The sequence below is a fragment of the Rattus norvegicus genome, chromosome 2 (genome assembly GCF_036323735.1).
Source record: "Rattus norvegicus strain BN/NHsdMcwi chromosome 2, GRCr8, whole genome shotgun sequence".
In the NCBI taxonomy this organism is placed as follows: Eukaryota; Metazoa; Chordata; class Mammalia; order Rodentia; family Muridae; genus Rattus; species Rattus norvegicus.
Genome location: NC_086020.1, coordinates 6774517 through 7024367, shown reverse-complemented (window position 1 = coordinate 7024367; position 249851 = coordinate 6774517). Strand labels below are relative to the sequence as shown.

At 40.4% G+C, this 249851-nt stretch overlaps 2 protein-coding genes, 3 long non-coding RNA genes and 4 pseudogenes across 8 annotated transcripts; 5 read left to right on the top strand and 4 right to left on the bottom strand.

Moving 5' to 3' along the window:
• The first annotated feature begins 8797 nt into the window (after window positions 1–8797).
• On the top strand, window positions 8798–23755 carry LOC134485701 (glutathione S-transferase kappa 1-like; annotated as a pseudogene).
• Window positions 23756–33713: 9958 nt separating this feature from the next.
• Window positions 33714–113922, bottom strand: Ell2 (elongation factor for RNA polymerase II 2). 4 transcript variants are annotated; one of them, XM_008760604.3, is made up of 13 exons: window positions 102240–102310; window positions 85368–85415; window positions 66252–66415; window positions 64584–64705; window positions 59945–60108; window positions 53487–53746; window positions 45084–45208; window positions 44737–44821; window positions 42509–43079; window positions 39652–39718; window positions 36520–36691; window positions 35470–35514; window positions 33714–35381 (listed from the first exon to the last, which is right to left on the bottom strand). In XM_008760604.3, the coding sequence occupies exons 4-13, from the start codon at window positions 64700–64702 to the stop codon at window positions 35265–35267; spliced, it is 1725 nt and encodes a 574-aa protein (XP_008758826.1). In that variant the 5' UTR covers window positions 64703–64705; window positions 66252–66415; window positions 85368–85415; window positions 102240–102310; the 3' UTR covers window positions 33714–35264. The 4 variants fall into 4 exon arrangements, 3 of the variants coding, with proteins under 3 accessions (XP_008758826.1, XP_038959299.1, NP_001414139.1); XR_010063598.1 differs by lacking the exon at window positions 66252–66415 and adding an exon at window positions 35599–35666 and having other exon boundaries at window positions 35355–35381; window positions 102240–113922; XM_039103371.2 differs by lacking the exons at window positions 66252–66415; window positions 102240–102310 and adding an exon at window positions 85971–86894.
• Window positions 45403–53480, bottom strand: Itgb3bp-ps1 (integrin subunit beta 3 binding protein, pseudogene 1; annotated as a pseudogene).
• Window positions 88076–102233, bottom strand: LOC134485564 (small nuclear ribonucleoprotein Sm D1-like; annotated as a pseudogene).
• Window positions 113923–114321: 399 nt separating the features above from the next.
• LOC120101242 (small nucleolar RNA SNORA24) lies at window positions 114322–114410 on the bottom strand (annotated as a pseudogene).
• Window positions 114411–120967: 6557 nt separating this feature from the next.
• Window positions 120968–124660, top strand: LOC102548988 (uncharacterized). Its single transcript, XR_005500435.2, has 2 exons — window positions 120968–122182; window positions 124423–124660. It is a non-coding gene; the product is annotated as an uncharacterized LOC102548988 (long non-coding RNA).
• Window positions 124661–137403: 12743 nt separating this feature from the next.
• LOC134485563 (uncharacterized) lies at window positions 137404–150068 on the top strand. Its single transcript, XR_010063690.1, has 2 exons — window positions 137404–145235; window positions 145282–150068. It is a non-coding gene; the product is annotated as an uncharacterized LOC134485563 (long non-coding RNA).
• A 9526-nt stretch (window positions 150069–159594) lies between these two features.
• Window positions 159595–184222, top strand: LOC103691402 (uncharacterized). Its single transcript, XR_001836511.3, has 4 exons — window positions 159595–166974; window positions 177154–177270; window positions 178730–178854; window positions 182728–184222. It is a non-coding gene; the product is annotated as an uncharacterized LOC103691402 (long non-coding RNA).
• A 51459-nt stretch (window positions 184223–235681) lies between these two features.
• Window positions 235682–237510, top strand: LOC134485562 (uncharacterized). Its single transcript, XM_063282658.1, has 2 exons — window positions 235682–236083; window positions 236429–237510. The coding sequence occupies exons 1-2, from the start codon at window positions 235704–235706 to the stop codon at window positions 236667–236669; spliced, it is 621 nt and encodes a 206-aa protein (XP_063138728.1). The 5' UTR covers window positions 235682–235703; the 3' UTR covers window positions 236670–237510.
• The last annotated feature ends 12341 nt before the right edge of the window (window positions 237511–249851 follow it).

Here is a 249851-nt window from a genome sequence, read left to right as displayed (position 1 = left end):
TGCAGGCATCAGTCCTCTTATAAGTTGTGTGTAACTGAGTTGGGATGAATTGAACAAAGTCAAGAACTGCAGTATAATCATCCTTCTGACTAATATTAGGTGGTTCATATTCAGTGTATGCACATGGGGTAGACGGCTCATACAATGGAGTGGACCGTATGGGACAGGATGAGATAGCACTATGATACTCAATGCTGTGGGCATCTTACAGCTTAAGAACTGTTTTTTTTTTTTTTTAAGAACTAGAATTTTCTATTTAATACTTTTGGAATATTGTTGACTGTCAGGCTAATAAAAATAAGACAATGAATAAGAGGCGATAATTATCTACTTTTCAGGTGTCCATTTACTTGTATAGAAATTCATGTGAAACTTTCAAAAATTTTGTGGCAGGAAGCCCAGAGGGGATTGATTACTCATGGGGACTGTGATGACTGCACCAGGTGTGTTGATGACTGGAGTCAGTCTGTTCCAAAGAGTCTGGCAGAACTGGATTTATGTGCGAAAGACACAAGATGTAGTTAGACACAGAGAAGCAACAAACCCAGAAGGGCTCCTAGTGTTCAGTGATGATCCAGAAGGGGGCTAGGTAAAAGCAGCCAGCCTGAGCTCAGGACTCAGCTTTGGAGGGCGGGCGGCTTAGACTCAAATAGATGCCCTGTGGTTGGTGATTTTCTTCCATGCTTCCCTCTACAGTCTTTCTATTCCTGAAATTCCTCTACATATATTTGAGGGGAAATACACCCCCAGGAACTTCCCCAAATTCCATTTCTAATTCTGTTTAACTTGTCCCTCAGGAGTTCTCTGCTCATCTTAAAGCCACTTCAGCTCATGAAATCCCACATCTCGTGTGTGTGTGTGTGTGTGTGTGTGTGTGTGTGTGTGTAAGAGAGGGGGGAGGGAGGGAGGGAAGTAGAGAGAGCCAGAAAATGAGAGAGAGAGAGACAGAGACAGAGACAGACAGACAGAGACTGAGAGAGACAAAGAGAGCAGAGAGACAGAGAGAACACCCACACATGCAGGTTTTGGTCCTTTTGAGTTTTTACTTAGGAAAAGAATAATCTTGGGGACAGGAGCCTTCTTGTCTCTCTTGAGCCTTCTCTTTCTTCTTGGCTTTACTGGTGTGGGCTCTGCAGGTACCTTGCTCAGTACTGTCTTTAATAGAGTTGGATGAGGGCTGAAGGCAGGGGTGAGTGCACACTGGGCACCTGACAGATGCAAGAGTATATCTCATGTGAGCAACTGATCAAGCAAACATATAACAAAACACAAACATTTTGTAAAAATGAGTCTTCCAGATTCAGCTTTGTCCAACTCCTCTTTGCCCTGCAGTGCACAGGGAAAATGATGCCCATGTATGTAAGGTCTTGCTGTGCATGCATGCACTGTTATGGAGAGGGTGGGTGGCTCTTCTACCCTTTTCTTCCTCACTAAGAGAAACATTGGGGTTAAAGAAAATGAGAGAACTCTGGCTTTCTCTGAATTTGTTGGGATATCCTTTGTGTGAGAGGGAGGGAATGAAGACTGAGGCCCTAACACTATGTTATGACTGACCCAGACATGGGGTACTGGAGGCCAGTGAGGTGAGGAAGAGAACAGCCATTGTCAGTACACATATACTTCCACATATATACTCATGGTTCATCTGTCACTTTTCAAAGCAGCAGTTCTCAGACAATGGGTTGCAACCCCCAAAAGGCCATTGGAAATCAGATGATTTACATTATGTTTCATAAAGGTAGCATGTCCTGCGCTATCATCTCGCCAGCAAGAACACGCGGGGACACACGAATCCTTCCGTAGCCAAAATGTTTATTGAATCTTAAAGAGAGGGGCCCCGGGGCGCCGGCATGGCGCGGATTATATACACCCTAGTGCAGCGCATCCACACCTGATTGGTCGCTTACCCATGATCTCATTAGGCACGCCCCAGAGTGGGCAAAGACCTGGCACGAAGGCACTCTTGCACATGCCCACACAGTTAACTTCCTGAAAGGAAGTCGGCTGGCGTGGCGGAGGACAGCGCCATCTTGTAATGGCAAAAGCTATCCCGGCTTTCCACGTGGGGGCGTAGTGGAAGCCAGCGCCATCTTGTGGTGGCGAATGTTATTGCGGCCCTCTACATCTCCCCCTTATTGTTTTATTAATAACAATAAATTATTGTCTAGGCTGGTCTAGGTCCCTGCAGTTACGTCCATCTGCTGTGGCTCCTGTCTTAGGTTGTTCCTCTATGTCACAGCCTTATCCGTCGAAGGGTAACCCTATCGCCACCGGGCCCCGTGTCTTAGATTGGTCTGTGCATGAGGAAAGTTGCCCATCTCTGGATACCACAGTGCTGTGTGACAGTAACTGTTAAATGACCTAGGGCGAGCTCTATAAAAGAGGCCAGCCAGAAAATGAGTTAGTGGGGAAATCATGATCACCCTATCGCATGCAATGAGGAAACCTCAGCGATGTAGAAGGGCTGATCAAAGAATCATTGAGTCTCTCTCATCCCAGTGTAATGGATCCACAGATCCATAGGGTGTAAGAGCAGAGAACTCAGATACCGACTAATTCTTGAGCATAGATAACCAAATTCTAGGGGAGGCCCCTTGTTCAATGGCCACAAGTGCTTGAGTGACAACGACCTTGTCACGTTTTTGTTGAGCTCTGAGTTTGCAAACCAACCATAGCATGAACACTAATCCACAGCATAGGGCTGCACCAAACAGAGCCACTCCCAATAAGTAGTGGGCACCTCATCTGGTTCTCCTCAGCTGTTACCACCAAGGGCCATAGTCAAGCCGCTCCTATAATAAAATTTAGAATTCCCAATTGTCAGCAACTACTCCAGAAAGTTTACCCACTGTGCTTGCCTAACAATAGATTGGGGGAGGGTAACTCCAGACACTGCAGGCACAATGGCTGTAGCAGTAATGGCTGCTACAATAGCAGCAAAAATAACAAGGTCTTTCCCAGGACAGTTCAGGATCAGTCATTCTTCTCTGGAACAACCAGCAGGCAATGGAACCATGTCTGAGATCTGTATAACCAGGGCAGAGTTCCCCAGTCCACAGCAGCTTCACGCAGATGGCATTCCTGTGAAGCTACAGACTGCAAAATGACAACACCATTTAAGGCAGCAAGAGTCACCAGGGGAATGAGGGGGGCAGCAACGGCTGGAGTCCAGTCTTCTCCAGAAAGCAGCAGTGCACAGAGGGTCAGAGAGCAGGCCACAGTGGGACGGGACACACGCAGTGGTAACACTGACTGCAGCAACGCCAAAATCTCTGTGATGACAAAAGATGAGGGGGAATCTTCCATCTTCCTCTCGGGGCAGAGGAATGACTCTAGGGACCCAAACAAGGAGAGCTGAATCTTCATGCTCCCAGGATCAGCAAATCTCAGCAACCACCTCTGGCAGCTGGCATACTCTTGTAGCATCCTGTAGAAAAAACACAAACATTCCCTCTTCCCCATATAAAATATCTGAACAGGATCATGCCAATATGTGGATCTTTCTATTTCACCTAGGCAGAAGTATGCCTAGTTGTAGGGTGCTATAAACACTCAGAGTGTTCCTTGGCACCCAAATTTTAAAATTGAAATAGAAGGAGCATTATTTAGCATACAGGGATAACTCCCCCTTTTTATTTATTAAGATATAGTAAAGATATTATTTATTAAGGTAAGTCCTCGAGGATTAAATTGAGGACACTGAGGACTTGTATTTATAAATTGACTTGTATACCAAATTATTGTTTCTAGCATTATTGTTTTGGATATATAAAGAATGAGATTTTTTGACTAATTGTTCTTATGTAAGGCCTATAATCTGTCTGGTATCACTGTCCTCCCTTGTTAAGGAGTCTAGGCAATCCAGTTTGAGTTCTTAATGTCCTATAAAGTAACAGTACTTAGTTCTCTTTAACCACTAAGCCATCTCTCCAGCCCCTCACCAGCTTTATTTACCTAAACATAAGCATTAATTAGAAATGTCAAAACCTATAAATATTGTCTAGATTCAGTTGTACTAGAAATCTCTGAGCTGGCAGGGTGAGGCTGGGAATTGAAAGTAAGCAAATGGAGTCTTCCTCTTTTCATATCAACTCTATTAAAAGAACTCCATTTTAAAGAGCTGGGTCTATGGTTTTGTTTAGTTGTCTGAGCCAGAGCACTGAAAGGACAGTGAGTTGTCAGACAATTCACACTGAAATCATCACTCACTAATTTCAAGTAGAAAACCTGCCTCTAATAAAGCATTAAGTAATTGAAATCAATTGTAAACCACAAGCCACACATTGGCTATCAGTATGTGAATTGAAAGCTTGATTTAAAAACAGTGGCTATTATTTATAATAGCCAGAAACTGGAAAGAACCCAGATGCCCTTCAACAGAGGAATGGATACAGAAAATGTGGTACATCTACACAATGGAATATTACTCAGCTATCAAAAACAACGAGTTTATGAAATTCGTAGGCAAATGGTTGGAACTGGAAAATATCATCCTGAGTGAGCTAACCCACTCACAGAAAGACATACATGGTATGCACTCATTGATAAGTGGCTATTAGCCCAAATGCTTGAATTACCCTAGATCCCTAGAACAAAGGAAACTCAAGACGGATGATCAAAATGTGAATGCTTCACTCCTTCTTTAAATGAGGAAAAAGAATACCCTTGGCAGGGAAGGGAGAGGCAAAGATTAAAACAGAGACTGAAGGAACACCCATTCAGAGCCTGCCCCACAGGTGGCCCATACATATACAGCCACCCAATTAGACAAGATGGATGAAGCAAAGAAGTGCAGACCGACAGGAGCCGGATGTAGATCGCTCCTGAGAGACACAGCCAGAATACAGCAAATACAGAGGCGAATGCCAGCAGCAAACCACTGAACTGAGAATAGGTCCCTCGTTGAAGGAATCAGAGAAAGAACTGGAAGAGCTTGAAGGTGCTCGAGACCCCAAAAGTACAACAATGTCAAGCAACCAGAGCTTCCAGGGACTAAGCCACTACCTAAAGACTATACATGGACTGACCCTGGACTCTGTCCCCATAGGTAGCAATGAATATCCTAGTAAGAGCACCAGTGGAAGGGGAAGCCCTGGGTCCTGCTAAGACTGAACCCCCAGTGAACTAGACTATGCGGGGAGGGTGGCAATGGGGGGAGGTTTGGGAGGGGAACACCCACAAGGAAGGGGAGGGGGGAGGGTGATGTCTGTCCGGAAACCGGGAAAGGGAATAACACTTGAAATGTATATAAGAAATACTCAAGATAATAAAAAAATAAAATAAAATAAAATTAAAAAAAATAAAAACAGTGGCTAAGCCACGGAATTTAATAATCTGTGTTGAAGCAACAGAAACTCAAGAGAATAAACAAGTGATCCAATCATACATGTAGCCTTTTCATTAGATGAACCACCTATAAATACAGTAAGCACATTTCCTATGGGTTGCATGTACAAATTTACAGTAAATACAAAAGCATGTAAAGAGTAAAATTATCAATTTTGTCTGAAAAATTTATATATGTCATAGGCCAAATATCAGTATTTTGTAATAACCAATTAACTGTTGTTTGGAATAAGATATGTTTTACCAGGTTTCTTTTTAAAATACTTCCATGACTCTAGCCTACAATTCTGTATTAACAAAACTGAAGCTTTATCTCCAATGTGGATAACAAAGACCTAAGTCCTCTGGCAAGATGAGGTACTTAGCCAATTAACATATCCTTAGAAGCTTAAAATTAGTTTCAAATATTCTTTTCTGGAGTAGTGTAACAGCTACTCCCCAAATATTAAAGCTCATTTTGAGAGCAAAGATTTGTAGCAAAAATTTCCATATACACTGAAGGATTTAAAGTTCTAACTTCTTACGTTGAGTGACAAAATTACATAATATAAGGCTGTTAGCCATTCCTTTTTTTTTTTTTTTTTTTTGGTTCTTTTTTTCGGAGCTGGGGACTGAACCCAGGGCCTTGCGCTTCCTAGGCAAGCACTCTACCACTGAGCTAAATCCCCAACCCCCTGTTAGCCATTCCTAATGATATCACTTTATGGGCTCTCTAAAATTATAAGCAAGCTCACGAAATGAAAACTCACAATCAATCCTCTAAATCTATCTTGAAATGGCTGTTGTAGTAAACAAACTGGCTGTAGTGCTCTCACAAGTTCCAAAACCCCATCAATCCTTTGTAAATCCTGTAACAATCTCTACCGGTTTGATTTTTTTTTTAATTAAAAATAAGTTTGAGTTAGTCAGTGTAACACTGGCAATCCTTAATCACAATCCTTAACTTCTCCTTGTAACACCAGAGCACAACCACAACTTTGGAAAGTCACCTGAGTTCTGAGTACTGACTAGGCAGCTGTTCTTGGGGCAGTGGAATTAGCATCAAAACACAGATAACTTTAAGGCAAACCACAACTTTGGAAAGCAAAACTCAACTTCTAACAAACTAGCTTCTAAAATCTAGTCTCTAAGACACCGCGTCTGTCCTTCATGTTACAAAGTTTGCCTGCCAATCCCTACATATGAACGCACAATGGTGTAGTCTCCAGTACCTCAACAAAGAGACATTGTCCTAAATTCTTTAGAAGCCTGGTTTCTAGAATAAGAATTCCATAAAAATATTACCTCAATTTAGACCTGTTTCCCTAGGTTGGCTCATGCCACATGTTGTCTAGAATGACTCCATTCAAATTACCAGTTTTATGTCAACTTTCTGTTACCAATATTATACCTTTTTAACCATATCCAACAACTTAAAAGCCAATAGTCCATAACCAAGGCAAGAAGAGCATATTTATACATTTAAAACCAATGAGAAACAAAATTGAAGTGGCTACACATATCTTTAATATTTAGACCAAGCACCATTTTTACCTTTTTAGCTATGCTTTTAAGAGAAGCACCTTGTCACCTGTTGAGTCAAATAATAAGTCAGGGATTTTTCTAAGAGAAACAGCTACCAGCTCTTGTACCAAAGAAGCTGAGGAGCTGTTGGCGCCTTTAAGATCAGCTCATGTAGGCGCTCACCCCCGGGCAGCTTCTCCAGGTGACCTATGCTCCTAGCTACAGGTGTAGGGCTCTAAAGGCCGATTGAAACTGCTTTTTATTCATTTGTTCCTTTTTGAAACGAGTTAAAACCAAATCAAGATGTGAACGATTGACAGATAAAGTTTTTACCATTTTCTCTTTTGAACATGAAACATAAAACATTTAAGCAACAAGAAACAAAAACCACAGACATAAACTGACATACACGGACAGCTTGGTGCACCAAGGACAGACAATAGACAAAGAGGGAAAAAACCAGATGGTGTCAGCAGAGAGGTAGGATTTCCCCTTTCCCACCACTTCCACGGTGACCATCCACTTGAGTGGAGTTGATATGGACGATGGATTGTCTCAATTCCTGGACTAGTCCATCAACGTGTTGAAACCAAGTTCCTGTAAGATACTGAGATATATTACGGGATATCTGAGCAGCACAACTGACATTCACAAATGGTATGGAAGTGAAACACAGTCCTGAATATTTCCACTCACAACCCAATTACATTAACCCCATCAAGGTGTGCATGGGCATTGAGATGTCCTTTTGTTTGATTCTCCTGAATAAAATTTCAGGCGGTCTACCTCTATCAAATCTGATCAGTATGACTCTGTGAAGCTCTTCTTCATAGCGAGCTGCCTCATCTTCTAAATCCTCTTCCTCAGAGGAGCCAAGTTCGTCTGTCTCTGAGCTATCAAGCTCTGAAGCCTTTAATTCCTTTACCAGATAAAGACTTCTCCTTTTCAAGACTTTTTTCTCCTTTCTCTGTTTCATCTCTCCCGGGGCATTTTTTCCCCAATCTCTCGCTTCCTCAGGTCTGAAGTCTTTGGAAGGGTTTGTCTGCTTATATTTATCTTTTCTCCTTGAGCTCTTTAAGTTTTTACCCCACTCTGTTTCTGACATGCCGTCTTGTACCTCCCCTAGCACTCTCTGCCCTGCTATTACAGCTGGGCGGCTCCCATACGACCTCTGACGCTGTCTGGCAGCAGCCAAAAATTCAAAAACCAATAGAGAAAGCATGAAGGCTGCTAAAACGATAATAAAAACTTCCGCCGCATCTTCTAGCGGGAGAGAGAAGTGGAACAGATCAAGACCAAACATGTCTCTCAGAGCCTACCTTAATCACTACAGTTCTGGATTCCCTCCGCGGATGGAGGACTCCTCTCTCGGCGCCTGGCGATGGTGTGGTGTTTCTATCCCGGGTTCTCGGCACCAGATGTCCCGCACTATCATCTCTCCAGCAAGAACACACGGGGACACACGAATCCTTCTGTAGCCAAAATGTTTATTGAATCTTAAAGAGAGGGGTCCCGGGGCACCGGCATGGCACGGCTTATATACACCCTAGCACAGCGCATCCACACCTGATTGGTCGCTTACCCATGATCTCATTAGGCACTCCCCGGAGTGGGCAAAGACCTGGCACGAAGGCACTCTTGCACATGCGCACACAGTTAACTTCCTGAAAGGAAGTCGGTTGGCACAGCGGAGGCCAGCACCATCTTGTAATGGCAAAAGCTATCCCGGCTTTCCACTAGGGCGTAGTGGAAGCCAGCGCCATCTTGTGGTGGCGAATGTTATTGCGGCCCTCTACAGTAGCAAAATTATAGTTATAAATGAAGTAGCTATGAAAGTAATTTCATGGTTAGCAGTTACCACAACATGAGGGACTATTAAGAACCACTGTTTTAAAGGGCTTTTGTTTGAAAATTACTTATTTTACTTATGTGTTTGTGTCTGTGTGTAGTTATGTGTTCCTACACAGGAGTGCAGTTGCTTGCAGAGGCCAGAAGAGGGCTTCAGATCCTGTGACGCTGGAATGACAGGCAGCTGTGACATGCCTGATATGGGTCCTGAGAACTGACTTGAACTCTCTGGAGAAGCAGCAAGTGCTCTTAACCACTGAGCCATCTCTCTAGCCCTGTGTAACAAATTTTTAATCTGACTTTGATAGGTTCGAGTGACTCCAGTGAGCTTGGGTAAATTCCTGAGCACTTGTATGTGTGCCTTAGGCCACTTTGAATAATTTCTTCAAATTCCTCCCAAGCTTTTGTAGAGAGACAGGGAAGATTGTTTTCAAGTCTAAAAAGTGTTTCATTGTTTTTTCTAGAGTCACCAATATTAGATCCCACCTACAAGTAAAGGTCTTGCTAGGTGGTTTGTGATCACAGTCCCCAGCTCTCAGGTGAGGGTTATACCCCTGACTAATTCTTCCTAAAAAATTCCATACCCCTGCAGTACAGCTAAGGGAAAAACTCCATGTTCTTAGGCTGACTGAGTTTATGTAATTAGAGGATTGTAGAACGTCAGTCAGGTTTCTTTTTTAATTATGCATGCCCCTTCCCTGCTTGAGGACTGTTTGCATAATGGAGATTTCCTATTTTCATCTTCAGTGTCAGCTTCTCTATCATTGCCCAAGGATTTGTGGCCACATTTTACTGACTCATGCCCAGATGCCGCTGGTAAAACTGATGACTGCTAAATGAAAAGAAGTCAGCAAGGAAAGCCCAGGACCTGCCCCCAGCCTGCCTCTTGGACTCCCGCTGATTCTTCAGAATAAGTTGCCAACAGATGAACTTTCAGAATTGATAGTCCTACTTACCATCCTTCCTCACGCTGAATTGGTAAATGGGTACAACCCAGGGTAAAGTCAAATGGAAGCGGTCAGTTGTTGTGTCAAACCTTCCTAGACCCAACTCTGAGTGTCTCGTAGCTCACTCCCCTGTGTCAGCTGATTTCCTAAAGCTCCTTCTGCTGCAGAGGCTTCACAGGAAATAGCTGAGTCACAGTTGTTCATTTCCCTACAGTTACACCCACTATCACCTCATCTGACACCGAAAAGGGGTGGGACGTGAGACGCCCAACAGAAAGAAGCTCTTTTACTCCAACTACTTTCATGAGGTGAGGGCTTTTTTGAAAAGTCTGGGGGATAATTATAAAGCTGGGAGAGTCCCCTTCTAGTAAGGAAAAGCTGGGAGCAGAGGAACTCACACAGTCAGCGTCTCCTGCCCTCAAGCAGCCGGTTTATGTTGGCCAGCCACTCCCACCCTCTTTTCTCACAGCTTCTTTGCTTCTTTTCTTGGTGCACTTTTATTTATTAATTTATTCCATTTATTTATTTATTTACTCATTTAAAATCACGATCACTGCCCTTCTCCTAGTTCCCCCCTCACAGAGTCCTTACCCCCTTCTCCTCTGAGAGGGTGGGGCCCCTCTTGGGTATCCCCACCACCCCCGACCCTCCACACATACCCTCTAGCTTTAAGTCTCACAGGGTAATAAGGTCCATCATCCCCCACTGAGGCAGGACAAGGCAGTCCAGTTGGGGAATGGATTTCAGACAGGCTGAAATCTAAAGATTTCAGCTTTAGAGGCAGCCCCCGACCCCACCCTCCATTTGTTGGGGGACCCACATAGAGATTGAGCTGTACACCTGCTACATATGTGTCAGGGGCCTTGATCAGCCTGTGTATGCTCTTTGTTTGGCGGCTCAGTCTTTCTGAAAGAGACAGTCTCTCGTTGCCCAGGCTTGCTGTGAGCTCTCTATGTAATCATGGATAACCTTGAACTTCTGATCCTCCTGCCTCTGCCTCCAGAGTGCTGGTATTCTGACTCTGCACCACCAGTTTCTCTTCACTTCGATTCTTGTCCTTCCAGTATCTTATGTTCCTTCTGAAATGTACACACAGTGTCCACAGGTCATTCTCCTGGTACATCATGTCTGTAACTGATTGGAGGTTCTCTCAGGTAGAAGCGTTGACCTGAAAAGTCTTTTGTCATCGCCCCTAGTTGTTCTGCTGGTGGAACAGCAGTACAGTTACATCACTAATTTCCTGCTTGTGGCAACCAAATGGCCTTTGAATGAAATGAGCTCAGAAAACAAAACAAAACATACAAAACACCCAAACCTTCCTCTGGAGGGCCCAGTGGCCCTTAGAATAGCCAGGACATGCAAACTAATTAAATTTCATATTCTACCTCACCCAAACATGACTTGCTGGATCATCTATTAGATGACAAATCCGGATGTTTCTATTGCATGGTTACTATTTGCCACATGCTTCCTGTTCAGGTTTCCAGGTAACCTTAATGGTTGTGAGCTTCTAGGGCAAGAGAGTAGAAAATAATTCACCTCTTTGTAAGTGGTTTTTAAAATATAACAGCAGTTAAAAGCGTTAAAGAACAGTCCTGTTTATTTTGTGATAGGATCCCCCTGTACGGCTTCAACAGAAGTCAGGTTGAAAGGGTACAAGACTGGTTTTCTTCTTTGTAGTTCCTCCCATGTGGGGTGTGGGAGGGAGACTGCTTGGGGAACTGGTCCCTCCTCCTCTCCATATGCTTGTCAGCCATGCGTGGGGCTAGACAAATTCCCCTTCAACAACTAAGCGCAAACCTTTGGGTGGACAGTTTATCCTGTTGGGCCCCACCAAGTGTCAAAGACCTTGAGGGCAAGGGATCGGAATGCCCACAGTTTTCCTGCCCATTCTCATTTCCATCTCAAAATTGCCAGGGAAAAGGGCCCAGATCATATGCCTGTTTTGACTTGATGTAGTCTCCAGGTGACTCATCACCCAAGCCTACGCTGGGACAAGCAGGACCAACAGAGGCTCGATTATCCAGTTTTGGGAAGTGGAGGAGCAAGCTCTCTGTCATGCACAGGGCTTTCCTTCCTCAGAGTAGTGAGTATGAATCCCATGTTTATAAAATCCGAAGCTCTATGGCATCTTGCTATCAGGGTGGAGGAGGGTGAGTGTGTACATGATGCTCAGGAGATCTCATTTTTTGTGATATATTTCTTTGACATTAAGTCCTCACAGTTATTAGCTGCTAATAGCTGCTAAATTAATCTCACATCTTCTTTAGCATTTTCTACCCACATGTGCTGCTTATTGTAAAAATGGTGCCACCATTTATGCACAGTCACCAAGTTACCATCCCGGTACCTCCCCTGTGGTCTTGCCCATTGCTCTTCCACTTTTTAGTGTACACTGCTTCTTATAGTTGGTAGGGAATTCTGTTACATAATAACTCCTAGGTCTTAAACAAAAATGTCAATGTTTATCTTAGATAGTGAGTCTATGTAGGACCTAATTAGAATATGTATGTATGACTCTTGGGAGAGACAAGGTTTTACATATATGAACCATAACTACCTATGTATTTGGTTCATCGATTCTATGAAAATGAGAATTCCAGGCTGTCCTCAAATGAAGAAAGAACCTTACTAGTTGGCTTTCAAGACTCTCAAAGTACTGGGATACATAATTTTCTTAATTAGTTGGGGCCTTGAAAATATGTAATGACAGAAACCTAATGTTTCATATTGAAGCATTTTGAGGCTTGACAAGGCCCAGAGTCCCAGCAGGATTTAACTGAGACATATCAATGTTGGGTGCAAGTTTCCCCAGGGAGCTAGCTCAGAGAAGCAAAAGCCTATCAGACTCCAGAAAGCAGCAACGGAGAGAGATCTGAAAGTACTCACAAATTAAAACTACCAAGGTTCATTTTCTACCTCCCTTCCATTACAGCCCAGAAAAGAAGGCTGTTCAAAGCTATAGATAAATATTAAGTTCTTCAGTGGTGGTTGATAAAATATTTCTAACTTTTATCCTGTGTGTTGCTGTCACCCTAAGCATGCGCTTGACTTGTTAGTTTACCACAGGAAGCACGTTGTCCTGGGCAGCTACAGAAGTGGCCTTGAAAAGGAATGTAAAGGCAGATGACAGCTCTAGCTATAGGGTAGCATGCTTGCCCAGCCGTGGTCCAAAAGACAGAGAAGGGACATCTACACGAAAACTTCCAGTGTTCGTGGAAGACATAGAGCAGCACTACTTTCAGGCTTTGAGAGCTGGTACTGAGTTTATGATTTTAAACATCGTCCTTTGGCTGGATGGCTGCAGGCAAATAGACAGCTCATTAGGAAAATAACCAGAGAACTAAATATAATAGAGGAAGTAGGCTAGGCGCAGATCCTGGGCAGACAAGAATGGCTCATAGTGCTTCATAGATGATCAGAGATCAAGCCAAACCAGTGTGTCTGTTTCTCCGAGACCAGCTAACCAGGGTTTTGTCAAACCAGGAAGGGAAGAAGTTTCAAAGGACCTTTTGTGGAACATAAGCAGCTCTGGCCGTTGAGATTCAAATCAGGATCTAGAAACTTGTGTAGCAACCACCTGCATGCATAATGCTTAGAAACAAGCCAGAGGTCTGCACCTCCCGACTCAGTGACACTGCGATTTTCTTTATGAGCCTTACAATTTCTCTATTGCTAGGAAAGAGATTGTTTAAATTAAAAAAAAAAAAAGAAGAAAAGAAAAAAGGAAAAGCCTCCCAATTGCAATATAAAGTATAAAAGTTATTGGCTTATGGTAGATAATATTTTTTGTTAGATGTTTGCTGCAAACTATATAGGAAATATATTTTTAAAATTTAGTTTATATTATAGATTATACTACCTGAGGACAGTCAAAACAATGCATTAAAAACACATCATAATATATATAACAAATATAATATTGCTCCCAGGGCTTTAACAAAATTTCAAACTATTGTCTGCCTCATCCATCTATCTATCTATCTATCTATCTATCTATCTATCTATCTATCTATCTATCTATCTATCATCTGTCATTTCTAAACAAAACAGAACTATGAGTAGACCAACAGTAAACTTATTAAAATCTGAAATAAAACAAAACTCATAGTCTCATATTATTTTTGATCTGTAGTTGCTTTTGTTAGCTCATACCTTTGATGTGTACTATTATTTCTTTCTTTTCCATAAAATGATCTGTGTTCTGTGTTCTTTCTTACCTTCTGTATTACAAGCTCACTCAGAAACCTAGGATTTGAGTCTCCCTGTGTTGTAAGTTCTTGTTCTTCTTAAACAACTTAGTTTTATTAGAACACAACATCAAGGGATATGAGATCTAGACTTGATGTTGTAAGGATACCATGCCAAACATGAGGCCAAAGCCTCAGCCCATCATGGCTCAGGTCCTCCTCCTACTCTGTGGCCTCTGATTGATCCTTTGGATCTCTCAGCTTGTATAGATGCTTCCCTCACATAGTTGCTATGGATATTAATTACTATTCAAACATAAATATATATTATCAGTAGTAAAGTTTCTATTTTCTACAAGACAAAGGAATGTTGGTAGTCACTCATTTGGTATGTTTTCTTCCTATTCCTGACATTTATTTAACATGCTTCCCCTTTCTATTTTTGTACATGGCTCTCTTAGAATTTTGTAAATTTAAAATGACTCTGTCATTATTGAGTCATGGCTGAGTCAAACATTGAGAACAAGAATAAACAAAACTTGGGGCAGAATTGTCTCAGATTCACTAGGAACTAACATTATAAAATCAGTGCTCAGTGGAGACAAAGAATCTTGCTTCATTGTAAAGTGCTCAGTGAAACCCCAAGTTGGAGTTATAAACAGAAGATAGCAGGGTATACATCTGCCTATACAGCACCAACAAAGTTACAAGCATCAGCTGCACAGGGCTACTTTAACCTGCAGGCTTGGTAACCTATGATCATCCTTGAAGACAAGAGGATCAGCAAGCTGAACAAAGGAGGCCAACCAGTGAATCAGACCTATGGTTATGCAATGGCTTGCCTTGCAGTTTGGAAAACTTGCTGACAATAGGCGCTCGCTCTCTCTCTCTCTCTCTCTCTCTCTCTCTCTCTCTCTCTCTCTCTCTCCACACTTTCATTGAAATTTCTTGGCCCAAAAGGGTTGAATCTCTGTCCAGGGCCCATGTCTAAACTGAATTCCTTAAGCATTGGTCTGCCTTGTTTCTGTTGTAATTGATGTATTTATAAACCAGCAGTTCAAGTTCATCTGTAAAGCCTAACTGGTACTGAGACTCTCATGGTTTAGAACCATGGCCTTATTTAAAAACACGATGGAGCTCTTGGCCTCCTTACAGAATGATGGTGTTGTATGCTTGAAAGCACAAGGCAAAAAAAAAAAAAAAAAAAAAAAAAAAAAAAAAAAAAAACAAGACACCGAGAAGACCAAAAAACAATTTATACATATATACACATATACATATACACATACTCACCCACATACCTACACATGTACACATATACACGTACACATACACACACCTACATAGTTTTCAAAGACATTTAAAATATGTGATTCTTACACAGATGGTTCTTTATGTTGAAATCTGCTGGTGGATTTAATAAGTATTTTATATTCAAAGTATCGAAAGGAATTACATTTTATATAGTTATTTTAAGATGTTGATAGCAGCTGTTAGCACCTATAACTATGGAGGTTTGTGAATGAAAGAGGTTTTAAGCTTCAGTTACAGCTTAGTAAAGACATTTAGATCTTTTCCATCTCCAGAGTTGTGAACTTTCTGACTTTTTCCCAATAGTTACTCCTCATAGCTATAGGTACTAGGGTAAGCACCACATCACAGTGGCTTCCTTGCTACAAATCCAGCGAACAATCACATGGACAGCATTGCCCATGTCTTATTGGTATATCTACTTTTAAAACACAGGTTTCAGTGACTGGGTGGTGGTGGTTGGGGGTAGGGTAGGTCATTTAATAAGGTGTTTGCTATGTAAGCATGAGTTTAATCCCTGAAACCCAAGTAAAAATTAGGCCTGGTGGCACACACTTGTAATGCCATTATAAGGAATACAGAGACAGATAGGTTCCTGACACCTGCTGGCTAGATAGCCTACCTGGAGAATTCTAGGCTAAAGAGAGACACTGTCTCATAAAAGAGAGTGGACAGTGACTGGGAAATGACACCCTGGGTTGATCATATATTTTACAGGTTGTCCTCACAGGGCAGCTTTTTGTAGTGTGCACTTTAATAGCAAGCACGGGCGAGGTTAGACTGGTGTCTTACAGTGAACGTGCACTGTATTTGCACTGATGGCTTTGCTAGATGACCAAATATCCATTCATAGATGGGAAAAATGTGAGATGCTTTTCAGAGCCATCTTGACTTTGAGGGCATCCAGGCTTTTTAAAAGACACTTTAAAAGAAGGTTGGCACAAAAATGGACCAATAGCAGATAAATGTCAGCTGAGACCTCTATCATCAGTGGCAGTAGAATGGGGAAGAGAGCAGGAATGAATGGATTCAGGAACGAACCCAGCTTGCAAAGACATGTGCATAACTTCAGCCCCAAGTCCTTGACCTGGGCAGAGTGTGGGCTTGATGAGAAGTACCTTACCAGCAAGGAGCCATCACATGATAGAAATACAAAAATTAAAAATGCAATTGAGGTGGCTCATACTGGTAATGAGGCCTAGGTGTGATGGACATGTCCAAGGCTAGCTCAATAAAAGACTGAGACATTGTCAAAATAAATAAGCAAATCTACTTTAATCTCTTTTTTCCCCCATAGAGTAATGGCTTTATTCTGTGGAGGCAAAGGTTAAACCGATTTTCACATTTGGCAATTTCTATCCACCATGAAAGCAAAAGGATTTAATGGCTCTTGGAAATCACATGCCATAACCTATTTAGGGACAGATTTAATTTTGGAATAATTTTTGGGAGAGATTGTTATCAATGTTTTTTAAAAATGTGTCTAATAGGTAATTTTATGGGGGAAGGTGTTTCTGCCCCACTCTTTCCCAGAACAAAGAAATGTCAGAATTTATTAACAAGCTGCAAGTCTAAACTGGGCAGGTTTCGAGATTACTATAACCTTAGTATACGCAGATAAATGCCCTGTCACTTGCCAACTGAGTCTTGCTCTTTCGGATGTGTGTCCTAAGGGATTATGGTCCATCCTGCCTCATAGTGACTTTCTTCTTTCCCCTCCTCTGTCCTCCTCGTGGTTCCTACCTGAGAGCCCCTACTGGATCCAAAGTCTTGCTTTTCTCTCTTCTCCTCACTGTCAGAGATGATTGGGAAGCATTCTTTACAGCACATTGGTCAATACAATGCCTGTGCTCAGATTGAAACCTGATTTGGGGGCACAAAATTCAGCATCTGAATACAAAGCACATGAGACCAACCTGAACATCTAACTGTGTCAGTAAGTTATATCATCACTAGCAAATTTTAATGTGCAAGGATAGGTATGTATTATGTAAAATATGTATGCACACACTTTGTGGTTCCTCCTGTTTGTGAGCATGCTATTAGTTGCCGCAAACATTACTTATGGACAGTGAATGAAAAGGTTATGAGTGGAAGGCTTTCTACCAGGGTATTCATGCTTCCTTGTTCATCTCTGAGTCATGAAGGCAACATTTTCACATACATATCTGAGTTTACAAGGCTTTGGGTATAGGTTGAGTCAAAACTACACAAGGGGACAGGTATGCAGCAAGAAGGGAACATAAGGTTTAGGAGATGTGGAGATGAAAGCATATCCAGATAACAAGAAGTCTACTTTTAAAAGAACCCCATCTCTGTACTGGAAAAGAAGATGTAGTCCTGACAATGGAAACCCTTAGCATTGTGTGCGGTTGACCACTGGCTCCAGACAATGGGTTTCGTGAACTCCTGCAGCTGACAGCATGTCTCCTCAGTGCCATGTGCTTCAAAGGAGCGAGCGCTTCCTCCCACTTTCTTTTGACACCTCCACTTCTTAGGAGCAGTATGTTCTCATTCATTCTATGCAGGATGGAAACTCACTTACATGTGTTGTTGTAAAATTATAAAAAATAAAACAGACTTTTTACCTGCTCTAAGTCTAGCACCGCAGTGCCCCAAGATATCTGGTAGATATCTTGCCAGAAGCACACATTCCAATTCTGTGGTGGCCCAGAGTCTCTGCTGCCACACACTCTCCCAACTCAAATTGCCACAAGAAAGGACACACAACACAATAATCTCTGATTCAATTGATAAGATATAATTGCCCACCTAAACATACAAAGCCCTATACACATCCATCCCTTAAAAACATACATAACAACTTGTAAATACACAGAGTGGAATTTTTTTTTAAGATTTATTTAATTATTTATTTTATATAGATGACTACACCATCACTGTCTTCAAACATTTCAGAAGAGGGTATCAGATCCCATTACAGATGGTTGTGAGCCACCATGTGGTTGCTGGGAATTATGGATGAGCAGTTAGTGCTCTTAACCACTGAGCCATCTCTCCAGTCCCCCCTCCTCCCCGCCAGAGTGGAATCTTAATGTCAGCCTCCATGTTCTCTTCTGCAGCTTCTCTGCCCCACCTCCTCCTCTCTCCTCCTCTTTTAAACTTTTTCTCCCGCCCACTTCCTTCTCCTCCTGTACCAGCCCTCACCTGTATTTTACAAATGAAATGGAGAGAAGGCTCTGGTGAAGTCACCTGAGTCCTGAGTATGTGACTAGGCAGCTGTCCTTGGGGCAGTGGAATTAGCATCAAAACACAGATAACTCCAGGGCAAACCACAGCACACATGCTGAGCCTGATCCTGGACTTCCTTCTACTCCTTTCACTGAGGTTCATGATTAAAGCCCAGTAATGGCACTTCACAGAGATACAATTTCCCAGTTTGACCATGGGAAAAATAGCATCATCAAATTTTATTAGAACTTATCTTTATAATGTTGTCAATGGAACTCTGAAACATTTAGGGTTCTTTGCTCTCATGAAGAATGTGTACTCTGCTTTGCTTTATAAAAGCCATTTCCTTTCTGGAACATAAAAAAATAAAGTTAAAACAAACAAACAAACAAACAAAAAACCCTACTGCACACAGAGTTCTGGGAACTGTGGAAGGATTAAGAATGACCTTTAGCTGGGGAGTGAGGCAGCTCCAGAAGATTCTGACCTAGTTTCTTTTCATGTGTATCATGTTACACCTCTACAGAAAACCCAGCAAAGTTCCATGCCAGCCTCGGGAAGATCCTTAGAATTCACAGCAGACTGGTTCAGTTCTGCAAACTCCAGGATGAAACACAGCTAAAATTTACTTGAGGGTGTCAGCAGCCACAGTAGGGCTGTGTTACTTTGTGAAGAGGGGCACACAAATGATTGTGCTGACATGGTGATAATATACTTTTCTTACACTGATTTGCACCTCATAGCCAAAAGAACACTTTGACAGTAATGTCACTTGAGTCCTCAGACAGAGGCTCACAGAGCAATATGACAAGTAGGTGTTATACACTTATGTAACATAATACAGAACACTCCATTTTCAAGAACTCATATATTAAACAATTCATAAAAGAACATGAAAATTAAGGGGTGGACCATGTTACACAAACAAGAAAGGACATGAACATTTAAAAATATCTACTGTAAACTGATATAAAACAGACACATAGATCAGTGGAACAGAGTATAGGACCCACAGGCCAACCCATCCAAGTTACAAAGTTACAGCTACCTAATCTTTGACAAAGGTGTCAAAAACCGATTGGAAGAATAACAGGCTCTTTTACAAATGGTGCTGGAAAGTGACTAGCCGCAGATTAAAATAATGAAACCAGATACATATTTCTAACTTTGCACAAAAATCAATTCAAAATGGATCAAAAACCTTAATGTAAGACTTGAAATTCTAAAAGTGCTAGAGGAAAACACAAGTGAACACTTCAAGATACAGGCAGAGGCAAGGACTTTTCAACAGTACAGGAAAGAATCCCATGAACTGATGAGTGAAATCAAAAGCTTCTGTGTACAAAGGAAACCAACAGCAGAGACAACCTTCAGCATGAAAGAAAAAATTCTTTCCAGCTCTACTTCTGAGAAGGGATTAATATTTAGAGTCTATGTAGAGCTCTAAAGAATTAAACCAAACCACCAAATCACCCAATCAATAAGTGGACTAAAGAAGTGAGCACAGTTGCCAAAAGAAGAAATACAAAATACTTATTTGAAAAAGGGCTCAACATTTCTAGGCATCAGGGAATGAAATACAAAGTAAACTTGCTCCAACCGTCTAGCTCATCCCAGCCATGGTGACTGTCATCAGGAAACAATGGCAGCCACTGGCGAGGAGTATGGGCGACCATCTCCACTCTCTCTGTTAGATTGCAGCAGACCATAGATCTTATTGTAGTGACTTGTACATTTTAATCCTTACCGACAATGTTACCATGTGTTCTTTGAATGTAGTCGTAAGCCTTACTCGTTTTTATATCTTTAGAAGCATTTTCCCCTGTAGTGTTCTGCATCTATTCTCTCCTTCATAAATACTTTGGAGTGAAGATAATTTCTCATAATTTAGGAGTTTTGTGAGCTGGAGAACCTAGAAAATTATGCTATAGCTCAGGCTGGCCTCAAAGTTGCTATGTGGTCAAAGATGTCCTTAAACTGCCAATTTTCTTGCTTGTGCTTTCTGAGTGCCTGGATCATAGGCGTGCTTCATTCCGGTACATGTAGTACTGTGGACAAACTCAGGGTTTCACAAATGCTTGGCTACACAAATGCTTCCAATTGAGCTACAACCTTGGCACCCAAAATTACTTCTTAAAGTTTGAAATTTTGATTTAAAAAGTCCATGTACAAGAAAACCAGAGAGCAGCTAAATGTCAAATCACATAATCTGTCCCATATGATGAACATGCATACAGATAGGAGAGGGCATGAGAGCTAAGACCTCCCTCCATACTCCTCTCTGACCGGTAATGAGAGGACCAGGGATGCTCCTCGGTAATACAGGGACCAAGGATGCAGACAGGACACAGCAGGAATGCAGAGCCTCCTCTGGGGCCTGGTTCTGTTTTGCACAGAAAGAAAGGATGGTCAGACAGATGGCAGGAAGTTACTGGGCAAGCTGTTTATTTTCTTTGAAGGTTAATTGAGTAAAAAAGTGCAATGGCAGACAGCTTTGCAGCAGCTGGGCAGATTTAAGCCACAAGTAAACAAAACAAAAAACAACAAGAACAGAAGATGTAGAGCTGGTGCATCCATCATGATCCTTCCTGTCTGAAGGCATGCCTGGGTAGACCACTCATCTGCAGGGTCAGAGTGTGAGCAGTGAGAGCCAATCTGCAGACTGCAGTCTGGTTTGCACCACTGACCACTGACTCATCGCCACAGCGTCTCAACCCAGGGAGCCAGGAGAAAATCTCTGAGTATCAGCAATACTTCACTTGTGGTTACAAACATCAACTGCAAACAAAGACAGGGCCCCAAAACATCAACACTGAAGAAACTCTGTAGTTAAACATATGAAGGATAAACTATTAAATTTTTTATTATATTTATTTATTGGGGAAGTGGCACACGTGTGTCCCAGTACTTGTGTGGCCACCATAGGCCTTGAACTTGGGACATCAGGCTTGTCAGTATCCAGCTATGGAGGTCCCACTGAGATTTGAACTTTGAATCCAGTGATCCGAGATCGGGAAAGACAAGGTCTCCTGATGGAACGTCCTGGGAAGCGCAGAAGCAGGGACGTATTGGGGTAAGATGGGCTAGAAACGGCTTCGATGACTTGGGCTAGCATGAGTAAAACTTGTAATAAGAAAGGGAAAAGGCCTCGATGATTTGGGCTAGTGTGAGTAAAACTTGTAATAAGAAAGGGACAAGGTAATGGTAAAGTGGTTTTGCGTATGTGTTCTTTTAGAGTTATGTTTTAGTCTTTGGACCCTGACTAGAGATAGTTTACGCCCTAGATATGAGAGAGAATGAATGGGTTTAAGATAAACAGTCCTCCTGGACTCTCCACAGACGCTTTGGAGAAAGAGAAAAACTTTCAGAGCTCTCCTAGGAACAGAAGGAAGGCAGGAGACGTCCTGCCTCTCTGCTGGCTCCTATTGGAGAAATGATGTGTATTATCTGTCCTTGGTGCACCAAGCTGTCCATGTCTGTCAGTTTATGTCTGTGGTTTTTGTTTTTCGTTGTTTAAATGTTTTATCTTAATAAATAAAAAGGGGGAGTTATATCCCTTTATGCTATAAGATTCAGCTCTTGTGGTTCCGGTCCCTGGAATCATTCCTGTGCCCTTGGATAAAGCTACAGGAGTCTCTCTTCCTCTTCTGGCTTGACACGAATAACCTGTGTGTGTGTGTGTTTCTTTAATCCTGCAGGCTTTCGATTCTCGGCGTGTCGGTGCGGGCATGGGGCACCGACACAGCTATAATGATCGAGCTACCTTGCAAGCCCAATAAACTCTTAGGAAAGAAAGATTGTTCCAGAAAACTAGAGTTTCTTTAAAAGAACTACAGAGAACAAATATATACCACATTTGTCTACACTCTCAAAAAAGGAAATAACTTAAGCCCTCTGTCTTTGAGCCACATTCTGCACTTTCAGGTAATTACCCAGGTAAAATGTTTTCTACCAGACCAAGGACACAGCCATAGGGTGTGGCTCTGTTCACCTCTGTAATGATCACCTTATCCTACCAGAATACAGCAGGGATTTAAAAATAGTTTTGAATGGAAATGCTAGAACACCTGGGTTTGTACATTGAATTTTTTATTTGTTCTCTACTATGTCTGTCTGTCTGTCTGTCTATCTGTCTATCTATCAACTATCTTATTTTACTTTTATTTTATGTGCATGGTATTTTGCCTGCATGCATGTCTGTGTGAAGGGTCAGATCCCCTGGAACTGGAGTTACAGTGTGAGCTGCCATGTGGGTCTAGAAAATTGAATCCAGGTCCTCCAGAAGAGCAACCACTGAGCCATCTCTCCAGTCCCCTGTACATTGTATTTTACTTAGTTTTTGAGTGCCTTTTGTTTTGTATTGTTAAAGTTAGGCTCTAAATTGTTAATAGGGTAAATGAAATTAAAACAGTAGAAAACAAATAAAGAAAAATAAAGATAAAGTAAGTAAAAGAGTGCTGAAGGAAACAAAAGCTGACAGAACTCTCAGAGTGATGAAAACCACATTAGAGCAGACACTAGAATGCATCCAGTGGTGGGTGGGGGTCAGACTACAGAGAATAAAGAGCTTTTAAGCAGGGCAGCAAATAAATGAAGTTAAGGAAAAAGGTGACAGCCACCTGCCAACCAGGGATAATGGTTGTCTTTGAAATACAGTACAGGATATAGGGTACAGGAAAGAAAGCTCGAAGTAATGTTCGCTTTCTCTCTCCACTACAATATAGGGTGGGTACCACTTGCCCTGGAACTGTTCTATGATGTGCTGCCCCCTTACACCTGGCTGGGTTTTGAAATCCTATGCAGATACCAACACCTCTAGAATATCAAGCCCAAGTTGTGTCCTGCTTTAATTGCTGGAATTATGAAAGACAGAGGAAACCAACCACCAGCTATGGTTCCCTGCAAAGGCCAGTATATATTTAAAGAGATTCCTCTCTTGAAGAAGCTCTTTCAGGTTCCCATCAGCATACCCAAGGATTTCTTTGGTGAGAGTGTTAAGAAAGGAAGTATAAATGCCATGCTCTTCCTCACCGCTGTGAGCATGGAGCAACCAGAGTTGCTGGAGAAGGTGTCCAGAGAGCTATGGTTGTGTGTTTGGTCTCAAGATGATGATATCACAGAGTCCCAGAACATTCTGGCTGCTGCAGAGAGGGCTGGAATGTCCACAGCACAGGCCCAACGTTTTCTAGAGAAGATCCCCCCAGAACCGGTGAAGAACAAGCTCAGGGAGGCTACTGAGACAGCCTGCAAATATGGGGCCGTTGAGCTGCCCACCACTGTTGGCCATGAGGATGGTAAAACCTACATGGTATTTGGGTCTGACTGCATGGAGTTGCTAGTTATCTACTGGGAGAGAAGTGGATGGGCCCTGTGCCTCCAACCCTGAATGGAGGACTTTATGATTGCCTTAGAAAGTAAACTTTGATTTCTCCATCTTATGAAGTTGTCTTCTGTGGTCCTAAGGGCTGGAGCAAGAGTACACCTTTAACTGTGGCTGCCTTTAAGTTCTGCATTTCAAGGAATGCTACTAGGAAAAAAAAAGTCGAAAGCTGTATCGGGTATGATACAGCTGTGTACATAGAGGTCTCAACCCCAACTGAGGTGACCAATAGGGACGCACACATTTAGATCTGACCCATAGCATCAATACAAAGACTTTATGGATGGCTCTGCAGGAAAAGCAATCTTCCTATATGTGTGTGTGAGGGGGGTTTAGGGGGAAGAGAAGGCTGTTCTTACTTTTTTTTTTTTCTAAAGAACTAGTCAATTAGCAAAGGGGGAGAAGCAAGGAATAAAACTTTGGTGAGTAGTGATTTAAAACACAGTCTTGGGAAAGGGGAAGCCAAGGCAGAACTTTGGGCCCTTTTAAACATGGGGCAAAAGAAATACATTCAGGGTCTTTGTTAAAGAATGGAATGCATTACTGTAAACCATAGATGATAAACACCAAGTAACATGGACATGCCATACAGCACAATACAGAGACCCAAAGCCTGGGTAGGGAAATGAAGTAGCCTCCGTTTCATCCTCTTGATTCATAGCTGCCTTTGGAAGTTGCTGATTTCAAGAAACAAACTTAATTCTCACATCTAGAAGTTAACAATGTAAAATTGTTTTTTTTTAAATTCGGAATGTATTTCTGAACATTTATTAAACATTCTTTCATAATTTTAGGTTTTTAGGAGATTTTACGAGGTGAATTAAGGCAGACTGCAAAGGGCACAGTTATTAAATGTGAAACACTTAGTAAGAATTCCTCTGGATATTGTTGGTGCAAATTCTAGAATTTCAAAATTGGGAATAAATAAATCTCAGGGGTGATTATAATTTAATATTAAAAATAAAAATAATAAAAAAGCATGCTGCAGCTGTTAACAAGAATGAATGGGGTCATGAGGGAGTAACATTAGTTCAGGCAATGTTGTTAAGTAAAAACTTATATTTGATACTTGGACAACAGGAAAAAAACTGCATGAATATGTGTACTCTTGTAGTTACTTTTAAACCCCATTGGCATGGGGCATTTCTACTTTTAATTTTTTTTTTTCAGATCTGGGGACCGAACCCAGGGTCTTGCACTTGCTAGGCAAGCGCTCTACCACTGAGCTAAATCCCCAACCCCAGAATTTCTACTTTTGCTATGTGCAGTGTCCACTATTTGGAATTTTTGCAGAGCATATTTCGTTTCATCTCGTTTGTCCTAATTCTTTTGTTTGTTTGTTTGTTTGTTTGAAACAGGGTCTCTCTATGTAGCTCTGGCTAGTCACTGTGCAGAGCAGGCTGGCCTCGAACTCAAAGAGTCTGCGTCTGTCATTCAAATACTGGGATTAAAGGCATGCACCATCACATCCCACCTAGCCCCCAATTCTTATCGATCTTGTTGGCTCTTTTTTTCCCCTTTCCAAATTGTTTTTGTTTCGGAATTAAAAAAAACTTTAAACATATAATCAAATAATTCTCAATAAGAGGAAGAACATCTCTTCTACTCCCTCATATTTCCTGGCTTGTCCCCCCTCAAATTCATAGTCACTTTTTCTTTACTGGCACATTCAAGTGTGCTTAAGTCTAAAAATACAACCTGCTTGGTCTGTTTAGTATTGTATATATGTTTCTGATTTCAGGGTTAACCATTTTCTATTAGGGGACTCATCCTGGGATGACTTGTTTTCCCTCTCTCATTAGTTGTCTGTAGTTTTTGGTTTAGTGGGGGCACCTCCTGTGAGACATCCCCATGATAGCCTGTGTATTTGTGTTATTGTTCAGGTCTATTTAGGCATCCATGTTGGTGGTGGATGTAGCTTCCCTGTCATTTCTGGGAAAACAATCTAAAAGCAGACTTCCTGGTCCTGTGGCTCTTGCAATCTTTCCATTAATCTTCTGTGATGTTTGTTGAGCCTTAGGTGTGGGGTTGTGTTGTGGATGTATAAACTGGAACTGGGTACAATATCCCCAGGATCAGTTTCTCTTTGCAATCAAGCAGTTGTGATTTTTGTAATGGTTTCTGTCTGCTAAAAAGAGAAGTTGTTGGTTTCGCTTTTGTTTGTTTTTTTCAAAATAAGGACCTTTTTGTTAACCTGGACTTATGTGTGGGTCTAAGGATAAGCATTTAGAATGCAGTTAGGAATTATATTAGTTTAATAAAGGTTCTTCTCTATGATTCATGATCTCACTATCCCTGGATAGTTGGTTAGGTTTCCATTACCATAAATGATTTCTGTCCTGTTGAGCCTGCCTTACAACTGATCAGTAGTTGTTGGTCACTTCCAGGATATAAGTGCTATTACTATTGTACTCTCAGGGATATCTCCATGCTGGAATTGTTGTGGTTCACAAGCACCACAGCTGAGGAGGACTGATTCCCTCCCTGTCTTAGCAGCTTCCCATACATCCCAGGGAGGAGGGTTTTGGGTCAGATCTAACTCAGAATATGTCTATCAAGAGACCAAAGAAGGTAAAGGCCACATTTTCATCTTATTCTAGATGGAATGAGACAGTAAGTCACAGGCTGGGAGATAAAAAGACAATGAGGTCAAATCACTGGACTTAAGAGTTCTCTGTTAGTTCATGTTCCCTCTCCCCATTCTAACCCAGTTGCTGGGTGATATTAGGACCTGTTGTCCAAAGTTGACCCTCCTGCCCTGGCCTGCTTCTGCTGTCAGGCTGTGCTCTCATCAGATAGGCCTCATATTTGGTTTCTAGCATCAGCTTTACTTTGGTACTCAGTTTTGGCACCTGGTAGTTGTTTTTGCTTGGCACTGAGATTTGGATTGCAGGCCATTGAGAGCAAACATTTTCTCTCTCTCTCTCTCTTTTTTTAAGTGTCAGTGTTGCCATAAATGTGGCATGTTTTAATGGATGAATGATTTCCAGTAAGGCAGGAATCCTAGAGGTAAGCCATCCTACTTCTCAAACTTGATTACTTGTCATATTTTCCTCCCTTCTTGGCCTGGGGCAGGCAATAAGAGGCAAGACCCTGAGTAGACCCTTAATAGATTGCTGTACAGCATTCAATCCACAGGTCTAGACTTTCTTGGAAAACTCTTCAGAAATAAGAGTTCAATTCTATGTTTTATTTTTTTACAAAAACACATGGGCTGTCATCCCAGTCCTAAAGAGAGTATAGCTGAAGGGCTGCTGTGGACCCAGCAGAGAAATGTCTGAAATGCTATATAAGCAAAGTATTGGGTTATAAACTACTGACTTCAGCTGAGTTTTATCTGTCTCTTCCCCTTTTTTCAGTCTATCACTCTTCTGTAAGGGCACTTTTCAGCCCAGGAACAGTGATTCATGGCAAGGAAAAGGGGGATCTAGCCAACAGCTATGGAGTAAGCTGTGCATGTACATTCTCTGGACAGGTCAAGGCCTAACACAACTACAGCTTCAGCTGATGACTTGATTCTAACGTTTTGAGGGATATTAAACTAGAACTACCCAGCTAAGCTCCTTCTAGAGTCCTGATCCCCAGTTACTGCATAGGATAATAGATGCTTGGTAATTTGCTAAATATATAACTACAGCCACATATTTTTTTAACTAGGCTTTGGTGGAGAACACTTATGAGGACAAAGGGGCAATTTCACAAATGCCCTTGTAATCTTCATCATGCACAGCCTTTGCAAATTTCAGATCACCACCACACCAGACCTCATAGGAGACAGGAAATGGTGCAATTGACCACTCTGGAGTTCCTCTGTGATTCAACTTTCCCTCTTTCTTTTTAGAGATAGGAAACTGAAAGATACACAAAAGCTCCATTTCTTATTGAAAAACTATATAAAAACTACATATCTTTAATCTTCTAAAAGGGATTAGAATAGCTAACAAGTTATCAAGTTACTAAAATGAAAAGACACTATGGACTGCAGTTGTGGAGTGATAAGGATATGCCACTTTCTGAGCATTCAGTTAGTTATGCTATAGCTGAATGCATAAAGTCAAGGCAAAGGCCCAGCAGTGTAGAGTTCCCTTTCTCAGAGCTGAAGGGAGCTCCACACACAATGCTACAAAGGCCAGGAGCAGTGACCACATCAACAAGTTGGAAATGAAGCTGCCTGTGGTGGATGGTATCTCATTTCCACAGGACATAATGGGGATGGTAAGAGTGGAGACTGTATCAGCAGGAGCCCTAGAGGGCCACTAGTGATCCGAGGACCAGCCTCAAGTGAAGGGCTGTGCTTACCCTCTGGGAGGAGACAAAGCACTGAGAACTGGCTCAGAGCACAGTCAGGGTGGTTCAAATTTTACCTTCTGAGCAAAAGGTTTACTTTGGTTCTCTTTGGGAAAACTAAAGTGCATGGAAGGAGAATGTAAGTGGCTAGTGAGGAGGTATTAGTGGGCCCCTCTTGAGGATTGGCACTAAGGCAGAGGACAAACTTCTAAAGCAGGCTGGCTGGAACTGGGGTCCAGTAGTGATATCTGACCTGTATTCTTGTGTGTCACTCATTCAGTATGACCCTCTTACACCCATTTCTTCTTGTAGGTCATTCCACCTCACAGTAAAGGTGATTTAAAGCAAGAGTTCACTGATGCCTGTGAAATGTCAAGTAGCAAGTAAATACCACTGTTTGCCTCCTTCTCTAGTCCTTTGGTACTTTCTTCTTGCCTGGTTAATTGTTTGCTATTTACCCACCAACAGCATTGTTGGAGTTACATCACACAGATGGCCTGGCTACTTACAGCAGAGAGAGCTGTTGACACTTTTAATAGCACAGGCATTCTCTTTTTCTGCGTGGCCTACATTTCTTGCTCTAACTACAGAAGTGTCTACCCAAACAAGGCACCAGCAGAACTGGGCAGTTCTTTCTGTGTGTTCTCGCCTCCCATAAGACAGGCATCACAACTCATCCAGGGAAAGAAAGTCGCCAGCCTTCCCTGACCAGATCTTTCTATGTGAAGTCTTGGGCCAGTTTGAGGTTCATTGACCTGTTAAAATGATATCAATTTTGGAAACTTTCCTCTGTACAAGTAACAACATGAGAAGGCCTGGTGCTCAAGAGTGAAGTGTTCATATCTCTCTGGTTTCATCTCCCCAGACATACTTTAAGCAATCGGAGAACAAACTCAACAGCAAAAGCAGCAGGCAGGTTGGGTCTTTTGCTAATAAGAAATGAACTGGATAAACGGACATTGGGTGCTAACGGCTTTGCCAAGTGGCCTGTTTCTCCCTGGTTCTCTATGCTGCTTCTTTCCAAATGCCTCTCTTGCCCCATGCCTCCACCTACTCCCTTCCTTTCAACCTGCTGCAAGCTGAATGGTAAGAGGAGAGGGAAAGGCAAGAAGGGCTTGGCTGTTAGCCCAAAGCAAGCTGGATTTGGAAGAGGCCCTAACTTTAAACACACTGTAGAGTTCTGGCTATTATACAAGACTGGACTTATAAGGTACTGAAATGAGACCCATATTACAAGAGACTACGAATAGATGTTCTAGAGAAATTATGTGCCACAACTTCATTGGTGAAAGCACCTTCCAGGGGGCCATGTCAGAACCAACAGTGTTGCTTTAGTCAGTCTAGTTCAATGCAACAGCCTTCGTTAATCTATCCCAAACCCTGATATCCTAAATTGCCAGGAAATCCAGAATTGAGGCAAATTGCCCTGGGTCACCTATTGACAATTCCAGAATTAAGCTATATACACCAGGATGTAGGCCTATTTTAACTGCTTCCCAAGCTTTAGTGTGTTGCTTTGTGATTTCTGTTTCTGAAATGGTTGACTATCTGAAAGCCTTTATCCAAAGACAAATAGTGTTAAGATATGCATGTGAACAGAAGGGAGGAACAAGGTTCTTCTTCAAGTAAGTCAAGAAGGGGAAGGGAGGAGCAGGTGGGGTGATGATAATTGGCTCCTATAGCAATAGAGACTTGTCAACAGAGAGAGAGAGAGAGAAGGATGAGGGTGGTTGTTGAGTGGCATGCCAGCCATCCCTAGTGTCCCCTTACAGCTGTTCTCAGCTGCAGTGTCTTACAGCTCAGGTGGCCATAGGACCCCTGGAGACCCTCTCTATTCTCTTTAGGCAAGTCTGATTTGAATGAATTTTTTCCTTGAGAGGAGGAGCATATAGTTGTAAGTCGTTTCCTAGAAGCTTTTCCGTAAAGTCTCTTATTTGTAACAACTGTCTCAATGACCCTCTAGTGAGGAGGCGTAAGCAGCACTAGGTTGGTTTACAAAGAGGCTCTTTTCAAAGAGGCTCTTTTAAACTCTGCCTTTTTTTTTTTTTTTTTTTTTTGTGAAAGTCGAGAATTCCTTTTGACCATTAGTACAATGAGAAGCAGATGCAATGAGTCACTGAGAAAAACTGACTTTTAAAAAAGGTTTATGTGTATGTGTGAGTACCTGTATATAAGACTGTGTGCCACATATGTGCTCTCAGAGGCCAGAAAAGGGCACTGAATCCCCTGAAACTGGAGTCCTCTGCAAGAATAATAACTATTATTACTTGCCAAGCCATCGCTCCAGGTCTGAAAAACTGATTTAAAAAAATTATACTTAAATGTATATAAATAGTTATAGTCATTTAATATAAGTTGGTTTACATAAAGTATGATTTTTAAACAAATTAAAAAACTCCATAAATCTGTCCTTTATAATGATAAGTGGATAATGGAGAAAATTCAGTTTAGCTCAACTTTGAAGTCAGTGCATATCACTTATTCCATATATCTGTATGTTGCTGGTAGCCAAGGTGCTAAGTTAATGTGGTCCTTCAAAGTGAGGACCAGCACCCTTAAAACATTAGGCATTGTGTGTCTGTCTACCCAGGAGCTCAGATGCCTTCATGCTAAACTCTGAATAAACTCAATTGAGATGCTCATTGATACTGCTGTATAGTTTTGCACATAAAAATCAAAAATGGAGTGATTCTCAAATACTCAGATACATTTAGTAGGTTCCAGTCCATCTCTACATAGACACTTCCATAACAACTGCTGAGGTAGTCACTCACAGGTGGGACACTGAGGACTTCCTTCACTTCATTAATATCTGCTCTGCATCACTGTCGCCAATGCTGTCCCTGTCTGTTACCTTATCACACCCCACCCCCACCTCTGAATCTGCCCTACCGGGGTGTGTGTAGGTTCCTTGGGCCTCATCCTGCTGTGCCATGTACTGTTAGTAAGCTTTGTCAATTACAAAATGAAGGCAGCTTATGGTGAATATTGACAGGCTCCACTATCTTTCTCTTTACAGAAGCGCTAGAGTTTGTCCATTATCCTCAGAGTGTCCACCATTTGAGGGACCGAGCAAGTGCTAAATACAAAATAAATGTCAATAAAAGCATGTGTTGAATTTAAAGAAACATCTCTAGAGATGCTGTGATTATGCTGGAAAATTGGTGTACCAATTTTAGACTGTTATCTTCCACTGGGTCCTTGAGAATAGAAAGAAAGTAACTTAGAAAAATAATATTGGACCAGCTAGAGAGCTCAGCAGGGAAAGGTGCAAATTACCAAGCCTGATGACCCAAGTTCAATATCTGGGACCCACATGATGAATGGAGGGAAATGACTCTTTTTTCTTTCTTTGCACATGCATTCTGCTTTAATGTTACATTTTACATGAATTCACATTTCATTTGGTTTTAATAATGTTTTATTATGAGAAATGACTCTTAAAAGTTGTGCTTTGACACATGTGCAAACACACACACACACACACTCATAAAAAATATTTATAAGTTCATGATATGAAGTCAGTACCTATATGCAAGTTGCAAGTTGTGGCCAATAGTAAAAATAACCCAAAACAATTTCATTTCAGATTCCAAGGGAATCTGGAGGCATGAATTCTGATATTGGAAAGAGATGCTCCCTTTGAAAATATCCAGCTAATCACAGCATTAGGAAAGTGCTACAGGCAGCCACTGTGACCAATGCCTATAACCTGGCTTTGAGAAGATGACCCAGTGGACTCTTGCACTAATCCAAATTGTTTCAAGGTTAAAAATGACCTTTGTGAAGAGTCTGCCTTGCTCATTCTTCCAACAAAGCGCTAGTGGGCATCCTTTCTATGCCAGGTACTAATGAGCTAGAGGCTGCAGACCATGGACTGAAGGAGGAACACAGAATCAAGAAAGCATGTATCAATTCAGAAGTTTAAGAGAAGACTTTAAGTGGGGGAATGTGATGGTGGGGGATGGGGAGGGGAACACCAGATGGGATTGGGGGGGCTTGTTTCCGGGGGACTGGGAAGGGGAATGACATTTGAGGTGTAGATAGAAAGGTATCCAATGAAGGAAAAACATGAGAGAGAGAGAGAGAGAGAGAGAGAGAGAGAGAGAAAGAGAGAGAGAGACACTCACTTTAAGGATAAGGACTCAGCAGAGGGAGGAAGTGAGGCTTAGGTGCTGCAGTGTCACTTTAGCATGGGCACCTTAGGATAGCAGGAACCATTTGTACTAGACAGCAGGAAGTGAGAGCGGTGAGGCAGAGCAGGGTGAGTACCAAACATAATCAGCTGTAAACCCCATGGGAAACCATCCCTAGGCTGTCTAACGCAAACATGCCTACTAGTCACACACTGTAAACCCCATGGGAAACCATCCCTAGGCTGTCTAATGCAAACATGCCTACTAGTCACACGGGCTTGCAAGTTCCCACGTTGAATTAATTACCTAATCACAAAAAGAAAAACCAGCCTGGTGGGTCAGTTGGATCAGGCAGGCAGAAGTTGAAAATGACATGTTTCTGATTCCCAATTTGAGAATTAGGCAATCATTAAGTATGAAAGCCACCTGTAGCCACTGCAGTCCTTTCAGTGCAATCTCTAAAGAGTAAAACCAGAAAAGCAGGTATGCATACGCCTAGCATTCAGTAAACCCCAACACTCTGCCTCCTCTCTGCCTTGCCCCTTTGCAGTCAGTTAAAATAGATTTACTCTCATCTGAAAAGCAATGATTCCACAGCCATTACCTGCATTGCAGATATTCAAATGACCTAATTTAGGTGACTAATTTTCATAGAATTCTCAAAAGCTTTAATTCATGAAACTTCCACCTCTACCCAATGAGGAGGTATAGCCTTAAGATGTCTAATTGAAGGATTGTTGACACAATGTTGAGTTTGGGACCCTCCATTTATCTTTAAGGATCCTTATAAACTTAACCAGAGTCACGGCTGGCACCAACTGTTGCAAGTTTTCAATGCCAGGTCTCAAAGGATGCCTTTACTTTTTCCTGCATTGTTTCCTCAGAAAATGATTAGAAATTCAAGTGTAGATTCAGCTACAGTGGTCTCATGCTAGTTTATGGGTAGCTGCTAAAGCTGGAGTCTATAAATTCAAGGTTTCAAGATTAAGGGACTTAATCACTATAGGCACCTTGTGAAAATGTAGGTATCTGGGCTTTCCCAAGAGATTGTAGTGTGGATAATGCAAGCAAGCCATTCAAGGCCCTTTCTTTTGAGAAACAGTGCTCATAGCAAAGAACAGCAACAATCTGACTGAGTGGCCAACACTTCAGAGTGCACTACTGAAGTCATTATGTCAGACGATTCTACTGTGATGTGAGTCCCCCATTTAGCCATAACTAAGCTTCTTTTCTTCTTTTTAAACTCAAAGTTTGTGATAAACTTCTGCTTAATAACAACTGTAGCAATCTCAAGGTAAAAGAGCACCAGGGATCTCAAAGCTGAAATGGAAGTCTCCAGAGGGCCTGTGCTACACACACAGAGATGAAATATGTGCAGCAATACTGACTGAGTTGTGGAGCCAGAGGAATCTTGGTCTCAGTGGTTGGCTGCCTCTGCCTTTCAGATCCATTATCCAGTCTTTTCAGTTAACATTTTGAAAAACTCCACAGGAAAGTTAGTCAACATATTCTGCCACATGACCTCAATACTAACATTTTCTAGTTTACAGTGATACACGACAAAATTATTCACTTTTTTGGATGCTGAAGACAAACATCTTTATTAAAGATACTACCAAAATTTTGGCAAACTTTTTAAAACAGATTTGTAAACATAATGCTTCCCTTTTCAACTGGCAGCACTTTGAAACGGTGCAAGACAACCTGAATCAACTTTAGTTCAAAATCCTTCTATTTTGACCACATAACTTATGCTCCCACATGATAAGACAAGTGATAGTTTAAATCAACGTTAACAGATAAAATCCATGAAATGAAAGTTTGTGCTATTTGATGAATCACAGTATGTTATGGTTATATATATCTACTTTTTTATATTCCTGGTATGCAGGATGAAAGAAATCTTTAAATATACATCTGATGTATGTAGGTAATAGTTTCTTGCATATCTCTCTTCAAAAAATACTTTATAGCAGTATATAAATAGATTACCTACACATTTATTTTTGTCATTTTGCCCCAAAACTATAAGATCTGTTTCATTTTTATAACATATCATTTTTTGCCCAACATTAATAAAGCTGACAAACTGTTGAAATGGAAATGCTTTTGTCTTCCACAATAGAAGTAGCAACCTGACAGAAACACACCACACACACACACACACACACACACACACACACACACACACACACACACACCAAATAAGCTACTGCAATACTCATCAGTTCTTTAACCTGAGTGTCTGGCCTGAGAGCAGCAGCTTCTTAGCCTTCACGCAGCTCACATCCACAGCAGCTCTGCAGACATACAAGCAGAACACACACTTTCTGATGATGCTGGTAGGCCACAGTATGCTTCCCAGGGTTGTTATCACTGGGAAGCAGTGTAGCTACTGATTAACCACATGATGTAGCAAACACCTTAAGGCAGCCATTGCAATGGAGGTCTAACTTGTAGGGCAGATTTAACACTCTGGAGCCAGACAGCCCGTATGTATGTATGTATGTATGTATGTATGTATGTATGTATGTGTGTATATATGTATATATGTATGTATGCATATGTGCATAGAAAACTACACACATTCACACAACCTTTTTTCAACCCTTTAAAAACAATGTTTTGATTTTTTTGTACTTTGTGCAAATGTTTAAATATTCTACCATTTAAGGCAAAGAGTTTGCATTAAGAAAGGTCAGAAAATAGGCTTATGTTTATTCAAAAGCTTATCACCTTGCACATTACTATTTTGTCTTGTTTTAAACACACACAACTCTTTTAAGTGTGGACTTTGCATCCCTGATATCTAGCAAAAATCATATCTAATGACAAACACAAGATTTCAAGGAAAATTGATTTGAAGCATAGACACTGGATCTCCAATCTCTAAAAAATTGCTTCTATTAACAAAGATTGGGGTGGGAAGTCAGGGAGAGGACCAGAAAAAAAGCAGCTTCAAATTCAGGGAAGCAAAGTAAAATGGAGAGGAACAGAAGTAACTCAAGTTTACTAATCCTGAAACGTCCAACAAAGTGTCATCGTTTAGAGTCCAGAGCAACTCATCTGGAATTTTAAATAAATAAGCTTAAGTTTATTCACATCTTCTGCTTCAAGCAGAGCCCTAGTGCCACGACTCTGCTTGCTGTTGGTCAAATTCACCTATTAGTCTTTTGATGTGAGCCAGCTTGTTATGAAGATACTCGCATCTGTATTTTTCTTCATGGTAATTGGGACTGGACTGCAGACAAAGAAACAGTGAAGCATTAGGTCATAGAATCTACCCTGCTTCTCACGGCAGGTCAGAAAGGCACAGGGGTGATACCCACCTGCTTGATCTTCTGATATTCTTGTAAGACTTCTTCATGAACATTCTGTAAAATTATAAATTACAAATAGGAGTTTGGTACTACATCTAACAAGAAGAAGAGTCAGTAATATACTTAACAAGCACCCACCTGCAAGGTGTAATACTGATGAGGAGATACAACTTGGGACACTTTTATGGAGGGCAATTTGGCAGCAGCTATCAAAATAGCAAATGTAAACTAGACTCAGCACTTCTACATATTCTGTAGGTTTACTACCATGAGCTCTGATGCAGACAGACAGACAGCTAGCAGCTTTGTCCAGCAAGACAATTTTACATTACAAGAATGCCCCATAGGCCCTATAAAAGGACATTAAAAAGAATACAAATGCTTTCTAGGTTGATGGAAAAAATTCTCCATTAAGCCTTGTATTAGTGAACAAAAAAGGTACAAATAATATGGACAGGTTGATAATATCTTTAAAAATGAGATATAATATTTTAATACTCAAAACTTCTATTCTACTCAATAACTTTTACTATTCAGTCTTATAAATTTAATGAACTAGGAACCTAGAAAACAGAATGGTTTATTTATTTGTTTTAAAAGATTTATCTATTTATTTATTATATGTAAGTACACTGTAACTGTCTTCAGATGCACCAAAAGAGGGCATCAGATCTCATTACAGATGGTTGTGAGCCACCATGTGCTTGCTGGGATTTGAACTCAGGTCCTCTTGGAAGAGCAGCCGGTGCTCTTAACCACTGAGCCATCTCTCCAGCCCTACAGAATGGTTTTAATTACTAGAATGTAACACAATGTTGTCTCTTACAGTTGCAGTAAGTACCCTACTTAGTTGTTTTGTATGTTTTACAATATGTAATATATTATAGCAGAATACATCTTCCCCCACGGTTTATGTTTTCTCCAGTATTTCAATCACTTTTGTTTCCTAAAGCATCAAAAAGCCTGGTCTGCTAGACAGCTTGTTCTAAGGCTGGTAGGATGGCTACTAGGGAAGGTAAGGAAATCAAACTCAGCTCATTTGGGAACAAGTCCTTTTACCTGATACTCTTTTGAACCTGGAGAAAGGCGTTTTCGTTGTGCATCCAGTTTAATAAATCTCCTGGCTACAGTCTCCATCCTGGCATGCAAAGCTCTATATTCATCATACTCAGCATTGAAGTCATCCTTGTAATTCTGGCGTTGTTCATAAGAGACAATAGCAATATATTTTCTAATAAGAAAAGAAAGGAAAACAGGATAAATGAGAGAAAGAAAGGGTGAGCCGGGGAGCATGAGGCTGGGATTTAAGCTAAATATTTAGAGAGGCTGCCTTCTTGAATGTACCTCCTTAGTAACTGCCTCCGGTTTGCTGTCTGGCTACTCTTTCACGGGGCCTTCCATACAGAAAGCCTTATGAGTGTCCATGGAGAATATGAGATTCAGTGGCAACAGAATTCAAAAGGAACCACATAAAAAGAAAAAAAATGTTTATACAGACTTGTTCCAGAGCCTTTCTCTATTCTACACAATTTACTACCACACAGGGGAAGAGATTAAGCCATCTGTTGCAAGTCATAGGGAGAAAGAAGTACTTGATAGATAACAGGGGAATGCCATAGTCACTGAGCACTAAAGTCAAAGCTGTCCTAATACCCACTGCTTTGTTAGAGGTGTCTTTTAGATCTGTGACAAGCAAAACTCTTCAACAAGGGCCTTCTGGTTTGCTCTCTGTTCCTTTCCTGATACTTCTAACTAGACCAAAAAACAAACAAACAAACAAACAAACAAACAAAAAAAAAAACAAAAAATCTCCCCAAAAAAACCTAGAGTAAGGTCCTCCACCACAAACCTTCTCTAGTTTATCTTACCACCACTTTTGGATAAAGAGTTATCTTTGTATGTGTATATGTACGTGCTTGCATGTATTTGTGTGTTCGTGTGTGTATATTCCTGATGCCTCATGGGATTCAGGTATGTGAAAGCCATTTTCCCAATATGCCAGGTGATTCAGCAGAAAGTAAATCAGTTAAAAGGTCATTTTAATAGTAAAACAAGCAGTATCATTAGCTCACAGTCAGCCTTCCTTTTTGCTCTGTTTTCCTGCCATGGAAGGCCCAATTTTCTTGATTATTTTGGGTTAAAACTGATACCAGGCAGCTAGGGGGGAGCTGTAGAAGTCATCCTAAGGTGAACATTTGGGTACACCTGGTCCTCACGGTCGTATCATCTTGGAACTTGGGCCTCTCCAGATGGTTTTATCTAAATTGCTTTACCACAAATTCCTTACTGGAAAGTGGGAAAAGTGCTGTAGTGTGCAAACTGAGCGTCCTCATTAGTATTCTCATTTCTGCTATGAGTATGACAGTGTGGAGACTGAGTTTTCTAAGTGTAACTGATTTATGTTACTCAGCTGGTCTCGGCTGAGAAGGACCCCTGCCTGCCAACCACAGGGAGCAGTCCTCTGAAGTCATGCCATCTTACTGCACGTCAGAGCGAGCCCTGAGGGTGGTCACAGTTCCTGGAAATAAGCGTATATAAGTAAAGACTAAGCCAATCTTGACACTCTGGTTTAATTCATTGTGTAATATGTTCATCACACTTGCTAAGAATCTGACCTTTGGTATTTTATTTAACAACTTGGTTAAGGAAAAACACCAATGAGGCCAACTGGGTGCTGCAGTTTGATTCTGGTACTTAACAAAAACTATCTTTAACAAATTCTTAGGACTTTGCAGTTGGTTTTTAATGAGGTAACAGAATAAAAACATGCAAATATGAGATAACTCCCAACTACTAAAAGTTTTTAGTTTGGGTAAAACTTGTTGCTTTTATTTAAGTAAATTAAGTATAAGCAAAAAGCTTTTTAAAACAAAAGCCTTAGGAACATGACAAACATACACAGTTCCCTGAGGGAGAGGACCAACACCTCTTAGTGATCTAGTGATCATTTCCTGTTGAAAGACTCCATTAATACATTAGGTTTAACTAAACCACATCTTAAATATAGTTAGCTGATTAGGATGGCAAACAAGGCAACAGCTTTGAATGCCTGGCAGACATTTCAGGATGAGCTATTTTATACATATCACTGTTACTGAAAGGGTGTGAAGCTGATCACAGGAGAGTGCAGGTAGCATCCTCACTGCTCCTGGGCTCAGCTTTCACACATCTAAGAGGAGGAAGGTGGGTGGACAGAGACTCCAAGGAGTGGTGTGTGTGTGCAGGCTCATCTCCCTACCTAGGGGCTCCTCCGGCTTCTGTGAGCTGAGAGGTGCACTAGGACCATCCTGCTTTCTCATTGTCCAGTAGCTACATAATGTCCAGCACCCGTAGCTGTCACACTGGGGTTAAGTAGAAGCAGAGCTTAGTAAATCTAAAATGTTCTCTCCTCTTCAAAATCAAAGGTTGAAAGTATAGTTTAACTTGGCCCACTATGAGATGGCACTAACAGAAAAAAAAGGTCAGACAGGTCAGGTTATAACTCATGTTCTGTGTTCTAGCTCTTTCCCAAATCTGTTTCATCTTGAAAGCCTTCTGCTCTCAGAGCTTCTAGTTTTTCCACGCTCCACTTTTCCAGGCACTTGCAACTTTACTATTTTCTTCTTACAGAAGCCTTTTAATTGTATGAAAAAGCTAGAATTATAAGTCTACGTTATAATTTCTGTGATAAGCAGTTACAAAAAATATTCTCAGGTGGGCATTTAGCAACTTGTTGTCACAAGAAAAACTCATACCTGGTACTAAATGGTAATGAGTCAACTTTAGTATTCTTTCCTCTTAAAATTAATTTTAGAAAAAGACCTTTATTTACATAAAAACAAATCTATTGCCTGCTCTGCATTGTTCAATGTAGAGGTTCAAGCCCTGTGAGCACTCTGGGCCCCTATAGGGGCTGTGCATTAATGGACTGTCAGCTTTGAAGACTCAGATGTTCATCCTGGCCCTGGAACAAAGGACAAGCTTCTCTATACTTTAAAAGCCAATGAGCACTGCCCTGCACAGGGGAGGCACAGCCTGCTCCTGCAGACAGTAGATCTGGGACAGCAGGCTCAATGGCAGACTTTCAATTGCAGAGGTGGCTCCAGGACTCTATTTTTGGTATTTCTTCTTTTGATTTGCAAATTATGGGAAAAGAATTTTCAAACTTTCTAAAATTAAATAGCTCTCTCCATTGGAAGGTAGAAAACTTACATCAAATAATCTGGGAGTTCAATTGTTGAAGAAGGCTCCATGGAAGCTGTGCACTCTTCTTTAACTCCTATGAAGGAAAAATCAGAGCGTTCATCAACCAGTATGGTTATCAAATGCCTCTAACTTTAAAACAGATTAGAAAACATCTGGAACACTTTTCCTCAGATTCTTTTCTTCCACCTCAATAAGCAACAGTAAGCAAGGACTACAACGGAGCACAAGCATTGGAGGCCTGCATCCAGCAGGGCTGACGCCAGGTATTTAAAGCACTCTGGCTACTACAGTGTCTGCACAGAAAAGGTATCCATCTTAACCCAAGGTCAATCTTCTCTTCTTTCGGTAACACTTGTGGCATCTGCCTGGCAATTCAGACTGTGGTGGCAGATGCAACCAGACAAAGGGGATTTTAAATAAGCATCTACTTTTCCTGGGATTCACACAAGGTAAAAAAGAAACGAAAGAGTCAGGGAGCAGCTGTTTGGGCGGCTCTGTTTTCACTGTTACACTTCTGTAGCTAGGTAGGACTCATTTCTTCATTGGCTCACCAGGCATTAATGAAAGTGGATGCACACTTCTCTAACCTGTGACTCTCACAGCACTAGACAGGTGATTTAAGGGTAAATATTAAAAAATGCTTTAGCCACTCATGGCTATGCTGTTAAAAGTGGGTAAATTCTCAGTATTATATTGCTTAACACACAGCTTCCAGGGCTATGCTTAGAAAATTTATTAATTTTTTTCCTTTTTTTTTAAATTCAAGCTACCCTTAATAATTCTAACTATAATTTGCTGGAAAAACATATGTTCACTACAAAGTAAATGTGAATATCTGACAATTTATCAGCCTTTTAAAAGGTAAAATACACTAAATAATTACATAATCAGTGGCCTTATTGTTCACCTATATAAATTTGACTTGGTTGTGACCACAAGAGAATGTGCAAGAGCATCAAGTATAGAATCCTTGGTCTTTGCCCTAGATGCCAGACCAGATACAGGATGTGCTTTTGGACCTGCCCTCCACCTGTGAAGATCACACGACACTAATAAGATTTCCTATAAATCATCAAGAAAAAAAAAAAAAAAAGGATACAGGCTTACCCAGGTCTCTACCCCAGCGAGCGCACAAGTTTCTTTTCTTTCTTTCTTTCTTTTTTTTTTTTGGAGCTAAGGACCAAACCCAGGGCCTTGTGCTTGCTAGGCAAGTGCTCTACCACTGAGCTAAATCCCCAACCCCAGCACACAAGTTTCTATGGGAGGTCTTGGCATACTGGAGCTCGTCTTGAGTCACCCCATGAAGGGTAGATGTGTGGAAAGCAGAGGGTAACATGAATCTGGCTTATAACTCTAAACGTGAAATTTTACTTTATAGCTTATCCTGACTTGACATATTCAAATCTGAAGAGTAGTGTAGGTGGGGAAAATAACTTATACTTTGACCATTCTTTAGTGTTGTGTTGATATTTGTTATCATGCAGTACACCTAATCCAGGTCAACTGTATCTTTACCATAACTTCTCTTCTGCAAATTTTACTAGGAGAGAATAATGAGAGTATCTTCCATATGGCAGAAATGGTCAGTTAAACCTCAGGGTTTCAGGTGTTCAATGTTAGGAACAAGATCTGACTAACAGATGATGTCAGTTTACTAACAAAAATATCCTTCTCTCTTCCAAGCTAATAACAGCCAGAAACCTGAAACAAAGTACTCTTATTGCAAGTGACCACAGAATCTTTACAAAGATTTTGACAGTCTTTCTGTGCTAATCTTAATTACAGCAGGGATGCTTCTTGCTTCTCAGAAAGGAGGGAATAGATATTTCTACAGCTATTGTGAATGTGTTTAAATCAATCACAAAATGGCATGGACCTGTTATACGGATGTTATGTTGTGCAATATGACAGAGAAGGAAAAGAAGAGCAAAGGGGAGTCTTTGGAGAATGGCAGGGTCAATTTAAAATGTCAGTGTAAATATGCATCCAGAAGTCATGTTTAATACTCTGCTAAGTAAAGACTAAAGTGACAGCTACAAGGTGAAAGAAAAAAATATGCTCCAAAAGCACAATATTAAGGTTAGCTAAATAAGTCATTTGCTTAAAAATCTTCTTTAAAAGGGAAACAAGAATACCCTTGGGAGGGAATAGGGAGACAAAGTTTAGAACAGAGGCAGAAGGAACACCCATTCAGAGCCTGCCCCACATGTGGCCCATACATATACAGCCACCAAACTAGATAAGATGGATGAAGCAAAGAAATGCAGGCTGAAGGAACTGGATGTAGATCTCTCCTGAGAGACACAGCCAGAATACAGCAAATACAGAGGCGAATGCCAACAGCAAACCACTGAACGGGACCCCCGTTGAAGGAATCAGAGAAAGGACTGAAAGAGCTTGAAGGGGCTTGAGACCCCATATGAACAACAATGCCAACCAACCAGAGCTTCCAGGGACTAAGCCACTACCTAAAGACTATATACATGGACTGACCCTGGACTCTGACCTCATAGGTAGCAATGAATATCCTAGAAAGAGCAGCAGTGGATGGGGAAGTCCTTGGTCCTGCCAAGACTGAATCCCCAGTGAATGTGATTGTTGGGGGGAGGGTGGTAATGGGGGGAGGATGGGGAGGGGAACACTCATAGAGAAGGGGAGGGGAGGGGCAGGGGTTAGGGGGATGTTGGCCTGGAAACTGGGAAGGGGACTAACAATCGAAATGTAAATAAGAAATACTCAAGTTAATAAAGATGGAAAAAAAAATCTTTAAACAGCATCATCAACAACTTCTAATAGCATGTTCTTCCAGTTCATTTAACACAGAACGAAGGCTTTTCCCCCCATTTAAACAAATATAAGATACCTTCATTGGGATTTGGACTGTCATTACTCAGCTTGGCAGTTTCTTCTCTCTGAAGGTCTTTCTCCTTTTCCTCCCTGCTCTCAATGTCATGTTTCTTTATTTGGTCCTTTTCCTTGTGTTTTTTAGACTTCTTTTTGGACTTTTTGTGAGACACTGGATGTTCTTCTTCCATGGGCTTTGGACACTTTAGTAAAGCTGAGCTAGAGGGTAATGTTTCCTCCAGACAAGTCCTTGAGGTATATTTGTCTTGCTGGTCCTCAAAGATGCTACTGTTTTGACTAAAACTGTCAACAGGTAGGTCTTGAGTCCCCCGGCCTTCTGGAGTGCTAGGGGAATTGGAGTTGGAATTTACAGTCTGGGTAGGATTGGAGACAGGCAGGTGGGTTGAAGGCAGTGGTGAGGGGGTGGGGATGGCAGCAGCTGCAGGGGGCGGTAGAAGGCTTGCACAAGATTTTTCATTGGTGGGATTCAAATGGCCATTTAATGTCGGTGGGACTCTGTTTGTCAGGTGAGATATTCGAGCTTTTTTGTTCGTTAAAGGATCAATGAAATCTGAATCCAAAGGTCGTTTCTGGGGGTCGGGGATGGGGGAAGGATAAGATTTGTTAGCTGAGCAGCTTACTCATCATACCAGACTCTAAGATCAGTCAAAATAAAACCATACTCCTCAACACACACACACACACAGACAGACACACACACACACACACACACACAGACACAGACACACACACACACACACACACACACACACACACACACACACACACCCCTCTAAACCAAATGCAAATCTAATTTTAGTCCCTCTGTTAAAAGCAGAATAGAGGAACAGTGCCAAATAGTGTTTTTCCATCTTGCAGGCTACCTAAACCCTAGAAACTATTCAAGGTAAATCCTCTCAAACTAATAAACTAAAACACAAACTAAAGTTTCCTCAGGTATCTGTTGGAGGGCCTTTTCCCAAGTGTGATCTTCTCCTAACCCTTATCTAAGTAGAAGCAAGCACCCTCAAGGCTGGCTCAGTTGGCCTAGGTTAGCAGGTAAGAAAGCAGTCTGCACCATCTAAAGTTGTGAACATCAGTAAGGCTAATAAAGGGCAGTGTGCCCATGCTCTAATTGACTAAAATGCTCCAGTTGTGGATATGTTTGTGGTCACTTATCAGTTTAACCATCACATTGTGAACTATCCCATCCTTTAGACTCAGCTATCATGGCTGAAATGCCATTATAGTTTTTCACTGTACATATATATTCACAATGTTGTAAACTAAGTTTTCATAACTGGCGCATTAAAATGAGGTAGACACACTTTAAAAACAAACATTGATATATTATCTTAATAACATTATATAAGTTATAAAAATGAATAGTTGAAAAGTATAAACATATAAGCTATATGTTAGATATTTTGTATTTGGACTTAAAAGAAGATAATAGTTAACCCATTAGTTCATTCTGTTTTTACTTTAGCACCCACTGTGGAATTTGATCAGCATAGAAGCAGGTTCATAGTTGAAGGCATTAAAACAAAGTCTCCAAAGATGGACTTGCTCCTTTTCTCCCGCTGTCTTCCTCACAGTAGGTTTCTAGCACTTTGACTCATAGCTAGTCTCTTGCTAGAGTGCTCTCCACACATCTGTCTGCTTTCCCTAGTTCTTCAGAGTAGCGTACACAGAGAAGAGGTACTGTGTTAATAATACTAGGGCGGGCAGAAAAATCTCTGCCAGGATTGACCCAAAGCACCCAGGACACAAAAACTGTCAGATATGTTACACTGAGATGATTCTAAACTAGAATGGAGTCTGATTACAGGTCTTCTGATTATGGTTAAATTGGAAAAAAAAACAACAACTTTAAAGTAACGCCCCTTTTCAATCTGCCCCAAACACATTTTTAACAAGAATGTCCTAGTACATTTCAGATAAAATCAAGTATCTTCCAAAGTTATGTGGGGCTGGATATGTCTTCTGGTTAGTGAGCAAACTGAAAAGGAAAATCTTACAATTAACTTAAATTTTAAAAGTGGCAAGCAAGATAAGCTTTAAGTACTTTGATCATCAGTACAACTTAGTGTAAATAATTCTAGACTGAGGTCAAAACTGAAAGCTTGGTTATGAATTAGCTGTGGGCTTTGGGCAGGTGATCTGTGCAGTTTCCTCCTTCACAATCAGAAAGCCAAGTGTGCTGGGCTGCATGGCAGGCTGTGATTTCACAGCTTCCTGGCATACCTGAGGAGATGAGGCAGCATCTTTGCTGGAACACATGGGAGACTCTGGCCGGCTAGTGCCAGCATTCTGAGATGGATTTAATTTTCTGTAAAGGAAACATATTTTCCAAGTAATAAAGAAGCTTCTGAAATACGAACAATACAAAACTTCTCCTTCTCACCTCAACAGTAAAACAACACTGATTAGAATATTGCTTATTTGCACCATTTTTTTTTTTTTTTTGGTTCTTTTTTTTCGGAGCTGGGGACCGAACCCAGGGCCTTGCGCTTCCTAGGCAAGCGCTCTACCACTGAGCTAAATCCCCAGCCCCTATTTGCACCATTTTTAAAGACAACATGGAAACTTACCTAGAGAGCACCAAATCCAGTGTCTGTTTGTCTGTCTCACTGTAACCTGGCCAGTCCCGCTGGAGCTCCTTAAATACATAATCCTTTAAAGTATAGGAGAGGTCCTTAGGATTCAGATTGGCCACCTGGAATAGGGTACGACGACAGCATGAGGCATTTTGTTGGCTATATAAAACAGGCTACATAAAGCTTTTTTATGATCCTCTGGCAATACACCCAAAGGATCCTCCATTCTACCTCAGAGATACTGTCTCTTCACTCTTACCCTACTAAAGACAGCCTAGCCTTTCATCTTCTGTTAAAGAATGATAACAAAATGTGGTGCAGACATGCTGACATGATGTAACATCTTGACATGATGTAACATGATGTAACAGAGTAAAAATTCTGTTAAGAAAAATGAAATTTGCAGGGAAATAGGTAATAGGTAGAAATGGAAAATGTTAAGTGAAGGGACTCTAGTCTCAGAAGAAAAAAAATCTCATGCTCTTTCATATATGTTTATCTTAATATTTGATTTTTGTAGGTCTATAATTTTGCAAGCTAATACATGCTACAACACCCATCTGAAGGACAGCTTTGTGAAGTCACTTTTCTCCTTCTACCTTCGTATGGGTTCTGAGGACCAACTCAAATCACCATGCTTGCAAAGCAGGGCCTTTCACCAGCTCAGCCACTTCCAGTGCTGCTGAATCATAGTGAAAAATCTCTAGTCACTTCTATTTAAACAGAACACAAATAGGACCCTAATGGCAAGTTACAAGCTCTCAGCCAGCAGCAGACAGCATCTGTACAACTACTATTAATTTTGATCATCTTGTTTTTATTTCTTTTTTGATAAGCAAGTTTATTTCTTTTTTTTAAGATTTATTCATTTATTATATATAAGTACACTGTAGCTGTCTTCAGATACACCAGAAGAGGGCATTGGATCCCTTTACAGATGGTTGTGAGCCACCATGTGGTTGCTGGGAATTGAACTCAGGACCTCTGGAAGAGTAGTCAGGTGCTCTTAACCGTTGAGCCATCTCTCTAGCCCGCAAGTTTATTTCTCATATCTGCCAGCTTTCCTGAAGAACTATTTATCCCTTCAAGATCCTTAAAATCCCGTCAAACAAATACAACTAAGTCTCAAACTATGGTTCCTTATATATGTTAGAGGGCTTTTTCCCAAGTGTAATATTTTTCTACCCGTTAGCAGGGTAAACATTCCTAAAATGTCCAGGTAGTAGAATAACCTACTTATTTCGAATCTATGCGATTATGCTAAACCAAAAGTATTTAAAATTATTTTACTGACAGTTTCATACTTTATGTAATAGATTTTAAGTGAATTTTAGATTCCTGTATCCTCCTTTCTCAGCCCATTCAGTAAATCTCCCTCTTACACACTAAAAATCTTTAAGGCTAAGGAAAAAAGTATGTCCACCCATAAATCTGGGAATTGTCTTTTCAGTAATGTGACTCCTTAGTGTGTCCTTTAAGAAGTGCTATCAGATTTAATAGTGTGCATGTCACATATGAGCACTAATTTACTATTAATGTTGCCATAAAACAGTCTTTCAACTTTGTGAATAAGTGAATATAAGACACAATTGGACTTATATTTGAAGTGGAATATACAGAACAATAGTTTTCTTTTTCATTATACAGACTAACTCTACCTCCCCACCACAGTTTCCTCCTGTGGTCCTGTTGGGAGAGTCTCCTGGTCACTTCCCTCCCTCAGGGCCTTCCTTTCTTAAGCCTCCTATGCTCATGCCTTTATATGGGGATGTGCTCAATAACTGCCCTTTGCCCTATTTTCTTTGTTCTTCTCCTTCCTAAGATGAGTTCACTCAACTATAGATTTACAATGCCCAATTTACAGGTTAATACCTAAATGTTTTCTGAATACTTATGTGTGATTATCTACTGACATCTATTAGATATGTCTAATCAACATTTCCAAATGGAATCTTTGTAGTAGTCCTGCCATCCGCATTACTTATACCCATCCCTTTTTTGAATTATCTAATCAGTAGCTCAACATCTACTGAACTGCTTTATGAAAAACCAACTTATAAACACAGCTCCCACTCTTCTTCATCTCTGCTAGCAAGTCTTTCCTCAAAATTTATGAAACCAACTCTAGCATACCAAGCTGCCAGCATGTGACACCTTGATTTCTGCAGCAGACTCATTTAAGTATTCTTTTTCTTCTATTCCCAACTGGCCCCTGGCCCCTGGCCCCTGAGCCACTCTTGACATAAAGAGGAGTGAGAGTATAGATCAGATTATAGCATATTCTTGCTTAAACTCCAATGTCACTTTCCATCTAATTCAAAATAAAATGTCTCTCTTTATCTCCGGTCTGCAATGTCTCCTGGGATTTAGTCTCCATCTTTTCTACCAGGCTGGCTCTCAGAAATGATGATTTGCTTTGTCTAATGCTTTTCATTTCAGGTAACTACCAAGAAAGAGGTTTCCTAAACTCCCCATTTATGAGAGGATCTCTTGCCCAGCCCCTCTCAACTCCCCATCATTCCTGAGTTTAATCTTGTAGATATATTTTAGAAAATCAGGGAGTATGTTCTTTGGTAGAGTGCAGGAACAGTTAACCCTTGTGTCTTAAGGGAATTAACTCAATGAACCCATAGTCCTCCATATAAAATTACCTAGATTTATAGACTTTTTTCATATACTATAAATAACCTCAAGGCTACTTACAATAGACAATTAAATATAAACATTAGATACAAGGTTGTGATATGGTATTGTTTGGGGAATAACAAGGAATAAAGTCTATGTATATTTAGTACAGATGCAGTTAAAAAAAAACTGTGGTCTTCAATTAGTTGAATTCATAGGTGTAGAGTCAGTTGATACAGAGAAGCAGCTGAAGTAAATGAATGCAATGAGCAAATGATGAATGTGCACTTAACTCAAAGGCCCAAAGGTTCAGACCAAGGAGATTTTTCAGGTTCATTGAGTTGCTGTTTTGATTTTTTTTAAGGAAGGTTTTCCAAGAAAAGTCATTCTAAGGAAAAGGAAGCTATATATTTGTATACCAATTTAGTGGTAAACAGTTTTTAAATCATATGTCCTAGTATATTTTATTTTTATAAATAACATTCACAGAGTACTCAAAGAAAACTACACTATAAGTATCAAATCAGCAAAACTATGCATTTGCACGGGCAAAACAGTACTGATCATTTTACTTAGTACTTTGCTAACTAGTTGGTAATAAAATAATATTTTGATATTTTGACAACAGCTTCTTCTGTTATTCTAGTAATTTTCAAGTCAGTTTTGGTCGCTTTCATGAAGCAAAAGTCGTATCAACTGTTAGGAATGTTCAGGATAAGGAAATGTATAGTAGCCGGCCTTAGTCAGTTTTTTTTTTCCCCCACAAAAATGCAGTGCACAGTGGATGCCTTTATTTATTTATTTTTTTAGAATAATCAACATATCTTCTGCCTGTCTTATAAGATGGTATAAACTCTTTACTTCCATCTGGTCTGTATTCTGATGGCTGACTAGTATCCAGGTAGGTTGACACAGTTGTTAGCCTTGAAGGTAACACTCAGTTTAAAATGGCTTTAAGGAATTCAAAGCTATCAAGATGTTGTTTTTGGGAGGAATTTTTGAATTTTTCTTTTTAAACAGCTTTTTTTTTTTATTACTTTTGTCATTAGCTCTTTGGTTTTTCTCGCTTCTCTTTTTAAGGAGCATGGTACTAGGGAAACACCAATGAGATCTTCAAGTTGTCTGTTGCCCTCCAACACCTGTACACTACTTAAATTGTTCATTATCTCCATGGTTTTCTCTGATGATCTCTCAATTTTAGATAGCAACATCATTGGTCCATCACTGCCTTTCACTGTGGACTCCTGTCTTTCAGGTGAGCTCAAGTTATTCAGTTTTCTTGTTCCATTTGATGGTCTGTTTCTGTGTTCTTGTACTCTGGGGGTTGTAGGAGAAGAAAATGGCTCAACTGATAAGTTCCAGTAGTTGGAGAATAAGCTGTACTACTTTTCTTCTTCATGATTTCTGAAGGACCAAATGAATTGTCTTCAAACTGATCATCTAGTTTCAGTGATCTTTTAACTTGAGAACATAAGGTGGATAATCTCTAAATGGCATTTCCAGGACTCTGTTGCTGGATAGAACCAACTGAGAAACAGCAAGTGCAGCTAGTCAAAGTTTTTAAGATGTGAAGATCAAACGATATATACATGAAATGCCTAGCCACACTGTGCCTGGCATACAGTACACTGGTCTATATAGTACAAGCTTCTAAAGTGGTAGGTTGGTCAATAACTTGACCTCTATATCTGTTTTTACTACTCTAGATGTTTCAGCTCATATTAAACATCCAAATTGTTCAGGGGCTTTCTACAGTATTGGTGATCACGTCCTTCTTTCAGATCCTCACTGGTTTGTGTTGGGTGGAATCTGGCACAGGCACTTCCTAAAATGAGCTTTAGGATATTTGAATGTACAGCCAGGATAAAACTATACTCAACGGCTCTGGAAAACAACCCGATCAATAACTGTCATATTCCAATTGTTCAGTGTCAAGTATTCCCATTAAGATACAGTGATCTGTATTTACAACACTATATAACTATTGCCTGTGTAGCAGAAGCTTCTAGGAAGCTACTCTCCATCATTGTGTCCTATTTATCTTCTGTCTCAGAAGGTAATTAATTCATCAACATTCTGGTGATGTCTTTCCTGTGCACTGTGTGATGTGCAGCCTGACTCTCTTCCCAACAGAAGAGTGATCTGGCACTCCCTCTCACTCTCATCCTCATTTCTCCTTGACTCTTCATTTTCAACTTAATAAGGGATATATGACATATAGATTAAATACAGATTTAAATTATTTTTTTGCCATGTGGTAGTGGAACATACTTGCCAGTACTCAGAAGGCAAAGGCAGGTGGACCTTTGAGTTAGAGGTCAGCCTGGTCTATAAAGTAAGTTTCAGGATAGCCAGGGCTACATGGAGAAACCCTGACTCAAAACAAAACAAAACAATTTTTTTTCAAAAGGTATTCAATGGATTTAGTAAAGATTATCCCAAGTGACTGAGAGACTAGGTAATTACAACCTGCAGAAATGGTTCTACTCCTTCATAATCTTTAGGATTGTGTTTTGGATGTAAGCTAATAATGAAGAAATAGACTTAAAGTTGTTATTTATTTAGTATCAGATAAAACATAATTTTAAAAAATGATGAAATTTTAGAATTTGGAAATGTCATTATTTTTTAGAAAAAAAAATCACAGAGGGAATACATTTATGATGGATCTGAATGTTAATTTACACTTACCTCCCAAAGTAAATACCAAAAATATAGGAAATCACTATTTGATATTTCTTTAATGAAAACCAACACCTACTTCACAGTGCACCTTGTGATTATAAGGTAACTAACTGATCATATCTAATCTTGAAATTCTTATATCCCTTAAAGAAAACAACTGACTGGTCTTGGTCTAGAAAATATGAAGTGATAAGGACTTCAAGGAATACGGAAGACACAATACATTTTAAATGATTTACTAGGCCCGGGTACTATGCCTTATGCCAACTGAAGAGTAACACAGGATGTCATACAACTTTGCTTCTAATCACCCGGTAAACTTAGGTGTTAAGTGAGGTAATGAAAGACTAAAGCAAACAATAAAAAACTTGCCTAGTTCTTAGTGAAATTTTGGATAAAATTGTTTTTAGCCAAATGAGAAAAATGTTCACATTTCAACCGGGTTTTAATGAAACTGCTAGATGGCATAGTGGCACATACCAACACTATCAGCACTCAGGAGAATCACCAAAGCAAGTCTCACCCTAAAAACAAAACAACCCAAGATGTACAAGTTTAATAATATTCACAAATTGTATTTCTACATGAAAATTCCCCATCTCAAAAATAGTGACAATATTAACAGGAACAAACAGAGGGCTTGTGGTATTTAAGAATGGACCCTACAGAAACTCTTCACAGCAGTCACAAATAATATAAATATCTTGGTGTGACTCTAATCAAGCAAATAAAAGATCTGTATGACAAGAACTTCAAGTCTCTGAAGAAAGAAATTGAATAAGATCTCAGAAGATAGAAAGATCTCCCATGCTTATGGATTGGCAGGATTAATATTGTAAAAATAGCCATCTTGCCAAAAGCAATCTTCAATGCAATCTCCATCAACATTTTGAAATTCATTTGGAATAGCAAAAAACTCAGGATAGTGAAAACTATCCTCAACAATAAAAGAGCTTCTGGGGGAATCAGCATCCCTGAACTCAAGCTGTATTACAGAGCAATAGTGATAAAAACTGCATGGTATTGGTAGATCAATGGAATAGAATTGAAGACCCAGAAATGAACACACACACCCATGGTCACTTGATCTTTGACAAAGGAGCTAAAACCATCCAGTGGAAAAAAGATAGCATTTTCAACCAATGGTGCTGGTTCAACTGGCAGTCAGCACATAGAAGAATGCAAATTGATCCATTCATATCTCCTTGTACAAAGCTCAAGTCCAAGTGGATCAAGGACCTCCACATAAAACCAGATACACTGAAACTAATAGAAGAAAAAGTGGGGAAGAACCTTGAACACGTGGGCACTGGGGAAATTTTCCTGAACAAAACACCAATGACTTATGCTCTAAGATCAAGAATTGACAAACGGGACTTCATAAATTTGCAAAACTTCTGTAAGGCAAAGGACACTGCCATTAGTACAAAATGGCAACCAACAGATTGCAAAAAGGTCTTTACCAATACTACATCTGATAGAGGGCTAATATCCAATATATACAAAGAACTCAAGAAGTTAGACTCAAGAGAGTCAAATAACCCTATTTAAAAAATGGGGTACAGAGCTAAACAAAGAATTCTCAACTGAGGAATATCGAATGGCTGAGAAGCACCTAAAGAAATGTTCAACATTCTTAGTCATCAGGGAAATGCAAATCAAAACAACCCAGAGATTCCACCTCACCCCAGTCAGAATGGCTAAGATCAAAAACTCAGGTGACAACAGATGCTGCCGAGGATGTGGAGAAAGAAGGACACTCCTCCATTGTTGGTGGGATTATAAGCTGGTACAACCTCTCTGGAAATCAGTCTGGAGGTTCCTCAGAAAGTTGGACATTCCACTACCTGAGGACTATATCACTCCTGGGCATTTACCCAAAAGATGTTCCAACATATAACAAGGACACGTGCTCCACTATGTTCATAGCAGCATTATTTATAATAGCCAGAAGCTGGAAAGAACCCAGATGTTCTTCAACACAGGATACAGAAAATGTGGTTTATCTACAGTGGAGTACTACTCAGGTACTAAAAACAATGACTTCATGAAATTCATAGGCAAATGGATGGAACTGGAAAATATCATCCTGAGTGAGATAACCCAATCACAGAAAAACACACATGGTATGCATTCACTGATAAGTGGATATTAGCCAAAAGCTTGAATTACCCAAGATATAATCCACAGACCACATGAAGCTCAAGGAGAAGGACGACTAAACTGCAGATGCTTCAGTCCTTCTTAAAAGGGTGAACAAAAATATTCATAGGAGGGGATATGGAGACAAAGTTTGGAACAGAGACTGAAGGAATGGCCATGCAGAGCCTGCCCCACCTGGGAATCCAGCCCATACATACAGCCACCAAACCCAGGCAATATTGCTGATAGGAGCCTGATATAGATGTCTCCTGAGAGGCTCTGCTAGAACATGACAAATAGAGGCGGACGCTTACAGCCAACCACTGAACTGAAAACAGGGCCCTCATTGGAGGAGTTAGAGAAAGGATTGAAGGAGCTGAAGGGTTTGCAACCCTGTAAGAACAATACCAACCAACCAGAGCTCCCAGGGACTAAACCATCCAGAGAGTACACATGGACAGACCCATGGGTCCAATTGCATATGTAGCAAAGGATGGCCTTGTTTGGCACCAATGGGAGGAGAAGCCCTTGGTCCTGCCAAGGCTGGACCTTCCAGTGTAGGGAAATGTCAGGGTGGGCAGGTAGGAAGGGGGTGTGGATGATGGGGGAAGAAGGGGGAGAGGAGATGAGATAGGGGGTTTATGGATGGGAAACTGGGAAAGGAGATAACATTTGAAATGTAAACAAAAAAATACAATTAAAAAATTAATGGACTTTACAGAGGCAATAACTCACTTTGTAGCTAAGGATGATCCTGAACTTGTGATAATTCTCGTGACTCCATCTCCTAAGTGCTATTATAGGCATGTCCTAGGGATCAAACCCAGGGTTCCAGCACACTAGGGAAGTAATGTATCAACTAACTTCCATCCACAGCCTATCAAAACAAGTGTTCTTAAGTGAGCCTCACCAGAAGTACTCAGATATTCTCTCAGTTGTCCTTACCTGTTGCAAAATTGCTCCCAAGGAGTTCTTGTCTTTTTGATTGACACCATCTTTCTGCAGTCGGGCAAGCAGCTCAGGTTTCTTATAGGCTTTTAGTGCCAGTAAATGAATGACTCTGTCCCTGTACGGCCTCTGAGAGACACTGCTGCCACCATGCATCTTTCGAATTGTATTTGCAGGGTTCATGGGCGTTGACCTTTTCCTCTCAGGCACTGCATCCGAGATGGCTTGAGGTGCTTTACGAATTTGCACTCTTTTCCCTAAAGACCAGTGGAAAAGACATGGTTACAAATCTATGTGCTGTAATATAATGAGTATTGAAGCTACCACAACCCAATTTATGTAACTTTTTATTATAGAAAAAAAGAGTTCATTTTGTTTCTATTTTTACTATAAAGGAACATACATTAGTATTCTGATGAAGTTGCCCACAATATGGAGTAGGAATTTTTAGTAGAATCATTTTTTAAAATGAATATTATAGATGTGCTTTTGCCATTTAGCCATACATGGATAATAATTAGTGATACAAAAAAAAAGAATAGAGAACTTTCCATTGTTGATTCTTTGATGACAGATAGAAATAATTTTAATGCTGTCCTGTATTACTTACAGTACTTAACTCTTCGTGTATATCACTTCTAAAAGAGCAGATGTGAATAGAAACAGGGATTCAATATTACCTCACGATAACACAAAAAAATGCATGTTAGATTTCATAAGGAGACATAACCCAGGGCAGTACTGTAATAAATCCATAGACACAGGCATCACAGGGAGTAGAACCAATACCTACCAGGCACACTCCAGATGGTCTTTCTTAGTAAGCAATAACACATTTTAGAAGTAAAATCAAACCAACCAAACACACATACTCTTAGAAAACAAGGAGATCCATCTTTATAAACTACAAAGACAGGTCAGATACAGAGAAAGAAAAAGGTCTAAGATGACACACCCTTCCCTTAGGGACAGTGTTGCTTGTGTCAGCAATACTTTCTGCCTGGACAGAATACTAACAAATGGCAGATGACAATGTCTAGAAAACATGTATCAGAAGTGACCTAGTAAACTCTGTTCAAATCTATCCAGATAGAGCATCCTATTTGCTTCCAGTAACTGTCTCTTGATAAAGGACAGACAGCAGGATAAAATCCCTATATAATTTCCGAAGTAGAATCTCTTTACTTTTTTACTACACCTTATGTCCAACTCCATTCCTTCTGGCTAAATAGAGAGGAGAACTGGAAATGACCCATCAAACAGGGTGACTGCAGTAGGAAGACTATGATAGTAGAAATGACAGATACGTAAAAGCAAGTATCATGAGCTATGTGTGAAGGTCAATCAGTTTCAGGAACTCTGCTCATTAGTGTTTCTGTCCAGGGAGGGCCCAGACAGAACTTTGCTGTCAGCCTACCTCATTCCTAGGAAACCATCAGCTGGTATACTTCACCAACTGGGATGGCAAATATCAGTACCAAGTGATGGCCAATATCAGATGGAATTACTGTACAGTGAAGAAACAGAATTCTAAGGGATATTGCCCAGTGATAAGAAAACCAGTCAAATTAAATTATGTAAAGCTTTAAAGATAGACTGATAGCTGTTTTTTTAACATATTTTATAATTTAGAGTATGCTAGATCAACATTAGGTAGAAAAGGACTAATATTTATCATGTACTGATTATGGTGTGGTGGTGAAGACTCTGTACCCTAACGACTTCATGCCAGTAATTTTCTCAAGGTAAGTCTTATCTCCATTTCACAGTAGTGAAATTTGGGGTTTTCAGTGGGAGACGCTCGCTCAAAATAGTAAAATGCTTACTTAGCACAGTGGGAAGGTCTGTGATTACGGCCAAATCTCACTTGTACCTCTTCGTGGGAAAGGTTTTATGAATAAATGCCTAATGCTTTCCTGTTGTTTCATGTTGGGCTGTAAGCTCTGTGAGGGCAGGGCCGTGGCTGCTTTCCACCAGCAGAGTGAGTCAGTCCTAATGATTGTGAATGTCAGCAAACAGAAGGGCAGGAGTCAGCACAGTCTGTATTTTCCCACATTGCCAGACTGGTCTACCATTTCAAAGCTGTGACAATATTAACATCACAATTTTTGATTGTTCAACAGAAATTACTGGAGAAAATGTAAGGTCTTAGGAAATACTCTAAATGTCACACTTCCCTCCTATTTGCCAATTCCTGTAGGAAAGAACCTGCTTAACTCTTTTCCCAACGAAGCTGTCATAGATAGAACCCAGGCCAGCTCAGGTTCTCCTGATCCAGCATTTTGTTTCTATTTGATCTACTTCAGATCCTTGGTCTCAAAATGGGCCCCAGGGGTTGCTCTGTTTTCTTGCACCTCTTGAGAAGCAGGCAGAGGAAAATAAAGAAGGCTTACTCTGTCCTGAAGAGGGAGTATGATATTTGATTAAAAAATTGGATTCTGATGAGGGAGAGGGCTGAGTCTTAACTGAGGCCTAGTGGTGGGTCTTCTGGTACCTGCTCCCAATACACCAACTTCATTATTCGTTTAGATGGCTGGTTGCTGGGTGATTGTTCCTTTCAAATTGGTTGAATGAACTATTTGAAACCCAATAACCCAATAACACTGGCACTGAATTACATTTAAACATCATTTGCTTGCTGTCCTTCTAACCCTTTTGTGCCTTCAATCAGGAAGGAGACCCCAAGATTAATGAAAGAGATGCTACAGATGAAGAACACTTAATGCCATAAACACTAATAGAACTGAGATGCTAAAGAAAAGGTGAAGTGGGAAGATTCTAAGTTCAAAACAGTCAGGGGAACTGTATTTTTATTTTTAATATTTGCCTCAGAAAGGCCCTTTTTAATAAAGCCTGTGGGAAAAGTTAATACTCTTCCCAGACCCAACAGCTAATCAATTCCCTGGGGTCCTTTATATACAGCAGCAGTGGTTGGTATCAACAGGGTTGGCTAAACTGGGGTTATATCTGAAGCACTGTTACATTTATGAGTCCACCTCTAGTTCCTCCATTTAATACTAGATGGTAAAGTTATTCATCCTTCCGCAGTGAGTCAACAATGTGAAAGGAAATGTAAATGTGGGCTATCAGAAAGACAAGAGAAAGGAAGCCATCTTTTGTAGACACTATCAGCAGGGCAGCAAGGATGGCTTCAACTCTGCTTAAATACTTAATCTATGCAGTAGCTTCCGCTTACATTGCTTGGAACCTGTGGTACTTTTTCAAGGTTTATTACACACGCACACGTACAAAGACAATAGGCACAACACTGCCAGAACAGATATTAGATGTCCTCTAATTCAGATATTCTTTATCTAGTATCTGAGAAAATTGAGGTAGTCAGTAACCAGTTTCATCATTCAAATATACACTAATCAAAAATAAGGATAATGGGGAAATTGGGAAAAGAATAATCAATATCAGATCAGCTGGGTTATTTTGTACACCTACATATACATATAAAGATTTGTAAATTCAACAAAATTCTATAAGGTAGGTAGGAATCAAGAGGTGGATTTGACCTATTAGGAAACAAAGTGGTGGGGATTAGTAAAGTTTTCTTATGGAATATGTTCACTACAGACAGAAACATCAGGACCAAAGTGGAAAACTAACCATCATGCTGCTGTCCAAGTAAAAGTGTTTCTGGTTCCTCTCCAGACAAGCAGGATTTGTTCTTTGTTTCCCACAGGAGAGTTTCAGAAGCTTGCAGCCCAGGAAACTAGGCCAGGTGACCCCTAGACTCCTAGCAGAGCAGACTTCATCCTTAAGCTTGGCTTGAGGCCTAGCTCAGCTGGCAGAGGCCCAGTCTGGCACTATGCCATACCACACCACAGCAGGACCAGCATGACTCTTGCTTGCCTCCACCCAGGCTTATATCATTGAAAGGAACCTTGTTCTGCAAGTCTGTAGGTACCTAAGCTGGTACAGGCAAGCATTTGGTGTCATTTTACACGGTACAATCAATTATAAGCTATACAAGTAGCTCCTGCTGTTTATGAGTGAGAGTATAATTTGATATGAGGGCATGCTCATTATCATTAATTTTTTTGAGCCCAACAACTTGATGTATAAAATGTGTAAAATAGTTATAACCTATTTCATAGTGTAATCATGAGATTCAGAGGAGGAATCACACACACAGAACTAACATACACCTTGAATATAATGAGCTCCCAGTAAGTACTGAGTAATATTAGCACTATAGGTTGATTCACTAACATTTTAAAGAACTGAGTAAGCCAGATATTATAAAAAGTAGGAAAATACAAATTGAGCTGCCCAGCAGGAAAGGATCAACTGGTAAAGAACAGACAACAGAAAAACCTCAAGTGCAACATATCCAGGTAAAGCTCAAAGTAAACAACAGAAAATCCAACGAACCCCAGAGTTGATCTAGCTTTGACTAACAGCAATCTGAGGTGAGAAACTAGAAGCAGTCCAGAGATTACACCACAAATACTTAAAAGGTTGCAATGCAGGCCACAGGAGCTGGGGTTAAGTGATTTGGAGAAAAATGGCTGAGGAGGTTCATGGCAGGATTTCCGATCCGAGAAGAACACTGTATAGTGAGAGTGAGTGGATGGGAGACAAAGCTGGGAGGAAAAGAATAAAGAACCATTTGAGGACGGCAGAGATAATGTAAGGCTCTGATGAGAGTGAGAATTTTGTTCAGGTTTAGTCTTTGATAAACTTAGATTGGGTTATCCCTAAGATATATGGAAATTATAATTCCTAGAAGAAACCTTAGGAACTCTAACATACATCGATAAAGAGATTCTAGATGTTGAAATGTTTGTCATACGAACTGAATGTGGGGGCTCATGCAATCTTAGCTTTCATGATGTTGAGGCGGGAGGTTTGCAAATTTGAAACCAGCCTGTTCAACACAGGAAATTTCAGGGTACCCTGGTTGATATTCTTCAAAGCAAGTAAGCAACCCAGCCCATCCACCTTCTAAGTCAGATATATAAATTGTAAGTGCATTGTACTTAGTCTCCACACTCACAAAATATATCACCAAAATGGGGAACATTTAAGTACCAATCAGTGGAAATGGATAGGAGTCTTTGCTGATTTTCAAGCTTTAGAATAAAATGAGGTTAAGAGTTTGCAGTTAGTTATATTAAGGGAAATCATTTTGATGATTTGAGTCTTCTATATATTTAATCTAGTATCATTGCTTATAAAATATTAGATTAAAGCAACATTTTTAAAAACAGTGACAGTGACTTTCTAGTTAAAATGTTAAGTGGAAAAGAAAACATAATTTGATTATGGATTGAAAACATAATTTGAGATTTAGCCTATTAATATGGTCTGCTAAGTTACTTAACAAGGAGAAAGGACAAAGAACAAAGGAAGAAAGCTGAGATTTGTTACTTCACTCCACAGGAAAGGGAAGGAAAAAATGTCATTGTTGGTAACTTACGAGTCAGGGTATTGGGTCCTGTGGGTACAGATGCCTGGGGAAGCCATGAATTGTTGTTAAACCAAACTAAATGTATCTAAGCTGAGCTCCGAGTCCTAGGAGACTTGGCTTTGTTCCTAAGACACTTGTTAAAGGCACCGTGGAGCCTCTTAAAATTGAGCGCAGCATGGCTAGGAAAACCAGAGCAGTCACACTAAATCTAGGAAGGTATCAGTTAAAGGATTTGGGTCTGTCTGTAAGAAACTGTGTTTGGAAACATCTACACTTCCAAATTCATAGCCATTCCTCATTTACACGAACTACAGTGCCTTGAGTTACAAAAGTGACCAGAGACTTGAATAGCTCCTGTTCTCTCTAGCCTTCTGTTCTTGCTAATCCCTATGAACTGACTTGTTAAGGTTCAAGACACTGCTCACAAAGGAGATACGCGTCTGGCTGATCTGGCCATACTTTCCTTCCATCTTATGCATGTTTGAGTGAGCTGATGAGAAGGATGATGGGGGTGGGACCAGGTCTTAATTAAATCATCATCCTGTTGCTTTACCATAAGCACATTTTATACTTTTATAATAAAAATTCATTTATTGTATAATAATCCTCTGAAAACACAAGCAAAATCTGTAACAATGAGGTTATCAACTTATTTGTTTAATAGATTTTGATACAAAAATAGCTCTATTAAAGTACAAACAGGAACCACACTGTCCATCACTGAGTTTATACCATTCAATGACAAAGAAAACACATAAAAGCCAACCTCATGTAGTATCCAGACCTCAACATTGCAAAATAATAATCAACAGCCAACAGAAGGTTCAAGAATTATAAAAGTCATAAAATTTTAAAGTATGTTCTTTAATTTACCAGCAGCCTAAAAGGAGAAAAATGACTTTTTTGGGCCATGTTATGTAAAATGTCCTGAAAATTAATTTGTGTTCTCATTCTTAGTATTACCAGTATTTACCTACAGCCATCTTGAGTTAGTCCAGTCAACCATGTGACAGAGAAATACATCTATACAAACCTACATATGGTCCACCGGGTTTGATAACTTTTGTGCTTCGATTACGGGATTCCTCCTCGGCCTGGGTCATTCTTTCTCGAGTCATTTGATAGGAATCATTTGTTGCACACACTGTAATTTTATCCTGTATAAATCCCAGGCAATTGAGCTGAGAGGCTCCAGAGCTGTCAGGCAAGAGAGTGGCTTTGTTAGATATGACTTTCACTTTCACGACAGGCAAACAGAATCCTACAAACTAGCAAAAATAAGTTAACAATCCTCAAATAACTGACACTGATTTTTAAATATTATTACTTAAGATGTTTACACCCTTAATTTTTTTCCACATTCTAAACAAAATGGGTCAGATGAATCCTAAGAGACCAATGCTTGGATGCTGTTGCAGTGTCCCGCAAGCACTGGGGTTCTTCCTTCGTTTAATGTCAGCTGTTTTAAAGCTTCCTGCAATAGACATGACACTTATGGTTTACAAAGGAAACATGAGACCTGGCACACAATTCTCTTATTTCCAATAATGTATTAGTAGTATTGTTAAAATATTGTAAAATATGTATTTACAATTTCCTTAAATCTCTATATAGCAAAAACTGAAAAGAGAATTGTGGCAAGTAGTTCTTGATTACATTAAAAAAGGGAAAACAACACATCAAGACAAACAAGGATATTAACACCGACTTTGACAACGACTTTGCTTTAAAGTTACATGGAACAGTTTGAATACCTGCAATCCTAAGAAAATTTAAAATTCTAATTTTTAAATATAGTGATTATTTAAAATGGTTATGTTCTTATTTTTTTAGAGATCACATAAGTCACAACTAATATTTTAAAAGGAAAATACTATCCAGCCTTAATGCCATCTGGAAAATATGGAATAAAATGGCACTTCTCCTCTATTTTCAAACCGAATTGGAAACGCCTTTGTTACGATACTAAGAAGCTAATAAGATTTTGTGAAATTTGCTAATAACTCTCTTTATAAATACTATTCTTAAAATAGTTAATATGCCCCATTAATATTATTTGGTAGAACAAAGTCAGGGTAAGGACAAGACAGAAGTGGTCCCTCCTTCAAAGAACTGCTTCTCTGATGGATGACAAAGATGGGCAAGAATGGAGCATCTTGGAAGGGCATGTTACACGGACTTTCTGGAGGAAGTGCTAACTGAGCATGTCATAGAGCCGACTAAGTAAGAGAGGTGATGGGCAGGAGTGCTCCATAAAGACAACCTGTGCAGGCCCCGAGTGAGCACAAGGTTCAGTTCAGTGGAAGACTTCTGGGAAGGGTAATTGGACGCGAGGCTGAAGACATAAGGAGAGTGCACTGTGCAGGGATTGGGGGCCATGGATTCTGAAGAGACTAAGAGAATAAAAAAGAGAAATAGCTCAGCTGTGTTGGAGAAAGATCAAGATACATGGAGACATGGAAGAAGGGGATGTAAGGGTGAACATGTGAGATCAGTTAGGGGTTTGAATAAGAGCACAGCAGTCAGAATGCACACAAGTCAGCTGACTCCAAGGCCTGGAAAAGGCAAAGTTGATGGGGCTTGACTAGTGATTAGACATGGGAGAAAGGAAGAGGGAGAAAGGCAAAATAAAGATCATGTCCAAGCTACCAGCAATAGAGACCCATCTACTGCAGTAACAAAGGGATAGGTTGCGGGATAGGGAGAGCAGCAGTTAACACGAACAGGAAGGACGGATACTTATGAGGTACAGCCAAAAAGTGCCTGAAAGTATTATGCACTGTGGAAGCTGTGAGGACAGTGCTTCACAAGCAGAGGACGGTGAGCAGAGTGGGAAAGTAGCCCAGAGCTGACAGTTATAAGACACTCAGAAGTATGCACTGGCTTTAGGGACAAGGAAAGGCACTACCCACTTGAATTTTTTTTTTGAGGTACTATTTATTTTTTTAAATAAGGGAGACTTGAGTATCTTTGAATACTGATAAGCCAATCTGGTGGACCAAGATGGAGGACTGACTACTGGAGAGCGAACAACTCACTTAATGAAGTGAAGTTGTGGCACCAGGAAGTCTGCTGTAGCATCACTCCCTGTTTCTTACTAAGGGACACATACAAAGTAAGAACAAGCAATGATGGTGTATAGACTTTACATGCAAGTTAAGCCGTGTGTATCTGTGCAGCTGCAGGCTGCTCTCCAGAGCCTTTTAACTTAGTTGAAACTGGGAAGGTTCCAGCGTGTTACAGTTGTTTGCCTTGTGCTCATGTGGTCACTGATTCCCACATGTGAATTTTGACTTGACATTTCCACCATTTTATGTGTGAGGAGTTTTAAAGGTGGAGAGAGATAACAGACATCAGTTAATATTTGCTGAGTATCCACTTACTGAGCTTCTATTGTGAGCACAGCCTGTGCTGAGAAAGCCAGGCCCTTCAAGACATCCACTGTTATAAGAGTCAAGACTAGAAAGGACGTATCCAGATTACAGGGTGATAACTACAAGGTTTGGTTTTGTTCTGAGATAGGGTCTCTCTCCATAGCCTTGGCTGTCCTAGAAGTCACAGAGATCAGCCTGTTCATGCTTCTGAGTGACAGAATCAAAGGTGTGTGCCACCACACCCAGTTGAGAACTAAACATTTTTAGTGCTTTTGTTTTCTGGTGGAAAGGGGCACTAACGGATTTGCCTGAATTTTCTTGCTAATTTTTGTTTCTCTTCTCTTGCTGTATTAAACAGTTTTGTATACAACCAATCTTTAAATTCTTGTGCTAGGTAAGTACAATACAAATAAATATATAGTGTATATATTATATAAAAATAAAACCATATTTAAATGTTTTACATTAAAAGTTTTGTGTATCTGTGCTTGTGGGTGTAAGTTGCAATACTTGTATTGCAGGGAAAGTCGCAATACATTGCATGAAGGAAAATACTTGGGGGAGTCAGTTTCCTACTTCCACTAGAAGGGTCCTAGAGATGAAACTCAATGTTTTTTAAGGTTTACTGAAACAACATTTTTAACCATTTAGCCAAATGTGTATGATTTGCTCTATATAACATACAATTATAAAGTGATATAGTTTTTGTAAGATTCTTCAGGGGAAAGAGTTCATTCAATTCCTTTGGTATATTTCAGGGTACTTTATAAAATGATGTGATATAGGTGTAAACTGAAATTTAACACCCTGAAAACTCAAATCCCTTAGATGATGGCACCATAATCAGACACTGGTATACCTCTGCTGTATAAGGAGCATTGGGTACAAGTTTTGAGGACCCAGTTCTCCTTTTACCCAGCCACAAACTCACATAGTTACATAATTATGTAACATAAGTCATCTGTTAAAAGGAGGCCCTGAGAGTTGGTTATTCTACAATCTATTACAGTGTTCCCCAGGGAATTTCCTGCAATAATAGAAATACCCTGTATCTGTGATGTTCACTGTGGTAAGCACATGTGGAATTTGAGACTGTAATGTCTTAGTATGATTAAACAATGAAATTTTAAATTTTATGTAATTTTTAACAACTGACTATAGAGAACCACATGTAGTCAGTAGATATGGAAGTGAATGGAGCATATAAGGCTGTATAATCTATAACATACACAGTTCATACCACAGTTTTTTGGGGAGATTAGAAATAGCAACATGGAACTTTCAGGAAGGCAGTTCCTGTTTCAGCTCTCCTTCTGACAGCAGTTCTGACAGACTCAAGTACTATGCAGATGAGCCACAAACATTGACTGGTGTTACTACTTTGTCTCAGTGTCAAAGCCCTACACCCTGGGGAACTGGGTATTAAACGCCTACTCCAAGGGCTCCCACTTTATCACAAACCACAAAGCCAAAGCAAGCAAATGGCTCATTCATTGCTGAGTCAAAGTGGGCGAGGGACTCATGGCACCTAGGGAAGTAGCTAGTCTTTTGCCTTTCTTTTATTTTGTCTTCAATTTTTTTCTTACATTTTTATTGCAATTAATGTCTAGTATCCAGTCTAGCAGCCTGTGCAATAAAACTAAAAGAAGTCTTGCTGGGTGGTGCTGGCACATGTATTTAATCCTAGCTCTTGGAAGGCAGAGGTAGATCTCTGAATTCAAGGCCAGCCAGGTTACAGAATGAGTTCCAGGGCGGCCAGGGCTACTCAGAGAAACCCTGCCTCTAGAATCCAGGAAAAAACAAAACCCCCAAACCCAGCATCTCCTTTACAGCAAGATGGAGGATAAAGAAGGCATGGAGTAGGTGCACACTTTTCCACCTCAGTTTTACAAAATCTCTTTTTTTTTTTTTTTGGTTCTTTTTTTTTTTTTTTTTCCGGAGCTGGGGACCGAACCCAGGGCCTTGCGCTTCCTAGGCAAGCGCTCTACCACTGAGCCAAATCCCCAACCCCTACAAAATGTCTTGAGTACTATGTAAGACACCTTTTCTTAAACACAATGAATGTTAAATCTTCAAAATTGATTTTAACTTAAAAACTAATTTTATAGTATTTTTGAATTCTGTAACTGTTCTGACTATAATCCAGTGGCACACACAATTTCTAGCACATGATAGGCAGCTAATATGTTTAAATAAATGAGTGGTGTAGTTAAATTTAGTTACCATCAAATGACTAGTTAATATGCATTTTGTTAACTAAGAACAAGCAGTATGTAGCATATCCTAGGCAGTACTCACCTAGAGAGTGTTTGCTGGATGCAGTCAAAGCTGCCCTGAGGGTTATCTTTCCCCACGTTTGACAAATAGAAGTTAAAGTTGTGGACTTCATTGAAGGGATCATTTTTGGGAATTTTCATAAGCTGAAAGGTGGGAATGAGAAAAATACTTCAGTGCTTATGCAGTTCTGCCTCACTGTTGTTCAAGTGATCCCTGTTATAACCTTTGATATATATGCATCTTCATAGCATGTAAATGACCAAACAGTTCAAACAACATGACAAACATTCCTATAATTCATCGCAATCTTGCTTCATTTCTACTCATAAGTATGGGTAATCACTCCTGTTCATATGAGCCCTGTTGAATAGCTTCTAGATAATATAATAGTCTCTGAGGTATATTCCAATCTAATCTTTTGCTGTCTTAACACAAACACATTTCATATTTTAATTCTTATTTTTGAATAGTACTTTTGAAAAATAATAAGTAGTAACACAAGGCAAAAGTGTAGCTGGGACATATCTTGATGTTCCAATTATGGGAATCATCCCTCATTCAGTGTCATCTTTAGGCAACAGGGTCAACAAGTTCCTCCCAAGCCAGGCCCTAGGCAACACTCTGACATGGGCAGACATGCTTTTCTATTTGCTTTGGAGACAAGGTCTCAGCCAGGTTGGTCTTTAACTCATACAAGTTGAAGCAGACCTTGAACTCCTGATGTTCCTGCTTCAATTGCCCAAGTGTTGGGATTACAGACATCTAGCTAGGTTGTTTTCTGATGCTTTGCTCAAGTTCCTGTTTCCCTGCTAGGTGAGAATAGAATGCCTATTAGCAAGTTTTTTTTTTTTTTTTTTCCCCGACACCCAGGCTCTGAATCAGATAGACTTCCTGTGTATGGTAGGAGCTCAGAAACTTGTGTCAAGGAATTAGAATCTTCTACCAATTGCTCCTCCTTTCTCAGTACCTAAAGCTTTTCCTCTCTTTGATTTACAAGGCTGCCACTGTGTTAAGTGATGGACAAGAATAAAGATATACAGGCATGTAAAACATAAACCAACACCTTCTAGTCTCCAAACACACTGGATCTTAGTAACATAGCAGATGAGGAAGAAGGGACATTGTATTTTGCAATACCCATGTGGCTCAAAATCTGTCCTCCCTGTTGTTACTGGAAGAATACAAAGCATAGGACACTGGCTCTACATGTGGCACACCCACGCATGTGCTAGTGAATGCATCCCTGTGTCATCTCTGCCTGGGAAGAGGACCTGCTTACTCAAGTCACGTAGATAAAGCTCGATACAGTAGGTAAGTTAGAAATACCTTCTTCAACTCCAGAAGAAGGAAGGAAAGCTAAGAATAGATTGACTGTCTGGCAATGGCAGTCATGTAATAAAAACTCGAAGAAGCAAGGGAAGTGTGTCTGCTAAGATTTTTCTAGAGCTACAAAGACTGCTGTGTATCAGATAACCCATACAGGTATTATCCATCAACTCCAATGGTCTTGACCTCTTTATTTCAGTCCTAATTCCTGAAGAACCAAGTCTCCATATTTACTATTTACCCTATAAATATAACTTGGGGGGGTATAATAAGTCTCTAATTCTCTCACATTTCTAAAATGCAGTACCTTTATGAACACATCTTAATTTATTATGTTTGTAGACACTTATTGAGTTTACTTACAATCTCATTCCTGTATTTGTGGAGAAAGTAAGAAGCAAGGATGGAAGTACTGAACACAGACGTGCGTAAGTCCCACCTTTGTGCTGGTGTATGCGCAGACTCATAGGGTGCTCATTTGTTTCGTTTCCAGAGAAATACCACAGCCTAAAGCCTGCCCCTAAGGCCTGGGAGAGGAAGTGAGACGTTGAAAAGGTCTGGACCTCTGAAGGGAATCTTCCTCAACTATGAGTTCTAATTTCTATCCATTGTCAATTCTAACCCTCCATCTTGGTTTGCAGAACCTGATTGTTAAAGAGACTTTCATAGAGGTTGTGGCCTCATAACCATGTCAAGCTGTGCAAAGCCTAAGGTTTTTCTTTTATGTATTTGACTTTGAAAAGCAATACCACTTTTCTGTTGAGAGTATAGAAGATTTGTCCTATTTATTAGATTTTAGCTTATATATCTTTTAAACAATACTTATTTTGTGTATATGAGTACTCTGTTTTCATGCATAGCACAAGAGAAAATCAGATTTCATTACAGAACTGTAACAAGGGTTGATTTGGCTACCTTTCTAAGAGGTCTGGGAAGATATTACTGGTATCTAGTGGGAAGGCAGACCTACTGGGAGATACTGTACAGTGCATAGCCTCAGTACCTAAGAATTGCCTAGTCAGAAAAGTCAAAGAGCAACGCAGAAACTTTGGGTTAAAAACAGCTAAGTTGTAGTCTTAGGATTTCACTGACTTCTACAGAAGAGAAAATTCTCTTTAAAGATATAAAATATCTGTTTCAAACAAAAGAGTGACTTTACTTTGTGCCCTCATTTCAATCTTAGAATTTCTGATGAGAAAACTGGAAAGTAGAAAAGATAAGCAAGAATATATGAGCCACAGAATCTACATTATGGCTCATAATATAGAAGTGATAAAACACTTAAGGTATTCAGCTACAAGTTTCAAATAGATCATGAGTCCTTAAAGACTCTAGTCCTTGACTTGAGAAGTTCCTCTCTCACTAAGGGACTGTAAGATTGCCTCTAAATTAGGAGTCAGAAATGATTTCCCATGGTAGTTAGCCCAATCTTCCAGGCTGATCCTAAGTCCATGAAAAACAGTACATGTCCTCTGCATACCCTGCTGCTTCTTGTGTACCATAAATTTGAAGGCTGGTTCTTAAGAAAATGAAAAGAAAGTACTCTTTAAGCAAACCATGGGCAAAACTCCTATATCTCACAGCAGAATGGTGCATATCTCCAGTTCTATTGAAACTCAAGCTCTTTGTATTGGCTCTTAACTAAAGAAGGACTCAGAGCCCTCCCAAATGTGGCCTTCACTGGGTCTTACTAGTTTAGTTATGATGTCCTTTGTCCCCCACCTGCTCTATCATATATTTTTTCCAGTGCCAGTTTTTCTGCTCAGAGGCTACAGTGTTAAACAGACTTGCCAGCTGTAGACTTAAGTGCTACTTTGTAGAGCCATTTCATTCTTGAGGGAATACTTAAATACTTACACAAATAAACTGCATCTAATTTGTACCTTGAGAATAAAATATTATTTAGAAAGTATTAAATATCGTGTGATTTCAATTTCTTATTTAGGATGAAGGATATAAAAATATATGACCATATACATATAATTGGGAAAGTAGTTATTAATTTTCATTCCAAAACTAAGAAACTAAACATCAAAGGCTTAGGTCTACAATCCACAACCTTCCTCTCCAACTGCAGTCTGTCTTCGATAAAAAGCTACAAAGAAAAAGTTTCAGGAAACGTTCAGACATTTATAATTAACATAGGCGCTGTATTCCATGGTGTCTAAGTCAAAGCTTCTAATTATTCAGATACAAGCTCAGGCATGTGGCAATGAAGTACTGTCTGAAAGGTCATTTCAACATCAAGTCACAGGCCTGGTATCTTAAGGATCTAGGGCAGAAGTGCAAGGTTACACTGCTGAAACTTGTATGCATGCACACTGATAATATGCTTAAAAGTAGTTGGTACTTGAGCTCCATAAAGGAACAAAGTATATGTTAGATTAGAACGAAATCCAGTAAGTCTTCTTCATTTACTTAAATATATTACCTTGTGGATATCACAAAAGTCTTTAATGGCAGTGCTCTCCTTTGGCAGTAATTATTAGTATTAATGCTTAACTTTTTCTGCTACAGTGTCTGAAAAGGCTCTATAAGACATTTATGAACCAGCAGTGACACAGTTTGATATGGAAGTTCTTGGAGTTGTTCAGGTGACCCACAAGACCAGGGAAGCCCAGATCATTTTTTTTTTTCAAATTCTTCATTTTATAAATTAGAGACAAAGAGGCTCAGTAAGCTGTTCAAGGTTATATTCATGTTTAAAATTGCCACCCCTGGTGGGTTGGGGATTTAGCTCAGTGGTAGAGCACTTGCCTAGCAAGCGCAAGGCCCTGGGTTCGGTCCTCAGCTCCGAAAAAAAAAAAATTGCCACCCCTATACTCTCAGGCCATTTTCTCTGCTCCATGGCTGTCTGAAACACTTACTACCTTGTAATACTAACATATTATGTTTATGGTATTTCTTTCCCCTCTAGAATATGAGCTGTGCAAAGACAGACGCCTTTATGTGCTTGTGAATGTACTGCCAGCATCTTGAATGGTGCAGAACACGAAGTAGTTACTCGATATGTATTTGCTGAGTAAGTAAAAATGTTGATTAATGTCTCAGGCAGAACTAGAACTGCTGTCTGCTTTCTTTCCACCAGTATTTCCAAAGTAAGCTGAAAAGTTTTATTGAAAAAGGGGATTCTATCATTAGGTAAGTTTGGGAAATGCCAAGTTAAACAAAGTGACTGTCTTGGCTGTAGATCTTTTGAATAAAAGAGTTGTATACTTTTAAGTCACATTAATTGGGAAACCTCTTCCACCTCTGCAGGACCTCAGGAAGCCAGCACGTCTCTAGGTATTGCCTTACTGGTACAATCTCGTGTGTAGACTGTACACTAAACTTAGATCTAGGTGAAACTCGCTGTAAGCATCTAAGCATGAGAACTTTCTGCTTCCAAATTCTTCCCAGACTTCTGATGATTCTTATTTCCTAAGAATTTAGAAAATGGTTTAGAGATTCATATACTATACAGATCCCACAGTATTAGGGAGGAATAGATCACCCAGAATTAGACTAGAAAATAAAAACCTCAACCTGAAAGCCACAACACAAATGAGAGCTGCTGTTATAACTCTAGGCTCAACATGATAGCTTTTGGGAAGGAAAAGAAATGACCTCAGAACAACCCAGATGTACAAACCAATGGTAGGGGCACAAGTATGAAGTAGAGATACCGTTTACTGGCAATAGAAAAAAAAATTAAATATAGAAACACAAGGGAAATCTAAGGGCAGAGGCTAAGAGATGCCAATACATGCTAAAAACTTCCAGACAGATACTTTTGTTGATGAGAATGGTGTAAAATGTCAAGTGCAACTGGCATGAAGAGAAATACTGGAAGTTATCCAAAAAAGTTATGTCACATAGCAATTAACATAAATAATGCAGGATAATATAAATCTACTTGCTTCTCTGATTTCTTCCTTAACAAGATGCATGTTAAGGAAAAGAAAAGGGACTAGCTTTCTCTCCTAGTCTCCACATACCTCACAATGATCCAGCATATTTTGGAAGTAGTTTAGAGTGAAAAAGTGTAGCAGCCCAAAAATGAGCTATGCCTTTGCTACTGCTGCTATTTTGGTGGGGTAGAGATTGACTAGAAAAATTATTTCCTAGCTTGACATGCTCACCCTTATACTGAGTTCTTTTCAACTTATTACCACTTTAGAAGAAATACTGATTGTAATATTTACAACTGGAATTATTTGTAAAACTATAGTTTCATTCATTTATTCCACAAATATTCACTGAGTGCTATTTTGCTGAGCACTGCTTAAATTTCTGTGGAATACTGTTGAATAAAACTTTGCCACTGTGGCATATATGTTTAGAAATCTAGGAGTGTGATGGTGGTGGCAAAGAGCTGGAGACAGAGAATTGGGAATTGATGTATTTTGCAATAGCAGGCAGTGGGACTCTCTAGACATACTAAATGTGAGGAATGAGAGAAAGAACTAAATAATGACATGGCATTTTGTCTGAGAGAATGAAATTGCCTGAATGTGTGTAGACATACGAATCCCCTGCCAGGTCCCTCGTGTCCTTGCTTCCAGTGTTCTTCCACTTCCGTCCTGGAAGTGATACTGAGTACCTTAATGTAACTGAACCCGCTAACAAGTTGGGCACGAATCTTAAATACAATTGACCATTTTTGGTTTCACCAGCTAAAAACGGGCTCCAAAGTGAGTTCTGTTATGACTCAATTTGCAGCTTGATGTCTAAAACCACTTAGAAGATACCAGGTGGCTGGGAGTAAGCTGGTTAGCAGCTGGGTATCTCCAGGAAAGAAAATAGGGTGGGCTGGGCAGTTGCAGGGGAAAGATGCAAATAATAGATGATTAGAGTTATACAGGGAAAGCCATGTGGTTTAAGGGGTATGAGAAAATAAAAAAATTATATTTAAAAAGAAATGTAATATTGAGCCGAATGCTAAAGCAGCTTTTAGAGAAAAAGTGAGAGAGCCATGGGGAAAATCTAAGTAGTTTGTTCAAAATGCAGTCCTGGCTAGATTACACATATGAAATCTTTGGGAGCAAAAACTAAACCTCTTAGTGAGTTCAGCAATTCTCATCATTCTTATTTTAGAAAGCATTTAAAAAATCTGACTATATTACAGAGAATTGATGCTGACATAGAAAAGAACTAAACTGTCTTCACATCCCTGAATCATCTCCCAGAACACTACATTAACCTCTGAGGCCCCTGTTGTCCTGGAGACTTAGTGTTCACCCCTCTCTGCCTCAAACCACCCTATGTCCCAACTGGAAACATCACATATTCATTTTCTCCTCCCAATTATTTCTTAAATATGTACTCTCATCTATCTCCTCTGCTTTGGTTAAGACCCTCACATGCCTTTGAGAATGTCTTTTGCCTTTCAGCTTTTTTGAGTCCTTCTCAGTCCTATCCTGAAATCATTTAAATCTTACTCCAGAATCACTGGTTTTAAGTCAAAACGCCAGTTTGAACACCTCAGTCCCCTAAACCGTTGATGTTTTTATCTAGCTATCCATGAGTGGTAACTGAAGCTCCTTTACAGGCATCCAGAGTTCTCTGCTATTAAACCAGATGAACTGGGCCTCACTCGCCATCCTGCCCTTCATTTCAGAGTCAGCACTGTGCCATCAGAAAACAATGGGCTTGTCTTTGCTTCTTGTTTACCTTGTGGAAACATTTCTTTCATTTATGACTCAGCTCAGGACCTTTTCTCTGTAAAGGAGCTCAGCATTCTCTAGTGAGGTGGGATTAGTTGCTCCTTTTCTGAGTCCCCACACCCTTTATGGTTGTCTTTACTTAGTTGAACACTGGGTTCTGACCTATCTTTCTCCCTGACCAGACTGAATTGTTTAAAATCAAGGACTGTGTCTCATTCATTTTTATTTATTTTTGGGACATTGAGCATGCCTTATAAATACCTGCAGATTTATACAAACAAACAAACATGTCAGTAATTTAAAAAAATACAAATGAAGTTGAAATAGCCCACTTATGGCTCTTTGGGAAACTAGGACTCAGCAAACACAAACTGGAGAGGACAGAGGCCTGCTGCGTGAATTTCAGAATAGGAAGTTTCTGATCTCTTTTAAGCTATGTTTAGCCCAAAAATGTAGGCAAACTGGCTTCTTGGGTTTGTGGCATTTAGATTTATATTACACACTTGTCTTTTTACAGGAAAAAACACATGTAATTCATCTTTACTAAAATGTAGAACTCTTGGGCCCAAATTCCATTTGAAAACACATCCAACCTCTTAAAAAACACAACTTAGAAGACTCAGGGAGACGGTTAAAGGGCTGGGGAGAGCACACTAAAAGAACTCAGGGAGACATTGTCCTGGTCATTTATAAAGCAGAAATTTGCCTTAAAAACAAAACAAAACAAAACAAAAAAACCAAAATTGTTTATTTTTGTGAAACAAAGTTCAAATCTGAGTTCTACAAGGAAAAAAATGTTACATGTGGACAGCAAGTTCCATGTTCCTGTCAGTTTTCTCTCTTCCTGCTCCTCTGTGGTCCTGAGGAAAGCCACACCATGCCACAAAGAACTGCAGGCAAAAGCTGGCAGATCTAGGTCTGTGCCTGGCAGTCACCAGTAGTGGTTTAAATCTAGCGAAGAGACAGACCTGACAGGTAGGAGCTGCCCTGAAGATCAACAGAAAGGTTGGCCTAGGTCCAAAGTTTTGCAAAATGCATGGCTTCAGCCCAGTTCAATCAACATCACCATGAAAACTTGCATGCTCACTAATATAAACAACTGTTGGGAAAGTTATTTCCAAAGTGAAACAGAGGAGTGACCAGCTCTTAATTCTGCATTCCACTAAAAGTTAATCTTAACATATTCTTCTTTTTAAATCTATTTAGATTATTTTAAAAAGTAAATCTTCAGCTAGCCTGGTGAAAGTGGTAGATTTGCATTTGATTTCAACACTCATTCTCTCTGGTCCTGTAAATGAGTTGATTGGTTGTCCATATTTTCCCACCCTGTTCTGTCCTCTCTCTGACTTATTCTGGAAACAGCACGAACAGTTGGCCTTAAACAATTTTTTTAAACAAATGTTAAAAAAATAATGTTGACCAGTTATTTAATTATAATTATTTTAATAAATATTTTTAAAAGGTGGTTGACCAGTTGGCCTTTTTTTTTTTTGTTTTTCAAACTTCTTGTGTCTGAATGCAGTCTTAAGATGAGTGAAACCTGTCATATTTGAATTTTTATAGATCCTTCCCCAAATACCTGCTCTGAAAATAATTTCCGTGGTACAATATATATACACAATTCCATAAAATGTATTTCTATTTAATTTTCATAACTCAAATTTGTGTGCTAATTTTCTAAAACCTATAAAGGAATAAAAATTATTTCTTTTTTTAATAAAAACTATTTCTAATTTCACAGCTACTGATATAAAACATCAAATGCTTAAATGAGAGACCAGTTCTGATTCCTAAAGAAACTTGGCAGGCCTGATGACATATAGAAGATGTAAATAAAACCTGTCAAACGTCTGGATAAGTTGATTTAGAACTATGAAATATAGGCTTGAAAGATGGCTAGGGATGGTATGGCTGGCCTATTGTGAGAGCCATTAAGCCAATGTCTCTACACAGAGGAAGAGATGCTGTCAAAGAAAGGGTGAATACTTAAGAACATGAACAGTAGTAGAGCAATACTGCATGTGGAGAATACATACAATAAAATGCTTGGGTGATTATCCTCTAGACAGCCAGATACTTCTAGAAAGTAGCACTTCCACCCACTAAGCCTTTACCCCAGGACAACAGTGATGTATGAAGTAGTAAATTATGTGATCTCATCAACAGTCAATAACTCACTGAGTTCCTAGTGTGATGGCATGTAGGGAAGAGGAAGACACTGCTAGCTTTAAAAGTTTATGATATTCCTTTACAGGAAACAGCCATCAAAAGGAGATTGCAGAAACCCAAGCATGTTAAATATTAACTATAAAAATGATATGCAAAAATGTCAAAACAGCAAAATACATAAAAGGCTACATGAATACCATAACTATTTTTAAATTACTGAAATAAGGTAATTATCTCCAAAAGTATAATCAATTATGAACATAAAGACTGTCCCACTATGTTGGGGAGAAACATGAGTAATATAAAAAAAAAAAAAGAAAGAAATCAAAACCACTCCTGGAAACACCAAATGGAGACATAAAAACATTTGGTACTTCAAGGCATCTTAAAATACTGCAATATCTAGCATATGCCAGGATTAAGCAGATCACACTGTCAGTTTTAAAAAAAGATTTATTTTATTTGTATCTATGTGTACATGTGTGTGTTTCTCTGGGTGTAGTGCCTGCAGAAGCTAGAAGAGGATGTTGGATCCCCTGGAATTATGGGTAGGCATGAACCATCTGATGTGGGTGCTGGAAATTAAACCCAGGTGCTAGTTGTCTTTCTGGCCAACACTGTTAGTTTTTAAACATCAAATGATTACTGTGAAATAATAATAAAAAACAAAACGATCAATACTGGCCAGGGGAATCAGTTCCTGAGAGTACTTCCAAAGAGCTGTGGGAAAAGAAAACAGCATCCTTCCAGAGGCATTACTGAAAGTAACTCCTACTTCCTGACCTAGTATATTCCACATCTCTGAATCTATCCTAAGGAAACAGAGATGAAAATAAAATAAAGTACCAAAGGATGTTCCTTGTACTGTTATTATTGCATAACAGTATAAGTAATCATAGAATAGCTAAATGAATGATAGAAATTAGTACAATAATGTTGGGCATCTACTTCAATATAACCTTTATTATTGAAAATGTTCCCAAAAGCTTTAAATATAGAATATTTTAAAACTGATCAATAAATACATGGCCTCTGCAATTTTAAAGCTTTATTTAGGTTTTTTTTTTAAAGATTTATTTTATTTATTATATATATAAGTACACTGTAGCTGTCTTCAGATACACCAGAAGGGGGCATTAGATCTCTTTACAGATGGTTGTGAGCCACCATGTGGTTGCTGGGAATTGAACTCATGACCTCTGGAAGAGCAGTCGGGTGCTCTTAACCACTGAGCCATCTCTCCAGCCCGGTTTTTGTTTTTTTAAAGATGAGGTCTCATGTGGCTCAGTCTAGTGTCAAACTCACTATGGTGCTGAGGCTGGCTTTGAACTCCTGATCTTCTTGCCATCACTTCCAAGTGCTGGGATTACAGACATGTAACACCATATTCAGCTGCCTCTGCATCTTTTAAAAATTAGGTGTGGGAATGAGAAAACAAAGAAACAAACCCCAAAAGACTGGAGGAAATCCAACAGAATTGCTTTTCACTGGCCAGATACTCCTGTTTCATCTTTACTTTTGTCTTACACAGTTCTAAATGGTTCATTCACTTCATTTCTCAAACAGAAACAATGAAGGAGGCATAAAAATAAATTAGATTTTAGGCTGTCACTATAAAGACTGCCCTTCATGACTCAATCAGCTTAAATATTATGAAAGCTTTAAGGAAAAAAAATGTCATTGACTGTAAAATGCTAAGAGTCTCTTCAATATTAATCTTGGATTTGTAAGTTTCTTTTCTTCAAGTTCTCCAATTAAGACACAAAACACAATCTTCCCTAAAAACCAAGAAACAAAACTGCAAGCACCTGAACATCTTTATAGCCAAATACAGAACTTTCAGACACCTGGGTTAAACAAGCCAGCACCTGTTCACTGTCCAATGGAAATGTGAGTTCCCATTCTCCTCTTTGAAGACAGACTTTAGTGAATTACCAACACTCAGACTAAGAAAACAAAAGGCATCCACCTGAGCTGTAAGGAAGTGTAACCAGTACTCTGGTTAGCAGAGTATTGCTGACCTCATAATATGGCTGCTATTCTATTATCCCCAACAAAGCACTGAATTGCTACTCTGGCTTTTGAAATATTTTCGACTGCTCTTCCCTGGGGTGGCTTACTTAGAAGCTTCTATTGGATGGAATAGACACAATTTAGTTCTTAATCAGTTTTCTATTGAATTGAATTTTGTTAACCTATCACCAGCTCTTCAAATCTAACCAAGTGCTGCAGCTTACTCCCTAATCAGTCTTTTCCAGATTGAATGCCCCGGGTACCCCTCAATACCCCTCCCAATACCACTGCCCCTATGCCTTAACTCGGAAGGCACACTCTTCTGCTCCCACACCTTTGATAATGCTAGCAGTCCACCTGGGAAGAGAGCAGACAGAGGGCTTTCCCCACAGATAGATGACAAGGCAGTTCTATTAAGTCCTCAAAGAGCACAATGCTCGGCTGTGTCTAACCACAGATAATTCTCAAGACCTGCCTTTTCCACTCCCTTTGTCAACCTAAAAAAAAAATATTCAGCTTTTTGCCTAGATTTTCATATCAAGCCTGACATCTCTGAAAATTTCTTTTGCATTTGTTTTGGTACATTTAGAAAATACAAGTAACAAATTGCCTTTTGGGAGGCATCTATTGAAATATATTGTAGTTTTTTTTATTCATTTAACTCATGAAGATTAAAAAAATTTATGTTTAAAAATTAGTATAACAAGGCAAACCATAATTTATGTATTTACTTTTAGAAATAAACCAGTTTGAATTACAGAGCTTGACACCTATAAAATCACCAGCATGTCTGGAGTAAACGGGTTTCCTCCTCTGAGCCTGTCTTTCCATACCCAAGGGAACAAGTATTGAAACTTCTGCAGTTATCACTGTGTTTGGCTTTTAATAATTTTATCATATGAAAGCCACACGATATACCTTTTGGATGAATGGTTACTCAAGAATATATTAATTTGATAAAATGACATCACTCTGTGTTCACTGCCATGTTGTAGAGCCACAATGCTGTGCATAACTATGGTCTATCCTACCACACACAGCCACCTCCAGTCTGCTATTGTTCTTAGTAGCAGGGCTCATTTAAGTATTCATGACTAAGGAAGTGTCCTCCACAGTTGAAAAACAGTCTGTAAATCCCATTTTGTTTCAGAATCTTCTTTATATATCTATCTCTCCTTTTACTAGGAAAAAAAGTACTTTGGAGTTTTGAAAACCCTTTTAGTACAAATTTCTGGTGCTGATGGTCGGGCAGAAGGATGGAAGCGGTGTGAAGAGTCGTGTAAAGAGCTTCTGCACAGCATGACCCAAACAATTACCTTCTTGTTTTCCTCCATTCAGTCTTGAGTAATGATTCATCCATCCAACCAAATTCTCAAGCAATAAATACAGAGCTGTACAGACCTGACTCCCTTTTCACCCTTCTCACTGGCATCTATCATCAGCAAAATCCTGGTAATTTTGTCAAAGCAGATATTGGCAAACTTTAAAATGCAAATCTGACCACATGACTGACTCTTAGATTAAAAGTTAAAAACAGATGATGGTCTCCTGCAGTTGGTTGTAACGCACTGGAAGATAATGATATTATTTCAGTGGATTATGGCCAGAATTCTTTTTACTATTTTAAATTTCTTTCTATTTATTTTTATTCATTTAGTATGGGGGTATTTTGTCTGCATGCTTGTCTATGTACCATGTGTGTGCCTGGTGTCTCCAGAGGCCAAAAGAGGGCAACAGAGCCCCCGGAACTGGTGTTCCAGATGGTTGTTAGCTGCCAAGTGGGTACTAGAAACCAAATCCAGGAACTCTACAAGAGCAACAAGTGCTCCTACGTCTCCAGCCTCTTTAGAACACTTCCTTTTAATTACTTACAGGATTCTTTTATAAATGAGAAAAAGAAATGAACAAACAAACAAACAAAAAGCCGGGGTATACAGATGAGTTAAGGTAAAATAAATCCCAGACAGCATGGAGCTTTTGGTTCAGCTTCATGAATGTGCACATCCATATGTGTTAAGACTTCAAGTGAACTGTGTGGGTGTATGGGAAAGAGAGAGAGAGAGAGAGAGGGAGAGAGAGAGAGAGAGAGAGAGAGAGAGAGAGAGAGAGAGAAAGAGAGAGAAAGAAATGAGTAATTAATCCAGCTGTAAGAAAGAAAACTGAAGGGGAAGCTTTCAAAGTTTAGATTTCCAGACTTAATCACAGACTTCCACAGAGATTTACAGACAAGCAGCTCCTTGAGAAGAGGAGACCCCTGCTATACCTGTTTGCCCTTTCCTCATGCTGTGAAAGCGCAGGCCCAAAACGTATTTACCTCTTTTCTCACCAACCAAGTCCTGGCAACCCTTCAAATTCAGCTCCAAAAGGACTTCTCTAATGTCTTCCTGACTGTCACTCTCATTAACAGCTGGAGAGGTGGTCAACAGATGTGTATGAGAATGTGAGAATAAATTAAAAAATATGAATTCAGCACTTATCATAGGAAGGTAGGAGTGAGAACGCATGTGTCACACTGAAGGCAGCCTCTTTCAGCAAGTACTGGAAGGTCAAGTAATACCTTTCTGGCACTTCAGTACCATTGACTTTGAAGTAACAGTTCAGACATCAGAAACAAACAAACAGTATCTCCTTCATAGCATTCTGTAATAATTAGATACGATTATATATGTCAAGTGCTTAAAGTTCTTAGCAGCAACAAAAACATTTATAAAGACATTTCTTCTCTTTAAATTCTCTAGATCTAATAATATGTCAAGTTAACACTATTGAATAAGGCACTTAAGAGACTGTGTGAATGGCTTGAGGAGTCAGGATCTTAGACCCTTGCTCTGCATTGTTAATGGGCCACCAAATCTAAGAAGCTAGCAAGTTGGAGAATGTAGCACTATGTACCTCAAAATGTCACCAACCTCTGACACAATGAACATGCAGATGCTACTGATAATGGGGTGCATTCTAAGTTCAACTTACATGTTAAAATGGAAAATGCACAAACACTGGAGCCAGTGACACAGCTTTAACATGTGTAAAATGTTGTTAGAAAAATCTGGGACACTACAGGTACCCACTCCCCACCCCCCACCCCCCCACTCTTTCTTTCCCTTTTTCCCCCTTCAAATATAGTTGTTAAAATTTTATCATTTGTGGACACAGGACATAGAAAGAGGTCAACGACTATTTTAATGTTGCTAACGACTGAAATTTAAGGGCTATTTTAACTAACTATAGGAACTGTCAGTGTCACTGAAGGATAAAATTATTTCTAAGCTTAAATAACTTAGTGCTATCAAAATAACATTATTTGTAAAAAACAGATGACTCGGTTTCACAAGTTTCAGGTTTTAATGGAAAAACAAACAAAAACTCCAAAGTTATCAACTACATATTTTACCAACAAATAATACATAATGTTAGTTAGGAGGAAGAGTTAGCATCTGGAGGTCATATTTACCTTTGTCTGGACTGTCTACCCTAGTGCCTGGATGTTGCTGAGCGAAGACTGGAAACCAGCTCCCTGCTTCGCAATTTATAGTATCTATGGCCTTTCAGATTCGTCAGCTCCTGCCCCACTTTCCAGAGTGAAGATCAGCATGGGTGAGTACCTCTCTCCATGCTCATGCTTTGGGGACCTATTTCACTATGCTTCTCCTTAGGGTCTTGACAAAACTAGCTAGGAAATACTATCAGATAGTTCCCTGAGGCCCTATAAACACAGACAAAGTTATCCTCCGCCATTCTGAACTCCTGAGAGGTAAGGGCTAGCCTAGGTTCTCTGTGTTTTGGAGGCCTGCACTGATACCCACTCATGCTGTAGAGATTCTGACTTTAGCTCACTGCCTCTGTTCATTTAGAAAGCCCAGAAAGAACACCAAGGCAGGGATAAGTGACAGCATAAAACTAGAGTAGCTGGTTAAGTTACAATAGCTTCAAGCTATGACTTCATTCGATAGAGATAATGAGTGTCTAGAGGTAGCTCATATCCTTAGCTAAAGTGAGATTAAAAAAAAAAAACTTTGTGTACATATAAAAGTTAAATAATTCATGCCTTTTATAATCAATATGCAAAAAATTTAAATTAAATATAAACATTAATATTAATGTTGTCTTCTGCATAAACCACTACAGTATTAAGAATCTTAGAACAAAACACCTTTAACAGTCTCCTAGTGGTAGTCACATTCAGAGACAAGAGTATCAGTCTCTAATCATCAACTTTTGAGCAGATTGATGAGACACCATTGTTAATAAAACTAGTGAGCTAGCCAAACCAGAAACAGCAGGGGGAAAGAAGCCAGAGAATGCATATCATCTAAGAGAGAAGGTAGTGCTGAGGATTCATTTTTGTCTTGCTACTTGTTCCAAGCCGATAGTTATCTTTGCTTTCCAGGTACCAAGTTGGGTAGGGTAGGGCAGTCTGGGGGAAGCATATTCAGGGTGGGTTGAAATCGCCTACTAATTTCAAATACTGTATAATTTAGTCTTTTAGACTCAATCTTCTCCCAGGACCATATAAAGTAAAATAAATAATTAGCAAAGTATTTCTGAATGCTATGCTAAGCTCAAAGCTTAAATAAAAAATTTTAAAACAGAATCCAATCCTCCAAGCTTCTGCATTAATGACATTACTGCAAGAATTTATAACACTATTCAAGCCATTAAAGCTATCAGTTAAACAGATTTAGGAGGTTCCTGTGCCTTTTTAGAAGGCATACATTTAGAACTTGTTTGGCTGGCTTTTTTCTGTCTTGAAAAGACATGTGTCCCCAGCTGTAGGCAGCTACCTAGGTTTCCTTGTACCTATGCAAGTGTTACACAGCTGGGAGAACAGCAGCCAATAGCTGGTTGGCATTCTGGGCCTGGTTCATGCCAACTCTGTTGTTAACTATACCAGGATGTCAGCATAGTTGCTTAAAAGAAAGAAAGAGAGAAAGAAAAGACATATGTGAACTTGTTTGTATATAAAAATTGTATATAAAAATGTCTTTATTTTCAACATTTTAAGATAATTTCTAAAAATTGTATATGCAAACTTCTGTAGCCTCTAGAGTTGCTAAGTCTGAAAGTAAGGAATTAAAAAGAAACTTTGAATAACAGTCTCATAATAAACACTAAGTCAATATGGATTCTATAATCTCACAACATGACAATTTCCTGAGACAATCACTTCCTGGATATTAGTCTTAGAAGCCCCAAGCAAATCAATTGCAAGGGCATCCACCCATGTCAGCAAATGTGGCCATTATTTGCTATTGAAAACCTTGCTATTTCATGTTTTATCCCAATTATCTCATTTCTCACATTTATTTCTGTGTATAAAATATTGTGTTAATTCTAAATTAGGCTGTTAGGATTTTAAACATTTGTTCTGAAAAGAGAACTTTACTTTTTTTTTTCTTTTTCTAATATAACACCTTGATTGGAAGCCCATGCTTGTACTCTAAATGTTCCTGTCTCAGCATCTGAAATACTGGCATTACAGGTACAGCATCATGCAGAGCTAACAGATACCATTTTGTGCCCACAAAAACCTTTGTTTCAAATGTTGATTCACAGCATTGAGAAACACACACAAGGCCTTGTTATTGATGGTTCCTATAGAATGGTCCTTTTATAGAAGTGCTGTGTGAGGGTTTTAGCTAAATCCATTATTTGTTATTAACCCTTTCCTAAATGTTAGTCTGCATGTGTGTGTCAGGCTGGAAATTCTGCAGGAGTGAGGACCATATCGTACCCTACCTCTATATTCTTTCACACTAATGTAGAACTTGGTCATGCTAGCATATGCCAGAAATCTTAGTGCTTCAGAAAGCATAAAGCAAAGGATCTCAAGTTCTAGGCTAGCTTGGGACATATAAGGAGACTTCACAAAACTAAAATAAGTGGAGTAGGTAGCTAAATGCCAGGCATTTCAGTACTTGGCAGGGAGAGGTGGGAGGATTCTTTCAAATTCAAGGTCAGTCTGTCTGATCCACACTGAAAGTTCCAGGCTAGCCTGAGCAACACAGAGAGGCCGCATCTGAGAAAGTCAAACCCAAACAAAAACAAACACAGAAAACAGCATAAAACCAAGAAGTAAGCAGAATAGTAACAACTTATTAATACGCCAACTAGGTACATATTTTATAGTCTGTGAAATACCTGTTATGTCAATTGTATCAACAGCTGACTGCACTAAACACTGAGTGAGCTTTCCAGAAACACTTTTTCAGAGCTCTCCAATATATGCGAAGGGTTTTTCACCTGCAGTATAGCCTGCATCTACCAACTGTTTGCCCTTAGAAATACTCAATTTCATAAAGCTACGTAGATTGGTTTTCCAAACTCCACTGGAACAGACAGGAAGTCACCTGCTTTGCTTTGTGTAAGAGGAAGAGAGAACAGTGCTACTTTTCATAAAGCTTACATGACTATAAAGGTGCAGCTTTTGGAAACTGGTACACTGTGTTGTCATTTTCTTAGTATATATTATTACATATTATATTCTACCTTATATTATTACCTTATATTCTTACATGTAGGTGGGCTAGGTAGAGATTAGACCCATGAGGACAAACTGGCTGACCCAGACTGGGGAATAAATGAGGATATTTACAGTTGTACACAGTTCCTAACATTCATGAGGTGCTTCCCTACAGAAAATGCCTTCAATGAGCATCAAATTTCTGGTGTGCCCCTTTGCACTATGGGAAAGGTGTCAGTGCCTCTTAGACAGTTTCCATTTTCTGCTATTGAAGCTACTGTCCAGCTATAGAAATAAAACCAAAATAATCAATGTCTTAGAATTCCATACAGCACAGTGACATACTTCAATATTTCAGTCTGTATTTTTGTAGACACGAACATTAACCCAACAGAGCATGTTCAAACAAAAAAGCAAATAGGCTTAAATGCTAATCTGCCAAGATCTAAACTCTGACCCTCTATAGGTATTACCAAAGGAGGCGGGGATCCTATAATTAGCAACTAGGACTATCATAACCATGCAGACTTAGCGTAACTTCACCAGGCAAACGGAATATCTAACACTTTTAAAAGGATACTTTAACAATGCTTCAAATTTGCCTACAAATGGCACTATCATGACAGTTAAGGTATATTTTTGATTACATTTGATATAAAAAGACAAACATCTCTCACTAAGAAACAGTTATCATTTGTGGGAACTCTAAATTTAAAAACCTTCCAATTTAAAACCCTAACCGTTTTCCACACTGGAAAACTGTATAAGCATATTTCTGAAGGGTTTTAAAAGCAATCATCACAGGCAATGTTAACTTATCATGGTTCTAAAGAACAACAGAGGAGCACTGTATAGAAGACCCTCACAGTTATGGCTCTACAGACTCCCTGTGGGCTGTGCCAACCCACTCTCTCCCCTGTAATGAGTCTTTGTTTTTACCAAGTCCCAATGGGCTGGGGAGAGCTCTGCAAATGGAAGGGGGGAAGGGTAGACAGAATGCAGCTGCAGGCTCTAAAACAATGCTGAGTCCATAATTTTGTTCCCAGGAGAATAATAAAAAGGGTAGGGTGCTGATGAGGCAGACACAGAACAAGCAAGGTAAGGCCAAGCATCCTATTCTCTCAGTCTACAGTGCCTCCAAGCCCCATTCACTATACAAACACAGTCACACTGTAATTGGACTGAAAGCTTACCTGTTAAAATTCAAACACATTCTGAGAGTTAAACCTATCAGTCATTTTATAACTAAATTACCTTTGGCAGCAAACAATACTTGGGCAAGGGATACAGTGGTATAAGCAAAAATAAGTACTAGGAAGAGGGCTGGACATGTGGGCTCAAGGACAGCTGTGCAAAGAGGTAAGGGATTTGTAAAAGAAAGCCCAGTGTCTCAACTGTGAGCTGCTTGCCCAGGACCTAGGGTAAGAAGTAGACCGCAGAAGCCCATGCCTGTGCTAAACTGCATGTTGGAATCAGAATTAGAGTTTGGTAGCCCTAAGTATTCACTCCCAGTCATTTGGCTGTTGTGTCTAACTTGGTGCCTCCTAAGAAAATGTCCTTTATTTACATTTTCTTAGCCTGAGATCTCAACCAAGGTAAAGGGAAAGCTAGGGGAAGCAGCAGTTCCAGAATAGCAGTGGCCCCTCCAGCTCCAAGAAGCACAGCTCAGACCTTACTTTCCGGCCTGAAAAGTCAGTGTTCTCCAGAGTTCTAGGAATCTGGCCTGCCATTGGATCATCACTTCAAATATTACTGATGCCATTTAAAAACTGCAGGAAACTCCAAAAACTTTATTTAAACAATTGAACTAACCCCTCATATAAAATGAGATGAGGTTAGTAATCAGCACCTAAAAAGCTATACAAGAAAATTCAGAAGAATGCTCATTTCTATTAGGACCCCATCCATGAACACTTAGTCACTAAGGAGGAAGAAAGGACTTCATTGTAAAGCTGTCATGTAGAAGCAAAACTGGCATCCACACAAACATCTCCTTCAAGTTAGCATTATACAAAAGATTTAGAAATACTGAATTCTTAGTCCAATGAATGATGTAATTAATCTGGCTCTACAGATTTTCAAGTTATAAGGTTTAAAAAGACCGTTTGGTAGGTACATTTTTATGTTTCTGATGTTATAAAAAGTCACAAGGATGTAGATTTACAATGATCAAGCTTATGATCTTCTTCCTTGTGCTTGGCTTTTCTCCAAAGTCATAAACTCCACTTATAGGTAATCCAAATGGCCATGCTACATAGCTAGCATATAGGAATATAAATACTGATTAATTCAAGCGAGGAAGCAGAATAAACATCTATTTAGTTTCTTAATGTTAAATATTAATAGTAACAACTAAAAAGTAATACTAGGGCTGGAAAGGTGACTCATTAGTCAGGAACACTTGCAGCTTTTGCAGACAACCCAGGTACCATTCCCAGCACCCACATCCATCCATTCATAACTCCAGCCCCCTCTTCTCAACTCTGAGTGCACCAGGCATGCATGTGATACACACACACACACACACACACACACACACACACACACAAAACATACATATAAAATTAATAAACCTAAGAAAATTAATAGCTATACTAATGCTACTGCTATAAATATCTATTATAAAAACAAAATTCAAAGGTCCATTTAATTAAAAGTTATATATTATGCTTGTTAGTTTTGGTATTGGTCACTGGACCCAAGGTCCTGCATATACCACCTCCAAGTTATACTCCCTAGTGTAGAATAAAGCAGACATACAAAAATGCCTATTCTAGCAAAGCTTATTTCCTATTTATACATTTCATTTCCTACTGTGCAAAATTAAGAGATTAAGCATACAGCTACACTTTATTAATAGGAACAATTGTATTCATAACTTGCATAAAATCAATCCTTTGTTTAGTTGCTGCAAATATAATAAATTTCCATCAAACTCTTGATGTTTAATCTTCAATGAAAAGGTTCTTCAATGAAAAGGCACAACCATCCATGATTTGCAAACAACTTTGTTTTTGTTTTTGTTTTTTGTTGTTTTTTTTTTTAACATAAAGACAACCCAAACATCTTAAACCTGATGGAAAATCTCATTTGGTTATGAAGCTCCTAAAATATGTGACTGATTATATTGACAGTAAGATGAAAGAAAAATGTAAAGCTTTAAGATATTTTCCTAAAATTGATAGTACTTACCCCTTGGAGTCCTTGGAACTGAATTGAAGGTTGAAAAGGAATTAAACTCTATATAAAAAAAGAAAGAGAAAAACAAGTAAACTTTAGTTAGACTATTTTCGTTAGGTTTTTACTGCTGTGAACAGACACCATGACCAAGGCAACTCTTATAAGGACAACATTTAATTGGGGCTGGCTTACAGGTTCGGAGGTTCAGTCCATTATCATCAAGGTGGGAGCATGGCAGCACCTAGCCAGGCATGGTGCAGGCAGAGCTGAGAGTTCTACATCTTCATTTGAAGGTTACTAGCGGAAGACCGACTTCCAAGAAGCTAGGATGAGGGTCTTAAGCCCATGCCCACAGTGACACACTGACTCCAACAAGGTCATACCTCCTAATAGTGTAACTCTCTGGGTCAAGCATATACAAACCATCACATTCCACTTCCTGGCCCCCACAGGCATGTCTAAACACATGAGTCTATGGGGGCCATATCTAGTCATAGTTTAATAAAAATAAGTGCATTTAATCCAACTTTCAAAGTCCTCATTGTCTATAGCAGTCTCAACAATGTTAAAAGTCCAAAGGTCAAAGTCTCTTCTGAGATCCATCCAATCACTTACCTGTAATACCCAAAGCAAGGCAGGACAAACTCTAAACTCTGCATCTCCATGTCTGATGTCAAAGTGGTCTTCAGATCTCCAACTCTTTTTTCAATCTTTGTTGACTTCAACAAACTTCTTTTCCTGGGCTGGTTCCACTTTCTGTTAACAGCATTCCTCGGCAGATATCCTATGGCTCTGGCATCTTGAATATCTTGGGGTCTTCAAGGCAACTTCAATACTACAGCTTCTGGTTTCAATGTCTGGGATCCACACACAATCTTCTGGGATCCTCCAAAGGGCTGTCATCACTTCTCCAGCTCTGCCCTCTGTAGCATTCTAGACTCAGGTTGATCCACTCAACTGCTGCTGCTATTCTTGGTGATCATCCCATGGTACTGGCATCTCTAATACACAATAGCCTCTCATAGGCTCTCTTCATGGTGCCAAGCCTCAAATCCTTTGCATGACCCCTTCAGTCCAGGGCCGTCAACTACAACTGAGGCTGCACCTTCATCAATGGCCTTCATGGCCTTTCACAGTGTCAAGCCTCAGCTGCTCTTCATGACCCCTTCATGCTTCGCAACCAGTACCACCACATTACCAAGTCCAACAGCAGCATGAGGTACAATCTTGGCTATCTCTGGAACACAGCTTCTTTGTGCTCCCAGGAAACACTTCCCAGAAGATTGCACCTCAGTGGTGCTGGTCTCTTCTTAATCACCACTAATTTCTTAGCTCCAGCTAACCAGCATCAATTGTCCCAGTAGTATCTTCTTTTCTTGACTCTAAAGCCAGAGTCACATTGCGAAGCTGCCAAGTTCTGCTGCTTGCAGTAGCTGGAACATGGTCCTTTGTTCTATTCCATTATCAGTTGCTTTCTGTTTTCTAATTCGTTCATTGCCTAAGCATGGCTGTCCTGGATCTTGCTTTGTAGATTGACTTTGAACTCAGAGATTTGCATACCTATCTCCTGGAATTAAATGTCTGTACTGCCACTTGTGGACTTATACTTTTTTTTCACTTTGAACTTGCTCTGTCCCAGGCTGGCCTGGTACACAGAGATCTGCTTGGCTTTATCTCCTTGGATTAAAGTGTGCACCACCATGCCTGAATCTAAACTCAGCTCAGTAGGATCTTCCCTAAATTCCTACTCCTGTAATATGCTATCCCTAGAATACAGGATTCAGTTCCATTTCACTTCCTGGTACCCCTTTAATACTTGAACCATATTCCTTTCTAAGCTTGCAGAGTTGTTCAAAATGTTCTTCATGAGACTTGACCTCAGAACAAAGTCTATGCTGGGCTTTTTTGAGACTTCCTTTGTCAATGCAATTATAAATTTCTTTACCTTAGCCTCAGATAGACTCTTCAGACAAGGGTAAAAACCAGCCACATTCTTCACTTAACCAAAATACTACAAAAACAGTCTCTAGGCCACATACTGAAATTCTTCTCCTCTAAAACCTCTTGGGCCAGTTCTGTACAATTCAAATCACTCAGAGCATCAAACTCTTCCATATTCCTACAAGGATGGCTCATTAAGCCCCACTTAAAACATTCCATGGTTTTCCAAATCCAAAGTCCCCAAATCTACACTCTTCCAAACAAAAGCATGGTTAGGCCTATCATAGCAATACCCCACTCCTGGTACCAACTTCTATCTTAGTTCGGGTTTTATTGCTGTGAACAGACACCATGACCAAGGCAAATCTTAAAAAGGACATTTAATTGGGGCTGGTTTATAGGTTCAGAGGTTCGGTTCAGTATCATCAAGGTGGGAGCATGGCAGTACCTAGTCAGGCATGGTGCAGGTGGAGCTGAGAGTTCTCTATCTTCATTTGAAGGTTGCTAGTGGAAGACTGACTTCCAGGTAGCTAGAATGAAGGTCTTAAGCCCATGCCCACAGTGACACACCTACTCTACAAGCCCACACCTCCTAATAGTGCTACTTCCTGGGCCAAGCATATACAAACCATCACAATGACAGAGAACGAAATAATTAAACCTCAAATGTATGTTTTCTCTGCCTTAGTAATGAAAACCTCTTTTCATTACATACTGACTTCTGTATGTAACATCTTTTTTTTTTTATTTTTTTAACCAGGAAAAATCAAAATCATTTATTTATTTTTTTCTTTTACAACTAAGGCTCCATGAAGTAAAACTAAAGAGGATGAGTTTTAGATCTCATCCCATTAAGAACTTTATTAAAATACCAAGAATTTACTTCATCTCAAAAGGGGCCCAAATAATGAACTCAAAGGAATCAAACCCATTTTCAGTACATATGAATTTCATGTGGAACATTCTCTATGAATACAGTAGCTGCTAAAACTTCAATTTGATAATCAGCAGACAACTCTGTCCCTACGCTTATATTTATTAAAAACTGACAAATAAACAAAACCTGTACAAAAAATACCCCAAATTCCTTATCAATTTGAAATAGCAATCTTGAGAGACATTATCATCTAGGACCCCCTTTTCCTCTGCCACGACCACGTCCTCTTCCTCTACCCCGGCCTCGGCCTCTTCCTGCAACAGCTTCTCTTTTCTTAGATTTCACTTTAGGTTCAACATCCACAAGTAGTGTATCTAGAGGTAAACTGTCAGGTAGAATAAAATACCGAATGTTACTGCCTCGAATACCCAATGTTTCCAACTGTACAGGCTCTCTGTTCTTCAGGGTCATTGTCACAGCTTTGAGGTGTGTATTCATGCTGACATCTACACCTGATTGTTCCATGGACTCGTGTTCCATTCTTCAATTCAGTGGTTACGGTTTCATGACTCAGTTTCATCAAAAATCTCACGAGCTTCATCCTAGCAGCGCAGTCCCCCTTCTAGTCCAACTGTCCACGGAATTCAGGCTCCAAAGACCCACGGACTAGGGGTAGGAATGGCCAGAAGAGCGTGTGGAGGCCTTAATGTGCTAGGATGTGTTGATGAGCTACTCCCATTTCTATGATTGATATGACCAAAAAGTGGATTCTGGTAGAATACCAATCATGATTGCAAATTGATAGATATGATTAGCAAGAGAAAAATACACTAATTCAATCTTCCAAAAATGTTCTCAAAATGTTTTTAATAGGAGTAGAGACAGGGAAGGAATAATTGGAGGAACCTTGAAAACAACAACAATGGGATTGAACAAATATAAAATGTTAAATATCCTGATCTCAACCAAGTGTAGGTCTCTACCCAATTCCCCATTTTGCCAGAGACTAGTTTTTACGAAAGAATCAAAGGGCTGCCAAGTTGCTCACAGAATCCTTACTAGACGAGTATAATTTCCTGAGAACTGCTTTGACTTTTTTGTCTCCTTTTTGTTGCTGTTGTTATCTCTATTTTTTCCACAGATCTGTGCATTTGGAGGAACAGCAGTAATCATAAATATTAGTCACAATTTCTAGGTACTCCCAGTCACTACTCTATATTCCAAGGGAAGGCTTACTGAATTGTTAACAGGATCACAGAGAAATTAGACTTGAATATTATTTAATAGAAACACATTAGCTTGTAAAGTACTTTTCATTCCCTATATTCAAACCCAATGAACACCAAAACCCACCCCCACTCACCCACCCAAGTCCCTGGTGTCTGTGTCACCTGTGCCTGAAATAAAGGACAAGCCTCTGTACGGCCCTCCTTCAGCACGGGACACACTACTTCTGTTACTGCCCAGCAACGGGGAGGAGAAAGGATTTTTTTTTTTTTTTGTAATGATGGGAATATCAGAATCTAAAATAAAATGGTATTATCATTTATAAAATGGATAATGACCTCAGGAAAGCTGTGAGCTGGATGGAGTCTAGGGGCCAGCTCTGAGCAGCTTCCAGGCAAAAAAGTTTAGTGCTCTGATTAAGAGAGTTGAAAAGGCAGGGCTGATGAACTGCTGAGAACTCTTGTCTACTATAGAGGGTTACCCTAATTCCCCATGAAGAGGGGCTCCACAGGCTTTCCCAGGGTCATTATCTTTTATAAATAATAATATCACTTTATTTTAGATTCTACCTGTTGGAGTTCAGATTCACACTCTTAAAGTTCTACCACCATAAGCTGACAATTATCTTCAGACTTAGGGACAGAATTAAAAGGCTTCCTGGTAACAAGTTCACTTCTTGGTGGAGGTATTGTAATGTTCATTAAGAAGGAAAAATTAAAAGGTAATAGTTGGTTGGAGGGGTAGTCAATGGTGACTCTTTGTAATCCACCGGCTTTTATGAAAACAAGGTCAAGTTACACTTCTTTCATGGGGAATCTCACCAACTATCTACCATGGCTCAACTTATTCTTTCTGAAGTTAACCATGTGTGCAGAACTTGTGGCGCCCCTCTTCATGTGGAATTAGAATGGCCTTCTGCAGTAGGGCAGAGTTCTCAGCAGCTTCATCAGCCCTGCCTTCTTAACTTTGCTAATCAGAGCACTGAACTTTTCCCTAGAGGCTGCTCAGAGCTGGCCCCTGGACTCAAGCTCAGGGCTTCAGTTTACCACTGGTACTGAAAATTTCCATCAACTTCGCCAACTCTTCTGTGCCACATAAATGCAAACTACTTTCAAATTGCTGACTTTTCCACTCCATATTACCTCTTCCTGTGCTAAGAGACACCAGCCCTTATTTCAAAAGCTAGTATCTGCCCTTTCCTCATTCTACATCAGCCCCACCCTGGAGGCCTGCTATACTTGTAGGATGACAACTGGGTCCTGTCTCCATTCCTCAGCCATCTTTCCAAAGATCGCTATTTATTACTGCGTACAGAGCAGTCTTCGTTAGAAAACCAGTGACAGCAAAGTTCACTTACTGACAAGCACTAACATAACTCCCTGACTAACCTGGCAACTCTACTACTTTTCTGACAATGCTTCTTCGATCTTGAGACTGACAGGAGTAACTTACAAATTCCTCTCATTCTATCATACCACATTCTGTTAGTCAATTACTTCCAATTAGAATCTCAGAATTCCAAATACCAAAGACTTAGAAATCCCATAGTTGTTCTCTCCTCCATCCCTAGTCTTTGTGTTCCATTAATAACTAAGCTGGAAACAACCTAGGACTTGGCATATTTCATCCTGCTACCTTTCTCATCCTACCCTGACCTACGCATACATCTGCTGTGGGAGACATGAGAGTTTGGGGGCCTAATCCTCTATGCCAGAGTTCACATTATAGGAAGGAAAAACCTGAGAAAGATCAGGCAGTAGGTGAAGTTTACTAACTCGCAGGGACTAAACCACCACCCCAAGAGAACACAAGGGTGGACCTATGGCTCCAGCAACATATGTAGCAGAGGATGGCCTTGTTGGAGCATCAATAGGAGGAGAGGCCCTTGATCCTGGAATGTCAGGGTGGGGAGGTGGGAGGGAGTGGGTGGGTGGGTGAGGGAGCACCCTCATAGAAGCAGGGTGGGGGTGTGGGGGTAGGGGGGTGGGATAGCAGGGTTTCTGGAGGGGAAACCAGGAAATGAGATAACATTTAAAATGTAAATAAAAATGCAAAAAAAAGAAAAGAGACTTTGAATTTTAAAGACTTTGAATTTAAGAGAGATTGGATATTTTAAGGAGATAGAAAATTTAATACGTAAGAATTTGTAAAGACTGTGGGACATTTAATGCTATTTAAATCTTGGGCATGATTAAGAAAGCAAGGGTAGAGACTTAATACTGATGTGTTTGTCAGATTAACAAGGGGTCAGTTAAACTGGCTGGTTTTGAGTGTCAACTTGACACAAGCTGGAATTATCACAGAGAAAAAAAGCCTCCCTTGAGGAAATGCCTCCATAAGATCCTGCTGTAAGTCATTTTCTCATTTAGTGATCAAGGGTGGGAGGGCCCATTGTGGTTGGTGCCATCCCTGGACAGGTGGTCCTGGGTTCTATAAAAACTCCAAATCTACATAAACTCGGTCCTTGTTTTGAAATAGAGCTTTTGAAAAGCTGTAGTTATTTCATGCAACCCTCTAACCAACAATACTTGAAGTATAAGCCCATCATTTCCCCTTAGGAACCTAGCAGCTTTGTAATTGTATAATAAGCTTAATGCCAATTATAACTTGTAAATAAAGGCAAATAAAGCCTTGTCCCTAGGAATCATGATTTCTGGAACAGAAGCAGTAAAATAGTACAAGATTATTAAAAGATCTGCAGCAACTAAGTCACAACAGGAGGCCACTGTAGGAATTGATGCAGGAAAAGTGTCTGGGAGCTAGATCTGACAGGCTATGTGGAAAACAGTGGAAATGAGATGGCAGCTGCTAGTCCAGGGAAGTGGTCCTGAAGAGCAGAGACAAACAAGCAACTAAGGATCTCGATCTCTCTCTCTCTCTCTCTCTCTCTCTCTCTCTCTCTCTCTCTCTCTCTCTCTCTCTCTCTCTCTCTCTCTCTGAGACAGGGTCTCTAGTTTCTGCAGCTCTGGCTGTCCTAGACTCACTATATACATCAGATGGAATGATGATAATGGAGTCCGAGTCTAGATATTTTAAGACTGACAAGACCTGAGATAGACCAAACCTCCCAAGAGAAGAGACAAATCAAGGGCTATGACTTAGCTCTAGACAACTGGAAAATGTGGTCATTAACTGAAATGGGGCTCATTCAGGTGATAAGCAGATCAAGAAGTGAAACCAAACCAGAGAGGGAAGATGACTGGGTGTCGAAAAATCACTAAAATTAATTATGTGAATATACAAATTGTCAAACAGCAGAAGAGATACATTTGATTACAAGTTTGAGGTGCCTATTAAATATTGATGAATAGGTGATCTGTTAAAAGTGCCTATCTCCCTAAAGCTGTAGCCTGTATCTGTTCCCCAACAGCGCTGCCTTGCTTGGCCTCAATGGGAGAGGACCCCAAGGGGCCCCCACCTTCTCAGAAGAGAAAGGGAAGGGGAAGTACTCTGTGAGGAGGAATGTAAATAAATATTTTTTAAAAAGTGCCTAATAGGTTTTTTAAAAAATAATAAAAATAAAAAGACAGGTTTTCAGAATGTAGCCCTAGCAGACCTCACTATGTAGCCAGGGTGGTCGCAGGCTCAGCAATGTTGTTTCTAAGACTACAGTTCTGAGATGGAGAACTGGCTATGGAGATAAGGTTGGAGTCAAGTTTCTGTGCTCTTCTTGCCTGCCTTCCTGTGTGCTGGGATTATAGACAAGCCACCACACCCACTCTGCAAAGCTGTGATCTGGAGATGAATGTCGGCAATGAAGCCCACAGTTGATATTTAAACTCAGAACTGATGAACTCACCTACAGAGAGTGAATACAGGAGAGCTGGGACATGCTGTAACAACATGAAGAGATGATCTAAGTAGAGTGCTCAGGAGAAGACAGAGGAAAGAGGGAGGGAGACCATGGGACGGTGGTTTATAATACAGAGATATGGCCAGTGGGATGAAATGCCTGTCTTCCCTCATAGGTAGCAATGAATATCCTAGTAAGAGCACCAGTGGAAGGGGAAGCCCTGGGTCCTGCTAAGACTGAACCCCCAGTGAACTAGACTGGTGGGGGGAGGGCGGCAATGGGGGGAGGGTTGGGAGGGGAACACCCATAAGGAAGGGGGGGGAGGGGGATGTTTGCCCGGATACCGGGAAAGGGAATAACACTCGAAATGTATATAAGAAATACTCAAATTAATAAAAAAAAAATGCCTGTCTTCTCAGATTGCCTTGACTGTGGGACTGTAGGGATGGAGATGTTTGGAAATGACACCTGGGTGGGTACAGTTTCAGGAGCATAGTAAAGAGAGTGGGCTCAGCAGACCACAAGAAGACACTACTTTTTTTTTCCTTTTGTTTTAAACTGGATATTTTTTAATTTACATTTCAAATGTTATCCCATTTCCCGGTTTCCAGTCCATAACCTCCCCATCCCATCCCTTCTCCCCCTTCTTCTATGAGGGTGCTCCCTCACCCAACCACCCTTCCTGCCTCCCTGCTTTGACATTCCCCTACACTGGGAGGTGGAGGTGGGGGTCCAGCCTTGGCAGGATCAAGGGCTTTACCTCCCATTGGTGCACAACAAGGTCATCCTCAGCTACATATGTAGCTGGAGCCATGGGTCTGTCCATGTGTACTCTATGAGTGGACACCAAATTTTCAAACATATTCTCTTCCTTTAACATGGATGTGTGTGTGTGTGTGTGTGTGTGTTTCCATGTTTACTTAACTTCTTTTAAGTAGCAACCACTTTCTGTTGGCATGGGCTATTTGTATTTTCAGTAACTCAGTTCTATGCCTGGGCAGGTCTGAAGATAAATAAAAATGTTTATAGTATATATTAGATATAGATATAGATATAGATATAGATATAGATATAGATATAATTAGTTGTAACTGTGGCTCCTCTATCTTTCATTACAGGAAAAAAAATCCAACTGAGTTTTTATGATATGGGTCCCTTTCCTAGTCTCTTGAGGCAGCAAAGGTACTGTTACCTAAAGACGCACACTGGCTAGTGAGAAAGCTCATTGAGTAAAGGCGTTTGCCACCAAGCCTGACACCCTAGATTGGATCTCTGGGACCTTTTCAGTAAAAGGAAAAAACTGACTCACAACACAAGGTGTCCCCTGATCTTCATATGTGTGCTGTGTCACACTCATATCCACACATACACAGGCAAACATACAATCAATAGATATTTTAAAAATCTGAAAGCTATGCTAATAGTTTAGTGCACAGATAAAGTCTCTGGACCAGTGGTTTCCAACCTGTGGGTTGAGAATCCCTAGGATGTTGCCAAAAACCATCAGAAAGCACAGATACTATGATTCATAACAGTAGCAAAATTACAATTATAAAGTAACAACAAAAATAATTGTATCATAACAGGTCACCACAGCACAAGGAAGTGCATTTAAAGGTCTCAGCATTGGTAAGGTTGAAGACCACTGCTCTAAGCCAATCTTAGAAGAAAAAGTTCAAACCTGTTTGTTGTTGAGTGACAGTCCTCAAGCTGAGGTTACCTTCACTAATCAAGCATAGTCAATCAGTTCAGGGCAGTATTTAACTCTCAGAGACAAACAAGCAACTAAGGATCTCTCTCTCTCTCTCTCTCTCTCTCTCTCTCTCTCTCTGTCTGAGACAGGGTCTCTAGTTTCTGCAGCTCTGGCTGTCCTAGACTCACTATATACATCAGGCTGGACTTAAACTCACAGCAATCATCTGCCTTTGCCTCCCAAGTGCTAGGATAAAAGGCATACCTGGCTTCTCATAGACACACACACAAAATCTAATCAAACTGGAATTCTTTTTATTACCAAACAAAAGACGGAATGACTGAATTTTCACCAAAAATGGTGCTTAGTGCCTTAGTTGGCTTCCCACTTCTATCTCATGATCCCAACCGTTTTTGACTTTTCCTTTCCTAAGGGTACCTTGACTAGTATCAATGCCAAGAAATTCCAAATTTACCCTCCTCCTTTAAAATCTTGTTAAAGTCTAGTGATTTTGTTCATCTCTAATAAATATCAATAGTAGTCTGGTCTAGACTCCACAGTCATCTCTGGCTTACCCTACCACACACCTTCCTAATTCACCTACTTCTAGGTTCATTTTACAGTCATTTTGAACACCAAGCCTAGACTTTGAAAGCACTGCTCAAAGCTTCCTAAGTTTCCAGTGTCCCCACAGTAACGAAGAACAGATTACAAACTACTTGGGAGGAATCATCAACCTGCTCCAACCTGCTGGTGCTCCCTTACACCCAGTCATTTTTTTCCTCTCTCACTGCAGGTTAAGAGGTACCAGTTCTTTCTGCCAATTCTCAGAAACTGCCCCAGCTTTTCTACCATTGTTTCTTTCTTACTCTTGACACTCCCTCTGATGGTCATGTGGTCGTCTGGATCAGTTTTTAGTCACTAAAAATCTTAATACTCAAGTCACTTTCTAACCAAGGGTAATTTCTAAACTAAACATAGAAGACTCCAGGAAGCAGAGAAGCAGCCTAGTAATGTAGCTAACATGAGACTAGGAGCCAAAGTCCATACAACAGAGGCCAATGCACGGTGCTGATCTGACTCCTGAGTTTTTAAGTAGCTTGTAGATTAATATCCTCTAATGTCTTCAGTTACATAGCCAGAGCAATTTGAGACAGGTTTGGACTATGATGGCAAAGTGCTGGTAGAAACTCTTAAACCAGTTTTTTGAAGTTTAAAATTATTCACAAGAGCAGCAGGAATTACAGATGGTAGAAATTACAGATGATAGGAATTATAGGAATTACAGGTAGAATTACAGATGGTAGGAAAAAAGAAAAGAATGTTTTAAAAAGATAAAAAAATTAATGAAACAAAAACAGAGTAAGGAGTACTGTCTGGTAATCCTGAATTATGTCATGTCTTTTTGCTTTAATTTGGCAGTAGAAACACAGCTGTTAATTTGTTATATACATTTCTACCTAGGTCATAGGAAATGCTCTATACAGCTGTGTGGCATGTAGGAGAGTTAAATGTAGGTTCTGTTATATACTTGTTTCTTTACTGTAAAAGCAGAACTCATGGTGTGTTTTACAGAGATCTTCTCAAACATTGCACATATACTTGCTCAAGTGGCTGGATGATGGTGCCAGCTCCAGAGCCTCTTTTCTTAATGACAAAGCAAAGGTTCACTGCAAATTGTTAAAAATGACCTAGCACTGACTTCCTTTGGCCGTACCATCAACTGCAAGTTCTACTGCACATCTTCTGTAATCTTCCCTGAGTGTGTAAGGAACAAGTGACAAGGCTGAACCTAGGGACTGTCCTTGGTGTGAGTCCCTGGAAACCATTTCAAGAATTCTATACTCCTCTTCAACTATTTTTTCTTGAACATGTTCCAACCCATCTCATAGGTTCTTTTCCTCTCTTCCCAGTCTGGGTGTCAATGTTCCTGGCTATCTTTTTAGGCAATCTGGCTACTACTTTTCTTCAAGAAGGAGCACTGAGAACTCACTGAGTATGTGGGTAAATGTTTTAAGTAGTACAGAATTGGGGCACTAAGTTATCTTTCCTTGATTAAAAAAAAAAGTCAAGCATGTGAAGATCAAGTGCTGATTGAAAATGGGTCTTAGATAAAAGCAGGTAACACTTAAATTAACCTAGTTACACTTCTGAAACCAAACAAACGGAACTTACAGCAAACCTCATGGTTTTACTTAATAAGCACATTTGACAACACTGGTACTGCTGTGGCAGCAAGTCTAAATCCTGAGGTGGCAGCTGGAGAAGAACATCTGGATTTACAAAGTAGATTGCTGAAAACTAATAGACATAATTAATAGTGAGCAAGAAGTAAGAAGCATGGGTTAATTTTCTATGTCTTAAACAACAGTGAATCAATTGCTGAAACATTTATCTGGAAGAAAGCCTGAGGCATTGCAGCCTGTCCTGGGACCTGTCAAAGTGAGGACTAAAGAAAACAATCAAGTGGCTCACACCTGGGGTCACTATGAAGGACAATAGTATAGGAGACTGATTTGAGACTAATGTCTTGATTACAAGAATATATAATTTTTAAAAAAACAGATGAGTTCTTCACTCAAATTTAGGTAGAAGTACACTTGTAAAAAAATTTCAAACTAACATTTTTCTAAATGACACTAATCAAAATAGTAATAATAAAATAATGATAGTTTCAAGCCAATAGAGGTAACACAAGATCAACTGAGCCCTACAAAAAGGCAGGGGGTACCTGATCTTCAGGGATGGAAAATGAACAGCTGTGCTCCCAAACTTGTTCGAGTTTTATGTTATAGTTGGGAAAGCATGATATTTGAGTTAACTACTTGTTGAAGTTTTTTTTTTTGTTTTTGTTTGTTTGTTTGTTTTCTTTTGTTTTGAGAGTCAGGGTTTCTCTGTGTAGCCCTGGCTGTCTTGGAACTAGCTCTATAGACCCGGCTGACCTTGCACTCAGAAGATCCACCTGCCCCTGCATCTCAAATGCTGGAATTAAAGGTGTGTGCCACCATTGCCTGGCTACTTTTGAAGATTTTTGGCAAACATTTTTATAAAAGGCAGAGAGTTATAAGTTTAAGACCTTCCTGAGCTACATAGACCAGTCCCAGTAACTCAATAAGGTTCTGTCACAAAACAAAAGGACAAACAACAAGAGGCAGATTAGCTGCTGGAATACAGCTTGGTGGCATAGCACCTGTCTAACACAGGAAGCCCTATATTAGATACCTAAAACTACCTCAAACTGTGTGCATGGCCTGCATTCCTAGTACTTGGTAGATGAAAGCAGGAGGATCAGAAGTTCAAGGCCATCCTCAGCCATATTGCATTTTCTAGGTCAGCTTGGAATACAGAAGATTCTTTTTCCAAAAGGGGTTTGGGCTCTAGTTCAGTGGCAGAAACAGTGCTTGCCAAACATATGTGAGGCCCCACATTCAATGTGCAGCCTCAGAATCTAAAAAAAGACCAAATTGATAGGCTCAGCAATAACAAAATCTAAAAACAGTATTTGGAAAATATTTTCTTATCTAGGTATATTATTAAAATGTCAAAAGAAAAAAAACATTATACAAGTAAGGAAGTCAGCTAAAAAGTATTTTAATTCTATACATAGTTTGACATTTAAGAGAAAATATAATATAGTAATATAAGATCTTCTCACACATGCTTAGCACATGTAGGCCACACAATCACAGACCATAAAGTTGTAATTTATGATATGATTTGTTTTTTTTCTTTGAATTCAAAGCCATCTATCTGTGTTTAGACAAAACTTTATATCCTGTATACCTGTATTAGAATATCTGACTATTTCTGTAAAACATGAAAATAACTTTTCAGTTATTTTATATATGAGCATTTTTAAAACTGGTTCCGTATTCCAGGTGTGTGAAAAGCAACATGCCCTTCACCTGTGCCTCTAGGCCCCTCATGCTCATTACAAAGTCTCCAAATCTATTCTCTGAAAATAGAAACCTCAAACAATGATGGTCAATCAAATTTTGTGATATGAAAACAATGAAGAATTGAGATCTTAAAAATAAACAAGATTTCAGATTCTGTTTTGAAAAGCCCTGGGAATTTATTTACTTGATTATTATCTACAGAATTATATAGTTAGACTAAACCATAGCTTATGCATTCCTAACTCTCCTTCTGTGAAGCCTTATGTCAAATGGACTATTTAAAAGAGTAAATGAAACAGACAAAATAATATGGACAAAATAACTCCTGATGCTCAATTTAGCAAATAAAGTTAAGATCTTTGGCCCTTAGAAAGTTATTAAAAATTCATCATCTCTTTATAAATCAAAGCTTCTTGGTAGTCATTTGTCAACCAAGTACCACACTCTATTAGTACAGACATGGTAAGAGAAATTTCATGCAAAAAATGAAAATCATCACAAGCCCAGAGGGAGGATAAGCATCCCAAAGCTTCCCCTTGTTATGTATGTATCCCAAGCCCACAGTCTCAAAAAGCAGTTACAATTTAAAGTCAGGAACCCTGTTTCCGAAGATGGGAAGTAAAAAGTACCAAATATGTATGTCTCCACTAGAGGATAAAAGGATTCAGGCAGATGCCCACTGCTATCAGCTGTTACTGTGTCAGCCCTGGTCTGGATGAACCAGGAGAGGCACTCAGCCATGCTCACCCTGCTTTATCGATTTTCCTACAACAAGCTTGTCATTTTCACCCTAAATAAGACTTGATTTCTAAGCCTCTTAACAAATTTTTCTACTAAAACAAAAACCAAAGCTTAAGTGACCCAACTAAGGACAGGAGCTGGTTAACTGAGAACAAGGCAGTGTCTAAAGAAAGGGCTGAGTCAGCGCATTCAACCCCACCCACCGGCAGCATGCCACATTTAGAAAAGTGGAGACACAGGATTGATCCAATACACTTATCTACATGCCAGAAGTGGAAAATGGGTGATGACTGTAACAGGGACTAAGGAGAGTTCAGAACAAAGCCATGGACTTCAGTATCTTGAATTAAAACAAGCAACATTAAAAAAAACATCTAAGCAGAGAGCTGACTAGAGAAACAAGATTTGATATTCTGTCTCTGTTAAGATACTGACATATATAAACAGTGAGTTGGGCACTCTAACCTTAATTCCAAGTATGAAAACACCTTACAGAAATGAAGGCCACACAAAGGTAAGAAAATAAACTCCCTTCCAGGGCCCCAGTAGACACCCTGTGCCTGTAACTTCAGTTATCTTGGGCACCACCTTCTCTTTTCTTCAAGTGGACTTTACCAATTCCCTGAACCAGTATGTGATGCAACATCCCTGTTTAACTGTACACTTTGTTGTTTCCCAAAGGGGCTGACAGACCCCCCCGACCCCTTACACTACCCTACACACATACACCCGGTTCCCAGAGATGATTTTCTACCCTGCTTTGTCTCAGCCTTTCTGTATCCCCAGGTCTGTTTGTTGTCTTTTAATTGGGGGTAGACTCCTCTTCTTCCTCTTCTTACATCCCCTGACCTTACTTCTTCCCACTGTCATTCCTTCCTATTCCCCTAGAGCCTAAAAACTTATCTCTCCACCTTGCAGGGCTGAGTTTCTATCAGCCTTGTTCCCCTTGCCTGCCTGCCTGGTTTTCCCCAGATAGGCCTCCCACTTCATCCTGGTGGCCTCTTTCTTGCTTGTGAACCTGTCTGGAGAGTAGCTACTAGCACATTCTTTATATCTTTGTGTCTTTATAAGTGGCTCTACACTGCTCTCTCCTAGCCATATTTGAGGTCTTCTCCCTGGGTCCTATACTTGCATTCCTCCCTGTTGCCTTCCCCTCAAACTCCCACAAAACTTGTCATTATTTTCCACCATATGCTTCTCTGTGCATAACACATGTCCAAACAATTCTTTGGGAGTCTCTGAGCATATGCTCTAGATCTTTCCTTTTCTGTCATGTGAACTCATACTTCCAAGATGTACACAACTGTTTGTGCTCTCCTCTGCGTGTATGCATGTTTGTGGGAACTTCTGGAAGCTCTGCTGGCCCAGGTTTCTGCCTCTCATGATGGCTCTGCCTAAGACTTTTTCTCTGTATGCATTTAAAGTGCCTGGCACTAGTGGGAGCTCAACAGATGTTAATTCTTTTCTCCACTTTTATCTAAGTATATGAGGTCTAAGTCAGGTGCCCCTTTGTTTTATGAGACAAATTGGAATATATTCTTTATTAGGCACTGAACTTGTTGGAAAATACTGTGCGCTGTAGCTGTTTTTCTCTGAACAAAATGCCCTTGGTTCTCCCATATGGTATAGCCTTTCCCTTAGACAACGTGTCCACTTTCGTCTCTCTATTCCACCCCGCCCCCACCATTACATGTCCATAATCGGCTTCTTTGTACCTCTATCTTGTTAAACTGTCATTATGGTGTCTTTTAGTGTGAAAGTTCCTGGGTTTGGACTCCAACTACAGGGTTTGTGCCTTGGAGCCTCTTCCTGTAGTTGAGACAGGCTCTCGGAGTATGGTAAGAGGGGGAGTCCGCAGGTTTCTCTCTCAGGGGCCTAGGAAAAGAGCAGAATCTTATCCAGTAAGCCGTTTGTCTCCGGCAACCTTCGGGCTCGCTCCTCGCCAACAGACAGCGAGTCAGCACCGGACACGGCGCGCCTTTCGGCTACGCCGAGCTTCTGAGAATTCCTTTCCCCAGAACCTGCCGTCTTGTTCCAGGCTCTAGTTGTTTTTGAGTCTTCTGGGTCTCTCCCCGAGATGCGGTGTCGGTTTGTGGCCACATGGTACGCTGCTAGTCTCCGGGAACCCAAGGCACAGAGTCCCTGAGAGTGCAAGGTGTGTCCCCCTCCCCCTCCTCTCAGTGCCAGTGTCCCGGCCTTCCCAGGTACGCCGTGTACACTCACGCCTACACTCGGAGTGCCAGTGTCTCCGAGTCCCTGAGAATACAAGTCGTGTCCTCACCCCCACGGAGAGCCTCTGCCCTTCTTTCAGCCCCTCCGCCATCCCTCGGCGTTTCCTAGAAAACTCGGACCGCTCAAGGATGCCGACCGTCGCTTCTTCACTGGTAGCTGCGCGCGCCCCCTCCGCACTTCTCTCTCCTCCACCCGGTCCCTTCTCGGGACCAAACAAGCTAGGAACCCCGCGGGCGCCGTCAGAAAGTCCCGCAGCGGCCGCGCAGCCCCTGCCAGGCGGACCCCGCCACCAGGGGCCGCCCGCCCGCATCCTCGATCCAGTGGCCCCGGACCACGGCCCGGAGACTCCGGCTGGCCTCCCTCCCCTAGGCGGGTGCCGCCGCAGCAGCCCGAGCCAGCGCCCCACTGGCGCGGCGCCAGGTGCCGGGCAGAAAGCTCAGTGGCCGCCGTTTCCCCGAGCGCTGCCCGGCCGGCCGCTCACCTTTTGGCTCTGGTAAGTCTCCAGCGCCCGGATCGCCGTCTCGGTGAGCTTCACATGTAGCACGGTGATGTTGTCCTGCCCCAGCCGCCCGCACGCCAGCCCGTAGCGCTGCTCCTCCCGCAGCCCCGCAGCACCCCCCGCCGCCATCTTAAACTCCCCGGGGTGCCACCGCGGACGCCGTTCGGGCTCCAGCCTCCACTGCGGCCGCGGCTGCTCCGGCTCCTGCAGCCGCCGCCACAGCTACGGCCATCCCGCTGCTGACGTACTGTCATATACTGCGCGCAGTAAGACCTTGGGTTTCCACGACTGCCGCCCGCCCCACCCTCGAGCCCGCACCCAGCCCTGGCCTCTCCTCATTGGTCTGAATCCGCACAGAGCCTCCCTCATTGGCTGCTCTTCCTCAAGGGGGCGGAGCCCAAAGTCGCTGGAGTTTTGCTCTCAGGACAGGACGTCCGACAGAGGAAAGGCTGACGTCGGGGTGACGCGCTGAGTTAATCTCATTTGACGTCACGTCTCGTCTTGGTTCTCCTGCGGCGATTGGCTGGACCTATTTGGGGATTCCACCCCCCCCAACTGTGTGTCAAGGTTACAAAAGCCTATGTCGGAGCCGCACCCATTGAGGGGTAATAGTGGACCGAACGCTGTAACGGTCAACCTGTTCTTGTGGTCCGTGGGGAAGATCCCCATTCGGTATGGGTGAAAGCAGGACAGGTGACCAAGTACCGATTTTGTTTCCCCGATAGCTGCACAAGTTAGACCTTGATAAGCCTCAGTGGGGCAGAGACAGTAGGCAGTCACTGGAGAGCTTTTCCTTAAAAGGAGGTTCGGTATTGGGGTGGAACAGAGGATTATTTGTTTATTTATTCATTTTTAATTCCAGACTTGAAGTTACCAAATCGGCTGTAGTCTTCAGTAGCTGTGTGAGATTGTATGGAACAACTTAAGCACAAAATTATACCAGAGGATTAAATGTGTTTTGAGTGGTGGGCATGATACAATAGAGTTGGACCTCAGAGTCTTTCAAAACCAACTCATACGTGTGTGATTTCATAGGAATGAAATGTGCACTGGAGCTCATATATGATCAGGATTATGCCTTTTATGGGGCATGGGAAAACCATACTGTTTGGGGTTTCTTCTTTCAGAAGTGTAGAAGAGTAGAACTGACCTAGGTGAAAAGAGACACTGATACCACCCATTTTCTGTGTTTTGTTTGAGGTCTGTGCGTTTCATTTGACAGGGCTGTAAGAAAACCTGACTAGGTTTTAGGCTAGGAGGTCTTACCGAGGTTAAATGGAGGAGGTAGAGGCCAAAGTGTGAGGAGATTTGGCTAACTTTCCAGTCCAGTTTACGCTGTGTCTGTGCATGGCTAGAGGAGGGTGTCTACAGCAGTCCACTTTAAGCCGTGTGTGGATAGACTAGATAGGTTTCCCCTGAGAAGGTCAATTAATTGGATGATCAGAAACACAAGACAAAAGCAAACAATTGCCAAGTTGAGGCTGGGAGACTGACTGTGGAAGGTTCTAGGCCAGGCCAGTCTGGGATACAAATCGAGCCCTGTCTCAGAAAACAACAGCAACAAAATAGAAACAACAACAGCAGCAGCAGCAGCAACAACAACAACAACAAAAGCTGTGAAAGATTTAAAAGCAGGGATATGGGCTGGAGAGATGGCTCAGCGGTTAAGAGCACCCAACTACTCTTCCAGAGGTCCTGAGTTCAATTCCCAGCAACCACATGGTGGCTCACACCTCTTCTGGTGTGTCTGAAGACAGCCTCAGTGTACTTATATATAATAAATGAATAAATCTAAAAGAAAAAAAAAAGACTGAGTTCCATTAAAAAAAAAAAAAAGCGGGGATATGCACTCTGTAAAGATGACCGCTTTTTGTTTTAAACATCAAGATGTTCAGTATTGTAAAACCCTACCACGTTCTTTTTGGAATTCTTTTCTAGGTATTTACACAGTATTTTTGTAGCCTTTAAATACAGTTTGGGCTATGATAGTCTCTATTCTCTATCCACCCCACACCTTAGTAAATCCCCCTTTTTCCAGACTCCTCAGCATTCTATGAATGCTTGCTATGAAAGTCTCAAAAGGAATTCTTTCTGTAGTATAGTAATCTCTACCATTTAATCTAATAAAAGCCTGAATATCAAGTCTAGTTTCATTGGATCACTTTGTAAACTGCCCTAATTTCAGCCCGATAGTATTGGCTTTGTTAATCCATGGTTTACACCTGTTACTTTGGTGTTCATATAGTGTTAGTTAACTTAAATTCATTGAACAAGGAAATTAAGGCAATAATAAGGGATGAATTAAGAAATGTACTTTTTTTTTCTTTTTTTTTTTTTTTTTCGGAGCTGGGGACCGAACCCAGGGCCTTGCGCTTCCTAGGCAAGCGCTCTACCGCTGAGCTAAATCCCCAACCCCAAGAAATGTACTTTTACAGGGGAAAAAAGCTTCATGTTATAAAAATACCTGACTCAAATATCTAAGTGATAGTCTGGAAAGGACTTTTGTGTGAATCTTTCTTTGTACTTTTATTTACTTTTATAGGGAAGAACTTAGCACATAGCTAATGCCTTAGTTATTTGGGGGCAGAGTGAAAATGGAAATGGGGGAGGTTTGCCTAGAACAAGTTAAGCCTGTATCCTACTGCTGTTTCGGTGAGGGTGGGTAAATCCCCACCCACAGGACATCCAAACTTAGTCTCCTCTTACTAAGAATTCTGATGACATCCAAAGACTGGGGGAGTTTTCAAATGTCTAATTTCTGCCCGCCTTTCTAGTAGCTGATTATTATCTTCATTTTAGGTAAAATTTTTCTCACACCTGATTTTATTGGGAATAAAATCGTTATTAATAGGTAATATGACGGTATAGCAAACTAAGGTTTAGTTGCATTATTTTTCCCTTTTGAACTCTCCAACTGGGGATGGAAACAATCTTCCTGTACAATGTAACATGCCAATGTAGCACTGTCCAACAGATATTTTGATTGCTTATGCCACTACAAATCAGATGGTCAAGTTGTGCTGCCCATAAGAATAGTTTGAAGGAGACTGATAAAAGTCACCCTTTTGGAGGGTTACCACTGTATACATGTTTTCTGTATCTTTGTTCAGGTTCAGCTTAAATGATTAATCAATGAATGCCAGATAAGTGTAATGTATTGTGGAAAACTTTAAATATTAAGCTTTATGGTTTCCAGGGGAGTTTTCTGTATAAATGTGAATGAACTAACACATAGCAAAGCAATTAGAAAATTACTAGATACTAATTTGGATATGTTTGTGATGAGCTTAAAAAATGCAAAGAACAATGTCCTGAAGTTTTTGTGGAGGTGTTAAAAATTTTAAGGTCTCTTGAAGGCCAAGTAAATTCTTGATAAGTTGACTGGTACAGATGAAGAGATGTCAATAAAAATTATTGTAATAATCACTCTAAACAAACCCACTCATTTTATGAGAGGAATCTGAGACCTTGTTAATTTAAAAGCAACCTGCCTAACTTATTATGTGGGTCTAAGTCAGCTTTTTAACCTAGCACCTATATACACTGAATAGATATTGTTTTATTTCACAATTACAAAAAGAAGTAGTATGAGGAAGGACCTACTGTGGCTCTGATGTATACATGTGGAATTCAAAGAGATGCTGCTTGACCATTAAGAAATTTTGTGGCCTTTGGATGTATGGTCACCCCTCATCTCTAGTTGCTGCATATTTAGCAACCATTTCAGATGTCCCTGATATCTTCAGGAACCATTTGATACCCAAATAAGTGAAACAGAACAAAATGTCATAGGGATGGTAGTACTAGATTATCATGAGTTGGAGGTGTTTAAAAACCTGATAATTTCTTGGTTCAGGAGATTATTTTAGGTGAGCTTGTCCAGTGTTGACAGATTTAATATGTAACCTTTGATTTTAATTAGCATCTAACCAAACATTTCAATGTATACAAACATTTTAATGTATATTTTCTGCCCAATAAAGATAGTAATAAGCCTGCTTATCCTAACAGTTGAGAGGATGAGGCAGGAGAAGTTCCAGACCAGGTTAGTCAAGAGTAGGCATTGTTTAATAATTTCTTGTTAGGAAGTGTTACAGATGGAGTGCTATATAGATTAAAATAACAACCAGAGACCCTAAGCTGAAGTGGGTTTCAGCAAACATCTTGTATTTCTGTAGATTGTATGTTCATCTAGGGAAGGGTTAAGAGTGGCACTTATATGGATGTTGGGAAGGGAGGTTGAGTCTTTCTGTAGCCATGTATACAAAGAACACCCAAGTCTAATGGTTTTCTGGAGAAGACTGCCCATCATGGCAGTCGTTCAGGTACCAGTTCCATGTTCCCTCTTATATACTAGGATGCTGGGATTAGTTAGTGCATATCCTGGCACAGGCTGCCTCTGCTTCTTCCCATAAGCTAACCTCCCCTGAACACCTTTCTCTATATTAGTATCCGAGGCTCTTTGCTCACTTTAGGACAGTCTGGCTCTTTTGTAAGTGTTTGATCTAGGTAGAGGTAAAGAAAGTTTGGCTAGCCTCTTGGTACCTATCAATCTACCCAGCAGTCCTGCTTCATCATCTGTTTTATTCCTTCCTTCACAGTTGGGGCTGAGTGTGATAGGGCAATAGAACAGGACAGATGGATAGTGTAGATGTATTTTTATTCTTTTTAGATTACTTGAACTCAACAGATTCTCTTTACTTCTCTAAAAGTCTAACTTTAAATCTCTAATTCAATTCTCTAATACTTCATTTTCACTAACACCGTGGAAGCTGTTTGTTGCTATAAAAGTGGTGTGAGACCTGGGAAATGGAGTCAATAATTAAGGCTGGCTAAAGTCTTATGAAATAGCCAACTTTATTCAGAGCACCAGACAATTTATACTCTGAGAGTTAAAAAGAGACACATGAGTAAAGTGTACATTCATAATGGCCAGCTACATGGGACAGGTAAACAAGCACATGGCAGAAACATGTTTTTTTTTCCACACAAGCACATAACAATAGCAAGCTATAATAAATAATCTGATGTAAACTCATTCCTATCCACTACACCTGGGAGGGGCAAGAAAGCATAATCCAAGAGCAATTCTGTGTTTTTGATGAAACTGATGTCACAAGACTCTTGTCTTGCTTCTTGGAGTTTTTCTCACAAGTACTCAGAAATCTCATCCAACATAAGCTTCTTTTTTCTCTAATTTTGTTTGTTGGTTTCTTTCTTTCTCTCTCTCTCTCTCTCTTCCTTCCTTCCTTCCCTCCTTCCTTCCTTTTGCCTTTTCTCATTAGTAGACCTAACTAGAAGAGGTTGTGTGCCCTTTGGAAAGAAAAGTCATATTTTACTCTCATGCATACCCTAAACACCAAGACAAACAAGCAGAAAATGCAAAGCAAAGCAAGGCAAACAGCTCTCCTTTCTTGGTGTAGGTGCAGAGAGTGGTCCATAACGCAGTGACTAACAACCTCGTTCTCATGTGTGATAATTGCCTTTGACTTTTCAGCATAGTGCAAAACCCCAAAAGAAAAAAAAAAAGATCCTAAGAAGAGTGCCAGAAAGAATCTCACATGTTTCCAAACAAATTCAAGAATTAAGTAGAAGAGAAATATGCTGCTTGTCTATTTAGCTTTTCATTTCTAACCTGCTAATAGTGAACAATACCACCATAAAGAAATAGGGTCTCACTGTAGAGTTCAGACTGGCTTCAAACCATATCTCCAATCTCACGAGTGCTGAGACTGCAGTCCTATCCCACCATACCAGGCTTACTAGCTTATTCTTGATAAGGCTTTATAGTTTAAAAGCAGTTATGTTATATTATCTCTGGATTTCTTTTCCCTAGAATTTTGTAAGGTAGCAACTATTGTTGTAGACTCTAGTGCTTGAGATCAGCAAGGCTCAGAGAAGTTGTATATGGTCCAGATTATGAGTACTTGAGCCAGGCCAGATCTCAGACTTTGTTTTCCAAATCTAGCAGTCTACTTTTGGACATGACTTTGAGGTTTGAAGAGTTAAACTGAACATGCCATGTTGAACCATTGTGGGTACATTGGAAACTATTTTTGTTGATGCTTTTGAAAGAGCACTGAATTATTTGAACCATCCCATTTCATGCCAACACTTAACATCCTTCTAAATATAAAAAAATTCCATTCAGCTTTGGTGACCTTAGTGAGAGTTATGGAAAGTATAATTTGTGTTGCATTGCAATCTTTTGTGTAACAAATATGCAGTGTCTTCATGCACATTTGAAAAACTCATATGATAATTCAAAATGATTAGATTTTATGGTTGTCATATCTTGCTTATGTTGCATGTTATTCATTGCCATGATTTATTTGACAATGTGTCTTTGGTCAAAAGTGCCCCAATAATATCACTTGTTCCCATGGGAAAATGCTAGTTACTTTATGACCAGAAGCACAGAAAGATCAGTGGCTGCCTACTACTTACTTCTAGTACTTACTATAGCAGAAAGTATACAATAAATATACTTATAAACTTGGGATATCATTTTAATTCAACTTAGAGGGCTAGAATCACAGTTATGATCTGTCACTTTTATTTTCAATCAATTATTCAATACTGATTCAAGTAGCTGGTCCTTGGCATTTTATAGTATACTATTTAGAGACCTTTTGCTAATGCTTGGAATTTGGGAAATTAAGCAACATGATATTTTTAGGTTAGAATATTTACAGAGCTAGAACTAGGCAGTGGAGTCTAACAGGAAATAAGATATAAAAATGAGGCATGTTCTGTAAGAAGCATTATATAGACTTCAATTGGTGACACTGGTTCTACATTGCTGGTAAACATTTGGTTTGGTACATAAGCTTGTATTTGGAGCTAAAATGTCCTCCCACAGACTTTCAGATTCAATGGTGTTCCTAGCTGTTGATACTGTTTTGGAAAGTGGTAGGACCTTTGGGACATAAGGCCTAGCCAGCAGACATAGATACTGGGATGACACTTGAGGATGAGGGTGATATATTGGTTTCCAGTTTGCTTCCTGATCTTCTGAAAGGTGGGTCTCAGCTCCTTCAAAATATATTTTAGTACAAACAGAGTCAACCTGGCCACCATGACTCCTCACTGCAAGGACTAGTTGATATTCTGCAAACTGTTCACTAAAACAAAACTTTACTTACTTGAGATGCTTCTATCAGCTGACTGTCACAGTAGTGAGAAAAAGAACCCAGGAGGTTTTTGTTTTGATTTTTTAATTAATTAATTAATTAATTAAAAAATCTTTAATCCCTTTTTACAGTCCAGACTTCATCCCCCTCCTGGTCTGCCCCATCCCCTACTACTCCGCATCCCATACCTCCTCCCTGCCTCTCCAAGATGTCCCCACCCCTACCCGAGTAGGCCTCCCCACTCCCTTCAAGTCTCTAGAAGGTTAGGTGCATCTTCTCTCATTGAGGCCATACCAAGCAGTCCTCTGTTGTATATGTGTTAGGCATTTCATAGCAGCTGGTGTATGCTGCCTGATTAATGGCTTAGTGTCTGAGAGATTCCAGGGAGTAGTCCAGGTTAGTTGAGACTGCTGGTCTTCCCATGGGGTCACCTTCCTCCTCAGCTTCTTCCAGTTTTTCCCAATTCAACCACAGGGGTCCTGGCTTCTGTCCATTATCTGCATTTGACTCAGTTGCATGTTGAGCCTCTCAGAGGGTAGCCATGCAAGGGTCCTGTCTGCAAGTATGTCAGCATCAATAACAGTGTCAGGACCCTGGGTCTCCCCTTGAGTTGTATCCCAATTTGGACCTGTCACTGGACCTCCTTTTTCTCATGTTCTTCTCCATATTTTGTCCCTGCAATTCCTTCAGACAGAAACAATTCTGGAACTCAGGAGTTTGTATCAGTGATATAGTACTACAACATTTTAAGTGGGAAGATGTTGGAAGCTAGTGGGAGATGTTTGAGGAAAGGATAGTGGTACTTAACTGGCATAGGAGACACATAAAGGTGCTTGCAAGGGACTACGAAGAGTCTTTCCTGTGACTTAAGAAGCACAGACAGGCAATGGTGGTATGCAGCATCTTTAATCCCCTCATTCAGAAGAGGCAGGGTGGAGGAGAATAGGGGGAGGGGGGGGGACTATGAATTCAAGACCAGCCTGGGCTACAAAGTGAGTTCTAGGACAGGCAGAGACACACACAAAAACCCTGTCTTGGTGGTGGTTGGGGGAGTTGCACAGACTTGTGAGCAACTGGGAACCATTGGAGGCTATTGACTGGAACTGCGGTGCTCTAATCCAAGTTGGAATTATTCAGGAGATAGAAGAACGAGTAATGGGTGAGAATGGGAGATATTGGGCAAAGAAGCTAAGTTAGGAAGGAAACAAAATAAATCCCATAGTCAGGTACTGATGATAAACTCCATAGTTAAGTACTGATGATGGAAACAGAGAGGTAAAAAAGAGACTATGAGAGGCTCTAAGGGCACTGGAATGGCTGGTTTGCCAAGGTTGTTTAAGCATAAGAGATGAATATATACTAGAAATTTCTACCTTTATGTTTGGTTTTCTAGGAGATGATAGGAAAACTAATAAGCAAATCAGGAAAGAGCCTATATTAGAGGTATTGTTGGACTCAATGCCTGGCAGACATTTAAAAATGTGGGTCCTGGGCCCTTTGTGGTAATAATAGTTATGGAATTGAACAAATTTGCTGAGGGGGATGGTGAGGAAAGAAGACTGGGAAGGAAAGAACTGAAGACTCTTCTCAAACCCACTGGAAGGTATATACCCCTCTCTTCTATTTAGAATTATGGCAGTGTGGACTACTCATACTGGCACTGATATTTGTTGCTGTGTGTGTGTGTGTGTGTGTGTGTGTGTGTGTGTGTGTGTGTGATCCTATGTGTAGTTCTAAAATCTTCCTTGATTGACGTTATTTCAGTCACTTGCATACAGACATGTTATAGTTTTGAAGTGGAAGAAAAATGAGTTGGATTCATGACTATTATTTAGGCATTATTTGGTTGTTGTGGCTTTGTAGCCCTCATAGGACTTAGGGGTAGGCAACAGTTGGGGAACTTGATGGCTCTTTGATCTGGAAAGTACTGAGGACAAAACAGGATACTAGAAAGTAAGCAGAGACCAATGCCCAGAGGTAGTTTTATGTTGGAAGTTTGAAACAAGATTCTCTAGTGAGAAGAGATAAACAATTTGAGACTCAACTATGTGGAAATAGTATTTATTAAAAGCTCATTTCTGTCAATAATCATATACTTATTGAATAATGTTTGCTGCATATACACCAAATACTATCTGTCCTAACTGGACATTAAACTGGGAAAAGAAAGAAACCCATTTAGCTTCAGGGACTAGTATCGATGCGCAATACTAAAAGCAATGCCACTTTCAAACTGTTTTAGCAAATTAATCTCAATAATGACTAATTAGCAGAAGTACTTCTAAGTCTTTGTGATCTGACCCCAGAGGCATGGAAATTGACTGAGAATAAGGGGAACATCTGTTTCTGATTCTGTTCCTCTAATTCTTGCCTACTAAACAAGTGACTTCCATAGTGTAAGAAAATGATTTTAGGTGATTCCAAAGCTCATGTTATCTGAACTGCAAAGCTTCTCCTTAATATCTCACACCTGAACTAGTGTAAAAATACAAAAATGTAAGGCTCACTTTTTTATTTCCCTGCAAATTTCCCTGCAAAGGAATTTTTTTTCTTTTTTCTTTTTTTTCGGAGCTGGGTACCAAACCCAGGGCCTTGTGCTTGCTAGGCAAGCGCTCTACCACTGAGCTAAATCCCCAACCCCCCTGCAAAGGAGTCTTAAGTTCTACTAGGGATACACATAATTCTTAAAAACAACAGTCTAGAATGTTGATGATTTAACATGACTGTGACTGAGGTGAGACTGAAGTCAGTGGATAATATTAAGCTTCAGTCATGTAGATAGTCAGGCAGGATGATTTTACTTAGTTAAAAAATGTGCCTTACATAAAGAAAACTGAGTTAAGTAGATTTGGACTTGCCAAGTATCTTGCCTCACTTTTAGGTTCTTTTTCTTTAAAAAGTTCTCACTCATAGTTTTAAAAATTAACATGTTTTATAATTAGAGTGAGTGCACTCTGATTATAGAAGCCTGAAAAGACTTGCTTATTGAATGTTTGACAAAAAGTAGGACATTTGCCTTACCCATATCAAATATGAAGGGATTTGGGGGGAGTTTTGAATCTTAAATATCCTAAAAGTTTATTATAAAACTTTCAAATTCATTTTTAATTTTTATACAGTAAAATTTCTTCTTTGGGGGTGTATAACTTGCTATAATTGATTAATAATGTTAAATGTTTCTTTTTATGCCACTGCCTTAGGTGGGGTGTCTATTGCTGCAATGAACCAGGGTTTATTTGTCTTACACAGACTGAATAACAGTCCACTAAGGGAAGCTAAGTCAGGAATTCAAACTGGTCAGGAACCTGGAGGCAAGAGCTGATGCAGAGGCCATGGAGGAGTGCTGTTTAATATCTCAGTCTTCATGATTTGCTCAGCTTGCTTTCTTATAGCAACTAGGACCACCAGGCCATAGATAATACCATCCACCATAGGTTGGATCCTCCCACATTAATCACTAATTATGAAAATGCCCTATAAGCCTACCTACACCCTGATCTCATGCCAGCATTTTCTCAATGGAGGCTTCTTCCTCTGAGATGACTCCAGCTTGTGCCAAGTTGACATAAAATTAGCCCACAGAGTTACCAAAGAATTTCCTTGAAAATGTACTATCCATTTGGGTTCAGACCATTACCATGCCCACCCTCAATCTCTAGCAACCTCTGATCCAGTCTCTGCTCTTATACTATTGCCTTCTCTAGAATCCCATCTGAACTGAAGCCAACAGGCTGGCTTCTTCACTAAGCACAACGTACTTCTCCGGCACCATATCTGCCATGCTTCCCACCATGATGATAATGGACTGAACCTCTGAAACTGTAAGCTAGTCCCAATTAAATGTTTTCCTTATTAATAGTTGCCTTGGTCATGGAGTCTCTTCATAGCAATAGAACCCTAAGACAATCCCCCCATAAAATTATTTCTTTGCTATTTCAAAACTGTAATTTTGCTAGTTATAAATCATAATGTAAATATCTGCAATGTAAAATGTTTGCTATTCGACCCCAAAGGGGTTGCGACTCAAAGGTTGAAAACTACTATCTTAGAGGATAATGAAATAATTTTGACTTAAATTTGGGTTGATACTTGGCCCAAACAGCTCCTGTAGATAGTAAACCATATATCCTAGCTTGATGTGGAGATAGTTTGTAACCTAAACTAAGAGTGTACCTTTGCCAGTATCTTTGGAGTGGGTGTGAGGATGCTGGGTAGTTTTATGTCAGCTTGATATAAGTTAGAGTTTCTGAAAGGAGTGAACCTGAATTGAAAAAAATGCCTTCATAAGACCTGGCTGTAGGGCATTTTCTTAATTAGTGATTGATCTAGCACACTGTGGCTGGTGCTATCATTGGACTGGTAATCCTGGGTTCTATAAGGAAGCAGGCTAAGCAAGCCATGAAGAGTGGGTCAATAAGCATCATCCTCCATGACCTCTGCATCAGCTCCTCCATCTAGGTTTGAGTTCTTGTCTTGACTTCCTACAGTGATGACCAGTGGCATGGAATAAGTGTAAGTCAAATAAACCTTTTCCTACCAAAGTTGTTTTGGTCATAGTGTTTCTGTTTCATCACATCAATACTAAGTGATCTGTCCTACCCAAGACAGATGGTTCTATTTGTTTATTTTGAGACAGTCTTCCCATGCAGGCCAGGTATGGCTCAACCATTTCTCCTGCCTCAGCTTCCTTAATGATGCTCTTGCTGGTCAGTACCATACAGCCAAGATAAGGCTCTCAAATGATTAAATCTCAGCCAGTTACATTTACATTTCAGCCAATCACAGACTGCAAAACGTAACTGCCTTTAATCAATCAGGTTGTTCCTGTTTCTCCTCTTCCTCCACCTTCTTCTATTTTTTTCCTTAGAAACACTAGTAATTTTAAAAAACACCCTCAGTAACCTGGCATCCCACAGGTTTTTAACAGTAAAGACTGTCACTTGTGCAAATTAGAATATGATACCAGCTACATGGGGACAACCTTGCCAATAAGCAAGAATAAGGTCATGTCTTTACACATATTATTACTTTGGCTATGAATGTCACCTGCACCTGTGGTGATTGCGGCTGAACCACCTTTGGAATAGTGTGAGTTTCTACAGCTTCTTTTCTTGGTCAAATATACTATGTTGGATTGAACTGGTTTCAGTTTTTCTTTTAAGAATAGTAATGTCTCAATTGTGGCCTTAATTTGCATTTCCCCAGTGACTAATGCTACAAAGCTGGTTTCATGTGCTGATACACATGGTAATGTGGATCTTGTTTGTCAAAGTTTTCACATCTTTTGTCCTTTTGAAAAATTGGGAATTGGATTACTTTCATTTAGTTAAGCTTTGTTTTACACACACACACACACACACACACACACACACACACACACACACACTCTACAAGAAAACTATCTACTAAAGTCCCATCTGTGAAACTTCCCTTGAGGGGCTTCCCAAGAAGTAAGCACCACTGGAAGGCCCCTGCATTCTGCCTACAAAGCCAGATTGTGTTAATACCTTATCAGCCATTAATAAACAGCTTCCTGTCTGGTAGAATGGCAGGTGGTAGGACTCAGCTCTTATGACTCATCCTATTTAAGACAGCCTTTTGAGGGACAACACTTCTATAAGAGTAAAGCTAAATGATGTCTGTTTGGGAGAATTTTCTTATAAAAGTAGTTTGATTTCTAGTGCCTCGAAAATTGAACTTTTTGTCTTTTTAGCAAATATGCTTCAACTTCTAGTCTGTGTGTGAGCTCAGTGAATAGATTAATGTTATTTTCATCAAGTGTTTTGTACCAGCTGTTATTTTCCCCTGAAAAACAAATAAGTATTGCAACTTCTTAAAAAAGAAAAAGGACTAAGCCACTACCCAAAGACACTACATGGGCTGACCCTGGGCTCCAACCTCATAGGTAGCAATGAATAGCCAAGTAAGAGCACCAGTGGAAGGGGAAGCCCTGGGTCCTGCCAAGACTGAACCCCCAGTGAACTAGATTGTTGGGGGAGGGCGGCAATGGGGGGAGGGTGGGGAGGGGAACACCCATAGAGAAGGGGAGGGAGAGGGGTTGGGGGACGTTGGCCCGGAAACTGGGAAGGGGAATAACAATCAAAATGTTAATAAGAAATACCCAAGTTAATAAAGATGGAAAAAAAAGAAAAAGATTGTTGTTGTCGTTGTTGTTGTTTGGATATTTTCCCAAAGTCACCAGATTCCCTTCTCAAGAAGTGGCCTGTTTGTTTCTCACAGACATGGTGGGAGAGTCCCTGAGTGCTTTAGCTAGGTTTGTATACCTTGAGGGCATAGAATCCTCTGCTGATCCAACTCCTGCTTTATTTTGTGTTTGCTGATTTCTTGGCTCTGATACCTTTGGGAATTTTAAAGGAGTATTTGGGGTTGAAATATTTAATGCTGGAAGATAAACTGTGATAAATGCATCATAAAGCACCATATTGAAATATTATGTGTTAAAATGTTGATTAGGAAAGATGTACTTTAAAAAGTTTGTTACAAAAATAATATTTTTCTTACTTTAGAGAAGATGAAAGAGCAAGCAAAGGAAGGAGACTGTGATTAGCCTGGGCACAGGGCACACACTGAGCTCACTGGCTTCTACAGGCCAGGCCAGACTTCCTTAACATCGCTACAGAAGTCTGTTACATAAAAACCATATCCCCAGATACAAGGAAACTGAATTGCAACTGAAGTGCTTCTAGTACTAAGAAGTGATGGTTCCCTGTGTGTAGAGGGCCGCAATAACATTCGCCACCACTAGATGGCGCTGTCTTCCACTGCGCCCACGTGGTAGGCCAGGATAGACTCCGCCATTACAAGATGGCGCCAGCCTTCGCCGCGCCAGCCGGCCCCCTTTCAGGAAGTTAACTGTGCGCATGTACAAGAGTGCCTTCGTGCCAGGTCTTTGCCCACTCCGGGGCGTGCCTAATAGATCATGGGTAAAGCAACCAATCAGGTGTGGATGCGCGACACTAGGGGGTTTATAAGCGCACCATGTTGGTGCGGCCGGGGCTTCTCCATAAGATTAGAAATAAAGTTTTACATATAGCAAGGATTTCTGAATGTCCGCGTGCTTCTTGCCGGCGGGAGGTCGCACGTGAGACACCTGTGGCCAATTAAGTTCCTGCTGGAATTCAACATTTTATAATGCTTGCTGATAAATGATTTTTGGCTTTGGATTGGTGACACCCCAGGGCAGAAGTTCATAGACCTCACTATACATATGGATCACTTGGGAGCTTGTTAAAATTTAGATCCCTGGGTCCCAGTGCTGAGAGATTTAGCAGGTCTGGGAAGTAGCCAATAATCTGCATTTTAATAACCTTGCTTTCAGTCCTGTTTGTCATTGCTCATGGGGTTGCCACATTTTCCAAACAATTTCTTTTTCTCTTACTGAACATTAAAAATAGTATTTCATTTAGCACAAGTATTATGAGACTTAATGATGGAACATCGAGGATTAGCTGTAACTAATTTAGAATTCCTGGGTGTAAACTAAGACATAGTATTCAATAAATATTCAATACACAGACTTCTTTCAATTAGAAGTTATTAGTTGCACAATTCCCATTTTCAGGTTATCTGTGCATTCACAGATAGTATTAGATAAGGGTGGAGCCCAGGCATGGATACCTAGGGAATTTCACAAGGTTCTTTTATAATCCTTTATTACCTACTGTGCCCTTAATGATGTTACTCAGAATCCCATTAGGGTAGCTGTGAATTCACTAATTGGTCCCCTGATAGTAGCCAGAGGGTGTCAAACCCTGTTGCTCCATCCCATAATGGTCTTGCCAGGGACAAGACGAGTTGTTGGTTTCATTCCTGTTTTCTTTCCAAGGATATGGCACAGTGTTCAAAGGATACTTTCCACAATGCAACAGGAATCTCTAGGGAGTTATAGGCCTCAAACTTTGTAATGTACCCATAACCTATTTTAAAAGTAATTTAAAGATGCTGTCAAATACAAAGACTAGACTACCCACTAGCTATTCTCAAGAGCTAGAGTGACACTGATATTATCAGCTACATCAACAGCTTTAATACATTTTGAATAGTGTTTTCTCCTACCTCTCTTTATTTTTAGACTAGATGAAACCCTAGTGTCTGAACTCAAAGCAGTTACACAAACCATCTCATGAAAGTTGTTTCTATATGTACACAGCACATATTTGTTTGGATATCAAGTATCTCCTGCAAGAGTACTGGATTGAAACCTTGGCTAGTAGGTCCAATAACTGAGAAGTGACTGGATCATGAGAACTCTGACTTTGTCTGTAGAGAGAACATCTTCTGTATTGTATGGATGCATCACCTGTCAATTAAAAAGCCTTTGGCCTATGGCTTATGCAAGAAATAGAGGTGGGACATATGGGAGAAGAAAGAATTCTGGGATAGAGGAAGGCAGGGAGATTGGACAAGGAAGATGTAAAGAGACGAGGTACGGTGCCCGAGCACAGGTAGCCAGCCGTATGGCAGAATGTAGATTAAATAAACGGGTTATCTTAGTATGGCTCTAGTCAGAGAAATGGCTAAGGCATTTGTAAACATGTATATGTATATATAATATTATAATATAAATATAATTATAAATGTATTATATTTATCTATATTTGTAAATATATTTTGAGTCTCAGTCTTATTTCTGGGAACATGAGGCTGGGAAGAAAAACCAGGCCTAACTTCAACATTGTCAGTGGATTTATAATTTGATGCCAGTATTGAGAAGTAGTGGAGATATTAGGAAATGACTACTGGGGTCGTGTCCTGGGAAGATACACTTTGTCCCAGGCCTCTCCACATTGTTCTCTTTTCTATGGTGTTGTTATAAAGTAGGTGAGCATCCTCACCCACATGTGCCCATTGCTACAATGCTTCTCTCTTGGACTCTAGGCTATGAAGTTAGTAGAGCATAGATCAAAACTCCTGAAATATGAACCAAAATAAACAATTTCTTTTTCTAATTATTTCTGTCTCAATGATAATGGTTGACAAACCAGGGCTAAAAAGATGGCTCAGTTGTTAAGAATGCTGGGTACTCTTGTACATGGTACCTCACAAACATTTGTAACTATATTTTTAGGGTATCCCACACCCTCTTCTGACCTTCATTGGTACTGTATACATACATACATACATACATACATACATACATACATACATACATACATGTAGTACACATACATACATGGGAGTAAGGCACTCATACACATAAAATTAAAAGAAAATAAAATATTTTTAAAAATAGATGACAAGGGTTGGGGATTTAGCTCAGTGGTAGAGCGCTTGCCTAGCAAGTGCAAGGCCCTGGGTTCGGTCCCCAGCTCTGAAAAAAAAAGTAAAAAAAAAATAAATAAATAAATGACAAGCCTAAAAGGTAATCAGAATTGCTAACCTGGTATTTATATTCAGAATTCCTCAGTTGGCAGATGAAAATCCTAAGAATTTTTCCCTTGTTGAAATGAATCCACTGCTTGTGGTTCATGTACAAATACTTGACCTAATAAAACATTTCTGGATTTTTGGAATTTTCAGTTTGCACCATTTAACAGTCGTTTGGATTGTGACCTGGAGGAATTCTGTTCCTGCCAAGGGCTCATTCCTAATCACTCCAGCAAGACTGTGCTGCTTTAATTGGTTCATGGTGTTTCTGAGTGATAGATCTGAACTATTCAATTTGTGCTGGTGTCTTTAATATAAACCAGTTTGTATTTTCTAGAGCTATTTACCTATAGGTGTGTTTTTGTTTAGTAGAAATTCTGTAGCAGCAGAAGTTGTCCACAGTGCTTCTGCCCTGGGAAGATGGACTGAAGGACCCTGCAAAGATAGGCTGACGGATCTGGGAAGATAGACTGAAGAGCCACCACAACTGATAGCCTAATCTAGGTGACAACGAGCCTGTGTGTGATTCTGGATCTGCTTCTTCATTGTCTGATTGGGCTAAATAAATTGATAAGACTCAATTCAGCACAAGAAAGAGGAGGTGACAATAGTACTTATGTCATGGGGTAAAGCATTAAATGACTCAACATACACAAAAGCTCTCAGAACTATTGAGTGGTATTGGTGAAATAGATACCATTTCCAAAGCTTGTCCTGAGATTCTGAGCAAATTGATTTGGGGGTGGTGCTTAGGCATTGGGGTATTGTAAAAACTCTAACATGGCTTTCTTATGTAGTTAGGATTGAAAGTCACTGGACTAGGTGAGCTTCAAAGTCTAGGCTAATAGATACTACCATAGACATATACTTGTGCTTTTGTCTCTTCATTTTGTTCTATTTAGAGCTGTTTGTGTTATTAAGTTCTGTTTAGAAAGCATCCCAGGAAGTCATGACACATTAACAACAAATGTACACTAGCCATACTTAATCTTCATTAAATTCTTCATTACTCTTTCTTAATGCACACACACACATGATTAAGTTAGGATGAACACATGTGTATATGAGTGTGTTGATGCTGGAGGATAACCTTGAGTATTATATTCAAGAAATTCATCCATGTCCTTTGTGACAGGGTCTCTTATTAGCCAGTTCTCAAAAGTTAGGCTAGTGTTGTGTGATAAAATGTTTCCTGAAGAGACAAAACACACATTTATTCACTCCAGACAGGATCCCCTGACAGTCTAAAGTACTTATTACACCAAAGTCCAATTTTGTGAACCAGTGAGTTTTATTGAATTATTACTTACAAATAATTCAAAGACAGCTGCAACACCAAAGCCTACCCCAACATAGGTGGCAGCTCACAACCAGGAGCACAGTGCACAGGCTGCTCAATGAGTTGGAGAGTGAGGGTTCTTTCTGGGTGCCCCAGAAAGGATGTTCTAACCTCTTCCAGGCCGCTGGATAGTTTCTGCCTCTTCCACAAAGCAGGTGTGGTCCCAGAATCCTCTTTGCAGCTCAGCTTCCTTCTGTCTTAGAAGAGACTCTCTATATTTTTACTCTGGTAGAAAAGGGCCCAGTAAATCTGGTCAGTTTGAGGTCAGCTTCTCTGGGCTGTTTACCTTACTGTTTAAGGAGCTTCCCTGGAGGATGGAATGTTTTAATTTTAGAGGAAACTAACACCACAGCTAGACTGGCTGGCCAGTGAGGTCCATGGATCCTTATGTCTCTTGTCTCCCAAGCACTGATTTATAGACATTTTTTATGTGGAATCTGATAGGACTCAAGTTCATGTGCTTTTAGGGTAAAGAGCTCATAAAGCAGTCCTCCCCTCCCCTCCCCCTCCCCTCCCCCTCTCCTCCCCCTCCCCTCCCCTCCCTCTCCCCTATTCCTCTTCCTTTTGCTTTTCTTCCTTTTCTTCTTCTTCTTCTTCTTCTTCTTCTTCTTCTTCTTCTTCTTCTTCTTCTTCTTCTTCTTCTTCTTCTTCTTCTTCTTCTTCCTCCTCCTCCTCCTCCTCCTCCTCCTCCTCCTCCTCCTCCTCCTCCTCCTCCTCCTCCTCCTCCTCCTCCTCCTCCTCCTCCTCCAATCAAGTCATGGTCTCACTTTGTAACCCTAGCTGACCTGGAATTGTCAGAGATCTACCTACTTCCACCTCCTGAGTGCTGGCTGCAAAGGTGTGTGCCATCATACTGGGCGTCAGCCAGATTCTTAATGATTTTAAGTCAAGCAGGTTTTCAAGCTTAAAACATGATAAGTATTCTTTACCTACTTTAGCTATGTCCAGTAACATCATATGGAAATTCAGCCTCACAATAAATATGATTTAGTTATCAAATTTAGGGTATGCATGCTCATGTAGAGTAGATGAGCATATTGATTGAATATTTGGTGCCTGAGTAAGACTACCAGGCAGTTACTTAATTATGCTCTTGAATGAATTAACACTTCTCAAACGTGAGGAAAGCACGCCTAGCTCTGTCACTTCTTTTAGTGAATTGGTGGGGACATCCAAAAGTTTGCAGTACATTTCTGAAAAAGTCCAAGTGTGATTCATATTAAAGAATCATGGATTTTTTTAAGCTTTAGAGCCCTACTATGTAATGTTGATAATTGTTTTTATAGATTAAAGTAAGAAGATGCCAATAAGTAGTAAGAAACTAAAATTCATAACCTAAAAAGTTATCACCAAGAACATTACATATACCAGTTTTTACAACATTCACATATATATATATACATATGCAAAAGATTAGTCTCCAGATCATACTACAGATAAAAATTTATAAGTATGCTATTAAGATATTTTCTCAGAGTATTGTTTATAAGGCAACATAATTTTTAACTTTCTTTTTTAGTATACTTAGGTGACATCAACTCAAGATAAAGAATGCCAGTAAAAGGAATATTGATATTGCTCAGGGCAGAAAGACAGGGTTATGAAGAATGATATATATTTCAGAATATCATTTTACCAATAAATTATTTCTGGTATGATAAAAAATGTGGGGATAAAAATTATGGAAAAAAATAGGGTCTTAAAAGTACTTCAGAGAAAATTAGTTTAAGTTCACTGTTGACTTTTTATGGAGTGCCAGAATGTATAATTCATATAATTGTATGAATAAATTCAAGAAATACTAAACATATAAGCCTGTAATTATAGTCCCTGATATGGTTTAAATGCACTTCTCAAAATGCATGTATAGGAAACTAGTTCCTCAGTACAAAGAAGTGAGAAATGGTACCTTTAAGATGATGAGGTCATGAAGGCAGAGCCATCATGTGAGTATGCTAACGTTATCATGGGAGTGACTTTTCTATAATGAACTTCATCCTTTTCCTGGTCTCTCTTGCCACAGGAAACTCTGACATGCTATTGAATACTCTGAAGAACATTACCAGGTATGGCCATTCAATATTAGACTTCCTATCCTTCAAAACCATGAACTATATATTCTTATCCTTATAAATTTGTCTGTCTCATGCTTTGGCATGGTGGTACATGCCTGTAATCTCAGAATCTGGGAGACAGAAGCAGAAGGATTAGGACTTCAAAGGGTCAGGCTTGAATACATAGTGAGCTCAAGAACAGCCTAGGCTATGTGGTTATTGTGGGCTACTGTACAATGCCCCCAACCAATAATCCATCCTCAGATGTTCTGATAGAAAGGACCACTAAAACAGTACCTATAGCCTTGGATATGAGGATCCCTGCTAGGTTCATATACATTCTCATGAGGCCTCACTCTGAAACAAAGTATTTGTACAACACATTGGCCTTATGTTTTAGGTACTTTTCTTATTGCTGTGAGCAAACACTTGACAGAAAACAATGTAATTGACCTGACTTGAACTGTATGATTTTAGATATCCTGTTCATTGATTCTTGGTTATCCTAGTAAATTCTGATAGGTCATGGTGTCATTAATTTTAAATTAAATAGAAAAGAATGTCTTTCTAGTTCAATGGCTGGTAACATTTTGAGAGTATAGGAGTTAGGGAGCTCCTACCTATCAATTTGCAGGTATGGAACTGGCTGTCATACCTCCAGTATCCATTAGTGGGTTCCAAATATTTCTATTAGCCTCTTAGCAAATATAAGTTTTGAAAAGGGTTCTGGAATGTAGAAGACAGGAGAAGCCCTTGCTAAATGTTCATTGTCTTTAGAACTGAAATAATCCAGGAATCCTGAAATAATTGATATATCACCTTGATTTACAGTAATAGATTGCCTTTTACATTTAAATAATTGAGCTGTGATGATAAATGCCCCACATGATTTTAGGACATTATTTATAATGATAAAAATAGTAAAAAAATTATCTGATTATCATTGACTATACTGTATTTTATATTGCAAATTTAAGTGACCCAAGATGCCCAAGATATATTGAGTTAAAAAACAGATTAATCCTTCAAATAAAAGAAGTCAGACCCAAGAAAATACATATGATCTAAATCTAGGGGAAAAAAATACCTAAACTTTGGAGCTAAAGATCAGCAGTTAAGAGCACTTCCTACTCTTGGAGAAATTCTGGTTTGTTCCTTAGTGCCTGTGTGGTAGCTCACAACTGCTGTCACTCCAGTTTTAGGGGATCCAACGTTTTCTGCCTTCCCACATACATGTGGTATACAAAAACTCACACAGATGTGCAATAAATACATGTAAAATAACTAAATAAATCTTAAAAAAACTTAAAATCAAGAAATTACAGTGTTTATGAATGTCTATGTATATGTGGTAAAATTAAGAAAGTAAAATAATTGCTGACTACACAGGAATAGTGGAGGCTTTTGAGAAGTTGGCTGTTCAGAGTGTTAAGAGTTGGGGTGTGGGACTTCTGAGGCTTACAATGCTTTGTAGTTTAGTTTGTGTGGTGAAGTTAGGGAATTTACTTTGTTGGTCCCTTTGTTACCTGTGTGCATGTTAGAGTTTACAGTGATAACTACTTGAAAACACATTTCATAGCTCTGCAAATATATTTACATGAAAATTTACAGGAAGTTCACAAACCCAGGAAGAGCTATGGATGTTTACTACTGTTTTCAGGTTGCATAAGTGTGGGGTGGGGATTTTACTTTTATAATTTACATTTTCTTTCATAACCATATGTTACTTACTTAAAATACCTCTTTTTTTCTTATCTTTATTAACTTGAGTATTTCTTATTTACATTTTGATTATTATTCCCCTTCCCAGTTTCCGGGCCAACATCCCCCAACCCCTCCCCATCCCCTTCTATCTAGGCTTCCCCTCCCCTCCTCCCCACATTACCACCCTCCCTCCAACAATCACGTTCACTGGGGGTTCAGTCTTGGCAGGACCAAGGACTTCCCCTTCCACTGGTGCTCTTACTAGGCTATTCATTGCTACCTATGTGGTTGGAGCCCAGGGTCAGTCCATGTATAATCTTTGGGTAGTGGCTTAGTTCCTGGAAGCTCTGGTTGGTTGGCATTGTTGTTCATATGAAGTCTCAAGCTTAAAATACCTCTTAAAACATTGTGTATGACTATAGACTACTTAATTTTGATCTACTTCTATATTACTTATATTTATTCATAATTATGTTACTCTAAAATGTTATCAAAACTTGCATCTATGTTCATATGTGTACTTATCTGTGTATTCTATTCATATGTAGTTATGCTTTTGAAGATTTCTGGGATATCACCTCCAACAGTGGTCACTGCTAACAGAAGCATATGGGGATAATGCTTTGAGAGAGAGAGAAGAGCCTTTACTCTTTATTACAGAGAATTATGATTTGTCTCAATATTTTCTTTAACAATGTGTGTTTAATTAATAGCACATGATAAATGCAGTACATTTTGTCATCTACACAGAATTGTTTTGAAAGAATAAAAAGGAGTCCATTTAAATGTCTTTCAATTTGTTTTGGTGGAGAAGGGCTCACCATAGGAAGGCTCATCTATGTAGCAAAATAAAAACCTCATCTCCTCTGTCCAAACTGTCACATGGCAGAGCCTCTGATATTAGGCCTATTGTGACTTTTGAAATTAGTCATGGAGGCACTCTGTGTTGACTATTCCTGGTTGTCAACTTGACTATATCTGGAATGAACTACAATCCAGAATTGGAGGGCTAACTGTGATGCAGATATTGAGGCTGGGAGATACAAGCTTCTGGCCTGGATTTTGGCATGGAGATCTTGAAAAGGTTAGACCCAGTCAAGGTAGTATACATCTTTAATTTCAGGAGACTAAGGCAAGGAGATTTCTGAGTTCAAGGTGAGCCTGGGACAAAGTAAGTCCCAGATCCAGGCGCGGTGGTACACACCTTTAATCTGAGCCACACTTTCTGCTGGAGACCTACATAAGGAAGTTGGAAGAAGGAACATTCACTCTTCTTTGCCTTTTTGCACTTACTTGCCAGCACATCTGCTGGAATCTACCTCTACAGAAGAACAGCCAAACAACCAGCCTCGTGGGACTGAGCAACTACCAAATTCTTGGACTTCTCATTCACAGCTGATCATTGTTAGGCTAGTTAGACTACAAACTGTAAGTCGTCACAATAAATTCCCTCAATATAAGTAGACATTCTGTAAGTTCTCTGATTCTAGAGAACCCTAATATACCTTCTTTAACACAAAACATATTTCCCAGCCGGTAGAAGGAATTGAAGAACATTTGTTGAATTCAGTGGAAAACAGTACAGTGATTAAATGATATATGAACTATTAAACTTTCACTGCTTGCTATATTTTAGATTATTTAAAATTTCTTGTTCTTTGTGAGAAGGCTGATGTAGAGAACATGATTGATAGGATACAAGTGATTGATTTCTACAAGTAAAAATAAGGACATTAGCCTTTTGAGTCAGCTAGTATTTTAATACTAGCTGTATTTTAATACTGCTCAAAAAAGCACTACTTACTTTTAAAAAATTATTAATAATTATGTTGTGTACTAATTGTTCTGTGAAGCTCAGAATCAAGAACTAACAACAAATCAAGAAATATTTACTTAAAGACCAAATGAAATATAGGTAGATGAGCTGCTATTAATCAAATGTCTGAGATAGAAACTGAATAATCTAGGTAGTTTACCATTTAATGTTGATGACTGAATATTGCCAATAAGTGGTAATCTTTTGTAACAGAAGGATTCAGCTATATAGATACAAAGTCAAAGTTCTTACTAAAATAGAAAAGTCTTCGGAATAATGTCCAGTCTAAAAATGCCTTGCTCAAAATATTAGCCAGAACTTGAATTGAGAATATTTTTATCAATTGCTTAGCATATTGAAAGCCTAAATAATCATAAAATGTTAGTAATATTGTCAAAATAGTAATTTTTTAGAAATTATTTATTGTGCTTATAATTCAAATATGCTAGGATGAATTTTCATTCATCATAATTACATTTTAAATGCCTACTGAAAAGTTTAAGATAACATATTGCACTTAAATATTTATTTCTAGTGCCAGAAAAGGATTGAATTAGAAGTGAACCAAAAGTAAATAATCTGTCCTCCCTTACTTTTGGAAAAGAAAAGGACTTTTAAAGAGAAGAAACACTTTGTTCAAAGGTACAGAACTGGTTGGGAAGAACTAAGATGCTGGACATCATCCTCGATTCTCTGTCTTGAGTTCTTCAGCAGTTTGTCTTACTTCATGATACAAGTAGTGAAAGATCCCAGCCTAATAGCAGTAACGGAAAGACCCCAGCCTAGCAGTAGTAACGCCATTGTACAAGGCTGTACTTAGGAAGACTGGTTCAGGGAAAGGTCAGAACACTGAGTACACAGCGGCTGCCACGCAGGATATGTGTGGAGAGCCTGGCAACAGGATGATTGTGGTTGAGCGCCTGACAATGAGAAAGAAATGTAGAAAGCCCTGGGAGAGGTCCCACACCCTGGTGGGAGGCCGAGTCAGCCGTTATGTTCCAAGAAGACACTATAGAGAACTTCCCCCGGGGCTGACCCCTGTAACCATGCATCTGCTTCTGTATGCTTGTTTCTGCTTCCCAGAACCCTATAAAAAGCCCATCCCTGGTTCTGCTAGGTGCGCCAGTCTTCTGAATTGACTGAGACGCCGACAGATACCTGTGCTCCCTGATCAATAAAAATCCTCTTGCTGATTGCAGCCTGTGGACTCGGACTGGTCATTGGGCTTGAAGATCTCCCTCCTGAGGGAAGATTCTCTCAGAGGGTCTTTCATTTGGGGGCTCGTCCGGGATGGGAGATCCTCTACCTAGAGTCCACCGACCACCCACTGGGAAGTAAGCTGGCCAGCGTTTGTCTTGTCCTGTCTTGTCTTGCTTTGTGACTTGTTCTGTAAATGCTTAGTTACTTGGCTTGGGTCTAGACCGTTTGTATTTGGGCGGGCCAGAGAAGGAGCTGATGAGCTCGGACTTCTCACCCGCAGCCCTGGAAGACGTTCCAAGGGTGTTTGGAGCCCGGTTTTTCGGGGCTCAGCCCGTATCAGAAGGATACGTGGTTTTGGGTTAGAGGAGAGAGGAGAGAGCTGGATCCACTGAACTTTTGGTTTCAGTTTGACACCGAAGCCGCGAGGCGTGTCTGTCTGTTGCTTGTTTGACTGTTAGAATTGTTTGTCTTCTTTGTGTCCTAACTTTCTTTGAACATCTGTGGAAATTGGTTATAGGATGCTTTGTCTTGGTCTTGTTTGTCTGGTTTGGTTTTTTTTTTTTTTTTTGTGGTATTGTCCAGTATCTTTTTGGCTTTTGTTTCGTCTTTGGACTTGGGAAAGACGACTATGTTTGAAATCTTGGACTGACGACTGTGTTTAAAATTATGAAACTGTTTGCTTTGTTCGCCGAAGAGTTTTACTTGGTCCCCTTAATGCTTAATAAGAAACTTAATTTTGTGGACCCCACTCTAATTTTGTGGCGGTGTGTTGGTTGATAGCCAAGGTTAATTTTTAAAACATAGTGTTTTAAACAAGAACAAGAAAGGAATTACTGACATTTGCTCACAGAAGGAGAGCGCTCATTAAGAGAAGTTCTTTAAAGAAGCCTGCCTTATCTGCTGGCCTTATTCCAAGGGAGGAGTCAGTCTCCAGCATTAGATTACTTTTCTCGTTGGTCATCATTAACATGGAGAGTGCCTTTGATCCTATTCCACAGCAGCCAGTTCCTGCCCCTGTGGTCAAAATGCGCCCCAGGTGAACTGGTTACAATTCTTTTGTCAGCCACCTGGCATCTAGCACCCAGGTTCTAACCATCTCTCTATCCTAGTAGGGACATCCTCCACTCTCTCTTCTGCTGTGTCTGCTGAGATGATGGGGAGCCCCTGCCAAATGGCGCCATCCCTAAGCATACCCCAGTCCAGTACCTGCTTCCCGAGGTCAAGGCCCAGGACTCAGACAAGATCTGCTGCCTCTCAAAAGGCGAGCAAAGCTTGTGCTTATTTGTACAATGGCCTTTTTGTCCCAAGAGAGCCTCCTGTTTTAGCTGTGTGACTAAATGCTGTTTGCCCTCTTCAGTAGACCTCTATTCTCAAGATTCTCTTGTTTTCTCACCTACTGGAGGCCAGAAAGAATGTTCCAGACACAGATAGAAGGCCCTCACTTCTGCCTGTTGGATTCATTACGCCTAAAGTTAGGGAGTCCTCCAGGTCTGCCGCCAGGCTCCAAGGGTGGGGTCTCTGAGGGGCTATAAAGTTCCCCACCAATTTGGCTAAAGTAAAAAAAAAAGGATATAAAGAAAAAGTTACAGAAACTTGAAGGGTTCAGCTAAGTCACTGAGAAAGTTGTAAGTTGCAGAGAAAATAAGGTTGATATATGGTTCAGGGTCAGTGCACAAAAGTGGACAGCAACTAATAGCTGTAGAAGAAGATACAGACAGAGAGACTGAGGAAGAGAAAGAAAAAAAAGTAAAAAGAACAGGAAGCTAGGGAAAAAAAGAGACAAGAGAGGAACATATACTGGCCACAGTAGTTAGAGAACCGAGAATTTCTGGCTAAAGATCAGTGTGCCTAATATGAAGAAAAAGGACACTGGATCAGAGAAAGGTCAAAAAAGAACAAGAGGGACCACTGGAGAGCTTCTTGTGAAAAGTTCTCAGGGAGAACTTTCCCTCGGGATGGAGACCCTCCAACTCAATGACCAGACCGAGACCACAGGATGCAATCAGCAAGAGGATTTGGTTTATTGTCGGGATACACAGGCACCTGTGGGTGCTTCAGTCACTCGGGGGACTGGCGCGCCCCACGAAACCAAGGATGGGCTTTTTATAGGATTCTGGGGAGCAGAAGCAAGCATACAGAAGCAGATGCATGGTTACAGGGATATAATTGGTGGATTCTAATGTGGCAAGGGTTCAGCCCGGGGGCAAGTTCCCTAGCCACCTTCCTGGAACATAACAGCTGACTCGGCCCCCTACCAGGGTGTGGGACCTCTGCCGGGGCTTTTCTCATTGTTAGGTGCTCAACTGCAGTCGTCCTGTTGCCAGGCCTTCAACCACACATATCCTGCTTGGCAGCCGCTGTGTACTCAGTGTTCTAACCTTTCCCTGAACCAGTCATCTTAAGTACAGCCTTGCAAAATGGCGTTACTGCTGCTAAGCTGGGGTCTTTCATTCCCCCATTTTTTTGCTAACTTTGAGTGAAATCTTTCACTCGACTTGGTCAAGAAATTTCTGTCTCTTGTTGTCTCAGCTTATGGTACTGCTGTGTCAGTACGAGGGTCTGAATGACTGAAAGTCTAACCCTCATGAACTGTACCAGCCTATTAAGGATGCAGGGTCCAAAAAGAAGAATTAGGAGAAGAATAAGTAGGGGTCCCATCAGGGTAGACAGGAGGGTAGCAAACCAAGGGGATCGGTTAAACCACCCCTCGAACCATCCCTGTTGGGAATCAAACAGTTTTTATCTTTGGGCCAGGCGTTCTTGAAGCTTAGCCATATTATCTCTTACTATTCCAGTATGGTCTGCATAGAAACAGCACTCTTCTTTTAGAGCAGCACATAATCCACCCTCGCGGAGGAACAACATATCTAGCCCTCGTCTATTTTGGAGGACCACTTCAGACAACGATGTTAAGGACTTTTCTAATGCACTCACAGACTCTTCTATAGCTTTAAGATCTGCATTCATGGCTGCTTGTAACTGACGGAAATGACCAGTTTCTATGAGTGCAGTGGTCCTGGTCCCTATACCCGCAGCCACTCCCCCCAAGGTGATTCCTCCTAGGAGTAAAGCTAAAGTCAGGGTGGCAGGCTGTCGTCGGAAACGAGTCTGTCTCTCGAAAAACGAGTATATATACTCGGATTCATGGTAGGTGACTTTGGGCCAAATTTCTACTAATACACAATAGTCAGAGGATTGGTTGAGGACTGTGGCTGAGATGCAGGGTGTTAGTCCGGTATTGCAGGCCCAGTATGTGCCTTTTGGGGCTGCCAGGAAGTAGTTCCCGATGGGAATCTTCTGAGTGGTGTTGCAGAGGGTCTGGTGTGTGTGGGGTACATTCCCCAAGCAGAGCCCTCGTCCCGAGACCTCGGGCAGAGTTAGTTTGTGGCTGGGGGTATTGGCACAACTGTCTGGGGCAGCAGTCAGGTTGGTATAATTTCCAATGACTGCCACCCCTTCATAATAGGGCAGACCGGAAACGAGGCACAACCAGCACTCCTGAGTCCTAAAAGGGTCTGAATAGTTGAGAGCCAGATATGCACCAGCCACCAAATTGAATAATCGATCCCCGGTGCCTGGCGACGGGGAGATCAAAATGGTGGAGCCCCCCATTGTGGAGAAGGGGCTTGTAGGGGTACTACCAGGGGCCTGGGTGACCTTAGGCAATGACGGGGGTTGGGCTTGTGCCGGGAGCGAGGGAGGCTTCTGATCTGGTAGAACTAGGTTGGGTCCAATGGGTCGAGTGGCCAGGGGAGAGACTTGTCTATTTAGAGAGAACAGACCCACCGGATCGGTCCCTGTGACGTATAAGCGCAGGCCCCAAGATTTGGGCCCGTCCCAGGTCGCTCTTCTACCTGAGTCGGTGAAGTGGAGGACGAGGGGATTGCATTTCGTGCCCCATTTACACAAGGTGTAAGGAAGCTGCCAGCCGGACTCTGACAATTATCACCCAATCCAGGACTTAAACTGTGATAGAGTGGCTGATGTTTTGCCTTTGAATAGAACGTCCCAAAAGATGGGACCACTGGTCAGTTGCCATGGACTAGATTCCCCACCAGTTGGGGACAATCCGGTCACCTTGCTGCCTAATCCTGACCTGGAGCCACTGCAACATGAGTGTCAAGCACTGGCAGAAGCCCATGGGTGGAAAAAAGACCTCTGCGACTGGTTGACCCCTGCTGAAAGCCGAGGCTACCTTGTCTACAGACGGGAACAGTTCTCTTCATGAAGGTCAGAGATAAGTGCGTGCTGCCATGGTGGACAAAACAATGTCTGTCATCTGGGATGGCTGAACCTCAACCCCCCAGCACATCAGTGCCACAGATGCCTTTACCATCTCTTGGATGCCCTGGTGAAGCCAACAACTGTGAGTACTACTCATTGCTCAGGATATCAGGAGGGAAGAGATTCAGTGACATGGGACAATAATGAAGCAGATCAAGTGGCTCGAAAAATGGCTATGCAGGAGCCTATCTTGGTTGCAGGCCTGCAAGAGACAGCCACTGAGAACTAGGATCGGACTAGGAGAGGGCCTCACTTAGAAAAGGCCCAAATTGCTTAAAAGATAAGGGACAATGGCACACTTGATGGGAAAGCTATACTCCCCAGAGAACAAAGAAAAGACTCACTTTGCCAAATACAGAAATAGACTCATTTAAGAGATAAAAAGTTTGTCCAAGTAGTTAAGATATATGTAATAGACTTTAAGATTTTAGCCAGAGAGACAATAAAAAATATAAGGTATGTCAGTACTGAATGCTTAACAAACAAACAGGGCAAAGAGACCTAGAGAGTTTAGTAAAAAGTCAAAGTGAACTTCACTGAGATAAAACCAGAAAAATATGATCACAAGTATCTCCTAGTGCTTGTAGATACTTTTTCAGGAATAGATAGAAGCTTTCCTCACCAAATGAGAGACGGCCTCTACAATCATCAAGAAGATACTGAAAAAAATCTTCCCCAGGTCTGGAATGCCCAAGGTAATCTGGTCAGACAACGGCCCTACTTTTGTTGCCAAGGTAAGCCAGGGTGTGGCCAAGTATTTAGAGGTCAATTGAAAATTACATTGTATTTACAGACCTCAAAGTTCAGGACAGATAAAATAAATAAATAAAACTCTAAAAGAGACCCTGACCAAATTAAATTGACCATGGAGACTGGGGCAGACTGGGTGACACTCCTTCCCTTTTGCTCTCTTCAGAGCAAGAAATACCCCTTCCAGATTTAGCCTTACCCCCTTTGAGATCTTATATGGGGCCTCAGCTCCCCTGATTGTGTTAGATGATGTTACTGAACCAACATGCCGTGGTAATAATGATTTATATGCCAGGCTAAAAGACCTACAGGTGATATAGAAAGAAATCTGCTCACAGCTGACAGCAGCCTATGCCCCAAGGACCCCTGAGACATCTCATCCGTTCCAGGTCGGAGACTGTAGCTACATACAATGACACGGAGCCCAGACACTCGAGCCTCGCTAAAAAGGACCGTACCTGGTGCTGCTGACCACCCTGACAGCTGTCAATTCTCAGCCCTCACCAGCCACATACTAGCTGTTGGGGCTGAGAGATGGGAGCTAGAGGGACACTTAGATCTTCAAAAGGCTCCCTAGACTTACACATCAGATAAGTGACTGGGAGACTGTTATAATGCTCACTTAAAGAGTGTGCTTTAAAAACAAGAATTTCATGTTTGCCCTGTGTTCCATCGAGAAAAATATAAAAATAGGCTTAATTTCTATTACAAATAATATAACATTACATATGTTAATACTCCTAACACTTCTTGGGACTGTGCCTCAGGGATCACAACCTATATAAGTTTAAAAATTCTAAAAGACAGTCATGACTTTGGTATATAGGTTCAGAGAGTGTCCATATCTCTGCTATATGGCTGGGCCATTACTAATAATTTTCTTGGTTTTAGTTTTTAGACCCTGCGTGACAAACAGGCTAATTGCTCTTGTTAAAAATCGAGTGGGTGCTGTGCGGTTGATGGTTCTGAGACAACGGTATCAGTCAGATAGGACAACTGGTGAGACCAAATACGAGACTTGGTATCAGAATTCTAAGATTAGAATTACTTAGTAAAAGAAGAGGGGAATGAAAGATCCCAGTCTAATAGCAGTAACGGAAAGACCCCAGCCTAGCAGTAGTAACGCCATTGTACAAGGCTGTACTTAGGAAGACTGGATCAGGGAAAGGTCAGAACACTGAGTACACAGCGGCTGCCACGCAGGGTATGTGTGGAGAGCCTGGCAACAGGATGATTGTGGTTGAGCGCCTGACAATGAGAAAGAAATGTAGAAAGCCCCGGGAGAGGTCCCACACCCTGGTGGGAGGCCGAGTCAGCCGTTATGTTCCAAGAAGACACTATAGAGAACTTCCCCCGGGGCTGACCCCTGTAACCATGCATCTGCTTCTGTATGCTTGCTTCTGCTTCCCAGAACCCTATAAAAAGCCCATCCCTGGTTCTGCTAGGGGCGCCAGTCTTCCGAATTGCCTGAGACGCCCACAGATATCTGTGTATCTTGATCAATAAAAATCCTCTTGCTGATTGCAGCCTGTGGACTCGGACTGGTCATTGGGCTTGAGGATCTCCCTCCTGAGGGAAGATTCTCTCAGAGGGTCTTTCAGTAGTAGTTTAAAACTTGGGAGATATTTAACAAGGATTGGAAGTAGAAAATGATGGGGCCTTATTGTCATGCACCTCTAAAAACTGTGGGTTAATATGAGTATTCAGAAAGAAAAGGAAGGCCCGAGGATGAGGAAACGAAAGATTTAAAAAATTGGAGTCTGTAGGTTACTTTACTGTAGTAGCTTTTTCTATTACCACCTTCCTTCACATCTCTGTTTATTTCCCCTGAAATCTTGGGATTGTCTTATTTTTACATTACTAAAGCAAAATCAACTGGAACAAACTAATTTTTGAACATGTAGTTGTAGATGTTGTAGATGAAAGAAACATAATCTATTCTTCCTTTCGTAAGCAGGAGGCTGATGGGAATGATTGGTGATTTTGCTTCAAGAAAATACAAGTTCTGCCTCCTAAAGGGCACTTGTCAACAGACAAGATGTTTCTATTTGAAACCATTTGCTACAATCTCTGCAGATTTTCTTTCCATAATAGCACTTAGAGCTGTTACTTGTCAAAGGATATTCTTAGAATACAAGTCCATTTAGCTCCAGAACACATAAACTCCATGTTGGAGCAGCTGTGCTGAGCTCCTGAGTGGAGAAATGACTTCCTCAGCACATTTTAAAGCCAGGCATCATTTCTGATGGTATTTTAAAACAGGAATTATTTTCATTTTTACTTCTTTATTTTATCAGGGTCTGGGAGTGGGGTTTAGAGCAGCACTTTCTATTTTGATGAGTATCTTTCTTGCTTTTTACAAACTTACTTTTATTTTTTACAGTACAGTCATTATCCTCCTCTGGGTCTGCTCTCTCTCCCACAGTTCTGGTCCCATTTCATTCCAAGATGTTCCTGACCCCTCTGACTAGACCTCCCCACTCCCTGGGTCCTCAAGTTTCTCTGGAGGGTTAGGCAAATCTTCTCCCACTGAGACCACAGCAGGCAGTCTTCTGCTGTATATGTGTCAGGGGCCTCGGACTGGCTAGTGTATGCTGCTTGTTTGGTAGATCAGTGTCTGAGAGATCTCAGGGTTCCTGGTTGGTTGAGACTGCTGGCCTTCCTATAGGGTCACCCACCTCAGCTTCTTCCAGCCTTTCACTAATTTAATCACAGGTTCCTGGCTTCCGTCCATTGGTTGGGTGTAAGTAACTGCATCTGTCTCAGTCAGCTGCTTGTTGGGCCTCTCATAGGACAGCCTTACTAGGCTCCTGTCTATAAGCACACCATACCATCAGTAATAGTGTCAGGCCTTGCAGCCTTTCCTTGAGATGGATTCCAAGTTGGGCCAATTACTGAACCTTCTTTCCCTCAGTCTTTTCTCTATTTTTGTCCCTGCAGTTCTTTTAGACAGGAACAATTCTGGGTCAGAGTTTTTGACTATGGGATGGCAACTCCATCCCTCCACTTGATGCTGTCTTTCTACTGGAAGTGGACTCTACAAATTCCCTCTCTCCACTGTTGGGCATTTAACCTAAGTTCCCTCTTTTCTTTTGTGTCTGTGCATCTCTCAACTCTCAAGTCTCTGGTACATTCTAGACCCCACCCCCCACCCCCAACCTCCTACTTCCTGAGGTTGCCTATTTCCAGTCTTTCTGCTGGCCCTTAGGACTTCAATCCTCCTTCCCCACACCCAATTCCTGATCACGTTACCCTATTCCCCTCTCTGTCCCCTCTCCCACCCAGGTCCCTCTCTTCCTCTGTCCCCCATGATTGCTTTCTTCTCCCTCCCAAGTGGGATTGAGGCATCCTCACTTGGGCCAATCAGCTTGTTCTTGAGTTCTGTGGATTGTTTTGTGTCTGAGGTATATCACTCAGGATAATATTTTCTAGTTCCATCCATTTGCCTGCAAATACTCATGATGTCCTTGTTCTTTATAGCTAAATAGTATCCTATTATGTAAATGAACCACATTTTCTGTATCTATTCTTCCATTGTGAAACATCTGGGTTGTTTCCAGCTTCTGGCTACCACAGATAAGGCTGAGATGAACAGTGGAGTATGTGCCCCTGTGGCATGATGGGGCATCTTTTGGGTATATGTTGAAGAATGGTATACCTGGGTCTTCAGGTAGATCTATTTCCAATTTTCTGAGGAACCTCCAGATTGATTTCCAGAGTGGTTATACCAGTTTGCAATCCCACTAGTAATGGAGGTGTGCTTTGCTTTCTCTACATCCTCACCAACAAGTGCTGTTACCTGCATTTTTGATCTTAGCCATTCTGCCTGGTGTAAGGTTGAATCTCAGGGTCTTTTTGATTTGCATTTTCCTGATCACTAAGGACTTGGAACATTTCTTTAAGTGCTTCTCAGTCATTCGAGATTCCTCTGTTATGAATTCTGTTTACCTCTATACTCCATTTTTTGGAAGTTAACTTCTTGAATTCTTTATATATTTTGGGTGTTAGCCCTCTATGGGATGTGGGATTTGCAAAGATGTTTTCCCAATCTGTAGGATGCTAATTTGCCCTATTGACTACGTCCTTGCCTTTCATTTTGATAAGGTCCCATTTATCAATTCTTGATCTTAGAGCCTGAGCCATTGGATTTCTGTTTAGGAAATTTCAGCCCTGTGCTAATGAGTTCAAAGCTCTTTCTAACTTTCTCTTCTATTTTCAGTGTATCTGGTTTTATGTTGAGGTTTTTGATATGCTTGAACTTGAGCTTTGTGCAAGGTGACAAATATTGATCTATTTTCATTTTTGTACATACCGACTGCCAGTTAGACCAGCACCATTATTGAAAATGCTTTCTTTTTTCCATTGTATATTTTTGGCTTCTTTTTCAAAGATCAAGTGCCCATAAGTGTATGGTTTTATTTCTGGTTCTTTAGTTCTATTCCACTGATCAACTTGTCTGTCTCTGTATCAATACAATGCAATTTTTTTTATGCTCTGTAGTATAGATAGAAGTCAGGGATAGTGATTCCTCTAGAAGTTCTTTTATTGTTATAAATTGTTTTTGTTATCCTGAGTTTTTTGTTTTTCCATACGAAATTGAGAATTGCTCTTTCCATGTCTTTGAAGAATTGTGCTGAAATTTTGATGGGGACTGCATTGAATCTGTAGATTGCATTTGGTAGGATGGCCATTTTTACTATTTTAACCCATGATCATGGAAAATCTCTCCATTTTCTGAGGTTTTCTTCAATTTCTTTCTTGAGACTCAAAGCTCTTGTCATATAGATCTAAACTTGTTTGGTTAGAGTTACTCCAAGACATCTTATCTCCTTTTGTTGTATTATTGCTCTAGCTAGAACTTTGAGTACTATAGTGAATAGATACAAGGAGGGTGGGAAACCTTGTCTTGTCTCTGATTATAGTGGGATTGTTTCAAGTATCTCTCCATTTAATTTGATATTGGCTGTTGGTTTGCAGTATATTGCTTTCACTATGTTTAGACATGGGCCTTGAATTCCTGATTTCTCCAATACTTTTAACATGAAGGGTTATTGTATTTTTTTGTCCAATACTTTTTCAGCATCTAATGAGATGATCATGTGATTTTTTTCTTTGAGTTTGTTTATATAGTATATTATCTTATTGAATTTTCATAAATTGAACCAACCTTGTATCCCTTGTCTGAAGCCTACTTGATCATGGTGAATTATGGTTTTGATGTGTTCTTGGATTCAGTTTACTAGAATTTTATTGAGTATTTCTGCATTGATATTGATATTCACAATCGAAACTGGCCTGACGGTCTCTTTCTTTGTTGGGTCTTTGTGTGGACTAGGTATCAGAGTAATTGTGGGTTTATAGAATGGCAGTGTCCCTTCTGCTTCTATTTTATTTAATAGTTTGAGGAGCGTTAGTATTAGATCCCTTTTGAAGGTCTTGTGGGATTATGAACTAAAGCCATCTGACTCTGTCCTTTTTTTTTTTTTTTTTTTTTTTTTTTTTTTTTTTTTTGGTTGGGAGGTTTTTAATGACTTCCATGACTTCTATTTCCTTAGGGGAATATTGGCCTGTTTACCTACTCTTGATTAAAGTTTGGTACATTTAAGTATGGTCCCCTTTTCACTTCTAATTTTGTTAATTTGTGTCCTTTAGTTAGTTTGGCTAGAGGTTCATCTATTTTGTTGCTTTTCTCAAAGAACCAGCTTTTGGTTCTGTTGTTAGTTTTTTTTTTGTATATATATATATAATTCTCAGTGTTTCCATTTGGTTGATTTTGGCCCTGAGTTTGGCTATTTCCTGCCATCTACTCCTCTTGGGTTCCTTTTGTTCTAGGGCTTTCGGGTGTGCTGTTAAGTTGATAGTATAGGATCTCCAGGGCACTTAGTGCTATGAATTTTCCTTTTAGTACTGTTTTCATTGTGTCCCATAAGTTTGGGTGTGCTGTATCATCATTTTTATTGAGTTCTAGGGAGTCATTAATTTCTTTATTTTGTCTCTGACCAAGTTAACATTGAGTAGAGAGTTGTTCAGTTTCCATGGCATGTAAGTTTTCTGTTATTTTTGTTGTTATTGAAGTCTAGCCTTAGTCTGTGGTGATCTGATAGGATGCATGGGATTTTGTCAGTCTTCTTGTATCTTTTGAGGTCTGTGTTGTGAGCAATTATATGGTCAGTTTTGGAGAAGGTACAGTGAGGTGCTGAGAAGAAGGTATTTTTTTCTTTGTTTTAAGGTGAAATGTTCTGTATATACCTGTTAAATCCATTTGGTTTGTATTAGATTCACTGTGTCTCTGTTGTTGTAAAAATATAAAATAAAAATATATAGTTGGTGTTTTACCCTGCTTGGTGCCCCAAGATATCTGCTAGATATCTTGGCAGAAACACATCCCAGCCACACACTTTCCTACACTCAAACCCTCACATAAAACAACACACAACACAATAATCTTTGACCCAATTGGTAAGATATAATTGCCCACTTAAACATACAAAGCCCAGTACCATCCATCCCTTGAGAACATTAATAACAACCTGTAAATACACAGAGCAGAATCTTAACATCACCTGCCATCTTGTCCTGCCACGGCTCCTCTCCCTCCTGTCTCTTCCTCTCTCCTCATCTCCCTCTCTTCCTTCAAACTTCTCTTCCGCCCATCTTTCCTTCTCCTCCCATGACAGGCCTCCTTCTATCCTGTACCTGCCCCTCACCTGTACTTTACAAATTCAATGGGGAAAAGGTTCTGATCAAGTCACCTGATTCCTGAGTATGTGACTAGGAAGCTGTCCTTGGGGCAGTGGTATTAGCATCAAAATACAGTTAACTTCAGGGGAAACCACAACATGTCTCTGTTTTGTGTCTGTTTCAATGACATGTCCATTGGTGAGAGTGGGGTGTTGAAGTGTGCTTTGAGTTTTAGTAAAGTTTCTTTTATGAATGTGGGTGCCCTTACATTTGGGACATAGATGTTCAGAATTGAGACTTTCTCTTGGTGGATTTTTCTTTTTGATGAACGTGAGTGTCTTTCCCCACCTCACTTGATACCTTCTAGTTGAATATTAGAATGGCAACTTCTGCTTGTTTCTTGGGATCATTTGCTTGGAAGACTTTTTTTTAGCCTTTTACTCTTTTATTATCTGTCTTTGTCATTGAGGTGTGTTTCTTGTATGGAGCAAAGTGCTAGATCCTCCTTGAATGATCCTGCTTGAGTATCCAGTCTGTTGGTTTAAGTTTTTTTATTGGGGAATTAAGTAAGTTGATATTGAGAGATATTAAATACAGATGATTCCTGTTATGTTTGTTGTTGTAGGTGGCATTATGTATGTTTGATTCTCTCCTTTTGGTTTTATTGTGAGATGATTAATTTCTTGTTTTTTCTTTGGTGTATATACTCTCCTTGTGTTGGAGTTTTTCTTCTAGAATACTCTGTAGGGCTGGATTGGTAGATAAATATTGTTTAAATTTGGTTTTGTCATGGAATATTTTGATTTCTCTATCTATGATAATTGAGAGTTTTGCAGGGTATAGTAGCTTGAGTTGGCATTTATGTTCTCTTAGGGTGTGCATGACATCTGTCCAGATTCTTCTGGCTTTTAGGGTCTCTGTTGAGAATTCTGGTGTAATTCTGATAGGTCTACCTTTATATTTGACCTTTTCCCATACAGTTTTTAATATTCTTTCTTTGTTTTGTGCATTCAGTGTTTTATTATTTGACAAGAGGATTTTCTTTTCTGGTCCAATCTATTTGGTGTTCTCTAGGCTTCTTGTATATTTAGGTTGGGGAAGTTTTCTTTTATGAGTTTGTTGAAGACATTTTCTGACCCTTTGAGCTGGGAAATCTTTACTCTCTTCTGTATCGTGTCCTGGATTTCCTGGATGATTTGGGTTAGGGTTTTTTTTTTCTGTTTTGAATTTTCTTTGACTATTGTGTCAATATCTTCTAAGGTATCTTCTACACCTGAGATCCTCCCTTCTATTTCTTGTATTCTGTTGTTGATGCTTCTATCTGTAGCTCCTGATCCCTTTCCTAGGTTTTCCATTTCCAGAGTTTTCTTTATTGTTTCTACTTCTATTTTTACATCTTGGACTACTTTGTTTAATTCCTTCACCTGTTTGGTTGTATTTTCCTGTATTTCTTTAAGGAATTTATTTGTTTCACCACTAGGGCTTCTACCTGTTTACCAGCATTTTCTTGTGTTTCTTCCAGTTTCTTAAGTTTCTTCCTTAAAGGATTCTATTTTCTTCTTGAGATGGAATTTTAGGTCAACATCCTGTTTTTCAGGTATGTTGGTATATCCAGGGCTTGCTGTGAAGGGAGAACTGGTACCAAAGTATATGGGCTTCTGTTGCTTATGGTCTTGTGTTTGCCTCTTGCCATCTGGTTATCTCTGGTGTTAACTGGCCTGGGTATCTCTGTCTGGAGCCTGCCTCCTGGGTTGCTGCAGGTGTCCTGGTAGACCTGTTCCCCTGGCTGTAGCAGATCTCCTGGGAGGTCTTCAGACTATGGGGTCTTCAAAGGGGAATGCATGCTGATGATCTTTTGCCCTGGCTGCAGTGGATATCTTGGGAGGCCTTCAGACTGTGGGATCTGTTGCTCTGGGTGCAGCAGATCTCCTGAGAGGCCTTCAGACTATGGAGTATATTGCCCTGGGTGCAGCAGATCAACTGAGAATTGTCTAGACTGTGGAGTCTTCAGAGGGGCAGACAAGCTGCTGATCTGACCAGGTGGAAAGTGCATGCTGGAAAGGGGTTGGAGTTTGAGCCTTAATGAGATTCTTTTAAACATTTGCATATGTTGACATTCTCACTTCTGATTTTGCACTAAAGGTTTCTAACCAAAGATGTGAGTAACCTGTACCCAGGGCTCCAGCCACAAGAAAATACTACAAATTTCCTCTGTTCAATTTTTGTTAGTATTCTCATTTTCTTCTCTTATTTCACCACCCTCTATGATTTTGCCATATGGATGAAAGAAATAATTGTTCTTAGAGATTGATACTATTGTGCAGGGCAAGTGAAAAGGGTTTAGAGAGTACTTAAAACCCATCTTCAATCTGAGCAATTCAGTCATCTGAATTGCAAAATGAGGTTCTGGGCTGAGATGCTAGCTTATTGTTATACAGTATACCTAGCAAGCACAATGCTCTCCATTTGTTGCTCTGGTCCCCACTGGAAGAGCACCCCCGGTTTAGTGAGGGGGTACAAAGGGGCTGCCATTTCAGCAAACCCAGGAATCCAGAGGTGGCAAAATCCCGCTGTCCCCAAAAACTCTCGTAGCTGTTGGCCATTTTTGGGGGCAGTGATGCCGGCCACAGTCTGTTTCCTGGCTGGGGTCAGCCATCGCTGTCCATCCCGTAGCTGGTATCCTAAATAAGTAACCTGGGTCTGGCAAATTTGAGCCTTTTTGGCAGAGGCTCGATAGCCCAATCGTCCCAAAGTCTGTAAGAGGGATTCAGTTCCCTGTTGGCATGCAGTTTCAGAAGTGGCCGCTAGGAGGAGGTCATCTACGTACTGCAGGAGTATGAGGGTGGGGTGCTGAACTTGAAAGTCAGCTAAATCCTGATGTAAGGCCTCATCAAAGAGCGTTGGGCTGTTTTTAAACCCTTGAGGCAGTCTTGTCCAAGTTAATTGTCCTGAAAGCCCTATTTCAGGGTCTCTCCACTCAAAGGCAAATAAGGGTTGGCTTTTCGGGCTCAGCTGGAGGCAAAAGAAGGCATCTTTTAGGTCTAAAACTGTATACCAAGTATGTGTAGGGGGCAGTGTACTGAGCAAATTATAAGGGTTTGGAACAGTCGGATGAATATCTTCTACCCTCTTGTTGTCCTCTCTCAGATCTTGTACTGGCCTATAATCTCCAGTGCCGGGTTTTTTAACAGGCAGAAGAGGCGTATTCCAAGGCGACTGGCAGGGGACTAGGATGCCTTGATCCAGAAGCCTCGTAATGTGAGGCCTTATGCCTTGGTAAGCTTCATGTGACAGGGGTATTGTTTTATGGAGACTGGAGTTGCAGTGGCCTTTAACTGAATAATTAAGGGGGGCTGTTGGAGCGCCAACCCCATTCCACCAGTCTCTGCCCAAGCTAGTGGGAACTTTGTGACCCAAGAGTCTATTTCTGTAGATCGTGGTTTGTCTTGCCCCAGTTCATATAGTCTATATTCGTCTTCTAATTGAAGGGTTAGAATTTGGAGAGGGGTCCCGCGAGGGCCAGTTACTCGGGCCCCTCCTTCTTCAAAATGAATTTGTGCTTTTAGTTTGGTGAGCAAATCATGGCCCAACAAAGGGTATGCACAATCCGGAACATGTAAAAAAGAATGAGTCACCTTACTGGTAGCCAACTGAACCCGGCGATCTGTAGTCCATCGGTATGTCTTGCCACCAGTGGCTCCTTGCACCCAGGCCGTCCGGTCACTGAGCTGTCCATGAGCCCGGGTGAGGACTGAATGTTGGGCTCCAGTGTCTACCAGAAAGGTAACGGGCTGCCCCCCGACTTCAAGAGTTATCCTGGGCTCAGGGGGGCAGCTCCTGGCCCTGACCTCCCTAATCTTCATCTAGGTCTAAAAGGGAGTTTCGTGGTCGAGGCTTTCGGGGTCCTCCAGGCTTCTTGGGGCATTCTCTGGCCCAGTGTCCTTTCTCTTTGCAATAGGCACATGGATCTTTATCCAGCTTCAGCCCCTTTCGAGCTCCCACCCTATCTCCCTTTCTTTCCTGGCTCTGAACTACAGCGGCCAAGATCCGATTCAGCTCCTTGTTCCTTTTCCTCTCTCTCTCATCTTTCTCTCTACGTACTCTTTCTTCCTTCTCCTCCTGTGTCTCTCTCTTATTAAAAATCCTTTCTGCTTCCTTAAGCAAGTCCTGCAGCATATAGCCCTGTAGTTCTCCAATCTCTGTAACTTAATATCGGGTGCAGCCTGCCAGATGAAGGACATAGAGACACTTGTCATCTGCCCTGGGTCATCTGGATCATAGGGTGTATACATATGATAGGCCTCTTTTAGCCTTTCTAAGAAAGCTGAGGGGGTCTCATCGGCCCCCTGTAATACCTGCTTTACCTGAGCCAAATTGGTAGGGCGCCGGGCAGCCCCTCGGAGACCCGCTAAGAGCAACTGGCGGTAAAGGCGTAGGTGTCCCCTACCGTCAACCATATTGAAGTCCCAGTTCGGTCTTGTAAGTGGGAACGCATCATCAATTGCATCAGGCAGCTGAGTCGGACGCCCATTATCCCCCAGGACGTGCTTCCTGGCTTCCAGGAACACTCTTTGTTTTTCTTCTGAAGTCAAGAGAGCCTGCAAGAGCTGCTGACAATCATCCCAAGTGGGCTGATGTGTGAGTAAAACAGATTCTATTAGTTCAGTAAGGGCCACTGGGTCCTTGGAAAAAGGGGGATTGTGCTGCTTCCAGTTATAGATGTCGGCCGTGGAGAAGGGCCAATACTGGGTCTGCCCTCCCGTTCCCTGTCTAAGGGGAAAGGCCTGAGAGGTTGAATCCGGTGCTGCTTCTCGCTTATGGCGCAGTCTCCCCGCTATTGGGGAAAATGCTGCCTCGGACTGTGGTCCAACCTCTGGGGAGGCAGGCAGTCTTGCCTCTGCCTCCTGAGTCGAGCTTGTAGAAACAGGATAGGGAGGAGGTTCTTCAGATAGGAAATCTATAAGAGGAGAGTTAGAATCTTCCGGAAGCACCGGCTTGGGTTTAAATGTGGTAGTCTTGAGAGATTCCTCCTTAGTAAGGACAGGATAGAGAGAGGAAGGGGTTGAAGGAGGAACAAGTGGGGCTGAGGGAGTAGGGGGCCTACTCAGGTCCTCAAAGGGTTGTACCCAAGTGGATCAAAGGCAAGGCTTTCCCAGGTGATAATATAGGGCACCTGGTCAGGGTATCCATGAAGTCCCTTATGGAAGATCTGATCCTTGACCTGTAAAATAACAGTTTTATTAAAGGTACCATCCACCGGCCATCCGGCTCCGAAAGTGGGCCACTCAGAAGTACAGAGGGTCTGCCACTCCCCCTTCTTGATTTTGACCGATTGATCTTTGGCTCGGTCTTTGACGTCTTTCCAGTGGTCAAGAGTAAGGCTCAGAGGTGTTATTAAAGACTGTCCCATGTTAGTTTCAAAGAAAACTAACATACAAACAAGACAAATACACCCAACAATCAAACAAGCAACAGTCAGACGCGTTGCACAGCTTCGGCGCAAAACTGAAAGTAAAAAATCGGAGGGATGCACCGAGGGTCTGGATCCCTCACCCTCAACCAAAACCCCGTATCCCTCCGATATGGGCGGAGCCCCGACAAATCGGGCTTCAAACACCCTTGGAACGTCTTCCAGGGCGGCGGGGGAGAAGTCCAAGCTCGTCAGCTCCTCCTCTGGCCCGCTCAAACACTGACAGCCTAGACTCAAATCCAGTAACCAAGCAGTTATGAAGCAAGCCACACGACAAGATGAGACAGAACACAACGAATGCTGGCCAGCTTACCTCCCAGTGGGTGGTCGGTGGTCCTTGGGTAGAGAATCTCCGATCCCGGATGAGCCCCCAAACGAAAGACCCTCAGAGAGAATCTTCCCTCAGGAGGGAGATCCTCGAGCCCAATGACCAGTCCGAGTCCACAGGCTGCAATCAGCAAGAGGATTTTTATTGATCAAGATGAAAGACCCCAGCTTAGCAGCAGTAACGCCATTTTGCAAGGCTATATTTAAGATGACTGGTTCAGAGAAAGGTTAGAACACTGAGTACACAGCGGCTGCCAAACAAGATGTGTTTGGTTGAAGGCCTGGCAACAGGAGGACTGCCGTTGAGCACCTGACAATGAGAAAAGCCCCAGGAGAGGTCCCACACCCTGGTGGGGGGCCGAGTCAGCCGTTATGTTCCAAGAAGGTAGCTAAGAAACTTGCCCCCAGGCTGAACCCTTGCCATATTAGAATCCACCAATTATATCCCTGTAACCATGCATCTGCTTCTGTATGCTTGCTTCTGCTCCCCAAAATCCTATAAAAGCCCATCCTTGGTTCCATGGGGCGCGCCAGTCCCCCGAGTGGCTGAAGCGCCCGCAGGTGCCTGTGCCTGTGTATCCCGACAATAAACCAAATCCTCTTGCTGACTGCATCCTGTGGTGTCTCGGTCTGGTCTTTGGAGTTGGAGGGTCTCCATCCCGAGGGAAAGTTCTCCCAGAGAGCTTTTCATTTGGTGCGTTGGCCGGGAAAGGAGATCCTCCACCCAGGGACCACCGACCACCCACTGGGAGGTAAGCCGGCCGGCGTCTGTCTGTCTGTCTGATTTTGTCTCGTTCTGCCTTATTCTGTCTGTTCTGTGAGCGCTCAGCCAGGTTCTGTGAGCGCTCAGCCAGGTCTGTTCTGTGAGCGCTCAGCCAGGTCTGTTCTGTGAGCGCTCAGCCAGGTTGTTTGGAATTTGGGCGGGACGAAGAAGGAGCTGACGAGCTCGGACTTCTCGCCCCGCAGCCCTGGAAGACGTTCCAAGGGTGTTAGGGGCCCGACTTTTCGGGGCCCAATCTGGGAGAGGAGAAAGATCCGGACTAACGGCACCTCTGTCTGTATTTTTGGCTTTCAGAGGGCCCCGGACCTTTGCCACCTCCATCTGACTTTTTGCTTTCAGTTTGGTACCAAAGCCGTGCAGCACGCCTGTCTGTTGTTTGTTTGACTGTTGGTGTTGTTTGTTTTCTCTGTGTTCTAATCTTCCTTAGAACTAACATGGGACAGTCCCTAACAATGCCCCTAAGTCTCACTCTTGATCATTGAGAAGACGTCCACGACCGGACACACAACCAGTCCATCGAGGTTAAAAAAGGAAAATGACAGACTCTCTACACATCCGAGTGGCCCACTTTCGGAGCGGGATGGCCAGTGAATGACACATTTAATAAGATCATTATTTTACAGGTTAAAGATCGGGTTGTCCACGGACATCCTGACCAGGTTTCTTATATTATCACTTGAGAGAGTCTCGCCTTAACCCCCCCCCCCCGGGCGGAACCCTTCGTGAACCCGAATTGGCCTCCCCTCAACCCCCAGCCTGTCCCCTCGGCCCCGCCCGGTCCGCCGGCCACGTCTTCCTCTCTCTACCTTTGTGAAATCAGAGCCTTCTAAGAAACCTGTCCTCCCGGCAGACCCAAACTCCCCTCTCATAGATCTTCTCTCTGACAGGCCCGGCTGAAACGGAGGAGGCAGAGCCGCCGGCCAGATCAGTTGCCGGGCCACAGTCTGATAAGGGTTTCTCCCCTGTCGCAGGGAGATTGCGCAATAAGCGCGAGGTGATGCCAGATTTCAACCTCCCAGGCTTTCCCACCTAGACAGGGAACCGGTGGCCAGACCCAATACTGGCCGTTTTCAGCAGCTGACTTACCCACCAGCCTATGACTGCCAACAGCTCTTACAGGCCCTCTTAACCTCAGAAAAAAAACAAAAAAACAAAAAAAACAAAGAGTGTTCCTAGAGGCCAGAAAGCATGTTCTGGGAGATGATGGGCGTCCCACCCAGCTGCCTGAGGACCAAACTGAGATTTTAATACAGCTGAAGGTAAGGGACACCTACGCCTTTATCGCCAGTTGCTTCTAGCGGGTCTCCGAGGGGCTATACGACGCCCTACTAATTTGGCTCAGGTAAAACAGGTATTACAGGAAGCAGGGGAAACTCCCTCCGCCTTTCTAGAGAGACTTAAGGAGGCCTACCGTATGTACACTCCCTATGATCCAGATGACCCAGGACAAATGACGAGTGTCTCTATGTCCTTCATCTGGCAGGCTGCTCCAGATATCAGGACTAAGTTACAGAGGTTAGAAAATTTGCAGGGCTATACATTACAGGATTTACATAAAGAAGCTAAAAAGATTTTTAATAAGAGAGAGAATTGAGTCGAATCTTGGCCGCCGTAGTTCAGGGCCAAGAAAGGAAGGGAGATAGGGGGGAGCTCGAAAGGGGCTGAAGCTGGATAAAGATCAATGTGCCTATTACAAAGAGAAAGGACACTGGGCCAGAGAGTGCCCCAAGAAGCCTGGCGGACCCCGAAAGCCTCGACCACGAACCTCCCTCTTGGCTCTAGATAAAGATTAGGGAGGTCAGGGCCAGGAGCCCCCCCCCCCCTGAGCCCAGGGTAACGCTTAAGTTGGGGGGCAGCCGGTTACTTTCCTGGTAGACACAGGAGCCCAGCATTCAGTCCTCACTCAAGCTTCAGGACAACTCAGCGACCGGACGGTCTGGGTACAAAGAGCTACTGGTGAGAAACAATACCGATGGACTACGGACCGCCGGGTTCAGCTGGCTACTGGTAAGGTGACCCATTCCTTCTTACATGTTCCGGACTGCCCGTACCCTCTGCTGGGCCGTGACCTGCTCACCAAACTAAAAGCACAAATTCATTCTCAGGAAAGAGGGGCCCGAATAACTGGCCCCCACGGAACTCCCCTTCAAGTTCTATGAATATAGACTATATGAACTGGGACAGGACAAGCCACAATCCCTAGAAATAGACACTTGGGTCACGAATTTTCCACTGGCTTGGGCAGAGACTGGTGGGATGGGGTTGGCACTCCAACAGCCCCCCTTAATTATACAGTTAAAGGCCACTACAACTCCAGTCTCCATAAAACAATACCCCCTGTCACATGAAGCTTATCAAGGTATAAGGCCTCACATTACGAGGCTTCTAGATCAAGGCATCCTAATCTCCTGCCGGTCGCCTTAGAATACGCCTCTTCTGCCTGTTAAGAAACCCGGCACTGGAGATTATAGGCCAATACAAGACTTGAGAAAGGTCAACAAGAGGATAAAAGATATTCATCTGACTGTTCCAAACCCTTACAATTTGCTCAGTAACTGTTCATTGATGAGAAACGGGTATGCTAAAGGGGTCCTAACACAAAGGTTGGGACCCTGGAAACGCCCTGTGGCCTACCTGTCTAAGAAATTGGACCCTGTGGCCTCCGGCTGGCCACCGTGCCTAAGGATGGTGGCTGCTATTGCTGTCCTGATCAAGGACGCTGGAAAATTGACATTGGGACAGCCACTCACCATCCTAACACCCCACACAGTGGAGGCCTTGGTAAAACAGCCCCCAGACCGCTGGCTCTCTAATTCCCACATGACCCACTACCAAGCCTTGTTACTGGATGCAGAACGGGTTCAGTTTGGGCCCGTAGTCGCCCTCAATCCTGCCACCTTGCTTCCTCTACCAGAGGAGACAGAACAGCATGACTGACTACAAATCCTCGCAGAAATACATAGAACCAGGCCGGACCTATCGGACCAGCCTCTTCAGAATGCTGACCACACATGGTACACGGATGACAACAGCTTCTTGGCAGAGGGAGAACAAAAAGGCTGGAGCTGCGGTCACTACGGAGGACAAAGTGATTTGGGCGAAAGCCCTGCCTGCTAATACCTCTGCACAACGGGCTGAACTCATCGCCTTGACTCAGGCGCTCAAGATGACAAAAGGTAAGAGGCTAAATATATATACAGACAGCCGTTATGCCTTTGCCATGGCACACATCCACGGGGAGATCTACCGGAGGCGGGGGCTGCTCACATCTGAGGGTAAAGATATTAAAAATAAGGCTAAAATTCTGGCCCTCTTAGAAGCCCTATTCTTGCCCAAAAGACTGAGTATTATACATTGTCCAGGACACCAGAAAGGGCACAACCCAGAGGCATGAAAAAACCGGCTGGCCGATGCCACGGCGCGAGAAGCGGCCATGAACAAACAAATCTTGCCCTTAAATAGCCCAGACCAACCCACGCCCCCACCAGTGGGACAAACTAGTTGGGTTTATGCCCATGAGGACATAGAGCTCCTAAAAAAATGGGGGCCATCTACCACCCTCAACTAAAACAGTGGGTCTACAAAGGACTTTTGAATTGATCTCCTTTTTACATAAGAAGATAAAAACCTTACTAGATCGAGAAGAGATAAATCTGTGTTTTTTTTTGAATTGGGACAAAGCGATACAAAAGGTGACTGAGAGTTACAAAGCGTGCGCTCAGGTTAACCCGGGAAGGACCATGATTGGACAAGGAGTTCGTCCTAGGGGACACCGTCCCGACATCCATTGAGAAATTGATTTTACTAAAATTAAACCAGATATATATGGATACAAGTATCTCCTAGTGTTTGTAGACACCTTCTCAGGATGGGTCAAAGCCTTCCCCACGAAGCACGAGACTACAAAAATGGTCACCAAGAAGCTCCTCGAGGAAATCTTTCCCAGCCCTTCTCTGAGGGCCCATTTACAGGCCCTACAGATTGTGCAGAGAGACGTCTGGAGACCTTTGGCCGCTGCTTACCAGGACAAGCTTGAACATCCGGTGGTGCCACACCCGTTCCAGATTGGAGACACCGTGTGGGTGCGCAGACACCAGACCAAGAATCTCGAGCCACGGTGGAAAGGACCCTACACCGTCCTCCTGACTACCCCGACCGCCCTAAAGGTAGACGGAGTCTCGGCTTAGATCCACGCACCACACGTCAAGACAGTCCGGTCTGAGGAATTGACTAATCACAACACTACACCCCAGACATGGAGAGTTCAGCACACTCCAAACCCCTTAAAGTTAAAACTCCTACGTGGCTCCTCCTAGTCCTTTTGTGGCCTAGAGTCAGTGGGGGAATAAGCCCCCACCAGACAGAAATTTCTTGACCAAGTCGAGTGAAAGATTTCACTCAAAGTTAACAAAAAAAAAATGGGGGAATGAAAGACCCCAGCTTAGCAGCAGTAACGCCATTTTGCAAGGCTATAATTAAGATGACTGGTTCAGAGAAAGGTTAGAACACTGAGTACACAGCGGCTGCCAAACAAGATGTGTTTGGTTGAAGGCCTGGCAACAGGAGGACTGCCGTTGAGCACCTGACAATGAGAAAAGCCCCAGGAGAGGTCCCACACCCTGGTGGGGGGCCGAGTCAGTCCTTATGTTTCAAGAAGGTAGCTAAGAAACTTGCTCCCGGGCTAAACCCTTGCCATATTAGAATCCACCAATTATATCCCTGTAACCATGCATCTGCTTCTGTATGCTTGCTTCTGCTCCCCAAAATCCTATAAAAGCCCATCCTTGGTTCCATGGGGCGCGCCAGTCCCCCGAGTGACTGAAGCGCCCGCAGGTGCCTGTGCCTGTGTATCCCGACAATAAACCAAATCCTCTTGCTGATTGCATCCTGTGGTGTCTCGGTCTGGTCTTTGGAGTTGGAGGGTCTCCATCCCGAGGGAAAGTTCTCCCAGAGAGCTTTTCAAAGATACACAGATATCTGTGGGCGCCTGAGTCAATTCGGAAGACTGGCGCGCCTAGCAGAACCAGGGATGGGCTTTTTATAGGGTTCTGGGAAGCAGAAGCAAGCATACAGAAGCAGATGCATGGTTACAGGGGTCAGCCGGGGGCAAGTTCTCTAGCTGTCTTCCTGGAACATAACGGATGACTTGGCCTCCCACCAGGGTGTGGGACCTCTCCCGGGGCTTTCCACATTCCTCTTTCTCATTGTTAGGCGCTCAATTGCAATCATCCTGTCGCCAGGCTCTCCACACATATCCTGCGTGGCAGCCGCTGTGTACTCAGTGTTCTGACCTTTCCCTGAACCAGTCATCCTAAGTACAGCCTTACAAAATGGGGTTACTGCTGCTAAGCTGGGGTCTTTCTGTTACTGCTGCTATGTTGGGGTCTTTCAGAATGAAAGGAAAATTATACAGATTTAAGGTTTAAAAATATGAAGTTAAAAGAGTAAGTTTCAAAATTCACAAACTCAGGGCTAAACACTGTGAAAAGCAAGTCCAGGCAGCCCCGCCCTGCTGCTAGGACTAACAGACCATAAAGATAAAGAGAAGGAATGCGGGAACCAGCCCGAGTTATCAGGACTGACCCAAACCATCTGGCAGAAAGGCACCTCCCCCAGCTTACTCAGAGTCACACCTTAACCAGATGTCCTTCAAACCCTGATATGCCCCTAGCTTCTAAAATCCTGTATGCTCCAGTCAATACGTACTCTCCTGCTGTGCTGTAATCTCACTGCCATGTTTAAATGAGCCAATCACTTATAGCCGCACCAGAAATTAGCCAATTGTGTGTAACCTCGCCAAACCCCCTAGCCTTCCCTATATAAACCCCTGACTTGAGCTTCAGGTTCGACACCTCTGTCTCCTGCGCAGGATACGTGTTGACCCGGAGATCCCCATAATAGATCTCCGTAATAAACCTTGCCTTTGCTTATTACATCCAAAATGGTCTCTGTGTCTGGGGTCAGCGATTTCCCATGACTTTAGAAAGGGTCTCTCTTCGGGGATCTTTCATGATCCACATGATACTCCAAAGGGCTAGCTTTACTTCTCCAGCTCTGCCCTTTGTAGCAGTTTAACTTCAGGTTGATCCACACTCCACTGCCGCTGCTGTTCTTGGTGATCATCTCATGATACACTGGCATCTCCAATACACTGGGGTCTTCTGGTTGCAACTAGGCTTCACCAATAGCTTCTCATAGGCTTTCTTCATGGTGCCAAGCCTCAATTTCTTTGCATGACCCCTTCAGTCCTGGATTGTGAACTACAATTGAGGCTGTACTTTCACCAATGCCTTCCATGGCCTCTCCCAGTCCCAAGCTTCTTCATGATGACTTTATGTATTCAAAGCCAGTACCACCTGGGTGATTCTTACATATTACCAAGTACAGCTGCAGCATGAGGTACAGCCTTGACTATCTCTGGAACACAGCTTTTTTTGTGCTCTCAAAAAATACTTCTCAGAAGATTTTACCTCAGTGATGCTGGTTTCTTTCTTGATCACCAGGAATTTCTTAGCTGTAGCTAACCAGTATCAATTGTCCCAGTAGACTTCTCCTCTTGAATATAAAGCCAGAGACACATGGCCAAAGCTGCTGAGTTCTGCTGCTTGCAGGAGCTGGAACATGACTCCCTTGTCCTATTATCACTAGCTTCCTCTTTTCTAATTCCTTCACTGCCAAAGGTTGTCCTGGGTCTTGTTCTATAGATTGACCTTGAATTTAGAGATCTGTATGCCTGTCTCCTGGGATTAAAGGTTTGTACCAAGTTGCCTGGAGCTAACTTAGCTGCATGGGGTCTTACCCCATGGTCATTACTCCCTTAATTTAATATCCTTGAACACAGGATTCAGCTCCATTTCACTTCGAGGTGTCCCTTTATACTGAAACCATATATTTTGTATTTTCCCTTTCTCAACTTCCTTTTTTCTTTTTTTTTTTTTTATTAAAATGCTCTTCCTAAGTGTGAACTTTAGTAACCACACAACAAAATTTACATCAGGCTGTTTTGAGATTTCCTTTTTCAAAGCAATTAATGTAAATCTCTTCACCTTAACCTCAGGCAAACTCTTCGGATTATGGCAAAAAAAAAACACAAACAAACAAGCAAGCAAACAAACAAACAAACAAAAAAAACCAGACACATTTATTCCCAAAATACCACAAAAATAGTCTCTAGGCCACATACTGAAATTCTTCTTTACTGAACCATCTTGGGCCAGGTCTGAACCATTCAAATTACTCTCAGTAACAAAGTCTTCCACCTTCCTACTAAGATAACCCATTAAACCCCATTTAAAGCATTCCCCTGCTTTCCACATCCTAAGCTCCCAAATCTACATTCTTCCAAAAAAAAAAAAAAAAACATGATTAGGACTATCAGAGCAATACCCCACTCCCAGTACCAACTAATATTTTAGTTAGGGTTTTATTGCTGTGAACAGACACTATAAGCAATGTAAATTTTATAAGGGACAACATTTAATTGGGGTTGGCTTACAGGTTTAGAGATTCAGTCCATTATCATCTAACAGGGAGCATGGCAGCATCTAGGCAGGCATGGTGCAGGAGGAGCTGAAAGTTCTACATCTTCACCAGAAAGAAGCCAGGAACAGACTGGGATTCCTCAGACAACTAGGAGGAGGGTCTCTAAGCCTATCTCTACAGTAACACACTTCCTCCAACAAGGCCATACCCTGGGGCCACGCATATGCAAACCTTCACAGGTTACCTCACTCTGGATGGTATTTTGTAGTTCCATCCATTTGCCTATGAATTTCATGAAGTCATTGTTTTTATGTTCCACATTTTTTAAATGTTCCACATTGTGTAAATGTTCCACATTCTCTGTATCCATTCCTCTGTTGAGGGACATCACACCCCAAAGAATAGATAAGAAAAAAATCATCAAACTGAGAGCTGAAATCAGTAGAATAGAAACAAACAAAAAAAATTCGAAGAGTCAATGAAACAAGGAGTGAGAAAATCAACAAAATTGACAAACTCTTACCTAAATTAACTAAAAGGTGGAGAGAGATCTAAATTAACAAAATTTAAATGAAAAGGCAGACATAACGGACACTGAAGAACTCCAGAGAATCATAAGAACTTACTTTAAAAACTTGTACTCCAGCAAATTGAAAAATCTATAAGAAGTGGATAATTTTATTGATATATGCTACTTAGCAAACTCTAATGAAATAGGTGCACCCATGAAAAGTCTACCAGCTAAAAGCCCAGGGCCAGATTTTATTCCCAGCGTATTACACAGACTTTCGATGATGACTTAATGCCAATATGCCTCAAAAATCCCCCAAAACATAAGTAGAAGTAATATTGCTCATGTTTTTCCATAAAACCACAGTTATCCTGATACACAAACCACATAAAAACCAAAGAGAATTACAGACCAATATCCCTTATGAATGTAGATGTAAAAATTCCCAATAAAATACTTGCAACTTGAATCAATGAACACACATCAAAAATATCCCATCATGATCAAATACACTTCTTCCCAGAGAGGCATGGATAGTTCAATATACATAAATTAATAAATGTAATTCATCATAAACTGAAAGACAAACCCTACATGATCATCTCATTAGATGCAGAAAAGGCAATTGACAAAATGCAACACCCCTTCATGATAAAAGTCCTGGAGAGATTAGGGATACAAGGGATACGCCTAAAAATAATAAAGTCAATTTTAGGAAGTCCATAGCCAACATCAATTAAAGTGGAGAGAAGCTAAAAGAAATTCACTATATTGGGAACATGACAAGTTTGTCCACCCTCTCCATACCTATTCAATACAGTGCTTATCGCTAGAGCAATAATACAACTGAAGGAGACAAAGGAGACCCAAACTAGAAACAGAGAAACGAAAGTATCTTAATTTGCAGATGATATGAGAGTATACATAAATGTCTTGAAAAATTCTACCAGGAAGCTCATACAGGTGACAAAAACCTTTAGCAAAAGAAATAAAATTAACTCACAAAAATCAGCCCTTCTATGTAGAAATGACAGACTGAGGAAGATATCAGGGAAACAACACTTTCCACAATAGCCTCAAATAATAAGGATTACTCTAATCAAACAAGTGAAAGATTTGTATGATAGAAGCTTTAAGATACTAAGAAAGAAATAAAAGATATCAAAAGATGGAAATATCTCCCATGCTCATGGATCAGTAGGATTAATATAGTGAAAAAGCACCAAAAGGCATCTACTGATTTAATGCAATCTGTATCCAGATTCCAGCTCTGTTCTTCACAGATCTTCATATGGAAACACATATATGTCTACACACACACACACACACACACACACACACACACACACACACACACACACACACACACCCGCATAGGAGAACAGTTTTGAATAATGAAAGGATTATGGTAGGTATCACTATGCCTGATTTAAAGTTGTACTATAGTAATAAAAGACAGCATGATATTGGCCCAAAAACAGACTTGTTGATCAATGGAATCTAATTTAAGACCCAGACATAAATCCACACACCTATGAACACCTAAATGTTGACAAAGAATCCAGAAGTATATATTGTTGAAGAAATCTTAGTCAAATGGTGCTGGTCTAACTGGATGTCTGCCTGTAGAAGAATGCAAATACATCCATTCTTATCTCGTTGTCTAAACTTAACTCCAAATGGATCAAAGACTTCAGCATAAAACCAGGTACACTGATCCTGATAAAAATTAAGTATTGAGTAGCCTTGAATGCATAGGCACAGGACAAGACTTTTTGAACAGAACATCATTAGCACAGGCCCTGAGGTCAACAATATACTGACCTTATGAAACTGAAAAGCTTCTGCATTCCAAAGGCACCACCATTATAGGCAGTCTATAGAATGGGAATAGATTTTTTTACCAACTACACTTCTTATAGAGGGCTAATATCCAAAGTGCATAAAGAACTTGAAAAACTAGACATGAAGACAACTCAATTTAAAAAAAAAATGGAGTACAGCTCTAAACATAATTCTCTAAAGAGGATACTTAACATGGCTGAAAAACAAGAAGACATGTTTAACACCCTAATCTATCATGGAAATACAAAACAAAACTACTTTGAAATTTCACATTGCATTCATCAGGATGGCAAAATCTTATGACAACAAATGACAGCTCAAGTAGGGAACCCTTACTTGTTTGTTGCTGGTGGGACTATACATTTGTATAGCCGCTATGGAAATCAATGTAGCAGTTCCTCATGCAGATGAAAATCAAGATCCAACTATAGCACTCTTGGGCTTATACTCAAAGGATGCTTCATCCTACCACAGAGATACTTGGTCAACCATGTTCATTGCTGCTCTATTCATGATAGCCAGAAACTTGAAACAGCCTGGATAACCCTAAGTGAAAGAATGGATAAAGAATATGTGGCACATTTACACAGTGGAGTATTACCTAGCCATTAAAAAAAATGAAGTCATGAAACTTATAGGTAAATTGATCAAACTAGAAAGAAAAATCATCCTGAGTGAGGTATTCCAGATCCAGAAAGACAAGCATAGTATCTACCTACTTATATATAGATATTAGCTGTTAAGTCAATGTTAATGAAACTAAAACCCATAGAACCATAAAGGTTAAGTGCAGAGTATGGGACTTGGTTGGGGGAGGGAGGTTTCCCTACGAAAGGGAAATAGAATAGATAGTTACAGATGGATGGGAGAGGGGACTGGAAAACAGGAAGAGACAACCAAAATTAAGGGTCTTTTGAGGGGTTGTGTGGAACCCTAATACTACAGAAGCTTCCTAAAATATATATATATATATATATATATATATATATATATATATATATATATATATATATATATTTGGTGATCTAAATCAAATCCTCAAATAATGGGAGAGACAAACCCTAACTGAACATTTCTTGCCACCAAATATATCTTCTGGTACTGGGATTAGATTATATCTAATTGACTTATTGGCCAAAGGGGTCTATCCCATGGGAACCCCTAAACAACACAGGCTTTTGCCAAGACTATCGGTTGCTCTCCTGTGGGACTGTGAAAGGCACCCTGGTTCCCGTTTGAGGAGGCTGACTCCTAGGAAACCAGGCCGCTCACTAACCTGCAACCCTCCATAGATTTGTGGTCATCAGTCACGTAAGGACAACACCCCAAGCCCCTCCACAGGAAGAGGATGTGACCACAGGCTCAAGACAGAGCCCTATTATAATGAAGAACCCAAAGGCCTGGAGGCTTAGCCAATAACCTTTCTTCCCAGACACTCCTCCCTGCAAAACGTATTTAATCTCAGGCCCACTCTGAGAAATGGGATACAGTTTTACCCATCCACTTTCTGCCATATAATGTCTTAAAACCATGGACTGTCTTTTTTCATCACCATCCGCCATGGGGAGACACAGAGAAGGCCTTCGCCTACAGAGCTGCAGTCTAATCTCTCATAGAAAGCTTCCCTGTGCTCCCTGTGGTGGCTGGCACTAAGCTCAAGCCTATTGCTGTCAAGCCAAAGACTACCCTCGGGACAAGCCGGAGTTCAGTCTTCCAGGTCCCCATTTCATTTTCAGCTCTTCCGCAGCATCCAGTGGTGCCTAGATACCCAAGAGCATGATAACCAGACAGTCCCAGCCTCCTTGCAGGCCTGAGGACCCCCAAGTCAGCTCCAGCTGTGTTGCACACCACAGACCAGTCTTCCCCACCCCCAGAGCGGCTTCCTGCAGCCCATCATCCTCTTGGCAGCTTCGTGGGGTAAGCTCGTTCTAATTTCCTGTGTCCAGTCTCCCAGAGCAGCCCAGCCTTGTGGCTGAGCAGAGGTCAGATCCCACGTTAATCCTACACTCTCCTCTGGATAGCAAGTTTCTATTGCTGAAGACTACACATACAATTCAGTGAACACAGGAAGCTGAGTGGGGTGCCTATATAGAGCCTTCACCCTTACATGCTAGGGTGTTTGGTACTTCGAATGCTACCAAAAATTTGTAAACATCAACTAAGCCGCAAAGTTTTTGATCTGCAAGGGAGTTCTACCTACAAGATTTGCTAGGGCGTCAGTGCCACAAAATTTGTGAGAGTACCTTATCAATATTTAATTTAACTTAAGGTCCACTCCAGGAGATGGAACCCATACTTGATAGTGCTTGTTTGACCAAGAAGCTGATACTAGATAGGTAAAAGAAGCAAAGGTAACACCAAATACTGCTCTTCTAAAAAAATTAAAAAGTAGTAATATTATGACTCCTGATGGCATTCTGCTATACTTATAGACCAGTGACTTGCTCAGCCATCATCACAGAAACTTCTTTCCATGGCCAGTGAAAATAAATAGAGACCACAGCCAGACATTATGAAGAGAGTGGGAGACCTTGGAACACACAGTCCTGAAAGGGGTGCTCCATCAAATCCCTCCCCTCAGGGCTTGGAAAATCCTGCAGAAGGAGGCACAGAAAGAATACAAGGGCAAGAAGGAATGGAGGACACCAAGAATCAAGGCCCTCTAAAGCAACATAAGCAAAGCTCATATGATCTCATACAGACTGAGGAAGCATGTACAGGGTCTGTATAGGTCCATACCAGGTCCTTTTTGTATGTATTATGTCTTCCAGTTTAGTGTTCCTATGAGACTCCTGAGTATGTGAATGAGTAGGCTTCTGATTCTTGTGCTTTTTCTAGTACTCTTTTTTTCTAGGACCTTTTTGTTTGTTTTTTCATTCGTTTGTTTTTTTGTCCAATTCCAATGTAGTTTTTTTAATTTTTAAAATTCTATTTTGTTTTATTTTTATCCCTTAGAAGCCTGTTTGTTTTCTGGAGACAGAAAAAGGAGGGGAGATGGAGAGGAACTGGGAAGAGTAGAGGGAGGGGAATATAATTTTTATGTGGGCAAAGAAATTTATTTTCAATTAAAAGTACATATACAACCAGTGTTGAGCACCAGTGGCTATGAAGACACCAGACCTTGAGAGACACTGATGTAATTGGACTTCTAGAAATTACCACTTGCCAGTTGCATCCATGGATAAGTCACTTAATTTTCTTGAGCTTTAATTTTTCTTAACTGTCAGATAGGGGCACAATTATACCTTCCTTAAGGTATAGCAGTATTAGGGCTCCCAGTGAGTAGTGATTGAGCTGGGCATATAGCTGTTCTGCCTTATAAAGTAGTCACTTGCTACATGTAAGTGTTTAAATTATATTATAGTCAAAATTGTTTCTCAAGTTTCACTTTACCTATTTCAATGTTTATCAGTTATTGATGTGGTGGCTAAATGCTACCAAAGTACACAATAGAGTGTTCCAACAATGTTTTTCTATCATAGAATATTTCATCCACTGGCAAACACTAGTCTCTTAGGTCTGCTTCTGTAAGATCCATGTATCCTCACAGAAAATTCATTTCAAACCCTGTTTGGGAAAACCCAGGACTTCTCACCTTCTGCAAGTAAACATCAAACCTCTGGCTTAGGTAGAATTGTGAAGAAATCCAAGAATAAGGTTTAGTGTGGATACTTTTGTTTCTTGTTCCTTTAGACCCATAAATGAGCTTACCTGCAAGTAAACAGGCACTGGGTACATCCAATCAATTGAGTAAACTGATCTGGCTCCTCTCCTTGCCCTATTTCTGAGGACACATTTACAGTTTTTGCTGTTTAGTAAGTTTGTTAAGGTGGAACATTAACTTCTCTGCCCTATTTGTTACTACCATTGGCAGTCTACAACTGTGAAGCTGCAACTGTTCTCTCTCTCTCTCTCTCTCTCTCTCTCTCTCTCTCTCTCTGTGAGTGTGTGTGTGTGCCTGTGTGTGCCTGTGTGTCTGTGTGTGTGGTGGAAAGTACAAGAGGAAGAGACAGACATTAGAACACCCTGGCATTGATAGGAAAGTTCATAAAACACAAGTCAGCACACTTGAAGACTTTAAGACTTCATGTGTAGTACTTATTTCAGGTATTTGATATGTCTTCTAAAAAGCCTTTGCTAATATTTTGGTTTTATCATAGTATATAAAAGTACAAAGTTTGAGGATGATAAAATGCAGTAGTATTGGTTTGATAAAGGATCTGGAAAAGTTTTCTTAATCTTTCTAAGTCTTAGTTCCTCCATTTGAAAAAGTGATATTGGTATTGATCTCCATATCTTATAAGATTAATTAAAAATTATATATATATATATTATATACACACACACACACACACACACACACATATATATCTTATAGTACAGCCTGTTACTGAGGAAATTTATTTATTTATTATTTATTTATTTTCCATCTTTATTAACTTGGGTATTTCTTACTTACATTTCGATTGTTATTCCCTTTCCCGCTTTCCAGGCCAACAACCCCTTAACCCCTCCCCCTCCCCTTTTATATGGGTGTTCCCCTCCCCATCCTCCCCCCAATACCGGCCTCCGCCAACAATCACGTTCACTGGGGGTTCAGTCTTGCAGGACCAAGGGCTTCCCCTTCCACTGGTGCTCTTACTAGGCTATTCATTGCTACCTATGAGGTCAGAGTCCAGGGTCAGTCCATGTATAGTCTTTGGGTAGTGGCTTAGTCCCTGGAAGCTCTGGTTTGTTGGCATTGTTGTTCATATGGGGTGTCGAGCCCCTTCGAGCTCTTTCAGTACTTTCTCTGATTCCTTCAACAGGGGTCCCGTTCTCAGTTCAGTGGTTTGCTGCAGGCATTCGCCTATGTATTTGCTGCATTCTGGCTGTGTCTCTCAGGAGAGATCTACGTTGGGTTCCTGTCATCATGCACTTCTTTGCTTCAGTCATCTTATCTAGTGGATGTATATGTATGGGCCACATGTGGGACAGGCTCTGAATGTTCCCCTTTTAAAGAAGGAGTGAAGCCTTCCCATTTTGGTCATCCTTCTTCAGTTTCATGTGTTCTGTGCGTCTAGGGTAATTCGAGCATTTGGGCTAATAGCCACTTATCAATGAGTGCATACCATGTGTGTTTTTCTGTGATTGGGTTACCTCACTCAGGATGATATTTCCGGTTCCATCCATTTGCCTATGGATTTCGTGAAGTCATTATTTTGGATAGCTGAGGAGTATTCCATTGTGTAGATGTACCACATTTTCTGTATCCATTCCTCTATTGAAGGGCATCTAGGTTCTTTCCAGCTTGTGGCTATTATGAATAAGCCTGCTATGAACACAGTGGAGAATGTGTCTTTGTTTTATGTTTGAGCATCTTTTGGGTATATGCCCAAGAGAGGTATAGCTGAGTACTCATGGAGTGCAATGTCCAATTTTCTGAGGAAGCTCCAGACTGATTTCCACAATGGTTGTACCAGTCTGCAATCCCACCAACAATTGAGTGTTCCTCTTTCTCCACATCCTCGCCAGCATCTTCTGTCACCTGAGTTTTTGATCTTAGCCATTATGACTGGTGTGAGGTAGAATCTCACGGTTGTTTTGATTTGCATTTCCCTTATGACTAAAGATGTTGAACATTTCTTTAGGTGTTTCTCAGCCATTCGGCATTCCTAAGCTGTGAATTCCTTGTTTAGCTCTGAACCCCATTTTTTGATAGGGTTATTTGTCTCCCTGCAGTCTAACTTCTTGAGTTCTTTGTATATTTTGGATATAAGCCCTCTATCAGTTGTAGGATTGGTAAAGATATTTTCCCAATCTGTTGGTTGCCTTTTTTCCTAACAACAGTGTCCTTTGCCTTACAGAAGCTTTGCAGTTTTATGAGATCCCATTTGTTGATTCTTGATCTTAGAGCATAAGCCATTGGTGTTTTGTTCAGGAAATGTTCTCCAGTGCCCATGTGTTCGAAATGCTTCCCCACTTTTTCTTCTATTAGTTTGAGTGTATCTGGTGGTCTTTGATCCACTTGGACTTAAGGTTTGTACAGGGTGATAAGCATGGATCGATCTGCATTCTTCTACATGCTGACCTCCAGTTGAACCAGCACTCTCTGCTAAAAATGGTATCTTTTTTCCATTGGGTGGTGTTAGATCCTTTGTCAAAAATCAAGTGCCCATAGGTGTGTGGGTTCATTTCTGGATCTTCAATTCTATTCCACTGGTCGATCTGTTTGTCTCTGTACCAATACCATGCAGTTTTTATCACTATTGCTCTGTAATATTGCTTGAGTTCAGGGATAGTGATTCCCCCTGAAGTCCTTTTATTGTTGAGGATAGTTTTAGCTATCCTGGGTTTTTTGTTATTCCAGATGAATTTGCAAATTATTCTGTCTAAATCTATGAAGAATTGGGTTGGAATTTTGGTGGGGATTGCATTGAATTTGTATATCGCTTTTGGTAAAATGGCCATTTTTACTATATTAATCCTGCCAATCTGTGAGCATGGGAGATCTTTCCATCTTCTGAGATCTTCTTGAATTTCTTTCTTCAGAGGCTTGTAGTTCTTATCATGCCGATCTTTGACTTGCTTGGTTAAAGTCATACCAAGTTATTTTATATCATTTGGGACTATTATGAAGGGTGTCGTTTCCCTAATTTCTTTCTCGGCTAGTTTCTCTTTTGTGTAAAGGAAAGGTACTGATTTATTTGAGTTAATTTTATACCTAGCCACTTTGCTGAAGGTGTTTATCCGGTTTAGTGGTTCTCTGGTGGAACTTTTGGGATCACTTAAGTATACGATCTTTATCGTCTGTAAATAGTGATATTTTGACTTCTTCCTTTCCAATCTGTATCCTTTTGATCTCCTTTTGTTGTCTGATTGCTCTGTCTAGAAATTTGAGAACTATATTGAATAAGCAGGGAGAGAGGGGGCAGCCTTGTCTAGTCCCTGATTTTAGTGGGATTGCTTCAAGTTTCTCTCCATTTAGTTTAATGTTAGCGACTGGTTTTAGTATGTTTAGGTATGGGCCTTGAATTCCTGTTCTTTCCAGGACTTTTATCATGAAGGGGTGTTGAATTTTGTCAAATGCTTTCTCAGCATCTAATGAAATGATCATGTGGTTTTTATCTTTCAATTTGTTTATATAGTGGGTTATGTTGATGGTTTTCCGTATATTAAACCATCCCTGCATCCCTGGTATGAAGCCTACTTGATCATGATGGATGATTGTTTTGATGTGCTCTTGGATTCTCTTTGCCAGAATTTTATTGAGTATATTTGCATTGATTTTCAGAAGGGAAATTGGACTGAAGTTCTCTTTCTGTGTTGGGTCTTTGTGTGGTTTAGGTATAAGAGTAATTGTTCCTTCATAGAAGGAATTCGGTAGCACTCTGTCTGTTTCAATTTCATGGAATAGTTTGGATACTATTGGTATGAGGTCTTCTATGAAGGTCTGATAGAATTCTGCAGTGAACCCATCTAGGCCTGGGCTCTTTTTGGTTGGGAGACTTTTAATGACTGTTTCTATTTTTTATGAATTATGGAGTTGTTTAAGTGGTTTATCTGTTCCTGATTTAACTTCGGTACCTGGTATCTGTCTAGGAATTTGTCCATTTCCTGCAGATTTTCAAGTTTTGTTGAATATAGGCTTTTGTAGTAGGATCTGATGATTTTTTGAATTTCCTCTGATTCTGTAGTTATGTCTCCATTTTCATTTCTGATTTTGTTACTTTGGACACACTCTCTGTGTCCTCTCATTAGTCTAGCTAAGGGGTTTACCTATCTTGTTGATTTTCTCAAAGAAGCAGCTTTTGATTCTGATGATTCTTTGTATAGTCATATTTGTTTCTACTTGGTTGATTTCAGCTCTGAGTTTGATTATTTCCTGCCTTCTACTCCTCCTGGGTGAGTTTGCTTCTTTTTGTTCTAGAGAGTTTAGATGTCCTGTCAAGCTGCTGATATATGCTTTCTCCTGTTTCTTTCTGCAAGCACTCATAGCTATGAGTTTTCCTCTTAGCACAGCTTTTATTGTGTCCCATAAGTTTGGGTATGTTGTACCTTTGTTTTGAATTAATTCTAAGAAAGTCTTTAATTTCTTTATTTTTTCCTTGACCAGGTTATCATTGAGTAGAGCACTTTTCAACTTCCATGTATATGTGGGAATTCTTTCCTTACTGTTATTGAAGACCAGCTTTAGCCCGTGGTGGTCTGATAGGATGCATGGGATTCTTTCTTTCTTTCTGTATCCGTTGAGGACTGTTTTATGACCGATTATATGGTCAATTTTGGAGAAAGTACCATGAGGTGGTGAGAAGGAGGTATCTCCTTTTGTTTTAGGATAGAATGTTCTTTAAATATCTGTTAAGTCCATTTAGTTCATGACTTCTCTTAGTCTGTCTATGTCTCTGTTTAATTTCTGTTTCCATGATCTGTCCATTGATGAGAGTGGAGTGTTGAAATCTCCTACTATTATTGTGTGAGGTGCAGTGTGTGCTTTGAGCATTAGTAAGGTTTCTTTCATGTATGTAGGAGCCCTTTTATTGGAGCATAGATATTTAGGATTGAGAGTTCATCTTGGTGGACTTTTCCTTTGATGACAATGAAGTGTCCTTTTTTGTCTTTTTTGATGACTTTTGGTTGAAATCTATTTTATTTGATATTAGAATATCAGCTTGTTTGTCCAGACCATTTGCTTCGAAAGTTGTTTTCCAGCCTTTTACTGTGAGTTAGTGTCTGTCTTTGTCCCTGAGGTGTGTTTCCTGTAGGCAGCAAAATGTTGGTTCCTCATTGTGTATCCAGTTTTTTTTATCTGTGTCTTTTTATTGGGGAATTGAGTCCAACGATGTTGAGAAATATTAAGTAATAGTGATTGTTGTTTCCTTTTATATTCATGTTTGGGTGTGAGATTATGTTTGTGATTTTGTTCCCTTTGTTTTGTTGCAAAACGATTAGTTTCTTGCTTTGTTTAGGGTGTAGCATGCTTCTGTGTGTTGGGCTTTACCATTTATTATCCGTTGTAGAGCTGAATTTGTAGAAAGATATTGTATAAATTTGGTTTTTTCATGGAATATCTTGGTTTCTCCATTTATGTTAATTGAGAGTTTTGCTGGACACAGTAACTTGGGCCGGCATTTGTATTCTCTTAGGGTCTGTATGACATCTGTCCAGGATCTTCTGGCTTTCCTAGTCTCTGGTGAGAAGTCTGGTGTAATTCTGATAAGTCTGCTTTTATATGTTACTTGACCTTTTTCCCTTAGTGCTTTTAATATTTTTTCTTTGTTTTGTGCATTTGATGTTTTGAGTATTATGTGACAGGAGGAGTTTCTTTTCTGGTCCAATCTATTTGGAGTTCTTGTAGGTTTCTTGTAGGTTTATGGGTGTCTCTTTCTTTAGGCTAGGGAAGTTTTCTTCTATGATTTTGTTGAAGATATTTACTGGTCCTTTGAGTTGGGAGTCTTCACTCTCTTCTATACCTATTATCCTTAGGTTTGATCTTCTCATTGTGTCCTGGGCTTCCTGAATGTTTTGGGCCAGTATCTTTTTCCATTTTACATTATCTTTGACAGTTGTGTCGATGATTTCTATGGAATCTTCTGCTCCTGAGATTCTCCTTTCTATCTCTTGCATTCTGTTGGTGATGCCTGTCTCTATGGCTCCTTGTCTCTTCCTTTGGTTTTCTATATCCAGGGTTGTCTCCGTTCGTGCTTTCTTTGTTGCTTTTTTTTTTCCATTTTTAATTCCTTCACCTGTTTGATTTTGTTTCCATATAATTCTTTCAGGGATTTTTGTGATTCCTCTCTATAGGCTTCTGCTTGTTTATTTGTGTTTTCCTCTATTTCTCTAAGGGAGTTCTTTATGTCTTTCTTGAAGTCCTCCATCATCATGATCAAATGTGATTTTAAATCTAGTTCTTGCTTTTCTGGTGTGTTTGGATATTCAGTGTTTGCTTTGGTGGGAGAATTGTGCTCTGATGATGGCACGTAGTCTTGGTTTCTGTTACTTGGGTTCCTGCGCTTGCCTCTTGCCATCAGGTTGTCTCTGGTGTTACCTTGTTCTGCTATTTCTGACAGTGGCTAGACTCTCCTATATGCCTGTGTGTCAGGAGTGCTGTAGACCTGTTTTCCTGTTCTTTTTCAGCCAGTTATGGGAACAAAGTATTCTGTTTTCAGGCATGTAGTCGTTCCTGTCTACTGGTCTTCAGGTGTTCCTGTGGGCTTGTGTACTGAGTCCACCAGGAAGGTCACTTGGAGCAGAAAAGTTGGTCTTGCCTCTTATCTCGGGTCTGGAGTTGCTTCTCAGATCAGGGTTTCAGCTCTCTGTGAGGGAAGCAACCAGAAGGGCCTGCTCTGCCTTAGCTCGGGTCCCTGTGCACAGGGGGCCCAGATGGCACTAGGGGTTTCCTTCTAGCATCAGAAATGTGGGCAGAGAGTAGTCACCTCTGGCTTCCCTGGCATGTCTGCCCCTTTGAAGGTCTAACTCTCCGTCCCACGGGATTGGGTGCAGATAGCTGTTTGACTGGATCCCTTCAGATCCAGGAGGTGTCTGGATGGCAGCAATGAGTGCCCCTATCTTCCTGTTCCCAGAGGCCCTATAAGGTTTCCTATTGTGCCAGGGACATGGGTAGGGGTAGCCAGTACTAGAGGTCTCTCCTGCCCTGCAGTCTCAGGAGTGCCCACCTGTCTGGGCTGTGAGCTCTCTCTCCCTTTGGTTTGGGAGCAGGGAGCTGTGGGCCTGGATCAGTGAGGTTCGGTCCCCAGCTAGAAACTGGAAGTGCCTGGTCACAGAGGAATTTTGCCTTTGTGAGTCCTGAGTCCATCAGGCAGGTCACTTGGAGCAGAAAAGTTGGTTTTACCTCTGGTCTTGGGCCTTGAGTCATTTCTCAGATCCGGGTGTCAGCTCTCTGTGAGGGCAGCAACCAGAAGGGTCTGCCCACCTTCGGAGGAAATTTAAGGTAAAGAAGTTTGGGGTGGTAGTGCATAACTGCAACTCTGGCACTTGAGGCAGAAGAGTCAGGAGTTCAAGTCTAGCTGTACCTTCATAACATTGGAGGCACATCTGTCACAATCAGACCGGCAACAAAAACAGATAAAAAGGAAAAAAATGGTTATTTCACTGCTAGTTAACAATGTGATACTGTCACTAAATATTATACATAATATACACATCTTCCTAACAGGAATTTAAACTGTATTTTAAAATCCAACTTTCCTTTTTTTTTTAAAAAAATTATTGCATATATTTCTATCTTTTTACCTTTTTTAACCCACAAAAATCCAACATTCTTATCTTTAAACCTATCTTTTAGAACGAGGAGGTCTATTTCTCCAAGAACATTTATAGTTACTGTGCTCCATAAACACTCCACTGTGCTACTTACTGTATTTGTTTAGTTAAGCTCAGGTCTAGCAGCTGTTGGGGGTGGGGGAGTGTCAATGTCTGAAGAGCAAGTGGCATGCTCCTGTGTGTGAAAAATCACTGAGAGATTCAAACATTCTCAAAATGAAGGCTGTTGTGAAGTTGTAAGTCTGTAACCTGCCTCTCAAATCTTTGGGATTTTAAATTATTTGCATATTTCACAGTATTTTATAATGTTTTGAGACTGTGCATTACCTAAACACTGAAAATCAGCTGCCAGAGAGTTGGCTGTTATCACTTATTTTTAGTCAGAAAGCTGTGCTTGTTCATATAGTTGTTTTCCCAGCTGAAATAACATAGCAGATTGGTGATGTTTGAACACTGTTAATTAATGAATGCTCCTAACCTAGTAAATAGGTCTGCCTAACTGGAGGCCAAACATAACCTCAACAAAACAGACCATGTTTGATAAGATAAACACTCTACTAACCTTAAATCTTCCCTCTAGATAATTTTTCAGTGATATGAAATATTAACCTAAAAGTGTTGTATTTTCCATTTAGGTTTGGAAAATCTGTTTGGTATATGAAGAAAGAAAGTGTCAATGTATGAGCAGTAGGTCAGTATCATAAAGCTCCACCAATATCATTAGTCTATGAGAGTTAAACTCCTGATTTACAGTTCATCCTATAACCCTGTCATTTCTGCTTGGGAAATTACAAACAAAAAGTAACAATTTAACCAAGAAACAATGAACTTTTCATAAATACAGCATAATTTGGTTTCTTTATGAAGCATGTTAAATCTCAAGGCTAGAGAATATTTAGGATAAACTCTATTTGTACTCATGCTTTCAAATAATCATTGAAAATATATCTACAAATAATATAGGTTCCTGGACATTCATGTTGAAATTAGTTTGAAATTATATTTTAAATTAAACATTGATGATATGAACCATGCACATTCTTTTATACTGGAAAGAGGCAGGGAAACAAGAATGCCTAGAATATAGTGCAATGGCCCACCAGGAAATGCCAAGTTTACAGTAATGCCAGCTTGGCTTTTGATCTTAAACCAATGTTTTAAACTTTTTGTGTCTTGTATTGATAAAAATTTCCTTATTAATAATATACACTGACAAACTAGTTTACTAAAGTTCTTTCTGGCCCAAAATATTCAATGTGCTTAGTTCTTAAAATTTTGTTAAAACTGACTTTCTTGACTCACTATTGGAAAAAGCAAGTGGGAAAACCAAAGTCATTATAGGTAACACAAACCACCATGGCAGATTCAGATATCTTCCAGGCTCTTGGCTTACGCTTTAAAAAAGTTACAGTTGAGAGTTGATGGGATGATTCTATGGACAAAGGTGCTTGCAGAAAAGCCTGATGACCTACCAGCTATCCTGGGAACCCACATAGTGGAGAGAAGAGACTGACTTCCAAAAGAAGTCTTCTGACTTCAATTTAAATACTATGGCATGTGTACCCTCACACACATATACACAAATACACATACACACATAAATAAATGTAATTTAAAAATAGAGTTGAGCTTAAATAGTACATGCATATTTTTAATGTATTATTTGAAACTGTTTATAAACATTTTAAAATGATTGGAATATAAGCATGCATTTTTCTGTTGGACATTTTTGTGGTATCCTTTAAAGATTTTACAAGACTGAGGATAGTGAAACTCATTGGTAGAGAATATCTACATACACACATTTATAAATTTTAGTGGGTATATTTGTTAAAGAGTCATTCTTTTCTCTGTTCATAAATATTATATCCATAAATGGGAATTCTAGGAATAGGAGTACCAGGTCAAAGGGGTAAAAAATGTTAAGGCCTTTCTGTATATGATTCTCCAAGGAACTAACCCAACAGTGCCATAAAATAATGCTAGAGGGAAAATACCAATTCTATCACAATTTGGATAACACTGAATGATTTTACAATAATCTAACATATGATAATCTTGTGTTTGACATTTCAGGATTTGAAATTTTAAGTAAGCTGGAAGCCATTTATTTCAGATGGCCAGTTTGCTCATAACTGAAAAGAGCTGTTTCATGTTCACACAATTGGTGAAATTTAAGACTTTTGTTTGGCTTGGCACAGACTGGGATCATTATCTGAGAGTAACTAAATATAATAACACAATCTCTTCATTTCTGTTACCCTGGCCACCCTTAGAAAGTATTTGAGGCAATGTTGGGTTATATTTTCAGAAAGGCCTAAAAGAGATATTGCTGAGCTGCCCTATTCTAGATAAAACTAAATACAAGATAGGGGCACTCAAGCTGCAGGTTCCTGGTGGTCCAGACACCGCCCAGATCTGAAGGGACCTGGGCAAACAGCTCCCTGCACCCAAATCCCGTGGGAGGGAGAGCTAAGCCTTCAAAGGGGCAGACACACCAGGGAAGCCAGAAGAGACTACAGTCTGCCCACATTTCTGACTCTAGAGGAAAACACCTAGCGCCATCTGGGACAACTGTGCACAGGGACCCAAGAAAAGGCAGGGCAGGTCCTTCTGGTTGCTGCCCTCACAGAGAGCTGAAACACAGCACCAGAGGAGCGACTTCAGGCCTGAGACCAGAGGTAAGACCAGCTTTTCTGCTCCAAGTGACCTTCCTGGTGGACTCAGTACACAAGCCCACAGGAACACCTGAAGACCAGTAGACAGGAACGACTACATGCCTGAAAACAGAATACTCTGTTCCCATAACTGGTTGAAAGAAAACAGGAAAACAGGTCTACAGCACTCCTGACAGACAGGCCTATAGGAGAGTCTAGCCACTGTCAGAAATAGCAGAACAAGGTAACACCAGAGACAACCTGATGGCAAGAGGCAAGCGCAGGAACCCAAGTAACAGAAACCAAGACTACGTGCCATCATCAGAGCACAATTCTCCCACCAAAGCAAACACTGAATATCCAAACACACCAGAAAAGCAAGAACTAGATTTAAAATCACATTTGATCATGATGATGGAGGACTTCAAGAAAGACATAAAGAACTCCCTTAAAGAAACGCAGGAAAACATAAATAAACAGATAGAAGCCTATAGAGAGGAATCACAAAAATCCCTGAAAGAATTATAGGAAAACACAATCACACAGGTGAAGGAATTAAAACTGGAAATAGAAGCAATAAAGAAAGCACAAAGGGAGACAACCCTGGATATAGAAAACCAAAGGAAGAGACAAGGAGCTGTAGATACAAGCATCACCAACAGAATACAAGAGATAGAAGAGAGAATCTCAGGAGCAGAAGATTCCATTGAAATAATTGACACAACTGTTAAAGATAATGTAAAATGGAAAAAGGTACTGGCCCAAAACATACAGGAAACCCAGGACACAATGAGAAGATCAAACCTAAGGATAATAGGTATAAAAGAGAGTGAAGACTCCCAACTCAAAGGACCAGTAAATATCTTCAAGAAAATCTTAGAAGAAAACTTTCTTAACCTAAAGAAATAGATGCCCATAAACATACAAGAAGCCTACAGAACTACAGAACTACAGAACTTCAATAGATGGGAGCAGAAAAGGAACTCCTCCCATCACATAATAGTCAAAACACCAAATGCACAAAAAAAAGAAAGAATATCAAAAGCAATAAGAGAAAAAGGTCAAGTAACATATAAAAGCAGACCTATCAGAATTACACCAGACTTCTCACCAGAGACTATGAGAGCTGGAAGATCCTAGACAGATGTCATACAGACCCTAAGAGAACACAAGTGCCAGCCCAGGTTACTGTATCCAGCAAAACTCTCAATTAACATAGATGGAGAAACTAAGATATTACATGACAAACCCAAATTTATACAATATCGTTCTATACTTCCAGCCCTACATAGGATAATAAATGGTAAAGCCCAATACAAGGAGGCAAGCTACACCCTAGACAAAGCAAGAAACTAATCGTATTGCAACAAAACATAGAGAAGACAAGCAGAGAAACACAATCTCACGTACAAATATGAGTATAACAGGAAGCAACAATCACTATTACTTAATATCTCTAAACATCAATGGATTCAATTCCCCAATAAAAAAACAGAGATTAACAAACTGGGTATATAATGAGGATCCAGCATTCTGCTGCCTACATGAAACACACCCATTCTAATATCAAATAAAAGAGATTTTCAACCAAAAGTCATCAAATAAGATAAGGAAAGACTCTTCACATTCATCAAAGGAAAAATCCACCAAGATGAACTCTCAATCCTAAATGTCTATGCTCCAAATACAAGGGCACCTACATACATGAATGAAACCTTACTAAAGCTCAAAGCACACATTGCAACTTATACAATAATAGTAGGAGATTTCAACACTCCACTCTCATCAATGAACAGATCATGGAAACAGAAATTAAACAGAGACATAGACAGACTAAGAGAAGTCATGAAAAATGGATTTAACAGATATTTATAGAACATTCTATCCTAAAACAAAAGGATATACCTTCTTCGCACCACCTCATGGTTCTTTCTCCAAAATTGACCATATAATCGGTTATAAAACAGGCCTCAACAGATATAGAAAGACAGAAATAGTCCCATGCATCCTATCAGACCACCACAGTCTAAAGCTTGTCTTCAATAACAATAAGGAAGAACACCAAGATATACATGGAAGTTGAACAATGCTCTACTCACTGATAACCTGGTCAAGGAAAAAATAAAGAAATTAAAGACTTCTTAGAATTTCATGAAAATGAAGGTACAACATACCCAAACTTATGGGACACAATGAAAGCTGTGCTAAGAGGAAAACTCATAGCTCTGAGTGCCTGAAGAAAGAAACAGGAGAAAGCATATATCAGAAGCTTGACAGGACATCTAAAAGCTCTAGAACAAAAAGAAGCAAACTCACTCAGGAGGAGTAGAAGGCAGGAAATAATCAAACTCAGAGCTGAAATCAACCAAGTAGAAACAAAAAGGACCATAGAAAGAATCAACAGAACCAAAAGCTGGTTCTTTGAGAAAATCAACAAGATAGATAAACCCTTAACCAGACTAACCAGGGGACATATAGAGTATGCCCAAATTAACAAAATCAGAAATGAAAACGGAGACATAACTACAGAATCAGAGAAATTCAAAAAATCACCAGATCCTACTACAAAAGCCTATATTCAACAAAACTTGAAAATCTGGAGGAAATGGACAATTTCCTAGACAGATACTAGGTACCAAAGTTAAATCAAGAACAGATAAACCATTTAAACAACCTCACAACTCCTAACAAAATAAAAGTAGTCATTAAAAGTCTCCCAACAAAAAGAGCCCATGTCCAGATGGGTTCAGTGTAGAATTCCATCAGACCTTCATAGAAGGACTCATACCAATACTATCCAAACTATTTCACAAAATTGAAACAGATGGAACGGTACCGAATTTCTTCTATGAAACCACAATTACTCTTATACCTAAACCAGACAAAGACCCAACACAGAAAGAGAACTTCAGACCAATTCACCTTATGAATATCGATGCAAAAATACTCAATAAAATTCTTGCAAACTGAATCCAAGAGCCCATCAAATCAATCAGCCATCATGATCAAGTAGGCTTCATACCAGGGATGCAGGATGGTTTTATATACGGAAAACCATCAACATAACCCACTATATAAACAAACTGAAGATAAAAACCACATGATCATTTATTAGATGCTGAGAAAGCATTTGACAAAATTCAACACCCCTTCATTATAAAAGTCCTGGAAGGAATAGGAATTCAAGGCCCATATCTAAACATAGTAAAAGTCATATACAGCCAACCAGTAGCTAATATTAAACTAAATGGAGAGTAACTTGACAACAAACAGACAACTTGACAGCAATCAGACAACAAAAAGATCAAAGGGATACAGACTGGAAAGGAAAAATTCAAAATATCACTATTTACAGACAGTGTGATTGTATATTTAAGAGATGCCAAAAGTTCCATCAGAGAACTACTAAACCTGATAAACACCTTCAGCAAAGTGGCTGGGTATAAAATTAACTCAAATAAATTAGTAGCCTTCCTCTACACAAAAGAGAAACAAGCCGAGAAAGAAATTAGGGAAACGACACCCTTCATAACAGTCCCAAATAATCTAGAATATCTAGGAGTGACTTTAACCAAGCAAGTGAAAGATCTGTATGACAAGAACTTCAAGCCTCTGAAGAAAGAAATTCAAGAAGATATCAGAAGATGGACAGATCTCCCTTGCTCATGGATTGGCAGGATTAATATAGTAAAAATGGACAGTTTACCAAAAGCAATCTACAGATTCAATGCAATCCCCATCAAAATACCAATCAAATTCTTCATAGGGTTAGACAGAACAATTTGCAAATTCATCTGGAATAACAAAAACCCAGGATACCTAAAACTATCCTTAACAATAAAAGGACTTCCAGGGGAATTACTAACCCTGAACTCAAGCAGTATACAGGGGAATAGTGATAAAAACTGTATGGTATTGGTACAGAGACAGGCAGATCAACCAGTGGAGTAGAATTGAAGACCCAGAAATGAACCCACACACCTATGGGCACTTGATTTTTGACAAAGGAGCCAAAACCATCTAAGGGAAGAAAGAGCATTTTCATCAAATGGTGCTGGTCCAACCGGAGGTCAGCATGTAGAAAAATGTAGATCGGTCCATTCTTACCAACCTGTACAAAGCTTAAGTCCAAGTGGATCAAGGACCTCCACATCAAACCAGATACACTCAAACTAATAGAAGAAAAAGTTGGGAAGAATCTTGAACACATGGGCACTGGAGAAAATTTCCTGAACAAAACACCAATGGTTTATGCTCTAAGATCAGGAATCGACAAATGGGATCTCATAAAACTACAAAGCTTCTGTAAGGCAAAGGACACTGTTGTTATGACACAATGGCAACTAACATATTCGGTAAACGTCTTTACCAATTTTACAACTGATAGAGGGCTCACATCCAAAATATACAAAAAATCAGGAAGTTAGACTGCAGGAAGACAAGTAACCCTATTAAAAAATGGGGTTCAGAGCTCAAGAAAGAATTCACAGCTGAGGAATGCCGAATGGCTGAAGAACACCTAAAGAAATGATCAACATCTTTAGTCGTAAGGGAAATGCAAATCAAAAGAACCCTGAGATTCCACCTCACACCAGTCAGAATGGCTAAGATCAAAAACTCAGGTGACTGCAGATGGTGGCGAGGATATGGAGAAAGAGGAACACTCAATTATTGGTGGGATTGCAGACTGGTACAACCATTGTGAAAATCAGTCTGGATATTCCTCAGAAAATTGGACATTGCACTACCTGAGGACCCAGCTATACCTCTCTTGGGTATATACCCAAAAGATGCCCTACCATAAAACAAAGACACATTCTCCACTATGTTCATAGCAGCCTTATTTATAATAGCCAGAAGCTGGAAAGAACCCAGATGCCCTTCAACAGAGGAATGGATATAGAAAATGTGGTACATCTACACAATGGAATATTACTCTGCTATCAAAAAGAATCACTTCACAAATTTATAGGCCAAGTGGATGGAACTGGAATATATCATTCTGAGTGAGGTAACCCAATCACAGAAAAACACACATGGTATGCACTCATTGATAACTGGATGTTAGCCCAAATGCTCGAATTACCCTAGATGCCCAGAACACATGAAACTCAAGAAGGATGACCAAAATGGTAAGGCTTCACTCCTTCTTTAAAAGGGGAACAAGAATACCCTTGGGAAGGAATATGCAGGCAAAGTTTAGAACAGAGCCTGAAGGAACGCGCATTCAGAGCCTGCCCCATATTTGGCCCATACTTATACAGCCACTAAACTAGAAAAGATGGATGAAGCAAAGAAGTGTAGGCTGACAGGAACTTTATGTAGATCTCTCCTGTGAGACACAGCCAGAATATGGCAAATTCATAGGCGAATGCCAGCAGCAAACCACTGAACTGAGAATGGGACCCCCGTTGAAGAAATCAGAGAAAGGACTGAAGGAGCTTGAAGGGGCTCGAAACCCCATCTGACCAACAATGCCAACCAACCAGAGCTTCCAGGGACTAAGCCACTACCCAAAGACTATAGGTGGATTGATCCTGTGCTCCAACTGCATAGGTAGCAATGAATAGCGTAGTAAGGGCACCAGTGGAAGGGGAATCCCTTGTCCTACCAAGGCTGAACCCCCAGTGAACGTCATTGTTGGGGTGAGGGTGGTAATGGGGAGAGGATGGCGAGGGGAACACCCATCTAGAAGTGGGTTGAGGGGTTAGGGGGATGTTTGGCTGGAAACATGAAAAGGTAATAACAATTAAAATGTAAATAAGAAATAACCAATTTAATAAAGAAGGAGAATAAAAAACCTAAATACAGAGAAATCATAGGCAGAGAATTACGGTACAGGAGAGCAAACAGAAGCAGAGACTGCACTGAGACATTCTTGCTTGCCCAAATTCAGGAAACCTAAATAATACCCAAAGCCAAGGACAAACTATTCAGATTATTTGATTTCAGTTTTTACCATAAAACTATAATACCAAAACTATGTATTATTGGTACAAATATGGAAATATAGCAATAAAATAGAATAGAGGATGCAGAAATAGCTCCCCACCTGTAGGGACAACTGATTTTAAGCAAATATGTCAAGGTGCCTCAGTGAGAGAACGAAGAGTATATAATGTATAATACTGTTAGACTACCTAAATAGCTGTAAGAAAAAGGTAACTATGACCCTTTAGCTGTTGCATAGGCATTAACTCAAGATGGATTAGTGCAAAAGCTAAATCCACATTTATGGCATTGGGTTTGTCCAGTAATTCTCAGAAATTTCATATCCCAAAGTCAGATATTTTTGGTGGTAGAAGCTGATACATTCAATGTCTGGAAGGTAGTAACTAGGAACACTGCTATATTTTACATGTACTGTTTTTTCAAAAGAATTTAAATGTCAGTAATGCCAACTTGGAGAAAGTCTGGCTCAAGCAATAATTTCATTAGTGTCACAAAACTTACTCACTGTAAAATAAAACAGTTGACAGAACAGTAAAATTGAATTTTTTTTGATCTGTGAATGGTACATCACAAAATGAAAAGGCAATCCATCAGAAAGGAGGAAATATTTGTAAGTGTGTATCTGATAGTGTGTATTAGATAACGCATTTTAACCAATATTTGAGAAAATAGCAAGCACATGTACTCATTGAGGTGATGAATAGACGCTTAGTGCCACTTGCCAGTGAAATGCATATTAGTGTGCATTCCAACCAGAATTACTAAAGTAAAATAGATGACTGAAGTACTGGCACAGATGCTCAGCTCTGCTGAGAGGATTTAAGAGTGTCAAATTCACTCTAAAATAGCCTGATGCTGTCTCACACAGTGAACATTGAATGGCCTGACCACTAGCTCATTGATATTTGCTCAAGAGAAATAAAAAATCATGGTACACAAAGAGTTGCATGCCAGCGTTCATCACCACATTATTCACAATAATTTAAATAGAAACAAATCAATTAATCAAACGATAAGCACTTTCGGAATGCTATTTTGTAAGAAAAATAACAGGAGATATTGATGTATAGCAGTGATAGGGAAAAATTCCTAATTATAGAGATAAATTTAAAAAGCTATGCCAAGCAAAGGGGAATACAACATTATATTTGATATAATTTAGAAGAGGAGCAACATGAGAAATAGATGAGAGAGGAGAGGGAAGAGTGATTGAAAAGTGGTCTGACTGTTTAGATCATTTGTTATTCTCCTGCCTCAGCTTTTGGATGCTGATATTATAGGCCCATATCACAAAATGTCTAAAGAGGACACTTTTAAGGCTGGTGGAAATATGATGTATATCAGTTGGGGTGATAGTTACATGACTCTGTCCTACTGATTTCTCTAATTGTTTATCTGAAGTAAGTGAATTTTGTCCAGGCACAGTGGCTCAAGTCTGCAGCCCTAGCTCTTCGGAGGGTGAGATAGGAGGACCTTATGTTTGAAGCTAGCCTGGATCACACAATGAGAGTCTAGCTCAAAAGATAGAAAAAAAGTTAATTTTATGTTTTGAAATTTAAATTTAAACGTAATTTAAGTGTTGTGTGTAAAATTAATATCAGGTTGTTAAAAGAATATGAACCACATAAGGAAAAAGCTAAATATACCTATAAAACTGCTAAAATAGTTTTATAATTATATGCAGCAGTTTTCTGCAAGGCTCAGTAGATGGTACAAAAGTGAAATCTACTTGTGAGCATTGGATACTTTTGAAAAGGTATGACCAAAAACCCAGCAGAACAATTTAAAGGAGGAATTTAAAGCAGCTGTCGCTGCTTGCTCTGTTAGACACTTTGGTCTGTGGCTGCTAGGATGCTGAGCCCAAGCAGAGAACATGTTAGTAGGGGCATGTGGTAGAGAAACTTCTTCACTATTATGTCAGGCAGGGAGCAGAGACCAGGAAGGCAGGGACTTTGGGTCAGGTATGACCTTCAAAAATAGGCCTGCAGTGACTGTGGTCTTACCATTAGGCTCCACTTCCGAAAATGGAGCCGCTAACTGGGACCAAAAGTGTGTCATGTGAGACTGTATATTCAAAGCATAACAATAAACTATAGATGTTTCTTTCTTTCTTCTTTCCTTCTTCCCCCTCCCTTTCCCCTCCCCCACCCCCTCATTTTTCCACTCCCCCTCCTCCTCCTCCTCCTCCTCCTCCTCCTCCTCCTCCTCCTCCTCTTCTTCCTTCTTTTTCTAAATGAAAGGGTTTGTTATGTGTATTCCAGACCAATGTGGAATTCTTCAAAGTCTTGCCTCAATACTTCATCCTGATTTCTGAACTCATAGATGTTTGTCATATCCAGCTGCCTTTATAAAGAGAAGCGTGTTGTTCTGTCTCAGTGGTAAGATGTGAAATGAAAGAAGCTGGTTCCAAGGCTTGTTTTGTTGCTTTTTGATGAGTGTCAGAGGCCATGATCCCTCTTTATTCAACTAGTTCTTGAGTTTATAAAGATTATTCTAAAACAGGGTCTTAAAATTGACTGAGTAATATTAATGTCCTAGTGGTAAGTCCCAGAACAATAGTCCTTGACCTACATTTTGTCTGCTTCACTCCCACCTCTTTGTCCAAAAAAAGTGCTCTCCTCCTGCCTTTCCTCTTACTCTATAGGGCTTGGAAGGCCTGCCTCTTTCTCACCAAGTGATTTGCTTCTTGTTGTCTTTATTATTTAATCAATTGTAGGAAAATTCTGCTACATAAGTCTACTCAATAGAAGAGAGTTCATGCAACTGAGGGAATGGCCAAATACAACACAACTAGAGTTCCATCCCATAAGCAAGCACCAATCCCCAACACTATTAATGATACTGTTATGCTTGTACATAGGAGCCTAACCTAGCTATCATCTGAGAGGCTCCACCCAGAAGCTGATTCAGACTGATGCAGAGACCCACAGCCAAATAGGAACTCCATGGGAAGACCAACAGAGTCGACTAATCTGGACCCTTAGAGGCGCTCAGAGACTGAACCACCAGCCAAAGAACATATACAGACTGGCCCTAAGTTCCCCCACCCACATACATAGCAGATATGCAGCTTCATGTGGGTCCTAAAGCTGTTGCCTATCTGTGGAATCTGTTCCCTAACTTGGTTGTCTTTTCTGGCCCCAGTGGGAGAAGAAGTGTCTAGTCCTGCAGAGACTTGATCTACTATGGTCAGGGCATACCAGGGTTGGGGGTTCCACTCTCTCAGAAGAGAAGGGGAGGGAGATTAGGGGAAGGATTGTGGGAGGGGAAACCAGCAGGGGAGACAGCAATCAGGATGTAAAGTGAACAAGCAGACAAACAAAAAGTGAGTTTTTGCCTAGTGCTATAGCTATAAACCTAGCTAATTACCAGTGGGTGGTGAGGACACAGACCTTAGAGGGGAACATACTACTGCCATTTTTCAAACTAGTATAATTTGTAACTGCGTTCTAAATACCCATTCTTTACCCACAGAAAAGGGTGATTCTCATTCCTCTTCAAAGATGCTTCTTTATGAAGTTGACAGAAACCATTACAGAGATCCACAAATGGCCAAAATACATTATGTGAGAGGATGACTTATTTCTAGGCAATACACTGACAAATTTAATGGCAGAGGTCAACTTACTTTCTGATCGTTTAGAACAACAAGGAAAATTACATGATTTTTTAAGTTAAGGAATGTTCCTTAGTTTAACTATTCATATGCAATAATTATATGTGAATACAGATGAGAAGGCTGGACTGCCAGCTGAGGTGAGTAGGTTTTCTTCATGTGACTTTATTATTTAGCTAGAAGTGCTAAATAATAAAATCTCCTAAAATTTTATTCCATAGTCATAGATAGTAGGGAAGAAGGATAGAAGAGCAGTATGGATGGAAGTGATCCACTGGGTCCTTATGACAGTGAATGAAGACACCATTGGAGGAGAGAAAATGTACAAAACTTGCAGATAGACCAGGTCAGTGTGATAGGTAATAGAATGGTTGTGTTAATGAAAGTATTGAAAATACAGAACAGAGAACAATGCTGTGAGAATGATAAGAAATTGGTCTCCAACTAGAACTCTATAATCTGTCAGTTGCAAGGGCAGAATGAAGATAGTTTCAGGTGGGAAAGATTGATAAATGTTATCTTCCTTGAAGCTTTTCTTAGAAACCCACATAAACAGATAATTCAAGAAAGACAAAATCTTCTGCCCAAAACAGAGGGACTCAACACAGAGACCACCAAGAAAATGTCACTAGGCATCAAGTCTAGGGGGCTACAAGTGACCAGCTGAAAGAAGTTATGGGGTTAAATCGTCCTGTGAGGTCATATCACTTACAAGTGATGATATTGTGGTGGAATACTAGAAAGTGGAGTATCACTGAATTAAGGAATTTTAGCACCAAATATCATTTAAAACAGTTTAATGACTAGAAGAAACATGTGTACTTATAAAATTGATTTTTCATGGGAAGAATGCCTAGAGACTGATACAATGTGAGTACTATGTTTTGTTAGTATTTGATTATGTTATCAAGTATATCAGTTATTTTGATTAAAAATTAAAAGCAAGGTAAAGTTAAAGCTATTTAGTATAAGATAAGCTATTTAGAGATATTGATAGTAGGAAAAACTAGATGTGGGTTATATGAAAACTTTTTTAAACAATTTTACTATAAATCTTAAACTATTATGAAAATACAGTTGTTTTTAAAAGTTAGAGAAACAAAATGAGAGTATACTATACAAAGCACACAGCATATTAAATATAACAGCAAATTAAATATCAACATGTATTATAATATAATTAAATAAATATAAACATGTATTTTAAATTATTCAGTATTTCCAATGTTATTTCTCACAGAAACATATGCTTTAAAAATAATATCCGTTTAATTAATTGGCAGTTATGTTTCACATTAGTGGAGTAATAGAACCTTGAATCATAACTATCATCTCCCCACTTCCCTCTCATTTCTATGTCTTAAGTCCCATTAGTTTTAGAGGAGTAGTTGCAGAGGACATGGCAATGAGCTTGAGAAGGGCTCCCATATCTGCAACCTGTTGTGTTTTCCATGTAGTCTTGCTGCCTCTCTTTTTCTGATCAGTTTGGCTAAGTAATAATCCAGTTTCAGAGGTAATCAGCAGCTGTCAGGTGAACAATGAAGGAGGGTGACTTCTTATGCTGAGAGCAGGAGTACAACTTTCTCCTTGAGTTTCAGACATGTATTGTGCCTCCTGTTGCTGTCATCAGTTCAGGCACAAAATGACAAGTTCAGGATCTTGGTATTGACTGAAACAAAACCATACTGAACATACAGTGACCTCTAGCACCTTTTAGGATGGTTTTGCTTATTTCCTTATTATTTGTTATACTTCCAAATCCCCTTTTATGTTTTGAAAGTACTAGACATTGCAGGAAACAATTTGGTGCCCTATTTTTCTCTTGGTGGATCCAGCAAATGAAAATGACAGTCTGCAGTAGCTAAATATTTAAGCTTTAAGATCGTACTGTAAAAGCCCTAATTGGCATAATGACCTATAATTTTCTTTTCTTTTTTGGCATCACCCATATTAAACCTTGTACTTCCAGTTTCCCTCAATCATATAATTGTCAGATATTCTTGTGGGTTATAAAAGGTATTTTCAAAATCATATTCTTTAATTAATTGACCAGTGTGCTTCCATCACGTGTACTCTCTTGTGCTTGGATGGGGCATAGTCTGGTCAGCAGTTTGACATAGTGAGGCCTTTTTCTGATTTTTCCCATAATTTCTTCCCCCCCTCCACCCCCAGAGCTGGGGACCGAACCCAGGGCCTTGCGCTTGCTAGGCAAGTGCTCTACCACTGAGCTAAATCCCCAACCCTTTCCCATAATTTCTTTGTTGAATGTTACCCTACTTTCTGCCTTAAGTGAGGCATTTTAGGGTTGTAAGTGCTTCTTATTATATATACAGATTGGCTGAGAAGCAGATTGGTCATTTTTGGGTTTGTTGATTTTCATGTTAGTAATAGCTAAATAAACAATGACCTTTCCGTGATTTTTGAACTAGCTTCTTATAATGACAAACAGAATGTTTAATTATCCATCCCCTGCCAGTATTCATATGTTGAAGCTTTCACCTCCAAGTTACTGGTGTGTGTGTGTGTGTGTGTGTGTGTGTGTGTGTGTGTGTGTGTGTACTTTGGGGGCAATAACTAGGTCAAGAAGCAGTTTTAAGAGCAGACTTTCAAAAGGGGGTTTAACACCCTTAAGAGGTAAAAAATAACTAGTACCTGTCCACGCTCTCCATAGCCACACACTGAAGAATGATCACATTAGCACAAAATAGAAGATGGCTATCACCTAGCCAGGGAGAAAGCTCATAGCTAAGAGGCAAATCTGTTGGCTTTTTTATCCTGGAGTTTCTAGACTGTGTCAAATGTCTATTGATTAATCTACCCAGTTTATGATATTGTGTGATAGCAACCTGGGGTTATTAAGACACAGGGCATCTTCACCATTTCCAATATTATATTGAATTCAATATAAATACAATATAAATATATAAAATCTATATAAATAGCATAAGACTGATATTGTTATTGAACTTCATTTAGCCCCAGGACAACACTTTAAAACCAAATAAAGTTAGACTGTTTTGGAGGGTTCCATGAACTCCTTGCTTATTTTCTAATTTTATCATGCTCAGATTTTGTCAGCCACGGTCAGTACTGTGCGTATATGATATTTTTCTTTCCCTGATGTCTGCCCTCCGCACACACCCTGCTATAATGCCCTGCTTGCCTTAGAAAGCCACCTCTCTCTCTCTCTTTTTATTCCTAAATCCACAGCTTTGAAGGGAGACTTACTTCAAATAATGGATCTAGGGAAAAGCATTTTGAACATTTTTTAAAGAAGTGTTCCTTTTATTTTTTGAGATTATAATATAATTTTATCATTTCTCCTTTCCCATGCCTCCTCTCACCTCCTCAATACCCATACCCTTCTGCTCTTTCAAATTCATCCCCCTCGCCACCTTTTTAAAAGCAAATCTCCAAATAAAAATAGCTAGAGAATTACATTTTCCTAATCTTACTGACTGGGTCTGAAGTGAACATGTGATTCATTTCAGGCCAATGACCAAAGGTTTTTCCTGACATCATCAGTGAGACAGATTTAAACCTGTACAAAGGACAGTGGTTCTGAGAGACAGAACAAGAGAGAGAAAGTTTGGGTTACACTACTTGATGCCTGGATTCAGCTTTCAGGGAATTTTTGATCATGTAAGATAATACATTTTCTCTTTGCTTTAGATGGGTTAAATATGTCATTTATTCAAACCCAAAACACTGTGTAGTAACATTATTAACAAGTTTATAGCTATGAAAAAGTATGCAAAGCTAGCCTCTGCCTGCATCCTGACTGCTCCAAGATGAGCTGCTTTGTTGCACCACAGTCTAGCTGCCAGGCTGCTCGTTCCACCTTCCTTCAGGCACAAAACTGGTCAGGGACCTAAATTTCTGACAAAATTGGATTTGTTGGGAAAAATGATCCAATGTATATATTTAATACATTCTTGAGGCCATAGCCTTGTTCTCATTTTTCAGGAAAAGATAGGGGATGAAGAGGAAAATTAGGAGAAGAGGAGAGGAAGCAGGGGAAAGGGAAAGGGAGGAAAAAAGCCTAAAAGTACTGTCCCACATCATGCCCAGGAACATTGTTAGCCCTCAGTAAAATTACCTAATACTTTTTGGGGGTACTATCAAACAATTGTTATTTTTCAAAACAAGAATTTTTTTTTAACCAAGATGATATTCAGTGACTGTTAGCCCCTAAACTTATATTATTTCTTAATTTTAGACCTTATTGGATTTGTTATGATATTCTGATAATTTCTGAAATGCAAAATAAGCCTTCTTTAGAAAGAGGCAGAAGGACAGACACACAGACACATACAGAGAGACAGAGACAAACAGAGACAGACAGAGAGACGGACTCGGGTGAGGGGAAGAGCAGAGGAAGAGAAGTCCTTTATTTTCAAGGTTAGCCCATTAGTTACTTGTGTTTTTAAAAACTAAGCAATATTTTACATTTAAACATATTCTTTTTTAAGTGGCCTTTATTTGAGAAAGCGTGTATTTTTTTTTAACTATTTGTTTAATTTTACTTTATGTTCTATGGTGTTTTGCCTACATGTATGGCATGTCTGTGTGATGATGTACGGTCCCTGGAACAGGAGTTACAAATAGTTGTGAGCTGCCATATGGGTGCTATGATTTGAACCCAGGTCCTTTGAAAGAGCAGCTAGTGCTCTTAACCACTGCACCATCTCTCCAGTAACTAAACACTCAAGTACTCAATGTACTCAAGTTTCCTTTTTATGCTTTTTTTTATTCTAAATAAGTACTTGTTGTGGTTTGCCCTGGAGTTATCTGTATTCTGATGCTATTTCCACTGCTTTGGGTAAAGCTTCTAGAGCTTTTGTCACTGGTGATTTTAGATTCTCATAACTTCTCAAAAGACAAAGATGACTGTTGTATGCTCTTTCATAAGTGGCCTGTAAATATCACTTCCTCCAAGTTCAAAGAACATTACAGAGGAAAAGAAGGAATGAATAAAGACAGAAAGAATATAAAAGCAAAGGAAAGTTGTAGGAAAAGACTTGAAATACTGACTTGTATACATTTCATAACTGTTAAAAAGTTGTGGTTTGCCCTGAAGTTATCTGTATTTTGATGCTAATTCCACTGCCCCAAGGACAGCTGCCTAGTCACTACTCAGGAATCAGGTGACTTCACCAGAACCACCTCCCCATTGAATTTGTAAAGTACAGGTGAGGGGCAGGTACAGAATAGAAGGAGGCCTGTCATTGGAGGAGAAGGAAGGATGGGCGGGAGAGAAGTTTGAAGGAGGAGGAGGAGACTAGAGAGAGAGGAAGAGACAGGACACAGAAGAGAGAGTGGGGAGAAGCCATGGCAGGTGATGTTAAGATTCTGCTCTGTGTATTTACAGGTTGTTATTAATGTTCTCAAGGGATGGATGGTACTGGGCTTTGTATGTTTAAGTGGGCAATTATATCTTATCAATTGGGTCAAAGATTATTGTGTTGTGTGTTCTTTTATGTGAGGGTTTGAGTGTAGGAAAGTGTGTGGCTGGGATGTGTTTCTGCCAAGATATCTAGCAGATATCTTGGGGCACCGTGGTGCGGACCAAGCAGGGTAAAAGACAACCGTACTCTTTTATTTTTATACTTTTACAACAGTTAAACTCTTACATTCACAGGTTTACTTGCACATGATCTCCTAAGATTGGTCCCAACAAAATCTTGACATGGAGGTTTCATGTCTAGATAAAGAGAGACTTCTTAGTTGTGTAATCACTGATAAGGTGTCCATATTCCTATAAACCAACCATGTGAGCACGTGTGTGTGTGTGTGTGCGAGCGCGCGCGCGCGCTCGCACACACACACACACACACACACACACACAGAGGGGAGAGAGAGAGAGAGAGAGAGACAGAGACAGAGACAGAGACAGAGACAGACTGGAGAGAAAAGAGGAGCTAATTAAGAAAAGGTGATTAGCAGGAGTAGGAGAGTACAGGTATAAAAATGCCACAAACCCATTAAGTATAATTAATATATGCTAATAAAAACATTAAAAATCTGTATTTATAATTACTGGTTGAACTTTTATAAAGCATGTTTTTAAAAAATGAATGTGTTTTAATTTTTAGTAGATAATTCACAAAGCAATTAAAAAAATCATCTTTACTCTGGAGAGATGTTAACAAGCAGTTAAGACTGCTTACTGTTTTTCCAGATATCCTGAGTTTGATTCTGAGCACCCTTGCTGTGCTGTGAGCTTCACAATGCCTGGAATTCTAGCTCTAGGGGACTTAAATGTCCTCTTTTAACCTCCATAGGTAATGTACACATGTTACATATACATAAACACACATATATACACTCAAGCACACACAGCTGTTTTTTTAAAATAATCTAATATTCATTTAATTTTCCTAAACAGGTTGGGATATTGATCCCAGATGGAGTGCTAGATATTAGGACTTAGGTCCAAGAAGAAATCTCACTTCACTCAGAAACTCAGAAAAAGGGTTTGATTTTCCACTACTGCTCAGATAGTAAGAACGATCACACTAAAGGTAATCAATATTTGTTGAAAATTTACTTAGGCCCACTTTTTGTGGATCATCTTAATGTCAACAATTGTTGGTAGCTACTCATAATGTCTTAATGTCTTAATTTTCCAAATAAGTAAGGGTTTAAGGAAATTTAAATAAGTTTTCCTGGTTATTCGGTTAGGAAATGGAAGTGTCAGCCACATATTTCCCAAATTGTTCTTTTTGGTCACTTTGAGATGTGTTTGGCTAAATGCTAGTATTCCAGTGTAGTAATGTGAAGGTATTTTGGAGACATGACTCAAGTTCATCTTTTGTTGGTGTTGGTAAGGGAGGTTATCCTAGCTTATCTTCAGGGTCTGACTCAATCAGCTGAAAGTCAATTAGGACAGAGCTGACAGGAAGAAATGCTCTGTGGACTAGATTTCAGCTGCCTGAGGCCTCCAGCCTGCTCTTTCTGCTGACTTCCACTGCCTTTCAGATTTGCCACATCAGCTCCACATTTTCATCCGCTGAGTTTATACACAAGTCTGCTAACACTGTTATTGTTTTGGCTTTTGAGTGTATCTCAGGCTAGACTGGAACTCATAATCCTTTCCCCAGTCATTGCTGGGTCTGTAGGTATGTACAGCCACACCCAGCTTACAGTGTCTTAGTCAGACTTAGTCAGATCCCACAGGATCCAGTTCTGTGCTTGTTCACTGACTGACATGCTTGTCTAAGTTCAAAGCTCAAGCAATAATTAGAGTGCTGTACTCATCCTTGTATATGGCAAATTAGGAATTTGAACTCCAGCCCAGTGCTCTGTGCACATGCACTTAACATACCATGTCTCATCCTGCTAAGTTTTACATTTTGTGCAGTCTAACATGATAGGCACTCTGAAGGACAGCAGGATTTAACCTCACTTTCCCTGTACTGTGTCATATACACTGAACACAGCCCCATGGTCAAAGTCACTGTCACCTTTCCTTTACATTTGGTCAAATGTGGGCATTCATTTTGTCATGATTTCCTTTCACCTTTCCTTCTTAAGGTTTCACTTTTTAGACTTTAAGAGGTTAGAATTTAATGTTGTCGTTCTCTATCTTGTCTGTAGTTTGAAGTTATCCAGGTAATTTAAACCTCAGTGCCAGAGGAAGAGGATGTCTCCAGGCATCTCTTGGGCTGAGTTTAACTGCTGTCATCAGGACTATAATCCTTCTAGGGTGGACCTCTGGCAAATATTAGCAAGTCAAGTTCCCCAAATTTGAATTTTCCTAATGAGTACAGTGGTGTTCAGAGATGTGGTTTACCATAGATAAATTTTAATTCCAAGGTGAAAATATTATGTTAGAGCTAATTTGGGGTATCAATTAAGGGCTAAATCCCCAAACAACACTTCTTGGCTTTCACTATCTTTACTTGTATTTTTTTCTTAAATAAAAAATATTTTTTAAAGAATTCTCTAATCTCACCTCAATTAGTGTCAAAATAAATTTTGGCCTAAAAAAGGTAAGACTGCCTCTCTGGATTACTTAGTAAGCTCATTTTTAATTGTTAAAATTCCAGTTTATTTTATTTATGGGGCTGGAGAGATGATTCAGTGGTTAAGAGCACTGAGTGCTTTTCCAGAGGTCCTGAGTTCAAATCCCAGCAACCACATGGTTGTTCACAACCTTGCCCTCTTCTGATGTGTCTGAAGACAGCTACAGTGTACTTATATATAATAAGCAAATAAATAAATAAATCTTTAAAAAACAAAAAATACTTCTGTTTACTATGGTCTCAAATTTCAAGTTTGCCGATATTTGACTAATACTAAGGACAAATAGCAATTGGTAAAGCAGGTGGATTTATTGCCAAGGGTCAAGAAGCATTTGTTTTAGAGCACCAGGAAAAAACTCATTTTATTTTTTATTATCATAAATAATAATTTTATTATTATTCTAGTAAAGACTAAGGAAAGTAGGTACAAACAGTTGGATTCTCATATGATCATTGATCAGCCAAAGTGCAGACTAAGATTTAACTGTTTTGGATATAGTTAGATTAAGAAATCAATTGTATTTGTTTAAATGGATCAAAGTTCATAAGCTGGTAAAGTATGGAGGCTAAAAATGTAGAGTTTATATAGAGAAAATTTTATCAGATCAAAACTGGAAAATGCCAAGGTGTGTTTATGCAAGGTAAGCTTCCTCTGGAGTACTGGATACTTACACTGCCTGAATGTGCAGCCTGAATTACCTGCTGGAGAAGCAGGTTGTTGTAGGCTTATGTGAGCACAGACATGGTGCCAGGGGATTCCACTCATTGTTCCTTTGAAGTTTCCAAGTTCATATAGCTCTTCATTAAGGCAATGTAATTCAATATAATGCAATAGCCATATTCTCCTCTCCTTCCCTCTCCTCTTCCTCACCCCCTTCTTTCATCTTCCCTTCCTTTCCCTTCCCTTCCCTTCCCTTCCCTTCCCTTCCCTTCCCTTCCCTTCCCTTCCCTTCCCTTCCCTTCCCTTCCTTTCCCTTCCTTTCCCAGTCCTGGTCCCTGTCCTCGTCCTGTCCCTTCTCGTCTCTTTCTTTCTTTCTTTCTTTCTTTCTTTCTTTCTTTCTTTCTTTCTTTCTTTCTTTCTTTCTGTCAAGATTTCACTATGTGCCTTCCACTAACCTGGAAATCACTAAAGTTTATGTAGGATAACACACACACACACACACACACACACACACACACACACACACACACACACACAAACACATTTAAAAAAAACAAAAACAAAAAAACAGGTGATGAGTTTGAAAGACACCAAGGTGGCGGAGGCTACATGGGAAGGTTTGAAGGGAATAAAGGGAAAGGGGAAATGATGTTATATTTTAATCTAAAAATATTAAAAATTATTGAAATATATAAAGGAATGTATAGATTGGTTTGAAACATGATGGGTCCATATTAATAATCCTCCTGCCTCAGCTTCCAAAGTGCTATGATTTTAGGTGTGTGCTGCAATATTTGGTTCCAGGACTGTTTTCTAAAGTGGGTCCTGTAATGCAAAAGACCATTTTGTAAGGATCAAGAGCTTTTCCAAGTGTGACCCACTCAGTTCTGGTCAGTATGTAAACTGTGGTGGTCTCTGCAATGGTAATTATAAACTCTGTTATTAGATAGCTTGGGTTTTAGTCCTGCTTCTTCACTTTCTAGGTTTGTTACTGGTCTGTCCACACTGTTCTGGATTGCTGTCACCCTCTTTAGCTACATGGCAGGTTTGCTTCACTGGAAGTAATTCATGGCCACATGACTTTAGGGAAGGGAGGACTTGGTACAACACATAAAATTCTCTTCCCTTTGCATGGCAACTAGCTTCATTTCAGAAAACAGAATATGCCATATTCTTTATCCGGGAGGAACAACTACAAAGAACAAAGTCATGATGGACAGGTGGCACAAAGGACAAATAAGTATCTGTTGTTTGGAGCCACTAAGTTCTTGTGGCTATTAATTACTCTGATCTCACCTACCTTCACTAACACAGTGGCCTTAGACAAATATTTAACCTCTGTTAGTTTTCTTATTTATATTATAATAATAACAGTTTTCTAGTGGGAGTTGGTATGGAAACTAAGGGAGTTTATCCACTTAAAGTACTTACTTAGCATATGACCAATCATTAATTAAAGTTGCTACCATCATCATCACCACCACTACCACCGTCATTTTGTAAAACAATGTGGAAAAAATATATGTATTTTTTTTTTGTCATTTGTGTTTTGTTATAAGTACCTTACTTGAATCTTTTTTTTTTTATTAACTTGAGTATTTCTTATATACATTTCAAGTGTTATTCCCTTTCCCGGTTTCCGGGCAAACATCCCCCTCCCCCCTCCCCTTCCTTATGGGTGTTCCCCTCCCAACCCTCCCCCCATTGCCGCCCTCCCCCCATAGTCTAGTTCACTGGGGGTTCAGTCTTAGCAGGACCCAGGGCTTCCCCTTCCACTGGTGCTTTTACTAGGATATTCATTGCTACCTATGGGGTCAGAGTCCAGGGTCAGTCCATGTATAGTATTTAGGTAGTGGCTTAGTCCCTGGAAGCTCTGGTTGCTTGGCATTGTTGTACTTTTGGGGTCTCGAGCCCCTTCAAGCTCTTCCAGTTCTTTCTCTGATTCCTTCAACGGGGGACCTGTTCTCAGTTCAGTGGTTTGCTGCTGGCATTCGCCTCTGTATTTGCTGTATTCTGGCTGTGTCTCTCAGGAGCGATCTACATCCGGCTCCTGTCGGTCTGCACTTCTTTGCTTTATCCATCTTGTCTAATTGGGTGGCTGTATATGTATGGGGACATGTGGGGCAGGCTCTGAATGGGTGTTCCTTCAGTCTCTGTTTTAATCTTTGCCTCTCCCTTCCCTGCCAAGGGTATTCTTTTTCCTCATTTAAAGAAGGAGTGAAGCATTCACATTTTGATCATCCGTCTTGAGTTTCGTTTGTTCTAGGGATCTAGGGTAATTCAAGCATTTGGGCTAATAGCCACTTATCAATGAGTGCATACCATGTATGTCTTTCTGTGATTGGGTTAGCTCACTCAGGATGATATTTTCCAGTTCCAACCATTTGCCTACGAATTTCATAAACTCGTTTTTGATAGCTGAGTAATATTCCATTGTGTAGATGTACCACATTTTCTGTATCCATTCCTCTGTTGAAGGGCATCTGGGTTCTTTCCATTTTCTGGCTATTATAAATAAGGCTGCGATGAACATAGTGGAGCACGTGTCTCTTTTATATGTTGAGGCATCTTTTGGGTATATGCCCAAGAGAGGTATAGCTGGATCCTCAGGCAGTTCAATGTCCAATTTTCTGAGGAACCTCCAGACTGATTTCCAGAATGGTTGCACCAGTCTGCAATCCCACCAACAAGGGAGGAGTGTTCCTCTTTCTCCACATCCTCGCCAGCATCTGCTGTCACCTGAGTTTTTGATCTTAGCCATTCTCACTGGTGTGAGGTGAAATCTCCGGGTTGTTTTGATTTGCATTTCCCTTATGACTAAAGATGTTGAACATTTCTTTAGGTGTTTCTCAGCCATTCGGCATTCCTCAGCTGTGAATTCTTTGTTTAGCTCTGAACCCCATTTTTTAATAGGGTTATTTGTTTCCCTGCGGTCTAACTTCTTGAGTTCTTTGTATATTTTGGATATAAGGCCTCTATCTGTTGTAGGATTGGTAAAGATCTTTTCCCAATCTGTTGGTTGCCGTTTTGTCCTAACCACAGTGTCCTTTGCCTTACAGAAGCTTTGCAGTTTTATGAGATCCCATTTGTCGATTCTTGATCTTAGAGCATAAGCCATTGGTGTTTTGTTCAGGATATTTTTTCCAGTGCCCATGTGTTCCAGATGCTTCCCTAGTTTTTCTTCTATTAGTTTGAGTGTGTCTGGTTTGATGTGGAGGTCCTTGATCCACTTGGACTTAAGCTTTGTACAGGGTGATAAGCATGGATCGATCTGCATTCTTCTACATGTTGCCCTCCAGTTGAACCAGCACCATTTGCTGAAAATGCTATCTTTTTTCCATTGGATGGTTTTGGCTCCTTTGTCAAAAATCAAGTGACCATAGATATGTGGGTTCATTTCTGGGTCTTCAATTCTATTCCATTGGTCTATCTGTCTGTCTCTGTACCAATACCATGCAGCTTTTATCACTATTGCTCTGTAATACTGCTTGAGTTCAGGGATAGTGATTCCCCCTGAAGTCCTTTTATTGTTGAGGATAGTTTTAGCTATCCTGGGTTTTTTGTTATTCCAGATGAATTTGCAAATTGTTCTGTCTAACTCTTTGAAGAATTGGATTGGTATTTTGATGGGGATTGCATTGAATCTGTAGATCGCTTTTGGTAAAATGGCCATTTTTACTATATTAATCCTGCCAATCCATGAGCATGGGAGATCTTTCCATCTTCTGAGGTCTTCTTCAATTTCTTTCCTCAGTGTCTTGAAGTTCTTATTGTACAGATCTTTTACTTGCTTGGTTAAAGTCACACCGAGGTACTTTATATTATTTGGGTCTATTATGAAGGGTGTCGTTTCCCTAATTTCTCTCTTGGCTTGTTTCTCTTTTGTATAGAGGAAGGCAACTGATTTATTTGAGTTAATTTTATACCCAGCCACTTTGCTGAAGTTGTTTATCAGCTTTAGTAGTTCACTGGTGGAACTTTTGGGATCACTTAAATATACTATCATGTCATCTGCAAATAGTGATATTTTGACCTCTTCTTTTCCGATCTGTATCCCCTTGTTCTCCTTTTGTTGTCTGATTGCTCTGGCTAGAACTTCAAGAACTATATTGAATAAGTAGGGAGAGAGTGGGCAGCCTTGTCTAGTCCCTGATTTTAGTGGGATTGCTTCAAGTTTCTCTCCATTTAGTTTAATGTTAGCAACTGGTTTGCTGTATATGGCTTTTACTATGTTTAGGTATGGGCCTTGAATTCCTATTCTTTCCAGGCCTTTTATCATGAAGGGGTGTTGAATTTTGTCAAATGCTTTCTCAGCATCTAATGAAATAATCATGTGGTTCTGTTCTTTCAGTTTGTTTATATAATGGATCACGTTGATGGTTTTCCATATATTAAACCATCCCTGCATGCCTGGGATGAAGCCTACTTGATCATGGTGGATGATTGTTTTGATGTGCTCTTGAATTCGGTTTGGTAGAATTTTATTGAGTATTTTTGCGTCGATATTCATAAGGGAAATTGGTCTGAAGTTCTTTTTCTTTGTTGTGTCTTTGTGTGGTTTAGGTATAAGAGTAATTGTGGCTTCGTAGAAGGAATTCGGTAGTGCTCCATCTGTTTCAATTTTGTGGAATAGTTTGGATAATATTGGTATGAGGTCTTCTATGAAGGTTTGATAGAATTCTGCACTAAACCCGTCTGGACCTGGGCTCTTTTTGGTTGGGAGACCTTTAATGACTGCTTCTATTTCCTTAGGAGTTATGGGGTTGTTTAACTGGTTTATCTGTTCCTGATTTAACTTCGATACCTGGTATCTGTCTAGGAAATTGTCCATTTCCTGCAGATTTTCAAGTTTTGTTGAATATAGGTTTTATAGTAAGATCTGATGATTTTTTGAATTTCCTCTGAATATGTAGTTATGTCTCCCTTTTCATTTCTGATTTTGTTAATTTGGACGCACTCTCTGTGTCCTCTCGTTAGTCTGGCTAAGGGTTTATCTATCTTGTTGATTTTCTCAAAGAACCAACTTTTGGTTCTGTTGATTCTTTCTATGGTCCTTTTTGTTTCTACTTGGTTGATTTCAGCTCTGAGTTTGATTATTTCCTGCCTTCTACTCCTCCTGGGTGTATTTGCTTCTTTTTGTTCTAGAGCTTTTAGGTGTGCTGTCAAGATGCTGACATATGCTCTTTCCTGTTTCTTTCTGCAGGCACTCAGCGCTATGAGTTTTCCTCTTAGCACAGCTTTCATTGTGTCCCATAAGTTTGGGTATGTTGGATCTTCATTTTCATTAAATTCTAAAAAGTTTTTAATTTCTTTCTTTATTTCTTCCTTGACCAGGTTATCATTGAGTAGAGCATTGTTCAATTTCCACGTATATGTTGGCATTCTTCCCTTATTGTTATTGAAGACCAGTTTTAGGCCGTGGTGGTCCGATAGCACGCATGGGATTATTTCTATCTTTCTGTACCTGTTGAGGCCCGTTTTTTGACCAATTAAATGGTCAATTTTGGAGAAAGTACCATGAGGAGCTGAGAAGAAGGTATATCCTTTTGCTTTAGGATAGAATGTTCTATAAATATCCGTTAAGTCTATTTGGCTCATGACTTCTCTTAGTCTGTCGACATCACTGTTTAATTTCTGTTTCCATGATCTGTCCATTGATGAGAGTGGTGTGTTGAAATCTCCCTCTATTATTGTGTGAGGTGCAATGTGTGCTTTGGGCTTTAGTAAGGTTTCTTTTACGTATGTAGGTGCCCTTGTATTTGGGGCATAGATATTTAGGATTGAGAGTTCATCTTGGTGGATTTTTCCTTTGATGAATATGAAGTGTCCTTCCTTATCTTTTTTGATGACTTTTAGTTGAAAATTGATTTTATTTGATATTAGAATGGCTACTCCAGCTTGCTTCTTCTGACCATTTGCTTGGAAAGTTGTTTTCCAGCCTTTCACTCTGAGGTAGTGTCTGTCTTTGTGTCTGAGGTGTGTTTCCTATAGGCAGCAGAATGCAGGGTCCTCGTTGCGTATCCAGTTTGTTAATCTATGTCTTTTTATTGGGGAGTTGAGGCCATTGCTATTGAGAGATATTAAGGAATAGTGATTATTGCTTCCCGTTATATTCATATTTGGATGTGAGGTTATGTTTGTGTGCTTTCATTCTCTTTGTTTTGTTGCCAAGACGATTAGTTTCTTGCTTCTTCTAGGGTATAGCTTGCCTCCTTATGTTGGGCTTTACCATTTATTATCCTTTGTAGTGCTGGATTTGTAGAAAGATTTTGTGTAAATTTGGTTTTGTCATGGAATATCTTGGTTTCTCCATCAATGTTAATTGAGAGTTTTGCTGGATACAGTAACCTGGGCTGGCATTTGTGTTCTCTTAGGGTCTGTATGACATCAGTCCAGGATCTTCTGTCCTTCATAGTTTCTGGTGAGAAGTCTGGTGTGATTCTGATAGGTCTCCATTTATATGTTACTTGACCTTTTTCCCTTACTGCTTTTAATATTCTTTCTTTATTTTGTGCGTTTGGTGTTTTGACAATTATGTGACAGGAGGTGTTTCTTTTCTGGTCCAATCTATTTGGAGTTCTGTAGGCTTCTTGTATGTCTATGGGTATCTCTTTTTTTAGGTTAGGGAAGTTTTCTTCTATGATTTTGTTGAAGATATTTACTGGTCCTTTGAGCTGGGAGTCTTCACTCTCTTCTATACCTACTATCCTTAGGTTTGATCTTCTCATTGAGTTCTGGATTTCCTGTATGTTTTGGACCAGTAGCTTTTTCTGCTTTACATTATCTTTGACAGTTGAGTCAATGATTTCTATGGAATCTTCTGCTCCTGAGATTCTCTCTTCCATCTCTTGTATTCTGTTGGTGAAGCTTGTATCTACAGCTCCTTGTCTCTTCTTTTGGTTTTCTACATCCAGCGTTGTTTCCATGTGTTCTTTCTTGATTGCTTCTATTTCCATTTTTAATTCCTTCAACTGTTTGATTGTGTTTTCCTGGAATTCTTTCAGGGATTTTTGTGTCTCCTCTCTATGGGCTTCTACTTGTTTATTTATGTTTTCCTGGAATTCTTTCAGGGATTTTTGTGTCTCCTCTCTATGGGCTTCTACTTGTTTATGTATGTTTTCCTGGAATTCTTTCAGGGATTTTTGCGATTCTTTCAGGCATTTTTGCGATTCCTCTCTGTAGGCTTCTACTTGTTCTCTAAGGGAGTTCTTCACGTCTTTCTTGAAGTCCTCCAGCATCATGATCAAAAATGATTTTGAAACTAGATCTTGCTTTTCTGGTGTGTTTGGATATTCCATGTTTGTTTTGATGGGAGAATTGGGCTCCAATGGTGGCATGTAGTCTTGGTTTCTGTTGCTTGGGTTCCTGCGCTTGCCTCTCGCCATCAGATTATCTCTAGTGTTACTTTGTTCTGCTATTTCTGACAGTGGCTAGACTGTCCTATAAGCCTGTGTGTCAGGAGTGCTGTAGACCTGTTTTCCTCTCTTTCAGTCAGTTATGGGGACAGAGTGTTCTGCTTTCGGGCGTGTAGTTTTTCCTCTCTACAGGTCTTCAGCTGTTCCTGTGGGCCTGTGTCTTGAGTTCACCAGGCAGCTTTCTTGCAGCAGAAAAGTTGGTCTTACCTGTGGTCCCGAGGCTCAAGTTCGCTCGTGGGGTGCTGCCCAGGGGCTCTCTGCAGCGGCAGCAACCAGGAAGACCTGTGCCGCCGTTTCCGGGAGCTTCAGTGCAGCAGGGTTCCAGATGGTCTTTGGCTTTTTCCTCTGGCGTCCGAGATGTGTGTGCAGAGAGCAGTCTCTTCTGGTTTCCCAGGCTTGTCTGCCTCTCTGAAGGTTCAGCTCTCCCTCCCACGGGATTTGGGAGCAGAGAACTGTTTATCCGGTCTGTTTCCCTCAGGTTCTGGCAGTGTCTCAGGCAGGGGTCCTGCCGCTCCTGGGCCCTCCCCCACGGGAGCCCAGAGGCCTTATACAGTTTCCTCTTGGGCCAGGGATGTGGGCAGGGGTGAGCAGTGTTGGTGGTCTCTTCCGCTCTGCAGCCTCAGGAGTGCCCATCTGACCAGGCGGTTGGGTCTCTCTCTCACCAAATATATGTATTTTTAAACCACATGTTTGCCTCCTTTACACACAGTCCTTTGAAAAATTGTTTCCTGGACACCGGCCAGACCTGAAGGGAACCAGTCAACAGTTCTCTGCATCCAAATCCCGTGGGAGGGAGAGCTAAACTTTCAGAGGGGCAGACATGCCTGGGAAACCAGAAGAGACTACACTATGCCCATATTTCTGACTCCAGAGGAAAACACCTAATGCCATCTGGGACCCCGGTGCCCGGGGGCCTCTGGGAAAAGGTGGCACAGGCCCTCATGGTTGCCGTCCTCACCGAGAACTCAAAAGCAGCCCCCCATGAGGAACTTGAGCTATGGGACCACAGGTAAGACCAACTTTTCTGCTCCAAGTGACCTGCCTAGTGGACTCAGGATTCAGGCCCACAGGAACAGCTGAAGACCAGTAGACAGGAAAGACTACACACCCGAAAGCAGAACACTCTGTTCCCATAACTGGCTGAAAGAAAACAGGAAAACAGGTCTACAGCACTCCTGACACGCAGGCCTATAGGACAGTCTAGCTACTGTTTGAACTAGCAGAATGAGGTAACACCAGAGACAACCTGATGGCAAGAGGCAAGCACAGGAACCCAAGCAACAGAAACCAAGACTACGTGGCATCATCGGAGCCCAATTCTCCCACCAAAGCAAACAGTGAATATCCAAACACACCAGAAAAGCAAGATCTAGATTTAAAATCAGATTTGATCATGATGATGGAAGACTTCAAGAAGGACATGAAAAACTCCCTTAGAGAAACAGAGGAAAACATAAATAAACAAGTAGAAGCCTATAGAGAGGAATCACAAAAATCCCTGAAAGAATTCCAGGGAAACACAAACAGTTGAAGGAAATAAAAATGGAAATAGAAGCAATAAAGAAAGGACACAGGGAAACAACCCTGGATATTGACAACCAAAGGAAGAGACAAGGAGCTGTAGATAAAAGCATCACAAACAGAATACAAGATATAGAAGAGACAATCTCAGGAGCAAGAGGTTCCATAGAAATTGACACAATGGTCAAAGATAATGTAAAACGGAAAAAGCTACCGGTCCAAAACATACAGGAAATTCAGGAAACAATGAGAAGATCAAACCTAAGGATAATAGGTATAGAAGTGAGTGAAGACTCCCAGTTCAAAGGACCAGTAAATATTTTCAACAAAATCATAGAAGAAAACTTCCCTAACCTAAAGAAAGAGATACCCATAAACATACAAGAAGCCTACAGAACTCCAAATAGATTGGACCAGAAAAGAAAATACTCCTGTCACATAATAGTCAAAACACCAAATGCACAAAATAGAGAATATTAAAAGCAGTAAGGGAAAAAAGTCAAGTAATTATAAAGGCAGACCTATCAGAATCACACCAGACTTCTCACCAGAGACTGTGAAAGCCAGAAGATCCTGGACAGATGTCATAGAGACCGTAAGAGAACACAAATGCCAGCCTAGGTTACTGTATCCAGCAAACTCTCAATTAACATAGATGGAGAAACCAAGATATTTCATGGCAATACCAAATTTACACAATATCTTTTTACAAATCCAGTGCTACAAAGGATAATAAATGGTAAAACCCAACATAAGGAGGCAAGCTACTCCCTCAAAAAAACAAGAAACTAATCGTCTTAGCAACAAAACAAAGAGAAGAAAAGCACACAAACATAACCTCACATTCATATATCAATATAACAGGAAGCAATAATGACTTCCTTAATATTTCTCAACATCAATGGTCTCAACTTCCCAATAAAAAGATATAGATTAACAAACTGGATATGCGATGAGGACCCTGCATTCTGCTGCCTACAGGAAACACACCTCAGAGACAAAGACAGACACTACCTCATAGTGAAAGGATGGAAAACAACTTTCCAAGCAAAGAAGCAAGCTGGAGTACCCATTCTAATATCGAATAAAATCAATTTTCAACTAAAAGTCATCAAAAAAGATAAAGAAGGACACTTCATATTCATCAAAGGAAAAATCCACCAAGATGAACTTTCAATCCTAAATATCTATGCTCCAAATACAAGGGCACCTACATACTTAAAAGAAACCATACTAGAGCTCAAAGCACACATTGAACCTCACACAATAATAGTGGGAGATTTCATCACTCCACTCTCATCAATAGAGAGAATATGGAAAAAGAAATTAAACAGAGAAATATACAGACTAAGAGAAGTCGTGAAGTAAATGGACTTAACAGATATTTATAGAACATTCTATCCTAAAACAAAAGGATATACATTTTTCTCACCACCTCATGATACTTTCTCCAAAATTGACCACATAATTGGTCATAAAACAGGCCTCAACAGATATAGAAAGATAGAAATAATCCCATGGTTCTATCAGACCACCATGGGCTAAAGCTGGTCCTCCTTAACAATAAGAGAAGAATTCCCACATATACATGGAAGTTGAACAATGATACTCAATGATAATTTGTCAAGGAAGAAATAAAAAAAGAAATTGGAGACTTCTTAGAATTTAATGACAATGAAGGTACAACATATCCAAACTTATGGGACACAATGAAAGCTGTGCTAAGAGGAAATCTCATAGCTATGAGTGCTTGCAGAAAGAAACAGGAGAGAGCATATATCAGCAGCTTGACAGCACACCCAAAAGCTCTAGAACAAAAAGAAGCAAATACACCCAGGACGAGTAGAAGGCAGGAAATAATCAAACTCAGAGCTGAAATCAACCAAGTAGAAACAAAAAGGACCACAGAAAGAATCAACAGATCCAAAAGTTGGTTCTTTGAGAAAATCAACAAGATAGATAAACCCTTAGCCAGACTAACGAGAGGACACAGAGAGTATGTACAAATTAACAAAATCAGAAATGAAAAGAGAGACATATCTACAGAATCAGAGGAAATTAAAAAAATTATCAGATCTTACTATAAAAGCCTGTATTCAACAAAACTTGAAAATCTGCAGGAAATGGACAATTTCCTAGATAGATACCAGGTACCCAAGTTAAATCAGGAACAGATAAATCAGTTAAACGACCCTGTAACTCCTAAGGAAATAGAAGCAGTCCAAAGGTCTCCCAAACAAAAAGAGCCCAGGTCCAGACGGGTTTAGTGCAGAATTCTATCAAACCTTCATAGAAGACCTCATACCAATATTATCCAAACTATTCCACAAAATTGAAACAGATGGAGCACTACCGAATTCCTTCTACGAAGCCACAATTACTCATATACCTAAACCACACAAAGACACAACAAAGAAAAAGAACTTCAGACCAATTTCCCTTATGAATATCGACGCAAAAATACTCAATAAAATTCTGGCAAACCGAATTCAAGAGCACATCAAAACAATCATCCACCATGATCAAGTAGGCTTCATCCCAGGCATGCAGGGATGGTTTAATATATGGAAAACCATCAACGTGATCCATTATATAAACAAACTGAAAGAACAGAACCACATGATTATTTCATTAGATGCTGAGAAAGCATTTGACAAAATTCAACACCCCTTCATGATAAAAGGCCTGGAAAGAATAGGAATTCAAGGCCCATACCTAAACATAGTAAAAGCCATATACAGCAAACCAGTTGCTAACATTAAACTAAATGGAGAGAAACTTGAAGCAATCCCACTAAAATCAGGGACTAGACAAGGCTGCCCACTCTCTCCCTACTTATTCAATATAGTTCTTGAAGTTCTAGCCAGAGCAATCAGACAACAAAAGGAGATCAAGGGGATACAGATCGGAAAAGAAGAGGTCAAAATATCACTATTTGCAGATGACATGATAGTATATTTAAGTGATCCCAAAAGTTCCACCAGTGAACTACTAAAGCTGATAAACAACTTCAGCAAAGTGGCTGGGTATAAAATTAACTCAAATAAATCAGTTGCCTTCCTCTATACAAAAGAGAAACAAGCCAAGAGAGAAATTAGGGAAACGACACCCTTCATAATAGACCCAAATAATATAAAGTACCTCGGTGTGACTTTAACCAAGCAAGTAAAAGATCTGTACAATAAGAACTTCAAGACACTGAGGAAAGAAATTGAAGAAGACCTCAGAAGATGGAAAGATCTCCCATGCTCATGGATTGGCAGGATTAATATAGTAAAAATGGCCATTTTACCAAAAGCGATCTACAGATTCAATGCAATCCCCATCAAAATACCAATCCAATTCTTCAAAGAGTTAGACAGAACAATTTGCAAATTCATCTGGAATAACAAAAAACCCAGGATAGCTAAAACTATCCTCAACAATAAAAGGACTTCAGGGGGAATCACTATCCCTGAACTCAAGCAGTATTACAGAGCAATAGTGATAAAAACTGCATGGTATTGGTACAGAGACAGACAGATAGACCAATGGAATAGAATTGAAGACCCAGAAATGAACCCACATATCTATGGTCACTTGATTTTTGACAAAGGAGCCAAAACCATCCAATGGAAAAAAGATAGCATTTTCAGCAAATGGTGCTGGTTCAACTGGAGGGAAACATGTAGAAGAATGCAGATCGACCCATGCTTATCACCCTGTACAAAGCTTAAGTCCAAGTAGATCAAGGACCTCCACATCAAACCAGATACACTCAAACTAATAGAAGAAAAACTAGGGCAGCATCTGGAACACATGGGCACTGGAAAAAATTTCCTGAACAAAACACCAATGGCTTATGCTCTAAGATCAAGAATCGACAAATGGGATCTCATAAAACTGCAATGCTTCTGCAATGCAAAGGACACTGTGGTTAGGACAAAACAGCAATCAACAGATTGGGAAAAGATCTTTACCAATCCTACAACAGATAGAGGCCTTATATCCAAAATATACAAAGAACTCAAGAAGTTAGACAGCAGGGAGACAAATAACCCTATTAAAAAATGGGGTTCAGAGCTAAACAATGAATTCACAGCTGAGGAATGCCGAATGGCTGAGAAACACCTAAAGAATTGTTCAACATCTTTAGTCATAAGGGAAATGCAAATCAAAAGAACCCTGAGATTTCACCTCACACCAGTAAGAATGGCTAAGATCAAAAACTCAGGTGACAGCAGATGCTGGCGAGGATGTGGAGAAAGAGGAACACTCCTCCCTTGTTGGTGGGATTGCAGACTGGTGCAACCATTCTGGAAATCAGTCTGGAGGTTCCTCAGAAAATTGGACATTGAAATGCCTGAGGATCCAGCTATACCTCTCTTGGGCATATACCCAAAAGATGCCCCAACATGTAACAAAGACACATGCTCCACTATGTTCATAGCAGGCTTATTTATAATAGCCAGAAGGTGGAAAGAACCCAGATGCCCTTCCACAGAGGAATGGATACAGAAAATGTGGTACATCGACACAATGGAATATTACTCAGCTATCAAAACAATGACTGTATGAAATCCGTAGGCAAATGGTCGGAACTGGAAAATATCATCCTGAGTGAGCTAACCCAATCACAGAAAAACACACATGGTATGCACTCATTGATAAGTGGCTATTAGCCCAAATGCTTGAATTACCCTAGATGTCTAGAACAAATGAAACTCAAGACGGATGATCAAAATGTGAATGCTTCACTCCTTCATTAAAAGGGGAACAAGAATACCCTCGGCAGGGAATAGAGAGGCAAAGATTAAAACAGAGACAGAAGGAACACCCATTCAGAGCCTGCCCCACATGTGGCCCATACATATACAGCTACCCAATTAGACAAGATGGATGAAGCAAAGAAGTGGAGGCTGATAGGATCGGGATGTAGATCTCTCCTTAGAGACACAGCCAGAATACAGCAAATACAGAGGCGAATGCCAGCAGCAAACCACTGAACTGAGAATAGGACCCCCGTTGAAGGAATAAGAGAAAGGACGAGAAGAGCTTGAAGGGGATCGAGACCCCTTATGAACAACAATGCCAAGCAACCAGAGCTTCCAGGGACTAAGCCACTACCTAAAGACTATACATGGACTGACCCTGGACTCTGACCTCATAGGTAGCAATGAATATCCTAGTAAGAGCACCAGTGGAAGGGGAAGCCCTGGGTCCTGCTAAGACTGAACCCCCAGTGAACTAGATTGTTGGGGGGAGGGCGGCAATGGGGGGAGGATGGGAAGGGGAACACCCATAAAGAAGGGGAGGGGGAGGGATTAGGGGGATGTTTGCCCGGAAACCAGGAAAGGGAATAACGCTCGAAATGTAAATAAGAAATACTCAAGTTAATAAAAAAATCATGAGATCCTACTACAAAAGGCTATATTTAATAAAACTTGAGTCGGGAACAGATAAATGATTTAAACAACCCCATAACTCCTAACGAAATAGAAGCAGTCATTAAAGGTCTCCCAACAAAAAAGAGCCTAGGTCCAGACGGGTTTAGTGCAGAATTCTATCAGACCTTTATAGAAAGAAGTCCTCATACCAATAGTATCCAAACTATTCCACAAAATTGAAACCGCCAGAGTGCTGCTGAATTCCTTCTATGAAGCTACAATTACTCTTATACCTAAACCACACAAAGACCCAACAAGAAAAGAAAACTTCTGACCAATTTCCCTTATGAATATCGATGCAAAAATACTCAATAAAATTCTGGCAAACCGAATCCAAGAGCACATCAAAACAATCATCCATCATGATCGAGTAGGCTTCATTCCAGGGATGCAGGGATGGTTTAATATATGGAAAATCATCAACATGATCCATTACATAAACAAACTGAAAGAACAAAACCACATGATCATTTCATTAGATGCTGAGAAAGCATTTGACAAAATTCAACACCCCTTCATGATAAAAGTCCTGGAAAGAATAGGAATTAAAGCCCATACCTAAACATAGTAAAAGCAATATACAAAGCAAACCAGTAGCTAACATTAAACTAAATGGAGAGAAACTTGAAGCAATCCCACTAAAATCAGGGACTAGACAAGGCTGCCCCCTCTTTCCCTACTTATTCAATATAGTTCTTGAAGTTCTAGCCACAGCAATCAGACAACAAAAGATCAAGGGGATACAGATCAGAACAGAAGAAGTCAAAATGTCACTATTTGTAGATGATATGATAGTATATTTAAGTGATCCCAAAAGTTCCACCAGAGAACTATTAAACCTTATAAACACCTTCAGCAAAGTGGCTGGGTATAAAATTAACTCAAATAAATCAGTAGCCTTCCTCTACACAAAAGAGAAACAAGCCGAGAAAGAAATTAGGGAAACGACACCCTTCATAATAGTCCCAAATGATATATAATACCTTGGTGTCCCTTTAACCAAGCAAGTAAAACATCTGTATCATAAGAGCTTAAAGCCTCGAAGACAGAAATTGAAGAAGACCTCAGAAGATGGAAAGATCTCCTGTGCTCATGGATTGGCAGGGTTAACATAGTAAAAATGGCCATTTTACCAAAAGTGATCAACAGATTCAATGCAATCCCCATCAAAATACCAATCCAATTCTTCAGAGAGTTAGAACAATTTGCAAATTCATCTGGGATAACAAAAACCCAGGACAGCTAAAACTATCTTCAACAATAAAAGGACTTGGAGGGGAATCACTATCTCTGAATTCAAGCAGTATTACAGAGCAATAGTGATAAAAACTGCATGGTATTGGTACAGAGACAAACAGATAGACCAGTGGAATAGAATCGAAGATCCAGAAATGAACCCACATACCTATGGTCTCTTGATTTTCGACAAAGGAGCCAAAACCATCCAATGGAAAAACTGATTTATCTGTTTTTATCAGATATGGTCTGTAATCTTACTCCTATCCATTAAAACAAACAAGCAAACAAACAAACAAACAAACCTGGTCAGGACAATGTGCTTTAAAACATAGACTAAAATACAGCTGCATATCCTGAGAGTAACTAGAAGGTGTCTTTGGAAGCACACAAAGTACTTTCTTTTATGCTTGGGAGAAGCCAAAAAGGAAGTCCTGTATGGGACTCCAAATGGCTCGATCATATGGTCAATCATATGGAGATCAAACAATTGTTGAAATTGAAATTTTCAACGGTTTTTTGTATATTTTGGATATAAGCCCTCTGTCTGTTGTAGGATTGGTAAAGATCTTTTCCCATTCTGTTGGTTGCTGTTTTGTCCTAACAACAGTGTCCTTTGCCTTACAGAAGCTTTGCAGTTTTATGAGATCACATTTTTCGATTCTTGATCTTAGAGCATAAGCCATTGGTGTTTTGTTCAGGAAATTTTCTCCAGTGCCCATGTGTGGAGATGCTTCCCCAATTTTTCTTCTATTAGTTTGAGTGTATCTGGTTTGATGTGGCGGTCCTTGATCTACTTGGACTTAAGCTATGTACAGGCTGATAAGCATGGATCAATCTGCATTCTTCTACATGCCGACCTCCACTTGAACCAGCACCATTTGCTGTAAACGCTATCTTTTTTTCCATTTGATGGTTTTGGCTCCTTTGTCGAAACTCAAGTGACCATATGTATGTGGGTTCATTTCTGGGTCTTCAATTCTATTCCACTGGTCTATATTGAATAAGTAGTGAAAGAGTGGGCAGTCTTGTCAAGTCCCTGACTTTAGTGGGATTGCTTCAAGTTTCTCTCCATTTAGTTTAATGTTAGCTACTGGTTTGCTGTATATGGCTTTTACTATGTTTAGGTATGGGCTTTGAAGTGAAGTAGCATTTATCATGACTAAAAGTAACTATAAGCTCTACCAGTGCTAAGTAATTTCCTGGAATTCTTGGAATTGTAGTTCTTTGGAAATAACAAAGCCTCATGGGTAAGAACAGTTACATATTGGTTTGTCCTTATAAACCCCTGCAATTTGTGGCTCTGAGATATTACAACTGGGTAATTCCAAGGGAAGGGTCCTGACCAAAGTCCATCTCTTGGTCAGTATTTTATATGTAATAAATCCTTGCTTTAAATTTGGTCCAAAATGGTGGAACTTTTTTCTGGTGAATTTCAGGATTAACATCATGTCAAGACCATGGCCTGTCTTTAATAATTTAGCTGAAGTACCTTTTTCCCCCCATTCCTACTGTGGTATTCAGAATGAAGTGACTATAAACAGCTCATATTTAAGTATGAAATTTTGAAATCATTTTTGCTGTCATTTGTCAAGTTCTTTGAATGTGACCAAAAGTGGTCACACATACCGCTCCCACTGTCAGGAATCCCACAAGAACACCAAGCAATACAATCATGACAGATGCAGAGGGCCTAGGTCAGACCTGTGCAGGCTCCCTGATTTTCTGTCCAATCTCTGTGAACCCCTGTGTGCCCAGATGGGTTGATTCTATGGGCTTTCTGTGTTGTCTCCAAGAGACATTCTTATATTTTTGGTTGTGAGCCTAGCTTTAGAGGCTGAGCCATCTCCCTAGCCTTCAAGAGACATTCTCATTGGGACACACACAAGCTTCACACAGCCAAGCTTTCTAAAGACATTACCCTCAATTTAAAACAATATTTGTCTTCAGTATATTCTGCCTGCCTAATGATTAATTGATTATAAGAAAGCAAACATGTAAACAGTATTTTTTAAGGGGTAGTATCCTTGTAATTCCAGAAGCACGTAATGTTTACCAGAAATGTGGGAGAAAATTTATTTCTCTCTCTGAGGTTATCTGAATGTCTTCTGTCACCTTGATAGGTGCTTAGTGACGCACAGATGTCCATTCAACCAGAGGGGAGACACCGTAGTTTTCTTTTTTACACAAACTGTACATTTCCTGGAGTAAATAAGACCAGCGTGTGTGTGTGTGTGTGTGTGTGTGTGTGTGTGTGTGTGTGTGTGTGTGTGATATGATAATATGCACTTCCAGAAGAGAAAAGAGTAACCGCTGTCAAGGTTAAATTAGAGCAGGAAGATTACTCAGCAGCTAAAGGCACTTGTCATCAAGCCTGATGACCTGAACTCAGGCTCTAGGACCCAAAAGGTAGAAGAAAGAAGCAACTTCATCAAATTTTCCTCAGGTCTCCACACACGAACTATATAGTAAATGATCACTCACATGAGCACACACAGTTGTAAAATAAACAAATGTAGTACAATATTTTTAAAAGATTAGATTATAAGACTTAAGACAATGTCACGTGTATTTTAGTATAAAGTAGATCAGATTTCTGATACCTCCATCCTCTTTTTAGTCACATTTCCTGCCTCAAACTGGTCATTACCTGATTTTGATCCCCTGAACCCACATGTTGGAAGAGAAGAATTAATTCTCAAAAGTTGTCCTTGGGTGTTTTACACATATACCATGATATGTAAGAATAACACAGTAATTATTTTAAAATAGAAAAGTGCATCGATAGTCATTTTGCCCTTTTTAGAAAAAGACTATTATGTACCACATCTTTATCCTGCTTTTTCGTTTGTCTGTTTTCACTCAAAAAAAATACACCTTAACATAATTTCTACCTTTATTTCTGTACATCATGCCTGGCAGTGTTAGATGTTTGTGTTCCAACTAAAGGAGCTTTGTCAAATGTGGGATGTGAGGGGAAAGATGTTTCTCTTAGTTCAAAGTATCCCTACAGGACCAAGAGAGTTTTCTGCTCTTCCATGTAAATTTAATAGGCTGTATTCCTATGATTTCCCAATTTTTAAAAATTATTTTTAATCATTTTTTACAGTCATTATCCCCTTTCCAGTCTGCCCTCTGACAGTTCCTCATTCCATTCCTTCTCCCTCTTCATCTTCAAGATGTCCCCACCAGACCTCCCCACTCCCTGGGGTCACAAGGATTAGGTGTGTCTTCTCTCACTAAGGCCAGACCAGGCATTCCTCTGCTATATATGTGTCAGGGGGGGCTTTTATCAGCTAGTGTATGCTGCTTGGTTGGTTGCTCAGTGTCTGAGAAATCTTGAGGATCCAGGTTAGTTGAGACTGCTGGTCTTTCCTTGGGGCTGACCTCCTCAGCTTCTTCCAGCCTTTCCCTAATTCAACCACAGGGATCCCTGGCTTTTGACCATTGGTTGAGCTATTTAAGTATCTGTATCTATCTCATTCAGATCCTTGTTGGTCCTTGGATTCTCCTGTTAACATTGATCCCAAATTGGCCCAGTTACTAAACTTCCTATTAGTCTCTTCTCCATTTTTATTCCTGCAGTTCTTTTAGACAGGAACACTTCTGGGTCAGAGATTTTGACCATAGGATTGCAACCCCGTCCCTCCACTTGATACCCTGTCTTTCTACTGGAGGTGATCTCTACAACTTCCCTCTTCCCACTATTCGGCATTTCCTCTAAGATCCCTCCTTTTGCATCCTGAGCATCTCTTACCTCCCTGGTCTCTGCTACATTCTAGAGGGTCTCCCAAATTCCTACCTCCCAAGGTTGCCTGTTTCCAGCCTTTCTGCTGGCCCTCAGCACTTCACTCCTGTCTCCCCTCATCCCCAATACCCAATACTGTTTCCCTTTTCCCTTCCCTTTCCCCTCTCTGTCCCCTCTCCCACCCAGATCCCTCCTTCCTCCTGTTCCTTATGATTGCTTTCTTCTCCCTCCCAAGTGGTATTGAGGCATCTTCACTTGGGCCCTTTAGCTTACTAACTTTCTTGAGTTCTGTGGACTGTATCCTGGGTATTCTGTACTTTTTTGGCTACTCTCCACTTATCTATTTATTAGTGAGTACATACCATGCATGTCCTTTTGGATCTGAGGTATCTCATTCAGAATAATATTTTCTAGTTCCATCCATTTGCCTGTAACAGTCAGGATGTCCTCATTCTTAATAGCTGAATAGTATTCCATTGTGTAAGTGAACCACATTTTCTGCATCCATTATTCCATTGTAGAACATTTGGGCTGTTTCCAGCTTCTGGGTATCACAGATAAGACCTCTGTGAACATAGTGGAACATATGCCTCTGTGGTATGGTAGGGCATCTTTTGGGTATATGCCAAAGAGTGGTATAACTGTGTCCTCATGTAGATACATTTGTTATTTTGTGGAGAACCTTCAGATTGATTTCAAGAGTGGTTGTACCAGTTTGTAATCCCACTAGCAATGGAGGAGTGTTCCTCTTTCTCCAAATCCTCAACAACATGCATTGTTACCTGAGTATTTGATCTTAGCCATTTTGATTGACATAAGATGGAAGGAATCTCAGGCTCATTTTGATCACTAAGTACTTTGACAATTTCTTTAAGCGCTTCTCAGATATTCGAGATTCCTCTGTTATGAATTCTGTTTAGTTCAGTACCCCATTTTTGATTGGATTGTTTGGATTTTTGGATGTTAGCTTCTTGAGTTCTTTATATATTTTGCATATTAGCCTTCTATTGTATGTGGGGGTAGTGAAGATTCTTTTCCCAATCTCTAGGTTGCTGATTTGTTCTATTGACTATGTCCTTTGCCTTAAAAATTTTTTTCAGTTTCATAAGGTCCCATTTATCAATTCTTGATCTTAGAGCCTGAGCTATTGGAGTTCTGTTTAGGAAATGTCCCCCAATGCCAATAAGTTCAAGGCTCTTTTCCACTTTCTCTTTTATTAGATTAAGTGTATTTGGTTTGATAGAGGTCCTTGATCCACTTGGATTTGAGCTTTGTACAAGATGACAAATATGGATTTATTTTCATTCTTCTACACACCGACTGCCAGTTAGACCAGTAACATTTATTGAAGATGGTTTCTTTTGTCCATTGTATTTTTTTTGGCTTCTTTGTCAAAAATCAAGTGTCCAGAGGTGTGTGGTTTTATTTCTGGGTCTTATGTTCTATTTCATTGATTAACCTGTCTGTCTCTGTACCAGTACCATGCAGTTTTTATCACATTGCTCTGTAGTATAACTTGAGATCAAGGATGGTGATTCCCTCAGAACTTTTATCATTAAGAATTGTTTTTGCTATTCTGTAGCTGTCTTCAGACACACCAGAAGACAGCATGAGATCCCATTACCGATGGTTGTGAGCCACCATGTGGTTTCTGGAAATTGAACTCATGACCTCTGAAAGAGCAGTCAGTGCTCTTAACCACTAAGCCATCTCTCCAGCCTTTTTTTTTTTTTTTTTTTTTTTTTTGCTATCCTGGACCTTTTGTATTCCCACATGAAATTGAGAATTACTCTTTCCATGTCTTTGAAGAATTGTATTAAGGGCCTTTGCTATAAATTCCAGTTCTAAGATCTATTCCTTGAAGAGTCTGATATAAGTTCAAATCTATCTTTGGGAATTAGAGAACTTAGAGAAGATTAGCCTAAGATTTTTAAATACTTCTTTTATATCTGGGTTAAAAATAGGTTCTCTTAGAATCAAATCATTGATAATAAGATAATGAATATATTGTCATGTTGTCCCATGGCTTTGTTTCTTGTTGTTATTGTTGCTTTGTGATTCTATTATTGTTTGCCTTTTTTTTTTTTTGTAGACAGAAGAACTATAGATAGGGTTCAGCAGTTAAGAGTGCTCTTACAGAAGATCCCAGTTCTAGTTCCATAATGACTACCATTACCAAATCCTTTATAGTTATCCATTATTACCACATACACCACCACCACAGGTGTCACCAAACCACCATAACTACTGATATTTCCTCCAAAAATTTCATTGCCACCATAACCATCAACAAAGTTTCCAGAATCATTTCAACATCTTTGGTAAGATAAGGCACTAGCTATTTCTTCAGCAAGGAGCTTCTTGATTCACTGCATTGGCCATTCACAGGAACATTTTTCTGAATGACAATCGTATTCATGGTTCATCAGAACAGAGTCCTTCTTCACTCTGTCAATCATGATTTCAATCTCTTCAACTTTCCCACAATGCTTAATAATCACACAGCTGACATTCTTCTGTGTCTTCTCTAATATTGACAAAGATCCTTTCCACAGATAAGTGGGAACCTAGTTTTTGATAATCTTCCCTTGTTACAGAAATCTTTGATTCCATAATTTTTCTGTCAGTATTACCTTGCATTCATGTTTGCATCTACCTCCTTCAATAGTGGCTAAATGAAAAACCCAATGTCCTGGAAGACATGGTATTTGGATATGAAAGTAGATTTGTGTAGTGGATTGGTGATGCTAAATACTGGCCTTAAGGCCCTCAGGTATACCAGCATTTGTTGTATAAACCTTGCTACCAAAGTTATCCCTGATTAGTTAGTACAGATGCTTACAGCCTTGGCTGGGCAGAAAAAGGGAAGTAGAGCATAAGTTCCAGGGGCATAGAGTCTCATGTAGGGACCAGGAGAAAAATGAGGAAGAAGAAGAAAGGAGTCACTATTAGGTAGTGTGGATTATGAGTGCATGGCCATGTGGGCTGCCTTGGTAGAGTAGGAGCAATCCAAATGAAACACAGCAAGTAATATCTCAAAGATTTTGACAGGGAAGCAGACAAAATAGCATAGAGGGTTGATATCTGTCCAGCATATTATAAATCTAAAGGTGTCTGTGTCTTTTATTTGGGAACTAAATTATCTAAAGTGGAATAGAAGCTCCTAATATATATGTAAGGCAACAAGGTGGTATAGTAAATCTGTAAAACAATAATGATAACAGATAAGAGTTCTCCATTGATAAAAATGGCTTCTGAGACATATTCATGAAGAACTTCTACAGATGCTGGGGCTCTTAAAATGACTCCGATTTAGTTCTGGTGGCAGTGTGATAAAAACTTTTACAGATGCTTCCTCAGACCTGTACACAGCAGAAAAGAGTGAGTTCATATATCAGTAGTCTCTGAGTTTTCTGTGCCTAAAATCAACTGACCTATAAACTGGAAGAGTTTTTCTTAATGTTGGATGCTTTATTTTTTTCTCTTATATAATTTCTCCATATTGAATTCTGGTACCCTTTTTAAAAGAAGTCTTTCAGAGACATTCTTCCCAAAGATTTTCTTGGTGGTAAATATATGCTAATATTTATTTGGTACATTGGAAGAGACTGCCCTTAGGGAGAGGCACTACTCAAAAGGGTTAGATGGTGAGATAAAATTTAGTTATTCCTGGCACAAAGTTAAAGAAATTCTGAGGCTGGAGAAATGGCTCAGAGGTAGTGTGTAGTTTTTGCTACCCTCCTTTAAACTCTGATAGCCCATGCTACCAGCACCACTCAGGTTCCCTCAGATCCACAGATAAAAGGCACACATACACACATTAGCTTATTTTTCAACCTGCCTTATGGCTCAATTGCTGGGTGCTTCTAATCTCCTGCTGCTAGTGTGGCCGTTCCCAAACTCTTAGCTCAGCACGCTAAATCTGGCTTAACTTTAGTTGCTCAGTTATCTTCTCCTTGTTCAGCAACCCAAAACTACCCCCAGTTTTAACTATTTTTTTTCCTCTATGACTGGTCACCTTTTCTCCCTCTGAGGCATAGAGAAATCCTCCTTCTCTTTCTCTGATTCCCCTGCCTGTGGGGACCCAGAAATCCTGTCTGTTTCCATTAGCTCAGCAAGTGGCCCCTGGCATCCTTATTGATCGATCAATAACCAATTATGGAACAGGATGTTAGCATCAGAACTACACATGAGCTCTTGCCATTCTTTCAGGGGAGCTGGGTTGATTCCCAGCACCCACATTGTGACTCATAATCTTTTATAACAATGTTTCATGCATATCTGATTTTTTGTTCTGACATCTAGGAATACTGCAAGCTCATGATGTGTAGACATACATGCAAGCAAAACACCCAGACACATAAAAAATGGGGGAAAATGTTTTGAAATTCTGTTTCCAAGTATACTGGGAAAGAGAGAAAGGAAAATATCATTTGTTTAGCTCTTATTTGCCTAGCAATATAGCTAAAACAAAGGTTTTTAGCTTGCATCACACTCTATTCAGCTCAAACGGACACATATTAATACCTTTACTTAAAACAAAACCAAAAACTAAGACTCCTAAGCAAACAGGTGAGACCCCACCTTTGCTCCACTAAATGTCCAAAGAGGGATGTGCCAGGAGCACACAGGGCACAGGAACAATGGAACAGCCTGATACAGGAGCCTTCTGGTCTCTATCTGCACCCAGAGCTAAGGCTATCCCACAGCCCTCTGTACCCAAAGCCTGCCCAGAAAGAGCTGGCCTTCGAGTAGTGTTCTTACTCCTAAGATCGCAGGTTCAAAGGCCCAAAGGAAGGACAGACTTGAGTCAGAGACACAAGACCAACTAACATCAAAGATTACCAGAGGATGAGAAGCAAGCACAACACCCTAAACAACAGAAACAAAGACTTAGCATTATAAGAACCCTGTTCTCCCATCATAGTAAGTTCTAAATACCCCAACACATGGGAAAAGCAAGGTTTGGATTTAAAATTATATTTCATAGTGATGATAGAGGACTTTAAGAAGGACATAAATAACTCCCTTAAAGAAATACAGGATAACACCAGTAAACAAGTAGAAGCCCTTAAAGAGGAAACTGAAAAGTCCCTTAAAGAATTTCAGGGAGGAGTTGAATGAAACCATTCAGGATCTCAAAAAGGAAATAGAAACAATAAAGAAATTACAAAGAGAAACAACCCTGGAGATAGAAAACCTAAGAAAGAGATCAGGAGTCATAGATGTAAGCATCACCAACCGAAGACAAGAGATAGAAGAAAGAATCTCAGGGGCAGAAGATAACATAGAAAGCATCAATACAACTGTCAAAGAAAATGCAAAAATGCCAAATCTCCAAACCTAAAACATACAGGAAATAGAGGACACAAAGAGAAGATGAAACCTTAGGATACTAGGTATAGAAGAAAGTGAAGAATCCAAAATTAAATGGCCAGATATCTATCTTCAACAAAAGTATAGAAGAAAACTTCCCTAACCTAAAGAAAGAGATATGCATAAACATGCAAGAAGCCTACAGAACTCAACCAGAAAAGAAATTCCTCCTGTCACAAAATAGTCAAACAACATATGCACAAAGCAAAGAAAGAATATTAAAAGCACTAACGGAAAAATGTCAAGTAACATATGAAGGCCAACATATCAGAATTACACCAGACTTCTCAACAGAGATGATGAAAGCTAGAAGATCATGGGCAGCTGTCATATAGACCCCAAGAGAACACAACTAGGCACAAGCTACCAGCAAAACTCTCAGTTACCACAAATGAAACCAAGATATTCTATTACAAAACCAAATTGACACAATATCTTTCCACAAATCCAGCCCTACCAAGGATAACACACGGAAAACTCCAAAACAAGGAGGGAAACTGCACCCTAGAAAAATCAAGAAAGTACTCATCCTTCAACAAACCCAAAAGAAGATATCCACACTAACACATCCTACCTGTAACAAAAACAAAACAAAATAAACAAACAAAAATCCAAAGAACAACAATCATTATTCCTTAAGATCTCTTAAATCACAGACTCAATTTCCTAATAAAAAGATATAGACTAACAGACTGATTATGTAAACAGGACTCAGCATTTTGCTGCATTCAGGAAATGCACCTCAGGAAAAAGATGGATGCTACCTCAGAATAAAAGGTAGGAAAAATTTCCAAACAAATGGTCCCAAGAAACAAGCTGGAATAGGCATTCTAATTTCAAATAAAATTGACTTTCAACCAAAAGTCATCAAAAAAGAAAATCAGAAAAGATACTTCATACTCAACAAAGGAAAAATCTACCAAGATGAACTCTCACTTCTGAACGTCTATGCTCCAAATGCAAAGGCACCCATATTTCATAAATGAAACTTCATTAAAACTCAAAGCACACATTGTACAACACAAAATAATGGTTGGAGACTTCAACACACCACTCTCATCAATGGACAAAGCAGGAAAACAGAAACTAAACAGAGACAGATTAAAACAAACAGAAGTTATGAACCAAATGGATTTAACAGATAACTGTAGAACATTTCTTCCTAAAAAAAATAAAAAGAATCTATTTTCTTTTCAGCACCTCATGGCACCTGCTCCAAAATTGACCATATAATTGGTCACAAAACAGGCCTCAACAGATACAAGAGGATTGAAATAATCCCATGCATTCTATCAGATCACAACAGACTAAGGCTGGTCTTCAATAATAACAAAAACAACAGAAAGCCCACATACACATGGAAGCTGAACAGTACTCTACTCAATGACAACTGGTCAAGATAGAAATAGAGAAAGAAATAAAAGTTTTAGAAATTAATGAAAATGAATGAACCACATACCCAAACTTATGGGACACAATGAAAGCAGTGCTAAGAGGAAAACTTATACCTCTGAGTGCTTCCAAAAAGAAACAGGAGAGAGCACACATTAGCAGCTTGACAACACAACTAGAAGCTCTAGAACAAAAAGAAGTAATACACATAAGAGGAGGAGAAGGCAGGAAATAATCAAACTTAGAGCTGAAATCAACCAAGTAGAAATAAAAAGACCTATACAAAGAATCAACAAAACCAGGAGCTGGTTCTTTGAAAAAATCAATAAGGTAGATAAATTCATAGCCAAACTAGCCAGTGAGCACAGATACAGTATCCAAATTAACAAAGTCAGAAAAGAAAAAAAAGACTTATATCAGAAACTTAAAAAATTCAAAAATCTAACAGTCCCAATAAATTCTACTACAGAAACCTATATTCAACAAAACTGGAAAATCTGGATAAATGGACAATTATCTAGACAGATACTAGATACCTAAGTTAAATCAGGATCAGATAAACCATCTAAACAATCCCATAACCCCTAAAGAAATGGAAGGAGTCATTAAAAGTCTCACAACCAAAAAAAGCCCAGAATCTGATGGGTTTAATGCAGAATTCTATCACACTTTCAAGGAAGACCTAATAACAATACTCTAGATACTATTCCATAAAATAGAAAGAAAAAACACTACCCAATTCTTTCTATGAAGCCACAATTTCACTACCTAAACCACATAAAGACTGTACAAAGAAAGAGAACTTCAGACCAATTTGCCTCATGAATATCTATGTAAAATTACTCAATAAGATTCTCACAAACCAAATCCAAGAATACATTAAAACAATCATTCATCATGATCAAGTAGGCCTCATTCCAAAGATGCAGGAATGGTTCAATATATAGAAATCTATCAATGCAATCTACTATATAAACAAACTGAAGAAAAAAAACCCTACACGATCATCTCATTAGATGTTGAGAAAGGATTAGACAAAATTAAACATCCCTTCATGTTAAAAGTTTTGGAAAGATCAGGAATTCAAGGCCCATACCTAAACATATATAAAACAACATACAGCAAACCAGTAGCCAACATCAAACTAAATGGAGAGAAACTTGAAACAATCCCACTAAATTCAGGGACTAGCCAGAGCAATTAGACAACAAAAAGAGGTCAAAGGGATACATATTGGAAAGGAAGAAGTCAAAATATCACTATTTGCAGATAATATGATAGTATAATTAAGTGATCCTAAAAATTCTACTAGAGAACTCCTACAGCTGACAAACAACTTCAGAAACATGGCTGGATATAAAGAGAACTGAATCAAATCAGCAGCCTTCTCCTACTCAAGAGATAAAAAGGCTGAGAAAAAAATTAGGGAAATGACACCCTTCAGAATGGTCACAACTAATATTAAATACCTCGCTGTGACTCTAACCAAGCAAGTAAAAGACTTGTATGCGAAGAACTTCAAGTCTCCGAAGAAAGAAATTGAAGAACTCACAGGATGGAAAGACCTTCCACAGTTATGGTTCAGCAGGATTAACAGTAAAAATGGCCATCTTGGTGAAATCAGTCTGCAGATTCAATGCAATACCCATTAAAATTCCAACTCAATTCTTCATAGAGTTAGAAAGAGCAAATTGCAAATTCATTTGGAATAACAAAAAATCCAGGATAGCAAAACTGTTCTCAACAACAAAAGAACTTCTGGGGCAATCACCATCTCTCACCTCAAGCTGTATTACATGATAAAAACCTATATGGTATTGGTACAGAGACAGGCAGGTAGATAAATGGAATACAATTGATGACCCAGAAATGAACCCACACACCTATGGTCACTTGATTTTTGACAAAGAGCTAAAACCATCTAATTTGAAAAAGGCAGCATTTTTAACAAATGATGCTAGTTGAACTGGAGGTCAGTAGGTAGAAGAATGCAAATCTATCCATTCTTATTGCCTTGTACAAAGCTCATGTCCAAGAGAATCAAAGATCTCCACATAAAACAAGATATACTGAAACTCATAGAAGAAAAAGTGGAGAAAAGCCTCAAACACATTGGCACCAGGGAAAATTTTCTGAACCGAACACCAATGATCTCTAAGATCAAGAACCGACAAATGGGACCTCATAAAATTGCAAAGGTTTGCTAACGCAAAGGACACTGTCAATCTGACAAAACAGCATCCAAGTGATTGGGAAAAGATCTTTACCAACCCTACATCTGATAGAGGGCTAATATCCAGTATTTAAAAAGAACTTAAGAAGTTAGACTCCAGAGAACCAAATAATTCTATTAACAATTGGCTTTAGAGCTAAACAAAGATTTCTCAACTAAGGTATATTGAATGGCTGAAAAGCACCTAAAAATGTTCAACATCCTTAGTCATCAGGTAAATGAAAATCAAAACAACCCTGAGATTCAACCTCACACCTGTCAGAATGGCTAAGATCAAAAACTCAGGTGACAGCAGATACTGGTGAGGATGTAAAGAGGAACACTCCTCCAGTGATGCAAATTGGTATAACCACTCTGGAAATCAGTCTGCCAGTTCCTCAGAAAACTGGACATAGTACTAACTGGGGATCCAGCTATGCCACTCCTAGGCATACACCCAAAAGATGCTCCAACATATAACAAGGACACATGTTCACAGAAAAACACACATGGTATGCACTCCTTGATAAGCAAATATTAGCCCAAAACCTTAGATTACCCAAGATGCAATTTTCAAACCACATGAAGCTCAAGAAGATAGAAGCCCAATGCATGGATGCTTCACACCTTCAGATACTCACAAGAGGAACTAATAAGACAAAGTGGAACAGAGACTAAAAAGGTATCCAGAGACTGCCCCAAATAGGAATGCATCCTATATACAGCCAGCAAACCCAGGCAATATTGCGTACACCAAGTGCATGCTGACAGGACCCTGATATGTTCCCTGCTGAGAGGTTCTGCCAGAACCTGCAAATACAGAGGTGGATGCTCGAAGCCACCATTGAACTGAGAACAGGGTCCCCAATGGAGGAGTTAGAGAAAGGACTTAAGCAGCTGAAGGGGTTTGCAACTCCATAAGAGGAACAAAATATCAACCAACCAGATCCTCCAGAACTCGAGAGACTAAATCACCAACCAAAGAGTACACATGGAGGGACCCATGGCTCCAGCCACATATGTAGCAGAGAATGGGAGAGGCCATTGGTCTTCTCATGGCTTGATTCTCCAGTGTAGTAGAATGTCAGCGTGGGGAGGTGGGAGGGTGTGGGTGGGTGGATGAGGGAGCAACTTCATAGAAGGGGGAAGGATGTGTGATAGCATGTTTATAAAGGGGAAACAGGGAGATGGGATAACATTTAAAATGTAAATTTAAAATGCAATTAAAAGTTAAAATAAAAAATTACAAGGGGTACATGAGCTGTAGGGTGAGATCAAGGCAGAGTAAATAAGCAAAACTCTCCTTGGACATCCACATACATGCATTTACTCACACAGACACAGCAATAAAATAACAAATATTTTTATAAAAAGAATTTGTTTCCATTTTATTTATTTATTTATTTGGAGACAGGATATCACTGGGCAGCTCAGGCTAACCTGGAGCTCACAATGTAGACTAGGCTGGTACTGAACTCACAGAAATCCTTTGATGCTGCCTTGACTGTGTCTGACCCAGAAACAGAAATTTTAAAAGAGCACATGCTTAATATTCATGAAGCCCTTGCTTTAGTTCTCAGTGTGTGTGGGGGGAAAGTAATCCTGGTTGTTCCCTTCCATAGTTATCAACATCTCACAAGTAATATTTTAGTTTAGAATCTAAATAAAGTAAAGCTATTTTTCAATTTTCCCTCAAATGAAATCTGCACTTTTTAAACAGGTTAAAAAATGAGATCTCAATTAATCTCAACTTTCTTTTTGCTCTAGCATTTCAGCATAAATATAAGTTGATGGCATTAATTTAGCAAGACTTTTATCTACTAGCTGACCTGAGTAGCATTTGCTTTTAAAATTTTAGGGGTTGTTTCTCATTTTTCTATCTCTAAAGATATAAAGATTAGATAGATAGATAGATAGATAGATAGATAGATAGATAGATGGATAGATAGATAGATAAGAGATTATAGATAAATATCAACAAAACATTTTACTTTGAATTTTCTCTACCAGTCACATATTTCATTATTTTTTCACTAAGACTTTCACTCCTTCATTAAAATAAAAAAATAATTTCTGTAAATCTAAACATTTTCTACTAACTCCTATAACTATTGTGCTATTGTGCCCTGGAAGACATTGTAATCTTTGGTTGAATACTGAGCATGAAACTTCCTCTGTAAAACACATTATGCCACACAGCTTTCCCTTCTCAATAATGCCTTAATAAAACTGGAGAAAACATAAACATGTGTTAACCTATATTTCATTGTCAATTGTTATTTATTCCTCCCTTTCTAACTTTGTGTGTGTGTGTGTGTGTGTGTGTGTGTGTGTGTGTCTGTCTGTCTGTCTGTCTTATGCTACTATTACATAATACCACAGATTGGCATACTTAAACAACAAAAGAAATTTAGTTGAACTCCAAGATCCTGAGATGGCCTCTATTCTGGGCTTCTTGATGCATTATGAAATATTGAATTACATGACAGGAAGGGAAGAAAAAGGAAGGAGGAAGGAAGGATAGTGAGAAAAAGGTGACCAAGAATAGGAAGGGGGTCTGAGAGCTTCGTTGCTGTAAAGAGACACTGTGACCACAGATGGCAACTCTTATGCAGGAAAACATTTAATTAACATTTAAAAAATGGAAGTTCAGTCCATTATCATCATGGCAGGAAGCATGGCAGCTTGCACTCAGACATGGTCCTGGAGGAGCAGAGTTCTACATCTTGGGTGGCAAGAGGAGACTGTTCCACTGCGCATGACTTGAGCACATTTGAGACCTCAAAGACCACCTCCACAGTAACACACTTCCTCCAACAAGTCAACACCTGCTCACACAAAGCCATACCTCCTAAAAGTACCACTCCCTATGGGCTTATTCTGTCCCAGTAGCCACTGAAGCCTTAACTCATTCTAGTAGTTTAGTATCAACTCAACAGTCCAAAGTCTTATCTAAAGCAGAGGTGAATAGAACTCAAGGCACGGTTCATCCTGATAGAAATTTTATCTATTTAGAACCTTATGAAGGGAAAGGAGTTACTAACTTCCGAACTACAACATTCCTTGTAGAATTAAAACTCAACAGGGAAAACAGCACAAAGATGTTTCCAGTAGGTGTGAACTCCAACTGTTACTGTAAGAAACCCCAGGGCCCTGAAGGGAGCAGACTACATTTTAGTTCTTCAGAGATCTCCCTGGAAGCTTTGGTTCAAAATTCTTTCCTGGTCTGTGATGGAAAGGGCTGCAAAGAAGACTTCAGAAATGCCTTCAGGGTCATGATTGCCTTTATGAATAGGATTTAGATCTATTTAGGGTGAACTTTTCAGCAGAACATACCTTGGCCACTCTTTAGTACTTTCCCAAATCAGCATTTTCACTCATCACTTGGAAAGCAGGAGAGAGTCCAAAGGGAGGGCTAAGTGTGCTAATGTGGAATTGTGAGTTCAGAGTGCTACCAAATCCAAAGAATCAGATAGTATATCTTTTAACAACATTGAAACATTACTTTTATAAAAGTGAGCTAGCTACTCTTTCTCCTCCTGATGTGTGTGTGTGTGTGTGTGTGTGTGTGTGTGTGTGTGTGTGTGTACACAATGGGGGTTAATGCAATAATGCAAGGGTATGCTACATTCCTGGCAAGTGACATGGTCATCCACTAGGCATTTTTTTTTTTTAATCTCATGGTCTTTAGCTAGTAGGGTCATGAGCGTTTTTGCTTCTTTAATGGGAGGAGGTCACAACTTCTCAAAAACAAATAAAAAAGTAATGATTTATTTAAATTTGAACTTATTCCACAATGAGAGCACAAAATAGATCTTTTATTTGTTTGTTTGGTTTTTGTGACAGGGTTTCCTTGTGTCACCCTGACTGTCCTGGAAGTTGCTCTGTAGGTCAGGCTGGCCCTGAAGCCCCTGCCTCTGCCTACCAAGTGCTGAAATTAAAGGCATGAGCCCCCACTGCCTGGCAAGTCTATACTCCTTAAGTCTGGCTCAAAATAAATCTTTTAAAAGCCACTGTTCATATAGGCATTACAAACAGATTGAGATCTAGCTTTAATTAACATAATGAAAATATTGTAATACATCCTGTGAATTATTTTAATTTTGTATTTTGCAAGAGGATTACAAGAGATTATTTGACTTATTCAGGCTATCTTTCTGGATTTTGGGTTGTCTTGTTTTGTTTGTTTGGTTTTTTTGTACATAGTTCTAGGAGTCTAATACGTGATACCATGTGGCAAATTTAATAGACAAGAGACAGCAGTATGTATCTGTGGGAGGTAATATTAGTATAGATGTGCAGCTGAGCTTCTCTCTCTCTCTCTCTCTCTCTCTCTCTCTCTCTTTCTCTCTCTCTCTGTGTGTGTGTGTTTGTGTATGTGTGTGTTTGTATGTTTCTAATAGGAAGTATTAAAATTAAGCAACTCATAAATGCATCTTTCAAGGAACATGGTCTTTAATATCCTAGGAGAGGTAGGTAAGACATGAGTGGCAGCCTGGGGTTTAAGACTGCTCTGAAAGGGGTCAGTGTCTTAGATACGCCACCAGTTGCTAATCTTGCTGTGTCAACAACTGCTTGTTTCAAAATACTGCCCTTTAGAGAAGTGCTTTCCCCTTTTGTGGGTTCCCATTTCAGGATATCTTGATTAGACCTGAGTGGAAAGGGAAGATGAAATTAAACATTTTAGAGGAGTACATTCATGGATCTTTTGGATGAGAGAGTTGGTGTGATGGCACCTAGACTTACTGTATAGAAGTATACTTGTACTCTGAAAATATCATGATGAGTTTAATACCAAAATTCCAAGTATAGAATGATTAAATAAGTATATGATGGTTGATTCTCACAATGAGTAATATGGTAGATGATATACCAACCACATGTATTTGCTATTACAAAATAAATAAAAAAAATAAAATCTTTGAAAACTATGTTTACTGTGACATCATTTTTATAGTTCTCTTAAATAGGTGGAAAAATAATAAACACAAAGTTAATGGTGGTTATTCCCACGATGCCAAGGATGAAGGACATGTCAGCAACAGCCTAGATGACAGAAGATACACAGAATTAAATTATTACATTTAGTGTTTCAGTTAGATGATGTGTCCAGGGATTTGAGTATGTTAAGACAAATAAGGTGAAGCATACATTGACAAATGGAGATAATAAATCAGAAACCAACTGGTAAACTTTTAAGCAACATGCCATTGTGGTCAGATGTGACCATTAAAAGACCTGGTGAGCAAGATCAGCTTTTCTAAACTGGTTAGCAAGACTCTTCTTGGTTTGAAGATGCAATATAAACAATATAATTGCTTAGTACCACCCTAAATATCAAAATAAAATCCACAAAGCAGTATTTCCTGAAGTAATTATGTGGGGCATTCTGTGAGATAGGCATGCAGAAAAAGATTACTTGGATGAAAGAGTATTTCATTTAAATTCTTGCACTTAATCTTTTGATAGGTAGCACTTAAATTTTTTATAGATACTGCCAAATCGTTCTTCATAATAGCTTGTGTTAGTATTCAGAGCCGTGTTTCTTCACAGCCTTGCCAAGGCTATGGAATATCAACAGTCTGTTCGCTTAGCCAACTAGCAAATGCTGGCACCAAGTTTCCTCTTTAATCAACTAATTTTGATAGGATCTGTTACTGAATTGGAGATCATTTATTTTCATATTTCTTCTCAGATATCAGTGGAAGAGTGGTCAGTATGTACCTAAAAATTCTTTGGCAATGAGTGTGCCCTGTGATTGTTTTATTCTGCCCTTACCTAAAACATAAAGGGAGGAAGAGAGAGGGAAGATAATTTATTTCTTCATCTTTTCTGCATACCACGGAGTGAGGGTGACATTTCCACAAATTCCTCTTCTTTCCTTGAACTACATTTTCTGGCATCACTCTGAAGTATGACAAAGACTTAGATTTAAAGACTGCTCTAGTCATGCAGGTAGATACTGATTTTACCTATGTGATAAGTTATATGCTAAGAAAGGTCCACAGTGTGGTAGACTTTGCTCTTAACTCTGTATCAGAGATTCCCTAAGCAAATTTGGCTCAGACTTTGCCATAACTTCCTTACTTATAAAATTAAGGTAATAATGTCTGGTATCCCTAACTTAAATGATAAATGCTGCATACATGTATGAAAATGCTTTAGCATGTATAAAATGTGGTGTTGTGCAGTACCATTTAATTCTAGTGATCCACTTTCTAAAAATCCATGCTATTACTAAAATAAATCTAAACTTATGTTTGGCCTCCACTGTAGTGTATGAAGAGTGCAAGAGATGGGATGCCGAAGGGTTGGAATGAATCATGGAAATGATTTCACCTCGGTCTCTTCTTCCTTCAGTACAATGCAGACAATAGAAACCATCTGCCCTTGTTAGCTGGGACAATTACTTGAGACTAACAGTTCTAAAGGAGGAGTGGTTTGTTCTGTTTCAGTTTGAGAAACTTCAGTTTGTGGTCACTAGCTCCATGTAGGGTATAATGGAGCAGGTTGCTCATGTTAGACAATTGAAAAAGGACACAAGGACCAACGACAAGGTAAACCTTTCAATGCATGACTTCAGTGACCTACATCTTCACTTTGATCCCATACCTTACTTTTCACCCCTCCACATTATGAATCCAGAAAGAAATTAATCTATTAAATCAGTAAGAGCCAATCATTTCCCAAATGTTGAGCCGACAGCCAAGTCTCCATACAGGAAGTCTTCCTTATTGAGAGATTTCACATTAAAAACAGAACACCGTCTCAGGATGAAGATGAATCAAATTCTATAACAAATATGAAACTATTTGTTAAATAGTAACATATTCCAAAACCTTTAGCTAAGTCTTCATTCAAATTTGGGTATGTACCTCACCACTGAGGCTATTAAGTTGTATCCTTCAAGCTCAAAGCCACAGCGGTGCATATCTGTTCTCTCTTTCATCTTGGAACTCTTTGCTAGGCTGTCTTCTTTATCTTATACTTTCTTTCACCTTCTTACTGACCCCCAGGACAGGATATGGAGACATTCTGTCCCTGGGTTTTATTTGTTGCCCCTTTAATTATGTTTTTATTCATACATAATAAAGTAGTATTAGCTATTTCACAGCTAATTTGCAGCAATTTGTGGCTAGCAGTTTAGACAACTGGTTAATGTGTTCCTTTGGAGAAGGCATTCCCCTCCAACCCCCAGCAGTGACCTAGAAAAGTAGAACCCAAGAGATGATGAATATAAACACATTAGGTGGGTGTTAGATGTGCCTAAATGATTAGTATTAATTGTTCATTTGTTTGTTACCTTTTGTTATGATATATACTCTAGATACTTTTGCTGAACTTTGATTCAATACAGATCATAAAACTTTGGAATACCACAACAGTCATCTTAAGTCCATGTAATATAATATAATATATTATAATATAATATAAATATAATATGATCTATATCTTAAAAATGCTTTCAAATTTCGTCACCATTTTAATAGTGTTCTATAATGATTTTACAAAAAAGCCTGCACAAATCTTCAATATCCTTTTATTAAAGTAGATACTGCTGCTAAGTGGCTGTACCTTTAACTGGAGTTGCAGACACCATATACCTAATATTGAGCAGTTGAATTCATAGGAAACCTAAAAGGAAAAAACCCCTTACTATGAAACAAACATTAATTATCTAATTATTTTAGGTATTTACACCCCCCCTCCCGGACTTAACCTTTGCTTTCTTACAACTGTTTTTACTATGTCAGGACATTGGACAATAAACAAATCTTCCCCCAAAATAAAGCTACAACAGTTGAATAAGTAGTGTCTTTTAGGACATTTTTAATAAAAACAATGTCTCTTTATACTGGGTTATGTGAATGTTTGGGCTAAAAGGAACAGAACTATTTAGTCCCAGCTGCTGTACTTATTTTTAGATGTGGAAATTGGCTCCAAGAAAGTGACAGTTTACCTAACTTCACCCAGATAAATCACTTTACTGGGGGTTCTTGAAGAGCAGCACACATTTGAGTATCCCGGTATGAGACCAAAAATGCTGTATATACTGGTTCTTAGAGTCACAAGTACTCCTTCATTCAGATGCTATTTTTCTGAGCTAATGCTTTGGAGTAAGGTGAAATTGCAGAAGCAAGATCTTTGTCCTCTTGTTGTCTGAGTAGGGTTTTATGTATAATAAAGATGTTCAAAGTAGCCTGTAAAGGCAGCTTCTCTTTGGAGATTTACTCCATCCCTGGCCTTAGATGGTCTTTTTTTTTTTTAACTCCTAACCTTATAAAAAATGAGATCCTAAAGTGTGCGTGTAGGGACACTTAGTAAGGTATTACGGAGTGAGATAGTCCTCCACCCAATCCTAAGGAGGTGTCTGCCTTGGCTTTTATGTTTTTAAGCACACATTATTTCTGGCTCTCCTGGTGACCTCTACTTACAAGATTTTCTCTGTCTTCAGTTGAAGTCTACTCCCTGTAATTTCTACCCACAAACTCTAGACCTCTTGTCTGGATGCAATGTACTTGTCCATGGTTTTATTTCACATGAAGCCCTAACCTTTTGGAAATCACTACCCTTTATCCATCAGTTTTCTTCATAAGGCATTATTTTCAGATTTCTGATTGCTATTTTCAATGCTCAGTCTTGTTTTAAATTTGTGCCTTTTAGAATGTGAGGCTCAGAACTGATTATCTCTCCAGATAAGGCTGTTCATTATTGGATCAGTAGAGAAGAATCATAGCTGCCAGTGAAACTGTATTTGTATTAAGGTGTATTTTCTATCTTGGTGGTTGCCTTAAGTGCTTGACAAAAATTAACCTTGGAAACAATTAACCTTCCTGGATATTTTCTGCATGAAATGTTGTCATATCAGGTTTCCTTCAGTCTATATTTATGTAATTAAAATTTCAACCTAAATTTATTTGTGCTAGATGTTATATTCTTGTGTTGCACAAATATAATCATTCTGAAAGACCCCAGCTTAGCAGCAGTAACGCCATTTTGCAAGGCTGTACTTAAGATGACTGGTTCAGGGAAAGGTTAGAACACTGAGTACACAGCGGCTGCCAAGCAGGATGTGTTTGGTTGAAGGCCTGGCAACAGGACGACTTCGGTTGAGCACCTGACAATGAAAAAAAAGCCCCAGGAGAGGTCCCACACCCTGGTGGGGGACCGAGTCAGTCGTTATGTTCCAAGAAGGTAGCTAAGAAACTTGCCCCCGGGCTGAACCCTTGGGGGGCCGAGTCAGCTGTTATGTTTCAGGAAGGTAGCTAGGAAACTTGCCCCCGGGCTAAACCCTTGCCATATTAGAATCCACCAATTATATCCCTGTAACCATGCATCTGCTTCTGTATGCTTGCTTCTGCTCCCCAAAATCCTATAAAAAGCCCATCCTTGGTTCCGTGGGGCGCGCCAGTCCCCCGAGTGACTGAAGCGCCCGCAGGTGCCTGTGCCTGTGTATCCCGACAATAAACCAAATCCTCTTGCTGATTGCATCCTGTGGTGTCTCGGTCTGGTCTTTGGAGTTGGAGGGTCTCCATCCCGAGGGAAAGTTCTCCCTGAGAGCTTTTCATTTGGTGCATTGGCCGGGAAAGGAGATCCTCCACCCAGGGACCACCGACCACCCACTGGGAGGTAAGCCGGCCGGCGTCTGTCTGTCTGTCTGATTTTGTCTCGTTCTGCCCTATTCTGTCTGTTCTGTGAGCGCTCAGCCAGGTCTGTTCTGTGAGCGCTCAGCCAGGTTGTTTGGAATTTGGGCGGGACGAAGAAGGAGCTGACGAGCTCGGACTTCTCGCCCCGCAGCCCTGGAAGACGTTCCAAGGGTGTTAGGGCCCGACTTTTCGGGGCCCAATCTGGGACTCTGGTTAAAGGAGAAAGATCCGGACTAACGGCACCTCTGTCTGTATTTTTGGCTTTCAGAGGGCCCCGGACCTTTGCCACCTCCATCTGACTTTTTGCTTTCAGTTTGGTACCAAAGCCGTGCAGCATGCCTGTCTGTTGTTTGTTTGACTGTTGGTGTTGTTTGTTTTCTCTGTGTTCTAATCTTCCTTAGAACTAACATGGGACAGTCCCTAACAATGCCCCTAAGTCTCACTCTTGATCATTGGGAAGACGTCCACGACCGGGCACACAACCAGTCCGTCGAGGTTAAAAAAGGAAAATGGCAGACTCTCTGCACATCCGAGTGGCCCACTTTCGGAGTGGGATGGCCAGTGAATGGCACATTTAATAAGACCATTATTTTACAGGTTAAAGATCGGGTCGTCCACGGACATCCTGACCAGGTTTCTTATATTATCACTTGAGAGAGTTTCGCCTTAAAACCCCCCCTGGGCGGGACCCTTCGTGGACCCGAATTGGCCTCCCCTCAACCCCCAGCCTGTCCCCTCGGCCCCGCCCGGTCCGCCAGCCACGTCTTCCTCTCTCTACCTTTGTGAAATCAGAGCCTTCTAAAAAACCTGTCCTCCTGGCAGACCCAAACTCCCCTCTCATAGATCTTCTCTCTGACAGGCCCGGCTGAAACGGAGGAGGCAGAGCCCCCGGCCAGATCAGTTGCCGGGCCACAGTCTGATAAGGGTTTCTCCCCTGTCGCAGGGAGATTGCACAATAAGCGTGAGGTGATGCCAGATTCAACCTCCCAGGCTTTCCCACTTAGACAGGGAACCGGTGGCCAGACCCAATACTGGCCATTGTCAGCAGCTGACATTTACAATTAGAAACAACACAATCCTGCCAAAGATCCGGTGGCACTCACCGACCTAATAGAATCTGTTTTACTTACCCACCAGCCTACTTGGGATGACTGCCAACAGCTCTTACAGGCCCTCTTAACCTCAGAAGAAAAACAAAGAGTGTTCCTAGAGGCCAGAAAGCATGTTCTGGGAGATGATGGGCGTCCCACCCAGCTGCCTGAGGAAATTGATGCTACATTCCCACTTAAGAGACCAAACTGGGATTTTAATACAGCTGAAGGTAAGGGACACCTACGCCTTTATCGACAGTTGCTTCTAGCGGGTCTCCGAGGGGCTACACGATGCCCTACTAATTTGGCTCAGGTAAAACAGGTATTACAGGAAGCAGGTGAAACTCCCTCCGCCTTTCTAGAGAGATTTAAGGAGGCCTACCGTATGTACACTCCCTATGACCCAGATGACCCAGGACAAATGACGAGTGTCTCTATGTCCTTCATCTGGCAGGCTGCTCCAGATATCAGGACTAAGTTACAGAGGTTAGAAAATTTACAGGGCTATACATTACAGGATTTACTTAAAAAAGCTTAAAGAAAAAGAAGATAGAGTTCGCAGAGAGAGGGAAGAAAAAGAATTGAGTCGAATCTTGGCCGCCGTAGTTCAGGGCCAAAAAAGGAAGGGAGATAGGGGGGGAGCTCGAAAGGGGCTGAAGCTGGATAAAGATCAATGTGCCTATTACAAAGAGAAAGGGCACTGGGCCAGAGAGTGCCCCAAGAAGCCTGGCGGACCCCGAAAGCCTCGACCACGAACCTCCCTCTTGGCTCTAGATAAAGATTAGGGAGGTCAGGGCCAGGAGCCCCCCCCCCCCCGAGCCCAGGGTAACGCTTAAAGTTGGGGGGCAGCCGGTTACTTTCCTGGTAGACACAGGAGCCCAGCATTCAGTCCTCACCCAAGCTTCAGGACAACTCAGTGACCGGACGGCCTGGGTACAAGGAGCTACTGGTGAGAAACAATACCGATGGACTACGGACCGCCGGGTTCAGCTGGCTACTGGTAAGGTGACCCATTCCTTCTTACATGTTCCGGACTGCCCATACCCTCTGCTGGGCCGTGACCTGCTCACCAAACTAAAAGCATAAATTCATTTTGAAGAGAGAGGGGCCCGAATAACTGGCCCCCATGGAACTCCCCTTCAAGTTCTAACCCTACAATTAGAAGATGAATATAGACTATATGAACTGGGACAGGACAAGCCACAATCCCTAGAAATAGACACTTGGGTCACGAATTTTCCACTGGCTTGGGCAGAGACTGGTGGGATGGGGTTGGCACTCCAACAGCCCCCCTTAATTATACAGTTAAAGGCCACTACAACTCCAGTCTCCATAAAACAATACCCCCTGTCACATGAAGCTTATCAAGGTATAAGGCCTCACATTACGAGGCTTCTGGATCAAGGCATCCTAGTCCCCTGCCGGTCGCCTTGGAATACGCCTCTTCTGCCTGTTAAGAAACCCGGCACTGGAGATTATAGGCCAATACAAGACTTGAGAGAGGTCAACAAGAGGATAGAAGATATTCATCCGACTGTTCCAAACCCTTACAATTTTCTCAGTAACTGTTCATCGATGAGAAACAGGGGTATGCTAAAGGGGTCCTAACACAAAGGTTGGGACCCTGGAAACGCCCTGTGGCCTACCTGTCTAAGAAATTGGACCCTGTGGCCTCCGGCTGGCCACCGTGCCTAAGGATGGTGGCTGCTATTGCTGTCCTGATCAAGGATGCTGGAAAATTGACTTTGGGACAGCCACTCACCATCCTAGCACCCCACGCAGTGGAGGCCTTGGTAAAGCAGCCCCCAGACCGCTGGCTCTCTAATTCTCGCACCAAGCCTTGTTACTGGATGCAGAACGGGTTCAGTTTGGGCCCGTAGTCGCCCTCAATCCTGCCACCTTGCTTCCTCTACCAGAGGAGACAAAACAGCATGACTGCCTACAAATCCTCGCAGAAGTACATGGAACCAGGCCGGACCTATCGGACCAGCCTCTTCAGAATGCTGACCACACATGGTACACGGATGACAACAGCTTCTTGGCAGAGGGAGAGCGAAAGGCTGGAGCTGCGGTCACTACGGAGGACAAAGTGATTTGGGCGAAAGCCCTGCCTGCTGGTACCTCCACACAACGGGCTGAACTCATCGCCTTGACTCAGGCGCTCAAGATGGCAAAAGGTAAGAGGCTAAATGTATATACAGACAGCTGTTATGCCTTTGCCACGGCACACATCCACGGGGAGATCTACCAGAGGCGGGAGCTGCTCACATCTGAGGGTAAAGATATTAAAAATAAGGCTGAAATTCTGGCCCTCTTAGAAGCCCTATTCTTGCCCAAAAGACTGAGTATTATACATTGTCCAGGACACCAAAAAGGGCACAACCCAGAGGCACGAAGAAACCAGCTGGCCGATGCCACGGCGCGAGAAGCGGCCATGAGCAAACAAATCTTGCCCTTAAATAGCCCAGACCAACCCATGCCCCCACCAGTGGGACAAACCAGTTGGGTTTATGCCCATGAGGACATAGAGCTCCTAGAAAAAATGGGGGCCATCTACCACCCTCAACTAAAACAGTGGGTCTACAAAGGAAAGACAGTTATGCCAATAAAAATGACTTTTGAGGAAGCTCCCGGAAACGGCGGCACAGGTCTTCCTGGTTGCTGCCGCTGCAGAGAGCCCGTGGGCAGCACCCCACGAGCGAACTTGAGCCCCGGGACCACAGGTAAGACCACTTTTTCTGCTGCAAGAAAGCTGCCTGGTGAGCTTGGGACACACGGAAGCAGAATTCCTGTAGAACCGGGCACGTTCTGTGTTTATCGGAAGTCCCACACCCGGGGATCCCGGCCCTCAGCAGCTCTCTGCCCCCAGACCCTGTGAGAGAGAGACCCAACCGCCTGGTCAGGTGGGCACTCCTGAGGCTGCAGAGCAGAAGAGACCACCAACACTGCTCACCCCTGCCCACATCCCTGGCCCAAGAGAAAACTGTATAAGGCCTCTGGGCTCCCGTGGGGGAGGGCCAGGAGTGGCAGGACCCCTGTGCCTGAGACACCACCAGAACCAGAAGGAAACAGACCGGATAAACAGTTCTCTGCACCCAAATCCCGTGGGAGGGAGAGCTGAACCTTCAGAGAGGCAGACAAGCCTGGGAAACCAGAAGAGACTGCTCTCTGCACACACATCTCGGACGCCAGAGGAAAAAGCCAAAGACCATCTGGAACCCTGGTGCACTGAAGCTCCCGGAAACGGCGGCACAGGTCTTCCTGGTTGCTGCCGCTGCAGAGAGCCCGTGGGTAGCACCCCACGAGCGAACTTGAGCCTCGGGACCACAGGTAAGACCAACTTTTCTGCTGCAAGAAAGCTGCCTAGTGAACTCAAGACACAGGCCCACAGGAACAGCTGAAGACCTGTAGAGAGGAAAAACCACACGCCGGAAAGCAGAACACTCTGTCCCCATAACTGACTGAAAGAGAGGAAAACAGGTCTACAGCACTCCTGACACCCAGGCTTATAGGACAGTCTAGCCACTGTCAGAAATAGCAGAACAAAGTAACACTAGAGATAATCTGATGGCGAGAGGCAAGCGCAGGAACCCAAGCAACACAAACCAAGACTACATGCCACCATCGGAGCCCAATTCTCCCATCAAAACAAACATGGAATATCCAAACACACCAGAAAAGCAAGATCTAGTTCCAAAATCATTTTTGATCATGATGCTGGAGGACTTCAAGAAAGACGTGAAGAACTTCCTTAGAGAACAAGTAGAAGCCTACAGAGAGGAATCGCAAAAATGCCTGAAAGAATTCCAGGAAAACATAAATAAACAAGTAGAAGCCCATAGAGAGGAGACACAAAAATCCCTGAAAGAATTCCAGGAAAACATAAATAAACAAGTAGAAGCCCATAGAGAGGAGACACAAAAATCCCTGAAAGAATTCCAGGAAAACATAAATAAACAAGTAGAAGCCCATAGAGAGGAGACACAAAAATCCCTGAAAGAATTCCAGGAAAACACAATCAAACAGTTGAAGGAATTAAAAATGGAAATAGAAGCAATCAAGAAAGAACACATGGAGACAACCCTGGATATAGAAAACCAAAAGAAGAGACAAGGAGCTGTAGATACAAGCTTCACCAACAGAATACAAGAGATGGAAGAGAGAATCTCAGGAGCAGAAGATTCCATAGAAATCATTGACTCAACTGTCAAAGATAATGTAAAGCAGAAAAAGCTACTGGTCCAAAACATACAGGAAATCCAGGACTCAATGAGAAGATCAAACCTAAGGATAATAGGTATAGAAGAGAGTGAAGACTCCCAGCTCAAAGGACCAGTAAATATCTTCAACAAAATCATAGAAGAAAACTTCCCTAACCTAAAAAAAGAGATACCCATAGACATACAAGAAGCCTACAGAACTCCAAATGGATTGGACCAGAAAAGAAACACCTCCTGTCACATAATTGTCAAAACACCAAACACAAAAAATAAAGAAAGAATATTAAAAGCAGTAAGGGAAAAAGGTCAAGTAACATATAAAGGGAGACCTATCAGAATCACACCAGACTTCTCGCCAGAAACTATGAAGGCCAGAAGATCCTGGACTGATGTTATACAGACCCTAAGAGAACACAAATGCCAGCCCAGGTTATTGTATCCAGCAAAACTCTCAATTAACATTGATGGAGAAACCAAGATATTCCATGACAAAACCAAATTTACACAATATCTTTCCACAAATCCAGCACTACAAAGGATAATAAATGGTAAAGCCCAACATAAGGAGGCAAGCTATACCCTAGAAGAAGCAAGAAACTAATCGTCTTGGCAACAAAACAAAGAGAATGAAAGCACACAAACATAACCTCACATCCAAATATGAATATAACGGGAAGCAATAATCACTATTCCTTAATATCTCTCAATATCAATGGCCTCAACTCCCCAATAAAAAGACATAGATTAACAAACTGGATACACAACGAGGACCCTGCATTCTGCTGCCTACAGGAAACACACCTCAGAGACAAAGACAGACACTACCTCAGAGTGAAAGGCTGGAAAACAACTTTCCAAGGAAATGGTCAGAAGAAGCAAGCTGGAGTAGCCATTCTAATATCAAATAAAATCAATTTTCAACTAAAAGTCATCAAAAAAGATAAGGAAGGACACTTCATATTCATCAAAGGAAAAATCCACCAAGATGAACTCTCAATCCTAAATATCTATGCCCCAAATACAAGGGCACCTACATACGTAAAAGAAACCTTACTAAAGCTCAAAGCACACATTGCACCTCACACAATAATAGAGGGATATTTCAACACACCACTCTCATCAATGGATAGATCATGGAAACAGAAATTAAACAGTGATGTCGACAGACTAAGAGAAGTCATGAGCCAAATGGACTTAACGGATATTTATAGAACATTCTATCCTAAAGCAAAAGGATATACCTTCTTCTCAGCTCCTCATGGTACTTTCTCCAAAATTGACCATATAATTGGTCAAAAAACGGGCCTCAACAGGTACAGAAAGATAGAAATAATCCCATGCGTGCTATCGGACCACCACGGCCTAAAACTGGTCTTCAATAACAATAAGGGAAGAATGCCCACATATACGTGGAAATTGAACAATGCTCTACTCAATGATAACCTGGTCAAGGAATAAATAAAGAAAGAAATTAAAAACTTTTTAGAATTTAATGAAACGAAGATACAACATACCCAAACTTATGGGACACAATGAAAGCTGTGCTAAGAGGAAAACTCATAGCGCTGAGTGCCTGCAGAAAGAAACAGGAAAGAGCATATGTCAGCATCTTGACAGCACACCTAAAAGCTCTAGAACAAAAAGAAGCAAATACACCCAGGAGGAGTAGAAGGCAGGAAATAATCAAACTCAGAGCTGAAATCAACCAAGTAGAAACAAAAAGGACCATAGAAAGAATCAACAGAACCAAAAGTTGGTTCTTTGAGAAAATCAACAAGATAGATAAACCCTTAGTCAGACTAACGAGAGGACACAGAGAGTGCGTCCAAATTAACAAAATCAAAAATGAAAAGGGAGACATAACAACAGATTCAGAGGAAATTAAAAAATCATCAGATCTTACTATAAAAACCTATATTCAACAAAAATTGAAAATCTTCAGGAAATGGACAATTTCCTAGACAGATACCAGGTATCGAAGTTAAATCAGGAACAGATAAACCAGTTAAACAACCCCATAACTCCTAATGAAATAGAAGCAGTCATTAAAGGTCTCCCAAACAAAAAGAGCCCAGGTCCAGACGGGTTTAGTGCAGAATTCTATCAAACCTTCATAGAAGACCTCATACCAATATTATCCAAACTATTCCACAAAATTGAAACAGATGGAGCACTACCGAATTCCTTCTACGAAGCCACAATTACTCTTATACCTAAACCACACAAAGACACAACAAAGAAAGAGAACTTCAGACCAATTTCCCTCATGAATATCGATGCAAAAATACTCAATAAAATTCTGGCAAACCGAATTCAAGAGCACATCAAAACAATCATCCACCATGATCAAGTAGGCTTCATCCCAGGCATGCAGGGATGGTTTAATATACGGAAAACCATCAACGTGATCCATTATATAAACAAACTGAAAGAACAGAACCACATGATTATTTCATTAGATGCTGAGAAAGCATTTGACAAAATTCAACACCCCTTCATGATAAAAGTCCTGGAAAGAATAGGAATTCAAGGCCCATACCTGAACATAGTAAAAGCCATATACAGCAAACCAGTTGCTAACATTAAACTAAATGGAGAGAAACTTGAAGCAATCCCACTAAAATCAGGGACTAGACAAGGCTGCCCACTCTCTCCCTACTTATTCAATATAGTTCTTGAAGTTCTAGCCAGAGCAATCAGACAACAAAAGGAGAACAAGGGGATACAGATCGGAAAAGAAGAGGTCAAAATATCACTATTTGCAGATGACATGATAGTATATTTAAGTGATCCCAAAAGTTCCAACAGAGAACTACTAAAGCTGATAAACAACTTCAGCAAAGTGGCTGGGTATAAAATTAACTCAAATAAATCAGTTGCCTTCCTCTATACAAAAGAGAAACAAGCCGAGAAAGAAATTAGGGAAACGACACCCTTCATAATAGACCCAAATAATATAAAGTACCTCGGTGTGACTTTAACCAAGCAAGTAAAAGATCTGTACAATAAGAACTTCAAGACACTGAGGAAAGAAATTGAAGAAGACCTCAGAAGATGGAAAGATCTCCCATGCTCATGGATTGGCAGGATTAATATAGTAAAAATGGCCATTTTACCAAAAGCAATCTACAGATTCAATGCAATCCCCATCAAAATACCAATCCAATTCTTCAAAGAGTTAGACAGAACAATTTGCAAATTCATCTGGAATAACAAAAAACCCAGGATAGCTAAAGCTATCCTCAACAATAAAAGATCTTCAGGGGGAATCACTATCCCTGAACTCAAGCAGTATTACAGAGCAATAGTGATAAAAACTGCATGGTATTGGTACAGAGACAGACAGATAGACCAATGGAATAGAATTGAAGACCCAGAAATGAACCCACACACCTATGGTCACTTGATTTTTGACAAAGGAGCCAAAACCATCCAATGGAAAAAAGATAGCATTTTCAGCAAATGGTGCTGGTTCAACTGGAGGGCAACATGTAGAAGAATGCAGATCGATCCATGCTTATCACCCTGTACAAAGCTTAAGTCCAAGTGGATCAAGGACCTCCACATCAAACCAGACACACTCAAACTAATAGAAGAAAAACTAGGGAAGCATCTGGAACACATGGGCACTGGAAAAAATTTCCTGAACAAAACACCAATGGCTTATGCTCTAAGATCAAGAATCGACAAATGGGATCTCATAAAACTGCAAAGCTTCTGTAAGGCAAAGGACACTGTGGTTAGGACAAAACGGCAACCAACAGATTGGGAAAAGATCTTTACCAATCCTACAACAGATAGAGGCCTTATATCCAAAATATACAAAGAACTCAAGAAGTTAGACCGCAGGGAAACAAATAACCCTATTAAAAAATGGGGTTCAGAGCTAAACAAAGAATTCACAGCTGAGGAATGCCGAATGGCTGAGAAACACCTAAAGAAATGTTCAACATCTTTAGTCATAAGGGAAATGCAAATCAAAACAACCCTGAGATTTCACCTCACACCAGTGAGAATGGCTAAGATCAAAAACTCAGGTGACAGCAGATGCTGGCGAGGATGTGGAGAAAGAGGAACACTCCTCCATTGTTGGTGGGATTGCAGACTGGTAAAACCATTCTGGAAATCAGTCTTGAGGATCCTCAGAAAATTGGACATTGAACTGCCTGAGGATCCAGCTATACCTCTCTTGGGCATATACCCAAAAGATGCCTCAACATATAAAAGAGACACGTGCTCCACTATGTTCATCGCAGCCTTATTTATAATAGCCAGAAAATGGAAAGAACCCAGATGCCCTTCAACAGAGGAATGGATACAGAAAATGTGGTACATCTACACAATGGAATATTACTCAGCTATCAAAAACGAGTTTATGAAATTCGTAGGCAAATGGTTGGAACTGGAAAATATCATCCTGAGTGAGCTAACCCAATCACAGAAAGACATACATGGTATGCACTCATTGATAAGTGGCTATTAGCCCAAATGCTTGAATTACCCTAGATCCCTAGAACAAACGAAACTCAAGACGGATGATCAAAATGTGAATGCTTCACTCCTTCTTTAAATGAGGAAAAAGAATACCCTTGGCTGGGAAGGGAGAGGCAAAGATTAAAACAGAGACTGAAGGAACACCCATTCAGAGCCTGCCCCACAGGTGGCCCATACATATACAGCCACCCAATTGGACAAGATGGATGAAGCAAAAAAGTGCAGACCGACAGGAGCCGGATTTAGATCGCTCCTGAGAGACACAGCCAGAATACAGCAAATACAGAGGCGAATGCCAGCAGCAAACCACTGAACTGAGAATAGGTCCCTCGTTGAAGGAATCAGAGAAAGAACTGGAAGAGCTTGAAGGGGCTCGAGACCCCATATGTACAACAATGCCAAGCAACCAGAGCTTCCAGGGACTAAGCCACTACCTAAAGACTATACATGGACTGACCCTGGACTCTGACCTCATAGGTAGCAATGAATATCCTAGTAAGAGCACCAGTGGAAGGGGAAGCCCTGGGTCCTGCTAAGACTGAACCCCCAGTGAACTAGACTATGGGGGGAGGGCGGCAATGGGGGGAGGGTTGGGAGGGGAACACCCATAAGGAAGGGGAGGGGGGAGGGGGATGTTTGCCCGGAAACCGGGAAAGGGAATAACACTTGAAATGTATATAAGAAATACTCAAGTTAATAAAAAATAAAAATAAAAAAAAACGAAAAAAAATGACTTTTGAATTGATCTCCTTTTTACATAAATTAACCCATTTGGGGTTTAAGAAGATGAAAACCTTACTAGATCGGGAAGAGATAAATCTGTGTTTTTTGAATCGGGACAAAGCGATACAAAAGGTGACTGAGAGTTGCAAAGCGTGCGCTCAGGTTAACCTGGGAAGGACCATGATTGGACAAGGAGTTTGTCCTAGGGGATACCGTCCCGACATCCATTGGGAAATTGATTTTACTGAAATTAAACCAGGTATATATGGATACAAGTATCTCCTAGTGTTTATAGACACCTTCTCAGGATGGGTCGAAGCCTTCCCCACAAAGCACGAGACTACAAAAATGGTCACCAAGAAGCTCCTCGAGGAAATCTTTCCCAGGTATGACATGCCTCAAGCGTTGGGGTCGGACAACGGGCCCGCTTTCGTCTCCCAAGTAAGTCAGTTGGTGGCCAAATTGCTGGGGATTGATTGGAAATTACATTGTGCCTATAGACCCCAGAGTTCAGGTCAGGTAAAACACATGAATAGAACAATTAAGGAGACTTTATCCAAACTTACGCTTGCAACTGGCTCAAAGGATTGGGTGGCCCTCCTTCCCCTAGTTCTATATCGGGCCCGGAATACCCCGGGCCCCCATGGTCTAACTCCTTTTAAAATAATGTATGAAACACCACCCCCATTTGTCCATTTCTTTGATTCAAACATTGCTGATTTTGCTGACAGCCCTTCTCTGAGGGCCCATTTACAGGCCCTACAGATTGTGCAGAGAGACGTCTGGAGACCTTTGGCCGCTGCTTACCAGGACAAGCTTGAGCATCCGGTGGTGCCACACCCGTTCCAGATTGGAGACACCGTGTGGGTGCGCAGACACCAGACCAAGAATCTCGAGCCACGGTTGAAAGGACCCTACACCGTCCTCCTGACTACCCCGACCGCCCTAAATGTAGATGGAGTCTCGGCTTAGATCCACGCACCACACGTCAAGGCAGTCCGGTCTGAGGAATTGACTAATCACAACACTACACCCCAGACATGGAGAGTTCAGCGCACTCCAAACCCCTTAAAGTTAAAACTCCTACATGGCTCCTCCTAGCCCTTTTGTGGCCTAGAGTCAGTGGGGGAATAAGCCCCCACCAGACAGAAATTTCTTGACCAAGTCGAGTGAAAGATTTCACTCAAAGTTAGCAAAAAAAAAATGGGGGAATGAAAGACCCCAGCTTAGCAGCAGTAACGCCATTTTGCAAGGCTGTACTTAAGATGACTGGTTCAGGGAAAGGTTAGAACACTGAGTACACAGCGGCTGCCAAGCAGGATGTGTTTGGTTGAAGGCCTGGCAACAGGACAACTTCGGTTGAGCACCTGACAATGAAAAAAAAGCCCCGGGAGAGGTCCCACACCCTGGTGGGGGACCGAGTCAGTCGTTATGTTCCAAGAAGGTAGCTAAGAAACTTGCCCCCGGGCTGAACCCTTGGGGGGCCGAGTCAGCTGTTATGTTTCAGGAAGGTAGCTAGGAAACTTGCCCCCGGGCTAAACCCTTGCCATATTAGAATCCACCAATTATATCCCTGTAACCATGCATCTGCTTCTGTATGCTTGCTTCTGCTCCCCAAAATCCTATAAAAAGCCCATCCTTGGTTCCGTGGGGCGCACCAGTCCCCCGAGTGACTGAAGCGCCCGCAGGTGCCTGTGCCTGTGTATCCCGACAATAAACCAAATCCTCTTGCTGATTGCATCCTGTGGTGTCTCGGTCTGGTCTTTGGAGTTGGAGGGTCTCCATCCCGAGGGAAAGTTCTCCCTGAGAGCTTTTCAATTCTTGACCCTGTTTTGATTGAAATAGGAGTCAAAAATTCATATGTATTGAAATTTGGCAGTAATAACGGAGTCTGTTATCTCCTACAGCTTGAAGGCAGAAAGTGCTGAAAACCACATCCAAAATTGAATTTTATGAGCACCATAATGCCAAAAAATGTCATTCTGAGTCCTGGTGAATTTGCTGGCAAGCTTAGAAAAAGAATAAAACTAAGTTAGGTAAAGAATGAAACACTAAAATTTGAGCTGGAAACATCTGGAAAAAATCTTCTCATCTCCCAACTTTCTGGGCTTGTGGATGGTAGCCTTTTCTTCCTGTTGGAGAGGAATATTCAACCCTTTACCTGAAGGCAAAATAGAAACCTTTGTCTTGCAAAACCACACTGCATGACTTTCTCCCCACACCCTAGGATCTGCTCCCATCTCTTTGCTATCAGTCTAATAGCTAAGGTCAAGTCACACATCTTGGTTAGACAGTGTGACCTTGCTAAGGAAAGAGGAACTAAATTCTAGAACTGCAGAACCCAGTAGAACTTGCAATATGGAAAGAAAGGGTTGACTCTTCAGAAAGAGGCACCCCATAATATAGCGAATGTAGATTGTTATATTTATTGATGTTCTTTCCCAAAGGACTAAAGGTCATTTACTCATGCAGCTGTGCACTTGCACAGTTGGTATACTCAACCATTTTACAGGCCTTGGGTACAAGGGTCTAAGTTGAGCTTGATACCTAGAAACCCAAAGCATCTTATTAGGGAAAATGGAAGGACACTGATGAGCTGAAGTCCATAATGAATGGGTTTCTGCCTCAAGACAAGCTGGCAATGGGTCCATTGGTCCATAATGTTATCTGTTCTTGGCACTCTAAGTATAACTGGGACACACATAAAGTGAGTTGGCACAACCACATTGGTTCTTTGACCTATGGGACAAGCATTACCACAATGAAGGTCGATTTGAAGACTCTGAAATAAGAGTAAATCTAAACATTTCCAAATCCTGGAGGCAATGGTAGAGTTTAGTGCCACTCTGAGCCTTAAAGGATATAGGCATTCCATATTTCCATCCCATTTATCAATCTATAGTCTAACCTACTTAAAAATCATGATATTCCCTCAGGATAATAACTCTTCTCCCTCTTTTTTTTCTGTAAAGGGGCACTATTTCAGAAATTTCCTTGATCTTGTTAAACTTTTATGCAAAGAAATTCAAATCTTCCTCCCACCCCATACTGTACCCTAACTTATACAACTTTTATGTGGGAGTCTCTTCATCTCTCTCACCTGGTAACACTTTTGTTTACTCCCTTACACTGTTGCATTCCCAGAACTCAATAGCCTCAGATAACTGACCCCTTCCTCTTTATCTTCATTTTCTTTGTGCCATTTTTTAAAACTTGCCAGCCAAGAAAGACTGTGAGATCAGATGCCAGCCAATGGGGAAAAGCTATAGAGTATTATTGCTGTTAGGTTGAAAACCCTGGGGATCCCTTTCTCCATGTGCTTGCTAGCATCGTCATGATATACTACCCCTTTTGAAAAAAAGAAGACAGTATCATTGGTTGGTTTTTCTTTTTCTTTTTTCTTTTTTTTGTTATGTTTCTTTTGTGAAAGAGAATATTCTTTTCTAACATAAGTATTAGAATGGCCTAACTACAAGTCCCACCACGCATAACCCCATTTCAGTGACGGTGCCATACATGGATTTTTTTCCCTTTTTGCATATTAATAGCATGTATGCATGTGGAATCCTGAAGCTGAAGACAGGAGCCTTTTAAATCACTCCTTGTTATATACTGAGGCAGAGTCTGAGTGAACCTAAAGCTCATGTCTTTTTTTTTCCTGGATTTTTTTTATTTACATTTCAAAAGTTATCCCCTTTCCTGGTTTCCAATCCACAAACCTCCTATCCCATCCCCTTCCCCCTTCTTCTATGAGGGTGTTCCTCCACACATCCACCTACCCCTTCCTGCCTCCCTGCCCTGACATTTCCCTACACTGTACGATCCAGCCTTGGCAGGACCAAGGGCTTCTTTTCCCATTGGTGCCCATCCTCTGTTACACATGCAGCTGGAACCATGGGTCTGTCCATGTCTTTGGATGGTGGTTTAGTCCCTGGGAATTCTGGCTGGTTGGTATTGTTCTTATGGGGTTGCAAGCTCCTTCAGCTCCTTCAATCCTTTCTCTAAGTCCTCTAATGGGAACCTCATTCTCAGTTCAATTGTTGGCTGCAAGCATTTGCCTCTGTATTTGTCATGCTCTGGTTGAGCCTCTCAGGAGACAGCTATATCAGGCTCCTGTCAGCATGTACTTTTTGGCATCAGCAATATTGTCTGGGTTTGGTGGCTGTATGTATATGGGCTGGATCCTCAGGTGGGGCAGGCTATGAATGAGCATTCCTTCAGTCTCTGTATAGCTCATGTCTTAGCTAGACTTGCTAGACAGCTTACTCTGGGGATTCTGTCTTCACATGGCTGTTCTTCCTGACTTTGTATTCTGACTTTGTATCTGAATCTTGACACCAGTTATTGTGGTTAGGGACTACCACACTGTGTAATAGGACCTCTTCTTAACCAATTGCACCTGTATAGAGTCTGTATGTCTTTATCATCTTTAACACAAAGAAGGAGAAAAACAGTATGTTGGAAAAGTCAGAAAGATTTATGTATCATAAATCATGGGAAATAAACTCTATGAATGATCAGGTGACTGTTACTATACTGATTATTCTTAAATCTGTTAACTTTAGACATTCAGGGTCATGTTTGCAAAAATAAAGAATACATTCTTGCATTTTAAATTTCCTGTCACAAGAAGGAAGTGTCATGTGCTAGGCCTTTTAAATTTTTAGCAGCACATTTAGGATTATCTGTCAAACCCACTTACCGCTTATATAGAAGCTGTAGTCTTTAAGTAGCATCTATTCCAAAAACAGTTCTTGGCTCTAGTCCTCAGTTGTATAAGTGGCCTTGCTGAGTCCATGTAACAGAGCAGATTTTAGATATGAGATGTTGGTGGTGGGAAAAGAGCCGCATGGAAGTTGAGGAAAGCTCCTGGTCTTGGCGTTCTAGGACTGTCACCACAGTACATAGACTAAGTGGTTTAGACAGTAGAAAATTATTTTTTCATTGTTTTAGAGGGTGGAAGTTCCATGTCAAGTCTACATACAAGAGCATTCTCATATGCTGTAGTGAATGAAAAAGAAGCAGGGGCTTATTTAATAAAGATAGTATAATCCTCGGACCTGAACTATGACTGTAATTTGTGAACAGAAGTCTTTGGGTCTCTAAAATAAACAGATTGAAACACTGTACTACAGTTGTTTGGAGATGGAAACTATAAAGCGATGATTAAATATAAGTGAAATATTGAGATTGAGTGAGACCTTGGTCCAATAGTATTAGTGTCCTTATAAGAAAAGAAAGGAAAATCCTTGTTAGAAAAGCTCCTGCTTCTTTTTTAAGTAGACAGAATGAGTTAGTGGACATCAGCTGATCTCTGTTATTAACTCTCTCAGTGCTGATACATGGGCGCATCAGTGAAACTGCTATAGTGGCAATAATAGAGGGTAGGCATGACCTCCCCCTCCTCAGAGTTCATAATCTAGCAACAGACACCATTATTATATTTTGCCCCTAAAAGTCTAATTTGCAACCAGTAATAGTATGATTATATTGGACTTTTCAAATTGGAAATTAGCATATGTTCTGGGTATGGCTTTGTTTTCTACAGAAAACTATTATTTGATACTTCGGAGAGGATGGGAGACTAGACAAAATTGGTATAACATTTCTTGAAACTAAGAAATCCTTTCTGAAACAAAATGTAATCATAGAATCCTTTGTTCTTATTGGATATCATCCACTAAGAAACTGTCCATTTAGTGCAGTGATGGGATGACCTTGTAAAGATAAAAATGAGGTGCTAGGTTGGAGATGATAACATAAAAAGATGGGGTTCAAGTGCATGAAGCTCCTGGTATCCAATGTTATGTGTCCAAGAGGCAGAATGCATGGATCAAGGGACCAAATTTATCAATGTTCCTTGTACCTCATTTGGAAAATTTGAGATTTCTATCCTTGTGGACTATGAAATTTGTGGTTTAAGAAATCTTATTTGTCAGCAGAAGAACATTTCATTCAAAGGCTATCAATAACTATCTTAATAATTTTTTAACTATAAGTACTACCCTATCACTTTAGATTTCTCAAGACAAGATATCAATAAAGAAAAAGAAGGTCATCATCCTAGCAAAGAAAACTGGAGAGAAAAAAATGTGTTTTCTATGCAATAGGGGCATGAAAAAAAATCTCGTACTCAGATAACTCAGTGGGGAATTTATTATTTTCCTCAATTTTGAGAGTAAATGGATAAATATAACAATCATGACCTGAGAGCAATAACATAAGGGATATCACACCCAATTAAATTAGACCCATGAAAGTATTTGCTAGAGATAAGAGGGACAAGTCAAGAATAAGTAAAAAAGAAGGGCAGTGAATATGTGTTGTGGTCTAGAGACTATCTGCAGAGTTTCTTCTACTCACCTACTACCCATTCATCCATATATCTGCCCATTCATCAACACACCCACCCACACATCTATCCACCCATTTATTCATCTTTCAATCTCTCTCTCCCTTCCTCTCTCCTCCTCTCCTTCTCTCTTTCCATTCTTCTTTCTTCTCCCTTTTCTCCACTCCTTTCTCCTTCCTTCCCTCCCTTCTTTCTCTTCTTCCTCTGTCCCTACTTCTTCCCTTCCTCGCTTTGATTTTTCTTTTATAAGTATGCTGCGGCAACTAAGCAAAACAAAAACAACCATTCAGAGTCATGGAAGACTTTCGCCAGGACTTACAGAAAGTGAGTGAACACAATTGGTAGAAGCTGTGCTGAAGGGGTCTGTTGTATTTCCCAGTTCCTCCGGTCAGGGCCCACAGTTCTGGTAGTAGCTGAGAACTTTTATCTGAATTCCTTTCAGAAATTTTCCTTAGATGGCTCAAGCTCATGTTCCTTCCATAGGGACAGCCCATAGCCAATGGCTGATCAGAAAGTCTCTAAAAATTCAGTTGGTGATTCAGGTGGTATAGCTCAAAGGGACCATCCCAGCCCTAGTTGTCTCTGAGTCCTTTGATGAAGTTTAACTTATCTACATGCTCATTTCCATTTGCGTATCCCTATAGCTGTTGATGCAGAAAGTTAGAGTCCCAACCTTCATCTACCTAAGTTCAATCTTAGAGAATGTGTTTGATACTGTTTCTTATTCTGCAGGTCAGCAGAGACCAAACACACTATTCAGATTCATCACACAAAGCCATCCACTGTACTTAGTATGAAGTGCTGCTGTGTGATTTTATTTTGTTGAGACACTTCCTACTTAACCATTTAGCATTGTGAGCAGATGTTTACAAGTCATTTCTAATTTTCATATGAGCAAACTGAGTAACAGAGAAGTTTGCTTTGATTATTAATTCACACAAGAACTTGGTGTCAAGTCTGGGATTTATGATTTATTATTTTTCCTCCTTCTATGCAATGATTTTGTAAAGGCTTTGAAACACAAGAAAGAAATCAATCTGGGAACCCTAATTCTGCCTATGCCTCTTACACCCAGCTATTGGCTGTCTACATCTTTATTCACCAATCAGAAATAACTTGGGGACAAGGCCACATAGGTCACTTGGGTCTATATACAGACTCTCTTATTTCTGGGGCAACCAGGTCTTGAGGAACCAATATTAGAATGCAAACAGCATCAGGTCAACCCACTACAGGTCTGAAATTCTCTTTCCTAAGAAATATTTTGTTTCTGATTCTTGCCTTTAGATATCTTATTTCCATGATATCTGAGATAAAGGAAAAAGTATATGTTTATGTGTATATATACATATTTACATATATACATACATATAAATATATACATACATATAAATATACATACACACATATATACACATATGAGTATGTATAAAGGTCTTCATAAAAATAGCTAGGCCAATTAAATATCTCTCTTCTCCAGCCTATTAATCTTTTACTTACTTACATATGTGTTGATCATGATTATATTTTTGTTATATTTCAGAATTTTAAAAAGTTGGAGGCCAGTGCTCTTCCAATACTTTTTCTTGTTTCCAATATTGCTTAGATATGATTTTCTTCTAGGAGTTTCTTTGAAAGTCCCTGACTATCTAATGATATGCTGGCTTTCTTCCCCCTCATTATTGTTTTTTAAAACTTTGAAAGTAAATCAGTTTCCCTAAATGTTAGTGGAATAAACATAGCTGCAAGTTAGTTTTCACATCAATACTTCCATATTATTATTTATGATCATCTCATATAGCAGAGACTGACCTGAAACTTCTGATCTTCTTGTCACCAGCTTCTAAGTGCTGGAATTACGAGGGTGCACCATCATGCTCTTCACTATTATAAAGAAAAAAATATTGAGGGAAGTATTCATGAGACCCTTTGAGGGGGCAGGATATGCTTTATATCTTGATCTGGCTGCTGTTAAATTGTGTGTGTGTGTGTGTGTGTGTGTGTGTGTGTGTGTGTGTGTGTATGTGTGTGTGTGCAGTGAGAGAGCAATCAGGAAGGGAGCAGACTAGATTATTTTTCCATTTCCACACATGCTTTAAGTATTTTGTGACTAGAAACTTCTAGTGCTGGCAGGTTGGTGGAGAAGTCAGTTCTGAGACCTAGGGGCATCATTAAAACAGGTTTAAATGTCCCTGACAATCGAGCACTGTGGACACTGACAGGTTTAGTTATTAGGGATCAGCTATAGTACTCTGAGACGGCTCAGGCTCCCTTTTGTCTGACAAGAGCTTGAGCTCAGGCTTTCTGTTTTTCTCTGCTGACTTGGTGTATCCATTCATCACCACCTCTCATTTTTTGATGAAAGCTTCAGGAACTACTTCCACTTTGGTTTTCTCACCTGCTCTTTATGCTTCTATGTCTGCCCTTTCTTCAGTCTGCTTCCCATGTGATCAGGGTGCTCTTCTCTCGGGACTGCAGCACATGTGTGTGGGTCTCATTTTCCCATTCTTCCTATGGCCTAGACTTTCTTGCTTCTGTTTTTTTTTTTCTTCACATTACTTTTTATTTCCTTTTTTTGTTAATTGAAACTAAAATTTTTTTCTTACACTATATTCTGATATGATTTCTTCTCCAGTCCTTCCCAGATCTTCCCCACCTCCCCACCTAGCCCAGTATATTCTCCTTCTTGCTCTGTTTCAGAAAAGAATGAAAGTAAAAGTCCAAGAAACACATATAGACATAGAAATACACACATTCACACACATAAAAATCCCATAAAATCACAAAACCACAAACCATAATTTATAAACAAAAGCCCTGTAAGGGAGGAGGTGCAAACAAACCATTATGAGACAACTAAAATAACAAAACAAATCTTCAAAGGTGCTATTGAGTTCATTTTGTGTTGTCCATTTACTACTGGGCATGGGACCTGCCCTTTAGTTTGTATATCTAGTGAGACTCCATTGGTGAAGATTTTTGTGTTTGTGAGTGGTTATCAGTTGGAGATAGCTTCTGAGTTAGAGGTGGGGGTTTTGTCTACTGCCTTTCAGTGCTTGAATGCCATGTGGTTTAGACCTGAAGAAGCCTCATGTGTGTATAGTTTTTGTGAGCTCATGTGTCCATCAGTCCTGTTGTGTCTAGAAGACCTTTTTTTCCTTGGTGTCTTTTGTCTCCCTTGGGTCGTACAATTTTCCTTCTGCCTGCAGAATTCTCTAATTTGTGAGAAGGCAGATTTGGTGGAGACATCCCTTTAGGACTGAGTATTCCAGGATGTCTTTCCGCATTCTCCCTCCTCTTCCCTTCGTCCTCCCCTTCCCTTGCTCCCTCTCTCCCTCTCTATCTCTTTATCTCCCTCCTCATCCCCTCTCTGTCTATCTCCCCATCTCTCTGTCCCTGCCATTCCTCTCCTTCTCTATTTGATTCTCCTGTTCCAGTCTACTTCTTTGTCCTTTCATAACTGTTTCTTCAATTTCCCTTCCCAGAGCAATCTAGTCCTCTATACCTAATCTCTATGGTTATATAGATTGTACCCTGTTTATCAAAGGCTTACATGCTAACATGCACATGTAAAGGGATACATGCCACATTTGTACTTTAAGGTCTGGTTACCTCACCCAGTGTGGGTTTTTTGTTGTTGTTGTTTGTTTGTTTTATCTATTTACCTGTGGATTTCATGATTTCTTTTTTTTTAAGTAAAATTTCATTGTGTAAATGTACCACATTGTCTTTATACATTTGTCAGTTGATGGGCATCTAGGCTATTTCCAATTTCTGGCTATCAAGCAACAATGAGCATGAATGAGCAAGTGTCTATAGTAGAATGAGCAGGGCTTTGGGTATCCACTTAAGAGTTGTATAGCTGCATCTTGATGCAGATCTATTCCCTGTCTCCTGAGGAACCACTAGAATGATTTCCATAGTGCTTACAAGCTTGTACTCCTACCACCAATGAGGGGATATTTCTCTAATCCCATTTCCTTGCCAGTGGGAGCTGTCATTTGTTTTACTGACCTACATATGCCTTTCAATGTGTCACTAAATCTAAAATTTCTGTTTCTTAGATGGCTCATATTTATTGCTTATTTCTCTGGCTTTTCATAGGGGATCTTTAATCTTAATTCATTATTTTCATTAGATTGTATGTCTGTATATCACATGCATGTTTGGTGCCAGAGAGGATAGAGAAAGCATTAGCTCTCCTGGAATAAACCACAATCCAGAATTGGAAGGCTCACCTGTGATCCTGATCTTGAGGCTGGGAGATACAATTTTCTGACCTAGATTTTGGCATGGAGATCTTGAGGCATAGTGCCTATGAATTCCAGGAGACAAAAGCAAGGGGATCTCTGAGTTCAAGGTCATGTGGGACAAAGCAAATCCCAGATCGAGTCGTGCTGGTACACACCTTTAATCTGGGACAAACCTACTAAAGACCTACATAAGGACATTGAAAGAAGGAAGATTCTCTTCTTCACTTGCCTGCCTTGTGAGCCTGAGCAATGACTAGATCTTTGGACTTCCAGTCACAGGTGCTGCTGACCATTGTTGGAGAGTTGGACTATAGACTGTAAGTCATTAACAAATTCTCTTACTATATAGAGACTACCCACAAGTTCTGTGACTCTAGAGAACCCTGACTAATACACAGACCATTGTGACTCACTGTGTGGATGCTGGGAATCAAACCCTGGTTCTCTGGAAAAAGAGTCAGTATTCTTTTTTTTTTAAGAGTCAGTATTCTTAACCATGAAGCTACCACTTTAACACTTAATCTTTTATTTTAAAGTTAATACCATGTAAAAAGGGTACATATTATCTTAAATCTTAAATCTTAAAAGTCATTCTTAAAGTTATATTTTTATTTCATTTTCCGTTTACAACTCAACATGAGAAGGACCAATTGTGTGTATATAGTAAATCCTTTGCCCAATATAGATTTCCAGTAAGTAGATGTTTTTTTTTTGTAGTGATAATCTTATTTATTACAGAAATACAAAGTACCTTAAAGCGATTTAATGCTTAGCTTCAACTTCAAATATCTCTGATATTACTAAATTTAATAAAGAATCAGAGGAAATGGTATAAAGCCATTTCTTGTTATAATTCTCTATTACTTGTAACAGAAACATTAGGCATTAAGAGCAAGAGTTGGATTTGTTTTCTGAACCAGGATGCAGCCTATTGTAGAGAAGCTTCCATGGACTGCTGAAGACAATATATATTCTTTTGTGTTTGGTGGGATATTATGTAGATTTTTATTTGATGCACACTGCCATTTAATTCTGATGTTCATTTTTCTGTCCAGAGGACTGGTCTATTGAAGAAAGTGGGATATTAGGATCACTTACTATTTTGAGTTGTTGTTAATCTTTGTCTTTACCTCTAAAAATATACCTTTTGTAAAATTGGGTGCACCAGAGTTTGGTGCATATATGTTTAGGGTTGAAGTGTCTTCTTGATTAATTGTTCCATTCTATTAGAATATCTTTTTTTAATCTCTTCTGATTAGTTTTCATTCGAAGTCTGTTTTGCCAGTTATTAGGTTAGTAATGCCTGCTTTCTTCTTGGTCCCATTTTCTTGGAATAATTTTTTTCATCCATTCACTTTAAGGTGGTGGCTATCTTTAAGCTACGTTTCTTGTAGACTGCAGAGAGATTTTGTTTCTTTTTTTTTTTTTTTTTGTCTCTGTCTCAAAAAGGACTTTAGAATTTTTTATTGTTGATTATTGTATAAAGTGAAAAGAAAATTATTTATATTTATTACTGAAACAGTAAAATTATATGAAAATTATTTTAAAGCGTCATAAACCTAATTTTTTTCTTTTCTTGGATTTTTTTATTTACATTTCATTTTTTTTCTTTTCTTTTTTTTTTTTTTATTAACTTGAGTATTTCTTATATACATTTCAAGTGTTATTCCCTTTCCCGGTTTCCGGACAAACATCACCCTCCCCCCTCCCCTTCCTTATGGGTGTTCCCCTCCCAAACCTCCCCCCATTGCCACCCTCCCCGCATAGTCCAGTTCACTGGGGGTTCAGTCTTAGCAGGACCCAGGGCTTCCCCTTCCACTGGTGCTCTTTCTAGGATATTCATTGCTACCTATGGGGACAGAGTCCAGGGTCAGTCCATGTATAGTCTTTAGGTAGTGGCTTAGTCCCTGGAAGCTCTGGTTGCTTGACATTGTTGTACTTTTGGGGTCTCGAGCCCCTTCAAGCTCTTCCAGTTCTTTCTCTGATTCCTTCAACGAGGGACCTATTCTCAGTTCAGTGGTTTGCTGCTGGCATTCGCCTCTGTATTTGCTGTATTCTGGCTGTGTCTCTCAGGAGCGATCTACATCCGGCTCCTGTCGGTCTGCACTTCTTTGCTTCATCCATCTTGTCTAATTGGGTGGCTGTATATGTATGGGCCACCTGTGGGGCAGGCTCTGAATGGGTGTTCTTTCAGTCTCTGCTTTAATCTTTGCCTCTCCCTTCCCTGCCAAGGGTATTCTTTTTCCTCATTTAAAGAAGGAGTGAAGCATTCACATTTTGATCATCCGTCTTGAGTTTCCTTTGTTCTAGGGATCTAGGGTAATTCAAGCATTTGGGCTAATAGCCACTTATCAATGAGTGCATACCATGTATGTCTTTCTGTGAGTGGGTTAGCTCACTCAGGATGATATTTTCCAGTTCCAACCATTTGCCTACGAATTTCATAAACTCGTTGTTTTTGATAGCTGAGTAATATTCCATTGTGTAGATGTACCACATTTTCTGTATCCATTCCTCTGTTGAAGGGCATCTGGGTTCTTTCCAGTTTCTGGCTATTATAAATAAGGCTGCGATGAACATAGTGGAGCACGTGTCTCTTTTATATGTTGAGGCATCTTTTGGGTATATGCCCAAGAGAGGTATGGCTGGATCCTCAGGCAGTTCAATGTCCAATTTTCTGAGGAACCTCCAGACTGATTTCCAGAATGGTTTTACCAGACTGCAATCCCACCAACAATGGAGGAGTGTTCCTCTTTCTCCACATCCTCGCCAGCATCTGCTGTCACCTGAGTTTTTGATCTTAGCCATTCTCACTGGTGTGAGGTGAAATCTCAGGGTTGTTTTGATTTGCATTTCCCTTATGACTAAAGATGTTGAACATTTCTTTAGGTGTTTCTCAGCCATTCGGCATTCCTCAGCTGTGAATTCCTTGTTTAGCTCTGAACCCCATTTTTAATAGGGTTATTTGTTTCCCTGCGGTCTAACTTCTTGAGTTCTTTGTATATTTTGGATATAAGGCCTCTATCTGTTATAGGATTGGTAAAGATCTTTTCCCAATCTGTTGGTTGCCGTTTTGTCCTAACCACAGTGTCCTTTGCCTTACAGAAGCTTTGCAGTTATATGAGATCCCATTTGTCGATTCTTGATCTTAGAGCATAAGCCATTGGTGTTTTGTTCAGGATATTTTTTCCAGTGCCCATGTGTTCCAGATGCTTCCCTAGTTTTTCTTCTATTAGTTTGAGTGTGTCTGGTTTGATGTGGAGGTCCTTGATCCACTTGGACTTAAGCTTTGTACAGGGTGATAAGCATGGATCGATCTGCATTCTTCTACATGTTGCCCTCCAGTTGAACCAGCACCATTTGCTGAAAATGCTATCTTTTTTCCATTGGATGGTTTTGGCTCCTTTGTCAAAAATCAAGTGACCATAGGTGTGTGGGTTCATTTCTGGGTCTTCAATTGTATTCCATTGGTCTATCTGTCTGTCTCTGTACCAATACCATGCAGTTTTTATCACTATTGCTCTGTAATACTGCTTGAGTTCAGGGATA

Bases quoted from the DNA above. Each gene is read 5' to 3' on its own strand.
- Ell2 (NM_001427210.1), bottom strand. From the start codon at position 102,386: ATGGCGGCGGGGGGTGCTGCGGGGCTGCGGGAGGAGCAGCGCTACGGG. The intron at 53,747-59,944 runs GTTTGTATAGAT...ACTGGTCTTTAG, and splicing joins ACCCGGTGGACCATATGTAG to GGAAAAGAGTGCAAATTCGT. The intron at 35,382-35,469 runs GTGGGTATCACC...CTTTGTCTGCAG, and splicing joins AATATCAGAAGATCAAGCAG to TCCAGTCCCAATTACCATGA.
- LOC134485562 (XM_063282658.1), top strand. From the start codon at position 235,704: ATGACTTTTGAATTGATCTCCTTTTTACATAAATTAACCCATTTGGGG. The intron at 236,084-236,428 runs GTATGACATGCC...TTTTGCTGACAG, and splicing joins CTCGAGGAAATCTTTCCCAG to CCCTTCTCTGAGGGCCCATT.